This window comes from Lithobates pipiens, unplaced genomic scaffold, assembly GCF_037356315.1.
Source record: "Lithobates pipiens isolate NorthernLeopardFrog02 unplaced genomic scaffold, aLitPip1_a1.2 Scaffold_13, whole genome shotgun sequence".
Lineage (NCBI taxonomy): Eukaryota > Metazoa > Chordata > Amphibia > Anura > Ranidae > Lithobates > Lithobates pipiens.
Window position 1 is genome coordinate 456255243 of NW_027507718.1, and position 258729 is coordinate 456513971.

Genomic DNA, 258729 nt, shown 5'->3' on the forward strand with positions numbered 1-258729 from the left:
AATATGTCCTGCCCCAAGTGAATAAGTGCCAAGTGATAAAATGCCCCAGTGCATAGATATGAGATGCTGGGGGTGATAAAACCTAAAATGGCTGTATATTAGTAAAATAGGCAAAGTAAAAAACAGGGGTGAACAAGTGCCCAATAAAAATTGCCTTAGTGAACAAAAATCAAAGTGCAGTAGAGACATGAGAATTGAAATGCTGGACGTTGAATGCTATAAATACCCAAGATGGTGGGTGGGTCCTTGCCAACGTCATGCAAGCAACAATGGGGAGAAAACAAGGCAGAATGGTAAATCACAAAACCCGTGCGAACACCGGAAGTGAGACTACCACAATCCTAGCCCCAGTGCTTTTTACATGTGCACATTTATACTTTCAGAAACAGTATGGATCGGGTGTGTCCTCCCACCTTCCCCTCACACTATCACGTAATGGTTATCTGGTTTGTTGCAGTGCTGCACCCCTGCTTTGGGTGGGGGTCCCCCTCCTCATTCCAGGGCCTAGCATTGTACCCGCTGTCCTCCATTTTCCCCTATCAGTGGCTGGGCTTGCTCTCTGAGCTGGCATGTGAGCATGGGATTCCTTGCCCTTTTTTTAGAGAATTCATTTATTTATCAATATAAATCTGCCTTTTTTTTTGTCTAAACCTAGTTAACTTTTTACCAATACACTATTTTTCATTTAGATCTATATCTATTTGTGGCATTGTACTCCTGACAAGTGGACAAATCCATGAAACGTGCGTAGAGTTCACATCATGCCCTCAATCTCTCCATTTCCATAAGGGACACTCATCATGTACCTATGGTTGCAAACATCATTATGTATTTATCTCTATGAATTAAGCTTTATTTGTTATTTGTCATGTGGCCTTTTTGATATCATTTCTTATACCAATTGTATTTTGTACCTTGAGATAATGAAATGTTTCAACTTGTAAACTAAATATATTTACTTATGTACCCTTTTATTTGATTTACATTGTTACTTTTCATTTGTGACATGCCTCATTCAAAGTCCCATGACCAATTTCTTTCTGCATTACAGGACAATGATATATATAGAACAAGTGTCTCTCAACATTTATTCAGTCAAGGCACCCTTTATAATTCATGCCTGGTCTCAAGGCACCCCATTCTAAAATCTAGAAATCTGAACTATTTGTTTTACATTGCAGGAGCATCCCCAGTCCCCACACTTAAGACACCCAACATTAGAGATGATATATTCTTTCAATGCAAATACACTTTTGAACACTGCTACTATTTCAGCATTTCATCTTCCTCAATTTCTCTCCCCCCATGCAACTAACATGACCCTATTGCTAACAGAGAGGGCCAGGGAGGTCAAACAAAAAGATTGTAATGTTGCACAAAAAATTTGTGGCCTTGTGTGTTTGATCCACTCACTGGTTTGTACACAATTTTTGGGCAATTCGGGGCAATTTTTCCAAGGCACCCTTGAAGAACCCAGAAGGCACCCTGGTTGAAAAAGGCTGACATAGGGTCTGCAGCATTGCACAAAAGTTACCTATTTCAGCTATTTAGCTACATAGTACGGCAAAGTACTCAGTATGTGGGTTATCCATCGAATTTCCTTTATGTGCACTAAAAGCAAGTACCTTCTTGTATACTATTACTTTCCTCTAGTTTTTGTACATTAGGTCCACAGTCTTGGATGATGAATCATACACAAATTCAATAGAAACTAAATCTGCTGTAGATCACAATGTCAGCCTGTATTGTATTAAGGAAAAAAGCAGTGAAAACATGGCTGAAGGCTTTGAAATGTGACCTGTCTATTAATAGCAAGTGTGTTAGGAAAAATCTTGACAATAAGAAGGATGTGTCGCCATATTATTTAATGATACTTTCTAATGTGTAGGCTACTTGTTTGTGCCATATAGTGCAATAAAGGGGGGCAGATTGGAAAAATTATATTTATATTAAATACAAAATCAATACAAACCTGATGTTTCAAGATTCATATCAAAGGGTTCATATACAGTATTAAAAATGTGACTGCAGGTCATGAAATATGACCCACTTAACCACTTCAGTACCGGGCGCTTATACACCTTCCTGCCCAGACCTATTTTCAGCTTTCAGCACTGTCGCACTTTGAATGACAATTGCGCGATCATGCAACACTGTACCCAAACTAAATTTTTATAATTTTGTTCCCACAAATAGAGCTTCTTTTGGTAGTATTTGATCACCTCTGGGATTTTTATTTTCTGCTAAATAAATTAAAAACCAGAAAATGTTTTTTATTTTGTTTCTGTTACAAAACGTTGTAAATAAGTACGTTTTCTCCTTCACTGATGGAGGTGCACTGACGGCCACTGATGAGGTGGCTCTGATGGGCACTGGTATGCGGCACTGATGGGGCACTGATAGGTGGCACTGATATGAGGCACTGATAGGCACTGAAAGGTGGCACATATGGGCACTGATAGGCATCATGGATGGGCACTGATAGGTGGCAGGGATGGGCACTGGTGGGTCGCACTGATGTTGTACTCTAATGTATGATACTGATGGGCATAACTGATTGGTTGGCATTATTGTTTGACACTGATTGACATCCATTGTGGGCACTGATTGGCATCCATTGTGGGCACTGATTGGCATCCCCAGTGGTCAAGGGTGGCATACCTGGTGGTGACTAGTGGTGTGCATTTCCAAGTGCACTTGCAGTGCAAAGTTGATTTGCTTTTAGTAAATAAACCCTTATATTGCCAAAATAAGCAGGTCTGGGTGGTAGATTTGGAGGTATACATACTAGGAGAGATCGTGTTGCCTATTGTTCATGATTTTCTCTCAACATCCTCGAAGGGAGTCATTGGTTAATTTGATGACAAATTTTCTTGACCAATGATTTGTAATAACCTTGTTTACAGAGTCTCTCTTCAAGTAGAAATGCTTCTTTGTTATAGTCGGTTATATATTGCACTTTATGTATTTATTGCACTATATTTTATGATTTATGAATTATTAAGAATATTGGAGCAGTGTGGATTATAACAATTTATATCATCATTTTGGGGTTCTTCACCTTACACGTCAGCAGCAGCCCTGTCACATTTATGTAGGGTAATTCATTGATTATTTATTGTATTATTCTGTACACCATAGCGCGGATATCTATATAATAATTTTTTTCAAACATTCCCATAGACACACTCCAAAACCTTGTGGACAGCCTTCCAAAAAGAGTTGAATCTGTTACAGCTGCAAAGGGTGGGCCAACTCAATATTGAACCCTGTGGACTAAGATTGGGATGCCATTAAATTTCATGTGCGTGCAAAGGCAGGTGTCCCAATACTTTTGGCAATATATTGTATAATTCATACACATCCACTACGTAATGGTCATGTAAACAATTTTTCATGAAATTGTTTCATACTGTGTACTTTTGCCTCCTCTGTACATCCACTGTGAGTTGCTAAACTTCTCAATTCCTCTCTCGACTGTGCTGTCCATATTGTAAAAGTGAGCTATACATTTACTGTGAAGCTGGGAGCTGGCTGAGGAAAACGGGCACAAGTTGATGGTTACTACAGCTTGTGCATGAAATGGAACTTCAGGCAAAAGGGGAAGTTCTCCTTTAAGTCCTCACCATCACCACATTTGGCATATAATTTTTTCTTGGAAGGGGGTTGTGTGTGATGGGAGCAGGTATATCGTTTTTAAAGGTACCTACTTTCAGTTCTCCTTGGATCGCCTAGTAGGTGATCCGAGCAGAAGTCCCTTCCCCCGCTCTCCACCCACAAATTTCTGGGTCGCGTCACAGGTCCCAGAAGGCTGCAGGGCAGTGCGGCTCATGCATGTGCATGGGCCGCAGCCGGCTTCCCACACTAAAGATGCCAGCACGGGGGGACCTGAAGACTAGTGAAGAACTAGCCTGGGTGAAGATGGAACTGGATCCCTGAACAAGTAAGTGTCTTTTTATTAAAAGTCAGCAGGTACAGTATTTGATATTTTTTTTCTAGAGCAGTGGTTTTCAACCTGGGTGTCGGGACCCCCTCGGGGGTCAAATAACGATTTGCCAGGGGTCACAGAATCCTGGGCTGTTCCTGAATCCCGCACTACACTCACAGCCCATTCGCGACCACCCAGCAGGGCTGTCCCTGGTGCCTGTGGCCTCCCACTCGGCCTCTTCGCAGCCACCCATTCAGTTCACGGCATGGTTGGGGGGCAGAGACAAGAGGTCAGCTGACTGGTAAGGAATGTGAAGTGGGAGGGGCTGGAGGCCCTATCTCCTGATTTTGGCATAGGTGTCACTGCTGCAAGACACCACAAAGTGGCGCATCTTTCTCATGTGTTTTACTGTGCTGCAGAAAAGTGAAATTTCTAAGCAAACATTCTCATCAAAAATTGATTGCGCCTGTAATGTATTGCAATATAGGTAATATTTTTTTTTTTAAACTGTGTGCCCCCCCCCCCCCCCCCCAAAATCCATACCAGGCACTTCGGGTCTGCTATGGATTTTAACCACTTGCAGACCGGACCATTTTGCTGGTCAAAGACCAGACCACTTTTTGCGATTCGGCACTGCGTCGATTTGACTGACAATTGCGCGGTCGTGCGACGTGGCTCCCAAACAAAATTGACGTCCTTTTTTTCCCACAAATAGAGCTTTCTTTTGGTGGTATTTGATCACCCCTGCGGTTTTTATTTTTTGCGCTATAAACAAAAATAGAGCGACAATTTTGAAAAAAACGCATTATTTTTTACTTTTTGTTATAATAAATATCCCCCAAAAATATATAAAAAAACATGTTTTTCCCTCAGTTTAGGCCGATACGTATTCTTCTACATATTTTTGGTAAAAATAATCGCAATAAGCGATTATTGATTGGTTTGCGCAAAAGTTATAGCGTTTACAAAATAGGGATAGTTTTATAGCATTTTTATTAATAATTTTTTTTTTTTTTTTTTTACTAGTAATGGCGGCGATCAGCGATTTTTTTTTGTGACTGCGACATTGTGGGGGACCCGTCGGACATTTTTGACACATTTTTGGGACCATTGTCATTTATACAGTAATCACTGCTATATAAATGCAGTGATTCCTGTGTAAATGACACTGGCAGTGAAGGGGTTAACCAGTGGGTGGCAGTGTAGGGGTTAAGTGTTCCTAGGGGTGTGTTACTAACTGTGGGGGGGGGTGGGCTTTCATTTAGTGAACACTGATCTCTGCTCCAATCACATGGAGCAGAGATCAGCATCACTAGTTGCTAGGCAGAATGGAGAAATGCTGTTTACTTTGCATTTCCTCCATTTGGCCGCTCCGTGAGACGATCGCGGGGATGCCCGCGGCGATCGAGTCCGCGGGTCCCGCGACCGGACTCACGGGGGTCCCGACCAGCGCGGGAGCGCGCCGCCGGCGGCGCGCTCCCGATGGCAGGGCGGCATTGAATATTGGACGTAACTGTATGCCAATATGCCTGCCCGTGCCATTCTGTCGACGTACATCGTCGTGCGCTGGTCGGGAAGTGGTTAAGGGGAACTCCACGCCAAAATAAATAAAAATCCATGCCAGACCCTTATCCGAGCAAGCAGTTATGGCAGGCCAGGACAGGGGGAGACGAGTGAGTGTCCCCCCCCTCCTGAACCATACCATACCATACCCTCAACATGAGGAGGGTGCTTTTAGGGTACTAGGTACATATTGGCGGGGGTTATTTGGGGGCCTAATTGTTTTTAAAGGTGGCTTACAGGTTCCATAAAGTCCCCAGCAGACATGAAGGGTCTGGTGTGGAGGACATCACACTTTTTGTTTCCTTGCGTGGAGGTCCCAATTAAAATTCATGTCAGACCTGAAGGGCCTGGTATGGATTATGCAGAACCCTCCATGCCACTTTTTTTGTGGCAGTCCCTCATTAACATCTATTTCAAACCATCATCTAGGATAAGGGTCTGGTATAGGGAGTAAGGTATAGGGGCAGGGGTGTAAATGGGGGGGGGGGGGGGTCATGAGTGTTCAATCCCCCCCTAGAGCATCCTGCTAAGAATGAAAATTGTCTCTGCCCTGTCGCCTCACATGGCACCAGCACCACTACAACAGGCAGCAAGCCAGTCGATATTGCGGATACAGCAGGTCAGGTGTACGGCATAATGGCACACAGACACTCGCGCTTTTATGGCCAAGCTGTGCTGGGGTCCCCACTGAAATATCTATTCTTGCAGCACAGGCACAGAGGGAGCGGTGCCTGTAGTCCCGCCCACCTCTACATTCTGCACTATTGCTTACTACCTTGGACATCAGAGGAGCTTGGCTTGGAGCAGAGAATACACAAAATAGCAGTGCTGCTACTGCTGTGGAGCTCGTTCTTTCCTTTTCTGCTTTCTGCCTCAGAGACTGTCATTACAGACCACTTACTAATGCTGTGCTGCCATAGGGGTAAGTAAGACTGCAGCAACTGCCAAAGTTACTCACTAATCATTGGGTTACCATTTTCCACTGCTTGGTGACAGTCCTGCCTGGCTCTGTCAGTCATGTTGTGGTGCTGACTGCAGAGTCAAAGGGCTAAGGGATTACCAGGCACAACAACATGGCTGCCACAGCCAGGTTGGACTGTTTGCTGTCCTTGGTGTCCTGGCCCTTTTTTAATTGTGTTGAAAAGGTATTAATAAGTCCTGGTTCACAATAGAATGTGGTGCAGAAAACCTGCAATGCGTGTTCCACACAAGGTCGTCTTTAACATGGGGCAGTCATTGTTGTGGGGCCAAACCAGCTGCCCCTTAAGCCCACGCTGCCCATAAAAAAGATGCCAGCCATATACTACTGGGGCAGAATTGGACTTGAGCTGGGCGGTGGCAGGGCTGGTCCATAGGGTGCATGCCTGACTCTCACCTCATGCTAAATCTCCCGGCTTGGTGCTTCGTCATCTCTCCCAAGTCCTAAGGAACCACTGCCTGACCCGCTGTCATGTGACCACCGCATCCCCTTAACAGCTGATCACTGTGCCCCCTAACAACCAGAGCTGTGATCAGTTGGGACCACTCCTCCCTACTCTGTACAGTCCATGCTGGAAGTCTGAGACCTTTCCTCATTGTTGGTGTCACACAGTAAGTAAATGGCATGTGTTGTGTGGGGACACTGACAGCACCTGTTATGATGATCAGGATGGACCATTATGAGTGTTCGACGTACAATGTACAGGCATAAGACATCAGATAGTACATGGAGCAGTGCTGTCAATGACCATCTTCTGTAGTACGCCTGCAGTCCAGCTCCTCCTGTAGTACATCTGCAGTTTCTGACAATCTCCTGTAGTATACCTGCAGTTTTTGACCATCTCTTGTAGTACACTTGCAGTCTCTGAACATCTCCTGTAGTACTTCTGCAGTCTCTGACCATCTCCTGTAGGATGTTTGCAGTCTCTGACTATCTCCTGTTGGATGTCATCATCAGCATTCAGACTTTATAAAGAATGCAACAAGAATTGTAAGAGTGCAATTAGGGCAGCTAAGCTAGAACATGGAAGACACATAGTGGAGGAGAGCAAAAAAAAATCCCAAGAAATTATTTAACCAGTTGCCGACCGCCGCACGACGATGTACGTCGACAGCATGGCACGGGCAGGCATATTGGCGTACATGTACGTCCCTTGCCTCCCGCGGGTCGGGGGCCCGATCGGGCCCCCGCCCGGTGCCTGTGGCGGTCGGTTTTCGTCCGGGAGCGATCCGGGACGAGGGGGCAGCCATTCATTCATGGCCACCCCCACGCGATCGCTCCCGACGAATAGGAATCCCCCGTGACATCACTTCCTCTCCTGTAATGTAAACACAGGAGAGGAAGTGATGTATTCTCTCCTCCGTGTCGGTATTTTTCGTTCCGACACGGAGGAGAGCGGATCGGTGAGTTGCACCAACACTCTACACACACAGTAGAACATGCCAGGCACACTCACACCCCCCCTTTACCCCCCGATCACCCCCCCAATTACCCCTGCCCCCCAGTCACAGTGACACCAATGTCATTTTTTTTTTTTTTTTTTTTTGCATTGGTGTCATTTGTGACTGTAATAACTGTTAGGGCAGTTAGGGTTAGCCCCCTTTAGTTCTAATGTACCCCCCTAACCCCCCCAATAAAGGTTTAACCCCGTGATCACCCCCCGTCGCCAGTGTCACTAAGGCTGGGTTCACATTGCAGCGGTTTATGAGAACGAATGTGATTCGCACCGCACTGCAGTGCAAATCACATCCGATCTCTGTGCGATTCGAGTTCAGCCATTCGCCGCACCCGCCACACCCGCCGCACCCGCCGCACCCGCCGCAAATTCGCACGGGACCCTTTTTTTGGCCCGCAGCAGAATCGGATCGCATGGGTGTTCACACCATGCGATCCGAGTTTGCAGATCGCACTGCGATATGCGAACTGATCTGGGGGTGTCAGTAACATTTCACTGACACTCCCAGCAGTCCGCATAGGGCAGTGTGAACTGCCGCCGGGAGGCATGCGATGCGGGAACCCGCCGCGGATTCGCGGCGTTTCCGCATCGCTCCAGTGTGAACCCAGCCTAATAAGCGATCATTTTTCTGATCACCGTATTAGTGTCACAGGTGACGCTAGTTAGGCAGGTAGGTATTTAGGTTCGCCGCAGCTTTTTATAGCGCCAGGGACCCCCATATACTACCGCATAAAGCCCCCTGATTGCCCCCTAGTTAACCCTTTCACCAGTGATCACCATATAACTGTTACAGGTGACGCTGGTTGGTTAGTTATTTTTTTATAGTTTCAGGGCACCCGCCATTTATTACCTAATAAAGGTTTAACCCCCTGATCACCCGGCGGGTGTCATTTGTGACTAATAACTGTTAGGGCAGTTAGGGTTAGCCCCCTTTAGTTCTAAGGTACCCCCCTAACCCCCCCAATAAAGGTTTAACCCCGTGATCACCCCCCGTCGCCAGTGTCACTAAGGCTGGGTTCACATTGCAGCGGTTTATGAGAACAGAGATCGGATGTGATTTGCACTGCAGTGCGGTGCGAATCACATCCGATCTCTGTGCGATTCGAGTTCAGCTATACAGATAGTATGGCTGAATTCGTGTCGCACCCGCCGCACCCGCCGCAAACTCGCACGGGACCCTTTTTTTGGTCCGCAGCAGAATCGGATCGCATGGGTGTTCACACCATGCGATCCAAGTTTGCAGATCGCACTGCGATATGCGAACTGATCTGGGGGTGTCATTAACATTTCACTGACACTCCCAGCAGTTCGCATAGGGCAGTGTGAACTGCCGCCGGGAGGCATGCGATGCGGGAACCCGCCGCGCATTCGTGGCGTTCCCGCATCGCTCCAGTGTGAACCCAGCCTAATAAGCGATCGTTTTTCTGATCGCTGTATTAGTGTCACAGGTGACGCTAGTTAGGCAGGTAGGTATTTAGGTTCGCCGCAGCTTTTTATAGCGCCAGGGACCCCCATATACTACCGCATAAAGCCCCCTGATTGCCCCCTAGTTAACCCTTTCACCAGTGATCACCATATAACTGTTACAGGTGACGCTGGTTGGTTAGTTATTTTTTTATAGTTTCAGGGCACCCGCCATTTATTACCTAGTCTCACTAGTGTACCCCTAAATTTAGGGGTGTCTACTTTCCAAAATGGGGTCATTTGGGGGGGGTTTGTGCCATCTTGGCATTTTATGGCCTTCAAAACTGTAACGCCCTTAGAAAGCCTGAAGGCGGTGCTTGGTTTTCGGGGCCCCGTACGCGGCTAGGCTCCCAAAAAGTCCCACATATGTGGTATCCCCGTACTCAGGAGAAGCAGCAGAATTTATTTTGGGGTGTCATTTCACATATGCCCATGGCATGCGTGAGCAATATATCATTTAGTGACAACTTTGTGAAAAAAAAAAAAAAAAAAAAAGTTTGTAATTTTCCTGCAACTTGTGGCAAAATATAAAATATTCCATGGACTCAACATGCCTCTCAGCAAATAGCTTGGGGTGTCTACTTTCTAAAATGGGGTCATTTGTGGGGGTTTTGTGCCATCTTGGCATTTTATGGCCTTCAAAACTGTAATAGGTAGTGAGAAGTGAACTCAAAAATTTACGCCCTTAGAAAGCCTGAAGGCGGTGCTTGGTTTTCGGGGCCCCGTACGCGGCTAGGCTCCCAAAAAGTCCCACATATGTGGTATCCCCGTACTCAGGAGAAGCAGCAGAATTTATTTTGGGGTGTCATTTCACATATGCCCATGGCATGCATGAGCAATATATCATTTAGTGACAACTTTGTGAAAAAAAAAAAAAAAAGTTTGTAATTTTCCCGCAACTTGTGGCAAAATATAAAATATTCCATGAACTCAACATGCCTCTCAGCAAATAGCTTGGGGTGTCTACTTTTTAAAATGGGGTCATTTGTGGGGGTTTTGTGCCATCTTGGCATTTTATGGCCTTCAAAACTGTAATAGGTAGTGAGAAGTGAACTCAAAAATTTACGCCCTTAGAAAGCCTGAAGGCGGTGCTTGGTTTTCGGGGCCCCGTACGCGGCTAGGCTCCCAAAAAGTCCCACATATGTGGTATCCCCGTACTCAGGAGAAGCAGCAGAATTTATTTTGGGGTGTCATTTCACATATGCCCATAGCATGTGTGAGCAATATATCTCTTAGTGACAACTTTGTGTAAAAAAAAAAAAAAATTTTTTTTTTGTCATTATTCAATCGCTTGAGGCAAAAAAATAAAATATTCAATGGGCTCAACATGCCTCTTATCAATTTCCTTAGGGGGTCTACTTTCCAAAATGGGGTCATTTGGGGGGGTTTTGTACTGCCCTGCCAATTTAGCACCTCAAGAAATGAGATAGGCAGTCGTAAACTAAAAGCTGTGTAAATTCCAGAAAACGTACCTTAGTTTGTAGATGTGACAACTTTTGCGCAAACCAATAAATATACAATTATTGACTTTTTTTTTACCAAAGACATGTGGCTGAATACATTTTGGCCTAAATGTATGACTAAAATTGAGTTTATTGGATTTTTCTAATAACAAAAAGTAGAAAATATCATTTTTTTTCAAAATTTGCGGTCTTTTTACGTTTATATCGCAAAAAATAAAAATCGCAGAGGCAATCAAATACCATCAAAAGAAAGCTCTATTTGTGGGAAGAAAAGGACGCAAATTTTGTTTGGGTACAACATTGCATGACCGCGCAATTACCAGTTAAAGCAGCGCAGTGCCAAAGTGTAAAAAGACCTCTGGTCATTTACCAGCAAAATGGTCCGGTCTGAAAGTGGTTAAGTATGTAAACAGTAAAAAAAAGAGGACAGACCATATTGGCCCTCTAAAAAATTAGGAAAGACATCTGGTTAGAAAGGATGGGGAGATGGAAAAGGTATTGAATTTATTCTGCTCCTCGGTCTTCATGAGGGAATCGGGGGGCTTCAGTAACCAAAACTGCAGTGTTTATCATTGTAACACATGACAGGAAGCACCCTTATGGCTAACAAAGGACAGAATTAGAATTAGACTTGGGAAACTTAACAAAAATAAATCACCAGAACCAGATGGATTGCACCCGTGGGTACTTAGGGAACTCAATCAAGTAATTGCCAGACCAATGTTCCTAATTTTTACTGACAGTCTACTAACTGAAATGGTACCAGCGGTTTGGAGAAAAGCCAATGTAGCACCAATATTTTAAAAGGACATAAAATACATCCCTGGGAATTACAGACCAGTTAGCCTAACATCAATAGTATGCAAGCTCTTGGAGGGGATGATAAGGGACTATATACAAGATTTTAGTAATGAAATCTGTATCATTAGCAGATATCAGCATGAATTCATGAAGAATTGTTCTTGACAAACCAATCTATTAACCTTCTTTGAGGAGGTGAGTTGCCATCTAGATAAAGGAAGGCCTGTAGACAGGGCCGCTGATAGGCCAGTACAACTGGCCCTGCTGTACCGGGCCTGACCAGCAGGGGGGGCCCAAGCAACCTGAACTGCAAAATTAATATATAAAAAAAAAAAAAAAAAGATTCTCCTCCACCGATCATCGTCCGCACAACCCCACCTCCGTTCGGTAAGGTTTTTTTTTGCTATTAGATGTGATTAGTCTGTGCTGTATGAGGCTGCAGGGGAGGGACTATTTGTTGTATTTCGGGCGCGGAAGAATACGCCTTCTGCGACCGCTCCTCCTGCTCCACACACCGCACAAGTCCCGGCCAGCATACCCTATGGTGTTGCGGAGTGATATTCCTCTCTCTCTCTCCGCGTGAGAAGAAGTAGCAGAGTGAGAGGAGCAGAGAGTGCAGGGGCCGGGCGATCAAGCTATTGTGGACACTGAAGAAGAGGGAGGAAGTGATCTCTGCTGCCCTGCTAGAGCTAACAATTACACAGGTGAGGTGTATGCTTGAAGTTCAACATCTACTACTACTCTGCAAATACTCTGCAATACATACTCTGCAATACCTACTCTGCAATACATACTCTGCAATACCTACTCTGCAATAACTACTCTGCAATACCTACTCTGCAATACCTACTTTGCAATACCTACTCTGCAATACATACTCTGCAATACATACTCTGCAATACCTACTCTGCAATACCTACTCTGCAATACCTACTCTGCAATACCTACTCTGCAATACTCTGCAATACCTACTCTGCAATACCTACTCTGCAATACCTACTGTGCAATACATACTCTGCAATACCTACTCTGCAATACCTACTCTGCAATACCTACTCTGCAAGACATACTCTGCAATACATACTCTGCAATACTCTGCAATACCTACTCTGCAATACCTACTCTGCAATACATACTCTGCAATACTCTGCAATACCTACTCTGCAATACATACTCTGCAATACTCTGCAATACCTACTCTGCAATACCTACTCTGCAATACATACTCTGCAATGCAATACTCTGCAATGCAATACTCTGCAATACATACTCTGCAATACATACTCTGCAATACCTACTCTGCAATACATACTCTGCAGTACCTACTCTGCAATACCTACTCTGCAATACCTACTCTGCAATACTCTGCAATACCTACTCTGCAATACCTACTCTGCAATACATACTCTGCAATACATACTCTGCAATACCTACTCTGCAATACCTACTCTGCAATACATACTCTGCAATACATACTCTGCAATACCTACTCTGCAATACATACTCTGCAATACATACTCTGCAATACATACTCTGCAATACCTACTCTGCAATACTCTGCAATACCTACTCTGCAATACCTACTCTGCAATACTCTGCAATACCTACTCTGCAATACATACTCTGCAATACATACTCTGCAATGCAATACTCTGCAATACATACTCTGCAATACTCTGCAATACCTACTCTGCAATACATACTCTGCAATACTCTGCAATACCTACTCTGCAATACATACTCTGCAATACTCTGCAATACCTACTCTGCAATACATACCCTGCCAATACATACCCTGCCAATACATACCCTGACAATACTCTGCAATACATACTCTGCCAATACTCTGCAATACTTTATACTTACCCTGCCAATACTCTGCAATACTTACCCTGCCAATACTCTGCCAATGCTCTGCAATACTTACTCTGCCAATACCCTGCCAATACACTGCAATACTTACTCTGCCAATACTCTGCAATACTTACCCCGCCAATACCCCGCCAATGCCCTGCCAATACCCTGGCAATACCCTGGCAATACTCTGCAATACTTACCCCGCCAATACTCTGCAATAAATACCCTACCAATACTCTCCAAAATACCATTTTATTTATTCATTAATGGTTTGTATTACATATAGATATTAAAGAGGTATGTTCTCATCTGAAAACAGTATTTCTTTTGGATAATCAAACCTATAACTGACTGGAGAAAACAAATATCACTTGTAGACAAACCTACACTTTGTTTCAAGGCGGGGTCTGGGGAGGGGCAATGGGTGGGGCAGGGGTGGGGCTAAAGGAGGGACCAGGGGCGGGGCCAGGGTGGAGCTGAAGGGGGCCCCGTCAGGTAGGCTGTACGGGGCCCCATGATTTCTATCAGCGGCCCTGCCTGTAGACATGGTGTATCCGGAATTTGCAAAAGCATTTGACACAGTTCCCCATAAGCGTTTACTGTACAAAATAAGGTCCGTTTGGCATGGACCATAGGGTGAGTACATGGATTGAAAACTGGCTACAAGGGCGAGTTCAGAGGTTTGTAATAGATGCAGAATACTCAGAATGGTCAGGGGTGGGTAGTGGGGTCCCAGAGGGTTCTGTGCTGGGACCAATTATATGTAATTTGTTCATAAGCTACCCGGAGGATGGGGTAAACAGTTCGATCTCTGTATTTGTAGACGATACTAAGCTAAGCAGGGCAATACTTTCTCTGCAGGATGTGGAAACCTTGCAAGTAGATCTGAACAAATTAATGGGATGGGCAACTACATGGCAAATGAGGTTTAATGTAGAAACATGTAAAATAATGCATTTGGGTGGCAAAAATATGAATGCAATCTATAGACCAGGGGGAGAACCTCTAGAAAAGTACCTGGGGGTCCTAGTAGATGATAGGCTCAGCAATGCCAAGCTGCTGCTAACAAAGCAAACAGAATATTGGCATGCATTAAAAAAGGGATTAACTCCAGGGATAAAGTGATAATTCTCCCACTCTACAAGACTCTGGCCTGGCCTTACATGGAGTATGCTGTCCAGTTCTGGGCACCAGTCCTCAGAAAGGATGTACTGGATGTACTACAAGCTAATAAAGGGTCTGGAGGATATTAGTTATGAAGAAAGGTTGCAAGCACTGAACTTATTATCTCTGGAGAAGAGATGCTTGAGAGGGGATATGATTTCAATTTAAATATACCATACTGGTGACCCCACAATAGGGATGAAAATTTTTTGCGGAAGGGAGTTTAAGAAAACACATGGCCACTCATTAAAATTAGAAGAAAAGAATAGGGATGAGCTTCGTGTTCGAGTCGAACGTACGTTCGACTCGAACATTGGCTGTTCGTGCGTTCGGCGAATTCCGAACGTTTTGGCCGTTCGCGTCAAAATTCGAGTGACGTGCGCGCGGACCACAATGCACTGCGTTGGCGCAGTGCATTGCTGCCCGATGATTGGCCAAGCATGCACTGTGACCCCGCATGCTTGGCCAATCGCAGCGCCGGCAGCGAGGAGAGCCATGATTGGCCACAGGCATCCTGCCTGTGGCCAATCATAGCTCAGGCTGTGTAGTGCACGCCCCACACTATATAAGGCCGCCTTTAAGGCGGCCTCCTGTAGTGTGTTACTTTGCATCTGAAGCAGTGGGTGTTCTGTGTACCTTCAACACAGTACACACCAATCGTTTTTGGCTGATTTCCTATCTTGCTGCTGTGTAGTGGTTGTTGTCTGTGCCCTGACTGCAGTATACACCACTATATTCACCTCACCTATATAGCTAGTGATCTAGCTTTAACCACTTAACAACTGCCCATTGCCGATTAACGGCTTCAGGGCGGTTGTTTAACTCAGAGAGGCCGTTAATTAACGGCCTCCCAGAATTCTGCTCTCGCGTGCCCCGAGGTGTGCGCACTCGAGAGCATCCGTGACCGCCGGGTCCATAGGACCCGGCGCATCACGGTAAACGGCCGCTCATAGCGGCCGTTTACCACGTGATTGCTCCGTCAAATGACGGAGTGATCACTTGGAAACAAACCGGTGTCATGTTATGACGCCTGTTCCTCCCTCCCCTTTCTGTACCGATCGGTACAGCGGAGGGGAAAGAGATCGGTGTCAGCAGCGATGTGGGCTGCATCTGCAGTGCCCACATCGCTGCTCACCGAATTTAACCCCTCAATTCCCTGCCAATACTCTGCAATACCAGTGCATACTCTGCAGTACCCTGCCATTACTCTGCAGTACCCCGCCATTACTCTGCAGTACCCCGCCATTACTCTGCAGTGCAGTACCCCGCCATTACTCTGCAGTGCAGTACCCTGCCATTACTCTGCAGTGCAGTACCCTGCCATTACTCTGCAGTACCCCGCCATTACTCTGCAGTACCCCGCCATTACTCTGCAGTGCAGTACCCCGCCATTACTCTGCAGTGCAGTACCCTGCCATTACTCTGCAGTGCAGTACCCTGCCATTACTCTGCAGTACCCCGCCATTACTCTGCAGTACCCCGCCATTACTCTGCAGTGCAGTACCCCGCCATTACTCTGCAGTGCAGTACCCTGCCATTACTCTGCAGTACCCCGCCATTACTCTGCAGTACCCCGCCATTACTCTGCAGTGCAGTACCCCGCCATTACTCTGCAGTGCAGTACCCTGCCATTACTCTGCAGTACCCCCCATTACTCTGCAGTAACCCCCATTACTCTGCAGTACCCCCCAATACTCTGCAGTACCCGCCATTACTCTGCAGTACCCCCAATACTCTGCAGTACCCTGCTATTACTCTGTAGTACCCCGCCAATACCCCGCCAATACTCTGTAATACCCTGCCATAAATTGCCATACCCAGCCATACTCAGAGATACCCAGCCATACTCGGTGATACCCTGAAATACCCAGCCATAGACGCCCCCCACCCCTCACCGCCCTCCGGTGCTTCTACCAACTCGCCAGTACGATCAAAGCCAGAATCTTTTTTTTATTTTTTATTTCAGGCTTCCCAGCCTAGAGGTGAGATGTGGGGTCATATTGACCCCCCAGATTTCACTGTAAAGAGGACCTGTCACCCCATATTCCTATTACAAGGGATGTTTACATTTCTTGTAATAGGAATAAAAGTGATCAAAAATATATTTTTGGGGAAAAAAATGTCAAACTAAAATAAATAAAGTAAAATGAACAATAAAAAAATAAAATAAAAATTAAAGCGCCCATGTCCCCATGTGCTCGCATGTGCCACACATGTGAGGTATCGCCGAGAATGTTAGAGCGAGAGCAATAATTCTAGTCCTAGACCTCCTCTGCAACTCAAAACATGTAACCAGTAAAAAAATATTTAAAGCGTCGCCTATGGGGATTTTTTAAGTAGCGACGTTTGGCGCCATTCCACGGGCATGTGCAATTTTGAAGAGTGACATGTTTGATATCTATTTACTCAGCATAACTTCATCTTTCACTTTATGCAAACATTGGGCTAACAAGTGGTTAATAATAGAGCTTGCAGTCAGTAGTGTTAGGAGATAGTGCGTGCTGTCTGCTTGCTCTGTACCCAGTACATACCGCTATAATATAGGGCAGGCCCCTACTTTCAAACATCCAACTTACAAACATCTCCTACTTGCAAACGCAAGGAGACAGCAGCAAGTGAGATGAAAAAAGATGGACGACAAAACAAATTATACAGGGGTGATAACCCTTCCCTATGTTTTCCAAAAAGCTTAAAGATAGTTTTTTTGACTGGAGCTACACTTTAAAAATGTACCGGTTGAAAATGACAAACAGATTCAACTTAACACAACAAACCTACACAGTCCCTGTCTTGTTTGCACCGCCTGTATACTGCTGTTCTGAGTATATAGGGCCTGGGGGCCACACGCATTTCCTTTTTTTAATATGGGTACGGGGTTCCCCTTAATATGCGTACAAGACCCAAATAGGCTGGTAATGGGCAGGGAGGGCTACCCATGCCATGTTTCTCAATGATTTTCAACCATATTGCAGGAACCAGATATAACATTAAAACCGCAAGCAGTTTTAAATGGTGTTATTTCCGTTTAATGTCATTTTGTGCAGGGACTGTTTTAAACACGGGAAACACGTGGCACTTCACAGGCATACTACAGACACCCCGCAGGCACCATATTTAAAGGAATATTTCACTTTTTTTTTCACTTTAATCGTCATTAAAATCAGTGCTCCCGCCAAAACGGTAGTTTTTAAAACTTTTTTTTGCAGTGACCCATGTCCCCTGAGGCAGGAGGCAGGTCGCCAAACCCTTTTTAGGACACTATCTTGCATATTAGCCGTTAAAATTAGCACTTTCCAATTCGAACGTTCGAGTCCCATAGACTTCAATGGGGTTCTAACGTTCGTACCGAACGCGGGGGTCGTTCGCAAGTTCTGGTGCGAACCGAACCGGGGGGTGTTCGGCTCATCCCTAGAAAAGAGGTTTAACCTTAACCACTAGCTGACCAGCCACCCGCAGTTGTACTGCGGCAGATTGGCTTGGCTGGGCAAATCGCTGTAGCTGTACGTCGCTCCTTTAAGCCCCTGTACACATGGTCAGACATTCCGACGAAAAATGTCCGATCGGGCCGTGTTGTTGGATAATCCGACTGTGTGTGTGCTCCATCGGACTGTTTCCGTCGGAATATCCAACGGACAAAGTTTTAGAGCTGGGCTTTAAAACTTTCCGACAACATGATCCGATTGTGTGTAGAGAATTCCGATCGGACAAAGTGCCACGCATGCTCAGATCAAATTCCTAGACCAAAGCTATTGGCTATTAGCCTGAACGTAGTCCCGTCATAACAAAATAACGTCATCACGTTACGTACGATCAGCTTTTCCGACAACTTTGTCCGACCGTGTGTATGCAACACAAGTTCCGGACAAAATCCGTCAGACAAAATCCGACGGATTTTGTTGTCGGAATATCTGACCGTGTGAACAAGGGCTTAGACATCACAGCAGGCTCGCGTCGCTGGAGGCACACGCACGTGCCTACCGCGTGTCCCTGGAGCCAATGTGTCTGCCTGGTGGGCACGATAACCGCCGAGCACCCACGATCACTCGTGACACAGTGAAAACTGGCATCTATATGTGTAAATACACAAATCCCGGTTCTCTCAGGGGAGAGAAGACAGATCATGTGTTCATAGTATGTCGTGATCAAGTATGATCGTGTGTTCAAGTATGAACACTAATCTCTCTCCTCCCCCAGTCAGTCCCATCCCCCCACAGTTAGAACACACCTAGGGAACACAGTTAACCCCTTGATCGCCCCTAGTGTTAACCCCTTCACTGCTAGTGTCATTTATACAGTAATCAATAGCTATTTTTAGCACCGATCATTGTATGAATTTCAATGGTCCCAAAATTGTGCTAAAAGTGTCCGATTTGTCTGTCGCAATGTCACAGTCCTAATAAAAATTGCATATCGCCGCCATTACTAGTAAAAAAAAAGAAATTATAATAAAAATTATAAAAATAAAAAATTACATAAAACTATCAAACTTTTGTGCAAAACAATCAATATACGCTTATTGCAAAAAAAAATTTACCAAACATATGTAGAAGAATACATATCGGCCTAAACTGAGGAAAAAAATATTTTAAAAAAATTAATAATTTGTGATATTTATTATAGCAAAAACTACAAAATACAGTTTTTTTCAAAATGTACACTTTTTTTGTTTTTTTATATATCTTTTGGGGCTATTTGTTATAGTAAAAAGTAAAAAATTATGCGTTTTTTTCAAAATTGGCGCTATTTTTTTGTTTATAGCAAAAAAAATTAAAAACACAGAGGTGATTAAATACCACCAAAAGAAAGCTCTATTTGTGGGAAAAAAAGGACCATACATTTTGTTTGGGTACAATGTCGCACGGCCACGCAATTGTCAGTTAAAGCGACGCAGTGCCGTATCGCAAAAAATGGCCTGGTCAGCAAGGGAGCAAGTCCTTCCCGGGCTGAAGTGGTTAAACTACGTAGAGGGTTCTTTACTGTAAAAATTCCCTTCCACAGGCGGTGGTCTCAGCGGGGGGCATCCATAGTTTCAAAAAACTATTAGATAAGCACCTGAGCGACTGCAACATACAGGGATATACAATGTAATATTGACATATAATCACACACATAGGTTGGCCTTTTGTCTTTTTTCGACCTTACCTACTATGTAACTGTGTAACTATGTTGGCATTCATGGTTCCCTCAATGAACTGTAGCTCCCCAGTGCTGGCAGCACTCACACAGCCTCAGACCATGATACTCCCACCACCATTCTTGACTGTAGGCAAGACAAACTTGTCTTTGTACTCCTCACCTGGTTGCCGCCACACACGCTTGACACCATTTGAACCAACTAAGTTTATCTCGGCCTCATCAGACCACAGAACATGGTTCCGGTAATCCATGTCCTTAGTCTGCTTGTCTTCAGCAAACTGTTTGCAGGCTTTCTTGTGTATTATCTTTAGAAGAGGCTTCCTTCTGGGACGACAGCCATGCAGACCAATTTGAAGCAGTGTGCGGCGTATTGTCTAAGCACTGACAGGCTGACCTCCCACCCCTTCAACCTCTGCAGCAATGCTGGCAGCACTCATATGTCTATTTCCCAAAGGCAACCTCTGGATATGACGCTGAGCACGTGCACTCAACTTCATTGGTAGACCATGGCGAGGCCTGTTCTAAGTGGAACCTGTCCTGTTAAACCGCTGTATGGTCTTGGCCACCATGCTGCAGCTCAGTTTCAGGGTCTTGGCAATCTTCTTATAGCCTAGGCCATCTTTATGTATAGCAACAATTCTTTTTTTCAGATCCTCAGACAGTTCTTTGTCATGAGGTGCCATGCTGAACTTCTAGTATCCAGTATGAGAGAGTGAGATACATAACACCAAATTTAACACACCTGCTCCCATTCACACCTGAGACCTTGTAACACTAACAAGTCACATGACACCGGGGAAAAATAGCTAATTGGGCCCAATTTGGACATTTTTACTTAGGTGTGTACTCACTTGTGTTGTCAGCGTTTTAGACATTAATGGCTGTGTGCATGGACGTCCGCAGGTAGGGGCAGGGGGGGTCAAGTGCCCTCCCCCAGAATTGGGGACCAGATCTTAAATTTAGCACAGTCGCATCGCTATCGGGGCTTCCTGCCTGCTCCGTTCCTTCCCTATTGGCCATAACTGAGGGCCAATCAAAGGAGACCAGGAGAGGAGAGCATCATGGGACATGTAGTCTCAAAGATTGGTAGCCCCATTTTCCACAGGAAGGAGGCTACAGCTTGATCAAGAGAGAGATTGATAGACTGCAGCCTGGAAAAAAGCTGAGGGAGAGAATGGTACAGGACAAAGAATGAGAAGTGTGCCGGCGGAAGCCAGAGAGACCAGGGTACAGACATGCTACACTACTTACCAGAGTCACCCACGGGGGACCCAGAGTGTTCGATCGTCCAGCCGGAGGGATCACTGCTGTAGTTTCGCTGGGTCTGGTAAAAAGGCCTGTTGGTCATTATCCATTACTAATCTTAGGGACTGTACTACGTCTGCAGTCTCTGACCATGATAATGTGATAATGACATTGTCGAAAAGTGGCGGTGCATGAGTGACCCTAAAATGATGCCCCCCCCCCCCCCGAAAAAAGTTCAGCGGATGCCCATGGCTGTGTGTTGAGTTATTTTGAGAGGATAGCAAATTTACACTGTTATACAAGCTGTACACTCACTACTTTACATTGTAGCGAAGTGTAATTTCTTCAGTGTTGTCACATGAAAATATAGAATAAAATATTTACAAGAATGTGAGGGGTGTACTACTCACTTTTGTGCGATACTGTATATAGAGAGTATAATAATAATAATATAATTATAATATAATAATAATAATAATAATAATAGAAAGGTACTATTAACTTGTTGTAAGTCAGGTTGTAGTATCCTTTCAAGTATAAAAAAAAAAATGTTTCTAGTCTAAATCCAGACATAAACTGAATAGATGTAAATGGGGGGGCATCTATTTATATTTGTTTACTTCCATTCAGATTCATCTAAATGGAAAAGGACGCAGCCTTGTCTGGTTTAAAAAATGGACCCGAATGGACACAGATGTAAGAGGATGTAAACATTTATATCCACCTGCCCATATGCATACACTGTGCTTCAATCTGGCTCCATTTTAAAAAAAAACTGACAAACAAATCTAGACTGAATACCCAAGTAAAAGGGCCCTATGGGCCAATGGATGTAAATGGATGATTATCCGTTTACATCTGCCTAATACGTATCCATTAAAGTACATTTTTTTAACCGCTTCCTGACCTAGGGTTGCCACCTTTTCTTCAAGTCAAACACGAACACTTTATCGGCGCACAGCAATTTTTATTTTTTATAGTATAAACTATAGATATATCTTGCTATTAAATAACATTTCTAATCATATGACATTAATAACAAGAGTTCCCCTTTACATCAGAGTCCACAGAGTTCCCCTTTTACATCTGAACTTGCAGAGTTCCCTTTCACTGTAAGGGGAGACTCTGCAGACTCTGATGTAAGGGAGAACTCTGGGGACTCTAACATAAGGGATGCTCTGGGAACCCTGAGTTAAGGGAGAACATTAAGAACTCTGATGTACGGAGAAGACTCTGATGTAAGAAGGAACACTGTGCCCTTTGGTAGAAAGGGGAACTCTGATGTAAGGGGTGCTCTGAGAACCCTGATTTACCTAAGTGTACTCTCTCAGAGGCAGGAGAGAGAAGGGTTGAGACTTCAGTCACAGACAGGGATGGATGGTAAGCTCACTCACCCCTTGGCAGTCAGCACCTCTCACCCAGATGTATCTGAGGCTGCTGGACTTCTAATTAAGAGAGTAAGAGATACAGATCAAGCCCTCTCTCCTTTCCTGTCTGTGTGTGTGTTTGGGGGGGGAGTGCTGGCATTAGGCAGTGTGAAAGAGGGTGTAACAGACACTCTCAGCTTAGATAACTGCAGCCAGTAACCCTGCTGGGAAGCCATGGTCCAGTCTGAACAATGTGTCCGGGTTTCAGGCAGTCTGAAACCTGGACGCATGGTTCCAAACCCGAACTGTCCAGGTGAATCCTGGACAGGTGGCAACCCTATCCTGACGACCTCACGCAGATATACTGCGGCAAAAGGGTACGTACAGACAGAATCACCTACCTGTACGTTGCCCTTTAAGAGGCGGCTTGTGGGAGCGCACGTCCGCTGGGAGCTCCGTGAGCCGGGATACCTGTGATCGTCTCACGGAGAGGAAGAATGGAGAAATGCTAATGTAAACAAGCATTTTGCTGTTTTGCATAATGACACCGACACTGATCACAGCTTCCTGTGATCAGGAGCGGTGATCAGTGTCGTGTCACACACCGCCCCTCCCCCCCACAGTTAGAATCACTCATAGGACACACTTAACCCGTACAGCACCACCTAGTGGTTAACCCATTCACTGCCAGTCACATTTACATAGTATTCAAAGCATTTTTAATTGCACTGATCGCTGTATAAATGTGAGTGGTCCCAAAATCGCACCAAAAGTGTCTGATGTGTCCGCCATAATGTCGCAGTCCCGATAAAAATCGCTGATTGCCACCATTACTAGTAAACAAAAAAATAATAATAAAAATGGCATAAAACTATCCCCTATTTTGTAGACTAAATAACTTTTGTGCAAACCAATCAATAATCACTTATTGTGATTTTTTTTTACCAAAAATATGTAGAAAAATACGTTTCGGCCTAAACTGAGGGGAAAATAAATTTTTATATATTTTTTGGGGATATTTATTATAGCAAAAAGAAAAAAATAATACTTTTTTTTTTTCAAAATTGTCGCTATGCTTTGTTTATAGCACAAAAAATAAAAACCTCAGAGGTGATCAAATATCACCAAAAGAAATTGTCAGTTAAAGCGATGCAGTCCCGAATTGCAAAAAGTGCTCTGGTCTTTGGCCAGCCAAATGGTCCGGGGGTTAAGTGGAACAAGGTTGCATTCTTTTTCATTTAGATGGATCTAAATGGAAGTAAACAGATGCTATCTGTTTACATTTATTACGTTTATGTTTTTTAGGCAAGAAACACTATTTGTTTATACTGTTGTCACCTGTCATTGGTTTCTGTAAAGACGGTTTACAGAAGACTGAAGACGATTGTACAAATTAATATAAACTGAATTCATGTTTTCTTAGCAAAAACATAAGTGAACGGATGAAGCCAATATGCAATTTATGTCCAGTTAGAACACAGTGAGGGTCTAATTTATCCCAAGTGTGAAGGTATATGAATTAAAGAAAACTCACTAAAGTTTGTGTTTCTTGCTTCTGTCCCTCAAGTGACAAAATGCATGTCCCATCTTTCTGGGTGATCTTGTTTCTGATATAGTGTGGTCAGCAGTGCATCCGTCTCCCAACCCAATCTCCCCACCACCACCAGATAAGCATAAACTATAGTCAATATTCAATTAGTCAAGGATGACGGCACTTGACTGAGACATTCAGAAGTGCTTGCCTTTGGCAATTGTCATCATGATGTATAGGTGTGTGCAGGGAGAAGAAACATGTCGGCTACAGTGGAGTGAGACCAGAAAAAAAAGTGCGCACATAGATGTTCTCACAGCAGAGCTCATCGAAGTCAGTACTGATACAAAGAGAGGGAGGGGTGTTAGAATGAGGCTCCTGCTGCAACTGAAAAATGAGGTTCCCTCTTCTGCAGTCTGTGTATTTCAATCACAACCGAAGCCTTTTTTTCTGACATAAACTAAAAACTATAAACTTAAACTTCTGCAAATAAAATGTTTAAATTGAGCACCGCTAGTTATAAAAGTCTTTAGACTTTTGCACAACATAAAAAAAAAAACATCCTCTAAAATGGATCCCGCCACATTCAGGTCCAAGGCTTACCAGAAGTTTGGGCCTCAAAGCCTAGAGGTCAATCTAAGAGTATGGTACAATCCTTATACAATCCCCTGATTAACAAACGGACCACAACCACCTCATCTGCTTCCAGTGCCACATTTGGTAATCAGTAACCACAAAAACAGAAAAAATCCAATAGTGTACATTACCCAAAGCTTTCTTTTTTTCTTTCTTTTTTTTTTTTAACGCATATAATGTGTCCATTTTGCCAATAGGGCGTCTTCGGGGGTTCTAGATGCTGAGCTCATATTGCTTCAAGTGCCAGTGGGCAAGCAAACACATTTGCCCTTTGAGAGGTACCAGTCTCTACCCCATAGCTTGCAAAAAACACTGTGTTCTAGCGACAAAAGATATAGAAAAACAAAACGTAAATAAACAAAACTATCCCAAATGCCCAAAAGGGATATGATGGAACAACATAATCATAACAATTCTGCTTTCACTTTACACTTTCCCAGTGGTCCCAGACTAGATCCCCAGATGAATGTCCCTCAGTCAGCTTCATCAACTTTCAGTATAATAGGCCTCAGCTAGCCTAGCTGGATCTCCCATAAATGGCAGACATGTGAAAATCTTGCATGGGGGGGGGGGGGGGGCTGTAATATAATCCTCAGGGTAAAGACTCTTTTGCACTAAGTCTCAGGATATTTATACACACTCCCAGCCACCATCTGGGCACATCTCCCAAGGGATTGGCCAGGGCTACATAAATATCTCCCTGCTAATTAGACTCTCCCTGCCCACTATCTTCCAAAATGTTTCCAGACAGACAGGGGGAAACAGTTAACCCTGCAGTCAGAGAAATACAGAATAGACCAAAACAATCCAATGCAGCTCAATTGAATACAGTGAGCCAGAACAATTTTTTTTTAAAGAATAACTAAAGGCAAAACTTTTTTTTACATTTTGGATAGAGGGGAGAGGGATAAGAATGCTTATTGGTTGTTATTGCTGTCTGTACCCCGGTTAATGAAATGAAAAAAACATTTTGGGTTGTCCCCAGGAAATCTTCCAATAGGGACACTAGTACTGGTGACCTGGGGGGGGGGGCCCAAAGAATTCCTTTAATTCGCAGGGATTTCCTCTCACTTCCTGTTTGGCTATAGGACAGAAAGTGAAGAGAAATCTCTGCAATGGGCCGCAGATTGTGAAAAAAAAAATCTGATAGGGTAATATAACCCTCTGCTGCTCTATCCATAATGGGAAAAATAATGTACCTATAGTTCTAATTTAACAATGAAAAATAGCTCCTCTGAATACAGCGAGCATGAACTAAATTTACCTAATCTAGCACCTATCTGGCAGGTTGTTAAAGAGGAGGGCCGGCTAAAAAAAAAAATTTAAAAGTCAGCAGCTGCAAACACTGTAGCTGCTGACTTTTAATAAGCACACTTACCTGTTAAGGGCGCCCGCGATGTCGACCGCCCGAGGCTGACCCGTCCCTTGGCTCTCGGGTCCCGGCGCCGCCATTAAATGAATAGGTACGATGCCAAGCTGGAATGGAGAGGTGACTCGTTGTACATCTTGTGGTATGCATGCGTTGCTTGATCCTCCAATTGAGGGTGAATACTGCTGTGCAAAATGTAAGCACATTGTTTCCCTGGAAGCCTCTGAATCTGGGGAAGCAACTGTCAGCACTGAGAAGTCCCTCCATACTAAAAGAGAGCCAGGAACGTACACAGCAGGTGCTGGCAGGGGCCAGCACAGAGGCAGGTGGAGACAAAGAGGTGCTGGCACTAGGAAAGAGTAGGTGGGAGACAGTCAGGAAAGGGTAGAGGGGGAAGTGCCAGGAAGGCCAATCCAGGGCTGGAGCATCCCAATAGGTAGGCTCCACTGAGTGACATTGGTGAAACCGTCAGGGACTCTCCTAGCTGCCAGGGGAAAAACTCCTTCAGTGAAAGTGTGGGGGAAGTGAAGGAAAAGGATAGACAGATTCTGGTGGTAGGGGACTCAATTCTTAGAAGGACAGAGAGGACAATCTGTAACAAAGACATGAAGCACAGAACTGTATGTTGTCTACCGGGCGCATGGGTTCAGCACATCACGGATCTTGTGGACAGATTACTGGGAGGGGCTGGGGAAGACCCGGCTGTCATGGTGCACGCTGGCACCAATGACAAAGTCAGAGGCAAATGGAGTGTCCTAAAGAATGATTTTAGGGACTTGGGAGCTTAATTGAGGAAAAGGACCTTCAAAGTAATATTCTCAGGAACAATACCGGTACATCAAGCCACACCAAAAGGCAGAGGGAGATTAGGTAATTAAACAAGTGGCTGAAGATCTGGTGTAGTAAGCAGGGTTTTGGGTTCCTGGAGGACTGGGTGGACTTCTCAGTTGATAACCAGTACTATAGAAGGGATGGACTGCACCTAAATGAGGAGAGTACAGATCAGCTAGGAAAGAAGATGGCCAGAAAGTTAGAGGGGATTTTAAACTAGGTGACGAGGGGGGAGGGTCCAGAGGTAGAGATAGCACGGAACATATTCCAGAGGGTAGTATTGTGGGCATTAGTGATAGGTTGACCAAAGCACATAAACCCAAGGTAAGTATAGTAGCAAGTCCTAGTTGCAATCTCGGAACACCCAATAAGAGGATAATATGTGACCGGTCTAAAATATGTGGCATGTTCACCAATGCCAGGAGCCTGGCGGACAAGATGGATGAACTGGAGATACTGTTGTACGAGGAGGATTTAGAATTTGTGGGAATTTCAGAGACCTGGTTCATGAGCTCTCATGATTGGCTGACAACCATTCAAGGGTATACCCTTTATCACAAGGATAGAGAGTGTAAAAAAGGGGAAGGGGTATGCTTATATATCAAGAATAATGTACAAGTGAATGTGAGAGATGACATCACTAAGGAAGCTAGGGAAAAGGTAGAATCCTTATGGGTAGAGCTCCAAATGGATGAAGCTAAGGGGAAAATAATACTGAAAGTATTCTTTAGCCCCCCCCCCCCCCTTACTTAAGGGAGGAAGGGGAGACAGATCTCCTATCACAAATTCGATTATCAGCAAGGATGGGAAGTGTTATCATAATGGGGGATTTTAATCATCTAGACATAGACTGGGCAGAGGGAACCACGCTTCAGTATAAATCACACAAATAGGAAACATAAGGGAAATACAAAGAATTTCAAAAGAGCCAACTTCCCTAAGCTATGAACCTTTCTAGAAGGCATAAATTGGGTGAAATCTTAGGAACAAAGAACACGGAGGAGAGATGGGTTTCCTTTAAGAGCATATTAAATAAGGGAATTAGCCAATGCATCCCATTGGGGAATAAATTTAAAAGAGCGAACAAAAGTCCTGAATGGCTTAACTCCAATGTAAAAATGCATATAAAAGCAAAGGAGAAGGCCTTCAAAAAAATACAAGACTGAGGGATCATCATCAGCATTCAGACTTTATAAAGAATGCATCAAGAAATGTAAGGGTGAATTAAGGATGGCAAAGATAGAACATGAAAGACACATAGCGGAGGAGAGCAAAAGAAAATCCCAAGAAATTCTTTGAGTATGTAAACAGTAAAAAAGGGAGGACAGACCATATTGGCCCAATAAAGAATGAGGAAGGACGGGGAGACGTCAAAGGTATTGAATTTATTCTTCTCTTCAGTCTTCACGAGGGAATCGGGGGGCTCCAGTAACCAAAACTGCAGTGTTTATCCTCATGACACATCACAGGAAGCACCTCCATGGTTAACAGAGGACAGAATTAAAATTATACTTGGGAAACTTAACATTAATAAATCACCGGGACCAGATGGCTTGCACCCGAAAGTACTTAGGGAGCTCAGTCAAGTAATTGCCAGACCATTGTTCCTAATTTTTACTGACAGAAATGGTACCAGCTGATTGAAGAAAAGCCAATGTAGCACCAATATTACATCTTATTACACTATATTACATATCCAACATACATCCCTGGGATTACAGACCAGTTAGCCTAACATCAATAGTATGTAAACTCTTAGAGGGCATGATAAGGGACTATATACAAGATTTTAGTAATGAGAATGGTATCATTAGCAGTAATCAGCATAGATTCATGAAGAATCGTTCCTGCCAAACCAATCTATTAACCTTCTATGAGGAGGTGAGTTGCCATCTAGATAAAGGAAGGCCCATGAATGTGGTGTATCTGGATTTTGCAAAAGCATTTGACACAGTTCACCATAAATGTTTACTGTAAAAAATAAGGTCCGTTGGCATAGACCATAGGGTGAGTACATAGATTGAAAATTGGCTACAAGGGCGAGTTCAGAGGGTGGTGATAAATGGGGAGCACTTGGAATGGTCAGGGGTGGGTAGTGGGGGCCCCCCAGGGTTCTGTGCTGGGACCAATCCTGTTTAATTTGTTCATAAACGACCTGTAGGATGGGATAAACAGTTCAATCTCTGTATTTATGGACGATACTAAGCTAAGCAGGGCAATAACTTCTCCGCAGGATGTGGAAACCTTGCAAGAAGATCTAAACAAATTAATGGGGTGGGCAACTATATGGCAAATGAGGTTCAATGTAGAAAATGGAAAATAATGCATTTGGGTGGCAAAAATATGAATGCAATCTATACACTGGGGGAGAACCTCTGGGGGAATCTAGGATGGAAAACGACCTGGGAGTCCTAGTAGATGATATGTTCGGTAATGCCATGCAAAGCCAATCTCCTGCTAACAAAGCAAACAGAATATTGGCATGTATTAAAAAGGGGATTAATTATAGAGATAAAACGATAATTCTCCCACTCTACAAGACTCTGGTCCAGCAACACCTAAAGTATGTTGTCCAGTTCTGGGCACCAGTCCTCAGGAAGGATGTACTGGATATGGAGAGTACAAAGAAGGGCAACAAAGCTAATAAAGGGTCTGGAGGATATTAGTTATGAGGAAAGGTTGCGAGCACTGAAATGATTCTCTCTGGAGAAGAGACGCTTGAGACAGGATATGATTTCAATTTACAAATACCACACCGGTGACTCCAAAAAAGGGATACAACTTTTTCATGGAAGGGAGTTTAACAAGACTCATGGCCACTCATTAAAATTAGAAGAAAAGAGGTTTAACCTTAAACTACGTAGAGGGTTCTTTTACTGTAAGAGTGGCAAGGATGTGGAATTCCGTTCCACAGGCGGTGGCCTCAGTGGGGAGCATGGATAGCTTCAAGAAACTATTAGATAAGCACCTTGCAACATACAGAGATATACAAGGTAATACTGACATATAATTACACACATAGGTTGGGCTTGATGGACTTTTGTCTTTTTTCGACCTCACCTACTATGTAACTATGAAACTGTTTTTTTTTTGTCCGAAAGAAAAATTGCTGCGCAAATACCGTGTAACATAAAAAGTTGCAACAATCAACATTTTATTCCATATATATATATATATATATATATATATATATATATATATATATATATAATGTTTGGAGGTTCTGAGTAATTTTATAGCACAAAAATTGTGATTTTTACATGTAGGTGAGAAGTGTCAGAATTGACCTGGGTGGCAAGGGGTTAATTACCATAAGTAATATACAAATAATTATTATATATTGTTTTTAAGGTAATTTACTATATTTTCAAAAACTGTACTCAAGCAGGTGGCTTAACTGACAGTTTACTGAAATTTTAAGTTATAACTTCAAACCAGTAATTTCACAGTAGGTAAATACTGTAAATAATAAATTATAATGTTATAACATATAGCATAATAATATATTATTTAGCTTGATTAAAACAGTATCTTTTCAGCAGGCAGCAGATTCTCATTCTCCCTTTTAATTGTGTGAGAAAAACATAGGATCATGGTTACCTTGATCTTAAATGATTACATGTTACATGATCTTATACCCATAAACCCATGCTTTTTCCTTGTAGCTAAGAGGGCTGGACTAGAAGGTAGCTTGTTCCAATTGTGCTTTACCATTGGTCCAAGGCTCTAAGCTGCCCATTAGCTCATTCAGTGCTTCGCCCCAGTTGAAGACCTTCTAGTGTGGAAACGCGTCGGGCTAGCATTTACTGTACCCCACATTGCTTATATATATCATTTTTTACTTATTGTGTCATTGTTGATATATGACATATCCCAATAAACCTTCTGGTTTGACCTGCACTATCTGGAGCCCTCCTTCTTTTTTTCCACATGCTTTTTGGAGTCCATGAGGAGCTGTTCGGGGCAACATCCATTTTGATTCTAAAGTGTCTGTGGAGCCTTGGGACCGGATCATCTTGACCACCTTCTATGCACAGCGCCTGATCCAGACCTCATAGGTTCTTGAGCCTTTCTGACCCACTGTTGTACGACATGTGCGTCCATCCCAATTGATAAGAGTATTTATTTACTTACCTTCGAAGTGCGGCTGAGAGTGACTACAGACAACCTGTCCCCATTGGTTTGGTGTCACCTCAACAGGAAGAGCCTTTTCCCTTCACAATGACCCTCGAAGCGCAATCTTTTTTTTATGTTCACCTGTCTCCCCTGACTGCACGTCCCTGGGCAGGGAGTGTGGGTTATGACAAAAGGGTCTCTTCTGTCATAAAAATCCCACCTGCCAGCTTTTTTTTTTGCTTTAAATAGCAAATCAGTCTATTTCAATGATTGTGAAAGTAAGTAAATGATATCCTTCTCCCTCATCAGTATTGACAGCGCAGGGCCCTGCAGTGAGTGCACTGTAGTGAAAGTAACTGAGCTTTCTTTATGAATGACTATGCACTCTCTCACTACACTACAGGCTCTCATCACACTACAGACCAGCGTTTCTCAACTCCAGTCCTCAAGATGCCCCAAGAGGTCAATTTAGGCTTTTCATTATCTTGCACAGATGATATGATCAGTTTTACTGCCTTAGTAATTATCACAGCTGTTTCATCTCAGGGAAATCCTGAAAACATGACCTGTTAAGGTGCCTTGAGGACTGGAGATGAGAAACACTGCTACAGACATGCTCGCTACACAGGGGAGCTGTGGCAACTGAGCACTGCCACCCATAAAAATTACGGACACACCCACAAATTGGGCTTAAATGATGGGAGCAGCATAGAAGCAGGAGAACAGTGAGTAAAGGAGGGATTTTAATGATAAAACACTTGCAGATCATTGAAAAGGCTAAGAGAGGTTATGCATGATTGTACTGACCTATATTTCGTTTTGTTCACCGTCATGAAATATTTTGCCTTCCTTTGATACTGTAGCATTTCAACTGCAGCAATCAGGCTGAATAAGTACTGTTAGCACAGAGATTATTAGTCTTTCAGCTTTCTCCTGGTAAATACCCAAATAGCAGACTTTTGTGTTTTTGCATAAACACTATACTAACTATAAATAATAGCTTCCTTCCTGTCATGATTTCAAAGCAGCGTGTCCATGCGACTTCAAGTGCTAATTGAAAGACATCTGTGCGGCTTTGTGTGACTTGAAAGACATCTGTGCGGCTTCATGCACAGATGTCTATTGAAGTGACACTCTAAATCGGCAAAAGTAGGAACAACTTTTGCAAATCTGTGCGGCGCTGCAAAGTTGTCGCACCAACTGGAAAGGTGCCATTGTCCTCAAGGCGATTTGTCATGAGATTTGAAAAATTGCTTTAAAGTAGACAAGGGCAAAACTGTCATTTGTTGGCAATGTAAACAGCCCTTTTTTTCTTTGTAAATGTCAGTTTTACTGTAGTAGGTCGTATGAATTGAACAAATGCGCCACTTCACAGGCAGGGTCAGGGCACTTTCCCCAGGCATGTTATTTAAAAGGATTTTGCACTGTTAATGATGCCCTTAAAGCATTATTAAAATTGATGTTTCCTGCCCAATATTATTTTTAAAAAGTATTTTTCTTTGATATATGTTCCCTTGGGCAGTTCTCAGCCTCCCATGCTATTTGTTTGACAATCCCTTGCCTATTAGCCAAGAAAATGGCCATTACTGTTTTTTAACATCAGGCTCCCACTGAGTTTAAGGGAGTTCCAATTCAACACCCAAACTTTCTGCATTATCTAGGAACCTGCCTTGGGCCAAGGTATGTTCGGCTCATGGCTAATAGTGAATGAAGAGGAACTTTGCTACAGCTGTCCCTTGAGTTCCCTGGATCATTGACAGTTATGGATTTTGGCAACAATGCCTCTATGGTCAGACAGTCAATCTTTGTGCATCTGGGGATGCTCTGCAAAATGTATGTGTATTTAATTACCGCTGGGTTTTTAAATCCTTGCTAAATAACTAAAAAAGACTGAAAGTTTTAGAAAATAAAAAAACAGTTTTTCTTCATTTCTGTCTAACATGTTGCAAATAAATAATCTTCATAAATGTAGGCCAAAATGTATACTGTGTGGCAGTGCAGTACCCTGCCACGACTGTAAACAAGGCATCATTTACACTGCTAGTGCAAAATGAACGTTTAGAAGCAGTTGGGCATTTATTTCAACTGCTCCTGAACTCTCCTCTATGTTATTTTTTCAGTACATGTACACAGGGTCGTTTACATTTGTTTCTAGGCAGCTGAGTTTAGAGGCTTTTTTTGGAACGCAAAAAAAAATTAGTTCAAAATTAGTTTAGAGGCATTTCAAGCACCAAACTCTTCTAACTTGCATTTAGCCACATTTTATTTACAGGCGTTTTCCAATTTTGGCTATTTTGAAAATAAATAAATAAATATATATATTAATAATATATATATATTTTTTTATTATTTTTTTTTTTTAACGCTTCTTAACGCAAAAGCAGCAAAACACGGCATGTAAACATGGCAAAACGGACGTTGCAAACGTGGGTTACTATCGGTCAAGTTAAATCATTCAGGAGAAGTTGTAAAAACATCCCCTGTACATGAAGCCTATAGTCCAGCACATACCTGACCAATTACTGTGTTGGTGGTTTTGAAAAGCTGGACACAGGAGTGGAAATTTCATCCCACCCAGATCTCTTAGAAATCTCCAGGCTCCAGGTCCCAAAACAGACTTTAGAAAACAATGAGGAAACTGAAAAGTCAGTTTCCCCTGCATTAAGCAAACCTCCTGGAGCCCCTCAACCTGCCTGGTTATAATCTTTAGGCTTCATGTACACGGGACGTTTTTACAACCTCTCCTAAACGATTTAAAGCAGACTTCTGCCAATTTTTTTTAAAAATATTACTATTATTATAATACTGTAGCTGCTGACTTTTAAAATATGGAGACTTACCTGTCCAGGGCACCTGCGATGTCCTCACCCGAAGCTGATCTGTCCCTTGGCTCTCGGGTGGAGGCGCCGCCATCTTTGGTAAGGGAATCAGGAAGTGAAGCCTTGTGGCTTCACAGCCTGGTTCCCTACTGCGCATGCGCATCCTCACTGGTCCCTGCTGTCTTCTGGGACCTGTGTGGCTCCCAGAAGACAGAAGGGGGATGGAGGAGGGGCCAGACATGGCGTAGATAACCGCAGAGCCTCCGGCGATCTATGCCTAGAAGTGTGTGCAAATACCACGATTAGACAGGTATCTGCTCCCGCCTCCCCTCTGAAAGGTACCAAATGTGACACCGAAAGGGGGGAGGAATCCAATCAGTGGAAGTCCCATTTTTTGGGTGGAACTCCGCTTTAACTTGACAGATAGTAACCCATGTTTAAAACGTCCATTTACCGCGTTTACATGCCGCATGTAGCAGCACTTTTGCTGCGTTTTGCCACGTTTGCGTTTAGCCAGAAATGAAAAACGCCTGTAAACGAAATGCGGGTTACCGTGTTTAGCCATGTTTAGAAGCATTTGGCGCTTGAAATGCCTCTAAACTCAGCTTCTGAACCCATTTTTTTGCATTCCAAAAAAAGCCTCTAAACTCAGCTGCCTAGAAATTACTGTAAACGACCCTGTGTACATGTACTGATAACATAACATAGAGGAGAGTTCAGGGGCAGCTGAAAAAAATGTCCAACTGCTCCTAAACGTCTGTTTACCAGCAGCAGTGTACACAAGGCCTCGGTTGTGGGCTCCACTCAGCAGACAGGAGGTCTCTGTCAAGGAGTACAGATGGAAGTCAGATCAGCAAGTGGCTGTCAAGTTTTTGGATCAAGGTACAGAGTGGCACTGTGAAACAATCTGTAGGAGCCAGACGAGGGCCTGAAGTACTGTAGAAGGTCAGAGCGGCAGTGCGGTATGTATAAGCCAGAAGGATGAATGTCTATTTCTTTTCAAGAGTGAAATGGTGAAAACCAATGTGAGGGAAACCTGTTGGCAAGAAAAGCCCTTAAAAAGCGAGTGGAGGGGTCCAACTGCTACATTTCTTTCATGAAAATAACCCAAACCAGTGTACTGAATATTATTTAGTCTGTATGAAAGTATGAAAGAGTCCACAAACTATAGTATATACAGTACAGACCAAAAGTTTTGACACACCTTCTCATTCAAAGAGTTTCCTTTATTTTCATGACTATGAAAATTGTAGATTCACACTGAAGGCATCAAAACTATGAATTAACACACGTGGGATTATATACTGAACAAAAAAGTGTGAAACAACTGAAAATATGTCTTATATTCTAGGTTCTTCAAAGTAGCCCCCTTTTGCTTTGATTACTGCTCAATCGCACACTCTTGGCATTCTGTTGATGAGCTTCAAGAGGTAGTCACCTGAAATGGTGTTCCAACAGTCTTGAAGGAGTTCCTAGAGATGCTTAGCACTTGTTGGCCCTTTTGCCTTCACTCTGCGGTCCAGCTCACCCCAAACCATCTCGATTGAGTTCAGGTCCGGTGACTGTGGAGGCCAGGTCATCTGGCGTAGCACCCCATCACTCTCCTTCTTGATCAAATAGCCCTTACACAGCCTGGAGGTGTGTTTGGGGTCATTGTCCTGTTGAAAAATAAATGATGGTCCAACTAAACGCAAACCGGATGGAATAGCATGCCGCTGCAAGATGCTGTGGTAGCCGTGCTGGTTCAGTATGCCTTCAATTTTGAATAAATCCCCAACAGTGTCACCAGCAAAGCATCCCCACACCATCACACCTCCTCCTCCATGCTTCACTGTGGGAACCAGGCATGTAGAGTCCATCCGTTCACCTCTTCTGTGTCGCACAAAGACACGGTGGTTGGAACCAAAGATCTCAAACTTGGACTCATCAGACCAAAGCACAGATTTCCACTGGTCTAATGCCCATTGCTTGTGTTCTTTAGCCCAAACAAGTCTCTTCTGCTTGTTGCCTGTCCTCAGCAGTGGTTTCCTAGCAGCTATTTTACCATGAAGGCCTGATTCACACAGTCTCCTCTTAACAGTTGTTCTAGAGATGTGTCTGCTGCTAGAACTCTGTGTGGCATTGACCTGTTCTCTAATCTGAGCTGCTGTTAACCTGCGATTTCTGAGGCTGGTGACTCGGATGAACTTATCGTCCGCAGCAGAGGTGACTCTTGGTCTTCCTTTCCTGGGGCAGTCCTCATGTGAGCCAGTTTCTTTGTAGTGCTTGATGGTTTTTCCCACTGCACTTGGGGACACTTTCAAAGTTTTCTCAATTGTTCAGACTGACTGACCTTTATTTCTTAAAGTAATGATGGCCACTCGTTTTTCTTTACTTAGCTGCTTTTTTCTTGCCATAATACAAATTCTAACAGTCTATTCAGTAGGACTATCAGCTGTGTACTGTATCCACCTCCTGCACAACACAACTGATGGTCCCAACCCCATTTATAAGGCTTGAAATCCCACTTATTATACCTGACAGGGCACACCTGTGAAGTGAAAACCATTTCAGGTGACTACCTCTTGAAGCTCATCAACAGAATGCCAAGAGTTTGTGAAGCAGTAATCAAAGCAAAAGGTGGCTACTTTGAAGACCCTAGAATATAAGACATATTTTCAGTTGTTCACACTTTTTTTGTTAAGTATATAATTCCACATGTGTTAATTCATAGTTTTGATGCCTTCAGTGTGAATCTACAATTTTCATAGACGATCCGGGAGACGATCCCTTAATCGAACTGTATTGATTAGTGGTTATATGTTATGTTGTCACTGTCTACTGTCCATTAGAGTGTTATAGAGAAAGGGAAGAATAGTGCTGTTCACAGGTATATGTAGTACATCTGCTAGATAAAGTAGTTTAGAGGCAAAAGGGTATAGGCACACGTAGAGAAGACTGGCCAGTCATTATGGGCATTAAATTAAGTAAGGGAATGACGGGTAAGAGAGCCTCAAAAATGCCCAGCGCAAGAGGAGCGCTATATATGAACCGAAGGTGCGGTTCCGCCTATACTGAGCCCCTAGAACAATGGTTAAAGTGGACAGGCATCCACAAAGGGTAACTGGGTTACCACCAAAGTCCACAGGGACAAAGAATCATGCAGAGTATACAGCTAGAGAAACAGCTATTTATGTGAGCAGGATGGATCAAGAGTGACATAAACACTAGACAGAAAGGGACTTTTTGATGTTAAGTTGTGGGATGAATTTGGGGTCAGGCACTACAACTAGTAAAGTCAAGAAACGGTAATGAGAGTTAAAACAGAATGCTTTATATGTTGTCAGAGAGGGAAGATGGGATGAGCACTATAGCTGCCCGTCTGATCATAGAAGGTACAGTATGTGAAGTATGGTATTACAATACATTGGATGCAAAGGATATCAGAACAAAATAAAGAAAGCAGAAATTTAAGCAAGGAAGTATTAAAAAGCGTTAAAAGAAAGTGAGAGAATGATATGCATGTGTTGTGTACAAATGGGAATAATGTAAGCAATTTTAGAGCGATACTTGTGTATGTTTGTGAATGCTGGAACCTTTAGTTCTATCGCTTGCATGTGTCATGTACGCAGATGTGACCCCCTCCTTTGTGCTCTCCTGAAAGAATGTGGCTGGCATGAGAGGTTGGTGATAAGTTGGAAGGACACCATGCCAATTTCAGTTTTTTAGACAAAACATTTATAACAAAATGTGCCGGGTTAACGAATCTAATGATAAACAATGTGATCACAATTATTTTTTAATCTGTTTTCCAAACATGGTAAAATGAAGGTTACAAATTAACCGTGTCTTACACAAATTTAATATCCTGTGATAGTGGAAACAGTGCATTAAAAAAAAAGAGAGAAATTGAGTAAAATTAAGTAATATGTCCCCCTTTAAGGACATTTATCTGTGCATATATATTAGTGTGTGATATTGAAATTATCATATGAGTATTAATTTCTAATATGAGTTTAACAATTTTATTAATAAATATAGATATATTGAAACTGGTTTAGACAACCTTTGGTTGGAAATGAAATCCAGGTTAATGGGGAAATTGGTAAAAATGGAATTAGTTTAGATTAAGATAACAATTTTGTAATTTTACATTTATTGAGTGGAAAGAAAAAAAAGATTAAGATGAGGTTGTTAATTTGAATACAGCTGCAATAATGTTTAACAAAGCCAAGATGGATGGGATACATAAGGAAGTTTTTCTACAGAAATTAAATCTTAAAGTCTGATAATAACTTAATGTGCGGTCCATGATGTGAGAGTAATAATAACATTTAAATATAACAGACCCATCACATCAAGTCCACACACCCTGTTAGGATAGCTGCTGCCTGCAGCCAGTTGGTTTATAGTTTTTGATGGTCAAGTGCTTTCTGGTAGTGATGGACGAACTTCCGACGGGACGTTTCGCGAACGCGAAACGCGAACGGACGCAAACGTTCGCGAAAACGACCGTTCGCCGCGGGCTCCATTGACTTCAATGGGAGGCGAATTTCGCAAACCTTTAGGTCGAATTTGCGGCCACGGGGTAATTATTAGGGGGTAGCACGTAGTCCCACCACCTGGACAATAGCATAATACATGTATGAGGTGAATTTGGGATCGATAACTACAAGCATTTTTTTTTTATTTGGGAAATTGTTCTGACAATTCAGGACTATGGAGCTAATGAAGGCAATGGAGGAGAGGGAAGGTCAGGGACCAGGGTAGGCAAACAAGAGGGTGCAGGAGATACAGAGCACTGACAGCAGCACCGTAATACAGAGCACTGACATCAGCACCGTGACATACAGCGCTGACAGCAGCTCCGTGACATACAGCGCTGACAGCAGCTCCGTGACATACAGCGCTGACAGCAGCTCCGTGACATACAGCGCTGACAGCAGCTCCGTGACATACAGCGCTGACAGCAGCTCCGTGACATACAGCGCTGACAGCAGCACCGTGACATACAGCGCTGACAGCAGCTCCGTGACATACAGCGCTGACAGCAGCTCCGTGACATACAGCGCTGACAGCAGCTCCGTGACATACAGCACTGACAGCAGCTCCGTGACATACAGCGCTGACAGCAGCTCCGTGACATACAGCGCTGACAGCAGCACCGTGACATACAGCGCTGACAGCAGCTCCGTGACATACAGCGCTGACAGCAGCTCCGTGACATACAGCGCTGACAGCAGCTCCGTGACATACAGCGCTGACAGCAGCTCCGTGACATACAGCGCTGACAGCAGCTCCGTGACATACAGCGCTGACAGCAGCACCGTGACATACAGCGCTGACAGCAGCTCCGTGACATACAGCGCTGACAGCAGCTCCGTGACATACAGCGCTGACAGCAGCTCCGTGACATACAGCGCTGACAGCAGCTCCGTGACATACAGCGCTGACAGCAGCTCCGTGACATACAGCGCTGACAGCAGCTCCGTGACATACAGCGCTGACAGCAGCTCCGTGACATACAGCGCTGACAGCAGCTCCGTGACATACAGCGCTGACAGCAGCACCGTGACATACAGCGCTGACAGCAGCTCCGTGACATACAGCGCTGACAGCAGCTCCGTGACATACAGCGCTGACAGCAGCTCCGTGACATACAGCGCTGACAGCAGCTCCGTGACATACAGCGCTGACAGCAGCTCCGTGACATACAGCGCTGACAGCAGCTCCGTGACATACAGCGCTGACAGCAGCTCCGTGACATACAGCGCTGACAGCAGCACCGTGACATACAGCGCTGACAGCAGCTCCGTGACATACAGCGCTGACAGCAGCTCCGTGACATACAGCGCTGACAGCAGCTCCGTGACATACAGCACTGACAGCAGCTCCGTGACATACAGCGCTGACAGCAGCTCCGTGACATACAGCGCTGACAGCAGCACCGTGACATACAGCGCTGACAGCAGCTCCGTGACATACAGCGCTGACAGCAGCTCCGTGACATACAGCGCTGACAGCAGCTCCGTGACATACAGCACTGACAGCAGCTCCGTGACATACAGCGCTGACAGCAGCTCCGTGACATACAGCGCTGACAGCAGCACCGTGACATACAGCGCTGACAGCAGCTCCGTGACATACAGCGCTGACAGCAGCTCCGTGACATACAGCGCTGACAGCAGCTCCGTGACATACAGCGCTGACAGCAGCTCCGTGACATACAGCGCTGACAGCAGCTCCGTGACATACAGCGCTGACAGCAGCTCCGTGACATACAGCGCTGACAGCAGCTCCGTGACATACAGCGCTGACAGCAGCTCCGTGACATACAGCGCTGACAGCAGCACCGTGACATACAGCGCTGACAGCAGCTCCGTGACATACAGCGCTGACAGCAGCTCCGTGACATACAGCGCTGACAGCAGCACCGTGACATACAGCGCTGACAGCAGCTCCGTGACATACAGCGCTGACAGCAGCTCCGTGACATACAGCGCTGACAGCAGCTCCGTGACATACAGCGCTGACAGCAGCTCCGTGACATACAGCGCTGACAGCAGCTCCGTGACATACAGCGCTGACAGCAGCTCCGTGACATACAGCGCTGACAGCAGCTCCGTGACATACAGCGCTGACAGCAGCTCCGTGACATACAGCGCTGACAGCAGCACCGTAAGCAGCCCCAGGAGGAAGTCAGCACAGCACAGGGATGGTGTGATCCCCTCATAATAAGAACCCCCAGGAGGAAGTCAGCACAGCACAGGGATGGTGGGAGCCCCTCATAATAAGAACCCCCAGGAGGAAGTCAGCACAGCACAGGGATGGTGGGAGCCCCTCATAATAAGAACACCCAGGAGGAAGTCAGCACAGCACAGGGATGGTGGGAACCCCTCATAATAAGCAGCCCCAGTAGAAATATGACACCGCTCAACCTCTTCAAAGAGGAGGGTAGGGGCATATAGTACGGTGTGCTTTTTTGGGTCAGGGAAGTGAGCCAAATGAATTAAGAAGGTCTGTGTGCTTGATTCCAAAAATTGTTTATAGACATATACATGGTCTACTGATCACATGTGTTGAATTCCTCCGAGATCCATGCCTCATTCATTTTTAGAAATGTGAGGTAGTTAACACTGTGGTGAGCTAGGCGAGTACGCTTATCGGTCACAATCCCCCCTGCTGCGCTGAACGTCCTTTCGGACAGGACACTGGATGAGGGGCAAGCCAACAGTTCGATTGCAAATTGGGCAAGCTCTGGCCAGAGGTCAAGCCTGCCCACCCAGTAGTCTAGGGGTTCATCACTCCTCAGAGCGTCCACATCGGCCGTTAACCCAATGTAGTCGGACACCTGACGGTCTAGGCGTTCCCTGATGCTGGATCCGGATGACACCTGTCGATGGGTCGGCTGAAAGAATGACCTCATATCCGAAGTCACCAACACATCTTCAAACCGGCCTCTTCTTGCAGGCGCTGTTGGATTGGTACCCGCAAATCCTTCTCTGGGAGTGGGAATTGCTCCTCTGCCAGCGCACGCAAAAGCAGAATGCAGCATTTCTCGAAGCAAGGCCTGGAAGTGCTGCATTCTGACAGCCCTCTGCGACGGCGGTAACATTTCCGCCATTTTGTGTTTGTACCGGGGATCTAAGTACGTTGCCACCCAGTACTGGTCCTTGACCCTCATGCTTTTTATACGGGGGTCCCTATTAAAACACTGGAGCATGAAGGCCCCCATTTGCACTCAAGCGGAAGGTATGTGGTGGTGGTGGTGTTGTTGGTGGTAGTGTCTTTGGGGGTGCACATAGCAGAGAGTGAAGAAGAGGGTGCAGATCGAGAGGATGAGGAGGGTGCAGAAGAATAAGGCTGAGTGAGCCACTCAACCAAGTCTGGTGCGTCCTTTAAAGTAATTGAACGCACCTTCTGCAACTTCCCACTTTGGCTCAAGGCTGTTGCTCCTGCCCTACCCCTACCACCCCTGCGGAAGGGCCTGCCTCTTCCTCTGCCTGTCATTTTTTAAATCACCCTGTGACAAAACTCTTAGTCCCTATACCGCTGAAGGACTGCTGCAGTATAGGGCAGCGGTCAGCAGTAGTGCACGTCAACCCTATGTATTGTGGACCGATAGCGGTCCTTACAGAACAGCAGACTGTACTGCACTCAGGCCTATGTACCGTAGCACCCTATACCAAGTTACCAGTCCTTATAAGAACTTTTGTGGACCAAGCAGGTTGTGTGTTAGTGATTAGCAGACTGTACGTCAGTCCCTATACCAATGAAGGACTGCTGCAGTATAGGGCAGCGGTCAGCAGTAGTGCACGGCAACCCTATGTATTGTGGACCGATAGCGGTCCTTACAGAACAGCAGACTGTAACGCACTCAGGCCTATGTACCGTAGCACCCTATACCAAGTTACCAGTCCTTATAAGAACTTTTGTGGACCAAGCAGGTTGTGTGTTAGTGATTAGCAGACTGTACGTCAGTCCCTATACCAATGAAGGACTGCTGCAGTATAGGGCAGCGGTCAGCAGTAGTGCACGGCAACCCTATGTATTGTGGACCGATAGCGGTCCTTACAGAACAGCAGACTGTAACGCACTCAGGCCTATGTACCGTAGCACCCTATACCAAGTTACCAGTCCTTATAAGAACTTTTGTGGACCAAGCAGGTTGTGTGTTAGTGATTAGCAGACTGTACGTCAGTCCCTATACCAATGAAGGACTGCTGCAGTATAGGGCAGCGGTCAGCAGTAGTGCACGGCAACCCTATGTATTGTGGACCGATAGCGGTCCTTACAGAACAGCAGACTGTAACGCACTCAGGCCTATGTACCGTAGCACCCTATACCAAGTTACCAGTCCTTATAAGAACTTTTGTGGACCAAGCAGGTTGTGTGTTAGTGATTAGCAGACTGTACGTCAGTCCCTATACCAATGAAGGACTGCTGCAGTATAGGGCAGCGGTCAGCAGTAGTGCACGGCAACCCTATGTATTGTGGACCGATAGCGGTCCTTACAGAACAGCAGACTGTACTGCACTCAGGCCTATGTACCGTAGCACCCTATACCAAGTTACCAGTCCTTATAAGAACTTTTGTGGACCAAGCAGGTTGTGTATTAGTGTTTAGCAGACTGTGCGTCAGTCCCTATACCGCTGAAGGACTGCTGCAGTATAGGGCAGCGGTCAGCAGTAGTGCACGGCAACCCTATGTATTGTGGACCGATAGCGGTCCTTACAGAACAGCAGACTGTACTGCACTCAGGCCTATGTACCGTAGCACCCTATACCAAGTTACCAGTCCTTATAAGAACTTTTGTGGACCAAGCAGGTTGTGTGTTAGTGATTAGCAGACTGTACGTCAGTCCCTATACCAATGAAGGACTGCTGCAGTATAGGGCAGCGGTCAGCAGTAGTGCACGGCAACCCTATGTATTGTGGACCGATAGCGGTCCTTACAGAACAGCAGACTGTAACGCACTCAGGCCTATGTACCGTAGCACCCTATACCAAGTTACCAGTCCTTATAAGAACTTTTGTGGACCAAGCAGGTTGTGTGTTAGTGATTAGCAGACTGTACGTCAGTCCCTATACCAATGAAGGACTGCTGCAGTATAGGGCAGCGGTCAGCAGTAGTGCACGGCAACCCTATGTATTGTGGACCGATAGCGGTCCTTACAGAACAGCAGACTGTACTGCACTCAGGCCTATGTACCGTAGCACCCTATACCAAGTTACCAGTCCTTATAAGAACTTTTGTGGACCAAGCAGGTTGTGTGTTAGTGATTAGCAGACTGTACGTCAGTCCCTATACCAATGAAGGACTGCTGCAGTATAGGGCAGCGGTCAGCAGTAGTGCACGGCAACCCTATGTATTGTGGACCGATAGCGGTCCTTACAGAACAGCAGACTGTAACGCACTCAGGCCTATGTACCGTAGCACCCTATACCAAGTTACCAGTCCTTATAAGAACTTTTGTGGACCAAGCAGGTTGTGTGTTAGTGATTAGCAGACTGTACGTCAGTCCCTATACCAATGAAGGACTGCTGCAGTATAGGGCAGCGGTCAGCAGTAGTGCACGGCAACCCTATGTATTGTGGACCGATAGCGGTCCTTACAGAACAGCAGACTGTAACGCACTCAGGCCTATGTACCGTAGCACCCTATACCAAGTTACCAGTCCTTATAAGAACTTTTGTGGACCAAGCAGGTTGTGTGTTAGTGATTAGCAGACTGTACGTCAGTCCCTATACCAATGAAGGACTGCTGCAGTATAGGGCAGCGGTCAGCAGTAGTGCACGTCAACCCTATGTATTGTGGACCGATAGCGGTCCTTACAGAACAGCAGACTGTACTGCACTCAGGCCTATGTACCGTAGCACCCTATACCAAGTTACCAGTCCTTATAAGAACTTTTGTGGACCAAGCAGGTTGTGTGTTAGTGATTAGCAGACTGTACGTCAGTCCCTATACCAATGAAGGACTGCTGCAGTATAGGGCAGCGGTCAGCAGTAGTGCACGGCAACCCTATGTATTGTGGACCGATAGCGGTCCTTACAGAACAGCAGACTGTAACGCACTCAGGCCTATGTACCGTAGCACCCTATACCAAGTTACCAGTCCTTATAAGAACTTTTGTGGACCAAGCAGGTTGTGTGTTAGTGATTAGCAGACTGTACGTCAGTCCCTATACCAATGAAGGACTGCTGCAGTATAGGGCAGCGGTCAGCAGTAGTGCACGGCAACCCTATGTATTGTGGACCGATAGCGGTCCTTACAGAACAGCAGACTGTAACGCACTCAGGCCTATGTACCGTAGCACCCTATACCAAGTTACCAGTCCTTATAAGAACTTTTGTGGACCAAGCAGGTTGTGTGTTAGTGATTAGCAGACTGTACGTCAGTCCCTATACCAATGAAGGACTGCTGCAGTATAGGGCAGCGGTCAGCAGTAGTGCACGGCAACCCTATGTATTGTGGACCGATAGCGGTCCTTACAGAACAGCAGACTGTAACGCACTCAGGCCTATGTACCGTAGCACCCTATACCAAGTTACCAGTCCTTATAAGAACTTTTGTGGACCAAGCAGGTTGTGTGTTAGTGATTAGCAGACTGTGCGTCAGTCCCTATACCGCTGAAGGACTGCTGCAGTATAGGGCAGCGGTCAGCAGTAGTGCACGGCAACCCTATGTATTGTGGACCGATAGCGGTCCTTACAGAACAGCAGACTGTACTGCACTCAGGCCTATGTACCGTAGCACCCTATACCAAGTTACCAGTCCTTATAAGAACTTTTGTGGACCAAGCAGGTTGTGTGTTAGTGATTAGCAGACTGTACGTCAGTCCCTATACCAATGAAGGACTGCTGCAGTATAGGGCAGCGGTCAGCAGTAGTGCACGGCAACCCTATGTATTGTGGACCGATAGCGGTCCTTACAGAACAGCAGACTGTAACGCACTCAGGCCTATGTACCGTAGCACCCTATACCAAGTTACCAGTCCTTATAAGAACTTTTGTGGACCAAGCAGGTTGTGTGTTAGTGATTAGCAGACTGTACGTCAGTCCCTATACCAATGAAGGACTGCTGCAGTATAGGGCAGCGGTCAGCAGTAGTGCACGGCAACCCTATGTATTGTGGACCGATAGCGGTCCTTACAGAACAGCAGACTGTAACGCACTCAGGCCTATGTACCGTAGCACCCTATACCAAGTTACCAGTCCTTATAAGAACTTTTGTGGACCAAGCAGGTTGTGTATTAGTGTTTAGCAGACTGTGCGTCAGTCCCTATACCGCTGAAGGACTGCTGCAGTATAGGGCAGCGGTCAGCAGTAGTGCACGGCAACCCTATCTATTGTGGACCGATAGCGGTCCTTACAGAACAGCAGACTGTACCGCACCCAAGCCTATGTACCGTAGCACCCTAGACAGACCAAGTTACCAGTCCTGATAAAGAGCTTTGTGGAACAAGTGAGTTGTGAATGATTAGCAGACTGCAGCAGAAGGGCAGCAGTCAAGTATAATATTCTTTCTATATTTGGAAGAAAGAATATTATACGTGTACAAGCCTATTACCGTACCACTGATACCAGTCCTGAAAAGAACCTTTGTGGAACTAATAGTAACAGCAAGTCTTTAAAATTATCCTCACTGCCTGACACACTGCTTCCTGCCTGTCCCTATACAAATTGGCAAAAAAGAGTAGGCTGGAACGATTAGCTGGAACAGCTCTTTTGTGGACCTGATAGTAACAGCTAATGATGATGATGATGATGATGATGAAGAAAGACTAATCTGGCTGAGCTGTCCCTAAAATAGCAGCATACAGCGCTCTGTCCCTTTATCTAAACTGACAAAAGAAACTCAGGCTGCTGACCTAACACCTATACCAGTCCTGAAAAGAACTTTTGTGTACCAAATAGCTAGCGTTTTCTCTGTCCCTACTCCACACAGGATCCTTTCCCTACAGTGACAGAAGAAAGAATGTAAAATGGCCACCGGATCGGGTGTATTTATAGGTTAGGGGGAATGTCCAAGTGTCCATGAGCTGTCATGTCTCAATTGGTTGTCCTGTAACACATGATAAACGTGTCACGAAAGGTTAAAGTTCTTGTATACATTAAACACGTAAGTCCGCCGGGGCGAACGACGGAAAAAGGCGTTCGAACCCGCGGACGGCGAAAGTCGGAAATTCGCCGCGAAACGACCGCCGGGCGAACCGTTCGGCCATCACTACTTTCTGGTCCGTCATACATATTGTTGGTCCTTTTGTTTTTATGTATTTTTATTTTTGAAATCCAAAGCAGAATCTGTGGATTGTGAAATGATGTGTCCCTTTTCCTTGTAAGTGCAGTGGGTATAAGTAGAAGAATATTTTGGATTTATGGACATCTCTGCATGACTGCAGGGTATTCTTATCATTTATTATAATATTGCCAGGAAAAAGTTGTCTTTTTGAAACATGAAACTGGAGTTCTTACACAAACAGCATGATAGAAAACAAGCCATTGTTATATTTATGCAAGCTGGACCCAGTAATGAAGGGTTCACTCCGATGTATCAGAGCTGTAGCTTTATGCAAAGTTGCTATTAGACAAAGTTACAGATATTATTTTGGTTGAATATTTAATTTTTAATAGTCTGACATTCTGCACAGCAAATATATAGCTAAGTGTTTGTCTAATGAAAGGTTCAAAATATGAATTTGTTTTGTGTGTTTATGTACAAATCTAACAATAAAAAATGTGTACATTTGAATCCAGCCACCTTATTGCCTCTATTGGAGGAGGCTGGAGACAAAGAAAAAGCACATGTGTTAAATTGATGACGTAGGAATCAGCTGCTGTGAGCCCAGTACGGGACACACTCCCTGGAGACCCGAGTATTTACTTTTTTGTAGTGTTATTCCTGGTTTTATACCGAGGATGAAGTTTATCACCCAGAAGGATTCCCTGTATTCAGAGTCATTGGATCCTTTTTCCCTAGCTCAAGAAGCAGAGCTTCATGTTTTAGAAAAGCATGTGAGCTATAAAAAGAGTATATATTTATATAGATAGTCGAGATATAGAGAGCTTTTGGTTCCATTTGAAGGGCCAGAAGTTTGTTTTTACTTCAGCGGGTAAACCAATCAAGCATGCTAAGTTAATTTGATCGGCTGTTTTCAGCCTTCCAGGTTCTTGCTGAGGTAGCCATACTAACAGTAAAACTCACATATGGAAGCAGACCAGGCGACTCTAAGGATGCTGCATTTACTTGCTGGGTCTGTGCAACTCACAGATTCCACCCTAGTTCCGGCCCAGTATAGCTGGGATTAATAATTCAACTTTAAGGACCCCAGAACGAGAAGAACAAGTGGTCCACAGAGGGCAACTTCTTACGAAACAAGACTTTGGAAAAGGTGATCATTTATGTCTGCCAGGCACTCTTTTCCCTTCAGCTTGACACGTGGACCGTGTCATCAGTCACAAGTAGTTATGGCTTCCTTAGTAAATGAGCGTGGGATAGAGCCAGGGTTCGCCACAGTTGTTTTTATAACATACCACTTCTTGTTTTACCTGTTACCAAAGGTGTTACCAAAAGCTGAACATCCCTTCCAGAGATAGCAAAAAGATATATCCAGATGCCCAAGTCAGGATCTTAGTATGTATTTTGTTTGTATGGACATGTTTTCTGGATGTCCAGTGGCAAATGCTACTGCAAAGGCCACAGTAAAAAAAGTCTTATCAGAAGTAGTTTGTAAGTACAGAGTGCAGAATCTACAGAGAGTCACAGAGGAAATCATTTTTATAGGAGAGTCCTTCTTAGAAGTTTTGAGGTTTTATTTTTTTACACCCCCTGCTGTCTACAATGTAGCGGACAAAGTAGAGTAAGAAACTAGAAAACTTTTGCCTGAATGTTTTATTATATTTTATCAAGCCCGTAGGGGGATGTTGGACTCTCTCCCTATGGGATTTGGGTTGGGAGTGTGTTACTCACTTGCTTATATTTTGTCTCAGCAGCTGAAGTCCTCCATTCGGATCTCACAGAGAATGTTGCTGATTTTTTAAGGTTTTTGACAAACTCATTTATGTGTTTTCTCCCCAATTCCAGATCCTAAAAGTTTGGAAGGATCTAAAACTAAAGCCAGGTGACTTGTGGATTGTTAAGAGACATTTATATATAAGGAAATGTTTGGAGACTCAATACAGCATTTATTTCATGTACAGTTTTGCAAAACTTGAAAGAAAAGTCACCTGGATCCACACCAGACACTGTAATATGACTAAATGAAAGAAATCTCTGTTTGATTTGTTTCCCTCTTGCGATCACAGTCTAGGGTACTTTTTGATTCAATTACTTTAATTGTAAGGGATATATATATTTGAAAAGTAGTTTAGCCATGTTGATGTCATATTTGTCTTTTGTACCTCTTCCATTTTATGTAGAATTGTCTGTGTTTACATATGCTGATAAATCAGCATACCAACAATTAAGCTAGAAGGCCATTCTGGCCACAGAAGTGTACAGCCAGTACTCTGTAAATATGTATTTGTTTTTCACAGTGAAAAGTCATTTTGTAATGAAAAAAGCTGCTCAGCTATTATTTTCTCCACAATGGAGTTTTTGCCTCTTTGGCCAGGATTACCTCCACCTAAGCATGTGGAGGTTCCAGGTTAAAGGTGATAGCAGGTATGGTTAGTGATCAAAATATTGATCAAAAGAGAGGAGACTGTCATGGAAATTTGTAGGTTCTGTATATAATTGTATTCTATTTTATATGTATTGCACGATGCCCTCACTGTGCACACTGCACTAACAATGTTTTCAGTACATGTTTTGCATTCTTTCAAGTCCTGATTAGAATTAGCCTGCCTATGTAATGCCCCTTGTTACCATAAATGTACAATTGTAATATTAATGTGATGGGCCCTCTAAAATTCACAACCCTATGTCCGCTTGGATGGTGGGGCTACCACCTCCACTCACGGCGCAGGCGCCGTTCAGCTTCGGAGATTTTCCGAAGGTTCATCTGCTCCGTACTGCGCATGCGCAGTACGGAGCGGACACTATTTGATGGCCGGACACTATACGGCAGAACACCGGCTCTGTCTCACTCCCTGTCACAGACTCACAGCTGCTCATGTCCTGACAGAGGGAGAAGCAGGCTCTCTAGAACATGCAGCCCGCAGCTGTGCCTCTCCTCTGTCACATATATACATATATGCAATACTGTACAGCCACACTTTTGGGTGCCCGCATCTTCTTGTCAAATGTGGTGGGCTGCAAAAGGAGGGTGGGTTACAGCAATGCTGATTGGCTGAGAGGCAGTGGTGAGCAGAGCCATTATCATAGATGCAGATTGGATCATCTCAGGCAGCTGACCTTTGGGCATCTCTGGGAATTGCGCATGCACAGTTCCAAGCTGATCTTGTCACAGCCATTTTTACTGGCACTTTTTCCGTGCTACAAACATTTACGGGCAGGGGAAAAAGTGCCCTGTTTTTACGGGCTGGACAGGCTGTTGGCAACACTGCTGTGAGTGTTGCGGCCGAGTCACGGCCTGCAAAAAGCAGAATCACACAGCAGAGATTCGGAGGGATGCCTGTGGACAGCATCCCCTTTCCTGCCTGTAGGCCGCCCCTGTTCCATCTGTCCTGTATTTGCATCAGATTTGTGTGAGTCATAGCGCGATGCGGCGGAGGCCGGGACACCATCCCTTAAGCCAGGTTCCTGAGGGAGAGCTTGCCAAGTCATCACCATCATCATAATCATCATATTCATCTCTCATTCCAGGATTGGTGAGCGGGCATCAGCCTATTCTTTTGTAATAGACACTGTATACAGACACCACTGTCTCTATTCACTACCTGTGGACTATGGTATCAAAGGATTAAATCTTTCATCCACATCGCTGTATCCATTTGCCCCACTTTTACTTGTAGTTCTACAGGATACAGCACCTTTGAACCAGCAGTCACTGTGATTTCCTTCACATCTTTCTAACACAGGAAGATTTTGTTCCTTTAATTATTACAGCCAGGTCAGTCAACTTGCTGTGCTTTGCTATTCAGGAATTCTTCACTTTCAATTTTCTCAGGGCTAGCTGAAGACCAAAGGATTGCTTCTTTATATTACATGACTACTTCAAAGCTCCTTACCCACGTCAGGGATTGCCTTTACTGTGTTCATTGAGCTTGAATTTACCTAGAACTCTCTGAAAGAGCAGGCTAAGTTCCATTGCAATTCACTATTATTGAAGGTTTATGACATGTTCTTTTAATGTTTATGCCTGTGTGTTGAGGGACAGTAGGGAGACGTCTTACACACCTAAAAGCCATTCCTCTGCCCTTCTGCTGTCTGTTCACATAGGCTATGTATACACATAGTTGTGAATAAGTACTGTTTATATTCGGATATTCTTTGTATTTACCTGTTTGACCCTTTCCATCTGAGTGTCACTTCATTTCTGGTGATATTCAAACTGGAAACACTATTTTAATGCATAATCTAACCATGAATATACTTACCCTTCCAACCTTTGTACTGCAAAGCTGACACATCTCTGCTTGCCAGTTGCTGAAAGTATTGGACTGATGGATAAGTCAAATACTTACTCGCCCACTGGTTGCTATAATTTCTTCTGCTGTACAAGCCAAAAGGTGAAATTTTATGTATGGACAGGGGAGAAAGTATTCTACACACCTGGAAATGTAGCATACTTGCAGGAGCTGGGGAGCGGAAAAATGTGGGCTTTTCAATACACAGCCCGCCATTTACTAGTCATCTAGCCCCCGTACACACGGTCTGAGATTCCGGCAACCAAATCCGTCAGATTAATTCCGACGGATTAATTCCAGAAGAGGTCCGGAAGTGATGTTGCATACACACGGTCGGACTCAGTTGTTGGAAAATCCGATTGTGCATAACGTGATGACGTTATTTAGTTACGACGGGACTACGTTCAGGCTAGTAGCCAATAGCTTTGGTCTAGGAATTTTATCTGAGCATGCGTGGCACTTTGTCCGTCGGAGTAGGCTACACATGAACGGAGTATGTCCGATTGGAGAATTTTGTCGGAAAATTTTACCGGCAAGTTGGAAAAGTTGGTCCGTCGGATATTCCAACGGAAACAGTCCGATGCAGACCACACACAGTCGGAATATCTGACAAAATGGTCCGATAGGAAACATTCCGTCGGAATCTCCGACCGTGTGTACAAGGGCTAAGAGCAAAGTGACCTTGGGGTGACATGGTCGCCTTAAAATGCAGTTACACCTGTAGAGCACACCCTAAGGAGCCAAAGTGAAATGGGAATCCCCCACCCTGCACATCCAGGCACACCGCATCTTCACAGCACACTTGAGTCAGGATAAAGTCCTGTGCTTTATTTTTGTTATTTATTGAGGGATTAGAACTTGGATAGAGATTGGGAAGATTTTTGGGATGCGCACTTGACTTCAAACAACTTCAAGGACAACGTTTCATATAAACAGTCTATATACACTCCTCTATTCTTCCAGCACTATTCCTGCTTGCAGGATCTCCAGCTGGCACATTGTTAGTTAATCTGGCAAAAAAAAGGTAACGTCAGATTTGTGAGCAAAAGCCCTTTACAGGCAGGGACCCGGGCCCCTTTGGTTGTGTACGAAAGTTCAGTGTTCAGCTTACAGCCTCATGGCTACTGATCCCAGCACCACCTCTTCAGGCATTGCCAACCCGCCTGGATGCAGCTGCCCCTTTCACTAGCCCCCTGGCTACTTCTCCACAGTCTTCCCAGACTGCACACTCACCAGCCCACCAGGCTGACTTCTGGAGATCTCCTGGACGTGCTGACTCTCTCTCCTGCTGTCCTCGCCTTGCTCCCATGCATCTTTGAAAGAACTCCTCCATATGTTGTAGAGCACAGGTGGCAAACACAAGGCCCGTGGGCCAAATCCGACCCACCAGTCCTTGTGCTGATGAGGTGTGCTGCTTATTTTGAAGGTGAAAAAAAACACATAGCAAAACTGAGTACTGATACTAAACAAAGAAATCCACCCACAGAGGATGATACCATCTATAGCCCAATAAACAGGAAACTACTAACAATAGCCCAATACAAAGGGAGGGAGCCACCTATACGGGGTAGGTACCAGATCAGGGCCAGGTAGGAGAGAGTACAGATGTGAGGAAACTTGGGGCGCAATCCTGACCCATGCACTTTGTATGTAGCGCATTCCTGACCCCTGCACCGTGTACGTAGCATAATCCTGACTCCTGCACTGTGTACGTGGCGCAATCCTGACCCCTGCACTCTGTACGTAGCACACCCCTGACTCCCTGCACTCTGTATGTAGCACACCCCTGACTCCCTGTACTCTGTATGTAGCCCACCCTTAAAATCCATGCACTCTGTAGGTAGCGCACCTCTGAATCCCTGCACTCTGTAAATAGCCCACCCCTGAATTCATCCACACTGTACATAGCTCACCTCTGAATCCCTGCCCTCTGTACGTAACACACTGCTGAACCCTAAACTCTGTACATGGCATAATCCGGATGTAATCCTGAACTCTGCACTCTGTACATAGTGCGACCTGAATACAACTGGCCCTTCGAGGGCAATCACACTCCAGCACCCAAGCCCCAGGCTGGAGGTCACCCCCCCAGACCAGCTGGCATCCCCAAGGGCCACCAACAGCCTCCTCAACCCCCATCCTGATCTTCTACGCAACTGCCCCTGCTGGCAGGACTCATGAGTATTTATAGGGTGGCCTGCCCCTTGTCAGCCCATTTTGCTGGGGATTGGCTAGAGCCCTCATCAATACTCCAAGCAGCTCCTCCTAACCTCCCTCCCATTCTTCTAGAAGCTTCTTCAAGGTTTCAGCAAGTAGGGGGAGGTACCATAGGTGCTGCTCGCTGAGTTCTTTCTAGCCTCCCATAGTCACTCAGCCCTGAACCAGATCGTGTACAGTGGAACCTCGGATTGCAAGTAACGCGGCTTACAAGCATTTTGCAATATTAGCTTTATTTTTTTAAATCCTGACTCGCTTTGCAAACATTGTCTCGCAAGAGGAGCAGGATCCAAGCCCCCGGTGTGTGCAGTACCGCATTTGACCAGAAGTGCGGGGGCACTGGTGATGCTCGGAGAAACTCGGAAACATGAGGAAACCGTTCCTGTGTCTCTGAGCATCTCTGAGTGGTCTTCGAGTGCTTCCAAGTTTCTCCGGCGCCCCCGCACCTCTGGCCACATACGGTACTGCATAGACAAGCAGTGGCTATGGAACGGTTTATCTGAGTTTCCATTATTTCCTATCAAGAAACTCACTGATTTAAGAGTGCTTTGGATTACAAGCATTCTTCTGGAACAAATTATGCTCGTAATTAAAGGTATTACTGTACATCCTATTCTAGCACACTAAAGGGTGCTACACACCTATGTATCTATGAATCTGAATCTGAGTTGCCATAAACCCCACTCCCAGCCCCCCTTCCACTCTTAGGGCTGCAAATGGCTGCCTTAAAGTATGGGCATATTTACCTGACTGGGAGCAACAGGTGCTGCAAACAGATGTATCTAAAGCAGTTATTGATTGCTTTTGGGCTGTTCTAGATCTCACAGGCTGCAGATTTGATTGTTTCCCCCTGCATTCTAGAAGCTTATGGAACATAGTGGGAGGGAAAGTTAAATGAACATCCTGAATATATTATGCTTCAGCTAGGGTTGCACTCGTACTCATGAAAATGCTCCGATGCCCAAAACGTATACCTTTGCGGTGCTATTTGAACCCATACAAAATGAATGGGCTCAAATCGCACTGCAATGAATCGCATGCAATTTAAACAAGAATGCATTGTGATTCCTGTTTGAATTGCATGCGGTTTCTCACACTGTTGCTGTGTGAAACCAGGCTTGTCATAGGGATTCCAGTCTGGGTTCACACAGGAGCAGTGTGGGACAGGAATTGCACCCCCTCCCAGTTCAAATTGCATGCGCTTTTTTTTTTTGCAGTGTGATTTGAGCCTTTTCATTTTGTATAGCCTCAAATTGCACCTCAAAGGTATCAGTACTCAGTATCGGCAAGTAGTTGACCGAAAGTATTGTTACTCGAACTTGCGGATAAAAATACAGTATCGGTGCAACCCTAGCTTTAGCTAATTCCTGGGGAGGTGTGCCCAGTAGGTGGCTGGAGAAGCATGTAAATATTCTGAGCTTTAGAACAGCAGGGTCTTCCTGTTGGAGGAATGATGGTGGCTAGACGAGCAATTGTGAAGTAATATGTACTTTAAATTACAGTTTTATGAATTTGCATGATCATTTTTTAAATGTTATTTTTGAACATAATTGAAATATCCAAAAATAATGTATTGGAAGAGAATACCTATCTATTCTATCCAGCATGGACTTATCCCAGATCTTTTCAGGCTTGGTCCAAAGCAGGTATAACATGTTTACATTACATGATCCTAAATACAACAATCCATCCCTTCCCAGACTTATGCAAGTCTTTGGGGCTTTTGGAAGATCTTTTGTATTCATTTCCTAAGCATTGACGACTCTAGATGATTTTACCAAGTTTGAAAATATATGCATGAAGGACCATCATGCCAGAGGTCTTATATCAAAAATATACTCCACGTTGCTAGTTAAATTAGATGTTAAATTACCATCTTATGTGGAGAAATGGGGAAAAGATCTTGATTGAATAGATAAAACAGAATGGTCGGCAATCTAGTCCAATATCAAATCTTTTTCTCCTAATGTGACAGATATTGAAACCACCTACAAGTTATGTTAGCCTAACAGTTTTCCCCTACACTCTTCATGGCATCTTATATGAATATATGGCTGGACTATGCTAGTCTGCATTCCATCTGGAGGTGTATGCAATACTGACCAATCAAATCTTTATGTGTTTATATAATCATGACCTCAACTATGCTCCTCTTGTATGCCCTCTTTCATGATGAGATTGATGTTTTGCGATGTTGTATGTTTTTTGTTATTATTGTTGTTTTTTACTTTTAGAATGTGCTGTGATAGTCTCTTCTGGCTCTGAATGCCCCTGATGAAAGAAACGCGTCGGGCTGAATGTCTACAATTATCATGCACTAACGATTCATGATTGTAATCTACTGTTTTTATTAATCATATTGGTGATGTTTACACCTTTAATTTTATATATTTTTTCATAATAAAAGCTATTTTGTAGAATTTTCTGTCTATGTTTCTCTCCCCTGTTGCCTAGAAAGTCCCTTATACTTTCCCTTGGGGTGGTACTTGTCTTTTGATACTTAATCTGGGATTGGCAATGCTGTAATCCCCATGGGTGGATTTATATGTGGATATTGAAACCACCTACAAGGTACTCTCACGTTGGTATTTGGTTCCTGCTACAATAGCTAAATTCGCGCCTGATTACTCAGGTCTCTGCTTTCGTAGTTGTTCAGAACAAGGAACATATATACACATGTGGTGGAATTGTTCTATTATAGAAAAATTCTGGAAAAAGTTTTTTTCACTCGCTTCAGAAATGTTTGAAATAACATTAATACCAGATCCAGAAATTGCCCTTTTAAATATAAAACTCGATTACATGACTCGTAAACAATTCAAGCTATTCATATAACTTATGACGGCTGAGAAACAGACAATAACTAAAGCATGGAAAACTCCCTTACTAAACATAGCAGAAACAAAGCACAGCATGAATTGGTCATTGTTGCATGCAAAAATGGAAGCCCTAGATAAAGAAAATCTGAAAGGATATAAAGGTCTATGGAAACCATGGATCACATACTGTTTACTTATAAACTTTGACCACCAGGTACTGCAGTCACGGTAACAAACATTTTTATATGCAACAATGATAAAACTATAAGCCTTTGTACACACAGTCGGACATTCCGACGGAAAATGTCCAATCGGACTGTGTTGTCGGATAATCCGACCATGTGTGGGCTCCATCGGACTGTTTCCGTCTGAATATCCGACCGACAAAGTTTCAGAGCTGGGCTATAAAATTTTCCGACAACATGATCCGATCGAACTTTGTACGTTCGTTTGTAGAGAATTCCGATCGGACAAAGTGCCACGCATGCTCAGATCAAATTCCTAGACCAAAGCTATTGGCTACTAGCCTGAACGTAGTCCCGCCGTAACAAAATAATGTCATCATGTTCTGAACGATCGGATTTTCTGTCAACTTTGTCCGACCGTGTGTATGCAACACCAGTTTCGGACAAAATCCATCGGACAAAATCCAACGGATTTGGTTGTCGGAATGTCCGACCGTGTGTACAAGGGTTAAGAATAGATTATGCCTCTGGAACACCCCATTGCCTCTGCCCACCCCCCCCCCCCCCACTTTTCCTTACCCTTAACTTCTTTCTTTCTTTTTTCTTCTCTTCCTTATTCCTCTCGTATTATCATTTCATAAGGTACCTAACAGCAACAGGTGATATGGAATATATTTAAAATATCACAATCAGTAGTTTGATACATATACTTTATTCAAATGTTTAACACACATAAGAGCTCAGACAGAAACAGACCTAATTTTCTTTCATTAACTGATAATGGTCCTCTAAATATTAATGTAACTAATATTGAAACGGTCTGAAAACTCTATCACTTTGATAAATAGGGAACTTGTCTAACATTGATTTTACCATCTGTGTGGTATATTAATACAATGCCGTAACCTGCTTCTTTGGTTTACATGTAACTACTAAAATACCTTTAATTGATACATTATACTTGTTACCATATGTTGATCTTTTCAATAAAAACATTTGAATGGGAGATTAACATGGAACACTATGATGCAGGGGGCTTTAATATTAATAAGCTTTACTTTCATACGTGCCTGGAGTTGGCCTTTAAATACATTTGTAAATAGGAACTTTGAACTCCAAAGCTCTTGATATTGCTCATCACGGAGAATGATTCTGAAGGTCATTGCATTTAAAAGGCTTCCCTAAGAAAGAAAAAACTTCACTCCTTCAGTTAAATGATGAAAACTTTAGTTTCAAAGCATACAGTGCCACCAAGTGGTGTATGCGCCACATTTCATTGTATGCTTTTAAATATATTGAATTTTATCATAGTTTCAAAAACTTTGTTTATTGTAAACTAACATGTCAAAAAGAAACAATACATGATAAAAATCCTCTGCCAGAATTAAGGGCACACTATGTAATATACAGCTTCCAATTACCATAGCCATGCAAATATATGTACCTCTCTACTGCCTTTGATACGGTTGACCACCCCCTCCTCCTCAAAAAACTCCATACCTTTGGTCTCCGTGACTGTACTCTTCGCTGGTTCTCTTCCTCCTTATCCAACTACACCTTTAGCGTTTCTTACAACTCTACTGTCTCCGATCCTCTTCCTTTCTCTGTTGGGTTCCCTCAAGGTTCTGTTCTTGTACCTCTCCTATTTTAAATCTACACCTCCTCCCTGGGTCAGCTGATAGTCTCCCATGGCTTCCAATACCACCTCTACACTGATGACACCCAAATCTATTTCTCTACCCCTCAGCTCACTCCCTCTGTCTCCTCACGTATTACTAATTTACTATCAGACACATCAGTCTGGATGTCACACCACTTCCTCAAACTAAATCTATCCAAAACCAAACGTATAATTTTTCCTCCCCCATATGTCCCTTTCCCTTCCCCTGATCTCTCTGTCAAAATCAATGGCACAACTATAAGCCCATCCCTGCATGCCAAGGTTTTAGGTGTAGTCCTGGACTCTGAACTCTCCTTTAAGCACCACCTCCAATCACTGTCCAAATCTGGCCGCCTCAACCTACGCAACATCTCCAAAATACGCCCCCTTCTAACCAATGAGACAACAAAGCTCCTAATTCACTCGCTGGTTATCTCTCGCCTCAACTACTGCAACTCCCTTCTCATTGGCTTACCTCTACATAGGCTATCACCTTTTCAATCCATCATCCACCTTACCAATAGCTCTGTGTCTGCTACCCCTCTCTGTCAATCCCTCCACTGGCTTCCGCTCACCCAACAAATTCAATTCAAAATACTAACAACTACTTACAAAGCCATCCACAATTTAGCCCCCAGCTACATCACTAGCCTAGTCTCTAAATACCAACCTACTCGTTCCCTTCATTCTTCTCAAGACCTTCTGCTTGTCATCTCCTCCCATGCTTGTCTCCAGGACTTTTACAAAGCCTCGCCAGTCCTATGGAATTCCTTACCCCAATCTGTCTGCTTATCTCCTACTCTACTAGCTTTTAGACAATCCCTGAAAACCCTCCTCTTCAGAGAAGCCTACCCTACCCATGATTTGTATTGTAAGTGTACTGTCTGCCCTCATGTAGTAAAGTGCTGCGCAAACTGTTGGCACTATATAAATCCTGTATAAAAAATATACAACTAACAGCGTTAGGCTGTCAACAGACCACCTTAAATGAAAAATTATTTTAACACTATAGTCCAACTTTTTCAGGGATCATACCATTCACCTTTTTCTACTAAAATAGTACAGGATAAAAGGTACTGGGAATAAAAGAGTGCCTGCGCTGATATGTAAGTATCTAGGAACACCCATAAAAATAATTCCAGGTATGAAATCTTTTACATAGTTACATTGGTCCCTGTTGGACCAATGTAACTATGTACAATATATATATATATATATATATATATATATATATATATATATATATATATATATATATATATATATATCATACCTGTGGGATGTAGGGTTGCCACTTTTACTTCAAGCCAAACCTGAACGCTTTAGCGATGCATGGTAATTATTTTTTTGTTTAATGGGGACACTGTGGACTCTGGTGTAAAAGGGAACTCAAATGTAAGGGGGTTTCTGCTCACCAAAGCCCCCACTTACATCGGATTTCCCAGCATTCCCCCTTAAATCAGGGTTCCCAGCGCCCTTCTTACATCAGAGTCTACAAAGCACCCCTTACATCTGAGTCCCCTTTACTTTAATGTACTCACTCGCTCAAAGCGAGAAGGGAGGGAGGGAGGGGGGCAACTTCAGTCACAGACAGTTGATGGAGAGCTCACTCGCAGAAGGATGGAGACTCAGACATTGGTACCTTTCATCCAAGATGTGTCTACTAGCTGTTGTTTTAAATTCCCGCCCACAATACCCTTTTTTGTGGAACAGAAAGCCGGGGATTGAAATGTGGGTGGGCAGACATAGAGGGGTAGGGGCGGGAGGAGGAGAAGATCAACTCCTCTCTCAACCCCCAACTATGCAGAGGTAAATTGCGCTGGTGATTAGGGTGTGACCATGCGTACGTTTATGCACTCATCGGTTGTGGTACACAAATACACATGTGTGTGTGTGTGTGTATATACAGTATCTCACAAAAGTGAGTACATCCCTCACATTTTTGTAAATATTTTATTATAACTTTTCATGTGACAACACTGAAGAAATGACACTTTGCTACAATGTAAAGTAGTGAGGGTACAGCTTGGATAACAGTGTAAATTTGCTGTCCCCTCGCAATATACCAACACTAAATTCAACTCAATAACTCGACCCTAAACCGCTGGCAAGAAAAGTGAGTACACCCCTTAGTGAAAATGTCCAAATTGGGAAAAAGGGGCAATATTTTGTGTGGTCACCATTATTTTCCAGCACTGCCTTAACCCTCTTGGGCACGAAGTTCACCAGAGCTTCACAGGTTGCCACTGGAGTCCTTTTCCATGATCACATTACGGAGCTTGTGGATGTTAGAGACCTTGCGCTCCCCCACCTTCCATTTGAGGATGTCCCACAGATGCTCAATAGGGTTTAGGTCTGAAGACATGCTTGGCCAGTCCATCACCTTTTCCCTCAGCTTCTTTAGCAAGACGGTGGTCATCTTGGAGGTGTGTTTGGGGTCGTTATTATGTTGGAATACTGCCCTGAGGCCCAATCTCTGAAGGGAAGGGATCATGCACTGCTTCAGTGTGTCACAGTACATGTTGGCGTTCATGGTTCCCTCAATGAACTGTAGCTCCCCAGTCCCCCCAACCAGTCCCAGTCCCACCACCATGCTTGACTGTAGGCAAGACTGCACTGCCCAAGGGCCCCATGTTACTAAGGGGCCCCATCAGGGTTGCCAGCCTAAATAAAACCAGGGACAATATGTAAAAATCTGTGTTTTTTTTTAAAATCTCAAGATTATAGCTGCCCCATCTCTCCAGTACCTTTTTAGCGTGTCTGTGTATATTGTGTGTCTCTGTGTGTATACTGTATGTGTGTGTGTATACTGTGTGGCCCCATAATCTCCTATTGCCTGGGGCCCCATAATCTCCTATTGCCCAGGGGCCCCATAATCTTCTTCTATTGCCCGGGGGCCCCATGAGTTGTCAGTCCGCCTCTGGTCATCAGACCACAGGACATGGTTTCAGTAATCCATGTCCTTAGTCTGCTTGTCTTCAGCAAACTGTTTGTGGGCTTTCTTGTGTATCATCTTTAGAAGAGGCTTCCTTCTGGGAAGACAGACATGCAGAACAATTTAATGCAGTGTGCAGCGTATGGACTGAGCACTGACAGGCTGACCCCCACCCCTTCAACCTCTGCAGCAATGCTGTCAGCACTCATACCTCTTTTTCCCAAAGACAACCTCTGGATATGACGCTGAGCACGTGCACTCAACTTCTTTGGTCGACCAATGTCAAGACCTGTTCTGAGTGGAACCTGTACTGTTAAACCACTGTATGGTCTTGGCAGCTCCGTTTCAGGGTCTTGGCAATTTTCTTATAGCCTAGCCCATCTTTATGTAGAGCAACAATTCTTTGTTTCAGATCCTTAGAGAGTTCTTTGCCATGAGATGCTGAACTTCCAGTGACCAGTATGAGAGAGTAAAGCCGCATACACACGATCTGATTTTCCGATGGGAAATGTGTGATGACAGGCTGTTGGTGGAAAATCCGACCATGTGTATGCTTCATCGGACAATTGTTGTCAGATTTTCAGAAGACAAATGTTGGCTAGCAGATTTTAAACATTTTTGCAGACAAATATCTGTTGTCGGATTTTCTGAGCATGTGTACACAAGTACGTCAGACAAAAGTACAAACTAGACATATGCACACTGAAATATTTTGTTTTGGGAATTTTGTTTTCGTCCAAAAAATACATTTATTTAGTTACTCCCGAAATTCGTTTTTATTTATTTTGTTTTTCGTTAAAAATTGCATTCGTCCGAAAATCCAAATTAATTAAGATTGAATCTGTCATTGAAGGCTTATGGTGTCTGTCGAATGTTCAAAGAAGATTCAACGGAGCAGCTAAACTGTATGACTCCATATAGTTTAGCTGCTCCGTCAAATCTTCTTAGAACTTTCACCAGACACCATAAGCCAAAGTTTCAACGTTTGTATGTTTTTAGCTGCTTTGTCGAATCTTTGTCGTTCATATTGAATGTATATAGTTCAAGATAGGGTATATAGAATCTATATAGAATCTCACTCAATAATAGGGATGAGCCGAACACCCCCCGGTTCGGTTCGCACCAGAACTTGCGAACGACCCCCGCGTTCGGTACGAACGTTAGAACCCCATTGAAGTCTATGGGACTCGAACGTTCGAATTGGAAAGTGCTAATTTTAACGGCTAATATGCAAGATAGTGTCCTAAAAAGGGTTTGGCGACCTGCCTCCTGCCTCAGGGGACATGGGTCACTGCAAAAAAAAGTTTTAAAAACTACCGTTTTGGTGGGAGTACTGATTTTAATGACGATTAAAGTGAAAAAAAAAAAGTAAAAAAATTCCTTTAAATATGGTGCCTGGTGGGTGTCTGTAGTATGCCTGTGAAGTGCCACGTGTTTCCCGTGTTTAGAACAGTCCCTGCACAAAATGACATTAAGCGGAAATAACACCATTTAAAACTGCTTGCGGTTTTAATGTTATATCTGGTTCCTGCAATATGGTTGAAAATCATTCAGAAAAATGGCATGGGTAGCCCTCCCTGCCCATTACCAGCCTATTTGGGTCTTGTACGCATATTAAGGGGAACCCTGTACCCATATTAAAAAAAGGAAATGCGTGTGGCCCCCAGGCCCTATATACTCAGAACAGCAGTATACAGGCGGTGCAAACAAGACTGGGACTGTGTAGGTTTGTTGTGTTAAGTTGAATCTGTTTGTAATTTTCAACTGGTACATTTTTAAAGTGTAGCTCCAGTCAAAAAAAATATTTTTAAGCTTTTTGGAAAACATAGGGAAGGGTTATCACCCCTGTATAATTTGTTTTGTCGTCCATCTTTTTTCATCTCACTTGCTGTTGTCTCCTTCCGTTTGCAAGTAGGAGATGTTTGTAAGTTGGATGTTTGAAAGTAGGGGCCTGCCCTATATGCTCTGCAGAAATGGCGGAACAAGGTGTTGGTTTTGCAACAACATTGTAAGCCCTCAAAGTGACTCTTGGTGGGCGCTGGAGCGCCCTGCTGTGAACGATTATATCAAGAATTGTAATTACATGCCATTGTTGAACAGTGGTAGAAAAATTGACCTTTGGTGGTTGTGGTGCTGGTGCCACAACACTATAAGTCCTCACAGTTACTCTGGGTGGGCACAGGAAGGGGCCCTCCTGTGAAATATTATATCAAGAATTGTAATTACATGTCCCTGTTAAACAGGGGCAGAAAAATTGGGCCTTAGGCACTGGTGCCATCACACTGCAACCTCTGCCATACACTATAGTTTTATTGCAGGAATTAGCCCTGCTGCAAAGCATTGCATCAAAAATTGTACTTAAACGCCCCTGTTAAACAGGGGCAGAAAAATTGGGCCTTAGGCACTGGTGCCATCACACTGCAACCTCTGCCATACACTCTAGTTTTTTTGCAGGAATTAGCCCTGCTGCAAAGCATTGCATCAAAAATTTTACTTAAACGCCCCTGTTAAACAGGGGCAGAAAAATTGGGCCTTAGGCACTGGTGCCATCACACTGCAACCTCTGCCATACACTCTAGTTTTTTTGCAGGAATTAGCCCTGCTGCAAAGCATTGCATCAAAAATTGTACTTAAACGCCCCTGTTAAACAGGGGCAGAAAAATTGGGCCTTAGGCACTGGTGCCATCACACTGCAACCTCTGCCATACACTCTAGTTTTTTTGCAGGAATTAGCCCTGCTGCAAAGCATTGCATCAAAAATTGTACTTAAACGCCCCTGTTAAACAGGGGCAGAAAAATTGGGCCTTAGGCACTGGTGCCATCACACTGCAACCTCTGCCATACACTCTAGTTTTTTTGCAGGAATTAGCCCTGCTGCAAAGCATTGCATCAAAAATTGTACTTAAATGCCCCTGTTAAACAGGGGCAGAAAAATTGGGCCTTAGGCACTGGTGCCATCACACTGCAACCTCTGCCATACACTCTAGTTTTTTTGCAGGAATTAGCCCTGCTGCAAAGCATTGCATCAAAAATTGTACTTAAACGCCCCTGTTAAACAGGGGCAGAAAAATTGGGCCTTAGGCACTGGTGCCATCACACTGCAACCTCTGCCATACACTCTAGTTTTTTTGCAGGAATTAGCCCTGCTGCAAAGCATTGCATCAAAAATTGTACTTAAACGCCCCTGTTAAACAGGGGCAGAAAAATTGGGCCTTAGGCACTGGTGCCATCACACTGCAACCTCTGCCATACACTCTAGTTTTTTTGCAGGAATTAGCCCTGCTGCAAAGCATTGCATCAAAAATTGTACTTAAACGCCCCTGTTAAACAGGGGCAGAAAAATTGGGCCTTAGGCACTGGTGCCATCACACTGCAACCTCTGCCATACACTCTAGTTTTTTTGCAGGAATTAGCCCTGCTGCAAAGCATTGCATCAAAAATTGTACTTAAACGCCCCTGTTAAACAGGGGCAGAAAAATTGGGCCTTAGGCACTGGTGCCATCACACTGCAACCTCTGCCATACACTCTAGTTTTTTTGCAGGAATTAGCCCTGCTGCAAAGCATTGCATCAAAAATTGTACTTAAACGCCCCTGTTAAACAGGGGCAGAAAAATTGGGCCTTAGGCACTGGTGCCATCACACTGCAACCTCTGCCATACACTCTAGTTTTTTTGCAGGAATTAGCCCTGCTGCAAAGCATTGCATCAAAAATTGTACTTAAACGCCCCTGTTAAACAGGGGCAGAAAAATTGGGCCTTAGGCACTGGTGCCATCACACTGCAACCTCTGCCATACACTCTAGTTTTTTTGCAGGAATTAGCCCTGCTGCAAAGCATTGCATCAAAAATTGTACTTAAACGCCCCTGTTAAACAGGGGCAGAAAAATTGGGCCTTAGGCACTGGTGCCATCACACTGCAACCTCTGCCATACACTCTAGTTTTTTTGCAGGAATTAGCCCTGCTGCAAAGCATTGCATCAAAAATTGTACTTAAACGCCCCTGTTAAACAGGGGCAGAAAAATTGGGCCTTAGGCACTGGTGCCATCACACTGCAACCTCTGCCTTACACTCTAGTTTTTTTGCAGGAATTAGCCCTGCTGCAAAGCATTGCATCAAAAATTGTACTTAAACGCCCCTGTTAAACAGGGGCAGAAAAATTGGGCCTTAGGCACTGGTGCCATCACACTGCAACCTCTGCCATACACTCTAGTTTTTTTTGCAGGAATTAGCCCTGCTGCAAAGCATTGCATCAAAAATTGTACTTAAACGCCCCTGTTAAACAGGGGCAGAAAAATTGGGCCTTAGGCACTGGTGCCATCACACTGCAACCTCAGCCATACAATCTAGTTTTTTTGCAAGAATTAGCCCTGCTGCAAAGCATTGCATCAAAAATTGTACTTAAACGCCCCTGTTAAACAGGGGCAGAAAAATTGGGCCTTAGGCACTGGTGCCATCACACTGCAACCTCTGCCATACACTCTAGTTTTTTTGCAGGAATTAGCCCTGCTGCAAAGCATTGCATCAAAAATTGTACTTAAACGCCCCTGTTAAACAGGGGCAGAAAAATTGGGCCTTAGGCACTGGTGCCATCACACTGCAACCTCTGCCATACACTCTAGTTTTTTTGCAGGAATTAGCCCTGCTGCAAAGCATTGCATCAAAAATTGTACTTAAACGCCCCTGTTAAACAGGGGCAGAAAAATTGGGCCTTAGGCACTGGTGCCATCACACTGCAACCTCTGCCATACACTCTAGTTTTTTTGCAGGAATTAGCCCTGCTGCAAAGCATTGCATCAAAAATTGTACTTAAACGCCCCTGTTAAACAGGGGCAGAAAAATTGGGCCTTAGGCACTGGTGCCATCACACTGCAACCTCTGCCATACACTCTAGTTTTTTTGCAGGAATTAGCCCTGCTGCAAAGCATTGCATCAAAAATTGTACTTAAACGCCCCTGTTAAACAGGGGCAGAAAAATTGGGCCTTAGGCACTGGTGCCATCACACTGCAACCTCTGCCATACACTCTAGTTTTTTTGCAGGAATTAGCCCTGCTGCAAAGCATTGCATCAAAAATTGTACTTAAACGCCCCTGTTAAACAGGGGCAGAAAAATTGGGCCTTAGGCACTAGTGCCATCACACTGCAACCTCTGCCATACACTCTAGTTTTTTTGCAGGAATTAGCCCTGCTGCAAAGCATTGCATCAAAAATTGTACTTAAACGCCCCTGTTAAACAGGGGCAGAAAAATTGGGCTGCTGGCATCACCCAGAACCAAAAATGTTCTTCCAACATATCAGCGGAGGAGGAAGAGGATAGACAATCAACATAACAGGACAGTCACTCAGCATCAGCATAGGCAGTCTTGAAGGGATGTGGTATTTCAAAAAAAATTATTCGGTTACATCAGCTTCAGGTGCTTGGTAGCTGTGGGTGATCCAAGACTGATTCATCTTGATGAAGGTCAGTCGATCAACTGATTCGGTGGACAGGCGCACCCTGTGATCGGTAACAAAGCCACCAGCAGCACTGAAGGTGCGTTCCGAAAGAACGCTGGATGCAGGACAGGCCAGTAGCTCAATTGCATACTGTGCAAGCTCTGGCCAGTGATCCATCCTCAAGACCCAGTAAGCCAGAGGAATTTCAGTGGGAAAGGTGTCCAAGTCTGACCTTGCCCCTAGGTATTCCTGCACCATGTAAATTAGACGCTGGCGATGGGTGCTGGAACCAATCATACCTTGGGGCTGCGGACTAAAAAATTGTCTGAAAGCATCAGTCAGACGGCCACCTTCTCCACCGCTCCTTCTGACTGATGCCTCAGCAACACGTTGTCCAGGACCAGGAGTTTGTGACCTCCCAGTCTCTGGGAACGCGTTGCACAGAGCTTTCTGCAAGGCCTCCCAGAGATGTCTCATCCTCTGCTCCCTCTGCGATGGCAAGATAAGGTCGGCAACCTTACCCTTGTACCGTGGATCAAGGAGAGTGGCCAGCCAGTAATGGTCCCTCTCCTTGATCCGAAGAATACGAGGATCCTTCCGCAGGCTTTGCAGGATCAGGGAGGCCATGCAGCGTAGGTTAGCTGAGGCATTCGGTCCGGAGTCCTCTGGGTCACTAAGGACAACATGATCCGCAGCTACCTCCTCCCAGCCACGTACAAGTCCACGTGTTTCTTGGGACTGTAAATCATCCCTATAAGACTGCTGCTGCTGATGCTGAGTGCCAGCCTCCACCTCCATGCTGACACAATCATCCTCCTCCTCCTCTTCCTCCTCCTCACCCTCTTCCTGTGTGATGGGTGGCACAGCAGGAACACTGTCTGGATAAAGGGGGCCTTGAGAGGCAAGGAAGTCCTCCTCTTCCTGCCTCTGTTCTGCCTCAAGTGCCCTGTCCATTATTCCACGCAGCGTATGCTCCAAGAGGTGGACAAGAGGTATAGTGTCACTGATGCATGCACTGTCACTGCTCACCATCCTTGTGGCCTCCTCAAACGGTGACAGGACAGTGCATGCATCCCTGATCATGCCCCACTGGCGTGGTGAGAAAAAACCAAGCTCTCCTGACCCTGTCCTGGTGCCGTAGTCGCACAGGTACTCATTGATGGCCCTCTGCTGCGTGTGCAGCCGCTGCAGCATGGCCAATGTTGAGTTCCATCTGGTGGGCATGTCACATATAAGGCGGTTCTTGGGCAGGTTCAACTCCTTTTGGAGCTCAGCCAGCCGAGCACAGGCATTAAATGATCGGCGGAAATGCACACAGACTCTCCTGGCCTGTTTCAGGACATCCTGTAAGCCGGGATACCTGCCCAAGAACCGCTGCACCACCAGGTTAAGGACGTGAGCTACACAGGGCACATGGGTCAGTTGTCCCTGTCGGAGGGCGGAGAGGAGGTTGGTGCCATTGTCGCAAACCACCATTCCTGGCTTAAGCTGGCGTCAACCACCTCTCGGCCTGCCCCTGCAGAGCTGACAAAACATCCGCCCCAGTGTGGCTCCTGTCCCCCAAACAAACCAGCGCAAGCACGGCATGGCATCGTTTTGCCTGCGTACTTGCGTAGCCCCTGCAACGCCTACGGAGCACCGCTGGTTCTGAGGACAGAGCACTGGAAGAGGCCATGGAGGAAGAAGAAGAGGAGGGGGTGGAGGAGAGAGGTGTGTCACAACCAATAGTAGCATTTTGGAGGCGTGGTGGCGGAACAACCTCCAATACTACTGCACCTTGTCCTGCATCCTTCCCAGCAGCCAGAAGAGTGACCCAATGGGCCGTGAAAGACAGGTAACGTCCCTGTCCATGCCTGCTGGACCATGAGTCAGCCGTAATATGCACCTTACCGCTGACTGCCCTGTCCAGCGATGCAAGGACATTGCCTTCCACATGCCCGTACAGAGCCGGAATTGCCTTCCGTGAGAAAAAGTGGCGTTTGGGGACCTGCCACTGAGGAACCGCACATTGTACAAACTCACGGAAGGGGGCCGAGTCTACCAACTGAAAAGGCAGCAGTTGAAGTGCTAGCAATTTAGCCAAGCTAGCATTCAACCGCTGGGCATGTGGATGGCTGGGAGTAAATTTCTTCCGCCGGTCCAGCAGCTGGGGCAGGGACATTTGTCTGCGATAATCGGACGTGGATGTACCACTAGCAGAGTTCCCGGAAGCACTTGGCTGTGACACACCTAATTCTACACCTTCATTCCTCTCAGAGCAGGTTTCAGAGAGGACTGAAGGTCTAGTGGGGTTGGAGATGCCAGCTGATGAGGAGCAAGGAGAGGTCCGCTTTGTTCTTTGGTGTGGGTCTTTGAGGTATGCTTGCCAACGAGCTGCATGGCAGGTCAACATATGTCTGGTCAAGCATGTGGTGCCCAAGCGGCTGATGTTTTGGCCACGTGAGATACGCTTGAGACATATGTTGCAAATAGCAGCGGTGCGATCTGATGCACTCGTCTCAAAAAAGGCCCACACCAAAGAACTTTTAGAATAACGCGCAGAGGAAGCGCTCTGCGCAGAGGAAGCGCTCTGCGCAGGCGGAGCTCTGCGGTGCGATTCAGTCGGTGTGCTGCCCCTAAGCTGGCCCCCGGAGGGCATCCTGCCTCGTTGGACATGTGCCTCCTCCTCCTCCTCCTCCTCCTCCTCCTCCCTCCTTCCAGGCACCCACGTGGAGTCAGTGCCCTCATCATCCCCTCCCTCTTCATCGCTGTAGCAAACCTGGCAGTATGCTGCAGCTTGTGGAACATGACTGCCAGATTGCTGTCCTTCTTGAGCATCCCCTCTCTCTGTGCTCACGCTACTGCCTTCCTCTAGCTGAGTGTCATCATCAGAGCCCACCAAACACTGGGCATCCTCCTGGAGCATGTACCCAACACTGTGCTCAAAGAGTTCAGGAGACTCCTCAGGAGGACGTGGTGGGTCTAGGGAAGGAGTCACTGATGATGACATTGAGAGGAGGGACGACGATGTGTTGGCAGCTGCTTTTCTACTACCCTGAGACTGGGTGAGAGAGGATGAGGAGGATGAAGAGGGCTTGGTCATCCACTCTACCAAGTCGTTGGCATGTTGCGGTTCAACATGTCCAGCTGCAGAAAAGAAGGACAAGCATGTCCCATGGCCACGTGCTGATGACAATGCACCGCGTCCACGACCAGCACTGTTGTCTCTAGACACAGAGCCTGCTTGCCCTCTTTTATCGGCTCGCGCCTGTCTGCCTCTCCTTGCTGGCCTTCCAGACATGGTAATGGCCTGAAGGGAGTTGGGTAAAACAGTAGTTGGGTAGTTTATATTGTGCTGGAGGCACACAACACCCACTAACTCCTGCAGATGCCTTTTTTATAGAACAGCAGAGTTAAAGGGGTATATACAGATGTATACTGTGCTGTGCAGGAAGCACACACAACTTCCAATAACTCCAGCAGATGCCAATCGGGCCCAAATAGAGAACAGCTATGTAGGTGGATAATAGCGGTATGTACTGGGTACAGAGCAGGCACACAGCACGCACTATCTCCTGAGTGACACTACTGACTGCAAGCTCTATTGTTAAAGATGGACCACTAGCTATATAGGTGAGGTGAATATCACGGTGTATACTGCGGTCAGGGCACGCAGACAATAACCAGAAAACAGCAGAGTTAAAGGGGTATATACAGATGTATACTGTGCTGTGCTGGAAGCACACACAACTTCCAATAACTCCAGCAGATGCCAATCGGGCCCAAATAGAGAACAGCTATGTAGGTGGATAATAGCGGTATGTACTGGGTACAGAGCAGGCACACAGCACGCACTATCTCCTGAGTGACACTGCTGACTGCAAGCTCTATTGTTAAAGATGGACCACTAGCTATATAGGTGAGGTGAATATCACGGTGTATACTGCGGTCAGGGCACGCAGACAATAACAAGAAAACAGCAGAGTTAAAGGGGTATATACAGATGTATACTGTGCTGTGCTGGAAGCACACACAACTTCCAATAACTCCAGCAGATGTCAATCGGGCCCAAATAGAGAACAGCTATGTAGGTGGATAATAGCGGTATGTACTGGGTACAGAGCAGGCACACAGCACGCACTATCTCCTGAGTGACACTACTGACTGCAAGCTCTATTGTTAAAGATGGACCACTAGCTATATAGGTGAGGTGAATATCACGGTGTATACTGCGGTCAGGGCACGCAGACAATAACAAGAAAACAGCAGAGTTAAAGGGGTATATACAGATGTATACTGTGCTGTGCTGGAGGCACACACAACTTCCAATAACTCCAGCAAATGACAATCGGGCTCAAATAGAGAACAGCTTTGTAGGTGTATATAGTGGTATGTACTGGGTACAGAGCACGCAGACAGCACGCACTAACACTACTGACTGCAAGCTCTATTATTAAAGCTAGATCACTAGCTATATAGGTGAGGTGAATATAGTGGTGTATACTGCGGTCAGGGCACAGACAGTAACCACTACACAAGAGCAAAATAGTAAATCAGCCAAAAACGATTGGTGTGTAACTGTGTTGAAGGTACACAGAACACCCACTGCTTCAGATGCTAACAAACACTACACGAGGCTGCCTGAAAGGCAGCTTTATATAGTGTGGGGCGTGCACTACACAGTCTGAGCTATGATTGGCCACAGGCAGGATGCCTGTGGCCAACCATTGCTCTCCTCGCTACTGGCGCTGCGATTGGCCAAGCATGCGGGGTCACAGTGCATGCTTGGCCAATCGTGAGACAGCAATGCATTGCGCCATCGCAGTGCATTGTGGGCCACACGAATTTTGCCGCGAACGGCCCAAACGTTCGGAATTCGGCGAACGCACGAACGACCGATGTTCGAGTCGAACACGAAGCTCATCCCTACTCAATAATATAGAATCTATAATAATAAACCCCCCCCCCCCCACAACACAGGCAGCCTCTGAGGCTATCACAACACTAGCAACACTAGTATCACTATCAAGTTCTCAACACGAACACAATAGCAGTAGATTATTATGAAAAAGTTAAGTTGAACTGTAGCTTGCTTCACTATTGTTCTGCTGCTGTGCTTATGTTTATTTGCTAAATAATTTAGATTCTCTGACAAACAGACCAGCTAAGATTGACTGTCTTCTGAAATGATTCAGTGTGTGTGTCTCTCTCTGCTAGCAATCGTAAGTGAAAGTAAGTTGGCTGTACGTGTGTACTTAGTTCTAGCTATTTTACTGCTCCTCCTCTTTGGTTACAATCAGCCAATAACATTCATCATCATCATTATTTTTATTTTACTTCCCCCACCCAATTACAGCAGCGATCTTTTCTCTCTATGTCGAATCTTTTCTCTCTATATAGAATAATCCTAGCGTTAAGGTTAGGCACATTCGACCACAGGTTCGATAACACAGATAACACACAATGGATACCCATGGTGGTGTCTAAAGTACCTGGCCCCTGATTGCCAGTGTTGCCCAGCTTTCATTGGGGCCTTTCTGTAGGTGGTGCACTTGTAGCTTTCCATTTAGGACTGCATGCAAAGGATGGCTTATGGGCTGCTAAGTAAGGGACAATCTCAGTTGGTTTTACCTGTGGGCAGCAAGGGGTTAAGCTCGGTAGCTCCACTTACCACTTCTGGTATACAGTGAATCATTGCAAATGTTTATGTTTTTGGAACGTTTGTTCTATTATCTGATGGTTAGTGGAGTCAAATCAAAGTTTGTTTTTGACTGTAGTGACAAGAAAATTCGAAGGAGCAGTATGGAAAAAAAATTCTCCAGAAAATGAAATTCTAATTTTAAAGCAGAACTTTATCCAAAACTTGATAAAAAATATTGTTCTTTAGCAAGGAACATTCATTCCACAATAATAATTCTGCTACCAAAATAAATGTGCGCTGTAAACTGCTTCCAGCATTGCTCCTATTTCTTCTGGCTGGAGACTGCTATTTTGATGAAGCCCAGAGCCCCTGAGCAACAGTAAATCTTTAGGTTGTCAGCAGATCAGCCTCTAGTGGCTCTGATTTTCAGCACAATGCCAAAATTGGAGAGCAACGGAGCATGCGCAGAGCAGGTAGAGACAGTGTTTTACTGGATTTTAAACAGTATAGACTTTTAATGTTTTAGATAGCTATACTTGCAAAAGGGGCCAGCCTGAATTGATCTAGCAGGACTTCAAATACTACATTTGAAGTGGAACTTTAGTCAGAAATTGTCCATTCAAGTAGAAAATCTGGAAGAAATTATAAGTGTTTTCATATGAAATTAGTTGGCTGAATGATGGCAAGATGGAATGTCCTGATGAACAAGTTTTCAGTATATCGATATCAACACTAGAACGACTTTTCAGTTGTATGGCCAACTTTTGGAAAAGGTGATTATGTTGACAAGGGTACTCGATTATGAAACAAACATGAGTTTACCACCCAATCCTAGTGAAAAGAGCTATACTGAGTGACAATAATTTCTATTGCTAACTTGAGATAATCAATGTTTTGTTCTTAAATGACCATTTGCTTTGGCTGTAGCAAAAATTGTTATTATCATCTTGTAAGCTAGAGTTTCTCCAATTCTTGATGGAGACCACCAATGTAAGTTTTTAGGATCTGCATACAGTCCTTCAAACTTAAAGGAGTTGTAAAGGAAGAAGGTTTTTTTTTTTTTATATCTTAATGTATTCTGTATTAAGATAAAAAAAAAAACCTTCTGTGTGTAGCAGCCTCCCCAGACCCCTTAATTATTTACCTGATCCCCATCTCTCTCCAGTGATGTCCAGGAGTGTCTTAGCCATCTGGGACTCTCCTCCTGATTGGCTGAGACACAGCAGTAGTGCCATTGGCTCCCGCAGCTGTCAATTAGCCAATCGAAGTCGAAATTCGTTAAAAAACTAATTCGGAACGAAACGAATTGCACATGTCTAGTCACCAGTTTGGTATTTGTAAATTGAAATCATATCCCCTCTCAAGTGTCTCTTCTCCAGAGAGAATAAGTTCAGTGCTCGTAACCTTTCTTCATAACTAATATCCTTCAGACCCTTTATTAGCTTTGTTGCCCTTCTTTGTATCCTCCATTTCCAGTACATCCTTCCTGAGGACTGGTGCCCAGAACTGGACAGCATACTCCCGGAGCGCCCAGTCCAGAGTCTTGTAGAGTGGAAGAATTATCGCTTTATCCCTGGAGTTAATCCCCTTTTTAATGCATGCCAATATTCTTTTTATAGCAGCAGTTTGGCATTGCATGCCATTGCTGAGCCTATCATCTACTAGGACCCCCAGGTCCTTTTCCATCCTAGATTCCCCCAGAGGTTCTCCCCCTAGTAAGAAGATTGCATTCATATTTTTGCCACCCAAATGCATTATTTTACATTTTTCTACATTAAACCATGTAGTTGCCCACCCCATTAATTTGTTCGGATCTTCTTGCAAGGTTTCCTCATCCTGCGGAAAAGTTATTGCCCTGCTTAGCTTTGTGTCTTCCACAAATACAGAGATTGAGCTGTTTACCCCATCCTCCAGGTTGTTTATGAACAAATTAACCACTTCAGCCCCGAAGAATTTACCCCCTTCTGGACCAGAACACTTTTTGCAATACGGCCCTGTGTCGTTTTAACTGACAATTGCGCGGTCGTGCGACCTGGCACCCAAACAAAATTTAGGTCTTTTTTTTCCCACAAATAGAGCTTTCTTTTGGTGGTATTTGACCACCTCTGCGGTTTTTATTTTTTGCGCTATAAACAAAAAAATAATGACAATTTTGAAAAAAAAGCAATATTTTTTACTTTTTGCTATAATAAATATCCCCCAAAAATATATAAAAAAAAACAAATTTTTTTCTCAGTTTGGGCTGATATGTATTCTTCTACATATTTTTGGTAAAAAAAAAATAAAAAATCGCAATAAGCATATATTGATTGGTTTGCACAAAATTTATAGCGTCTACAAAATAAGGGATAGATTTATGGGATTTTTATTATTCATTTTTTTTTATTAGTAATGATGACGCTGATCTGTGATTTCTATTGTTATTGCAACATTATGGAGGATACATCGGACACTTTTTATTTTGGGACCATTGTCATTTATATAGGGATCAATGCTATAAAAATGCACTGATTACTGTATAAATGATACTGGCAGGGAAGGGGTTAAACACTAGGGGGCGATTAAGGGGTTAAGTGTGTCCTAGGGAGTGATTCTAACTGTGGGGGGGGGGGTGGGCTAACACTGACATGACATTTATATAAAGAAATACTAATGCGCTCCACCTATTAGTTAACTATAGGACTAAATGAACTAAATTCCATACACAGGAAGCGGCCAGCAAAAAAACGGTGATCTCAACACCAAAAGTAAGTCAATATAATTAGATAAATAGATGCGGCGCTACCTAAAAAATGCATAAATATAGATAAAATAAAATAAAAGTGGAATGTCCAAATGGGACTAAAGTGCAAATAGGATACTATCCCACTACAGTGATAAATATTGACAATGAGAATAAAGCATATACTGTGCAATAAATAAAATTATAACCCTGCATACATATTCCAAATAAATACAGGAATGCAAATATGAGATATAAAGTGTAAAAATCTGTGAAAAAATATATACACCAATCAAGTGGCTATGTGCAAAAATTGCAATATTAGCAAGTGATTGTCCACAAAACCATGCATAAATATTTAAAAGACAAAAAGTCCATGCAAAAAATATATGTAGAAGTGATTTCCAAAGGTGACAGTCCACAGCAAACTTCAGTGCCTAGTTAAGTGCACCACCTATTTCCCCCAGCCTCTCACCTCCAATAAATGGCAAAAGAGCGCTGTATGTAATCAAAATGCTGCTGAATCCTTATCCATCCAGCCTCAGTATTCTACCGCTGTTAGAGTACCGCTGTATACCGCTGTGTACTAGCAGTTATTATTCTCCCAATTTCTCCAAAGGTATCCAGTAAATATGGAATGGAAGAAGACAAAGGGGGCTTTCATGTGTAGTATCCAATAACAACTTTTTAATAAAAGATATCCAAACTTACATGAAAGTAAACACAGGAATACACTCGGCAGACGTGAACTTCCGGTTTCGGCCGTAACCGGAAGTGATATGTGCGACACCAAACTCCTTCCCTGACGCGTTGCGTCACACCTCGTGACTTTTTCAAAGGGTAACAGGAAGTTGGTGTCATCGGAGTTTATATGCGGTGAGCGCCGTCGTCATAGCAACTATAGACGGCGGCGCTTCCACAATCTTATGTAATTCTCAATCACTATGCAATTCCATGCTAAATACATTACTATATAAACAAATATAACTACATGTACCCTATTCTTTTAATCAATGGGCTAATGAATAAAAAATATATAAATGCATATTAAAACTAAGCCGTAATGTATACTGGCTTATAGGAAGAGCGACATCTAGTGGTTAAATTTAAAAATTGCTCTTCAAACATTAAAACCTTATCCAATATATAGAAATAAAGAGAACATGGAGGAAAGATACAAAATATATGTTTAAACACACAACCTATAGCCCCCTCTCTATATAGTCACAGCAGCTATGTGAAATGTTGAATTTCTCCATGGTGTTATTAACATATATAATAAAAATAACATCCAGATAAATTAATAGATAAACTGTATAAAATATTATATATATATAAAAAGTGTTATTTTAAAAATTATTATTAATAAATCACCATAAACTTCAATAATTAGAATCTATACAGTACCAATGAATATATGAATCGCATATAAAAAAGAATATAATTGTATATTAAAATCAATAAAAAATATTTTATAAAAAATATATAAAAAACAGATACTCTAAAAAATATATCTAAACTAAAAATTGGAAATAAAACAATTGAGATCGAACTCTACGTTATGTCCTAATGGTGTAAGAGTACGGAGTTCATGTATCCACCGAGATTCAGCCTGACTGATTTTAATCACCTTATTATCACCTCTCCAGTGAGGTTTAAATTTTTGAATACCACAAATTGTTAATGACGAAGGGTCTTTTTTATGGAATTTTGCATAATGTTTAGATAAACTATGTTTGTCAAAACCTTTTTTAATGTTTTGAACATGTTCCCTAAGTCTTTTCCATAGTTTTCTTTTTGTTCTTCCCACATATTGAATATGGCAAGGACATTCTAGTAAATAAACTACACCTTCAGTATGGCAGGTGATACAGTCTTCTATTAGATATTCTTTCTCTGTTATTGTGGATCTGAATGACTTCTTTTTAGTATTTTCACTAATATGTCTACATGCATAGCACCTTTTACAGGGATAGAACCCTTTTCCCTCAAAAAAAGAAAAAGGTTTCTTTGGAGGATCAAGAACATTTTTTGCCAAACTGTCTCTCAAAGTTGGGGACTTCCTATAAACAAATTTTGGTACTTCTGGTAAGATATTTGCAAGATGACGATCCATTTTAATAATCTCCCAGTGTTTCTTTATTATTTTTTCTATCTGTTTATGTTGGATGTTGTAATCCATAATAATGGATACCATGTCTTGTTTCTCAGAATTTTTTATATTGTCCTGTATTAGTTTCTCTCTGTCTAATGATGCTACACTTTCTATTTGATCTTTAATAAAATCCATGTGGTAGCCCTTTTGCATAAATCTATCACCAATTAGGTTAGCTTGTTCAAGAAATACTGATTTAATGGAACAGTTGCGTCTCAATCTAATCAACTGTCCTCTAGGTATATTGTCTAGCCATCTATGGTGATGACAGCTATCCACAGGAAGATAGCTATTTCTATCCACTGTTTTGAAATGGGTAAAAGTATTTAGTGAATTTCCATTTTTTTCAATCACCAGATCTAAGAAGGTTGCTCTTTCTTCATTAATATCCCATACTAATTTAATGTTTTTTTCATTCATATTAAGATTAAAACAGAAGTCATTTAGGCTTTCTCTATCACCTGACCAGATAAAAACGAGGTCATCTATAAATCTTTTGTACAGTTTAACCTGTTTAGGTAGGTTATTATAAACCATTTCATCCTCCCACTGTGCCATATATAAATTCGCTACGCTAGGTGCATATTTTGCTCCCATTGCAATGCCACATATTTGTTTGTAGTGGCAGTTATTGAACCAAAAATAATTGGACTCAAGACAAAAACGTAGACACTCAACAATAAATTTTCTTTGCCTACATTTTAGGTCACTCAGGTTTCTCAGACCCCATTTAGTAGCATGTACTGCCTCTTTGTGGTTAATGATAGTGTATAAAGAAGTCACGTCGGCAGTGACTAAATAAGTGGGCCCATCATCTAATTTAATAGTATTTAATAATTGAATCAAATGTTTAGTGTCCCTTAAGAAAGATTTGGTTTCTCTTACTATGGGCTGCAGGAAAAAATCAATATATTCTCCTAGTCTCGCACAAACAGAATTAATTCCGTTCACAATGGGTCTACCAGGGGGTTTTGTCTCATTTTTATGTATCTTGGGAACAGTATAAATTATTGGTACCTTACAAGTGTTAGGCACCAAATATTTGGTGCCTAACACCATTAAGGTACCAATAATTTATACTGTTCCCAAGATACATAAAAATGAGACAAAACCCCCTGGTAGACCCATTGTGAACGGAATTAATTCTGTTTGTGCGAGACTAGGAGAATATATTGATTTTTTCCTGCAGCCCATAGTAAGAGAAACCAAATCTTTCTTAAGGGACACTAAACATTTGATTCAATTATTAAATACTATTAAATTAGATGATGGGCCCACTTATTTAGTCACTGCCGACGTGACTTCTTTATACACTATCATTAACCACAAAGAGGCAGTACATGCTACTAAATGGGGTCTGAGAAACCTGAGTGACCTAAAATGTAGGCAAAGAAAATTTATTGTTGAGTGTCTACGTTTTTGTCTTGAGTCCAATTATTTTTGGTTCAATAACTGCCACTACAAACAAATATGTGGCATTGCAATGGGAGCAAAATATGCACCTAGCGTAGCGAATTTATATATGGCACAGTGGGAGGATGAAATGGTTTATAATAACCTACCTAAACAGGTTAAACTGTACAAAAGATTTATAGATGACCTCGTTTTTATCTGGTCAGGTGATAGAGAAAGCCTAAATGACTTCTGTTTTAATCTTAATATGAATGAAAAAAACATTAAATTAGTATGGGATATTAATGAAGAAAGAGCAACCTTCTTAGATCTGGTGATTGAAAAAAATGGAAATTCACTAAATACTTTTACCCATTTCAAAACAGTGGATAGAAATAGCTATCTTCCTGTGGATAGCTGTCATCACCATAGATGGCTAGACAATATACCTAGAGGACAGTTGATTAGATTGAGACGCAACTGTTCCATTAAATCAGCTTTTCTTGAACAAGCTAACCTAATTGGTGATAGATTTATGCAAAAGGGCTACCACATGGATTTTATTAAAGATCAAATAGAAAGTGTAGCATCATTAGACAGAGAGAAACTAATACAGGACAATATAAAAAATTCGGAGAAACAAGACATGGTATCCATTATTATGGATTACAACATCCAACATAAACAGATAGAAAAAATAATAAAGAAACACTGGGAGATTATTAAAATGGATCGTCATCTTGCAAATATCTTACCAGAAGTACCAAAATTTGTTTATAGGAAGTCCCCAACTTTGAGAGACAGTTTGGCAAAAAATGTTCTTGATCCTCCAAAGAAACCTTTTTCTTTTTTTGAGGGAAAAGGGTTCTATCCCTGTAAAAGGTGCTATGCATGTAGACATATTAGTGAAAATACTAAAAAGAAGTCATTCAGATCCACAATAACAGAGAAAGAATATCTAATAGAAGACTGTATCACCTGCCATACTGAAGGTGTAGTTTATTTACTAGAATGTCCTTGCCACATTCAATATGTGGGAAGAACAAAAAGAAAACTATGGAAAAGACTTAGGGAACATGTTCAAAACATTAAAAAAGGTTTTGACAAACATAGTTTATCTAAACATTATGCAAAATTCCATAAAAAAGACCCTTCGTCATTAACAATTTGTGGTATTCAAAAATTTAAACCTCCCTGGAGAGGTGATAATAAGGTGATTAAAATCAGTCAGGCTGAATCTCGGTGGATACATGAACTCCGTACTCTTACACCATTAGGACATAACGTAGAGTTCGATCTCAATTGTTTTATTTCCAATTTTTAGTTTAGATATATTTTTTAGAGTATCTGTTTTTTATATATTTTTTATAAAATATTTTTTATTGATTTTAATATACAATTATATTCTTTTTTATATGCGATTCATATATTCATTGGTACTGTATAGATTCTAATTATTGAAGTTTATGGTGATTTATTAATAATAATTTTTAAAATAACACTTTTTATATATATATAATATTTTATACAGTTTATCTATTTATTTATCTGGATGTTATTTTTATTATATATGTTAATAACACCATGGAGAAATTCAACATTTCACATAGCTGCTGTGACTATATAGAGAGGTGGCTATAGGTTGTGTGTTTAAACATATATTTTGTATCTTTCCTCCATGTTCTCTTTATTTCTATATATTGGATAAGGTTTTAATGTTTGAAGAGCAATTTTTAAATTTAACCACTAGATGTCGCTCTTCCTATAAGCCAGTATACATTACGGCTTAGTTTTAATATGCATTTATATATTTTTTATTCATTAGCCCATTGATTAAAAGAATAGGGTACATGTAGTTATATTTGTTTATATAGTAATGTATTTAGCATGGAATTGCATAGTGATTGAGAATTACATAAGATTGCGGAAGCGCCGCCGTCTATAGTTGCTATGACAACGGCGCTCACCGCATATAAACTCCGATGACACCAACTTCCTGTTACCCTTTGAAAAAGTCACGAGGTGTGACGCAACGCATCAGGGAAGGAGTTTGGTGTCGCACATATCACTTCCGGTTACGGCCGAAACCGGAAGTTCACGTCTGCCGAGTGTATTCCTGTGTTTACTTTCATGTAAGTTTGGATATCTTTTATTAAAAAGTTGTTATTGGATACTACACATGAAAGCCCCCTTTGTCTTCTTCCATTCCATATTTACTGGATACCTTTGGAGAAATTGGGAGAATAATAACTGCTAGTACACAGCGGTATACAGCGGTACACTAACAGCGGTAGAATACTGAGGCTGGATGGATAAGGATTCAGCAGCATTTTGATTACATACAGCGCTCTTTTGCCATTTATTGGAGGTGAGAGGCTGGGGGAAATAGGTGGTGCACCTAACTAGGCACTGAAGTTTGCTGTGGACTGTCACCTTTGGGAATCACTTCTACATATATTTTTTGCATGGACTTTTTGTCTTTTAAATATTTATGCATGGTTTTGTGGACAATCACTTGCTAATATTGCAATTTTTGCACATAGCCACTTGATTGGTGTATATATTTTTTCACAGATTTTTACACTTTATATCTCATATTTGCATTCCTGTATTTATTTGGAATATGTATGCAGGGTTATAATTTTATTTATTGCACAGTATATGTGTCATGGTTATGCAGTGATCTTCCTGTGTTTGCTTACCTTCCCTCATGTCTTCAGACTAAGAAGCCAGCTACTTCCACCTGGTGGTTTTTATAACCTCTCCTCTAAGCATGGCTCCACCCCAGGCCCTATCAGGGAGCCTATATAAACCTGTGCACTGCAGGGCTCAGTGCTGATCAACCATTGTGTATTCCTTTGTGTATTAGCTTCCTGTTTCCTGTCGTGTGCTCTGCTACTGATTTCCGTTACCGACCTTGGCGTGTTCTGACCATCCCTGCTTGCCTGTGACTCTGACGTATTGGCGTGTACCCGACTATTCTGTTCTGCTTGTGGCCCCGACCTTGGCTTTGTCCCTCACCATCCCTATCCTCCTGTTACCTACTGTGGGTGTGAGCTGGGGGACCCTGGGGGTCGCGACCTGGAGCCAGTTGCAGCCAAGACCATCTTCACCACTCTAAGCTCTGGTGAACACCAGCTGGCTCTTAGACTCCGCGCCCGGGGGAATCTTACGCTCTTACCCCAGTGGGATCTGTCCCCCGTCTGCAGCCATCAGCCGTAGGGTCCACAGCCTTGCGGTGCATCCCCAACCCTACGGTGTGCACCTGTCACCTGGGCTCTAGGTGACCTGACAATATGCTTTATTCTCATTGTCAATATTTATCACTGTAGTGGGATAGTATCCTACTGACATGACATTGATCACTGCTCCCGATGACAGGGAGCAGTAGATCTCTGTCATGTCACTAGGCAGAACGGGGAAATGCCTTGTTTACATAGGCATCTCCTCCTTGTTCTGCAACTCCGTGACACGATCGCGGGACACCGGCAGACATCGAGTCCACGGGACCCACTGGCACGGTCATGGAGCCCACGATGTCGCATCTTAAAGGGGATGTACCTGTAAGCCCATTTGCGCAGCTGTGCCATTGTGCCTCTGTATATGGTCGTGCACTGGTCAGCAAGCGCTTAAACAGGATTGGTCCCAGCACAGAACCCCGGGGAGCTCACTTCCCACCCCTGACCATTCCGAGTATTCCACATTTATCACCACCCTCCGAACTTGCTCTTGTAGCCAGTTTTTAATCCATGTACTGACCCTATTGTCCATGCCAACGGACCTTACTTTGGACAGCAAACGTTTATTGGGAACTGTGTCAAATGCTTTTGCAAAATCCAGATACACCACATCTACGGGCCTTCCTTTATCTACATGGCAGCTCACCTCCTCGTAGAAAGCTAATAGATTGGTTTGGCAAGAACGTTTCTTCATGAACCCATGCTGATTACTGCTAATGATACCGTTTTCATTACTAAAATCTTGTATATAGTCCCTTATCATCCCCTGCATGAGCTTGCATACTATTGATGTTAGGCTAACTGGTCTGTAATTCCCAGAGATGTATTTTGGCCCTTTTTTAAATATTGGTGCTACATTGGCTTTTCTCCAATCAGCTGGTACCATTTCAGTCAGTAGACTCTCAGTAAAAATTATTGCTTCCTGTGATGTGTCATGAGGACAAACACTTCAGTTTTGGTTACTGAAGCCCCCCGATTCCCTTGTGAAGACTGAGAAGAATAAATTCAATACCTTCGCCATCTCACCATCCTTTGTAACCAGATGTCCTTCCTCATTCTTTATGTGGCCAATATGGTCTGCCCTCCTTTTTTTACTGTTTATATACTTAAAGAATTTTTGGGGATTTTTTTTTACTCTCCTCTGCTATGTGTCTTCCTTGTTCTATCTTAGCCACCCTAATTGCACCCTTACATATCTTGTTGCATTCTTTGTAAAATCTTAATGCTGATGATGATCCATCAGCCTTGTATTTTTTGAAGGCCTTCTCCTTTGCTTTTATGTGCATTTTTACATTAGAGTTAAGCCATCCAGGACTTTTTTTCACTCTTTTTAATTTATTTCCCAATGGGATGGACTGGATAATGCCCTTATTTAATATGCTCTTAAAGCAAACTCATCTCTCCTCCATGTTCTTTGTTTCTAAGATTGTATCCCAATTTATATCTTCTAGCAAGGTTCGTAGTTTAGGGAAGTTGGCACTTTTGAAATTCAGTGTCTTTATATTCCCCTTATGTTTCCTATTTGTGTGATTTATACTAATGCCAATTGACCTGTGATCGCTGTTTCCTAAATTGCCCCGTATTTCCACTTCCGTGATATCAGGTCTGTATTGTTGGTAATCAGTAGATCTAGTGACGCCTTATTTCTAGTTGGTGCATCTACCATCTGACCCGTGAAATGGTCCTTCAAGACATTTAGGAACTGGCGAGCCTTAGACGAATGCATGGTTCCCTCTGCCCAGTCTATGTCTGGATAATTAAAATCCCCCATTATGATAACACTTCCAATCCTTGCTGCTAATCCAAATTGTGATAGGAGATCCACCCCCCCCCCCCCACCTCTCTCAGGTTAGGGGACCTATAGCTTACTCCCAGTATTATTTTCCCCTTAGCTTCAATCCCTTTGGAGCTCTACCCATAAGGATTCCACCTCCTCCCTAGCTCCCTTATTGATATCATCTCTCACATTCACTTGTACATTATTCTTGATTTATAGGCATACCCTCCCCCTATTTTACCCTCTCTATCCCTGCGATAAAGGGAATACCCTTGAATGGTTGCCAGCCAATTATGAGAGCTGTTGAACTAGGTCTCCGAAATTCCCACAAAATCGAAATCCTCCTCGTTCAACAGTATCTCTAGTTCACCCATCTTGTCCGCCAGGCTCCTGGCATTGGTGAACATGCCACGTAGTTTAGACCGGTCGCATGCTGTCCTCTTATTGGGTGTTCCGAGATTGAAAATAGGACTTGTTACTATACTTACCTCGGTTTATGTGCTTAAGTCAACCTACCACTAATGCCCCTAATACTATCTCTTACGGTGGTTATACAAGGAGGGGGCAAATGTATACTGCTGACTTTGCTTTTTAGGTATAAGGTTTACTCTAAAGTACTGAATTTATAATATGTGAGATACACAGCATATCAGGTTGACAGAATATCATTAGATATTAATAAATTTGTAAGCTGCAGGCTCTGAAACATTGGGCTCTGTTACAAAATGGCAACTTTCCCTAAAACTGTGTGGCAAATACACTTTAATGTCTGTACACTCCATTTTGAATGCCCTTGTTGTTTCTCCATAAAAGCAAGTAAACAGCAACAATAAGTACATTTTAGAAGCACCACTATCTTCTACACATTATACAGTATATAACACAATGCTGGTTTAAAAATGTTGTGCAAAACAATTGATTTTCATGTGGCTTTATATTTCCAGTTAAAATCAAAGTCATTTTCAGTCCCATTCAAAAGTCCCAAAAAGTGCACCACCCACAAGGAGTGGGCAACTGTCCAGCAACAATTTGACGTTTTAGATTGTCTTTTACATGTGTTGCATATCTTATGTTTTACAATAGACTTCAAATAACGAAGAGGCTGAATGCATCCGGTAAAAAATTGAGAAGGGCATGGCGAGGTTAACTACTGTTATCCAAGGTTCAAAACCAAACACGATTTCCTCCAAGCCATTGTCATACTGAGGACGGCAACCAAAGGCAGGTGGGATCCAGAGCTATAACACAGAAAACATAAGTGATTTAAATAATGTTAATTTACAGATTCCTAAAGTGAATTCATGAGCCTATGCAAACAGATATAATCAATCCTAACACAATTAGAATGTAGACTCTTGTATAATTAAATGGAATCAGTATACCAAAAGGAATCCTTTTCCTGTATTTAAATACCTGTGGAATAAACCTTTGATGGAAGTTGGTTTACTCCAGTTCCTTAAATGCACACCAATTTCTCTTTCCTCTTCAGTTGTCCCTCTATTTGGTCTGATGTAGAGATGTCCATGAAAATGTACTTCAACGATTAAAAGTGTTATTCTGCACTAAGCCTTCATCCTATCTCTAAATTATCTTGTTTGCGATTTTGAAAAACCACAATGAAGGAAATGTAATGATGGAAAAAAATGATTCTATACATTCTTAATGTTCTGCTTAGCATGGCAGGGGTGTGTCCATTGCCTAGATGCATTGGAGGTGTGTCCATTTCTTAAATACATTGTGCTAGAAAGTATCCCTCTTTCTCATCTCTGAAATGTGGCAGGTATAGAAATGTTATGTCCATTTTGCTGTATATACTGTTACCTGTTGCTTTGCCAATGGAGGGCCCATCTGCTACTTATGCTTACTTCCCTTTGCTCCCTTCCAAATATTTTAATAAAGTACATCATAGCTGTACCCTACATCATGGATCTTAAAGGGTTTAAATGGTTAGTTCACCTTTATAATTACAGCACAGTTAAGGGAGCCTAACTAATTCCAAACCACAGTGTGGCATAGAGAAAATTAGCTTTGTTTAAGACGGATGTTTTTTTAAATGCCACCTCATCATCACAGGAACACTGCAGGTGCAGATTTGTGGATGAAGGAGCACTCTCGTTCCTGTGATGATAAATGCACCATCCAACCCAGCTAATATGCAAGGTAGTGTGGATCACTAAGAATGCTGGGCTTTTTTTTTTTTTCACTCAGGCTTTGCAGAAGCCGTGCTTGCCCAAGTTCATGTCATTTAAACAAACAACCTTAGTACAACCAGCCTGACGAGTTTTTATTGTATAATCACTGCCGCTGGCTATAACTGGCAGCAATGATCGTATTTTGATGGCAGGGAAGCCTTCCCCTGTCAGAAAACAATAGCACAACGGGAGGGATTCCCCCATTAAGGCTTCATGTAGACCAACTAGACTAAAACGGCAGCTCCTAAACTAGAGTTTAGGAGATTTTGGTCTTTTTTGTTTGTCAAAGCTCCTAAACTCAACTCCATAAAATCTAAAAAGTATATTTTTTTTGGTTAGTTGTTATTTATATTGCATTTTGTTTACATTTTACTTTTTAATTTTTGCGTCACAATTTTGGCACTTTTTGCCTTATCCTGTGGCAGTAAGTGTAGGAAAGTGTACATGAAGCCTAACACTGGACTGCGTTGATGAGGGAATGACGAGCAAATTTCTTTCCTTCGAGCTGTGGTTAAAGGAAAGAAAATTGCATAATGTATGACCTACCTTAGTAATAAATTTAAAAGCATTATTTTGGTGTGACACTAAATACATTGCTCAAAAAATGTAAAGAAACACTTTTCATCAAGTCAATTAAACATCTGGGGTATTGATCTGGTCAGTTTAGTAACAGAGGGGGATGTTAATCAGTTTCAGTTGCTTTGGTGTTAATGAAATTAACAACAGGTGCATTAAAAGGGCAACAATGAGACAACCTCCAAAACAAGAATTGTTTTACAGGTGGAGGCTGCTGACATTTTTTTCCCCCTACTAATCTATTCTGACTGTTTTTCACTAGTTTTGCATTTGGCTAGGGTCAGTATCACTACTGGTAGCATGAGGCGATACCTGGACCTTATAGAGGCTGCACAGTCAGGCCAACTCCTCCAGGATGGCACATCAATATGTGCCATTGACAGAAGCTGTGCTGTGTCTACCAGCACAGTCTCAAGAGCATTGACGAGATTCCAGGAGACAGGCAGTTACTCTAGGAGAACTGGACAGGGCCATAGAAGGTCCTTAACCCATCAGCAAGACCAGTATCTGCTCCTTTATGCAAGAAGGATCAGGAGAAGCACTGCCAGAGCCCTACACAATGACCTCCAGCAGGCCACTGGTGTGAATGACTCTGACCAAACAATCAGAAACAGTCTTAATGAGGGTGGCCTTATGGCCAGATATCCTCTAGTGAGTCCTGTGCTCACTGTTCAGCACCATGGAGCTTGATTGGCATTTGAACACTAGAATTGGCAAGTCCGCCACTGGCACCCTGGCACTGGCACATATGAGAACAGGTTCACCCTGAGCACCTGTGACGGATGTGAAAGGGTTTGATGAAGCCATGGCGAAATGGAGAATGTTATGCTGCCTGAAACATTGTTCGGCATAACCAGTTTGGTGGTGGGTCAGTGATGGTCTGGGGAGGCATATCCATGGAGGGACACGCAGACCTCTACAGGATATAATAGCACCCTGACTGTGCCATTAGGTATCGGGATTAAACCATTGGACCCAGTGTCAGACCCTATGCTAGTGCAGTGAGTTCTGGGTTTCTCCTGGTGCACAACAATGCCCGGCCTTGTGTGGTGAGAGTATGCAGCCAGTTCCTGGAGGATGAAGGATTTGATACGATCAAATGGTCCCATGCTCGCATGACCTAAATCCAATAGAACACCTCTGGGACATTATGTATTGGTACCTCAGTCTGTTCAGGAGCTCAGTGATGCCCTGGTCCAGATCTGTGAGGAAATACCCTAGAACACCATTCTTTGTCTCATTAGGAGCATGCCCTCAACATTGTCAGGCATGCATACAGCATGTGGGGGGCCATACAAACTACAGTCTGGACTAGCCTGCTGCATCATTTTTTCAGTTTTATTTTCGAGGCGTCTTTGAATTCAGCCCTCTGTAGGTTGATCATTTTCATTCCCATCAAGTAATGTGGCATCCTTTCATGCCTAACACATTACCCAGTCCATATCAGTATAGATATCCAGCATATTTTTCCCCATTGAGATCTGATCTGTGTTTTCAAAGTGTTCTTTTAATTTTTTTGAGCAGTGTACATGAAATAGTTACAGCTTTTAGTGTGAGCCATTTACTTACACTTTTACATATCTCGGATTTTTACTATCTTCCAACCAAGTTCCCATGATGCTTTTTTTCTTTACGCTAACAGTTAAAGCAGTACACAAAGGTTTAGCAAAATGTTTGCAAGTTTGCTAATGGATAATAGTAACACCAATTTAGCCATCTGAGGTAGAAAATGCACAGACCATGGCAGCAAAAGGATTTATACAGTGTCTTGAAAAAGTATTCATACCCCTTGAAATGTTCCACATTTTGTCATGATATAACCAAAAACATAAATATATTTTATTGGGATTTTATGTGATAGACCAACACAAAGTGATACATAATTGTGAAGTGAAAGGGAAATGATAAATGGTTTTCGATTTTTTTTTACAAATAAATATGTGAAAAGTGTGGCATGCATTTGTATTTAGCCCCCTTTATACACTTATACCTCTAATTAAAATCTAGCAGAGCCAATTGCCTTCAGAAGTCACCTAATTAATAAATAGAGTCCACCTATGTGTAATTTAATCTCAGTATAAATATAGCTGACCCATGAAGCCCTCTGAGGTTTGTTAGAGAACCTTAGTGAACAAATAGCATCATGAAGGCCAAGGAACACACCAGCCAGGTCAGGGATAAAGTTGTGGAGAAGTTTAAAGCAGGGTTAGGTTATGAATAAATATCCCAAGATTTGAACATCTTACGGAGCACTGTTCAATCCATCATCGGAAAATGAAAAGAGAATGGCACAACTGAAAACCTACCGAGACATGGCCATCTGCCTAAACTGACAGGCCGGGCAAGGACAGCATTATTCAGAGAAGCAGCCAAGAGGCCCATGGTAACTCTGGAGAAGCTGCAGAGATCCACAACTCAGGTGGGAGAATCTGGCCACAGGACAACTACTAGTCGTGCACTCCACAAATCTGGCCTTTATGGAAGAGTGGCAAGAAGAAAGCCATTGTTGAAAGAAAGCCATAAGAAGTCCCATTTGCAGTTTGCGAGAAGCCATGTGGGGGACACAGCAAACGTGCAAGAAGCAAAACGCTATGTGTGGCAGAAAACTAACACTGCACGTCACCCTGAACACACCAAACCCACTGTGAAACATGGTGGTGGCAGCATCATGTTGTGGGGATACTTGTGGCAGCATTATGTTGTGGGGATACTTTTCTTAGCAGAAAGTCAATTGTTCAGTGAATGAGCTACAAAACATGGACATTTTTTTTCTAGCAACAAAAATGCTAAGGATAGTGATCTTGTAACAAGAAGTCTAAGAAATGGTCTAGGGCAAAGTTTATCTACCACATTTTAATACTACCGCAAACCTCACTACACACTCTTTGCAGACTTTCCATTGGAGTAAATCTACTGATGATAGCATGCTGTTGCCCTCAGTATGCTACAGGTTTTGTGCAGTGCCCATACACCCTTTTGTTCACAGACAAGTGAGCATTTTATGGACCAATGTTCACTAAGGTAATTTCCTAACTCTCAGATTGTTTTCTAATGCTCAATCTCTATTTGTTGCTTATATATACTGTATAGTGACTGTAAAGGCCCGTACACACTATTGGACTTTTCTCAACAAATATGCAAATTAGCTGTTTTGGAGCAACATCCGACCGTGTGTACGCTCCATCGGACAAACTTTTTCGGTTTTCATCGGACTTTTGTTGGCTGTGCGAATGGATAAACTTTCTGGCAACAAAAGTCCAATGGAGCAAAGTCTGATCGTGTGTACACAAAACCATAGGACTTTTGTACAAAATACAAACACGCATGCTCAGAACCAATGCAAAAGATCAGACAACAATACAGAAGTTGACCAAAGGTAGTGGTAAAGAGCAGAAAAAAACACGTAATTTGGTGAAAGTTGGCTGAAAAAGTCCTGCCGTATGTGTAATACAGGTTCTCGGCCGACGCCCTTTGTACAAAAATCCAAGGGAAAGTTTTTACAAGTAGGCATACTGTACTAGGTAGCAAACATGTACTGCAAACAAGTTGAATAAAAATGTATCAAACTATCTTACCGAAATATTACAAAGGAAGAGAAAGGCTGCAATGTTCTTGAGGATTCTTCTTTTTTTGTTAAGTTTCTCCGATCTTGCTGCCTGCATAGCAATAGCTGATGGAGAAAGTCTAATGGAATTATTGTTTTCAGGACATTTTTTGTCCTCTGCTGAAGCTTCTCCTAAAGACAGATCTGAATTAGACATGTAAGGAAATTCCTTGTTGCAGATAGTGACAGACTCATTGAAAACTTCATATGAAGGTGTCAGGGACAAAGTACTTCTGCCGGACATGGAAAAAATTCTTTCAAGAGTTCGACCATCTATCGGATCTTCTTCTTTTCGGTGTATGCACTCAATGATGAAAAGGTTCTGTATGTATTTTTCAATAATTACCAAGATGGAATAAGGCAAGTTGTACCATGAGTATTCAGGACGAGTCTCTGCACAAATAATAGCCAAAATAGATCCCCATGAGATTAACCACGACCCACATGCTGATCCAACCAGAAGATCTGAGTCCAACTTCTTGGCTGGGCTTTCAGTGTCATCTAATGACTTATTCTCCATTCTGTATATGATAAGTCCAATAACCCCAGATGTACACATGAGTGTCAATACTGTGATCGCAAATAAATAAAACATGGTTAGGGCCAGTTCACTTTTGCTTTTGGAACGTCCAATCTGGATGAGATAAACAACCAGGACAGCAATGGTGGTTGTAAGAACTATCAGCCCCAGTATGGTGCCAGCTGTTATACCATGGAACTTGAAGTGAATCTTCTGCTGTTGTTGGTGTTTTACATGGCGCCCAATATTTTTCCACAGGACATAGAGCATTGTAGAGGCCAATATATGATACTCAATAGTAAATGGATATAAGTAGTATATTCCTTGTGAAAATATGGAACACACATTTGATGTGCAGTTGCATTCTGGCGTATGGTGATCTGTAAAGAGAATAAAAAATGAAATGTAAGCCTAAAAAGTAATCTTCTGTTTTGACTTATCAACATATAGCTAACCAGAACAAGCTGTACTGTGGCTGCTAATCACATTCAAGACTTTGACTCATCATCTGTAATTTTCTAGCAAAGTTCAGAATCCTCACGTTAGCCATGATGAGATGTGTTGATAAATAAGGCCAATGGATATAAAAAGACCTTAAGTTCTATTGTTCAGTGTGACTGAGCTATGGCATTCCTAGCATGTAGCAAAATTCTGTGTAGAGCTATCTCTCTGAGGTGCCAGGTCACAAGGTGGAAGTGCTGGGGGATGTACTTTTGTACATCCCCCTTGTAGAAGCCCTGGTGCTGGATCTTAGGTGAGGTGAGTGTGACTACCTCAACCCACTTATCCCCAGTCCAGAAGAAACGTAACTGAAGGTAGAGAGGCAGCAGGTTGCCTTAGTGGTGAGGCATACCAGGTCAGGCAACTGTGGAGCATAATGGAGGCTGCTTGGGCACACAAGAGACATAGGGGTGTACAAGAGCATGCTGGAAGCACAGGGGTACACATATATGTACAGGAGAAACCAGCGTGCAGCAGGGTGCACATGGTGTCACAGAGTTACTGAGGCACACTGGAATCACAGGGGTGTGCAGAGATGCACTGGACGGGCCGGGGTGCCCAAGGGAGCACTTAGAGTCATGGATGTGTACTGGAGACATCAGGATTAGGGATGAGCTGAACACCCCCCCCCCCCCCCCGTTTGGTTCGCACCAGAACATGCGAACAAGCAAAAAATTAGTTTGAACATGTGAACACTGTTAAAGTCTATGGGACACCAACATAAATAATCAAAAGTGCTAATTTTAAAGGCTTATATGCATGGTATTGTCATAAAAAGTGTTTGGGGATCTGGGTCCTGCCTCAGGGGACATGTATCAATGCAAATAAAAGTTTTTAAAACTGCAGTTTTTCGGGAGCAGTGATTTTAATAATGCTTAAAGTGAAACAATAAACGTGTAATATTCCTTTAAATTTCATACCTGGGGTGTCTATAATATGGCTGTAAAGGTGTGCATGTTTCCCATGTTTAGAACAGTCTGACAGCAAAATTAAATTTCTAAACGAAAAAAAAGTCATTTAAAACTACTCGCAGCTACAATGATTTGTCGGTCCGCAATACTCATAAAAGTTCATTGATGAAAACAGCATGGGGAACCCGGAACCAAAAAAGAAATAAAATGCGTGTGGGTCCCCTTAAATTCCATACCAGGCCCTTCAGGTCTGGTATGGATATTAAGGGGAACCCCGCACCAATTAAAAAAAAATGGTGTGGGGTCCCCCCAAAAATCCATACCAGACCCTTATCCAAGCAGGCAACCTGGCAGGCCAGAGGAAAAGAGGGGGGACGAGAGAGAACCCCCCTCTTGAACCATACCAGGCCACATGCCCTCAACATTAGGAGGGTGCATTGAGGTAGCCCCTCAAAGCACCTTGTCCCCATGTTGATGGGGAGAAGGGCCTCATCCCCACAACACTTGCCCGATGGTTGTGGGGGTCTGCGGGCGGGGGGCTTATTGGAATCTGGAAGCCCCCCTTTAACAAGGGGACCAGCAGATCCTGCCCCCCGTGTGAATTGGTAATGGGGTACATATGTACCCCTACCATTTCACAAAAAAAGTAACAAAAAGGTTAAAAAAGACAAGAGACAGTTTTTGAAAAGTCCTTTATTAAATTCTTCTTCTTTGCGCTTCTTCTTTTATCTTCTTTCTTCTGGTCTTCCTTCCGTGATCTTCTTGTTCCTCAAACTTCTTCTCCATCTTCTTTTTCATCTTCTTCAGCTTCTTCTTCCTCCGCTCTTCAGGTCCTGCATCTTGCTCCGGCTTCTTCAGTGCGGTGTGTCCGCACGATCCGCCTCTGTGGGAGTCTTCAGCCGTGTGAGGCTTAGATTCTTCTGACACTTCTTAAATAACGGAGGGCGGGGCCACCCGGTGATCCCACCCTCCTCTGACGCACAGGGACTTCCCTATGGCTTTCCACATGTTGTCAGAGGGGGCAGGGTCACCCATTTACGTAACGGGTGGCCCTGCCCTCCTTTATTTTAGAAGTGTCAGAAGAATCGATGGCTGAAGACTCCCAAAGAGGCGGACCGTGTGGACGGCACGGAGAAGAAGCCGGAGCAAGATGCGGGACAAGAAGAGCAGAGGAAGATGAAGAAGAAGATGGAGAAACAAGAAGGACACGGAAGGAACACCAGAAGAAAGAAGATGAAAGAAGAAGCATTTAATAAAGGACTTGTCAAAAACCGTCTTTGTCTTTTTAACCTTTTTGTTACTTTTTTGTGTGAAATAGTAGGGGTACATTTGTACTCCATTACCAATTCACACAGGGGGGGCAGGATCTGGGGGTCCCCTTGTTAAAGGGGACTTCCAGATTCCAATAAGTCCCCAGCCCACAGACCCCACAACCACCGGGCAAGGGTTGTGGGGATGAGGCTCTTCTCCCCATCAACATTGGGACAAGGTGCTTTGAGGGGTTACCTCAAAGCACCCTCCCAATGTTGAGGGCATGTGGCCTGGTACAGTTCAGGGGGGAGCGCTCTCTCATCCTCCCTCTTTTCCTGTGCCCTGCCAGGTTGCATGCTCGGATAAGGGTCTGGTATGGATTTTTGGGGGGACCCCACGCCATTTTTTTTTTCATTTTGGCGCGGGGTCCCCTTAATATCCATACCAGACCTGAAGGGTCTAGCATGGAATATAGGGGGACCCCCATGCATTTTTTTTAAAAATTTTGGTTTGGGGTTCCCCTGTGGGGAAATCCCCATGTCGTTTTTATCAATGAACTTTTATGTGTATTGCGGACCGACAATTCATTGTAGCCGCGAGCAGTTTTGAATGACTTTTTTTCCTTTAGAAATGTCATTTTGCTGTCAGACTGTTCTAAACACGGGAAACTTGCGCCCCTTTACAAGCATACTATAGACACCCAAAATTGTTCGCTGTTCGGCGAACTGGTTAACAGCCAATGTTCGAGTCGAACATGAGTTTGACTCGAACATAAAGCTCATCCCTGATCAGGATGCATTTGACACAGAGGCACACAGCGGTGTATTAGAGGTACAGGGGCACAAAGGGCACAGTTGGAGGCAGCGGACATCAAAAATTGTGATTTATGTGGATCTACATTATGGGACTTTTTCATTTTATTTAATAAAAGGACTTGCCAAAAATAGTCTGTGTTTTCTTTAAACGTATCTTTTTTTTTGTGAAAGAGTAGGGCTACTACCAATGGCATCATTGACCAGTGGCGGCCCGTCCATAGGGGGCGCCCGGGCGCCGCCCCCCCTGTGTGGTCACAAAAAAAAAAAAAAAAAAAAGTTTTAAAACTGCCCCTTTAAAAAAAAAAAAAAGTTCTTTAAGGAAGTGCACTGTGCTCGAGCGCCGGTCACAGTGCACTATGGGAACCGCCACGCCAATGCAATCATGAGATTGCAGACGCCTCAGCGGGCGTTTAGCCCGCCTCAGGGCGCTTTCTGAAGCGCTGAGTAGCTTCCACCCGATGCTGTAGTATGTGTTACTACGGCCGGGCGGGCAGTTTGATTGACATCTAAGTTGACTCAGATGTCACTTCCTGTCTTCTCTCTCCCATTTCACCTGAGAGAGGAAACAGGAAGTAAGAGGAGTAGAGCGGTGTGCAGGAGAGGAGCGGCTGTGGAGAACACCGGAGAGGAGCACACAGTCAGGTAAGTGGGCTTCGGGTGTGTGTGCGGGTCCTGGGCATACATGGGACTATTGTCTGAGCTCTGCATTGTCCGGACCAGGCGCCAGCGACAAATACCTGGATGTTCCTGCTCATACAACAGATAATTATCTCCTGGCCACTCCGACCTGTCCTCCCTGTAATGTGCCTTGCAGAGGAATGGCCACAGGAGAGCAACAGCACACCTATGTGTAACATTATTCAGGATTACAGACTTCTGGATAGACATATCTGTGTGTATATATGTGTACCACTACCCAGGATTGCAGAGTGCTGTATAGATATATACTGTGTATTTATAGGTATACCATTATTCAGGATTGCAGACTTCTGTATAGCTATCTATGTATAGATGTGATATTATCCAGGTTTTGCAGACTCACATGGATTGCAGAGTGCTGTATTGATATCTATATGTATAGGTGTACTATTATCCAGGATTGCAGAGTGCTGTATTGATATCTATATGTATAGGTGTAACATAATCCGATATTTCAGAGTTATATATATATATATATATATATATATATATATATATATATATATATATATATATATGTGTGTGTATAGGTGTACCATTATCCAGGATTGCAGAGTGCTGTATATATATCTATGTATAGTATACATAGATATATATACAGCACTCTGCAATCCTGGATAATGGTACACCTATACACATATATATATATATATATATATATATATATATATATATATATATATATATAACTCTGAAATATCGGATTATGTTACACCTATACATATAGATATCAATACAGCACTCTACAATCCTGGATAATAGTACACCTATACATATAGATATCAATACAGCACTCTGCAATCCATGTGAGTCTGCAAAACCTGGATAATATCACATCTATACATAGATAGCTATACAGAAGTCTGCAATCCTGAATAATGGTATACCTATAAATACACAGTATATATCTATACAGCACTCTGCAATCCTGGGTAGTGGTACACATATACACACAGATGTGTCTATCCAGAAGTCTGTAATCCTGAATAATGTTACACCTATACATATAGAACTCAGTAATTCTGAATACACAGCTACAATGTTACACTACTGTTTTAATATATACAGTTTCTATACAGCTCTCTGCAATTCTGGGGCAATGATACGCCTATACACAGTTATACACAGGTATGCCTATACATAACCCTGTATTTCTGGATACATAGATAATGTTAGTACAGTATGTCTATGTACACAGCTACTGTATTTGCAGGACAATGAAATTCTGGATACACGCCAATATCATTCTACAAATTCTGGGTGTGGCTTATGAGAAGTGGGAGGGGCCAACCGTGGATGGGCGGGGTCTTGCGCCCCCCCATCCTAAAACTTCACCAGCCGCCACTGTCATTGACCATATATGGTTATCTCCACATATGACCAATGACATCATCCAGGAGACCCTACTCCTTTGTACAGTATAGTATATTGGTTATCATTCCTTATTGTTAAAGTAGGCTTCCAGATTCCAATAAGCCAGGGCTTGCGGAAGAATGCCCTTATTCTCATCACCAAGGTACTTTGAATGTGGGGGGATTGTTGCAGTTGTTTTTTTGTTTTTTTTGCATGAGATCCTCCTTAAAATATGTACCAGATCTGGGATACCCCATGCCTTTAAGATGAAGAATAGATCTAAGTTATCCTGAAAGCTCACCTTTTTAACAAGTTAAATTAGCCAACAAATAATTACCTAAACTCCAAAAAATAATCAATGGTTAGAGAAGCATGGCCAAAGCTTTTCTGGCTATACTTCTCTTATGGATCACAGGAGTGCAGTATGTTCTGCACTCCTGTGACCTGTTTTCAGCCAAGATGTCATTAGGCCAGTCCAGGCTGGGAAAAGATCCCGAAAGTTGGGATCCACCCACATGCCATGATCGACAGCTGGCTTAGCCTCTCAGCTGTGCAGCTGAGAGACTGAGCACTCCCTCCCCAGCCCAGCGCTCCGTGATTGACAGTCACATCTCTGTTCAGAGTGGAAGCGGAGAACTGAGTGATGGTTGAGTGGTGTTTCATTGAGTTCAGTGGTGTTTGATTGATCAGTTCTCACTGTAGAGGCGACGGGAAGACAGACAGGTTTATTCACCTAGGTGAGTATAAGGCTTGTTTTTTTAAAAACCCGAACTTCTCCATTAACATGGTACAACACTCTACAAAAAAAAAAAAAAAAAAAAACATTGAATGAATTAGCTGAGTTTTCTGTGTGGTTCTTTTTTCTGATCATTCAAGTGTGTTGGCATACAGAGGCTTCTGGCAAACTTAGACTTTTCTTTATTTGACGATAGACTCAAGCTCTTTTTGCTGAATTATAAGTCACTTTCAGGATATTTGGCTAATAAAATTCATTCAATGTCTTCTGAATTTGCCCCAGTGCTTACTCCTAGATGGCCATGTCTTCAGTAGAAGCCTACCAAAGAGCATCCAAGTAGAATACCAAATTTATTTTTTAACTAGAGGAAGCAGCAACTACATATAATAATAATAATAAGTAGGTTATAAATAGTTTTAATAAGCACTATTCTTACCCATTGTAATGTTGGAAAAGCCAAGGGTAATGAGCCTTTCCTTGTGCTCATTCAGTTGGTGCTTTGATTCTGTTAGTATGCCGTTAGCCCAGAGAAGAAGGTTAGTAAACACAGCATGGATCAAACCAAACCTAAAAGAAAAAATAACCAGCAAAGACAATTTATAAACCCAGACCCAAATAATCAGTAATGTCTGCACATTTTTTTTCCCTGACCATAAAAAACTATTTGTATTTATAAATGTTTATTAGAACTGTATTTATACTTGGATCTATTTAAAGCTGACATGTCAAGCGGCACCTTAAATAATATATGTAGAGATCTTTAAATTTGACCTTGATCCTGAAAACTTACAATTGAATGCCAAAATATTACTTGTATAATTATGTACTTTTATTAACCTGGCGTTGTTATTTATTTTTTATTGTAAATTTTCATTGTACAATGCACAGCAATAAAATCAGATATCAAGAACCAAATTATCGCCAGAAAAATGAAAAAAAACAAAGAATCAATGCGTATCCCCATTGTGTACATACAGTACATAGTACCTAAGGGATACAGAAAAGTACTCCATAAAATTCAGGGACATGGTACATCACCTAATTATCCTGAAGTTTGTTTACGTAGAAGGAGTTCTTGTATATGTGTAGAACAAATCCACTTGCAACTAAAAGGGGGGACAAAGAAAAAAAAGGGGGGGCAGGAAGGGGACGGGGAAAAAAGAGAGGGTACAGGGGGAAAGGAAGGGTAGGTGCAAGGATGAATGTGGTCATGCCACCCCTACTGCAAACAAATTTATTGAAGAAGAAAATTCCCAGACCACAATTCGACGTGAAGTGAGAGGTCATTAAGCAAGGTAGAAACAGTATTTCTGAGAGAATTGGAAAGGATTCCAATAAAACTATGTTTCATTATTAATCTGAGCATTTTGTAGTATTGTTTACATATACACATCCATACATTGCTAACAACACAGAATAATAAAAGGAAGACATTTTTTTTACTGTAGTCATTGGTGTACTTGCACATGAAGGATAATTTTACTTTGAAAGTAGTAAAGCTACCATCATATTATTTAGATATAAATGGAGTAGCTGTAGGAAATCCACAGAACACAAGCAAAACAAAGAAACTCTATGCAAATAGAGTTATTGATGAGAAGTCAAGAGCGTAGTGCTAAACAATCCATGATGTTTAGTATGTTGTTATCAATAAAAGCTTTGCCTATCTATAACCAGCCTTTAAGCTTGTACACAGTTTAAATTTTAACAGCACTTCAATATTACAAGGTGTCATGGTCAGGGGTCAGGCTCGGAGACCAGTAGCTATAGCAATAGAGAGGCTCCCAACCAACCAGCAGGACAGATATACAAACAGGTAACCCTGGTGGATGATGTGGGCTCACCCATAGTGGGGGGTCTAAGTACTAACCGGTATTCCCCAGAGCTCCTGATGGTGGAGGTGGGTTTTGCTGTGTGTTAGTACCAGGTCACGGTCCTCATAATCGTCCACCAGGAGATAAGCAAGCTTGGGTTCCAGTAGCAGATGTAGCAGGTAGGGATCAAGCAGAAGCAAAGTTGGTAAACAAGCCAAAGGTTGGTAACAAGTGATTGCAGGTTGGGATCAAGCAGAAGCAAAGTCGAGGAACAAGCCAAAGGTTGATAACGAATGGTTGCAGATTGGGATCAAGCAGAAGTGTAGTTGAAGAACAAGCCAAATGTTCGTAACAAGTGGTAGTGGACATACGGACAACTGCAGGTACACAAAGGAGCAAGATATCAGCCGGAGAGAGCACAATAATCTGGCAAACAGGAAATGCAATGGCATGCCTTAAATAGGAAGTTCATGGGTAGAGCAAGGAGTTCAATGTTCACCAGAAACAAGGGACAACACAAGACTGTTCAAAGGCAGGATGCTATCCAGCGTCTCAGGTGGCTCAGCAAGAAGCGCTCTGCACCATGCAGTGGTGGTTGTGGGTTCAGATCCTGGTACTGACACAACGATATTAGTGGTGTTTATTCAAGTTCTGTGACATTGTCTTTGCAAAATAGTTTTATACGATTAAGGTATAACATAGACTAGCAACAGAACAGAAAATCAAACACAATTTATAATGAAAACCCAAAATCTAGGCTCATGCGTACCTAAGGGACAAAATGTGACCAAGTACAGACATGTTGCTGTGTAACATTGGGGCCTAGGGGCCAGAGGCACAAGGAGTCTATCGAGGGTAGCCTCATAGAAGGTCTGGTTATCAAGAAATAAGAGAACCACTCATCAGTAGAAATGAATGAACTGCTCTGTGTTTGGTTTGTGGATGACTTATCACACCCATCGTAAAGTCTGAAACTTGCAAAAACCATAAAAGTAAATGGGAAATAAATCTTAAAAATCAATTATGCCCATTTGTAGGGCTAATAGTCAAGGGATTTTCAAAGAAAGGGCATAGGGAGCTGGGTGGTGGCATGGAGGACACAAACCAATGCAAAAAAAAAAAAAAAAACATCTTGCATCTTTTTATATAACTTTGAAGGTGCTATGGGGCAAACTCCAAAACTTATGAACACCTTCAGTGAAACCGTACCGTGGAATCACATATTTTGCATGTGTAATAGATATTATTTTTGACATCCTTGCTTGGCTTAAATATAGCAGCAGCAACCCAATCAGATTCATTACAACTTACCAAAAAGCCTTTGGATGTGATTTTTTTATCCAGTGGTAATATGCCTGAATTGAACCGTGGAAGTAGCAGCCACAATAGATTTAAAAGCTATAGGAAGGTTTACTATTACAAACAAATAAAAAGAAATCCCTAAACTTCATACACATGGCCAGTTTGTATAGTTTGTGATTCTATTTTTGCAGTACCTCACTGCATTGTCATGAACTTTTAATTAAATAGTGGTTGTAAACCTCAGACATGAAATATGAACAAAGCATATCTCTCTATAGTGTGTACTTGTCTCAATCCAGAGCAATAATGCTGTGTACACACGACCAGACATTCCGGCAGAAAAGGTCCAACAGTCTTCCCGACGGAGTTCCGACGGACTTCCGATCAAACGGACTTGCCCACACACGAACGGACCAAAGTCTGTTAGTTTTGAACATGATGACGTACGACTGTACTAGAAAAAGGAAGTTCAATAGCCAGTAGCCAATAGCTGCCCTTGCGTCATATTTGGTTCGTTGGACTAGCATGCAGACGAACGGTTTTCCCGAAAGAAATTGATTCTGTCGGACAGATTTGAAACATGTTCTATTTCTAGGTCCATCGGAATTTTTGAAGAAAAAAGTCAGATGAAGCCCACACATGATCGTAATATCCGACGGATTTATTCCATCGGACCTTTTCTGCCGGAAAGTCCTGTCGTGTGTACGCGGCATTAGTGTAATTTATGTCTCCATGAGTCACTTCTGACAAGTTTTCCTGGCACCAAGAGTATAAGGATGACAGGGGACAGAGCTTCATCTGACTGACAGCCTCAACCCCATGCCTGTGTGCTCTCAGAGCTCTCCTCACTGAGCTCTGCAGAGTGTATTTTCAGTTCTCTGCCCCCTTTTCTTACAGCTCAGATCAGCTTTAAATATTCTGGACTTTGAATGAATGTAGAGGAGAGAATACTGCAGATAAACAAATACAATATATGTAGGAGGATTTGTCTCATCTCTGTGTATCACCAGTCACTTTACTGGGTATACGTAAGGGTTTACAACCACTTTAAACAGAGTGCACAAAAACACTTCAAAACCACAACCCCACATTTCCCAAACCCCCTACCATCCTGGTATCCACAATTATTCCCAAAAATTCACAACATAGACTTCAGGTATGTAATTGGTAGATATTAGCTAGTGTTAGGACAGTATGCAAACACTTGAATGGAACAGAAAGAGCTCTGCAGTTTAGTTTTTTTTATCTTTATCTGTTGCCGACAGCACTATTGTGGTCCACATTCTCTGCCTGCAGCATATCAACTGTGGTAAAAGTACCGTCCATTTGAATACCACATGCATGAGCAAACACTATGCATCAAAGAGCTTAGTGGGAGCACCTCAAAGACACATATCAGCAGCAAATGGGACTCAAGGGCATATCTATGGCAATGAGCACCTATGGCAAAACTGAAATGGGTCCCTGTTCAAATATCTGACAACCCAGTTCTGGCACACCCAGACGCATACAGTACATATTCACTAGTGCCACTGGGCCTGTAGGGTTGGTACAAAATAAGCAATATACCGCACAGCAGTGTGGAATATAACAGCACAACAAGGTTTATAGAATGAGGCAGTGTGGAAAAGGGAACATACAGCATGGTATATGTTTGGCCGATGCCTACACGTCATGCAGGTGGGGGTACCTTTCTTTGTGGAACGCACTCATCAGTGCCCAGGACCAAGCAGAGACTGTGGTCATGTAAACATTCTCACATTAAGGCAGTTCCCCGACTTAGAGATGAGCTTTCACACTGTGTGCAGTATTAAACTACAGATTTTCTATGACATGTGCTGTCCCATATCACTACACATGTTATCTGATGTATGTTGGATTAGGAGGGACTTGCTGAGTCTGTGCCCACTCCACCAGTCCAGTGTACATCTGTTACCACACTCCCAGTGACAGAATGTGGTCCCACCACGCACATAGCGTGGACCTCATGCATGCTCATGTTAACTCCTTCACTTCCTGTACCTATGTAACCAGTCCATGGATCTCTGTAATGTGGGTTTGGTTCCAATTGCTACTGGAAAACAACCAGTAGGAAGGGAGCCAGACAATGGCCCCCTCACTATCAGAGGACCTGTCACTTTACAAGATATCACACCCAATGACTGGTTGCTTGGTGACTTGAACTTGTGCCTGGATTCTCTTAGCAACTACACTCTTTTTCCTTGTTTTGCCAAATAAACACTTTTTTAGTAGCTGAGCTTCATACCCCTTTGTGCTTTTCAGACCCTGGTTCTTTTAGATACCAAAACCAAAACTCACATGCACCCCTTTGAATAACTTCAGACCAGGCTTGGAACAGTTAATGTAACTTTACTAGAGGAACTTCAACATTACAGCCTAAAATGAAAAATTCCAATTCCTAATCCTATTTACAGTTGTGTGGTTGCCCATTGCTCCATGAGGTGGTAGTCCATGCTGGTTTCTTAATTCCTTGTATGACCTCCAGACCCCCAGTGCCTTTGGCGGACTGCCAGCCCAGCAGCCTGATACCACAAGTCCAGCCAAGAGTGGGAAGAGAACCGACCAAGGGCCCTGGACCTCAGCCTTCCCCCTTTTTATACCACAGGTGGGCTGGCTGGGGCCAAAAAGCCTGTGAACTCACTAGATCAGCATTACCACAACCTACTTACATATGTAATGGGGTGGTGTAGAATAGGAATGAACAAGCTTAGTATACAGAAGGTGGTGCAGAACATGGAATGTATGTACCGCATGGTATGTTGATTGAGGTGGTACAGAATAAGGAATATACAGCAAGGCATACAGAAATGAGATGGAGATAAATAAGGAATGTACAGAATGATATACAGAATAAGGTAATGTGAAATAGGGAATGCAAAGCACAGCATTTGAAATGAGGTGGAGCAGAATAGCAATGTACAGCATGGTATGCGGAATGAGCGGATGTGCAATAGGGAACATACAGCATTGCATATAAAGCATACCACCCAACATTTTTGAGATGGGAATGAGGGGCACCTATTAGCAAACATATGTAGGCATAGGACATGCCCCTGCCACGCCCCTTAAAGGGGACATAACCAAAAAAAGGTTAATAAAATCCATAAGTGCTTTTTTTAACACTAATATTCCTTTATATTGGCTTCTAAAATTAACACTTCTAAAAATAGACAACTATATAGATCAGACCAAAATGAGGGACAAATGGAGAGGAATGGGGGACAGAGGGACATTGTTCCAAATCAGGGACAGTCCCTCGAAATTAGGGACAGTTGGGAGCTATGTATAACGTGAGGTGGTGTGAAATCGAGAACACATATGTATGGCATAAGGAATGAGATGATGTAGAATAAGGAACATACAGCATTGCTTAATGAATGAGGAAGCGTGGACTAAGGAACTATTTACAGCAAGGCATACAGAAGGTGGTGGAGCAGAAAACAGAATGTAAAGTGTTCCATATTGTATGATGCGGTGCAAAAAAAGAAATGTACATTGTGGCATATGTAATGAGCTGAAGCAGAATAGGGAATGTACAGCACGGTAAATGTAATGAGGCAGTATGGAAAAAAGAACATCTAGAATGGCCAATGGAATGAGGCATTGCCATTTAAGGAATGTATAGCACAGCATATTAAATGGTGGTGCAGAATAAGGAATGTACAGCATGGCATATAGAATGAAGTGGTGCCAATTGAGGAAATTACAGCAAGGTATATTGAATGCATATTGATTGAGGCAGACACATGACATAGCATATAGAGTGAGGCGGTGTGGAATCAGGAACATACAGCATGGCATGTGTTTTGAAATAGGAAATGTACAGTACAGAATGGCATATGAATAGAGTTATTTACTTTAAAAGCACAGGTGACCCAGACAAGCATTTCCTATTCTTCTAATGGTTATTATTTAACCCTTTCGCTACCAGAGCCGGTTTTTAAAAAAAATTTACATATGCATAAAATAAGATTACATAAAAACCAGAAAACATTATATGGGGTCAGCAACCTGTGGGTCAGGTGACTGGTAGAGCATGGTCTGGGCTTACTGACCCGCCATTTCAGAGCATCAAACAAAGTGCAATGCAGAGGGACTACTTGTAAAGTTGGAGCTGTAGTAAGGAGCAAGCCGATGCCTCCTCTGTAGTGCTAGCTCCTGTCCCATGCAGAGCAATACCAACTTCACTCCACCTCTTATCTCAGATAGCTGTCTCCAGAGTGGTGCCAGCAGCGGGAAAGAAGAGATCTTCAGGTCAGGTGTGAAAAAATACACAAGCATAATAGTATAGGGCTGCTTTCACACTGATGTGCTGCTGAATGCAACTAATGGCTCATTCACAAGTGCAGCAGGCAATCCTGAAATAAAGCCACGATTGCCATGCAATTCATGCGTTTGCGACACGGTAGTATGGCAATTAGAGGTTTAAATCCGGTGTGAGGAGACGACACTGTCCTGAGTAGAGCAATAGGGGTCTGATAATGTTGAGTTTTATATATATATATATATATATATATATATATATATACATATATAAATAGAGACTATCACTTTAAGAATTTGTAATGCACTTTCTTGCTTATTTTTTGACACAGTTTTCAGTCAATGATGACCTTCACCGCCAGATAAGAAGCAATAGTTTACTCCTTTTTGCCCAAGAAATGGGCTGTCTTATCTAGCTGGCCTGATCCAGTACCATTATGGCAGCGCCCATGTTTTCTTTCACTTTCTATTAGTCATATGATGTTACCACCTACTTAACTGTTCCCTTTCTGTTAAGAAGATATGAATGCTGATTGGTCTAAACTATACGGTCACATCTATAACATGCCTAGATCTTATGCATATTCATACGTATATATTGTTAAACTTGATGTTTGTAAGTGAGAGGCACTTCCTTCTTCATTCAGCCTCGTAGAGTTGAATATCGGTGTCTCTCCACTGCAGTGTATGGAATAAACAGCACCTTCTTCCTTTTTTATTGATTTGGGCTCACCGTCTCATCTGAATGTCTGGTTTTAGAGACTCCCTAACCTGTTTTAACAGAATGGTGCCTTTTGACTTGGATACAGTGCAGTGGGCTCCTGGCCAGAGAGACATGAAACTCACATTGAGCAGACAAGTGGCCACAGTAAGAAACTGTTATTCTTACTTATTCTGTTCTGCGTGGAGAGTAATTAGCCGGTGTCTGGGGTCCATTGGCTGAAGGAGTCTCATTCTGTTGATGAGATGGTGAGTTTAAGGTAAAATTAGGTGTAAACTAGAGTAATGTTGATGTTACACAGTTTGATCCAAATAACTCCTTTACTTTATCTGCTGCAGAAATAAGAGAGCCAATAATAATTATCATTGTTGATGTTTTGTTTCTATGCTTGGGGTGTCAATATATTTATGAGTCTTGTGAGAAAGTCTGACCAGAGGACTGTAGTAATGAGCCTGTGTGGCAAGTAATGCCTATGTGGCAAGTGTACAGACCGGAGTGACCAAGTGTAAAAAAGTGCCATTTGGCGGCTACTGTTTGTGGCCCTGGGGAAGAAAAAATTTGGGGGTAACGACTCACATATTGTTAGAGACTCAAAGTGAGGACTCTAGATTGGGAACACTGCTCTCCCATGGACCTCTCGATGTCAGAAGAGGTAGAGGTGGCACAAGTAAATCCTATGACAGACATGACAGACAGATGTGGACAGTGGTTAAGAAATGACACCAAGACTATTATAGGCTGGACCAAAACAGACCAGATCCAATACCGGCAGAAGACGTTATGATTAACTTGGGTTTCTGTGTATGTTAATTTTTATGGCAGATTGACAGAGTTGGATAAGGGGATTAAATGTGTACAATATTGGATTTTTTTAAGTATGCAATGTGATGGAACTTTAACTAGTTATGAGCCTGTCAAAGTTTTTCTAATAAATATCACTGATGGGTCTAGCAAAAGTGAATTAGACCAGGCAATGCAATTGTTATCTAAATGTTTAAGAAATGTTTGAAAAGCATAAAAATAATGCTAAGTTTTGCTGAGTTGAAAAATAAGCATGAGAAATCATTTTGGGGATATGAGAAACCTGCTTTTTTTTTTTTGCAGCTTCCTCTCCTCCCACCATTTGTATTTCTGTGTAAGAAAGGAATGAGGTGCCCTTCTGTTTTACATTCCTTTGTAGTATTGTGTGTTTATAGAAGAGACAAATCAGAAAGTTATTGATGATTTAAAGAAGTAGTTGGGAAACATGAAAGTGAATTTTACTAGAAAGAAAGTGGACAGAATGTTGTAGAATTATTAATGAGTTAATGAGGATGTTTTGATTACTTTAAATGTGTCCAGTCTGTGGATGTGACTAATCGTACTAACTTTATTGCCATAATAAGGAAATTTGAATGGGCTTTGCTAAGAGAAGTTCGCAGTAGCATTGACGCCCAGAGAGAGGAGAGAAAAGAAAAGACAACAAACTTAAAGAGGAGCTGCACAAAAAAAAAAAAATATTAAAAGCCAGCAGCTACTAATATTGCAGCTGCTGTCTTTTAATAATATCACACTTACCTGTCCCAGGTTCCAGCGATGTCGGCGGCAGATGACGAGCGATCGCTCGTCTCGCTGCAGCCACCGCCGCCATCCTCTGTCAGGGAATCGGGAAGTGAAGCAAGAGGGCTTCACTGCCCGGTTCCCTACTGCGCATGCGCGAGTCGCGCTGCGCTGGTTCCCCGCTGTGTCTCTGGGAACTGTGTGTTTCCCAGAACACAACGGGGGGCGGAGCCATGCGGCGGTGGGCGGAGCCATGCGGCGGTCTGGCCGGAAGTGGGTGCAGTTACCTGGATTATCCAGGTAACTGCACCCCCCTCCCCCCCGAAAGGTGCCGATTGTGGCACCGGAGGGGGGGAGGGATAATACTAGCGGAACTTCCCCTTTAGGGTGAAGAACCGCTTTAATGCTTTTATAGCCTAAGATGAGGTTCAAGAAGATAATGCATTTTTCAAAGAGAAACCAGGCAATGTTTAAATTATAATTAAATTGGACATCTTGCCAAGAAGTGCAGACATCAAAGAATATTGTGAATGAAAGATGATGGAATAACAGAATTGCAGTTGAGGAATCAAAGCTACGATAGCCTTTCTTTGGCTAGTGATTTTATGGTTGCATCCATTTCTAACCCTGCTGAGATAAATCACATTAATATTTTTAGTGGGAAAGATGAGAAGCAAAGGTTTATGCTCATGTGATGCCAGAGACCAGCAACATGAAAAAAAAAGATGGTGATGAAGGCAAAGATGGGACTGGTGCCAGTACTATTCATTTCAACTGAGAAATATCCACTTTTTCTGAACAGTCTTGGCTTTCCATAAGATTGTTGTCATGTTTTCTGTATATCCTGCATTTTTAAATGGTGTGAAACCCCCTCATCCTGTCCTTTCAAACCGTGTATAAAGTAGATCCAGTTAATGGAGGCACCAAGAGCCATGTCGTGGCAAGAACACAAAATGAAAACTGCAGCTGCAACCTGTACCAATAATACTATACAAAAGGAAAGATATACTTTAGAATGGATGTTATGAAGAAATATGCAAATTCAATCTTGAAAAGAGCAAGGCAATGGAGAGAAACATAAACAAGGCCAGTTGGTTTATTCAATACTCCATAAATGCATGTCAAGACTAGGGATGAGCCGAACACCCCCGGTTCGTTTCGCACCAGAACCTGCGAAGGGACCGAAAGTTCGCACGAACGTTAGAACCCTATTAATTACAATGGACGCGAACGTTCGAAATCTAAAGTGCTAATTATAATGGCCAATATGCATGTTATTGTTCTAAAAATGCCCCAGGGGACATGTATCAATACAAAAAGAAGTTTTAAAAACTGAAGTTTTTTCTGGAGCAGTCATTTTAATAATGCATAAAGTGAAAAAAATAAGTGAAATATTCCTTTAAATATCGTACCTGGGGGGTGTCTAAAGTATGCCTGTGAAGTGGCATGGGTTTCCCATGTTTAGAACAGTCCCTGCACAAAATGACATTTGTAAAGGAAAAAAAGCCATTTAAAACTGCTTGCGGCTATAATGTAATGTCTTGTCCTTGCAATATGGATGAAAATCTTTGAGAAAAATGGCATGGCTACCCCATCACCCCCCCCCCCCCCCCCCACCCAGCCCATTACCAGCCCCTTTGGGTCTTGTATGGATATTAAGGGGAACCCCGCACCAAAAATATGTTATGTTAATGTTAGACAGATGCCTGTGTTGCGCAAATGAACTAAACAACACCAGCAACGATTAGATTAGATTAGGGTAGATTCAGGTGCATGCTGTGCAGGAGGCACACTACACCCACTGTAACAGCGCTAGGTTAGGAAGCAAAGCAAAGCTGACACTGTCCCTGCCTATCCTGCTCTCTCCCTGAACACTACACTCACTGTAACAGCACTATCTAAAGAAGTAAAGCACAGCGAACGGACGAACGGCCGATGTTCGAACACCAAGCTCATCCCTAGTCAAGACTTTGTTGAGGGGTAAATAATCTGTGCTAAAAATAACCCAGAAAAACAGACCAGTAACACAGTAACACAACGACATTTGGCCAAGCCACTTTTCCTTTTCCAAAAACTTTAGATTGATAACATCTAATTAAATCAGACTAAATCAGGCCAATATCAATATGTTTTGGTGTGCGTAGACATGTTTTCAAGCTGAATAGAAGCCTGCCCAGTGGCTAAAGCAAATGCCAAGACAACAGCAAAGAAGTTCCTTTCAGAAATAATATGCCGCTTTGGAGTCCCTGAAACCATAGAGAGTGACAGAGGAACACATTTCACTGGACAGATTATACAAATTATATGCAAGGACTTGGCAATTGAGCAGGTGCGTTACATCAGAGGGGGGCGGGGTCACCCATACGTCACTGGGGAACCCCATGGCTTCCCTCATCAGCGTCAGAGGGGGTGGGGTCAGGTGACGGGTGGCCCCGCCCTCCTAATATAAGAAACGTCAGCGCTGGGATCCCCGCAGTGTCTCCGCAGTGGAGACAGAAGACGGATGTATGGACAGCGCTGGACTGAAAATCACCCGTCGCTGGATCAGATCAGCCATCGCTGGACCCCGGAGAGATGATCATTCGTCGCTGGATAGCAAGAGTGGATTACCACCGCTGGAATCTTTTTTTTATTTTTTTATTTTTAATAAAGGAATTTTTCAAAAGTGTGTTTGTCTTATTTAACTATTTTTACACTTTCTTTGTGAAATGGTAGGGGTACTTTTGTACCCCCTTACCATTTCAAACAGGGGGGGCTGGGATCTGGGGGTCCCCTTGTTAAAGGGGGCTTCCAGATTCTGATAAGCCCCCCGCCTGCAGACCCCCACAACCACCGGCCAGGGTTGTGGGGATGATGCCCTTCTCCACATCAACATGGGGACATGGTGCTTGAGGGGTCACAGACCCCCAAAGCATCCTCCCAATGTTGAGGGCATGTGGCCTGGTACAGTTCAGGAGGGGGGCGCTCTCTCGTCTCCCCCTCTTTTCCTGCGGCCTGCCAGGTTGCGTGCTCGGATAAAGGGTCTGGTATGGATTTTTAGGGGGACCCCCACGTCAATTTTTTTTTTAATTTGATGTGGGGTACCCCTTAATATCCATACCAGACCTGAAGGGTCTGGTATGGATATTTAGGGGGACCCCCACGTCAATTTTTTTTTTAAAAATGACACGCGGTTCCCCTTAATATCCATACCAGACCTGAAGGGCCTGATAATTGAATTTAGGGGAACCCCCACGCTTTTTTTTTAATTTTTTATTTTTTATCAATGAATGAATTGTCATCTAATACAGAGAACACTCATTGAGTGTTCTCTGTATTACGGGAGCCGACAATGGAAAGTGATTTTAACCCTTTCATGACTAAGCCTATTTTTGGAATTTGGTGTTTACAAGTTAAAATCCATATTTTTTGCTAGAAAATTACTTGGAACCCCCAAACATTATATATATTTTTTTAGCAGAGACTCTAGAAAATAAAACGGTGATTGTTGCAATATTTTATGTCACACGGTATTTGCGCAGCGGTGTTTTAAACACAACTTTTTGGGAAAAGGGACACTTTCATGAATTAAAAAAAACGAAACAGTAAAATTAGCCCAATTTTTTTGCATAATGTGAAAGATAATGTTATGCCGAGTAAATAGATACCAAACATGTCACACTTTATAATTGCACGCACTCGTGGATTGACGACAAAGTACGGTACCTAAAAATCTCAATAGGCGATGCATTTTTTTTTTTTACGGTTACCAAGTTAGCGTTGCAGAGGAGGTCCAGTGCTAGAATTATTGCTCTCGCTCTGACGATCGTGGTGATACCTCACATGTGTGATTTGAACACCGTTTACATATGCGGGCGTGACTTACGTATGCGTTTTTTTTGCTTTGCAAGCTCGCGGGGACGGCGGGCGCTTTAAAAAAATGTTTTTATTTTTTTTTATTTTATTTATTTGAAAATGAATAAATTGTTTAAAAAAAAAAAAAAATGTGATCACTTTTATTGCTGTCACAAGGAATGTAAACATCCCTTGTGACAGTAATAGGTGGTGACAGGTACTCTTCACAGGCATACTATAGACACCCCCCAGGTACGAAATTTGAAGAAATATTACACTTTTATTGTTTCACTTTAATCATTATTAAAATCACTGCTCCTGAAAAAACAGCCGTTTTTAAAACTTTTTTTTGCATTGATCCATGTCCCCTAGGGCAGGACCCGGGTCCCCAAACACTTTTTAGGACAGTAACTTGCATATTAGCCTTTAAAATTTGCACTTTAGATTTCTCCCATAGACTTGTATAGGGTGTTCTGGCTTTTCGAATTTGCCGCGAACAGGCGAACAGGCAATGTTCAAGTCGAACATGAGTTTGACTCGAACTCGAAGCTCATCCCTAATGCCAGTCATTGCAAGAAAGTACTAATTTCAAAAGATGAGTAAACTACTATTATGCCTTTGCTTGATTTTAGCAGTCAGGGCTATAGGGGAAAATCACCTGTACAAATTACACATGCTAACATGCTAATGTCCACAATACCACAAATGTTCTATCATTGTGAAAATACATTTTATGCTAAATATAATTTAAGGCCCTTGTGAATATCCCCTTGTTTAGTAAAGAAAAAATGAATACAATATGGCATTATGATAGGAAATATGACAAACAAAGATTACACTTTGTCTAGAAATGGTAAATTTTCATGGATTCAACAGATTTTTTTGTTTGTTGTCCTTATAGGAATCATCATTATAGGATTGTTTGTTTACTGTATTTTTTTTTTTCAGATGTACTAAATGTCGAATACAAAGATTACTACAATGGCAGTTAGAACTGAGGAAGATGACCCCAAGGAAGAGATAGAATGTTATCAGATAGTCAGATTAGCAGATTCGTATGATGCCGAGTTGGGTGATGCGAATGAGTAAAGATATGTATCCACATACACACTTAGGCTGCGTACACACGCGGGGACTGTTCGCCCAACTTTGTCCACTGAACAGTGTTTCGGCAAACAGTCCGCTCGTGTGTGGGCTTTCAGCGGACAGTTTCAGCGAACAGTCCGCTGAACAAGGTTTTTCGGAAATTCCGAAAAACTGTCCGCTGAAACCTTGTTTCAGCGAACAGTCCCCTCGTGTGTAGGCTTGTTCGTCAAACTAAGTTCCGCGCATGCTCAGAAAGGATTTACACGCCGAAAGTTATAATGCAGTGTATAGGACGTCGTATTTTTCGTCCCGTCGTACGTGCCGTTCACGTCATCGCGCACAGTTTCAGCAAACTGTTCGTCCGTCGTGTGTGGCCATGTCCGTCCATGCTAATTTTGAGCGGACTGTTTGCCGAAACTGTTTGACGGACAAAGTTGGGCGAACAGTCCCCGCGTGTGTACGCGGCCTAAGAAGAACTTTACTCCACATAGATGTGAAGTAGTACTGTGAACCCTCTGGGATCATACTAGCTAAGGAAGATATGGTAGTGACCCCTCCACAGGGGTCAAGAGGAGGAAAATTAGTATAATTATAGGGGTCTGATAATGTTGAGTTTTATATATATATATATATATATATATATATATATATATATATACCAACCTACTTAACTGTTCCCTTGCTGTTAAGAAGATATGAATGCTGATTGGACTAAACTATACAGTCACACCTATACCACGCCTAGACCTTATGCATATTCATACGTATATATTGTTAAACTTGATGTTTGTAATTCAGAGACACTTCCTTCTTCATTCGGCCTGGTAGAGCTGAATATCTCCCATGTTGTTTAGGCAGATCTCCACCTCTTTAAGTTTGCCTAACCCTGCCCTAGAGAATAAAATAGTGGTAGTTCCAATATTTTATGTCACAGGATTAGGGATGAGCCGAACACCCCCCGGTTCGGTTCGCACCAGAACTTTCGAACGGACCCCAAATCCGAACGAACTTTAGAACCCCATTGAAGTCTATGGGACTCGAACGTTCGAAATTAAAAGTGCTAATTTTAACGGCTAATATGCAAGATACTGTCCTAAAAAGGGTTTGGGGACCTGGCTCCTGCCCCAGGGGACATGGGTCAATGCCTAAAATGTTTTTAAAAATTGCCGTTTTGGCGGGAGCACTGATTTTAATGACGAATAAAGTGAAAAAAAAAAGTGAAATATTCCTTTAAATATGGTGCCTGGGGTTTTTCGATATGAACCGCGGTACGGCCCCTTTTACGCTGGTATGGGACTCGTTCAAGGCACATGCTCGGCTGTACATGGCCCGCCAAATTTCGCAATATCGCCGATCGTCTGCCGAGGCGTTGCTTCAGGCGGAGCACCAACTGTCTGTTGCTGAGCAGGAGTTTGTTGGAGACCCTTCCCCGAGTAAGGCTGATTTTCTCAAGCTACAATCTAGAGTGGTGAATGGCTTGCATATAGAGCGGGCGGAGAGGAATATATTCCATATCAAGCAAAGGGTGTATGAATGTGGGGAGCGGGCTGGTCGCCTGCTGGCCTACTTGGCGCACGTGGACCAGTGGCCCCCCACGGTAGTCTCCCTACGTGGCTCTGATGGAGTGCTGATTTCTGACCCCGACGCGGTAGCTGAGGAGTTTAGAACCTTTTATGCATCACTATACCTCTCGACGGCCTCTAACGCTGGGGACGGGGTGGACGGGCTTCTCGAAAATCTTGACCTACCCTCGCTTACGCTAGCTCAGATAGCGCTCCTGGAGGCCCCTATTACCACCGAAGAAATCGCGGAGGCGATGTCCTCGCTAAATTTGTCCAAAGCTCCTGGTTCGGATGGGCTCCCCCTTGAATTTTATCTAAAATATACTGATTTCCTGACTCCTAGGCTGCATGAACTGTTCTCTCATATATTTGAGTCGGAATCTCTCCCTCCCTCAATGCGTGAGGCTTATATAGTCCTCATCCCCAAACCTGGGAAGAATTTGGAATTCCCCGAGTCCTATAGGCCTATTTCCCTACTTCAGCTAGACATCAAGATCCTGGCCAAGGTCCTGGCTATCCGTCTGAATGCGGTTATCCTGGACCTGATCCATCCAGACCAGACGGGGTTCATGCCGTCCAAAAATACGGCTTATAATTTGCGAAGGCTCCACATGAACCTGCAGGCGCAACATGACCAGGTGGGGGCTAGAGCGGTGATTTCTTTGGACGCAGCCAAAGCGTTCGATTCAGTGGAATGGAGGTATTTGTGGAGCTGTTTACAGCGCTTTGGCTTCGGACCCCGTTTTATTAAATGGATACGCCTCCTGTATAGCGGCCCTTGTGCCAGGATCTTGGTTAATGGGCGCGTGTCGTCCCCCTTCCCTCTCTCTCGGGGTACTAGGCAGGGCTGCCCCCTATCCCCATTGCTATATGCTATAGTGGTGGAGCCGCTGGCGGCGGCTCTCAGGGGGCACCCTGATATCCGGGGGCTTGAGTGTGGCAGCCTGGAGGAGAGGATTAGCTTGTATGCAGATGATATGCTGTTGTATCTGGCGGATGCAGGCCCCTCCCTCCGGGCGTCTCTTGAGACGATCCAGTTGTTTGGAGCACACTCGGGGCTTAAAATTAACTGGGAGAAATCCCAAATTTTGCCCGTGGATCTGGGTGTCCCCTCCGAAGTTGAGGCTTCTGCCCCCCTCCTGCGGGTAAGTACGATAAAATATTTAGGTGTCTATGTCACCAGATCCCCCGAGGACTACATTAGGCTAAACATAGATCCCTTGGTAGCTTCCATGAAGGTCAAAATTAAGGCGTGGGCCAAGCTTCCTCTGGGTGTTCTGGGTCGAATAAACCTAGTAAAAATGGTTATTTTACCGGGGTTTTTATACGCATTTTGGCACTCCCCTGTTTATTTACCCCTGCGGCTGTTTAAATCCATAGAAGCCTTGCTAAATTCCTTTGTTTGGGGCTCGCAGCGACACAAATTATCGTGGCAAGTATTGAAGTGCCCTGGGGATCTGGGAGGGGCGGCCCTGCCGGACTTCGCCCTGTATTACCTGGCGGCCCAGGTGTCCCACTTCTTCCACCTGGACAAACAGGACAGGGATAGGTATTTAGCATTTATTTGCCCCAAGCGTGGACACTTGATCACCCATCCCTTCCAAATGCTCTTTAAAGCCTGCGCCTCGGCGGACTTCCGGGGAGGTCGCAGAGGACTCCTTTATGCACATTGCAGGATTTGGGAGGTGGTGGGTAGGAAGCTGGCTTTTCCTGAGACCCACTCCCACACCCCACTTTGGGATAACCCCGGCTTGGGCGAATTGCGCCTGCTTCCGGGATACTCGGTCTGGCTCACGCATGGGATTAGATTTCTCTCCGACTTATACCGAGATCGGGTGCTGAAATCGTTTCAAGAACTTAAGGAGGAATTTGCACTCCCGAAATCCATGCTCTACAGGTACCTCCAGCTTCACCATGCTCTTCAGGCACAATTTGGGCAGTCCCCACCTGGGGTGGGGAGCCTGGCGGTGGTGGATGTGCTCTTGGGGCAGGACCCACGTAAACTGATCTCTAGCGTATACAATCTTTTGACTCGACCCCCGGCGATTGTACTGTCAGAGGCCCTTAGGGGGAGGTGGTTGGAGGATGTTGGGGGACTTGAGGTTGATGAATGGGAAGATGCCCTGGATGCTGGTAAAAAGGTCTCACCTAGACTCTCGGACCGGTTCACCCACCTGAATATTCTACATAGAACGTACTTGACCCAGATGCACATTGCTAAATATAAACCAGCTTACAGCCCCCTCTGCCCCAGGTGTGGTAGCATACAAAGCACCTTTTTTCATATCCTGTGGTCTTGCCCGGTGATTCAATGTTTCTGGTCTCAAATTGTCAGATTTATCCACGACAAGATGGGATCACCTCTGAGGCCGCGTACACACGGGCGGACTGTTCGCCCAACCTTGTCCGCTGAACAGTGTTTGGGCGGACAGTCCGCTCGTGTGTGGGGCTTCAGCGGACAGTTTCAGCGGACAGTTGGACGGACAAGGTCTTACGGAAATTCCAAAAAACTGTCCGCTGAAACAAGGTTTCAGCGGACTGTTCGCTCGTGTGTAGGCTTGTTCGGCCAACTAAGTCTCGCGCATGCTCAGAAAGGATTTTCACGCCGAAAGCTATAATGCAGTGTATAGGACGTCGTATTTTTCGTCCCGTCGTACGTGCCGTTCACGTCATCGCGCACGGTTTCAGCAAACTGTTCGTCCGTCGTGTGTGGCCATGTCCGTCCATGCTAAGTTTGAGCGGACTGTTTGCCGAAACTGTTTGACGGACAAAGTTGGGCGAACAGTCCGCGCGTGTGTACGCGGCCTGACACTATGCCCCAAACAGTGCCTTTTGGGGGTTTTCCCTGATCCAGACTCGGACAAGTACCACAAGATATTTTTACATGAATCTTTATTTATGGCTAGGTTACTGGTGGCGAGAAAATGGCTACAAGTCCAGCCCCCCACGTTTCAGGAATGGGTGGCGGCGATCAATCAGGTACTCCCGTACAAGAAAGAACTATATGCCCATAGGGGTTGTCACTCTAAGTATGCTAAAGTTTGGGACACATGGTTGAATGAAGCCGCCACTTGCGATGAGCTTCCCTCACAAGGGCTAGGTGACCCTGCGTAATTGGACCGAAGAGGGTCGGCACTGCACTGCGCAATGAGAATATTGCACTGGTGAAACTTATGATCCCCTGATGTAATGTCCCCTTGGATTCGTCTTATGGGCCTGTTCCCCCTGCTGCTTATGTATACTTTTGTTTCTGTTTTTATGCGTTTCTTTCAGTATCTTGCTCCTATTGATGTATTGGGGACCTGCGCGCCCCCCTTGCCACACAGAATACATTTCTTCTAAGTTTCCCACTGTCGCGATCTTTGTATTGACCAATGTCTGTACAGTTTCTTTTTTGTATGTTACATTCTCAATAAACCACCACGTTGTTTGTAAAAAATATGGTGCCTGGGGGGTGTCTGTAGTATGCCTGTGAAGTGCCACGTGTTTCCCGTGTTTAGAACAGTCCCTGCACAAAATGACATTAAACGGAAATAACACCATTTAAAACTGCTTGCGGTTTTAATGTTATATCTGGTTCCTGCAATATGGTTGAAAATCATTGAGAAAAATGGCATGGGTAGCCCTCCCTGCCCATTACCAGCCTATTTGGGTCTTGTACGCATATTAAGGGGAACCCTGTACCCATATTAAAAAAAAGGAAATGTGTGTGGCCCCCAGGCCCTATATACTCAGAACAGCAGTATACAGGCGGTGCAAACAAGACAGGGACTGTGTAGGTTTGTTGTGTTAAGTTGAATCTGTTTGTAATTTTCAACTGGTACATTTTTAAAGTGTAGCTCCAGTCAAAAAAACTATTTTTAAGCTTTTTGGAAAACATAGGGAAGGGTTATCACCCCTGTATAATTTGTTTTGTCGTCCATCTTTTTTCATCTCACTTGCTGTTGTCTCCTTCCGTTTGCAAGTAGGAGATGTTTGTAAATTGGATGTTTGAAAGTAGGGGCCTGCCCTATATTCTCTGCAGAAATGGCGGAACAAGGTGTTGGTTTTGCCACAACATTGTAAGCCCTCAAAGAGACTCTTGGTGGGCGCTGGAGCGCCCTGCTGTGAACGATTATATCAAGAATTGTAATTACATGCCATTGTTGAACAGTGGTAGAAAAATTGACCTTTGGTGGTTGTGGTGCTGGTGCCACAACACTATAAGTCCTCACCGTTACTCTGGGTGGGCACAGGAAGGGACCCTCCTGTGAAATATTATATCAAGAATTGTAATTACATGTCCCTGTTAAACAGGGGCAGAAAAATTTGGCCTTAGGCACTGCTGCTGGTGCCACCACACTGCAACCTCTCCCATATACTCTAGTTTTATTGCAGGAATTAGCCCTGCTGCAAAGCATTGCATCAAAAATTGTACTTAAACGCCCCTGTTAAACAGGGGCAGAAAAATTGGGCCTTAGGCACTGGTGCTGGTGCCACTACACTGCAACCTCTGCCATATACTCTAGTTTTATTGCAGGAATTAGCCCTGCTGCAAAGCATTGCATCAAAAATTTTAATTAAACGCCCCTGTTAAACAGGGGCAGAAAAATTGGGCCTTAGGCCGCGTACACACGCGGGGACTGTTCGCCCAACTTTGTCCGTCAAACAGTTTCAGCAAACAGTCCGCTCAAAATGAGCATGGACGGACATGGCCACACACGACGAACGAACAGTTTGCTGAAACCGTGCGCGATGACGTGAACGGCACGTACGACGGGACGAAAAATACGACGTCCTATACACTGCATTATAACTTTCGGCGTGTAAATCCTTTCTGAGCATGCGCGGAACTTAGTTTGACGAACAAGCCTACACACGAGGGGACTGTTCGCTGAAACAAAGTTTCAGCGGGCAGTTTTTCGGAATTTCCGAAAAACCTTGTTCAGCAGACTGTTCGCTGAAACTGTCCGCTGAAAGCCCACACACGGGCGGACTGTCCGCCGAAACACTGTTCAGCGGACAAAGTTGGCCGAACAGTCCCCGCGTGTGTACGCGGCCTTAGGCACTGGTGCTGGTGCCACCACACTGCAACCTCTCCCATATACTCTAGTTTTATTGCAGGAATTAGCCCTACTGCAAAGCATTGCATCAAAAATTGTACTTAAACGCCCCTGTTAAACAGGGGCAGAAAAATTGGGCCTTAGGCACTAGTGCTGGTGCCACCACACTGCAACCTCTTCCATATACTCTAGTTTTATTGCAGGAATTAGCCCTGCTGCAAAGCATTGCATCAAAAATTGTAATTAAACGCCGCTGTTAAACAGGGGCAGAAAAATTGGGCCTTAGGCACTGGTGCTGGTGCCACCACACTGCAACCTCTCCCATATACTCTTGTTTGATTGCAGGAATTAGCCCTGCTGCAAAGCATTGCATCAAAAATTGTACTTAAACGCCCCTGTTAAACAGGGGCAGAAAAATTGGGCTGATGGCATCACCCAGAACCAGAAATGTTCTTCCAACATATCAGCGGAGGAGGAAGAGGATAGACAATCAACATAACAGGACAGTCACTCAGCATCAGCATAGGCAGTCTTGAAGGGATGTGATATTTCAAAAAAAATTATTCTGTTACATCAGCTTCAGGTGCTTGGTAGCTGTGGGTGATCCAAGACTGATTCATCTTGATGAAGGTCAGTCGATCAACTGATTCGGTGGACAGGCGCACCCTGTGATCGGTAACAAAGCCACCAGCAGCACTGAAGGTGCGTTCCGAAAGAACGCTGGATGCAGGACAGGCCAGTAGCTCAATTGCATACTGTGCAAGCTCTGGCCAGTGATCCATCCTCAAGACCCAGTAAGCCAGAGGATTTTCGGTGGGAAAGGTGTCCAAGTCTGACCTTGCCCCTAGGTATTCCTGCACCATGTAAATCAGACGCTGGCGATGGGTGCTGGAACCGATCATACCTTGGGGCTGCGGACTAAAAAATTGTCTGAAAGCATCAGTCAGATGGCCACCTTCTCCACCGCTCCTTCTGACCGATGCCTCAGCAACACGTTGTCCAGGACCAGGAGTTTGTAACCTTCCAGTCTCTGGGAACGCGTTGCACAGACCTTTCTGCAAGGCCTCCCGGAGATGTCTCATCCTCTGCTCCCTCTGCGATGGCAAGATAAGGTCGGCAACCTTACCCTTGTACCGTGAATCAAGGAGAGTGGCCAGCCAGTAATGGTCCCTCTCCTTGATCTGAAGAATACGAGGATCCTTCCGCAGGCTTTGCAGGATCAGGGAGGCCATGCAGCGTAGGTTAGCTGAGGCATTCGGTCCGGAGTCCTCTGGGTCACTAAGGACAACATGATCCGCAGCTACCTCCTCCCAGCCACGTACAAGTCCACGTGTTTCTTGGGACTGTAAATCATCCCTACAAGACTGCTGCTGCTGCTGCTGCTGCTGCTGCTGCTGCTGCTGCTGATGCTGAGTGCCAGCCTCCACCTCCATGCTGACACAATCATCCTCCTCCTCCTCTTCCTCCTCCTCATCCTCATCCTCTTCCTGTGTGATGGGTGACACAGCAGGAACACTGTCTGGATAAAGGGGGCCTTGAGAGGCAAGGAAGTCCTCCTCTTCCTGCCTCTGTTCTGCCTCAAGTGCCCTGTCCATTATTCCACGCAGCATATGCTCCAAGAGGTGGACAAGAGGTACAGTGTCACTGATGCATGCACTGTCACTGCTCACCATCCTTGTGGCCTCCTCAAACGGTGACAGGACAGTACATGCATCCCTGATCATGCCCCACTGGCGTGGTGAGAAAAAACCGAGCTCCCCTGACCCTGTCCTGGTGCCGTAGTCGCAAAGGTACTCATTGATGGCCCTCTGCTGCGTGTGCAGCCGCTGCAGCATGGCCAACGTTGAGTTCCATCTGGTGGGCATGTCACATATAAGGCGGTTCTTGGGCAGGTTCAACTCCTTTTGGAGCTCAGCCAGCCGCGCATAGGCATTAAATGATCAGCGGAAATGCACACAGACTTTCCTGGCCTGCTTCAGGACATCCCGTAAGCCGGGGTACCTGCCCAAGAACCGCTGCACCACCAGGTTAAGGACGTGAGCTACACAGGGCACATGGGTCAGTTGTCCCTGTCGGAGAGCGGAGAGGAGGTTGGTGCCATTGTCACAAACCACCATTCCTGGCTTAAGCTGGCATGGCGTCAACCACCTCTCGGCCTGCCCCTGCAGAGCTGACAAAACATCCGCCCCAGTGTGGCTCCTGTCCCCCAAACAAACCAGCGCAAGCACGGCATGGCATCGTTTTGCCTGCGTACTTGCGTAGCCCCTGGAACGCCTACGAAGCACCGCTGGTTCTGAGGACAGAGCACTGGAAGAGGCCATGGAGGAAGAAGAAGAGGAGGGGGTGGAGGAGAGAGGTGTGTCACAACCAATAGTAGCATTTTGGAGGCGTGGTGGCGGAACAACCTCCAACACTACTGCACCTTGTCCTGCATCCTTCCCAGCTGCCAGAAGAGTGACCCAATGGGCCGTGAAAGACAGGTAACGTCCCTGTCCATGCCTGCTGGACCATGAGTCAGCGGTAATATGCACCTTACCGCTGACCGCCCTGTCCAGCGAGGCAAGGACATTGCCTTCCACATGCCGGTAGAGAGCCGGAATCGCCTTCCGTGAGAAAAAGTGGCGTTTTGGGACCTGCCACTGAGGAACCGCACATTGTACCAACTCACGGAAGGGGGCCGAGTCTACCAACTGAAAAGGCAGCAGTTGAAGTGCTAGCAATTTAGCCAAGCTAGCATTCAACCGCTGGGCATGTGGATGGCTGGGAGTGAACTTCTTTCGCCGGTCCAGCAGCTGGGGCAGGGACATTTGCCTGCTATAATCGGACGTGGGTGTACAGCTAGCAGAGTTCCCGGAAGCACTTGGCTGTGACACACCTAATTCTACACCTTCATTCCTCTCAGAGCAGGTTTCAGAGAGGACTGAAGGTCTAGTGGGGTTGGAGATGCCAGCTGATGAGGAGCAAGGAGAGGTCCGCTTTGTTCTTTGGTGTGGGTCTTTGAGGTACGCTTGCCAACGAGCTGCATGGCAGGTCAACATATGTCTGGTCAAGCATGTGGTGCCCAAGCGGCTGATGTTTTGGCTACGCGAGATACACTTGAGACATATGTTGCAAATAGCAGCGGTGCGATCTGATGCACTCGTCTCAAAAAAGGCCCACACCAAAGAACTTTTAGAATAACACGCAGAGGCATCGCCCTGCACAGGCGGAGCTCTGCGGTGTGATTCAGTCGGTGTGCTGCCCCTAAGCTGGCCCCCGGAGGGCATCCTGCCTCGTTGGACATGTGCCTCCTCCTCCTCCTCCTCCCCCTCCTCCTCTCTCCTTCCAGGCACCCACGTGGAGTCAGTGCCCTCATCATCCCCTCCTTCTTCATCGCTGTAGCAAACCTGGCAGTATGCTGCAGCTTGTGGAACATGACTGCCAGATTGCTGTCCTTCTTGAGCATCCCCTCTCTCTGCGCTCACGCTACTGCCTTCCTCTAGCCGAGTGTCATCATCAGAGCCCACAAAATACTGGGCATCCTCCTGGAGCATGTACCCAACACTGTGCTCAAAGAGTTCAGGAGACTCCTCAGGAGGACGTGGTGGGTCTAGGGAAGGAGTCACTGACGATGACATTGAGAGGAGGGAAGACGATGCGTTGGCAGCTGCTTTGCTAGTACCCTGAGACTGGGTGAGAGAGGATGAGGAGGATGAAGAGGGCTTGATCATCCACTCTACCAAGTCGTTGGCATGTTGCGGCTCAACATGTCCAGCTGCCGAAAAGAAGGACAAGCGTGTCCCATGGCCACGTGCTGATGACAATGCACCGCGTCTATGACCAGCACTGTTGTCTCTAGACACAGAGCCTGCTTGCCCTCTTTTATCGGCTCGCGCCTGTCTGCCTCTCCTTGCTGGCCTTCCAGACATGGTAATGGCCTGAAGGGAGTTGGGTAAAAAAGCAGTTGGGTAGTGTATATTGTGCTAGAGGCACACAACACCCACTAAGGCCGCGTACACACGGGCGGACTGTTCGCCCAACTTTGTTCGTCAAACAGTTTGAGTGGACAGTCCGCTCAAAATTAGCATGGACGGACTTGACCACACACGACGAACGAACAGTCCGCTGAAACTTGCGCGATGACGTGAACGGCACGTACGACGGGACGAAAAATACGACGTCCAATACACCGCAATGCAACCTTCGCCATGTAAATCCTTTCTGAGCATGCGCGGAACTTAGTTTGACGAACAAGCCTACACACGGGCGGACTGTCCGCTCAAACCAAGTTTCAGCGGACAGTTTTACGGAAATTCCGAAAAACTTTGTTCGTCAGACTGTCCGCTGAAACTGTCCGCTGAAGCCCACACACGAGCGGACTGTCCGCCGAAACACTGTTCAGCGGACAAAGTTGGGCGAACAGTCCGCCCGTGTGTACGCGGCCTAACTCCTGCAGATGCCTTTATTATAGAACACCAGAGATAAAGGGGTATATACAGATGTATACTGTGCTGTGCTGGAGGCACACACAACTTCCAATAACTAATGCAGATGGCAAGTGGGCTCAAATAGAGAACAGCTATGTAGGTGGATATAGCGGTATGTACTGGGTACAGAGCACGCAGACAGCACGCACAAGCTCCTAACACTACTGACTGCAAGCTCTATTATAAAAGATAGATCACTAGCTATATAGGTGAGGTGAATATAGCAGTGTATACTGCGGTCAGGGCACGCAGACAACAACCACTACACAACAGCAAGATCGAAAATCGTCCGAAAACGATCGGTGTGTACTGTGTTGAAGGTACATAGAACACCCACTGCTTCAGACGCCAACACACTACACAAGGCCGCCGTGCTGGCGGCCTTATATAGTGTGGGGCGTGCACTACACAGCCTGAGCTATGATTGGCCACAGGCATCCTGCCTGTGGCCAATCATGGCTCTCCTCGCTGCTGGCGCTGCGATTGGCCAAGCATGCGGGGTCACAGTGCATGCTTGGCTAATCATGAGCCAGCAATGCACTGCGCCATCGCAGTGCATTGTGGGCCGTGAGCGCCACACGAATTTGGCGCGAACGGACCAAAATGTTCGGACTTCGCCGAACGGACGAACAGCCGATGTTTGAGTCGAACGTATGTTCGACTCGAACATGAAGCTCATCCCTACACAGGATATTACTGCAGAACAACAACCCTAAACATACAGCCAGAGCTACAATGGAATGGTTTAGATCAAAGCATATTCATGTGTGAGAATGGCCCAGTCCAAGTCCAGACCTAAATCCAATTGAGAATCGGTGGTAAGACTTGAAAATTGCTGTTCACAGACGCTCGCCATGCAATCTGACAAAGCTTGAGCTATTTTGCAAAGAATGGGCAAAAATGGCACTCTCTAGATGTGCAAAGCTGGTAGAGACATCCCCAAAAAGACTTGCAGCTGTAATTGCTACGAAAGAGGGTTCTACAAAGTATTGACGGGGGGGGCTGAATACAAATGCACGTCACACTTTTCACATATTTATTTGTAAAAAAAATTGTAAACCATTTATCATTTAACTTCCACTTCACAATTATGTGCCACTAGGGATTGGCCGATGTTAAAGTTGAACATAAGTTTGATTTGAACATTGGGTGTTCGCCTGTTCACTGAATCTCGAACATTATGGGGCATTCATGGCAAATTCAAGCGCTGTGGAACGCCCCATAATGCACTGCATGATCGCAGTGCATTGAGGTCTGATGATTGGTGACAGCATACACCTGACCTGCATGCTTTGGCCAATCACAGAACTCTTTCCTATGAGAGCCATGATTGGCCAAATGCAGGATGTTTTTAGCCAATCATGGCTCAGGGGCCTAAGTCCAGGCCCCACACTTACACGGTGGCCATATATACAGTAGCCCCACCAAAGGGATGACACCTGTGGGCAGTGGGGCACCGTTTTTTTATATCACAGGGGACAAAAAGTCCTTTATGTGATGATTTTTTGTGATCGGTTCTTTTAATGAGAGATCCAGGGTCTAAAAGACCCTGAATTTCTCCACTGTGCTCCATTAAAAGTAATGCTGGGACACTGAAAGGCAGACCCGGAAGTGACATCAAACATGCCGCTTTCCGGATCAGCAACAAGGGAGGAAGGAGAGCAGACAAGTGACGGCTCTCCTCCCTCCCCTCTACCCAGTGGTGCCCGCTATGTCGTTTCTGGGCCGGCAGATGGGCAAGATGGGCGTGCGCAGTGGGTGCACTGTTACCGAGGGTGTGTGAAAGCAATTGGGCAGCAGCACAGCTGCCCGCATTCTTTCATCTGACGGGCAGGAGTCTGATTGTCAGATTTTCACAGGATCTCGGTAGCTGCAGCCACTGGGAATGTGTGTAAAACTCCCCGCTGTCAGGTTCATACAATGTACAGACCTGGCAACGGAAGGGTTAAAGGCTAAATTCACCTTTTCAGATAGAACTTTACTTTTCATAATATATAGAAGCCTTTTCTAATGTCTTTTCTGCCCATGCCATCCCAATGTGCTTAGCTTTCACTTACTTAATCCATATTAGTTTTGAATCTTCACCTTTCTGTTCAAAACTAAAAAAAAAAAATCATTCTGAGCCCATCACTTCCTTCATGTGGCCACCCAGGAAACTACTTATTCCATCATGCACTGCCTTACTGCATCAAAGAATAGGGTGTGTTTTTCTTCTCTGGACCACACCTTCCTCATTACTATGCCACCTCTTTTTTATTTAAACCCACGTTCCTACTTCATCCTTTAAGGTGGCAATGCATTGTACAATTTCATCGTACAATCTCCTTTAGATCTACCATTAACTATGTAGTGCAAAGGCCTGCCTGATTTGATACAAATTGAATGGATTGTTCAGGTGGGTCCTGCTGTTACATAGTTTTGGTAAATCTAAAAGAAATTGTACAGAGATTGTACATTCAGATTGCATACTCTATGGCCAGCTTTATATAAGTACATGGGAGTGAGAAATTCAGCTGTCATGGTTCTTGTAATCCAGCTCCAGCTTATGGAGGGAGAGGCTCTAAACACAGCAATTTTACTTGCCGGCCTGATTTACACCTAGCGTAGTGGGAGCGCATTTTTTGGTGCATTTTTCCCATAGGGCAGCCCTTTCATTTCAATGGGCTGCCCTACATGCAACAAATACAGCAAAGTAGCTCATGGGGCATTCTGGCACATTTTTTACTGTGCATTTGTTGCGCATTTGTTGCATGTAACAAAATATGCATTTGCTTCTATGGTTCAGGTACCGTTACCAATTAATGTCACCAAAAATGCAACTAATTTTAGGCGCATAACAGTAGCCATACATTATACAATCTGTATAATCTCTAATTGATTTGCCAAAATGATAGCATATGAAGAAAGATCTATATATCCAATGTCAGGCAGGCCTTTTGCACTACACAGTTAATGATAAATCTAAAGGAGATTGTACAATCAAATTGTATAGTGTTTGGTGAGTTTTACAGACTTCCAGGGACGCACTTCTTCTGTTTTCCATACTACAGCTCTGCTTCACATAGGCTGTTATGTGATTGCTCAGTTCCTTTTCCTGCTCCAGTGTGCACACTCTGCCAAAGGAACGATCTATGCAGGGAGAAGGAGAGATACAAAATGATCAATCAGCAGAGGAAGACATTGGCCATGTATTAACCACTTTCCACCCACACTATATCCTAAAGATGGCTACAGCATGGGCTTACTTTGCTAAGAGGGCGTACATGAATGTCCTCCCCTTATGGCGGATGGCGTAATCTGTGATCCTTGAGTCCTTCGGACTCAGCTAATCACAGATCGGGATAAAGGGCCAATCACAGCGGCCCTTTACCACATGATTAGCTGTGTGATCACGGATGTAAACACAAGCCGGTTATCGTCTTTTCTTTCCTCACTTCTGCCTCTGTCTTTCTTGCTGCAAGGTAAGATTCATTCCATTTGGGTATTATACTGATTGATAGCTGAGTTACAGACTATAAATGACTGAGGTTTCAATGTAAGGTTTTCCTTTCCCTGTTATATTCACAGCTCTTCTTCTTATTTGTGCCTATTGGCTCTCTCTGGTGGTTGATGAAGTAAAGTACAGGTTCCAAATCTGTTAAACCAGCTTTGCATGTTTTATAGGTAATTATAGGTAATTATTACATAAGAAAGGCATTATACAAGGGGGGGGGGGGGGGTCTTTTGATATATAGCTATTGATAATTATGTCACAATTTATATTTTGATAATTTGCAGGTCTCTAGATGGGCACCTTGGTTTTCCTATGACACACTGATATCCTTAATATTTGACGGTCTGGAGGCCCTGGTGTGCTCGCATACTGACCTGAAATAAATTTTAGGGTAAGAGCAGTTCCAGTTGACCCTAAACAATTTTTGTTCTTGTTTTAAGATGATTTAATAAGGATTTTTTTGTCCTTATTATTTTCCATTATTGTATTCTGTCTTATGCATTTCTTTATGTATTGCAGTGAATACGCTGTACACAGACAATTACGAATCGCCTGAAGAAGCTATATACCTTAACGAAACATGTCAAAAAAATATGTTTTTTTTTTTACAGTAGATATATCAATATTTTGGTCTGATCATATATTTTTTTTTATTGAGAAGATTGTTATATCTTTTTTAACCACTTCCAGGCCAGCCGCTGCAGTTTTACTGTGGCAGGTAGGGTCTGCTGGGCAAATCGACGTTACCTTACATCACTTTTCCTTTTGGCCACTAGGGGCACCTGCAGTGTGTGCCCGGAGCCAATGCGAGTGCCAGGAGGCACGATGACCGCCAGGCACCCAAAATCGCTCGTGACAGAGCGAGAACAGGGATCTGTGTGTGTAAATACACAAATGCGGTTCTTTCAGGGGAGTAGAGATGGATCATGTGTTCATACTAAGTATGAACACCAATCTCTCTCTCGTCCTAAGACAGCCCCATCCCTCCTACAGTTAGAACACAGTGAGGGAACACAGTTAACCCCTTGATCACCCCCTATTGCTAACCTCTTCCCTACCAGTTACATTTATACAGTAAACAGTGCATTTTTATAGCACTGATCGCTGTATAATTGTCAATGGTCCAAAAATTTGCCAAAAGTGTCCAATTTGTCAGACGCAATATCGCAATCCCGATAAAAATCGCAGATCGCTGCCATTACTAGTAAAAAAAAAAAATTACAATAAAAATGCCTGAAAATTAGCCTGGGCAGGAAGGGGGTAAAAGTGCCCGGTAGGCAAGTGGTAAAAGAGAGAATGGTGCTCTTTGACAATGATTGAGAAGCCTGGAACTACAGAGGTGAGCTGGAGCTATCTCCTGGATGGGGAGGTCAGGGGCAGGGTGTGTTTTATTAAGGTCAGCTGGTGAAGTACTTCCTCATTCCACTAACAGTGTTCAGGTCCTATAGAATGGATACCAGGAAGTCATGAAGGAGTTTTCTATAGAAGAAACTGGCGACTGAGGTAATATGCCCTAAATTACAGGGGCAGTTTTTCTTTTCTGCAACATAGGTACATTAATGGTATATTGGTAGATAGGGAAGTTGGCATTTCGAACAAAAAAAAAGGTAAACTTAGCCTTTAACATTGAATGTACATTAGCGAACATCTGTTGTCCTAATAAACAGCCAATTTCCTTCTTAAAAAAGATGCTGAAGAAAATCCTGGAGTTCAAGGAATGCAAATTGATTGTAGCAAGATTTTTTTACTTTTATTTGGATCCTGAATTTGACTTCAAAATCTCCGTAAACACCTAACTCCCATGTAACCTCAAACAATTGTTACACCAGGCCCAACTAGTAGATATATGACCTGTACAGCATCTGAATATGAAAGATTACTCCTATTTTTTTCAAATGTTATACTGTAAGCCCTTGTACACACGATCGGACATTCAGACAACAAAATCCGTCTGATTTTTTCCGACGGATTTTGTCCGAAAGTGGTGTTGCAGACACACGGTCGGACAAAGTTGTCGGAAAATCCGATTGTTCGGAACGTGATGACGTTTGGTCGTTGCGATGGGACTATGTTGCAGCTAGTAGCCAATAGCTTTGGTCTCGTAATTTGATCTGAGCATGCGTGGCACTTTGTCCGATCGGAATTCTCTACAAACGATCAGACAAAGTCCGATTGGATCATGTTGTCGGAAAATTTTATATCCAGCTCTCAAACTTTGTTGGTCGGACATTGCAACGGAAAAAGTCAGATGGAGCCCACACACGGTTGGATTATCCGACAACATGGTCCGATCGGACCTTTTCCGTCAGAATGTCTGACCGTGTGTACAAGGGCTTATACCATCTGCTACTAGAATCCCTCACTTCTACATCTACTGTATCTACATAAGATCACACTTTTGGATCATGCCCCAAACACGATCACTGTCCACCTTTCAAAAATCTCACCTGAAGGCAACCAATAGGAGGCTAAATGATTCACTTATTTAAAATCTCATGGTAATGAACAAATTGAAATTCAAAAAGACTTCCTTCTTTGACCAAAATGACATCCCCACACTTTCCTGACACTGTCTATGAGTCTATCTTAGAGGCATATTATTATCCATTGGATTTAAAAAAAATAAGGAACTCAAAGCATGAATCAAACTCACATTGGACTCCCAAACACTCAAAGCTTTAGTTTTCAAACGGGTTGAATAGAAACACTTTGAGAGAAAGAGACGATCCTTTCCTTCAACATGGTGGCCAGAAATGACTACCAATGGAGCAATAACTAGGAAAATATTTGCAAGAGCACTGCAGGCCAAAATTTAGCTACTTACATTGCTAAAATTAAAAACAGAACAGGTATGATTGTGCATTCCACCAATGAAATTGCTAGGGCTTTTCAAGACTACTACAGCCCTCTATATCAAGTAAGATCACAAAATGCAAATGTAACGCATCCCCCATAGGAGCCTCTGGTGAATAGGGATCAACCTCCCTGCACAGCCAGGCAAAACCAAATCTCCACAGGCTCACTCGAGACAGGAAACAGTTCAGCAACTTTGTTTTTGTATTTTATTAGGGGGGTTAATTAACTTGGATAGGGATGGGATGATTATGGGATGCCCACTTGACTGGAAAAAACACGTTCTGTATACTCTCCTCTTCCTCCAGCACATCACTTACTTGCAGAAACAACACAAACCCAGTTGGAACACTGTTTGAAGGATCTGGCAAGGCACTCAGCTAGATCAAGCAAAAGCCCTTTTCAGGCAGGAACCATGCCCTTTTGGTGTGTAGAGGAAAAGTTCAGTGTCCAACTACATTCCTGTGGCTACTAATCCCAGCACCACCTCTTCAGGCACTGTCAGCCCACCTGACTGCAGCTTCCTCTTTCACTAACCCTCCTGGCTACTTCCCACAGTCCTCCCAGACTGTCACACTCACCAGCCCACCCAGTTGACTTCTCTCTGAAGACCTCCTGGATGTGCTAACTGACTCCTGCTGCCCTCACTCCTGTTACCGTGCCTCTGGACAGGACTCCTCCATGTGTCATGAGAGGATCACTCCAGCACTTGATCCCCAGGCCCGAGGTCACCCCCCCCCCCCCCAGACAGCCTCCTAAGCACTCCATCTCCAGCTTCCTCCTGAACTCTCCTGCCCCCCGCTGGCCTGACCCTGAGTATTTAAAAGGGGCCTTCCCCCTGTCAGTCCAGTCTTTCTGATACCATCAATGTTGGAATTTCATTGCACTGAAATCAACAATGGGCCACTATTCCTCCCTTTACAACTAATGATCGGGCATTTGCCGGGGCATTTTTTAGTTCCACTGGCCATAGTCTGCCCCTATAGCCTGAAGGACAGTAAACTGGCCCTTGGCTTAGAAAGTTTGGAGACCCATGGTCTACTTGAACCTGCAGTTCATCTGTATTCATTAGTCCACCTAAAGGTGAAATTGCAGCTATATGTGATGGCTCTCTGTCTTCCTGGTGTCTATCCTGCTGAATTACCCCCCACAAAAAGAAAAAATTGTAGCTAAAGAAAGCCGTTACCCAAAATTCCTTATTTTATTTAATCTCTCTTTTATTTGATCTCATAGGGTTTCTATGCGCCACTTCCCTACAATGTGTGTTATACATCTTGACTTGTTTGTAGAATTGCTTTTTAACCAAACCAGTTTTTAGGATTATTATATAATCTGTATTATCAGTATTATCTCATCTGTCATGTGCCACAGAGTAAGATAAATGAAATCATTTCATTGTTTATGATAATTGCTCAAAGGCTTTGCTAACAATGAGTCATAGAGGATTATAGAAAATATATAATTTTTACTGATACAGATGTGGATTCTAACAATACAAGAGTACGTGTTAGATATGACAGTATTTATTTGTATTCTCCTACATGTGTTATTGTAATACATTTTTGGTGTATTCTAGTGCTAGACTAGTTGTAGGAAGATTTTAATTGACTCACGGTAGTTGTATAAGTCTGTTAATTGGTTCAGGGTTCAGATTCAGATCAGGCTGGAAGGCTCTGCAGACCAAGCCTCTATCACCTCCCCCTGGTTCTGGAAGTTTCATGGAAACTTCTACAAGTTAGTGGGCGCAGGGAAAGAGGCAGGATCTTAAATTTGATGGGAGTTTTGACCAATCCGCAGGCAAAGGGCCTAGAAGAGTAGCAAGACCAGCACATAAATATTGAACAGCAGGGAAGTCGGGCAGAGTATGGAGTGTTGCAGTTCTGCTGTGTGTGGCCTGGGAGGGGGCATCAGAGGAAGTGAGGGGTCTGCCTCCAGGCTGGGGGCTGGAATAAGGAAGGGAGCTGAAAGAGGGATCTCCACTGTCCTGCAGAACACTGGGAAAGGACAGCTTGGTAGCAAGGAAAGAAAATCGGTAGCCCAGTGAAAGGCCTGAAAGCAGTTTCACCTACAGCTGCAGGGCAAGGGCAGTGTGAGTACCTCTACACCCGCAGGGCCTATAAGAGAGAGGGCTTTTAGGTGCCATACCCAACCAGTGGAGTCCTTTGCTCTGGGATACTATTTAAGGTGACCAGGTGGGCTGGTAGTTTCTATCTGAAGACGTTTCTATCTGAAGAAGTCAGAAGAGGTTCATTTAAAGGGGACCAAGTGCTCCTTATAGAGACTGTGTTACTGATCCGTTAAGAGAAAGAAGCCACTCCAGAGAGAGTACAAAGTCCAGGATCCATTCTTGTGTATTTTTGTACAGAAATATGTAGTTTTGTCCTCAAAGTTAATTTCAAGTCAGTTTGGGCATCACATATACCCCTAGACCAGGCATGTCCAAAGTCCGGCCCGCGGTCTGGTTTTGAACGGCCCGCCTGGTTGTTTAAACACATATATCTTTTGTGGCCCCCGGCGATCTCCCAGCGCCGGGGCCACAAAAGATATATAGTCCGGCTGCCTCTGAGGGAGGAGGCGGGACGAGTGCTGTGCACACAGGAGGAGAATTTCCTGTTTACACGGCAGCTGTAATAGGAAGTCCCGTCTCTGCCATTGGATGACTGTGCTGTCCATCAAAGGAGGCGGGACTTTCTCTTAAAGGGGCCGTTGTGTAAACAGGAGATTCTCCTGTAAGATGTCTTTGGCGCTCGTCCTGCCCTCCATGGCTGCACTGATGGTAATGGTAGCTGCATTCCTGGCAATGGTGAGTGAATTCCTAGCAATGGTGGCTGCATTCCTGGCAATGGTGGGCGAAATTCCTGGCAATGGTGGGTGAAATTCCCGGCAATGGTGGCAGCATTCCCGGCAATGGTGGCAGCATTCCCGGCAATGGTGGCAGCATTCCCGGCAATGGTGAGTGAATTTCTGGCATTGGTGGGTGCATTCCTGGCAATGGTGGGTGTATTCCTGGCAATGGTGCCTGCATTCCTGGCAATGGTGGCTGCGTTCCCAGCAATGGTGAGAGAATTCCTAGCAATGGCGGGTGAATCCCTGGCAATGGTGGCTGCATTCCCGGCAATGGTGGCTGCATTCCCGGCAATGGTGGGTGAAATACCTGGCAATGGTGGCTGCATTCCTGGCAATGGTGGCTGCATTCCTGGCAATGGTGGCAGCATTACCGGCAATGGTGGCAGCATTACCGGCAATGGTGGCAGCATTCCCGGCAATGGTGGCAGCATTCCCGGCAATGGTGGCTGCATTCCCGGCAATGGTGGCTGCATTCCCGGCAATGGTGGCAGCATTCCTGGCAATGGTGGGTGAAATTCCTGGCAATGGTGGGTGAAATACCTGGCAATAGTGGCTGCATTCCTGGCAATGGTGGCTGCATTCCTGGCAATGGTGGCTGCATTCCTGGCAATGGTGGCAGCATTCCCGGCAATGGTGAGTGCATTCCTGGCAATGGTGGCTGCATTCCCGGCAATGGTGAGTGAATTCCTGGCAATGGCGGGTGAATCCCTGGCAATGGTGGCTGCATTCCTGGCAATGGTGGCTGCATTCCCGGCAATGGTGACTGCATTCCCGGCAATGGTGGCTGCATTCCCGGCAATGGTGGCTGCATTCCCAGCAATGGTGGCTGCATTCCCGGCAATGGTGGGTGAATCCCTGGCAATGGTGGCTGCATTCCTGGCAATGGTGGCTGCATTCCTGGCAATGGTGGCTGCATTCTCGGCAATGGTGGCTGCATTCCCGGCAATGGTGAGTGAATTCCCTGGCAATGGTGAGTGAATTCCCTGGCAATGGTGGTTGCATTCCCGGCAATGGTGGCAGCATTCCCGGCAATGGTGAGGGAATTCCCTGGCAATGGTGAGGGAATTCCCTGGCAATGGTGGGTGAATTCCCTGGCAATGGTGGGTGAATTCCCTGGCAATAGTGGGTGCATCCCTGGCAATGGTGGGCGCTGCATTCCTAGCAATGGTGAGTGAATTCCTAGCAATGGTGGCTGCATTCCTGGCAATGGTGGGTGAAATTCCTGGCAATGGTGGGGGAAATTCCTGGCAATGGTGGCTGCATTCCTGGCAATGGTGGCTGCATTCCTGGCAATGGTGGCTGCATTCCCGGCAATGGTGGCAGCATTCCCGGCAATGGTGAGTGAATTCCTGGCATTGGCGGGTGAATCCCTGGCAATGGTGGGTGAATCCCTGGCAATGGTGGGTGAAATTCCTGGCAATGGTGGGTGAAATTCCTGGCAATGGTGGCTGCATTCCCGGCAATGGTGAGTGAATCCCTGGTAATGGTGGCTGCATTCCCGGCAATGGTGAGTGAATTCCCGGCAATGGTGAGTGAATTACTGGCAATGGTGGGTGAATTCCTGGCAATGGTGGGTGAATTCCCTGGCAATGGTGGGTGAATTCCCTGGCAATGGTGGGTGCATCCCTGGCAATGGTGGGCGCTGCATTCCTAGCAATGGTGAGCGCTGCATTCCTAGCAATTGTGGGTCTGCAGATAGACACTGACCCTTGTTTTGCTTCACAGTTCTTTATTTAAAATTTAAAGTTTTTTTTTCCTGAAGCTTCCCTCTTAAAGTGAAGGTGCGTGTTATACGTCAATAAATATGGTGTATCCAAATAATACACTTGAGTTCATCTATTCACCACACACAGCCACAAAGGCAAGAGAATTTTTGTTGGGCCGTGTATTAGTGCTCGGATGGACACGCTTAGACCGAATTTTAATGGTTCAAAGAATGTCAGGCAAAATGGTCGGCCCTCGCGCATGTTCAGTTCATCAAATCTGGCCCCCTTTGAAAAAAGTTTGGACATCCCTGCCCTAGACCCTATACAAAAACAAGCCCATGGACTGGTTTCTCACTTTGGATGCAAGTTGGACAATGTGTGTTGTCTGGCTGTGCAGACTATAGGGGGACCCGAAAACTCAGTGGCTCCTAAGGGGGTAGCGCTATATGGGTAACAGTAATGAAATAGTGTGAACAGGGTCTCCTAAGCCTAACCACAGATGGGCAGGTATCTACATCACCAACATCTGCCATAGTTAAAGTTTATGTACAGGCCAAACTTTTTATTTTAGTTTTGAATAGAGTATGACCTGAGCCATGTTTTTTTAACTGTTTGAGTCCCCGCTGAGACGATTAACCCTCTCCATATGTCCTGGTGACCCATTATTATCAGGACAGAAAGATACAGTTTGGGAAGATATCATTTTACAGCTGATGCCAGAACAGAAAGCGGGTCAATTTTCAAAAGGGGACATACAGTTGTGTGAAAAAGTATTTGCCCCTTCCTGATTTTTTATTTTTTTTTGCATATTTCTCACACTTAAATGATTTAGATCATCAAACAAATGTTAATATTACACAAAGATAACCCAAGTAAATCCAATATGCAATTTTTAAATTATTATTTAATTTATTAAGGGAAAAAAGCTGTTCAAATGTGCCTGTCCCTGTGTGAAAACGTAATTGCCCCTGCCCATGCTGAATCATGAATGAACTGTGATTAACCACAATTTTTTGGAAAGCTGAGTTAGATTTCACTTGCCACACCCAGGCCTGATTACTCTCAGACCTTTTGAATCAAGAAATCACATAAATAGAAGCTGTTTGACAAAGTGAAGCACGCTAACAGATCACAAAAAGCCACACATTATGCCACAATCTAAAAAAGTCAAGAACAGATTAGAAACAAAGTAATGCACATGTATCGGTCTAGGAAGGATTTCAAAGCCATCGCTAAGGCTTTGGAACTCCAGTGAACCACAGGGAGAACCATTATCCACAAATGGAGATAACTTGGAACAGTGGTGAACCTTCCCAGGAGTGGCTGGCCTACAAAAATTATTCCAAGAGCATAACGACGACTCATCCAGGAGGTCATAAAAGAACCCAGAACACCATCTAAAGAACTGCAGGCCTCACTTGCCTCAGGTAAGATCAGTGTTCATGATTCAACAATAAGAAAGAGACTGGGCAAAAATGTCATTCATGGGAGAGTTCCAAGGCCAAAGCCACTGCTAACCAAAAAGAACACAAAGGCTCATCTCACATTTACCAAAAAATATATTTAGTATCCCCAAGACTTTTTGGCAAATATTCTGTGGACTGACAGAAATTAAACTTTTTGGAAGGTGTGCATCCCGTTACATCTGGCATAAAACCAATACAGCATTTCATAACAAGAACATCATACTAACAGTCAGACATGGTGGTGGTAGCGTGATGGTCTGGGGCTGCTTTGCAGCTTTAGGACCTGGATGACTTACCATAATTGATGGAACCATGAATCCTGAGCTCTACCAGAAAATCCTAAAGGAGAATGTCTGGCTATCAGTTTGTGACCTCAAGATCAAGAGCACTTGGGTTATGCAGCAGGACAATGATCCAAAACACAACAGCAAGTCCACCTCCAAATGATTCAAGCAAAGCAAAAAATGTTTATGTTTTGGAGTGGCCTAGTCAAAGCCCCAGCTTAAATACAATTGAGATTTTGTATCATGACCTTACACAGGCCATTCATGCTGGAAAACCCTCCAATGTGGCTGGATTAAAACAATTCTGCAAAGAAGAGTGGGCCAAAATTGCCCCACAGCAATGTGAAAGACTCACTGCACAACCAGTTATTAGGTTTAGGGGGCAATTACTTTTTCACATAAAGCCAGTCAGGCTTGGACAGTCGTTTTGCCTTAATAAATGAAACCATCATTTAAAAACTGCATTTTGTATTTAATTGGGTTATCTTTGTGTACTAATAAAATTTGTCATTTAAGTGTGACAAATATGCAAAAAAAAAATAAAAATCTTAAAGGGGGCAAACACTTTCACACAACTGCAGTATATCCAAAATTTAAAACAAAGACATTTTTGGATATACATGGAATACAATCTTGCAACCTTGCCCAACATACTGAAGTGGTAAAGGGGTGAGATTCATACCATATTTTTTTATTTTACTGATAAATAAGCTCCCTTTTCTTTGCTGTAAAAAAAAGTATCATTAAATTAAAACATAAATACTGAGAAAGGTCCCGGAATCAGGACATCCGAGAAGCACATGTGTTATCTCCACCCAACTCACCAATTTCATCAAGAGGTCAGCTTGTGTATTACTGGATAATCCTTTATACTTTAACCCCTTGGCATTGTCCGTATGCATATATGCGGTCTCTTGGTGGGTGGGCCTTGACGCTGAGTGACCGCATAGATGCAGCCTTGTGTTTACAACTTACTGTGCTGAAGGCAGCAGCCAGCGGGTATCTTAAGCTCCCAATGCATATTTGCAATCGGTAGCTTTTCGATCATGTGATCGCTGTGACAGACAATCACAGTGGTCACATGACCCGAATGCCTGCCACTTGAATGCTGGGAGGTGGTCGGCAGGAGGGAGTTAAGCACATGTGGGCAGGGCTTACTGTGCCCAAGTGGGGACCCAGAGAAAGTGCTCACTAGTGCCCCCAAAGGCTGCCATTTATAATTGATTTGCAAGTTTCACTTGAATACTAGGAAGCTGAGCTCTTATATATATCTTGTGCTTATATTTCTACTGAGGCCTCGCTCCATCTTCTGGGACTCCCAGGCTGGGTCCCTAGGATGCCCCGTGCTGTGAGACTGAAACCAATATTGGGGTTTCCGATCGCTAGGGAAGGAGCCTAAACACCTAATCTCCTTCACTACCTGGGCCTTCTGTCACCTATGCCAAGATGCACTTGACACTAGTACTGTAGTCATAATCAATGGCAATACAGCCTCCCCTGAATAGCTTTACTTTAGACATTTATACGGCATCTTCTCCTTTTCATCTTGTCCCCTCAAGCCCTGTTCATGTTTTACGCCATACATGCATTGCACCCCTTTAAAATTGTCAAGTAACTTCTGACCAGGCCAAGTTAAATAACAATAAACGTTTGCTGAAGTTGTTTAACTGTAACAAATGAATAGTTCAACAAGTTGTCTTCAATAAGCATTCCTTTATACAATCGTTGAAATGCTCCTGTCAGGGCTGGCTTAAGCCCCGTACACACGAGAGGACTTATGTCCGACAGACTTCCGAAGGAGTTCCGTCGGAGTTCTGCCGGAGTTCCGACGGAGTTCCGACGGAGTTCTGACGGACTTTTCGGCGGAGCGGACTTGGCCACACACAATCACACTAAACTCCGACGGATTCGAACGTGATGACGTACGACTGGATTCGAATACGGAAGTTCATAGCCAGTAGCCAATAGCTGCCCTAGCGTCGGTTTTAGTCCGTCGGAGTAGCATACACACGAGCGGAGTTTTCGAAGGGGACCGGGTCCGGCGGAGTTCCTTCGGGAAAATTTGAAGCATGTTCCATATTCTAAAGTCCGTCAGACCTTGGTGAATCAAAAGTCCGTTGCAGCCCACACACGATCGAATAGTCTGACGGACTCAGTCCGTCGGACTTTGGACGTTGAAAAGTCCGCTCGTGTGTACGCGGCATTAGCCCTTCCTCCTCTGGGCTGGCCGCTCAGCTGTCGGCTAATTGCCAGCTCTCTTCTCTTTCCAGTCACCAGCTGTTCCCAATGATGCTCGTCTGACCTGCCTATTTAAAGCCTTCCAGCTCACTCTTTCCTTTGCCTTCGCGTTGGTCACATCACTAGGAACCATCTCCTGCTGTTTGTTTCAAGACTGGCTTGCTGACATCCCTCCTGGCTTCTATCCTGCTTGCAGTTGCTCTCCTTGGATCCCTGACATCTGGACTGGCTGATTACCCGATCTGGTTTATGAACTTTGGACTGGCTGACTACCCGATCTGGCTACTGGACTCTGGCTATGCTTGACTACGCTTTTTCCTATTTACCTTTTTATTTTTATTAATAAACAAGTGTGATTTGATTGTACTTCTGTCTTTGTCTGTTTCATGGTTCCTGACAGTACACGAAGGCCATGAATTCAGAAGATACAGTCAATCTACTTGTTGGTAATATTTTTTCTAGATTGGATGAGCAAGATCACCGCATGGATCAGTTTGCCTTGGCGTTACAAACGCTCCTGAATCGCACGGGTCACCTGGAATCCCCTAGCTGCTTTGGTACAACCTGAGTCGCAGGCCGTCCCTGCTGCTGAGCCAGTCTCTGTGCAGGCACCCGCCTCGAGTATTACCTCTATAAGAGGTATGTCTGGTTCTGCTCCACTTCCCCAGCGATTTGGGGGCGATCCAGTTCAATGCAGAGGGTTTCTCAATCAGGTTGAGATATACTTCGAAATGCTGCCTCAGGCGTTTCCCACAGACAGAAGCAAAGTAGGTTTCGTGATATCTTTGCTTTCTGAGAGAGCCTTGGCCTGGGCTAACCCTCTATGGGAGACGCAAAAAACTGTTGTCTTGAGTTACCTTCAGTTTGTGGCCTCCTTTAAAAAGGGTTTTTGATGTTCCCGCATGCTCCGCTTCTGCGGCCAAGTGCCTCATGTCCATCAAACAGAGTACGAGAACTGTTGCCGACTACGCCATTGAATTCCGTACGCTGACAGCAGAGGTTGCTTGGAACAATGAGGCCCTCATGGCTGCTTTTTCTCATGGTCTCTCAGATTCCATCAAGGATGAGATAGCAGCCCAAGATATACCCACTGAGTTGGAGAGCTTGATCTCGTTTGCCATCCTCATTGACTCCAGACTCAGAGAAAGACTCTCTTAAGGAGCACTTGCGGAAGCCTCCTGTACGTTTGCATCCAAGCTTTGTAGCCCCACCCATACCTCCCTCACCTCCTGGTACCGAGTTGGTCAGTGAAGATGAACCCATGCACCTGGGCTTCACGCGTTTCTCTGCGGATGAGAGAGCCTTTAGGAGGAGAGAGAGATTGTGCCTTTATTGTGGCCTGGCAGGTCACTTTTTGAAGTCTTGTTCTACCCGTCCAGGGAACGCCCAAACCTTGAGGTCCTGTCATGGACAGACCTTAGGTGGCGTTGTTTCGTCCCCAGTTATCCAGAAGGATAAGCCCCTGGTTTTGGTCACCCTTTCTTGGGCTGAGTCATCCATCGAGATACAGGCGCTAATCGACTCTGGGGCTGCAGGCCTGTTCATTGATGCTGCATTTGTTTCGCAGCACTCTATTCCGCTGCAGCTGCGTGACACTCCACTTGCCATTGAGGCTCTTGACGGGAGACCTTTACAGCCTGCCCATATGACTCATGAGACGGTTCCATTGTCCATGGCCGTAGGGGCTCTTCACATGAGATAATCCAATTCCAAGTTATTTCCTCACCCAGATTTCCTATGGTTATTGGTTATCCTTGGTTACAGAGGCACAAACCCTCTTTTGATTGTCTCCGTACTGAGGCTCTCTCCTGGTCACCACAATGCAGTGAGACATGCTTCCTGAAGGTATCCAAGGTCCTGTGCACCGCTTCACTCCCCTCCCTGCCAGAGGAGTATCGTGATTTTGGCGATGTCTTTGATAAAGGTCAAGCTGGTAGTTTGCCTCCACACTGGCCTTATGATTGCGCAATTGACCTTCAACCTGGTGCCATACCTCCTCGTGGCCGGGTTTACCCTTTGTCGGTCTTGGAGGATAAGGCCATGGAGGAGTATGTTGCTGACGCACTTTCTCGAGGTTTCATCCACAAGTCCTCGTCTCCTGCTGGTGCTGGTTTCTTCTTTGTGAAAAAGAAGAAGATAGGTGAACTGTATAGATTATAGGGGTCCTAATCGTGTCACGATTAACAATGCCTACCCGATTCCATTGATTACAGAATTATTTGACCGCCTCAAGGGAGCAATGGTTTTCACAAAGCTTGACCTGAGAGGGGCATGCAATCTCGTGCACATTAAGGAGGGCGACGAGTGGAAAACTGTGTTTAATACCATAACAGGCCATTATGAATACCTGGTAATGCCCCGGCAGTTTTCCAGGAATTTATTAACGATGTCCTCCGAGATTTGTTGCAATTGTGTGTGGTGGTTTATCTCAATGATATCCTCATATTTTCCAAGTCCCTGGGGAGCCACCACACAGATGTCTGTTGTGTACTTCAGAAACTAAGGGAGAACAATCTATTGTAAACTGGGGAAGTGCGAGTTCCATTGTGAACAGGTTACATTCCTGGGCTATGTCATTTCCACTTCTGGTTTTTCGATGGATCCAGAGAAACTGTCGGCAGTCCTACAGTGGCCGCGACCCGTGGGTTTACGTCCTCTGCAGCGTTTCCTTGGCTTTGCCAACTACTATCGGAAGTTTATTCGTAACTTCTCGTCTCTGGTCAAGCCTTTGACTGATATGACCAGAGAGGACGGTAACCCACAGCGTTGGTCTCCGGAGTCCATTAAGGCCTTTGAGACTCTCAAGGCTGCCTTTGTTTCTGCTCCTGTGTTGGCACATCCTGATCCTACGTTGCCTTTTATCCTAGAAGTTGATGCTTCTGAGACTGGAGTTGGCGCCCTTCTGTCTCAACGTCCTAACTCTGAAAGCACTATGCATCCGTGTGGTTACTTTTCCAAGAAATTGTCACCTACTGAATGCAATTATGAGATTGGTGACAGAGAGCTGTTGGCGATCATTTTAGCCCTGAAAGAATGGAGACATCTCCTTGAAAGTACCACTGTGCTCGTTCTTATTCTTAGGCCGCGTACACACGGGCGGACTGTTCGCTCAACTTTGTCCGCTGAACAGTGTTTCAGCGGACAGTCCGCTCGTGTGTGGGGCTTCAGCGGACAGTTTCAGCGGACAGTTTGACGAACAAAGTTTTTCGGAAATTCTGAAAAACTGTCCGCTGAAACTTGGTTTGAGCGAACAGTCCGCCCGTGTGTAGGCCACTTTCGAAATGAGCAAACTGTTCCCGCTCGGAGGAAAGTCTGCTCATTTCGAGCGCGTCTCCAGGTAGGCGGGGCCCGCGAAGGAGACGTCGCGGGCCCCGCCGCCTGGTATGGACTTAAAGGGGAACCCCAACGCCGAAAAAAATCGGCGTGGGGGTCCCCCCAAAGTCCACAACAGACCCTTGTCCGAGCACGCTACCCGGCCGGCCAGGAAAGGGGGGCGAGCGAGCGCGCCCCCCTCCCGAGCCATACCAGGCCGCGAGCCCTCAACATGGGGGGTGCCTTGGGGAAGGGGGGCCGCGCGCCCCCCCCACCCCAAAGCACCTTGTCCCCATGTTGATGAGGACAAGGGCCTCTTCCCGACAACCCTGGCCGTTGGTTGTCGGGGTCTGCCGGCGGGGGGCTTATCGGAATCCGGGAGCCCCCTTTAATAAGGGGGCCCCCGGATACCGGCCCCCCACCCTATGTGAATGAGTATGGGGTACAATGTACCCCTACCCATTCACCTGTAAAATAAAAGTACCCAAAAAAAAAAAACACAACACACGAGATAAAATATTTTATTGCACAGCTCCGGGGGTCTTCCGTCTTCGGGGGTCTTCTCGCCTGACTCCTCCGCTATCTTCTTGTAGCTCTTTTGCTAGCGGAGGAGTCCGGCTTTCTTCTCCCGACTTCGGGGGTCTTGTCCCCCTCTTCGGTTCTTCTGCCGGGCCACCGCGCCTTCTTATAGCTCTTTTGCAGGCGGTGGCCCGGTCTTCTGTCGCCGCTGTCGCCTTCCGTTCTTCTTCTTGTTGTTCTTCTTCTTCTTCTCCAGGAGATGTTGACACGTCGCTCTCTCCGGCCGGAATGCCAGAGCCGCGCTGCGCGGCCACTTATATAGTGACAATGGGGCGGTGTCACATGGTATATGTCACATGGGTTGGTCACATGGGTTGATGTCACATGGGGACTATGACATCGTAAGGGGGCGGGGTCACCATGTGACCAACCCATGTGACATATACCATGTGACACCGCCCCATTGTCACTATATAAGTGGCCGCACAGCGCGGCTCTGGCATTCCGGCCGGAGAGAGCGACGTGTCAACATCTCCTGGAGAAGAAGAAATAGAAGAACAAGAAGAAGAACGGAAGGCGACAGCGGCGACAGAAGACCGGGCCACCGCCTGCAAAAGAGCTATAAGAAGGCGCGGTGGCCCGGCAGAAGAACCGAAGAGGGGGACAAGACCCCCGAAGTCGGGAGAAGAGGCCGGCGGCGGGGAGGAAGAAAGCCGGACTCCTCCGCTAGCAAAAGAGCTACAAGAAGATAGCGGAGGAGTCCGGCGAGAAGACCCCCGAAGACGGAAGACCCCCGGAGCTGTGCAATAAAATATTTTATCTCGTGTGTTGTGTTTTTTTTTTTGGGTACTTTTATTTTACAGGTGAATGGGTAGGGGTACATTGTACCCCATACTCATTCACATAGGGTGGGGGGCCGGTATCCGGGGGCCCCCTTATTAAAGGGGGCTCCCGGATTCCGATAAGCCCCCCGCCCGCAGACCCCGACAACCAACGGCCAGGGTTGTCGGGAAGAGGCCCTTGTCCTCATCAACATGGGGACAAGGTGCTTTGGGGTGGGGGGGCCGCGCGCCCCCCCCTTCCCCAAGGCACCCCCCATGTTGAGGGCACGCGGCCTGGTACGGCTCGGGAGGGGGGGCGCGCTCGCTCGCCCCCCTTTCCTGGCCGGCCGGGTAGCGTGCTCGGACAAGGGTCTGTTGTGGACTTTGGGGGGACCCCCACGCCGATTTTTTTCGGCATTGGGGGTTCCCCTTTAAGTACATTCCAGGCGGCGGAGCCCGCGACGTCTCCGTCGCGGGCCCCGCCTACCTGCACACGCGCTCGAAAGGAGCGGACTGTTGCCTCGTGTGTGGGCGAGTCCGTTCATTTCAAAAGTTGCGCGGACTTAGTACGACGAACAAAGTTTGCCGTATTTGTCCGCTCAAAAAGTGCCGTGTGTGGGCGTGTTCGTTCATTCAAAAGTTTGAGCGGACTGTTTGACGAACTTAGTTTCGGCAGACAGTCCCCGCGTGTGTACGCGGCCTTACTGACCATAAGAATCTTACATTCTTGTCTGAGGCTAAGCGACTCTCTCCCAGAAGGGCGCGATGGGCTCTTTTCTTGTCGAGCTTCAATTAAATTGTCTCATTCTTACCCGGTATTAAGAATGTAAGGGCTGATGCCTTGTCACAACAATTTTCCTCCACTTCCAAGTCGGAGTCGGTTCCGGTTCCTATGATTCCTCCTGATCGTATCTTGGCTACGGTTCACATCAGTCTTACTTCTCCTTTGGGTGACAAAATTCTTGCTGCTCAGGTCCATGCTCCTCCTGATAAACCTTGTGACCGCTGCTTTGTCCCAGAGAGTCTCCGTACTGCAGTGCTCCAGACTTACCATTCTCCCAAGGCAGCAGGCCATCCTGGGAAGAATCAACTCATTTGGGCCATCTCCCAACAATTCTGGTGGCCTAGTTTACAGCTGATGTTACTGTCTTCGTAGCTCCCTGTCCCCTGTGTGCTCAGAGTAAGACTCCATGACACCTTCCAGTGGGCCTCCTACAACCCATACCCAATGGAGAGAGGCCCTGGACTCGCCTATCTATGGATTTCATTGTGGAATTGCCCAACTCCCAAGGCAACACTGTTATCCTTATGGTGGTTGACCGGTTCTCAAAGATGTGTCATTGTATTCCACTTAAGAAGTTGCCCACCTCTAAGGAACTGGCTTCCATTTTTGCTTGGGAAATCTTTCCCTTACATGGGCTACCCAAGGTGATTGTCTCGGATAGGGGCAGTCAGTTTGTCTCCCAGTTCTGGTGAGCCTTTTGTGCACAGTTGGGAATCCAGCTTGCGTTCTCTTCTGCGTATCACCCGCAGTCTAATGGGGCCGCAGAACGGGCCAATCAGTCCTTGGAGCAATTCCTACATTGCTATATTTCTGACCATAACAACTGGTCTGACCTATTACCTTGGGCAGAGTTTGCTCACAACAGTGCCTTGAATTCTGCCTCCCAATTGTCTCCATTTATGGCGAATTATGGTTTCCAACCTTCCATGTTGCCTGATTCGTTTGTTCCGCAGAATATTCCTGCGTTAGAGGAGCATCTCCGTGATCTTCGTTCCACTTGGGTACAAGTCCAGGAGGCTTTGCGTCATGCTAATGATAGGTACAGACTCCATGCTGACCACAGACGCCTGCCTGCGCCTTCCTACCAGGTTGGGGACAGGGTCTGGCTGTCATCTCGCAACCTCCGGTTTCATGTTCCCTCACTGAAGTTTGCACCTTGGTTTATTGGGCCTTTCCGTATCCTTTGCAGGATTAACCCAGTAGCTTACGCGTTGGACCTTCCTCCTAGTATGCGCATCTCAAATGTGTTTCATGTCTCCTTATTGAAACCGTTGGTCTGTAACCGATTTACCACCTCGGTGCCACGTCCTCACCCTATTCAGGTTGAGAACCATGAGGAGTATGAGGTACAATCCATTGTTGACTCCCATAGGTTCAGTGGGCGCATACAGTACCTGATCTGGTTTATGAACTTTGGACTGGCTGACTACCCGATCTGGCTACTGGACTCTGGCTATGCTTGACTACGCTTTTTGCTATTTACCTTTTTATTTTTATTAACAAGTGTGATTTGATTGTACTTCTGCCTCTGTCTGTTTCATGGTTCCTGACAGCTCCTTAATATACTGGTGCCCCGATAGCCCCATGATGCAGCTATACCCTAAGTAGGTGAGCAAGTCCTTTCAAAAACATGAGTCCATACCCCTGGGACACCGACTGGGCTTCCACAAGGGGGGGGTTAAGTGCAAGAAGTAGTTCACATCCTTAGCAACATCCTGTACCTTGAATATGGTGAGCTTAAACTGAACCTTCAGCCGTCTTACTAACTGCGGTGGTTCCCTACCTTTATATATGTTTGCCCCAGTAGAGGGTGGTACTTTGCCAAAAAGCCCTGGAAAATCCGGGCAGCAAAATGAACCCTTACCTTCCAAGGAGCACCTCCTCAGCATGGCAAGCAAAATTAAACAGTGCAATATTCTAACACAAAAATCTAACCATAAACCTTAACTTTAACTGACAAACAGTAGAACATTTTACTATAACACAGACATATAACATCCAACTGTTTGCACACAGACCTACAGGCACCACATGCATCACATATACTTTGGAGTAAATTTATTAAAGGCAAATTGACTATGCACTTTGTAAGAGCAGTTGCACACATTTTTATTGGTAAAAGTAAATGCGGTAAAGCCTCACTTTGTAAAGAATACTCAATCAGAGACAAGAAAAAAAAAGCATTTTTGTTTGCACATGATTGAATGATGTAAATCACCAGAGCTTTTTTCTATAGTTACAGTACTAAGCTCTGGGGGAAATGAGCACAACTGCACTTGCAAAGTGCACAGTATATTTGCCTTTAGTAAATCCACCCCTTTTTGAATAGGTATTTTGACCTTCTATGTTTTTGCCTTGAACTTCTAAAGTCTGATCACTTTTCCTTTGTATGCCAGGGGCAAACAGATTAACACTAATTTAAAGTGCAATTGAATTCAGCCATACCATTCAGTTTATGCCAAAAGGGGTGTTCAAGTATTCAGGCTGCAGGCAATTAGCACTGCTGATGAAATACGTCTTTTGTAGCTCTCACATAATTGTGAAGGATTACGGTGGCAGTAAAAAGTTTAACCATTTGACCACTGGGCACTTAAACCCCCTTCCTAACCAGACTAATTTTCAGCTTTCTGCTCTCACATTTTGAATGATTACTTAGTCATGCAACACTGTACCCATATGAAATTTTTGTCCTTTTTTTTCCACACAAATAGAGCTTTCTTTTGTTGGTATTTGATAACCACTGGGTTTTTTTTTTTTTCACTATAAATAAAAAAGAATTTCTGTTATAAAATTTTGCAAATTAGTAATTTTTCTTCATAAATTTTGGCCAAAATTTATACTGATACATATCTTTGGTAAAAAATAACCCAAATCAGCGTAAATTAGTTGGTCTTTGTGAAAGTTACAGAGTCTACAAGCTATGGTGCCAATCTGTCAGGGCAGGAGGAGGACTCTAGGACCCTAGGACCCAGCGTCTGTCAGGGCAGGAGAAAGGCTCTAGGACCCAACGTCTCCGCCAGCACAATACATGGGTCTTTATAAGGAAGCCAGCCCTTGGCTGAAGTGCTGTTTGATCATCAGCTTGTTACCTGTGTCTGTGTCTTCAACCCTGACTTGTTTTACGGATAACCCTCTGCCTGCTTCTGTGTTTGATCTCAGCTATCCAACTGGCTTTGTCTACTCTGGCTCCCGATCCTGGCTTGTACTGACTATTCTTCTGACAATATGATTCTGCAGACCTGCCACACCTCACAGGCGCCATCTGCCTGCTACCTCTGCTCATTACATCTGCAGTATCCCTGAATCCTTCTGCAAGCAACTCCGCAGGCGACCTGCGCTACTTTGTGCCCGACTCCTCCTGTCTCACCTCCAGGGGAGTTCGGAACTTATCCGCAAGGGAAGCCCTCTCTCCATTGGCCTCCAGCACCTGGTACGTGATAGTATCAAACAGCAATTATGTTTGAGGACGAGAGAGGTGCTTCCACGCTGGAAGCTCTGTGTCAACAGATGACTGCCCTGACACAAGCAGTCACGAATCTGCCACATGGCTACTTTCAGCTTGAGGGCGTCTCCATACTCTCACTGCTTCGATGACTGCTGCTGAGCCAAACCCAGCCACAAGCTCCTCCCCTACAACAGTACCTTCTAGTTCAGCGACTACAGCTCTGCCTGCTGTGGTACTACCTCCTCCGGAACCCAGAGTCCCCACTCCTGAGCGCTTTTTTCCGTGGTCCGATGGAGATTCATGGCCCTCAAGAATGCCTGCAAATTTTACTTTGCCCTGCAACCCAGGACTTTTGCACTAGAGACTGTTAGAGTGGGTTCATTATTTCCCTCCTATCTGATGAACCACAATCCTGGGCTCATAACCTGCTTGAACGGAAGGATGAGGTGTTAAACTCTGTCACCACATTCTTTGGAGCCATGGCGGCATTATATGACGATCCATAGAGAACCGCCACTGCTGAATTGGCTCTTTATTCTATTGTGCAGGGTAGACGACCTATGGAAGATTACATCGGAGAGTTCCATAGATGGGCAGCTGATACTAGTTGGAATGATATGGCTTTACGATATCAATGCCATCTAGGCCTATCTGAGGCCCTTAAGGATGAGCTGGCCGAGTCTGAGGCTGTTGCTACACTCAAGGCTCTTATCCAAGTTTCTATCCAGTTGGATAGGCCCCTGCGGGATCGATGCTCTGTGCGTTCCCAGAACTTTCAGCCAACCTGGGTACTACCCAAAGTCCCAGCTCCAACAGCCCCTGTCTATATTCCTCCAACCTCTACCACTTTTGATGTAGAACCTATGCAGATAGGTCTTCTCCGACCCACCTTGACCCCGGAAGAAAGAGAACGCAAGCGACTAAACAACTTGTGCATCTACTGTGGAGCTACAAGCCACTTCCTACATAACTGTCCCATTTGGCCAAGTAAGCCAAGGCACCCGTACCCTTCATACCTCCAGCTTTCTGGGACTGTGTCTACTCATATAATTTTTCCTATCCCTTTGAAGGTGGATGGAAAGGAGGTCAAGCTATGGGCAATCTTTGACTCAGGGGCCTGCAGCTGCTTCCTAGATATCAATCTTTCCAAAGACTTACAGATTCCTCTCCATTTCAAGAAACAAAGACTGGACATACACTTTGCTGATAGCACTCCACCTAGCTCAGGGCCCATTACCCAAGAGACTGTCCCCATTCTTGCAACCACAGATACAGGTCATCAGGAGCTCCTCTACTTCGATGTAATCAGATCTCCTATATTCCCAGCCATCCTTGGAATACCTTGGCTGCAGGCCCACCAACCCAGTGATCGACTGGTCCAAAGGGGAGGTCATCTTCTCCTTCAACTACTTTCACCAAAATTGTGGCATCCCCACTCAGGTCGACCTGTGTGTTTAACCATCCAACCCTTAGCAGATACCAGTCAAATTGTTCCTTCTGTCTACCATTACTTCCTTGACGTCTTTGAAAAAAAGAAAGCCAATACCCTGCCTCCACACCAAAATTGCTCCCTGGGGGGAGATTCCTTTTCGGCGCATCTTTCCACTGTCCGAAGTCGAGTTAGAGGCCCTCAGGCAATATATTGATGAGAATCTAGCCAAGGGTTTCATTCTTCCCTTCTCACCTGCTGGAGCAGGCATCTTCTTTGTTCAAAAGAAGGACCACCCCCCTCGGCCATTCAGTGACTACAGGACTCAACAAAATTACGATCAAGAACAGGTACCCTCTTCCCCTCATTCCAGAGTTATTCCAGAGGTTCCAAGCAGCCTGAGTGTTCACAACGCTGGACTTGAGAGGGGCCTATAATCTGGTCCACATTAGAGAGGGGGGACGAACGGAAGACTGCTTTCAGAACCCGCTTCGGGCATTTTGAATACCTTGTGATGCCCTTTGGGCTATGCAATGCTCCTGCAACGTTCCAACATTTTGTGAACAATATCTTCAGATTGTACCTTGACCTGTTTTTGATTGTCTACCTGGACGATATCTTGATCATCTCAGCCTCACTTGAACTCCACCGGGACCATGTCAAGAAAGTACTGAATACTCTGCGAAGTTACGGCTTGTGTGCCAAAGCAGAAAAGTGTGAGTTTGAAAAGCAGCCCATCCAAGTCTTGGGACTCCTAATCTCCACTGAGGGGGATTTCCATGGATCCCCAGAAGGTCTCAGCAATTGTAGAATGGTCCACAACCTCCGACAGAAAGGGATTCCAAAGATTCATTGGCGTCGCCAACTTTTACTGGAGGTTTATCAAAGGCTTTTCGACCATCATCTTTCCGATCACTCAGCTCACCCGCCTTCATACTCGCTTTCGTGGAACCAGGAAGCCCAGTCAGCCTTTGAACGTCATACCCCAAAACAAAGCACACCTCATTAAGAAGACAGGACGGACTACTCTGGCATGAGGATAAGGTCTTCATACCCCAGGCGGCATGGCTTCAAGTTCTTAAAACATTCCATGATCACAGCTTAGCCAGTCACTTTGGGACCCGTGAAACTAGTGAGCTCATCCAACAGTCCTTCTGGTGATCCAACCTTGGTCGGGACTGTAGAGTCTGTTAGATCCTGCACTGTGTGTCTACACAGCAAAAGTGACAAGACAAAACCCTGGGGATTATTGAGATCCTTAACTGTCCCTAACCATCCATGAGAGATGTGGATCTTCAACCCTCAGAAGGATTCACTACTATCTTGGTGGTGGTGGATCGCCTGTCAAAGATGGCCCATTTCCTGCCCATGTTAGAGACAGCCAACAAGTTCATCAAGAGATTGTGAGACTCCATGGTTTACCCAACAACATTGTCTTGGATCAAGGGGTACAGTTTACTTCCAGGTTTTGGAGTGCTCTCTATAAAAGAGTGTGGAACGCTGCCTTTCTTCAGCCTACCATCCCCAAAGCAACAGGCAAACTGAGCGCACAAACTAAACCCTTAAGCAGTACCTACGTTGCTTCTCAGCTTTTTCCCAAGACAATTTTGGCTTCTCTGCTTCCATTGGCAGAGTTCGCCTACAACAACTCATTACACTTTGCTACCAACCAGTCCCGATTCTGGGCCAACTACAGATTCCACCCTTCAGCCCTGCCAGAAACCATACCTGAATCAGCAGTACCTGCTGTACAGGACAGACTTGCCTTTATACAAAAAAAAAAATCAAACCCTCAAAGAATATATAAAGAAGGCGCAGTCCAACTACAAGAGGTTCTTTTACAAGAAATGAAGGGGGAATCCATTCTTTAAGGTCAGGGACGAGGTATGGCTATCATGACCAACCTGGAGGGTTTTGTGCTATCTTGTCATTTCATGGCCTCTGAAACTGTGATAGGTAGCGAGGAAGTGAAATCACCATTTTACGCCCTTAGAAAGTCTGAAGGCAGTGCTTGGTTTTGGGGGTCCTGCCCCCTCCCAAATTACCCCATTTTGGAAAGTAGATACCCCAAGGTATTTGCTAAGAGGCATGGTATTTTGCAGATCTGGTTTATTTTTGAAAATTAAGAAAGAAAAGAAAAATGTATATATTTATTTTTTTATCAATTTTCAAAACTTTGTGACAAAAATCGAAATCTGCAATATACTCAGCATGCCTCTCAGAAAATAGCTTGGGGTGTCTATGGGGGGGGGGGGGCATTTCATGGCCGCCAAAACTGTTATAGGCAGTGATGAGTGAAAATAAAAAATTTACGCCCTTAGAAAGCCTGAAGGCCGTGCTTGGTTTTTGGGGTCCTGTACATGTCTAGGCTCCCAAAAAATCTCACACATGTGGTATCCCAGTACTCAGGAGAAGCAGCAGAATGTATTTTGGGGTGTAATTTTACATATGCCCATGGTATGTTTGAGCAATAGATCATTTAGTGACAACTTTGTGCAAAAACAATAAAAATTATTTGTCATTTTCTCGCAAAATATAAAATATTCCTTGGACTCAAAATGCCTATCAGCAAATAGCTTGGGGTGTCTACTTTCCAAATGGGGTCATTTTGGGGGGGGGGGGGGGTTGTGCTATCTGGGCATTTCATGGCCTCCGTAACTGTGATAAGTAGTGAAGAGCGAAAATCAAAAATGTACGCCATTAGAAAGCCTGAAGGCGGTGCTTGGTTTTCAGGGTCCTGTACACGGCTAGGCTCGCAAAAAGTCTCACACTTGAGGTATCCCCATACTCAGGAGAAGCAGCAAAATGTATTTTGGGGTGTAATTCCACATATAACCATGGCACGTGTGAGCAAAATATTTAGTGACAACTTTGTGTCATTTTTTTTTTTTCAATCACTTGTGACAATAAATAAAATATTCAATGGGCTCAACATGCCTCTCAGCAATTTCCTTGGGGTGTCTACTTTTCAAAATGGGGTCATTTGGGGGGGGGGGCGGTTGTACTGCCCTGCCATTTTAGCACCTCAAGAAATTAGATGGGCAGTCATAAACTAAAAGCTGTGTAAATTCCAGAAAATGTACCCTAGTTTGTAACTTTTGCGCAAACCAATATACACTTATTGACATTTTTTTTACCAAAGACATGTGGCTGAACACATTTTGGTCTAAATGTATGACTACAATTGAGTTTATTGAATTTTGTTTATAACAAAAATGTAGAAAAAAACGTTTTTTTCCCAAATCTTTGGTCTTTTTCCATTTATATTGCAAAAAATAAAAATCGCAGAGGCAATCAAATACCATCAAAAGAAAGCTCTATTTGTGGAGAAAAAAGGACGCATATTTTGTTTGGGTACAGCATTGCATGACCGCGCAATTACTAGTAAAAGCAGCGCAGTGCCTAATTGTAAAAAGTGCTATGGTCATTGAGCAGCCAAATCCTCTGGGACTGAAGTGGTTAAGGACACTATGCTGGAAGCCACTTCATTTCTGCACAAAAGTTGTTGCTAGTGGAGAACATTACTGCTGGCTGTACTGCTGAGCTTTTGCTGGACTGAATGCTGCCGGCAGATACAGGGATTGCCCACTTGAGTCATACTGGCCAGTGTTCCTCCCTCTGAAAAGTAATCTGCTGATGAAACATTCAGCAAGTTTGTTCCTCAACTAAAGAGGAAGTCTTCCTCAGTCCCTGGTTGTCATGCGGACAGACTGAGGCAACTATTGCAAGGGAACCTGTGTTCAAGACTGCGGTCCCTTGCATCTTGGCCTGGCTGCTTGTTGCCAGAAGGCAGCCGTGTCTTTGTCCCCAGAGTTGCTCTTAAAGAAGAAAGGGAACTGCTGGGAAATATTGTTCATATCCAAGTGAAAATTATGATGGACTGTGATATGTCAAGGACACTGGGGTAATAACTAGTCAGGTAGAATGAGCTATGGCAAGGGGGAAATTCTTACCTTCCATGTGAATAATAGACTAACCCACACATCAGAATTGTTTCTAGTGTTGGTCACCAGGTGGCGTGAGTGGTGCTGACCTGAGTGAACCTCAATTCTTATTATGAGTATTTAATAGAACATAAGAAGTAAGAAGTAAAGTTCTTTAGAACAATGTAAAAGGGGTGGCATTCTCCGCTGAGAATGGGGCCCACTTCCATATGTATATGGTTCAGACCTATTATATAGTGTACTTACACTGCTGTGCTGTCCTTGGCTAAGGACAAGTAACAATTACTTAACCACTCATGTATATATTGCACTCTGTTATTCTAGAGATAGGATGCATTTGCATTGCTGCTTATTTCTCTTTCAGGTGTTCCTGCACTGTTGTGTCTTCCTTGGACAAAGAGAGATAGTGATCCAACATGGATGATAATGCTAACCATTCATGCTCCCTTTATTACTGTACATATTAGATAGATAGTTAGGATATAAGGCTAATGTTAATATTCTCTCCCAGCTGGGTGGTACACCACATGTTAAACTGTATATATAATTCCTGTTATTTATCTATCCTGTGTGAACTACCATTTGCTCATACTTGTTTCTATTCTGTGATATGCTATGTTCATTACTTGTTGTTATTATTCCTCTCCTGTTTCCCCACCCATCCCAGTTTTTGCCAGGACATTCACTCAGGTTTGATAGCTCAAATTATTTTTAATTTTTTTGCAAACTTTGAGATGTAGTTTTGTAGGCAGGGGAGAATGTAGCACCCTGATGGTTAGGCAAGGTTGCTAGTTGCCTAGGCCAATTGATAGGAGATCAATTGATTCCATCCTAATTCTGGAGTTGTTACACTTCTCTCTTCTGTCACTATATGTCTGGGTATCTGGTGACATTAGATAAGACAAGGGCATTGTAAGGACAGATTAGGAATAGATAGGGTATCTCAGCCAATGGGCAAGGATCTTCTTAGGTCCCTTGGCCTGCTGGGAGAGCCTATTTGGGTGAGGTCAGGTGATTGGGGTTCTGTGCCACCTGGACGTCTGTCTGGGTGGACGTGTGTTGTGCTGCCCAGGCTGCTAGCCAGAGTCTGAGGCCTATCCCAGGGACATCTGGCTGCTAGGCTGTCTGAGGGCCTATCCAGAAGCAAGAGAGCAGCGTAGTCCAACCATAAGTAATGGTTCTGCCAGCCGGAGAACCTTTCGTGGTCGGAGGTAGAGGGGAAGCTGTTGCCACTAAGGGACCAACCACCTTATTACCAGGGACCACAGTGAGAAGCTGAAGCAAGTACTGGAGCAGTATTCTCACCAACCGGGAACAGTGAAGAATTGGGAAACTTTAGCAGGTGTCAAGCCAGGGACCCAGCCAGTGGAGGTGACGCTTGCAGAGCAGCCTTATGTGCCAAGCCAGGGACCGAACAGGCCAGTGGGGTGATGCTTGAGGAGTATCTACGAATGCCAATCTAGGGACACAGCGGGGAAGCAGAGATGACACTTGAGGAAGATACTCAAGATTGGAAGAGCTCGGGAGATCCAGTGGCAGTGGATCAGCAAGTCTAGTGAGAGAGACTGAGAGCTCAGTGGAGTGAAGGTCTACAAGAAGCGATTGTAGAGGAAGTATTGAGGTTTGTTACAACTTCTGATAGAAACTGTTATAAGCCTGTGCCATAGGAGACAGCGATCTTACTCATGCAGATGTGGTGTCTTGCTGGATGCCTCTCTCCCACAGTTCTGTTTAAGAGAAAATAAATCTCTTTGCATTCAAGAAGTGTCTGGCGCCCATGAATTAACCTTGCACTACACCCACCATGTCTTGTAACCCACTCTACATAGAAGGATGTCAGCTGTCCCTAACTCTGGAGGTAACTATTAGGTCTAAAACGCCCGGGACCTTGCTACATATGCATGAAGGTAAAAAACCTTCTCTGTGCAGCAGTCCCCCCAGCCCTCCCTAAAACTTACCTAAGACCCAACTTGATCCAGCAATGTACTTGAGAGCCTCCTCACTGGCTGAGACAGCAGCAAGAGCCATTGGCTCCCTCTGCTGTCAATTACAGCCAGTGAGCCACTGGAAGAAAGAGGGGGTGGGGCCAAGCCATGGCTCTATGTGTGAATGGACATGTACGGGAATTAACCTGCTTGGGTGCCCCCTGCAAGCTGCTGGCTCTGAAAACATTCTGCTGTAAGGAGGGGCCAGAACGGCCGACAGGAGAAAGGGAGAATCAGGGGCTGCTCTGTGCAAAACCACTACACAGACAGGTAAGTATGACATGTTTTTTATTTTATTAACCACTTCAATACTGGGCCATAGTCATATGACGTCTGCAGATGGGATCTCCCATCCTGGGCGGGCGTCATATGACGTCTTCGGTATCTCCCCGTGAGCCCTCAGAGTGGCGATCGTGGATGACAGCCCATCCCTGATCCGGGTAAAGAGCCAATAACAAATGGCTCTTTACCATGTGACCGGCTGTGTCCAATCACAGCTGGTCACATTCATAGCCCTCATGCACGGTGCACGGATCGGGGATGCGGCTTGTCACCCTAACACAGCCCAACCCTGATCACAGTAACGAGCCAATGAAATTGGCTCTTTACCAGGTGACCGTCTGTGTCCAATCACAGCCGGTCACAGAATGTAAACAAACCGCGGTTACGAGATGTTACCGGGTTCTCCTCCTCACACACCGATCGTGTGTGAGAAGGAGATTGTGGTAACATATTGTTACCGCTTACAGTGCACACCAAAACACACTGATTGCCCCCCCAATAAAGAGTACCTGTCACAGCCCATCAGAGTACCTGTCACCACCCATCAAAGTACCTGAGTACCTGTCACAGTCCATCTGAGTACCCGAGTACCTGTCACAGTCCATCTGAGTACCTGAGTACCTGTCACAGCCCATCCAAGTACCCAAGTACCTGTCACAGCCCATCGGAGTACCTGTCACCACCCATCAAAGTACCTGAGTACCTGTCCCAGCCCATCTGAGTACCCAAGTACCTGAGTACCTGTCACAGCCCATCCGAGTACCTGTCACCACCCATCAAAGTACCTGAGTATCTGTCGCAACCCATCCGAGTACCCAAATACCTGAGTACCTGTCACAGCCCATCTGAGTACCCAAGTACCTGAGTACCTGTCACAGCCCATCTGATTACCCGAGTACCTGCCACAGCCCATCTGAGTACCTGAGTACCTGTCACAGCCCATCTGAGTACCCGAGTACCTGAGTACCTGTCACAGCCCATCTGATTACCCGAGTACCTGCCACAGCCCATCTGAGTACCCAAGTACCTGTCGCAGCCCATCTGAGTATCCGAGTACCTGTCACAGCCCATCTGAGTACCTGAGTACCTGTCACAGCCCATCTGAGTACCCGAGTACCTGTCACAGCCCATCTGATTACCTGAGTACCTGTCACAATATATCTGAGTACCTGAGTACCTGTCACAGTATATCTGAGTACCTGAGTACCTGTCACAGCCCGAGTATCTGTCACAGTCCATCTGAGTACCCAAGTACCCGGGTACCTGTCACAGTCCATCTGAGTACCCGAGTACCAGCCACAGTTCATCTGAGTACCCGAGTACCAGTCACAGTTCATCTGAGTACCCGAGTACCAGTCACAGTCCATCTGAGTACCCATCACAGTTCATCTGAGTACCCGAGTACCTGTCACAGTTCATCTGAGTACCTGAGTACCTGCCACAGTCCATCTGAGTACCCGAGTACCTGTCACAGTCCACCTGAGTACCCGAGTACCTGTCACAGTCCATCTGAGTACCAGAGTATCAGTCACAGTTCATCTGAGTACCCGAGTACCTGTCACAGTCCATCTGAGTGCCCGAGTACCCGTCACAGTTCATCTGAGTACACAAGTACCTGAGTACCTGTCTCAGCCCATCTGAGTATCAGTCACCACCCCATCAGAGTACCCAAATACCTATCTGTAGCCCATTAGATTACCCTAGTACCTGTCACCAGGCCATCAGAGTACCTGAGTACCTGTCACCAGGCCATCGGCATGCCCGAGTACTTGTCACCAGGCCATCAGAGCACCCGAGTACCTGTTACCAGGCCTTCAGAGTACCCGAATATCTATCTCCAGCTGATCAGAGTACCCAAGTACCTGTCACCAGCCCATCAGAGTACCCGAATACCTACCTTCAGACCATGCCTTATAGAATATATGTTGGGGTGTTTGCTTTCCAAAATGGGGTCATTTTGTGGGTAATTCCACTGTCCTGGTGCTCCTAGACCTTCAAAAGTGTGATAGGTAGGAATGAAATGAGAGGTGTAATTTATGCTCCTAGAACACCTGAAGGTACTACTTCAATGTTGGTCCTCTGTATGTGGACTGGCTGTGTAAAAGTCTCACACATGTGGTATCGCCATACTCAGGACGAGTAGCAAAATGTGTTTTGGGGTGTAATTTTTGCTATATACATGCTATGTGTTAGAACTATATTATAAATTGACAACTTTGTGTAAAAAAAAAAAAAAGATTAATTTTCTTTCCACGTTTTCTGAAGACTTGTGTAAAAAAATGAACCGTTCAAAAGACTCATTATGCCTCACAGAATAGACGTTGGGGTGTTTGCTTTCCAAAACGGGGTCATTTTGTGAGTAATTCCACTGTCCTGGTGCTCCAGGGCCTTCAAAAGTGTAATAGGTCGTTAGGAAATTAGAGGTGTAATTTATGCTCCTAGAACACTCGATTGTGCTCTCTGCATGCTGGGCCTCTGTATATGGCCAGGCTGTGCAAAAGTCTCACACATGGGATATTGCCATACTCTGGAGGAGTAGCAGAATGTATTTTGGGATGTAATTTTTGCTATGTATATGCTTTGAGTTAGAAATATCTTATAAACTGACCACTTTGTGTAAAAAAAATATATATTTTTAATTTTCTTTCTACATTTTCCGAAGACTTTTGGAAAAAAACTAACCATTCAAAAGACTCATTATGCCTCATAAAATAGACATTGCGGTGTCTGCTTTCCAAAATGGGGTAATTTTGTGGGTAATACCACTGTCCTGGGGCTCCAGGGCCTTCACAAATGTAATAGGTGGTTAGGAAATTAGAGGTGTAATTTTATGCTCCTAGAACCCCTGACGGTGCTCCCTGCATGTTGGACCTCTCTGTGTGGCCAGGCTGTGTAAAAGTCATACACATGTGGTATAGCCATACTCGGGAGGAGTAGCAGAATGTATTTTGGGGTGTAAATTGAAGTATGCATATGCTGTGTGTGAGAAATAACTTGTTATTATGACATTTTAAAAATTTTTTTAAAATAAAACAAAAATTCTTAATTTTCGCAAGAATTATGGAAAAAAAGTACAACTTCAAAAAACTCACTATGCCTCTTTCTAAATACCTTGGACTGTCTACTTGGTCATTTGGGGGGTATTTGTACTTTTTTGACCTTTCAGGGCCTCAAGAAATGAGATGGCCATCAGAGGCCATCAGTGCATCAGGTGTGATCAGGTGTAGGGATGAGCTTTGAGTTTGGGGGTAAAGGGGGTACAAAACTACCCCTACCATTTCACAAAGAAAGTGTAAAAAATTGTTCAAAAACACACACTGTTGGGAAAAGTCCTTTATTAAAATTAAAACATTTTTTTTAAAAGATTCCAGCGGTGGTAATCCACTCTTTTTATCCAGCGATGGCTGATCTCTTCTCCGGGGTCCAGCGATGGGTGATCTGATCTCTTCTCCGGGTTCCAGCGATGGGTGATCTCTCCCGATGGTCCAGCGCAGCGCATCCATCCTGAAGTCGGAAGAAGACCCCCGGATGGCGGCAGCAACAACGAAGAAGAAAGCCAGGCTCCTCCGCTAGTAAAAGAGCAGAAGATAGCGGAGTCTGGTGAGAATATCCCCAAGACGGAAAAAGAGAAGACCACCGGAGCTGTCTAATAAATTATTTTTAAAACTTGTGTTGTTTTTTTATTTACACTTTTTTTTACCAGGTGAATGGGTAGGGGTACATCGTACCCCACACTCATTCACATAGGGTATCTGGGGGGCCCCCTTTTTAAAGTGGGCTCCCGGATGCCGGATTCCTATTCCGCCTGCACACTCCGACAACCAACGGCCAAGGTTGTCGGGAAGAGGCCCTTGTCCTCATCAACATGGGGACAAGGTGCTTTGGGGTGGGAGGGCCGCAGGGCCCCCCTTTTCCCAAAGCACCCCCCATGTTGAGGGCACGCGGCCTGGTACGGCCCCACCCCCTTTCCTGACTAGCCGGGCTGCATGCTCGGATAAGGGTCTGCTATGGACTTTGGGGGGACCCCCACGCAGTTTTTTCGGCGTAGGGCTTATCCTATAAATCCATACCAGGTGACTGGGCCAGCGAGGTGTCACTCTCGCCGATGGAGGTGGCCACATTCACTTCCTGTGCTAGTTCCATCTACCTGAAGTCACGTTCAAAATTAACTGACTTTTCTCCGTGTGTAGGCAAGTCCGTTTATTTCAAAAGTCTGGCGGACTAGCACACAGACACTGCCGAGTCCGGCGGATAATTTTGAGTTAAAACTTCTTTCTAAGTCCGCCGGACTTTTGGAAAGACCAAGTCCACCGGATAGTCCGTTCGTGTGTATGCGGCATAAGAAAGTGGAGATTTGTGGAACCTCTAGAGGTAGAAGAGGCTTTGCGTACTCTATCCTTCACTTATGAAAGGATGCTAGCATCCATTAGGGGAAAACATGACAAATTTCTTCTACATTGGCAACGATGGATAAATTGGCACAACACACATCATAAGTAAGGAATCTTTCATCAGACAACGATCTGGTAAATTATCTAATTACTAACTGTAATATTAGGGGTAAATACCCTACTTTTTCCCTATGGTCTCTGTTGTAAGGTGAATGCAATGTTAACATATTATTCTGTTGGCTATTACTGTTTAAATCTCAGTTTACGATACCTATTGATGTATGATGATGTGATTAATAATTCTGTAAACTGCCAAAATTTGAATAAAAATTATTGAGAAAAAAATCACCAAATTAGTAAATAGAGTCCACCTGCGCGCTGTGAATGGCCGGGCAATCTTCTGGGACCTGGGACGTGTCCCAGAAGACTGCAGGGAGGGAGAGGGGAGAGGTGAATTTCCTGCTGGTGCCATGGAGTCAGAGGAGGAAGTGGGAGCTTGGTGCCCTTAAAAACTGGGTGCCCGCTCCCCCCACTCCAAAAAATGACATGCCAAATGTGGCATGTCAAGGGGTCACTTAAAGATGAAGTTCCATTTTTGGGTGGAACTCCACTTTAATCTCAGTATACATATGGCTGTTCTGTGAAGCCCTCGGGGGTTTGTTAGAAAACACTAGTGAACAAAACAGCATCAGGAAGGCCACCAGACAGGTCAGGGATAAAGTTTTGGAGAAGTTTAAAGCGGGCTTAGGTTGTAAAAAAAATCCCAAAAATATCCCTAAGTCTGAACATTTCACAGAGCACTATTCAATACATCATTCGAAAATGCAAAGAGTATGACACAACTGCAAACCTACCAGGACATGGCCATCCACCTAAACTGACAGGTTGGGCAAGGAGAGCATTAATCAGAGAAGCAGCCAAAAGGCCAATGGAGGAGCTGCAGAGATACACAGCTCAGGTGGGAGAATCTGTCCACAGGACAACTATTAGTCGTGCACTCTACAAATCTGGCCTTTATGGCAAGAAGAAAGCCATTGTTGAAAGAAAGCCATAAGAAGTCCTGTTTGCAGTTTGTGAGCAAACATGTGGAAGAAGGTGCTCTGGTCAGATGAGACCAAAATTGAACTTTTTGGCCTAAAAGCAAAACACTATGGGTGGCTGAAAACTAACGCTGCATATCACCCTGAACACACCATCCCCATCGTGAAAAATGGTGATGGCAGCATCATGTTGTGGGGATGCTTTTCTTCAGTAGGAACAGGGAAGCTGGTCAGAGATGATAGGAAAATGGATAGAGCCAAATAAAGGGCAGTTTTAGAAGAAAACCTGTTATGCCCTGTACACACGACCGGTTTTCCCATCGGAATGAACTCTGAAGGTTTTTCCGACGGAATTCCGACACAATTCTGCTGAAGATGTCTTGCGTACACATGATCACACTAAATTCCGACCGTCAAGAATGCATTGACATACAACAGGTACGACAGGACTAGAAAAAGGAAGTTCAATAGCCAGTAGCCAATAGCTTCCATCCCGTACTTGCTTCAAAGCATGCCTCACTTTTGGTACGTCAGAACAGCATACAGACGAGCGGTTTTCCCGATAGGAATTTGTTACGTAGGAAAAATATAGAAAATTTCTAGGTTCGTCAGAATTTTCAAAATAAAAAGTTTGATGGGGCATACACGCGGTCGGAATATCCAATGAAAAGCTCCCGTCTGACTTTTTCTGTCGGAAATTCTGACCGTGTGTACGGGGAATTAGAGTTTGCAAAAGACTTAAGACTGGGACAGAGGTTCACCTTCCAGCAGGACTGGGACCCTAAACCTGCAGCCAGATTCCATACAAAGGAATGGTTTAGATCATAGCATGGCCCAGTCAAAGTCCAGAGCTAAATCCAATTGAGAATCTGTGGCAAGACTTGAAAATTGCTGTTCACAGACACTCTCCATCCAATCTGACAGAGCTTGAGCTATTTTGCAAAGAAGAATGGGCAAAAATGTCACTCTTTAGATGTGCAAAGCTGGTAGAGACATCCCCAAAAAGACTTGCAGCTGTAATTGCTGCAAAAGGTGGTTCTACAAAGTATTGACAAATGCACGCCACACTTTTCACATATTTATTTGTAAAAAATAGTGACAACCATTTATAATTTTCCTTCCACTTCACAATTATGTGCTACTTTGTGTCGGTCTATCACATAAAATCCCAATCAAATACATTTACATTTTTGGTTGTAACATGACAAAAATGTGGGAAATGTCAAGAGGTATGAATAATTTTTCAAGGCACTGTATGAGACACTTGCACCTGTGAAAAAATTATAACAATTAAAGGGAAGGTACTGTATAGTAGTCATAAATATATTTCCTTATTTTGTTTATTACGGTCAGGGAAAAAAAAGTTGTAGTATCCTGGAGTTTAGGCAGGGTTGCGCCTAAATTTACCTGCCAGGAGTAACTACCTTGGGTAATTGTTAGAGATCAATTGATTTCTCCCTAAGTCTAGCATTGCTGCACTTTTCTTTTCTTCCACTAGGTGGCCGGGTACCTGGTGGCATTAGCCCTTGTACACACGGTCGGAGATTCTGTCGGAATGTTTCCTATCGGACCGTTTTGTCGGATATTCCGACTGTGTGTGGTCAGCATTGGACTGTTTCCGTCGGACCAATTTTTCCAACTTGCCGGTAAAATTTTCCGACAAAATGCTCCTATCGGACATACTCCGATCATGTGTAGCCTACTCCGACGGACAAAGTGCCACGCATGCTCAGATCAAATTCCTAGACTAAAGCTATTGGCTACTAGCCTGAACGTAGTCCCGTCGAAACGAAATAACATCATCACGTTATGTACAATCGGATTTTCCGACAACTTAGTCCGACCGTGTGTATGCAACCTCACTTCCGGACCTCTTCCGGAATTAATCCGTCGGAATTACTCAGACGGATTTGGTTGTCGGAATAAAAAAAAGATTCCAGCGGTGGTAATCCACTCTTGCTATCCATCGACGGAACGATCATCTCTCCGGGGTCCAGCGATGGCTCATCTGAATCAGCGCAGCAAATCCATCCATCTTCTGTCTCCATGGAGGAGACACTGCGGGGATTCCGGCAGCCTGATGTTTGTTATATGCAGAGGGCGGGGCCACCCGTCACCTGACCCCGCCCCCTCTGACGCAAGGGGAAACCCGGGGTTCCCCGTGACGTATGGGTGACCCCGCACCCCTCTGATGTAACACAGGCAGGTTTCCGTTACATCAGAGGGGGGCGGGGTCACCCATACGTCAGGGGGAAGCCAGGGTTTCCCCTTGCGTCAGAGGGGGGCGGGGTCAGGTGACGGGAGGCCCCGCCCTCCGCATATAACAAACGTCAGGCCGCCGGAATCCCCGCAGTGTCTCCTCAGTGGAGACAGAAGATGGATGGATTCGCTGCATTGATTCAGATGAGCCATCGCTGGACCCCGGAGAGATGATCATCCGTCGCTGGATAGCAAGAGTGGATTACCACCGCTGGAATCTTTTTTTAATTTTTTTTATGTTTAATAAAGGAATTTTTCAAAAGTGTGTTTGTCTTATTTAACTATTTTTTACACTTTCTTTGTGAAATGGTAGGGGTACTTTTGTACCCCCTTACCATTTCAAACAGGGGGGGCGGGATCTGGGGGTCCCCTTGTTAAAGGGGGCTTCCAGATTCTGATAAGCCCCCCGCCTGCATACCCCCACAACCACCGGCCAGGGTTGTGGGGATGAGGCCCTTCTCCACATCAACATGGGGACAAGGTGCAGACCCCCAAAACATCCTCCCAATGTTGAGGGCATGTGGCCTGGTACAGTTCAGGAGGGAGGGGGGCGCTTTCTCGTCCCCCCTCTTTTCCTGCGGCCTGCCAGGTTGTGTGCTCGGATAAAGGGTCTGGTATGGATTTTTAGGGGGACCCCCACGGCAATTTTTTTTTTATTTGACGCGGGGTTCCCCTTAACCTCCCTGGCGGTATGATTCAGTCCGGTTTTAGGTGCTGAAAGCGGTACAATTATTTTGCATGGGAATTTGGCGTTTTATTTTGTAGTCCTGTAATTCTTAGGAATAACTCTCCTAAATCTGTTCAAACCAGAGTCTAGCAGACATCCCGGGTATGATAAAGTTTATAATATAATAAAGAATACTAAAAATTATTCAATAATGTCATCAAATCCAAAAACACTGAAAAAGGGACACTTTTTGGTTGCTATGGGCAATCTCCAAATTCCAGGCAGAAAAAACAGTATTTATAATATAAAAGTGCATGCAGGGCATTGCACAGACCACTAGGGACAAAGGGGGTGTGTATTTTTTAATACTGCACTGTAATCTGTAAGATTACAGTGCTGTGTGTGTTTTGTGTATTTTAACTTTTTTGAATTTGCCGCCGTTCTCCGCTCCCGTGCGCCGTAACGTCGCAGGGAACGGAGCTCGGCGGCATTCGGCACTGTGAATCGAGCGGAGGACAGCTCGCTCACACAGCGCGGGGGACATCACTGGATCCAGGGGACAAGGTAAGTAAGTCTTACTGTGTCCTCCCCTGCATCCAGCGAAGCGATCCCGAGTCTGGCTCGGGGTTACCGCTTCTATCAGTAAATTCCTAACCCGAGCCAGACTCGGGATTACCGCTAGGGGGTTTAATATCCATACCAGACCTGAAGGGTCTGGTATGGATATTTAGGGGGAACCCCACATCAATTTTTTTTTTAAATTTGACGCAGGGTTCCTCTTAATATCCATACCAGACCTGAAGGGCCTGGTAATTTAATTTGGGGGACCCCCACGCTTTTTTATTTATTTATTTATTTATTTTTTTGTCAATGACTTTCAATGAGTGTTCTCTGTATTACGGAGCCGACAATTCATAATAGCTGCGAGTGATTTTAAAGGACTTTTTTTCCTGCATAAATGACACTTTGTGCAGGGACAGTTCTAAGCACGGGAAACATGTGCCCCTTCACAGGCATACTATAGACCCCCCGTACGAAATTTAAAGGAATATTAAACTTTTATTGTTTCACTTTAATCATTATTAAAATCACTGCTCCCGAAAAAACGGACGTTTTTAAAACTTTTTTTTGCATTGATCCATGTCCCCTGGGGCAGGACCCGGGTCCCCAAACACTTTTTAGGACAGTAACTTGCAAATTAGCCTTTAAAATTAACACTTTAGATTTTGAACGTTGGAGTCCCATAGACTTTAATAGGGTTCTAAAGTTCACACGAAGTATGCTATATACTAGCTCCGTCGAATCTTCTTTATACATTCGACAGACACCATAAGCCTTCAAAGACAGATTCGACCGTAATTCATGTGGATTTTCGGACTAATGCAATTTTTGAACGAAAAACAAAATAAATAAAAACGAATTTCGGGAGTAACTACATAAATTAATTTTTCGGACAAAAAACTAAATTCCGAAACAAAATATTTTACTCTGCACATGTCTAACCAGAAGTGATGTTTCTGCCGGCCGGAGAGCCTGTCTTGGTCAGAGGTAGAGGGGAAGCTGTTGTCAATAAGGGACCGACCACCTTATTACCAGGGACCACAGTGAGTAGCTGAAGCAAGTACCGGAGCAGTATTCTCACCAACCTGGGACGATGGAGAATCTGGAAACTTCAGTGGGTATCAAGCCAGGGATCCAGCCAGCAGAGGCGACACCTGTAAAGCAGCCTTGTGTGTCAAGCACATGTATACATGAGGTCTTTACAGGACATAACTTGTGTTTTTAACTCAATATCATTCTGCCAGCAAGATCCTGCATATTAACATTAGTAAATTATTACATTCATGTGCAAAAGGTCATATAGTTTACCTTACAATGTCAACCAAGTGATAATTACCTTTCAAGAGTTTTAAAGGACTGGATGACATCTTTTGCGTGGAACCATAAAAAGTATACCTAGGAAAAAGCAGAGCACAGTCTTTTATATTTCAAATGAATGTATAATATTGAGATATATGTATGTATATGTATATATATATATATATATATATATATATATATATATACACACACACACACACACACACACACTATATTACTGAAAGTATTGTGACGCCTGCCTTTACACGCACATGAACTTTAATGGTATCCCAGTCTTAGTCCGTATGGTTCAATATTCTTCTGGGAAGGCTGTGCACAAGGTTTAGGAGTGAGTCTATGGTAATGTTTGACCATTCCTCCAGAAGTGCATTTGTGAGGTCAGGCACTGATGTTGGATGAGAAGGCCTGGCTTATGAGAAGTCTCCGCTTTAATTCATCACAAAGGTGTTCTATCAGGTTCAGGTCAGGACTTAGTGCAGGCCAGTTAAGTTTCTCCACCCTAAACTCACTCATCCATGTCTTTATGGACCTTGTTTTGTGCACTGGTACAAATCATTTGGTGGAGGGGGGATTATGGTGTGGGGTTGATTTTCAGGGGTTGGGCTTGGCCCCTTAGTTCCAGTGAAGGAAACTCTTAAGGCGTCAGCATACCCAGACATTTTGAACAGTTTGGGGATGCCCCCTTCCTCTTTTCAACATGACTTTGTACCACTACACAAAGCAAGGTCCATAAAGACATGGATGAGCGAGTTTGGTGTGGAGGAACTTGACTGGCCTGCACAACTGTGTTTCCTGAAAAACTTTGTGGACGGCCTTCCCAGAAGAATTGAAGCTGTTATAGCTGCAAAGGGTAGGCCAACTCAGTATTGAACCCTACGGACTAAGATTGGGATATAATATATATATATATATATATATATATATATATATATATATATATATATATATATATATATATATATATATATATATATATATATATATGGCAGAATTTATGATTTCTTGCCCATTTTTCAGAGAATATAATAACACAAAAACTTTTCTTTCACTTATGGCTAGTGTTTGGCTGAAGCCATTTATTATCAATCACCTGTATTTACTCTTTTTAAATTGTAATGGCAACAGAAACTACCCAAGTGACCCTGATAAAAAGTTTACACACCCCAGCTCTTAATACCCTGCATTGCCACCTTTTAACATCAATGACAGCTTGAAGTCTTTTGTGGTATTTGTGGATGAGGCTCTTTATCTTCTCAGATGGTAAAGCTGCCCATTCCTCTTGGTAAAAAGCCTACAGTTCCTGTAAATTCTCTTGGGCTGTCTTGCATGAACGGCACGTTTGAAATCTCCTCAGAGTGGCTCAATAATATTGAGGTCAGGAGACTGAGGTGGTCACTACAGAACCTTCCTTTTATTCTGCTGTAGCCAATGACAGGCCAATTTGGCCTTGTATTTTGGATCATTGTCATGTTGGAATGTCCAAGTATGTCCCATGTGCAGCTTCCTGGCTGATGAATGCAAATGTTCCTCCAGTATTTTTTGATAACATACTGCATTCATCTTGCCATAAATTTTGACCAAATTTCCTGTGCCTTTGTAGATTACACATTTCCAAAACATCAGCGATCCACCGCCGTACCTTTCATCATAGGCCTTGTTGATTTCTCTTCAAGTGTTGCGTTTATGGTTGTGGCCAAAAAGTTCAATTTTGGCCTCATCCAGAAGATTTGGCCAGAAGGTTTGAGGCTTGTCTCTGTTCTGTTTGGTGTTTTTTAAACGAGATACTTTGTGGCATTTGCGTAGTAATGGCTTTCTTCTGGCGACTCGACCATGCAGCCCATCTTTCTTCAAGTGCCTCCTTATTGTGCATCTTAAAACAGCCACACCAAATGTTTTCAGAGAGTCTTGTCTTTCACGTGAAGTTATTTGTGGGTTTTTCTTTGCACCCCGAACAATTTTTCCTGGCAGTTGTGGCAGAAATTTTAGTTGGTCTACCTGACCGTGGTTTGGTTTCAACAGAACCCCTCATTTTCCACTTCTTGATTAGAGTTTGAACACCATTGATTGGCATTCTCAATTCCTTGGGTATCTTTTTATATCCCTTTCCTGTTTTATACAGTTCAACTACCTTTTCCTGCAGATCCTTTCACAATTCTTTTGCTTTCCCCCATGTCTTAGAATCCAGAAACGTCAGTGCAGTACTGGATGAAAGATGCAAGATGCATTGACCTTTTATACACACACACACACACACACACACACACACACACTAATTACAAGAAAACAGATCACAGGTGAGGATGGTTACCTTGAATAGCCATTCAAACCCCTTTGTGTCAACTTGTGTGCATGTTATCAGGCCAAAATTGCAAGGGGAAGTAAACTTTTGATCAGGGTCATTGGGTAGTGTCTGTTGCCATTGGGATTTAAAAAAGCATAGACACAGTTGATTGATAATAAATGGCTTCAGCCAAACACTAACCATGAGTGAAAGAAATGTTTTTGTGTTATTCATATTCTCTGAAAAATGGCCAAGAAATCATAAATTCTGCTCACTGTAAACTTATGAGCACAACTGTATATACACACACATATACAGTACATACAGTATCTCACAAAAGTGAGCACACCCTCACATTTTTGTAAATATTTTAGTATATCTTTTCATGTGACAACACTGCTACAATGGAAATTAGTCAGTGTACAGCTTGTATAACAGTGTAAATTTGCTGCCCCCCTCAAAATAACTCTTTTCTCTCACCAGTGTCATTTGACTTGTTAGTTTTACAAGGTCTCACGTGTGAATGGAGAGCAGGTGTGTTAAATTTGGTGTTATCACTCTCACACTCTCATACTGATCACTGGAAGCTCAACATGGCACCTCATGGCAAAGAACTCTCTGAGGATCTAAAAAAAGAATTGTTGCTCTACATAAAGATGGCCTAGGCTATAAGAAGATTTCCAAGACCTTGAAACTGAGCTGTAGCACAGTGGCCAAGACCATACAGCGGTTTAACAGGATAGGTTCCACTCAAAACAGGTCTCGCCATGGCCAACCAAAGAAGTTGAGTGCACGTGCTCAGTGTCATATCCAGAGGTTGTCTTTCGGAAATAGACACATGAGGGCTGACAGCATTGCTGCAGAGGTTGAAGGGGTGGGGGGTCAGCCTGTCAGTGCTCAGACCATATGCCGTACACTAAACCTAAACCCTTGCGTTCCTTCACCTTCCTCAATGGAAGGTGAAGGAGTGCAAGGTCTCTAACATCCACCAGCTCTGTGATGTCATCATGGATGAGTGGAAGAGGACTCGAGTGGCAAACTATGAAGCTCTGGTGAACTTCATGCCCAAGAGGGTTAAAGCAGTGCTGTAAAATAATATTGGCCACAAAAAATATTGATACTTTGAGCCCAATTTGGACATTTTCACTTAGGAGTGTACTCACTTTTGTTGCCAGCGGTTTAGATCTTAACCACTTGCCGACCACCACACGATGATATATACGTTGACAGAATGGCATGGGCAGGCGTATTGGTTTTGTTACAGGAGCGATCCATGCTGCGGGGTAGGCCACCAAATCATGGCCACCCCCTTGCGATCGCTCTTGACAAATGGGAAGCTTCCTCTGCCTATGAACTGTAAACACAGGTCAGAGGAAGTGATGTCATCCCTCCTCGTGCTTCCTTTTCCATTCAGGAACCGTGGAGAGAGGACAAGAAAAGTGTGTTGCACCAACAGCACACTAACACCAGTACACATAGGCACACAAATCACCTCCTGCACCCCCAGTCACAGAGTCACTAATTTCAGTGTTCATTTTTTTTACTGATCACTGCATTTGGTGTCATTTGTGACTGTAAAAAGTGTTAGGGCAGTTAGTGGTAGGCTTGATGCCCCCCAGTTAACCCTGTCACCCCCTGTCGCCAGTGTTACTAAGCAATCTTTTTTCTGATCATCGTATTAGTGTCACGGTGACGCTAGGTAGCCAGTTAGTTATACTTTTTATAGTGTCAGGTACCCTCATATACTACCTAATAAAGGTGTTAACCCCCTGATTGCTACCTAGTTAACCCTTTCACCCCCTGTCAACAGTGATCACTGTATAAGTGTCATGGGTGACTCTAGGTAGCCAGTTAGTTATTTAGGTTCACCGTCAGCTTTTTATAGCGTAAGGTACCCCCATATACTACCTACCTGGTGTCACCGGTGATCACCGTATAATGTATATGTTTTTCATTGCGTCAGGGTACCCGCCATTTAGTACCCAATAAAGGTTTAATCTCCTGATCGCCTGCATCAGATTAGTGCCAGTAGCGCTAACATCAACCCACGCAGCATACACCTCCCTTAGTGGTAAAGTATCTGAAAGGATCAATATCTGATCTGATGAGATCTATACTAGCATTCCCAGCAGTTTAGGGTTCCAAAAAATGCAGTGTTGGTGGGATCAGCCCAGATACCTGCTAGCACCTGCATTTTGCCCCTCTGCCCAGCCCAGCCCACTTAAATGCAGTATCGATCGATCACTGTCACTTACAAAACACTGAACACATAACTGCAGTGTTCGCAGAGTCAGGCCTGATCCCTGCGATCGCTAACAGTATTTTTGGTAGCGTTTGATACAGTTGCTAACAGCCTAGGAGCTTTTTTCCTGTGAGTCTCACTAGTGAACCAGTAAATTTAGAGCTAAAAATGGCTCAAAATTGAAGGTAAACTAGTGAAGAGGCCTACACGTTTCTGAGCATGACAGATAGTGAAGAGGAAGTCACTTATCTGTCAGATTCCGGCTCAGAATACGATCCTGTAGATGACAGTGGCTCCATGACAGATAGCTCTGATGGCGGAGTTGTGGTCCCTGCCAAGGTCAGGCGTACCACACCCCAATCTTTTTCTGCTGCTGTTGAGGTGCAAGAACCACAGGGCTATCTCGTTGCTTTGAACTGGCAGGCACCAGCAGCCTAGTACACCCTGGTTGTACATCCACCACTGCAGCATCACGTGGTGACGTGGCGAGTCCCATAAGTGCAGTTCAAGCTGTCGAGGTGGCAAGCACAAGTAGTGTCCCACTGTCACCAAGAAGACAAAGACAGGCCCGTCGTGCCAATAGTGTCCTTCCCGCAGAATTCCCAAATCCTTATTGGTAACCCGCCACTTCTGCAGCACCCATACTTCCCCCATTCACTGGCCAACCCGGAATTCAGGTGGAAACAGTTGATTTTTCGCTGTTTTTCACCAAAGAGCTCTACAGATCTATTGTGGACCAAAGCAATTTATATGCTGATCAATTCATCGCCACTAATCCCCAGTTGTCCCTTGCCAGAGATTGGAAACCAATTACGGTTTCTGAATTTAAGATCTTTCTGGGCCTATCCCTCGACATGGGCATAGTTAAAATGAGTATGTTGCGGTCATATTGATACACTGACCCAATTTACCATATGCCCGTGTTCTCTGCCTCCACGGCCAGAGCACGATACGAACAGATCTTGCGGTTCTTGCACTTCAACAACAATGTCTTCCTCGTGGAGACCCTGGATACAATTGGCTCTACAAAATTCAGCCCCTTGTAAACCACTTCAACAAATGTTTTGCAGCCTTGTTTACTCCCGATCAAGTTGTCTGCGTTGATGAGTCCCTGATTAAATTTTCTGTCCGCTTGTCTTTCAAACAGTATCTTTCCAGCAAGCGTGCCAGATACGGGGTCAAGCTGTATAAGCTCTGTGACAGGGCCACAGGCTATACATATAGTTTTAAGGTTTACGAGGGAAGAGATAGTCACGTAGAGCCGGAGAACTGCCTAGATTACATAGGGAGCGCTGGCAAGATTGTGTGGGATTTTGTGTCACTCTTATTCGGAAAGGGGTTACCATTTGTATGTGGACAATTTTTAGATGAGCGTGCCACTTTTTAGTCACTTGTTTGATCATCAGATTGGAGCATGTGGCACAATGCGACCTAATCACCATGTCTTACCCCAGCGCTTTCACACTACAGACAATGGTGCAGCTTTTTTTAGGGCGGATTTCAGGCGCTATTTCTAACGCTATAGCGCCTGCAAAACGCCCTGGTGTGAAAGGGGTCTTATTGACATTTTTTTACCAAAGACATGTGGCTAAATACATTTTGGCCTAAGTGTATGACTAAAATTGAGTTTATTGGATTTTTCATATAACAAAAAGTAGAGAATATAATTTTTTTCAAAATTGTCGGTTTTTTCAGTTTATATCGCAAAAAATGAAAATAGCAGAGGCAATCGAATAGTGATGGACGAACTTCCGACGGGACGTTTCGCGAACGCGGCCAAAAGTTTGCGAACCGCAAGGTTCGCGGCGGACTCCATTGACTTTAATGGCAGGCGAACCTTAAAAACCTCCAGGTCATATTTTCAGCCACAAAATACTTACTAGCTGTGCACACATAGTCCCACAACATGGACACTGACATAACAAAAGTATTAAGTGAATCTGGGATCGACAGCGACAAGCATTCCTTTTTTATCTGTGAAATTTTGACAATTCAGGAGCGCATGAAGGCCATGGAGGAGAGGAAAGGTCAGGGCAGGCTATGAAGGGGGTGCAGGAGATGATCAGTGCCACAGTCAGGGCAGCGCAGTCCTGTGCCAGTGTCCCAGTGTGCCAACCTGTGCTTGAGCCCCTCCCTCTGCCGGGCCCTTACCCCCACCTATGCAGGTCTCCACTGCGGTGGTCCGGAGGTGCCAGTCCAGTGCTGATCCTCAGCCATGGTGCTGGCACTGCCTGCTGATTGGCTTCTCCGCTGCTATCTCCCTCACTGTCTGAAACCAGCACCGCGATAGAGACTGAGCACTGACACCAGCACCGTGATAGTGGCTAAGCACTGACACCAGCACCGTGATAGAGAGCACTGACACCAGCACCGAGATAGAGAGCACTGACACCAGCACCGTGATAGAGAGCACTGACACCAGCACCGAGATAGAGAGCACTGACACCAGCACCAAGATAGAGAGCACTGACACCAGCACCATGATAGAGAGCACTGACACCAGCACCGTAATAGAAAGCACTGGCACCAGCACCGAGACAGAGAGCCCTGACACCAGCACCGTGATAGAGAGCACTGACACCAGCACCGTGATAGAGAGCACTGACACCAGCACTGTGAGAGCACTGACACCAGCACCGTGATAGAGAGCACTGATACCAGCACCGTGAGAGCACTGACACCAGCACCGTGATAGAGAGCACTGAGACCACACCAGCACCGAGATAGAGAGCACTGACACCAGCACCATGAAAGAGAGCACTGACACCACACCAGCACTGAGATAGAGATCACTGACACCAGACTGATACCAGCAACTCGCTGCGGGACCCAAATATATGACACCGCTCAACCTCTTCAAACAGATGGGTACGGGCATATAGTACGGTGTGCTTTTTTTTGTACAAGGAAGTGAGCCAAAGGTAAAAAAAAGGTCTGTGTGCTCAATTAAATAAATAGTTTATAGAGTTATGCATATATATGGTCTACTGGTCACATGTGTTGAATTCCGCCGAGATCCACGCCTCATTCATTTTTATAAATGTGAGGTAGTCAACACTGTCGTGAGCTAGGCAAGTGTGCTTATCGGTCACAATCTCCCCTGCTGTGCTGAACGTCCTTTTGGACAGGACACTGGACGAGGGGCAAGCCAACAGTTTCATTGCAAATTAGGCAAGCTCTGGCCAGAGGTCAAGCCTGCCCACCCAGTAGTCCAGGGGTTCATCACTTCTCAGAGCGTCCACATCGGCCGTTAACCCGATGTAGTCGGACATCTGTCAGTCTAGGCCAGGCATGTCCAAAGTCCGGCCCGCGGGCCAATTGCGGCCCGCGGTCCGGTTTTGAACGGCCCGCCTGGTTGTTTAAACATATATATCTTTTGTGGCCCCCGGCGATCTCCCAGCGCGGGGGCCACAAAAGATGTATAGTCCAGCTGCCTCGGAGGGAGGAGGCGGGACGAGTGCCGTGCACACAGGAGGAGAACTTCCTGTTTACACGGCAGCTGTAATAGGAAGTCCCGTCTCTGCCATTGGACGACTGTGCTGTCCATCAAAGGAGGCGGGACTTTCTCTTAAAGAGGCCGTTGTGTAAACAGGAGATTCTCCTGTAAGATGTCTTTGGCGCTCGTCCTGCCCTCCATGGCTGCACTGATGGTAATGGTGGCTGAATTCCTGGCAATTGCAATTGTGGAGCTGCATTCCTGGCAATGGTGAGTGAATTACTAGCAATGGTGGCTGCATTCCTGGCAATGGTGGGTGAAATTCCTGGCAATGGTGGGTGAAATTCCTGGCAATGGTGGCTGCATTCCTGGCAATGGTGGGTGAAATTCCTGGCAATGGTGGGTGAAATGCCTGGCAATGGTGGCTGCATTCCTAGCAATGGTGGCTGCATTTCTGGCATTGGTGGATGCATTCCTGGCAATGGTGGCAGCATTCCCGGCAATGGTGGCAGCATTCCCGGCAATGGTGGCAGCATTCCCGACAATGGTGAGTGAATTCCTGGCATTGGCGGGTGAATCCCTGGCAATGGTGGGTGCATTCCTGGCAATGGTGGGTGCATTCCTATCAATGGTGGGTGCATTCCTGGCAATGGTGCCTGCATTCCTGGCAATGGTGGCTGCATTCCCGGAAATGGTGAGTGAATCCCTGGCAATGGCGGGTGAATCCCTGGCAATGGTGGGTGCATTCCTGGCAATGGTGGGTGCATTCCCGGCAATGGTGGCTGCATTCCCGGCAATGGTGGCTGCATTCCCGGCAATGGTGAGTGAATTCTCTGGCAATGGTGGCTGCATTCCTGGCAATGGTGGCTGCATTCCTGGCAATGGTGACTGCATTCCCGGCAATGGTGACTGAATCCCTGGCAATGGCGGGTGAATCCCTGGCAATGGTGGCTGCATTCTTGGCAATGGTGGCAGCATTCCCGGCAATGGTGAGTGAATTCTCTGGCAATGGTGGCTGCATTCCTGGCAATGGTGGCAGCATTCCTGGCAATGGTGACTGCATTCCCGGCAATGGTGACTGAATCCCTGGCAATGGCGGGTGAATCCCTGGCAATGGTGGCTGCATTCCTGGCAATGGTGGCAGCATTCCTGGCAATGGTGGGTGAAATTCCTGGCAATGGTGGGTGAAATGCCTGGCAATGGTGGCTGCATTCCTAGCAATGGTGGCTGCATTTCTGGCATTGGTGGATGCATTCCTGGCAATGGTGGCAGCATTCCCGGCAATGGTGGCAGCATTCCTGGCAATGGTGGGTGAAATTCCTGGCAATGGTGGGTGAAATGCCTGGCAATGGTGGCTGCATTCCTAGCAATGGTGGCTGCATTTCTGGCATTGGTGGATGCATTCCTGGCAATGGTGGCAGCATTCCCGGCAATGGTGGCAGCATTCCCGACAATGGTGAGTGAATTCCTGGCATTGGCGGGTGAATCCCTGGCAATGGTGGGTGCATTCCTGGCAATGGTGGGTGCATTCCTATCAATGGTGGGTGCATTCCTGGCAATGGTGCCTGCATTCCTGGCAATGGTGGCTGCATTCCCGGCAATGGTGAGTGAATCCCTGGCAATAGCGGGTGAATCCCTGGCAATGGTGGGTGCATTCCTGGCAATGGTGGGTGCATTCCCGGCAATGGTGGCTGCATTCCCGGCAATGGTGGGTGCATTCCCGGCAATGGTGGCTGCATTCCCGGCAATGGTGGCTGCATTCCCGGCAATGGTGAGTGAATCCCTGGCAATGGCGGGTGAATCCCTGGCAATGGTGGCTGCATTCCCGGCAATGGTGGCTGCATTCCCGGCAATGGTGACTGCATTCCCGGCAATGGTGACTGCATTCCCGGCAATGGTGGCTGCATTCCCGGAAATGGTGAGTGAATTCTCTGGCAATGGTGGCTGCATTCCTGGCAATGGTGGCTGCATTCCTGGCAATGGTGACTGCATTCCCGGCAATGGTGACTGAATCCCTGGCAATGGCGGGTGAATCCCTGGCAATGGTGGCTGCATTCCTGGCAATGGTGGCAGCATTCCCGGCAATGGTGGCTGCATTCCTGACAATGGTGGCAGCATTCCTGGCAATGGTGACTGCATTCCCGGCAATGGTGACTGAATCCCTGGCAATGGCGGGTGAATCCCTGGCAATGGTGGCTGCATTCCTGGCAATGGTGGCTGCATTCCTGGCAATGGTGGCAGCATTCCCGGCAATGGTGAGTGAATTCCCGGCAATGGTGAGTGAATTCCCGGCAATGGTGGGTTAATTCCCTGGCAATGGTGGGTGCATCCCTGGCAATGGTGGCCGCTGCATTCCTAGCAATGGTGAGCGCTGCATTCCTAGCAATTGTGGGTCTGCAGATAGACACTGATCCTTGTTTTGCTTCACAGTTCTTTATTTAAAATGTTAAGTTTTTTTTTCCTGAAGTTTTCTTAAAGTGAAGGTGCGTGTTATACGTCAATAAATATGGTGTATCCAAATAATACACTTGAGCTCATCTATTCACCACACACAGCCACAAATCAAGAGAATTCTTGAGGGGAAGTGTATTAGTGCTCGGATGGACACACTTAGACCGAATTTTAATGGTTCAAAGAATGTCAGGCAAAATGGTCGGCCCTCGCGCATGTTCAGTTCATCAAATCTGGCCCTCTTTGAAAAAAGTTTGGACATCCCTGGTCTAGGCGTTCACTGATGCTGGATCTGGATGAGACCTGTCGATGGGCCAGCTGAAAGAATGACCTCATATCAGAAGTCACCAACACATCTTCAAACTGCCCTCTTCTTGCAGGCACTGTTGGATTGGTACCCGCAACTCTTTCTCTGGGAGTGGGAATTCCTCCTCTGCCAGCGCACGCAAAAGCAGAATGCAGCATTTCTCGAAGCAAGGCCTGGAAGTGCTCCATATTGACAGACCTCTGTGATGGTGGTAACATTTCTGCCATTTTGTTATTGTACCAGGGGTCTAAGTACGTTGCCACCCAGTACTGGTCCTTGACCTTTATGCTTTTTATACGGGGGTCCCTGTTAAAACACTGGAGAATGAAAGCCCCCATTTGCACTAAACTGGAAGCGGTGTGGTGGCCTGGCTCCTGCTCATCATCCAGGATAATGTCATCCTCCTCGTTCTCCTCTCCCCATCCACGGACAACAACAGGGATCCCAGAAAGGTTTAAAGCATGCTCTTCTTGCTCCTCCTCATCCACCCCAGCACCATCCTCCTCTGACTCCTCTTCAGACTCCTGTTGTCCCCCCGGGAATTCATCCAGCATTGCGACTTCCTCATCTTCCTGCTCCTGCTCCTCCACGGCTTGATCAATGAGACGATGCAATGCACGCTCCATAAAGAAGGCATAAGGTACAATGTCACTGATGGCACCATGGCTGAGACTGACCAGTTTGGTGATCTCATCAAATGGCCGTAGAAGTCTGCATGCGTCTCGCATTAGCAGCCACTGGCTCGGTGAAAAAAAAACAAGCTCCCCAGAACCTGTTCTACCGCAGAGTACGTACAGGTAGTCGTTAACTGCACGTTTCTGCTATAGCAGCCTATCAAGCATATAGAAGGTTGAGTTCCATCGCGTCGGGAAATTGAAAATAAGAAGTCTGACCGGCAGATTGTGTCGTCGCTGAATGTCAGCAAAGCGAGCCATGGCCGCGTAAGATCTTCTGAAATGGGCTGAGATTTTCCTTGCCTGCCGCAAAATGTCCTGGACCCCAGGGTATTTGACAACGAATCTCTGCACAACCAAGTTTAAGACGTGTGCCATGCATGGCACATGTGTAATTTTGCCCTGTTTCAATGCGCTAAGTAGATTGGCACCGTTGTCACACACCACTTTACCAACTGTCAAATTGAGCGGTGTTAGCCACTGATCTGCCTGTGAAGGCAAAGCTGAAAGGAGTGCAGGGCCAGTGTGGCCTTAGCTTCCAGGCACAACAGATGCAGCATAGCATGGCAATGTCACACCTGGCATGTCGAATAGGTTCTGGGGATCTTGGGCAGCGCAGCCGAAGAGACGCTAGCAGCAGAAAAGGAGGAGTCAGCCGAGGAGGAGAGGGAGTAGGATGGAGTAAGAGGAGGAGAAGAAGAGGCAGGCCTGCATGCAATCCGTGGCGGTAAAACCAAATCTACATGGGTGGCACGGGTTACATGCTTGACGGCCATCAGAAGGTTCACCCAGTGGGCAGTAAAAGTTATATACCTCCCTGTCCGTGTTTGCTAGACCACGTGTCTGTGGTCAGATGTATCTTGGCACCGACACTGTGTGCCAGAGATACATTCACTTGCCGCTGAACATGGCCATATAGCTCTGGGATGCCCTTCTGTGAGAAATACTTCCTTCCTGGGATCTTCCATTGTGGTGTTCTAATGGCCACAAATTTTCGAAAGTACTCCGAGTCCACCAGTTTATATGGCAGTAGTTGGCGGGCTATCAGTTCTGACAAGCCAACCGTCAACCGTTGGGCAAGAGGGTTATCCGGCGTCATAATTTTTTTTTACGCTCGAACATTTGGCCCACGGAAGCCTGCCTTTTTTGTCCCTCCTGTGCAGTCTAAGTTCCACCTGCTTCTCCTCCCTATCTGCTGGTCCATATCTCCCTCTGAACTCCCCTCCTCTTCCTCTCTTGTGGGCACCCACGTGACATCACTAGACACGTCATCATCAACGTCACCTTCCCCACCACTATAATTAGAGATCTTTGAGTAGGCAGCAACACCAGGGACCAACCTCATCCTTGGGCTGATCTGGGTACTGTCGTCAGACTGTTGAGTGGCGGCTGTTGCTATCTCCTCTTCCTGATCCAATGCCAAGAGTGGCTGCGCATCAACAATGTCTTGTGATAGATCGGAAAATAATTTTTGTGACTCAAGCGGAGGGTATATGGTGGTGGTGTTGGTGGTAGTGTCTTTGGGGGTGCACACAGCAGAGAGTGAAGAAGAGGGTGCAGATCGAGAGAATGAGGAGGGTGCAGAAGAGTAAGGCTGAGTGAGTCACTCAACCAAGTCTGGTGCATCCTTTGCCGTAATCGAACGCACCTTCTGCAATTTGCCACTTTGGCTCAAGCCTGTTGCTCCTGCCCTACCCCTACCACCCCTGTGGAAGGGCCTGCCTCTTCCTCTGCCTGTCATTTTTTAAATAACCCTGTGATAAAAGTCTCTAGAGAAGTGCAGTATATGTGGAAGAAGGTATATAACATCTCGCTTCAATCTGTCGTTTTGGGGGGCCACTGGTCTATCACACCAGTTTTAATACTTTTTTCTAATTGCGTTTGTCACTCTTTGTAGTATTGCTGCAGAACCGCTCAGCAGTCACAATGCTGCACAGTGGAAATGCACTATACTATGCTTTCTATATGTGCAAGTATTTTATATGTGTATTACACCCCTATATACTGCACACCAAATAGTACACCTATGCCAGTCCTTAAAAGGACCTTTGTGGACCTAATAGTAGCTAGCTAGTAGCTAGTGAATTGCAGACTGTCCCTGCTCCAAAAACCAAAATGTCCCTCCCTACACTGAGAAATGACAGCTACAGAATCGGTCAGCAGCACAGCAGTCAAGTATAATATGCTTTCTATATTTGAAAGAAAGTATATTATACGTGTACAACCCTATATAATGTACACCTATACCAGTCCTTAAAAGGACCTTTGTGGACCTAGTAGCTAGTGATTTGCAGACTGTCCCTGCTCCAAACACCAAACTGTCCCTCAGTCCCTACACTGATAAAATACAGCTGCAGAATCGGTCAGCACTCAGCTCAGCAGCACAGCAGTAAAGTATAATAGGCTTTCTATATTTGAAAGAAAGTATATTATACGTGTACAACCCTATATAATGTACACCTATACCAGTCCTTAAAAGGACCTTTGTGGACCTAGTAGCTAGTGATTTGCAGACTGTCCCTGCTCCAAACACCAAACTGTCCCTCAGTCCCTACACTGATAAAAGACAGCTGCAGAATCGGTCAACACTCAACTCAGCAGCACAGCAGTCAGCAATGCACCATAATATACTTTCTATATTTGAAAGAAAGTATATTATAGGTGTATTACAACCCTATATACTGTACACCTATACCAGTCCTTAAAAGGACTTTTGTGGACCTAATAGTAATAGCTAATTAGCTAGCTAGTGATTAGACTGACTGTCCCTGCTCCACACAACGTCCTTTTCCTACACTGACAAAAGACAGAATGTAAAATGGCCGCCAGATTAGGTCTATTTATAAGGTAGGGGCTATGTCCATGTGCTGAAATGTCTCAATTGGCTGTCCTGTACCCTATGATGGATGTGTCTTGGGTCAAAGTTCTTCACAATGTAAACAAATATGGCCGCCACGAACAGCGCCAGAAGTCCGCCGGTTTGGCGAATCGCAAACGAGCAAAATTCGCCGTGAACCGACCGCCGGGCGAACCACAAGGCCATCTCTACAATTGAATACCTTAAAAAGAAAGCTCTATTTGTGGGAAAAAAGGACACAAATTTTGTTTGGGTACAACATTGCATCGCAATTACCAGTGGAAGCAGGGCAGTGCCAAATTGTAAAAAGTCCTCTGGTCTTTAGGCAATCAAATGGTCTGGGGCTTAAGTGGTTAATGGCTGTGTGTTGAGTTATTTTGAGGAGACAGCAAATTTACACTGTTATACAAGCTGTGCATTCATTACTTTACACTGTAGCAAAGTGTAATTTCTTCAGTGTTGTTACATGAAAAGCTATAATTAAATATTTTTTCAAAATGTGAGGGGGGGTACTCACTTTTGTGAAATACTGTACATACACAGTATATAAGAATTACAACTTTAAACGCAATTAAAAGATAAAAAATTAAGATTTCAGTAAACACCACTTGAGCAAAACACAATTCCATCTGAGTTATCAATTTTCAATGCAGGGATTTTGCCATACATTGTAGCAGATTCCAACTTTGTATTGCTCTTAGTTAATAGCTTTTCATTCCATCATGTCTCTTGCAGACTGATTCTGAATAGTAGGGTCTGGTTCATTATAATCACCTGGCGCACTCTGTGTTTTGATGAGTAAAGCTGCAGGGTCTGCATCAATCCCGTTTATTAAAAAAGATAAAAGACAAACGAAAAAGCCAAATAGCTGCTTACATTGTTGGTGCCATCACCCAGCACTGAGGCTGGAAAGCGTGGCAAGAATTGAACGAGCATCCTGCAGTGTAACACTGAAAGCTGGCGTGCGTTCCACCTACGACGGAGGACCACCAGAGGGACCGGAAATTATGTTGTTGCGTGACCAAGTACTGCCTTGATGTACATTTCGTTTAACACGTCATCAGGACGTCATCAGGAATAGAAGGTCTTTTCACAGGATTCACCACAATTTGGATTTTTTACTCATCTCGCTCTCTTACATATCCCATATACGATCTCCCATGGAATTGAGGGGCTAATCCAGTCCATAGTCTCCCTATCTGCAACAAGCAATATCTTGCTAAAGCCTGACCTTTTTTTCATTAATTAGGTCAACACCATCTGGTAAGCTGCCACCCATTTATTAAGCACTTTGGGTGATGTTATAACCGGAGAAGGGGTTCTACTTATCTTCAGAATAGAAGATCTTTTCACAGGATTCACCACAATTTGGATTTTGTATTCATCTACATATGTGGCACTTTTTCTTTGGTCAATCATAGGACTATTGTATTAACATAAGGCAAATCAACATGATTGCCTTTGAGAGGACTGTATATTGTGTTTGCATATTTGCACAGGATTGCTGTAGTATGTAATTGTAGTAGATTTATTATTTTTTGCTGTATGAAGTAATTATCCATTAGACCAGGGGTCTCAAACTGGCGGCCCTCCAGCTGTTGCCAAACTACAAGTCCCATGAGGCATTGCAAAGCTGAGAGTTACAAGCATGACACCCACAGGCAGAGGCATGATAAAACTTGTAGTTTTACCACAGCTGGAGGGCCACCAGTTTGAGACCCCTGCATTAGATGGGTGTCAATATTTCAGTAGGTAGGCTGGTGCTTTTTTCCTTTTTAATCATTTATTTATTTCACATTGCAAATTTGCCCTCAATCTTAGAGGGTTTGTTGTAATATTTATCAGGTTATACCAAAAATGATGGGGCTCAGGTGTGAGAAATCTTTAAAAATGAAGCAACTTGGATCTATACACTAGATACTTTAAATCCTGCTGGTCTGAATACAGATGTTGATTTAAATTGTTTTAATACAAAATATTGATGCCTGCTGTGCTTGTGTTAGCATTTATATTTGTAGTCCTTGTTTATTTTGTTTTTATGCATTTGTAATACTTGTTTAATATTGGTATTTGTTGATATCCTAATGTTGTTTTACACATAATGTTGAAAGGGTTTATAAGGAGTTGTTAAAGTTTTTAGGACTGAACTGTTCTACAGCTTCTCTTCCTGCGGCCCTCAACACAGGCCCAGGAGCGCCTAATGGTTCATACAGTACAGTTTTATATATATCACATACTTTGCTTTTTACTTTAGGTATTTTACTTCTCAGCCTATGGTCGAGCTCTGTTAGCACACTATCAATAAAAGCTATATACTTAGTGTTTAATCCTGTAATTCTCTTGCACTAATGATACTGACAGCTTCTTGGCATACAGACAGTGACTTGACAGTAATTAATTCTGAGGCAAGTGAGTTATACTGTCTCCAAAGAAGATTAGACACTAGTAAACAAACATAACCTTACTATAATTCCCATCATGCTCCATCATGAATCTTAAAGATAACGAGGGGTGTGATCTGCGTCCCTTAAAAAACATCCAAGGAAATGATTTTACAGTTTTCTTGTTGTTAATATAAGGACATGGGTTCAGTAGGATGTCCAAAATGCAGTTCTACTGAAGGGGGGACAAGAGAGCAACAAAATGCTAACAAGTACTTCAACAACAGGAAAAAATCTGGGGTAGCTTCCAGCTCAGAAGCTGGCCAAAGGGACTTTACGTCTGAAGCTGGCATAAGAAGAGGTCTAAACATCTACCTGGTAAAACATCACCAATGAATAACCTGAGAAAAAGATGCTGGATCCCGAAGCCCAAGAGGCATTCATTGATCTAGTGGAGTGCACTTCACAGAAAAAGATTGAATCTTGTCCTAAACAGTGGCGGCTGGTGCTCACAAAATTAAAAATTAAACTGTTAGTAATGTAGGACTGTAAACAGCCATTTATCTGGTGATTATGTATCATTACTGCTTGATAAAACTGTGCCCATCATATGCAGCCTCATTGTGCCTATCAATTGCAGCCTCAATATGCCCATCAATTGCAGCCTCACTATGCCCATCAATTGAAGCCTCACTGTGCCCATCATATGCAGCCTCACTTTGCCCGTCAAAGTAGGCCAATCACATCAACATTTCAAGTAAAATAAAATAAAACCACTTAACATAAGGTGTCCTCATCAGAGCCCCCTTTTACATTAGATGTCCCAATCAGAGTACCCCTTTACAGCAGGTGCCCCCTTTTACATTAGGTGTCCCAATCAGAGTCCCCTTTACAACTGGTGTCCCCATCAGCATCCCCCTAAACTTCAGGTGCTCCAATCAGAGCCCCCCTATACATCAGGTGTCCCAATCAGAGTCACCCTTTACAACAGGTGTCCCCATCAGTATTCCCCTATAAATCAGGTGTCCCCATCACAGTCCTCCTTTACATCAGATGTCCCCATCAGAGACCCCCTTTACATCAGATGTCCCTATCAGATTCCTCCTTTATATCAAATGTCCCCATCAGAGTCCTCCTTTACATCAGGTGTCCCCACCAGAGTCCCCCTTTACATCTGATGTCCCCATCAGATTCCTCCTTTACATTAGATGTCACCATCGGAGCCCCCTTTACATTAGATGTCCCCATCAGAGTCGTCCTTTACATTACCGTATTTTCTGGCGTATAAGACGACCTTTTACACTTAAAAAAACTGAGCAAAAAGGAGGGGTCGTCTTATACGCCGGGTCAGCTGCTGGGATGCCTTCTGGATGTCCGGTAATACTGTATGTAGCTTCGGCTACATACAGTATATACCACTGAACCAATCCCAGCGAGCGATGTATTCAAATGAATACAGAGCCTGCTCGGATTGGAGTAGCAATCTCTGCCAATCCGAGCAGGCTACACACAGTAGCCTGCTCCGATTGGCTTTGAGAGTGAGGCGCAGGCTGATGATGTAACAGCCTCCGCCAATCCCAGCAGGCTTTGTATTCATTAACCACTTGCTTACTGGGCACTTAAACCCCCCTCAGTCCCAGACCAATTTTCAGCTTTCAGCACTGATGCACTTTGAATGACAATTGCGCGGGCATACAACACTGTACCCAAATGAAATTTTTATCATTTTTTTCCCACAAATAGAGCTTTCTTTTGGTGGTATTTAGTTACAGCTCGGAGTTTTATTTTTTGCTAAACAAACAAAAAAAGATGCAAAAAAAAAAAAAAAAAAATCATGTTTTAATAGTTTGTTATAAAATTTTGCAAACGGGTCATTTTTCTCCTTCATTGAAGTGCGCTGATAAGGCGGCACTGATAGGCTGCATTGGTGGGCACTGATGGGCTGCATTGGTGGGCACTGATAGGCTGCATTGGTGGGCACTGATAGGCTGCACTTGTGAGCACTGATAGGCATAGTTAAGGCGGCACTAATAGGCACAGATAAGGCGGCACCGATGGGCACAGATAAGGCGGCACTGATGGGCAAAGATGGGCACAGATAAGATGGCACGGATGGGTGGCACGGATAAGTGGCACGGATGGGTGGCACGGATGGGCACTGATAGGTACCACAGATAGATGGGACTGATGGGCACTGATAGGTGGCACTGATAGGTGGCTCTGATAGGTGGCACTGCTGGGCACTGATGGGCGGCACTGCTGGGCACTGATGGGCGGCACTGCTGGGCACTGATGGGCGGCACTGGGGTGCAGCACCTTTGAGGCAGATTGGGTGGCACTGTGGGTGGCACTGTGGGTGGCACTGTGGGTGGCACTGTGGGGTGGCACTGTGGGGTGGCACTGTGGGTGGCACTGTGGGGTGGCACTGTGGGCATTATGGGCACAGACGGGGGGCACTTACTTTTACTTTGTTATATTTCAGGATGGCACTGCGGGAGGCAGGTGGGCACTGGCAGGTGGCATGTGGTGCCTTTCATTGCTGGCCGTGATCGGGACTGATGTCCCGATCACGGCCGCCGGTGATCGGCTTTTTTTTTTTCTCCTCGCGCTGTCAGCGCGAGGAGGAATAATAGCCGATTACCGGCTCCGTTCTATCACATGATCAGCTGTCATTGGCTGACAGCTGATCACGTGATAAGGGGTCGGGATCGACCCCTTACACGGATCGGTGATCAGGCGAGTCTCACGGACTCGCTGATCACAGAGCGCGCCGCGCGCGCCCCTCAGGGGGCGCGCAGGCCGCTCGTAACCAGGACGACGTCAATAGACGTAGTCCTGGAAATCTAGGTCCGCGCTAATGCCGTCATTCGGCAATAGCGCGGTACCCAAGTGGTTAATAGAATACATTGCTCGCCGTGATTGGCTCCAGCACCAGCAAGAAGGAAGAAGGAAATGGCTCCAGCAAGAACGAAGAAGAGGCATATGAAGCGTCGGAAGCCTCGGAATGGGGGGTCGTCTTAAACGGTGAGTACGGGCAAAACATTTTAAAAACCTGTACAGTTAGGGGGTCGTCTTATATGCCGGGTCGTCTTTTACACCGGCAAATACGGTAGATGTCCCCAAAAGGGTCCTCCTTTTACATAAGATGTCCCTATTAGAGTCCTCCTTTACATTAAATGTCCCCATCAGAGTCCCTTTTACATTAGACCTCTCCATCAGAGTCCCCCTTTACATTAGATGTCACCATCAGAGCCCCCCTTTACATTATATGTCCCCATCAGAGTCCTCCTTTACATTAGATGTCCCCATCAGAGCCCCCCTTTACATTAGATGTCCCCATTAGAGCCCCCTTTACATTAGATGTCATCATCAGAGTCCTCCTATAATCACATGTCACCATCAGAGACCCCCTTTACAGCAGATGTCACCAACAGAGCCCTCCTTTACATTATATGTCCCCATTAGAGTGCTCCTTTACATTAGATTTTTCCATCAGAGCCCCCTTTACATTAGATGTAATTATCAGAGTCCTCCTTTACATCTCATGTCACCATCAGAGCCCCCCTTTACAGCAGATGTCCCCATCAGAGCCCCCCTTTACAGCAGATGTCACCAACAGAGCCTTCCTTAACATTATACAGTGGTGTGAATGGTCTGTGATGGTCTGGGGCTGTTTTGCTGCTTCAGGACCTGGAAGACTTGCCGTGATAAAAGGAACTATGAATTCTGCTGTCTACCAAGAGATCCTGAAGGAGAATGTCCGACCATCTGTTCGTGTACTCAAGCTGAAACGAACTTGGGTTCTGCAGCAGGACAATGATCCTAAACACACCAGCAAGTCCACCACCGAATGGCTGAAGAAAAACAAAATGAAGACTTTGGAGTGGCCTAGCCAAAGTCCTGACCTGAATCCTATTGAGATGTTGTGGTATGACCTTAAAAAGGCCGTTCATGCTCGAAAACCCTCTAATGTAACTGAATTAGGACAATTCTGCAAAGATGAGTGGGCCAAAATTCCTCCAGGACGCTGTAAAAGCCTCATTGCACGTTATCGCAAACGCTTGGTTGCAGTTGTTGCTGCTAAGGGTGGCCCAACCAGTTATTAGGTTTAGGGGGCAATCACTTTTTCACACAGGGCCATGATGGTTTGGATTTTTTTTCACCTTTAATAATAAACACCTTCATTTACAAATTGCATTTTGTGTTTACTTGTGTTGTCCTTGACTATTGTTTAAATTGGTTTGATGTTCCGAAACACTTAAGTGTGACAAACATGCAAAGGAACAGGAAATGAGGAAGGGGGCAAACACTTTTTCACACCACTGTATGTTCCATCAGAGTCCTACTTTACATTAGATTTCCCCATCAGAGCCCCCCTTTACATTAGATGTCCCCATCAGAGCCCCCTTTACATTAGATGTCACCATCAGAGCCCCCCGTTTACATTAGCTGTCGCCATCAGAGCCCCACTTTACATTAGATATCACCATTAGAGTCCTCCTTTATATTAGATGTCCCCATCAGAGCTCCCCTTTACAATACATGTCACCATCAGAGCCCCCTTTACATTAGATGTCCCCATCAGAGCCCCCTTTATATTAGATGTCACCATCATAGCCCCCTTTACATTAGATGTCACCATCAGAGCCCCCTTTACATTAGATGTCACCATCAGAGCCCCCCTTTACATTAGATGTCACCATCAGAGTCCCACTTTACATTTAATGTTCCCATCAGAGCCCCCCCCCCCCCACCTTTACATTACGTGTCCCCATCAGAGCCCCCCCTTACATTAGATGTCTCCATCAGAGCCCCCCTTTACATTAGATGTCACCATCAGAGCCCCCCTTTACAGTAGATTTCCCCATCAGAGTCCTCATTTACATTAGATGTCCCCATCATAGCCCTCCTTTACATTAGATGTCATCATCAGAGTCCTCTTTTACATCACATGTCACCATCAGAGCCCCCATTTGCATCACATGTCACCATCAGAGTCCTCCTTTACATTAGATGTCCCCATTAGAGCCCTCCTTTATTATAGATGTCTCCATCAGAGCCCCCCTTTACAGCAGATGTCCCCATCAGGGTCCTCCTTTACATCAGATGTCCCCATCAGAGTCCCCCTTTACAGCAGATGTCCCCATCAGAGCTCCCCTTTACATCAGATGTACCCCCACCCCCTGCGTACTCACAGCTCTCACACAAGTCACCTGTCATGCACCTTCGGATCTGCCGGGATGAGTCAGAGAAACCGCAAGTGAAGGCACAGGACCCACCAATCACACACCACAGCAAGGAACAATGCTATAGAGGGGGTGTTCGCAGCAAGAGCTCAGCGACCCGAGGACTTTCTAAAGGAAGCCAATGGAGCTTCTTGTTTGCAATCACGTGATTGCAAACATGTCATGCTTCCCATAGCAGCTGTGTGTCCGGCACCTTGCACACACTTAAAGAGACATTTTGTTTTTGTGATTGCAGCATCTCCTGCTTCCCATACACCTTTGTGTCCGACATCCCACACACACCTAAAGGGCCAGTATTTTTTTAAAACTGAGTAGCTGAGTAGCTTGGGGGGGTGTGGCCACTGGTCCCTATTGGTGGGCCGCTACTGGTCCAAAACCTATAGGATTAAAGTGGTTGTAAACCCTCCCCCACAACTTTGTCCCATGTAAATCAGCATAAAAAAACCCTAATGAACACTGCTTGTAGATATCTCCTTACTTGCTTAGTATTGTTGTAATCCTTTTCGTTCTGTAGAATGAAGTCACTGAGCATCCCCAGATCTCCCCTGATTTACGGCACACTCTCTATGTGCTTATCTATCTGTTATCAGGACTTCCTACAGCACAACACTGAATTCCCAGGAGGCTGCAAATCACTCAGAGCTTCCTCCTACACACCATGTGACCATGTGACCTCACATACAGTCTAAACTTGGCCATTACTGCAGTCTTATCAGCTGAAGCTGATAAGTCTGACAAAGGCAAACATTAGACATCGGCACAAGTAAATACTATGAAATAAACAAGTAAGATATGAACAGGGAAGTAGGGTTGCCATAGAAACGTTGGATTGAGAAGGAGGCTTGGTTAACAGTACAGTAGGTGCTCAATGTAAGGGCAGAAATACACTCCACTGTGGACTGAGAAAACAATACTTAAAGTGGTTGTAAACCTACACGGTTTAGGAGATATTTGCCGAAAGACAGGCACTGAGCGCGCCGCGGTCAATGGCGATATGCCACGAGTGACATCATTGCGGCTTCGCCGAATGACAGCGGCGGAGCAGCGAGACCCACCCAGAAGATGGATGCGCCAGACTACAGGGGACAGTGGTGACTTTGCTGGCTCCTGTGTCAGGTAAGAGACACATAATGGACTACTATGCGATGCATAGTAGTCCATTATGCTTCACCTTTGCAGGGAATGAAAGAGGAAATAAACTCATCAGGGTTTACTTCCTCTTTAAAATGGTGCTGCCTAACCCCTGGAAACAAGTTTTTAAAAGTTTCTTTAAACAGTAAGTAATATGCGATTTGGGCTGGATTACAGTGGCTATAGTCTGATAAATACTTATTATGATGGACTAAATGAAAAGAAGCATCAGAGTGGCAGAGTTTACTTCCTCTTTAAATAATGAGCTGCCTAAGCCAATTAGAAATAAAGCAACAAGAGGCAGGTTATCCCTAACAGGGACCTTCAGGAGTGACAGAAAATGGGTCAGTTCACTGAAAAAGGGTGAACTCTAACAGCTCACACCACATGCAAATAACCTAGAAATGTCTCCATAGTATGTACTGGCACATGTCAGGGAAATGGAGCGTGATGTCCTGGTTAAGGTGAAAGGGAGAACTACCCTAAGCAGAAAAGAGGCTGTGGGCCGTAATTCAACTTTCTCTCTGCGTAGCACCAGAAAAAGCTCTGTAAGATAAATCTGCTAGCTGGCACAGGTGATGGCTACAAGGAAAGGAGTGAGAGTGGGGCAAAGGAATCTCTATAATATGTTCAATGGGCAGCTTTTGAAGAGCTGACAGATTTAGGTTAAGATCCCATTGTGTCACTGGTGGATGTAAAAGTGGAGCTGTATGAGCTACACCATGGACAATGTTTTTCACCGAAGAAGAAAAGAAACGTCTTTGAAAAGAATCAAGAGGGCCAAGAGCTGACCTTTAACAATACTTAGGGCAATTGTTGATCCAAACCAGACCTGAGAAAGTCTAGGATGCATCCCATTGAGTACCTCCTGGGAAGGAAATTCTAGTATGTTAATTGTAAGATAATCTTCCTCTGGCAACAAAGTCTCTCACACTGAAAGAGTGTCCAAGACTCCTCCCCAGCCTGTCAGGCTGGCGTTAATCTTGAGAACCTTCCAGGACCACAGAATGAAGGAGAATTTCTGAGCCATGGATAACCTGGTACTGGGCATCAAAAGGACATGATTGTCTGGGGAATGTGTCTACTTGGTCCACCCAGCCCAAAAGTTTAGTTGCAATGGTAGGGAGTTGAATTAGGCACATGGAATCGGCTTGACGAAGACAACCATCAAGCCAAGAACATTCATGCGTAGACAGAGGGTTAGTCAGCTCTTAGGCTGTAGAGTCCAAACCTGGGAATGGAGAGGCAGGTGAAAATCCCCGTACTGAGCAATATCTAGAAAGAGATCTATATACTCCAAGCAAAGAGTTGCTTCCAGTGCTGCAGAGTCTGAACAGTTTGATGGACATTGGCAGGCTATCCCTCCTCCTCTTCATCGGGTGCCCTCACGGAAAGCCTCTTTCCCTGGGGGGCACAGTTGCAGGCGTGTTCACGGATCACGCTGCTGCATCCATTGGCACAGACAGCAGGACTCGGCTCCCGCCCCCCCCCCCCCGTCCTCATTGGATAGATTGATAGCAGCAGGAGTCATTGGCTCCTGCTGCTGTCAATCAACTCCAGTGAAATGAGATGTCACTGGAGTTGATTGACAGCAAATGGCTCCTGCGCAAGCCAATGGCTCCCCCTGCTATCAATCTATCCAATGAGGATGGAGTCAGTGGCTGGAGTCGCTGGGCTCATGCACATTTCAAGAATGCACAGGTTCAGGTAAGAAGAAAGGGGAGGGGGGCTCTGGGAGCAGCTGCAGCACAGAAGGTTTTTCACCTTAATGCATAGAATGTATTAAGGTGAAAAACTTTGAGACTTTACGACCTCTTTCAAGTATCCCATTATGGGTAAGCCCCATGAACAAAGTAGTGCAAGTACAGGGATTAGCACCTTAGTGAAGGCTCGAGGTGTAGTGGACAGACCAAAGGAAAGGGCAATGAATTGTTAGGGATGCATGTCCTCAGAAAAATGCAGGCATGGTTGATGCACTGAAAAGATGGGGAAATGCAAGTAGTCAGCCTTTATGTCCACTGAGGCCAAAACGTCCCCTGGAAGGAGGAAAGCAATGATTAACCGGATAGATTTCAAGTGGAGTGTTCACACTTAAATTAAGACATTGAGCTCCTTTAGCCCCTTTGCTTCAGGAACAAGTTCAAATAGTAACCCTGAAATCTTGCTTTTTTTTTGAGAATATGGCTATGACTCCCAGAAAGGCAAAACTAGGCAAAAGGCAAACTAGGCAGAAAGGCAAAACTAGCTTGCAGCCCCAGGACACCATGTCCTTCAATCATGTATTCAACAGTATGTTCAGCCCATGTCGTAGCAATGGCTAACAGACGTCCCTTCATATTAAAAAGTGAAGGCATCTCCTCATTGCAAGAAGGACTTGCTCACTGGATAGAAGCTTTTGCAGTGCAAGGCACTTCTCCCTCTATGACTACCTTGCTAGGGTTGTCCACCATAAAAGTGCTTGCCATCAAGAGTGTACACAATAGGTGTTTGTGCGCTGATATTCTGCAAACCAGTATTTGAACCAAAGGGTCCTCTGCATTGCACAGAGACGCATTGTAGATATTAGGCATATGATATCCGCATGTCCATCAACACAGTAGTGCAGAGAAACACACATACCTTCCAATTGCTGGAAAATAGAGGACCACTAAAGATTGATCTGGGGTGTCCTTGGACCATACACCCAGGATTTATGCAAGATGGACATGTCAGAAGGGACAAGTTGCATGGCAGGACTTGCTATGGAGAATAGTGCTTTGGAAAGGGCTTCCAGTCTTTTATCCACAGGACAGTCAGTCTTGTTAATGGCTAGATCCACAATGGGAATGGTACACTTCCAAAGAAATGCCTCCTCAATGGGGTACTGATGGGGATACCACAATTCTACAATCTGATTGTACATCTATCTTAAACGATGCAGTGCTAGGGAATGCCAGATTGTACACAAATTGAATAAATTGTTTAGGTAGGACATCACTTCACGTGTCACATGTAAATGACACTTGTAAATCTAAGGCCGCGTACACACGGGCGGATTGCCCGCCCAACTTAGTCCGCTGAAACGTGTTTCAGCGGACAATCCGCTCCTGTGTGGGCTTCAGCGGACTTTTTCAGCGGACAGTCTGACGGACTAAGTCTTTCGGAATTTCCGTAATTTTGTCCGTCCAAACTTGGTTTCAGCGGACAGTCCGCTCGTGTGTAGGCAAGTTGGACGGACTAAGTATGGCGCATGCTCAGAAAGGATTTACACGCCGAAGGTTGCATTGCAGTGTATTGGACGTCGAATTTCTAGTCCCGTCGTACGTGCCGTACACGTCATCGCGCAAGCTTTCGGCGGACTGTCTGCTCATCGTGTGTGGTCAAGTCCGTTCATTCAAAAGTAGGACGGATTGTCTGTCGGATTGTCTGACGAACTTAGTTGGGCAGACAATCCGCCCGTGTGTACGCGGCCTAAGAGTTATTGAAAAGAGATTGAACAATCAGATTGTATGGTCAGCTTTAAAGAACTTTATTCATATATATATATATAATCTGCCAATCTGCCGCAAATCCGGCAGGAATTTTCTGACCAAAAGCTCTCATCGATCTTTTTCTGGCTGAATTTTCGATCGCGTGTACGAAGCATTAGTCACAGACTTGGAACAAGCATGCAGAAAATGAAAGTCAGAGAAAGGTTGAAACTCTATCTTTATATTAGTCCAGGACCCGAGACTCTGAATGCATTAAAAGCAAAGCAATTGTATGGCAGCCAGAGAACTAGCATTTTTAAAAGGGGAGGTTCGATAGGGCAGCCTTTTCTCATGACAGGTTTCCTTTAAAGGTGCTCGGATTGTTTTCTAAAAATCATCGAAAACAGTAGTTGTCAACTTACAACATATATATAATCAACTGTGGCCCCTGACATCACCAGGTGGTCACATAACATTCATTATATATAATATCACACTGTCACACAGATTAGATGAAACGGTCAGACACTGTGTACATGTTACAGGCATCACTGGAGACATGCTGCAGAAGACAGTCAAAGACTGCAGACATGTTACAGCTTAGAGACTGTGAACATACTACAGGTGCCATGAAGACTGGTGATAAGCTGCAGGAGACAGACTGGGGACATGTTACATGAGACTGTTAAAGATCATTGCAGTGCCAATACAGCCCCTTTGTAAATCAGTGTTACCATTATCGAATGCTGGGGTCCAAATAGGATTGCTACATGTTTACATACTATAAGAGAATATCTTGCTTTTCAACTTGAAATGCTGTGTCCCTTATTGGTTCAATATGCAGGGGATGCAAAGATGAGGAATGTTAGAAAAGGGTGACATGGGATGTAGAGGTGAACAGTGTTGGAAAAGGGAGGCAGGAGGTGCAGAGGTGAGCAGTTTTGGCAGGGAACTCAGAGATGAGCACTGTTGGAAGAGGGTGTCAGTGGGTACAGGGGTGAGTAGTTTTGGCAGACGGAGGCAGGGGATGCAAAGGCAAGCAGTTTTGGAAGAGGGTGGCAGGAGATGCAGAGGTGAGTGGAATTGGAAGAGGGTGGTATGGGGTGAAACAGTGTTGGAAGAAGGTGACCAGGGGTGCAGAGATGAGCAGCTTTGGAAGAGGGTGGCGAAGAGTGTAAAAGTGAGCAATTCTGGAAGAGTGTTGCGGAGGTGAGCAGTATTGGAAGAGGATGGCAGGGGTGCAGGGTAGAGCAGTGTTGAAAGAGGATGGCAGGGGTAAGCAGTATTGGAAATGGAGTGTAGAGGTGACCCTGGTGCTGAGGTCGATGTCTCGGATGCTGGGTTTTGGACTGTTGGGAAGCACCAGTCTCCGCTTCCCACCGGCAGCAGTGCAGCAATCACACAGATTGTAGGTGCAGCACAGAGACCAGGGGAGATAGCTGCATCATTGGTAAGTGGAGGAGACCTACATAACTGAATAACACAAACCTTGCACTGCATGGGCTGGACAGATGTGTCACCTGCCTGGTGCCTGTATGTCTGTTGATATACTTTGCAGGTATTTAATGATTACATGGCTGCAAGGTTATCAACAGACATACATAGCAGGCAATAGGCAGGCAAAAAAGTTTATACTCATACAATAAAAAAAATGTGAATTCATAAATTCATATTTTGCATTCCCAAACTTATTTGGTTGTGAAGGGGGCTCTCCATGTGGAACCTAGGAGAAGGCGACATCATCTTCCAACGCCTATAAAATACCATTTGATCTCCACCTGCTACTCCACACTCTTTCCTTATTTTTCCACAGCAGGATGGCTTCGCTAGGTCCAAGAGTCACACAGCAAGAGCCAAAAATCTGTAGATTGAGCACTAAGAATCTAAAGTCAATGGGTATGTTAGGCTACAAGAACTAATTAAGAAGTACCCAGAGACATCTGCTGTCTCTTCATGTCCATACTATAAATTTGGGGATAATAATTACACAGTACAAGAAACTACTGGGCAGTAATAACATGGTGAGATAAAAAGCCTAATGACAGGACAACGTCATAGGAATATAGCCTACCTAACAATTAAGGTTCAATTACAAGAACAATTGGCAATTCATTGTGTGGATTGGATGCAATCAGACATGATTCTTATGTGAAGATTAAAAAGGATACCTACACAAAAAATCTCCACATACCTCTTGCAGGTTTTAGTGTTAATTGGTAATAATTTAGAAATCCTCCTACCTGTAAAAGTGTGTGGATGGTGTGAGTCACAGGAAATATCCCCTCGGTTATGGATAAACATTCAGAAAACCCAATGTAGTAGCCAATTTTGAATGAATCCAAAATAAGAGTAATAACTGCAAAAAGTGTAATACCACCTGCAATTGAAAAAAAAATTGTTGACTTTATATAGCAATACATTCAAATGTCATTCAAAAATGAAAGCAGAACTGTAGGCAGATAAAGAGGACTCATGTTTTCTGTTTTATCTTATTCAGAGAGTGGTTCAATTAATTGCAGATTTAGTTAATTAACTAAACTGGAGAGTTAAAGACCATATTCAGCCTAAGCCTATCTCTTAAAGAAGTTGTAAACTCCACTTGGTAATGTTTACCTACAGATAAGCCTATAATAAAGCTTACCTGTAGGTAAAATTATATCTCCTAAACATGCACTGTTTAGGAGATATTCGCCCTGAAATCACTGGTGCATGCGCTCTGAAGGTCCGGCATACCTTTCCGTAACTTCAGAGCTTCATGCTGGAATCAAAAGGTTTCTGCACGCATGTGCGAGAGTGATGTCATCACAGCTCCGGCCAATCACAGCACCAAGCTCGCGAACCCAGAAGAAAGAGAGGGGGAGCATGTCAGCCCTCTCAGTGGTGACTTTACAGCGCTGGAGGGCTTTGTTCCAAGGTGAGTATTTCATAATATGCTAGTATGCGATGTATACTAGCACATTATGCCATTGCCTTGCAGGTTTTTTTTTCTTTTTTTAACATCCCCATTTTACAACCGCCTTAAATTATGCACGCAGTTCCTTATTGAAGATACCACTGAATGTCATCTTTCCCACCTGCATAGGATTCACACATTTTTATTGATACATGCATTATGTCACAAATGAATGGGCTGCTATCACACCCCAACTAACCTTTTAATGCACCTACACTTTTTTCCAGTGTACTACAATGTACAGGTGGCTCACATCTATGTATCTTAGTGTGCTAAAATGCAAGTCTGTTGTGGTGCTTTGGGGATGCAACAACTTTGGGTGTGCATGTGCCAGTATCCTGCATGGGCATTCTCATTTGAGTGAAAACGCATGCCGGATTGTTGTTTGGACATGTGCAGGCACACACATCCAATTCCATAACTGGTGTCAAATGTCCTTTTAAAAAAAGGATTGGTGACAGATGGCTGCTGGATGATCCTTAGTTAGTCCATGAACCCTGCTTCCATATTCCTTGATTTTAAACTTATATTGATTTCCTGTTACTGACTCACCCTGCCCTTGAATTTCCCTCTGTCTAATACCTGGTTGTGACCTCAGCTTGTTTAAGGACTTCAGTTCTACTGCTCAACTATGTATAACTTGGCTTTGGCTCCTGACCACTCCATTATCTCCAATCCTACTGACCACCCATGTATGACCTTGGTCTGGCTTCCAACCTTGTCTCTCTACTCTACATCCTACTCTCATCTACATCCTACTGAAATTATGTGTGTGACCTTGGCTTCGCCCTCAATTTCGACACTGCTACTCTTTAGTTCTTCCTTGCTGGTCCTATCTTGCATAATGTCTGACTACTTGGGGTGTCAGCATCCCGCCAGCTGCTACCTGACCTGCTCCTTTTTCCTTCACGACGATTGTTCCGAGACCCCCATATCCCAGCTAGAGAGTTACTCTGCTGACCACTTCCAGGAGCAGCTACTAGTGAACTGGACATTTGGCATCCATTCCATTTTTGGCCTTGTTCTTCTAGTCACTACCTCTATGGGTGTCTGGATCAGAGCCTCAAGAGAAGCCCTTTCACTCACTTTGGCCTCTAACCAGGTACATGACAGTGGGTTTGCATTCCCATACAAGTCTATAGAAATGCAACACCCTTTTAAACAGCTCAAATGCAGGTCAGAAGGTCAACTGCAGGTCCAATGCTGCTGTCACTGAATTCTGAATGATCTCAGAAACATCTCATACTAATGTCAAACTGCTGCTATCAACACCTGCCCAAAACCTGTCAACACCTGCCTATAGATGGTTGTCACAGACATAGTTATCCCCAGTCAAGGGTTTTCCCTTACCTTCTGCTCTAGAAACCACTCAACATTTTTGGTTTTCCCTTCACTTCCTGTCTTGGGGACAATGGTCATCAGAACTAAAGTAAAACTGCCTTTACATACACTTTACTTTAAAAGTTTAGCTCCAAAGAGGTGGAGTTATATAACTGGATGTTATTTAGGTACATAACTCTTGCCACCCTAAGCTCTACCTCATCCAATGGGCCTAACCTTTTTTCTGTACAGCGTACAGTCAAAGGAGCCTTTTTCCATTAGCCTATTTATATTCAGTAACACAGTTACGCACTGTCCATGATATTTGTTTTTATTTACATGAATAGCTACATTTTCAAGACAAGCTTTCAGGGCATACCCCTTTCTTCTAAGGCAGAGGCCTCAAAACTATGGCCCAGGGGCCAGATGTGGCCCTTTGCTTGCTTTTATGTGTCCCTCAAGGCACAATTAAATCCACTGATACCAATAATGGGGCATAATTCCCCCCCGACTGACACCAATGAATGGGAACAATTTCTCCCAATGACACCAACAATGGGACACAATGAGGGGGCACAATTTTTTCAATGACACCAATGCTGGGACACAATTTCTCCCAATGACACCAATGAAGGGGCACAATTCCTCCAACCACCACCAACAATGGGATACAATTTCTCCCAATGACACCAACAATGGCATCCAGTAACACCAATGATAAGCACAATTCCTCCCAGTGACACCAAAGATGTGGCATTGCAACCCCCTGTGAGTTTTCAATGCACGCAGAGGTTAGGACCCTTTTTACTTCCAATGACCACAGTCTGGTCCCCATAAAATCTGAAGGACAGTAAACTGGCCCTTTGTTTAGGAAGTTTAGAGACCCCTGTTCTAAGGTATGGACAGTACTGATACAGATTTAGCAAATTGTTAAGGAGAATCTGAAAGACAACAATTTTTGCTTCTAATTAACATTGCTAAAACCTTGTGTTTTAGTACTGCTTGGACCTTAGAAGAAGGGGATAAACTCAGAAAGCTTGTCCTGAAAATGTAACTGTTAGTGGGAATAAAAGAAGTGTCATGAACATTACTCAAATTTGTTATTGCAATAGTGCAATAATGTGGCTACAATTTAATAATTTTAGCAGGCTTTTAGCCTGATACCCTCAGATGAAGTTGGAAGTGACGAAACATGTCAGAGTGGGACTGTATGGCAACTGGAAGTGACGCCATGCGCACGTGGTTTGACTGGTGAGATTGGTGAGATTTGTGTGCTGGCTGTACTAATCTGGGCGTATCTGATGTCCTAAATGTTTTTTTGCTTGGGTTTAAATAAACTAGTTCAAAACGGGATTATGCAATGTGAGCCTCTTTTTTTCTTCTGAGTCTTAGCCATGTATGGAGCTTATGGGGAGCTGACTGAATGTCCTTAAAAGAGCGGAAATGCATGAAAAGGAAATCTTATGAATGTCTTTTTGTCAATCAGTAAAATGAGAGGCAATAACTTTTGGTGAGTGTGATGACAAAAGGGAGTGGTGTCACACTTGTTTCACCATGGTAGTGGAGTAAAATTAGTGCACAAGTATTGGAATAGGAATATTGAGTGTTCAAGTCTATGAAGATATCACAGATTGATTTGTGCATGCATTTATGAATGTTATATGTATTCTACGGACTTCACTATTATAGGCACAGCGATTTTGGGTGTTTTATTACACGTTTTATGTAAGATATATTAAGTTTAGTTGCGCTACCAGAGAGAACACTTAACTGTTTTATTCTCTCTTTTTTTTAATTAGGCTTTTAGCTTAGTACATTAAAAGTTAAGGTAACATTTCTTACTTCTTGTTGATTTTGTTTAAAAATTGGACCATAAAAATTACATTTACTGTAAATCGGTTAGACTCTGCAATAAGAAATCCTACCCTATTTTTCAATGAAGCCAGACAATTCATCATTTAAAGTGGTTGTAAGGTAAAAGGTGTTGATGGCCTTTGCTATTTTGCTGAGAAATGGTAAATAAAATAATATATTTTTCCTCTGCCACAAATGCAGGGATTATATATGCAGTAGTCCCCACAGTATAAACATCAGTTCCATTAAAAATAATTGATTTTTAAAAGGTCAGTCTCTCCAAAGCTGATATTTAAGCTACAGGTGGGCGCTGATGTTATTTAGAAAGTTCTCAAAACTTTTCCAACCCACTATAGAGCCTCACTAGTCTGCATTTTCATAGATTTAAAAAAGGAAACTAATCCAACAAGGCACAGCTTTCTGATTTCAGACAGTATTCAGGGACATTTTGTGAAGCATTTTTTAAAGATAAGGAATGCAGTGTTTGGATTTTATGACGTAGTGTAAACTTTCATTTGCTGTTGCTTTTGTCATGCAAAATCAATTGCATCTCAAATACATCCCAAACTGATTTCATATGGACCTACTACTGACTTCAAAAGCATGCCATTGTTTGGGTTTGTTCTGTACTTTACTTGGTTCTCTGTTGGAAGCCCATGTACATTAGTCATAGGGTTTCTGTTTTGCCCATGCAATAAAATACAATCCAACATTACAGGGAGGGCAATGTGTGTGTGAGTGTGTGTATATATGTGTGTATATATATATATATATATATATATATATATATATATACATATTGTATTGTATTTAGCAACATTTTTTTTTCATATAGCACAGCTACTGGGGTTTGGATCCTTGAACACCTACATGGAGTTTGCCTGGTCTCTCTGTGCTTGTGTAAGTTTCCTCCTGGTACTCCAGTTTAGTCCCACACCCCAGAGGCTTGCTAGCATGTTAACTGGCCCAACTATGTGTATATACGCATGTGAAATAGGGACTTTAGATTGTAAATGCCTTGAGGACAACAATCTACAGTATACATAAAGCACTGCATGAATTTTGCGCACTATATAAATAAACAGTAAAGTGTGCAAATCAGAAAAGTTGAAGTGGTTAAAGTGGTCGTAAAGCCTAAACATTTTTTACCTTAATGCATTCCTTGCATTAAGGTAAACCATTTTAGGTGTCAGCATCCCCCCTCACCCCCCTTTTATCTACTTGAGCCCTTATTTAATCCAGCACCATTCACCTCTGCAGCTCTTCTCTCCCCTCACTTCCGGGTCTCGCTGGCCTTGCTGAGGCACCAGAAGCCATTGGTTTCCAGTGCTGTCAGTCAAAACCAGTGACAAGGGAGCAGGGGGAGGGGCAGAGTCCTGCTGTCTGTGTCAATAGACACAGCAGCGGGACTCGGGTGCGACCTGCTTCCCATAGGGGCAATGGACAGAGGGGAGGGGCCAGGAGCGCCGGCAGGGGACCCGAAAAGAGGAGGTTTGTTGTTTGATTTTTTTTTTTTTTATTTACCTTTACAAACACTTTAGTTGTATACATGTTATAGATCAGTTATTTAAAGCAGCAAAGGGGTTTATTTACTAAAGCTGGAGAGTGCAAAGTCAAGTTCACTGCTGCATAGAAACAAATCAGTTCCCAGAATTTATTGTCAAAGCCTAATTGAACAAACTGAGGTTAGAAGGTGATTGGTTTCTATGCAGATGTGAGCCTGATTTTGCACTCTCCAGCTTAACTACTAGCCGTCCAGCCGCCGTCATACAGCGGCAGGTCGGCTCTCTCCCGCAAATCACTGTAGCTGTACGTCAGCCCTTTAAACAGCTATAGCAGGCGTGCGCAACCGATGCATGGCAGGGGACCAATGCGTGTGGCCGGCAGTCATGAGAGCCAGAATGGGTATTTGTGTGTGTGTAAACACATAAAAATACCTGTTCTGTCAGGAGAGACAGATCGTCTTTCCTACTAAGTAGGAACAGCGATATGTCTCCTCCTCTAGTCAATGTCCCATCCTACCACAGTAAGAAATACAAATGAGGGAACACATTTAACCCCTCGAGTGCCCGCTAGTGTTAACCCCTTCCCGTCCAGTGACTTTACACAGTAATTAGTGCATTTTTATAGCACTGATTGCTGTAAAAATGTCAACAATCCCAAAAATGTGTCAAAAGCATCTGATCTGTCAACTGCGATGTTGCAGTTCTGATAAAAATCGCAGATTGCCGCCATTAATAGTAAAAAAAAAAAAAAAATCATAAAAATGCCATAAATCTATCCCCATTTTTGTAGAGGCTATAACTTTTGCGCAAACCAATCTATATACGCTTATTGCGATTTATTTTTTATTTATTTTTTTACCAAAAATATGTAGAAGAATATATATCGGCCAAAACTGATGAAGAAATTCGCTTTTTTTTTAAATTGGGGGATATTTATTATATATAAACTAATTTATTTTTTTATATCAAAATTTTCGCTCTTTTTTTGTTTATAGCGCAAACAATGAAAAACGCAGAGGTGATCCAGTTCCACCAAAAGAAAGCTCTATTTGCTGGGTACCATGTTGCATGACTGCACAATTGTCAGTTAAAGTGACGCAGTGCTGTATCCCAAAATATGAACTGATCATTACGAGGACAAATCCTTCTGGGGCTGAAGTGGTTAAGTAAATAAACCCCAAAGTGTCAGCATCATAGTCAGAAAATGAGTAATTTCAGAAGAACAGAGAATGAGGGTCTCTGTTTTCTCTAGTATATCTACTATATTTATACAACAAACATCTTCCTATAGAAAAGATAATTCTGGGATCACATCCCTGAACAGTATACTTGAATAAAGGCTTCAGAATCCACTAAAATCATCATTAAGCAATAGACATGCGTTGTTCGTTTCATACGAATCAAAAATTCCTAAGATTTTCCATAAATTCGTACATTCGGGAGGATCTGAAATACGAATTGCTATGCTTCTGAATTTTGTACGAAATACGAAATTTCATTTACGAATTTTGGATCCAAATTCTGTTACAACGGAAACATGACTAGTGTTTTGTTGACCAATCAGAGGTTTTCTTCTGCTGCTCAGTGAGGGTTGGGAAAATGACCTTTTTTAATATGGGAGTGGGAGACTGGTACTGGTAGTCAATGGGAGATTCAGAATCGGACAAAATAAGAATTTTCGTTAATTACGATTATTCGTTATGATGAAACCCAGGAAGTCAGCACAGCACAGGGATAGTGGGAGCCCCAGATAATGATAAATTCATCATAACAAACGTTCGTAATTGTTCTGAAAAGTTAAGGAACCTAACGAAAATTCATATTTTGTACGAATCCAAATTGAATTTCGGAAACGAATTACGAAATACAAATTAACGGCTAATACAAAACGGAACGAAACAAAACAAATTTATTGACGACGCACGTCTATTAAGCAATCAAAAAGGTAATATGTATTTTTTTTTTATTATTAAGGGCAACCTGCTCCCATAAAAAATGCGCTTAAAAATACAGCTGTAGAGGGATTTTTACAGTGTTTAAATCTTTTTAAACAATGTAATATTGCTAGCAAAACTTTTTTTAACTGGAGAAAAAAAAGCATATGGAAAAATGTAGAGTAGTCTTCCAATGTAACCAATTCTAGACAACTGTAGATTGTTTCAAAAAAGGTCTTCTAATACTTACAAGGGCTTGGACTTGACCCGTACACACAAGCGGATGGAATTCCTCTCAAGCTTGGCTTGCATACACACAGTCACACAAAAGTTCTCTGAACTTTCAACCGTCAAGAATGCTGTGATGTACAACACTACGACAATCCGAGAAAATGAAGCTCAATACTTCCAAGCATGCGTCAAATTGTTTCCGAGCACGCGTAGGAATTTTGTACAAACGATCGGAATTTCCCATCAAAACTTTTTCCGACTGAAAAATAGAGAACTTGCTCTCAATCTTTTGCTGGCTGGAATTCTGCCAGTAAAAATCCGATGGAGCATACACACGGTCGGAATTTCTGACCTAAAGCTCACATCCGACCTTTACTGGTAGAATTTCTGATCGTGTGTATGGGGCTTAAGTTATCTAATTGCCTTAAGGGATTGGGAAGGAATGGTTTATCTTCTAGAGCAAACTTGTCCATGATTTAAGGGTTTTTGAATAGGGAGGCTTAGACATTGGAAAATGGAAGGTGTTATTAGTTGAACTCAATGGACATGTTTCTTTTTTTAAACAAATTTGCTTTAAATAAAAATTCCAATACACACTATTAACATCTATATTGGTTACCTATCATTTTTACAGTGCTTAAATATTTTTAAACATTGTAATTTTGCTTGAAAAGGACACAAGAAAACAATTTTTTGACTGGAGAAACAAAAAATGTGGAATAGTCTTCCAATGGAACCAGTTCTAGACAACCATAGATTGTTTAAAAAAAGGGCTTCTAATACCTACAAGGGATGGCATCATAGAGGGTTGAGTAAATAAGTTATCTAATTGCCCTTAAGGGATTGGGTTATCTTCTAGAGCAGTGGTCACCACACTGCAGCCCTGGGGCCAGATATGGCCCTTTGCTTGCCTTTATCCAGCCCTTAGGGCACTGTTCCACTTGCTGATATGTGATAATACTCCCAATGACACCAATGAGTCGGCAATATTCCGCCCACTAACACCAACGATTAGGCATTATTCCCCTCACTGACGCCAGCGATGGGGTACCACTCCTCCCACTGCAACCAGTGATGGAGCACTATTCCTCACAATGATACCAACGATGAGGCACTATTTCTCCCAGTGACACCAACAATAGGGCTCTATTCCTCTCACTGAAAGCAATGTCTGGCCCTCCTAATGTCTGAAGGACAGTAAACTGTCTCTTTGTTCAGGAAGTTTGGAGACCCCTGTTCTAGAGCCAACTTGACCATCATTCAAGTTTTTTTTTCACTTTCCTCTGGATGATAAGGAAGTTTAGACATTAGAACATGTACGCTGTTATTATTTGAACCCAGTGGACATGTATCTTGTTTTCAACAAATTTGCTTAGAAAATAAATTCCAACAAGCACTATTAACATCTATATTGGTTACCCTTAATAGCCTTAATGTAACATGCTTAGTTCCAAGGTTAGTATAAGACTTACAGGATAAGAAGACTTTAAATGCGGGTTGTGGGTTAACGTGTTTTAGCCAAAAATATAACCGATATTTCTGTTGTTCACCCTTTTTTAAACACCTCTATGTGGCATCTATTAGAGACAGTTTTAATGATCCTCAGATTCCTAAAGGAAATTATTAGGCATATCAGTCACTTACATCTTAGCCATCTGGCTCCCGCATCCGTATCCTTCTCTATAATCGTCCTCCTCTGAGTGTAGCTCCCAAATATGTACCAGAGCATCCAGACCAACTGGATGAGCATTAGTGTTATCAGATAGGAGAGGAGATCTCTGTCTGTTATCCCAACAGCATGGATGGCCCATGCGAACATCAGCAACAGCCCGGCTAGGAAGATATTGAAGCCATACTGGCTGCTGAGGATCTCTGCGTTCTTCTGTGGATAGTTACGAATCAAATTAAAGTGTAATTTCTTCCCCTCCACCTTCTGGGCTTTATCTGAGGAGGACAATGTGTCTGATCTCTGCTCTTCGGCCATCCTTTTCTTTTCTGCAATGCAAAAAGGGAAACCGCTAGAAACACCAGGAAAGACTATTAAGACAAAGTAAACCCTTCATTGAATAAAAACAGAGCCTGCCATTTATTTTCTCCTTCTGAAAATGCTAATTTCCTGTCCTTATCTGTATATTTGTTTCAGATCAGTCAATCAAGGTATTAAAGAATGTGGCAGTATAACAATCAGGCAACTAGTATTTTCAGAAGGACAGCTCAGCAATGGCAGACTCTGTTTTCTATTACAACAGGTTGCGAATAAAAAGCCATTTGAGAACAAAAGTTTAGTTTTGATTATGAGTAGATGCTGGTGACCTGCATAATTTAAATACTACTTAAGTCTACTTAAGGCTACTAAATCTCTTGTTAAAATCCCCTGCCCTGCCCTAAATCTTACGCATCCTGCTTCATTTTACATAAAAATAAATAAAAAAGTATAAAAAGTGGGGCTTCATCAAAATTTCCACTGCAGGTGAGCAGACATGATAACTCATGTTGGGCTGCCATGAAAAGTAATAGTAATTTTGCTTTTGTTTATATCAGTCCTTCAGCATCTACCCAAAAATGAAACATTCGTTTTGGGTGAACTGATCCTTTAAATATTTAATTTTAAAACGTATTTGATGACATGCAAATGACCAAATAATGTGGCATTTTCTATAATAACAAACAAGAGATCAGCTTTTAGAAGTGCTATAATTGAGTTAATGAATGCTATTTTTGATTGGTTTCTGTAAGGTGCAATACATAACTTTTTTTGTTTTTAAACTACAAAAGGATAAATCAAGCATACAATTATTAGACTGTGCCAGGAAAGTTAAAACTTAGGGTTTAAAACTTAATTTTTGCAACCAGATGCACATTTCCTTATAGTAATTTAATGCAAATTTAAGGTGAATGTAATGTAACAACATAATGCAAGATTTACAGTGAATGCCACTACTTTGAATAATTACTGTCTGTGTGCAGAAGCTTAGTATAAAGCTTTCTGCCACAGTGTAAGACACTTAACTATAAGGCATTAAAACCCTGTTCTTCCTCTACTGATTACCTATTCTTGGTGTCATAAAATATAAAAAGGACATTTAAATTTTTGCCTTGTCTCAGTAATAATTCTTTCTTTGTGCAGATGGGCAAGGCACACTTTAAAAAAAAAAAAAATAACAAAACAAAGAAAATTCCATAGAAAGGGTTCATACTTAATAAAGAGTTTAGAATCTAATCAAATAATATTTTGTAAATAATTAGATTTTTAAGATTGAAGATTGAACTAATATACCCTAAAAACAGGCAGAAGAAAGAAAACAAAGCTTAAAGTTTAATTTTGGTGCTTTGGAAACGTCTACTGGCTATCAAAGCACGGTCAGTCGTGAGATCCGTCAAATCCTGCAAGAGTTGTAATTTAATCTATTAATTATTGCTAATCTATTGTTTTGGGTTGGTTAGTTCACATACAGACCTTTCATTCATCACAAGAAAAGGTCCGCTAGTTATTAAAATCTTTGGCATCAAGGTTGTAAAAATTGATGTATACCTTAAGCATTTTTTTTTAAGATTTTTAAAAGTGGAAGGCAGTTAACAATACAAACAGGTAAAAAGTCATGAATACATCTTACCACGTCTATTAGTTCTTCAACAATGACTTCTCTCAGTGCAGAAGGAAGCTCAAGGACTGAGTCTAATTTTCTCAAATGGGATATTTTGTCCCAGGCTAAAGCTTGGATTCTTCTTATAGGTATGGTTTTGCTGTAGACGTCAGAAGGATCCAGCCTGCAGGCAGATAGAATTTCACCTGTCACACCTTAGTGCAGCATAGACAGCAGAGGTAGTCCTCTATCCCTCCCTCTCAGGTGAACATGACATTGTGCAAACCTCCTCACTGTCACACAGGGCACAGATGTAGCACAAGGGGAGGCGCACAGAGGTTATGAATAAGTCTATCAAAGCAATGCTGTCACATGCATTACAAAATCATAGTGTCATAGAGCAGAGTAGAAACCACATTTAGGGCTCATGCACAGTGTAATAAACGATGGATATCTAAGCTGGCATAAAGATTCTGCGCATGGAAACGCATATAAGGCTACATTTACAGGGGCGATGGAATGCGGATAGATCGCTGCATTAAGAGACGGATGCAGCAACATTCTCTGCTATTGTCGCATACAAACTTGCTGACTATGCTGAATATATGCAACCAGTTGGTGTGCATCCAAAACTCTGCAGGAACACCAACCCCTGATTCACACAAGTTCGGTAGGAGGCTCCATTTGCATGTAACCACTCGTACAAACAGTTGCATGTAAACCTTGTACAAAGTGGGGTTGATTTACTAAAGGCAAATAGGCTGTTCACTTTGGAATGGCAGTTAGCCCTTGTACCCACGGTTGGACATTCCGACCACAAAATCTGTCGGATTTATTCCAACGGATTTTGTCTGAAACTGGTGTTGCATACACACGGTCGGACAAAGTTGTCTGAAAATCTGATCGTTTGGAACGTGATGACGTTTTTTCGTTACGACTACGTTCAGACTAGTAGCCAATAGCTTTGGTCTCATAATTTGATCTGAGCATGCGTGCCACTTTGTCCGATTGGAATTCTATACAAACGATCGGACAAAGTCCGATCGGATCATGTTGTCGGAAAATGTTATATCCAGCTCTCAAACTTTGTTGGTCGGACATTCCGATGGAAAAAGTCTGATGGAGCCCACACACGGTCGGATTATCCGACAACACGGTCTGATCGGACCGACCGACCGACCGTGTGTACAAGGGCTTACACTTTGCAAGAAAATTTGCCAAGAGCATAGTTAAAAAGTTACTAAACCCTCAACAGTAAAATCAGTCTGTATATGCATTAAAGCATGCTTGTTATACTCACTGTGGAACCTAAGGGGTTAATCCTCTACATTGTGTAAAAAGGCTGTTTTATCCTGTCTTCTCTGATCCTCCCCTTTTTACCCTGTCCCCAATCCATCTGCTGATAGCACAGAGCCTTGGTGGCACTCTGCACATACTCAGTTTAGTGTGTATTGCTAGAGAGTTTTTTGGGGGTTTTTTGGAGGAGGGTACATATGATCAGCACAGGGCCAATCAGCACTGTCTAGACCAGTGATGGTGAACCTTGGCACCCCAGATGTTTTGGAACTACATTTCCCATGATGCTCAAATACACTGCAGAGTGCATGAGAATCATGGAAAATGTAGTTCCAAAACATCTGGGGTGCCAAGGTTCGCCATCACTGGTCTAGACAGAGTGTCAGAGGTCATGCAGCCTCAGAGGACAGTCAGAAGAGAATAAAAACTCCTCCTACAAACTTTAACCAGTGCTCAACTGTGCACTGATAGAAGTCACAAGACTGCTATATACTCTTGATGAGAAAAATTATTTAGCAGTTTATATTTACTAAAATAATTTCTGTTCTGTGTACTATGGGAGATCAGATATAGTGATATAGTGAATGCAGGGTCCTGGGTTTAGTAACACTTTCATGTGGTTAAGAAATGGTGTTGCGCTCCGACTACATAAATCTAATTAAATTAACATGTACTCAAGTGACAACCAAAACAGAAATAAACTAAAGTGTGGAACTGTATGTTTAAATAAGCTCAGACAATGTGCATAAATATTAAAGTGCAATAAACCAGGTCACATTGTGCGCTTGGCAAAAAACTTGATATGAGAAATCCTCTATAGATGACAGTGAGATAATATTAAGTATATATCCAAATATATAGATGATATGACAAAAAAAAAAAAAAAAAAAAAAAAAAAAAAACTGAGTGTCGTTATAAAAGTGCAAAACAGATCAAAGAATACACAAAATACTAATAATCCATGTGTAGTGTATCACGTGTCTGAACAAAATACTAATAGTCCATAAGCAGTGAAATGTGTGTTTGAGCAAAAATTCCAAAAACAAAAATAAGGTGAACTATAGTTATATAGAGAGCATATCCATTTAGTGATAAAATGCGTCCATTTGGTGATCAACAAAGCAGTATCCTGCGTGCTCCAAAAGTAGGGGGTGGATTCCACCAGTGCTCCTATGCGTATAGTATCCTCACACTAGGTGCAGTAATTACCTTACCTTACTGCTGTAAGGTAAACAGCATTTCCAAAGTGACGCTTGTTGTCCAATGTAGGTTCAGTAGGTGATGTGATCCTGGACTCTCATTCACCATGGGCACGTTGTAACATGCAGAGAAAGCAAGGGGAACACTCCAATAGTGAAGTACGTATTCACAATTTATTGGGTATAAAACGAAGGTAAGGTACTCACATTTAAAACAATAATAAAAGCACAACTTAAACGAACGCGTGTCACGTTCGCGCTTCCGGACGTCACTTCCGGTGTCCTTACTGGCCAATTGTGTTCCTACGCGTATCGTCAAATGACTTCATCAGGGAATAACAACTGGGGTAAGGGCGAACGTATAAATAGTGTCAGTAATTAGCAGCCATTTTTGTGAAGTCCATTGTGGCCCCATCTACGGCCATTTTCTCGTGGGCTAATATATATAGAGTAATGGTCAACGGACGTGACAGTGACAGGAAATGTGCAAGCCTCACTTGCGATCATTTTGTGGGGGTATTTTTTATTGTAGATGATCATTAACTGTTATAGCCCGCTGGGAAATACCCAGGAAACATTATTCTTATTGGCGCAGCCCCGAAGGTAATAACAGAGCAACCCTTCTCATTAGCGCACCTGCGCAATAACGTTCGTTTCTAAAATGACATCTAGCATAAAACAACAAGGAAGAAAAGTATGGACAATACTGGACGAATATATTAAAATTGAAAGTGATTGAATAAAATCAAAATAAAAGCTACACTAGTAAAACCATAGTCATAAAATTATTATGTGTAAGAGATATCGATAATTATATAAAATCTTAAGGTGTGTGGTATAGCATGGCCAATAATTGGGAATCAGCTATTGGCGATATAAATTATCAACAGGTCCATCTAAAAAGCTGTGATGTCTAGGAGGGAGACAGTGATCTAAAACACACTTACGACTATTTACTAGATCACTACCAGTGTATAGACTGAGTGATATGGGAAAAAATTAAAAGTTATAGCTAAAATTGTGTGTATATGAGATCAACAATATATTGGACTAGGATGTAAGAATTCCATGATAACGGCCATCATAGATGGTCCTAACGGGAGTCATAGTCGATCTCCAAGAGTAACACTAAAAACATAGACTGATTAAAAAAAAGGAGAATAGAATATATATAAAAATAGAATAGGATAAGATAGAATATGTAAAAATATCAGAATCACTCTGATATGAGCGTTATAGTTTAGTATGAGCGGTAGTCATAATCGATCTCCAAGAGTAACACTAAACACAGAGACTGAGTAAAAAAAGGGGAATAGAATATATATAAAAATAGAATAGGATAAGATAGAATATGTCAAAATATCAGAATCACTCTCAATTTAGGAGAGGACACCGGAAAGGAGATCCAAAATTCACATAATAGTAATTTTAAAAACATCCTAACAAAAGAAGCTTATAAATAATGTAGTCAAAAATCACTAATAAAACAATTAAGGTCAAAATCAATATTGAGTCCCTGGGGCGCAAAAGTGTCTAAAGTGAAAATCCATCTAGACTCTGCCTGACTTAGTGTTCTGACCTTATGGCTCCCTCTCCAGTGTCTTTTGTAGGGTTCGATACCCCAAAACATAAGCTGGGTAGGGTCCTTGTTATGGTGTATGCAAAAGTGCCTGGAAACGCTGTGCTTGTCGAAGCCATTAATGATGTTTTTAACATGCTCTTTTATTCGTACCCTTAAAGGTCTTTTGGTGCGGCCTACGTATTGCAAGCCACAACTGCATTGCAACACGTACACCGCTCCCTCGGTATTACAGCATACGAAATCTTTTATTTCGTACGTGTTCCCAGTGCTTGTAGACGTAAAATTAAATTTCTTTTCAGCTGGGCGTTTTGTTTTTAAGCATGCAAAGCACCTTTTACATGGGAAGAACCCTTTACCAGTGAAGAAAGTCAGGCCTGTGGGTGGGGGGTCGGGGACGTTCTTGACTATCTTGTCCCTTAAAGTCATTGCCTTTTTGTACACAAATTTAGGGTATTCAGGCAACAATTCCTGTAAGTGTACATCTAAGCGTAGGATGTGCCAGTGTTTTCTGATAATCTTTTCAAATTTCTTGTGTTGAGCGTTGTAGTTTAGTATGAGCGGTATCCCATCCATCCCTCGTGCCGGGGTGATTTTATCTCTAATTAGAGTGGTTCGATCCATATTTTCGACTTCTGTAATTTTCTTTCTAATGTCTTCATTGTCATATCCCTTATTTATGAACCTCTGGCCTATCTTTTCAGCCTGCAGCTGGTAGTCCTTAGTGTTTGTACAGTTTCTGCGTAATCTTATCAGTTGACCCTTAGGAATATTACACAGCCAGTTGGTGTGATGGCAGCTACCTCTTGGCAAGTAACTATTCCTATCGACATTTTTGAAATGGGTCTTTGTATATAATTTGTTATTATTTTGTGTCACTTCTAGATCTAGGAAAGATATTGATCCGGTACTCACTTCCCAGGATAGTTTAATGTTTCTGTTATTAATATTTAGTCCTTCCAAGAATCTAACTAGGCTGGTTGTTTCGCCTCTCCAGAGTATCAGAATATCGTCTATATACCTTTTATATATAGCCAGTTCTCTGGGTCTGTTAGTGTATACCGCTTCCTCTTCCCATTGGGCCATGAATAAACATGCCACACTGGGAGCAAATTTGGCTCCCATCGCCACTCCAGTTCTTTGATGGAAGTACTCACGGTTATGCCAAAAATAACTGTTTTTAAGGCAAAAGTCCAGACATTTGACCACATATTTACGCTGGGAGCACGACAACGTGCTGTACTTTCTTAGGCCCCATTTTACAGCCTCACAGGCTTGATAGTGTTGAATCACCGTGTACAATGAAGAGACATCAACTGATGCCATAATCCAGGGTCCTTCCTCTTCAGGTAGTTCTTCTAATATTTGCAATACCTGCTTCGTGTCTCTCAGATAGGCTTCGGTTTTTGTGACCACAGGTTGTAAGAATTTATCTATGTATTCCCCCATTCTAGAGGTGAGGGAGTCAATCCCATTCACTATGGGCCTAAACGGGGGATCAATTTTATCCTTGTGTATTTTTGGTAAGGCGTAAATAATCGGAGTCCTGCATGCCTCTGGAATCAGGTATTTGGCTTCTTTTTTACTCAGGATATCCTTTTTCAGCCCAAGGTGAACTACCTGCTCAAGTTCTTTCCTACATTTAAACATGGGGTTCTTGGTTAGTTTTGTATATGTAGTGTTATCTCCTAGTAGCTTCTTCATATTATCGCAGTACTGTACTTTTGAGAGGATGACAATTCCTCCGCCCTTGTCGGCGGGTCGGATAACGATATCTTTCCGCTTTGATAGTTTCTTAATCCCGTTTTTCATAAACTTGGGATCCTCACGCTTCTTGATTTTTAGGTCCTTGAGATCTTGTAGCACTACCTTTTTGAATACTTCAACATGTTTATTATTGGAGACCGTTGGGTTGAACACCGATCTATTCCTTAATTCACTATGTGTCACATCCTGATCCGCTATCTGGATGCGTTTTTTGATGGGATTGCTCGCTAGATATTTTTTAATGTTTAATGTCCTAACATATTTTTGTACTCCTAGATACGTCTCAAATTTGTCCATATTCTTAGTGGGAGCGTATTTTAGCCCTTTATCGAGTACACCTATTTCCTCTTGAGATAAGGGCTGCCCACTCAGGTTGAAGATCCCCTCCCCTTTCAGTCTCTTCTTTGCCTGTAATCTTTTTCCGGCCCTCTTTCCTCTCTTCTTGGTGGACTTCTCCTTATGTCCCTGGTATCGTTTGGACGTCTCTGTGGGTGAGTCTCCATACCTCTCCCTAAAAAAGGCCTATTCTGATAAGCGTCCTGATAATAATTTTGGCTTCTCCCGTCTCTATTCTCCTCATAGTGGTCCCTTAATGGGGCATAGTGATTGTACGTCGGTACCGAATATTGGTCATGAGAGTAGGTAAGGCCCTGAGGTGGGCCCCAACTGTCTCTATGGCCATTTCCATAGTTCTGTGGTGGGCTCCTTCCTCGTTGTCCATATGCTCCTTGCGGTGGGCCTCTGTTATCTCTTTGGTCATAGCCCGGTCTGTTGTAGTTATTATTTTGTCCCCTCCTATTAGAATTGTTATTATTTTTCCAGTATGGTTTTTACCTCCATTTTGTGGGGTCTGATTGGGGTGAGGTGGTCTCCTATCACTCCTCTGTGGAGTCGAATAATTATAGTCATTTCGGCTCTCTTCTTGTCTCGGATATCTAGATACCTCCATTTTGTTTATATATTGTTGATCATTTTGTTGTGGTCCCTCTAGCCTGTTTACTTGTGACATGTTCTTCTCAGGCGTGGAAAATGTAGAAATAGGATCAGAGCTCCCTCCTTGTCTTTGCCATTTAAAAACATCTTCATTTTTAAAATCATTAATATCTCTAATATATTTCTTACTTTTCCTTGCTTGCACTTCCCTGTCTTTCTTCACAAGGTCTTTATTTAGTTGTGTCATCATAGTTGTGAGTTCCAACTTATCCTTATGTGTCTCCAGTTCTCCCTTTATTTCTCCTATCGTTTGATCTATTCTATTTAGTTTTCTTTGCTTCCTTTTGATTAGGAAGTCTAGTAATTCCAACCCTTTCCCATTAAAAAAGGCGAACCATTCATCAATCGATTCTTGGTCCGTAAGACCGTCATTTGGTGTGACGTCCCATCTTAGACGTCTAGGGACTATCTTGTCCTTCTGGTATTGCTCGAAGGTGGTTATATCCCACCAAAGGCTCACCTTCTTTTCCATATTATGGGCTAACCTGCGTATTAGGCTCTCCAGGCCACCACTTTTAGTGCCATTCGGGTCTGAGCTGTTAAAAACCTGCTCTAAATTGATTTTCCTTTTTTCCATAAAGGAAAAGACTTCCATTGTGGCAGCAAGAATGAATGGGTATTTAAATCAGAAATGAGAGTGAAAGTATTCTCGCGCCTACCAATGTGTCCTAAAACTAGTGGGGTTGCAGCAAAACACCGGCAGGGGTATACACCCTCCCCAGATTAAGTGATAGTGGTTAAGAAATGGTGTTGCGCTCCGACTACATAAATCTAATTAAATTAACATGTACTCAAGTGACAACCAAAACAGAAATAAACTAAAGTGTGGAACTGTATGTTTAAATAAGCTCAGACAATGTGCATAAATATTAAAGTGCAATAAACCAGGTCACATTGTGCGCTTGGCAAAAAACTTGATATGAGAAATCCTCTATAGATGACAGTGAGATAATATTAAGTATATATCCAAATATATAGATGATATGACAAAAAAAAAAAAAAAAAACAAAAAAAAACTGAGTGTCGTTATAAAAGTGCAAAACAGATCAAAGAATACACAAAATACTAATAATCCATGTGTAGTGTATTACGTGTCTGAACAAAATACTAATAGTCCATAAGCAGTGAAATGTGTGTTTGAGCAAAAATTCCAAAAACAAAAATAAGGTGAACTATAGTTATATAGAGAGCATATCCATTTAGTGATAAAATGCGTCCATTTGGTGATCAACAAAGCAGTATCCTGCGTGCTCCAAAAGTAGGGGGTGGATTCCACCAGTGCTCCTATGCGTATAGTATCCTCACACTAGGTGCAGTAATTACCTTACCTTACTGCTGTAAGGTAAACAGCATTTCCAAAGTGACGCTTGTTGTCCAATGTAGGTTCAGTAGGTGATGTGATCCTGGACTCTCATTCACCATGGGCACGTTGTAACATGCAGAGAAAGCAAGGGGAACACTCCAATAGTGAAGTACGTATTCACAATTTATTGGGTATAAAACGAAGGTAAGGTACTCACATTTAAAACAATAATAAAAGCACAACTTAAACGAACGCGTGTCACGTTCGCGCTTCCGGACGTCACTTCCGGTGTCCTTACTGGCCAATTGTGTTCCTACGCGTATCGTCAAATGACTTCATCAGGGAATAACAACTGGGGTAAGGGCGAACGTATAAATAGTGTCAGTAATTAGCAGCCATTTTTGTGAAGTCCATTGTGGCCCCATCTACGGCCATTTTCTCGTGGGCTAATATATATAGAGTAATGGTCAACGGACGTGACAGTGACAGGAAATGTGCAAGCCTCACTTGCGATCATTTTGTGGGGGTATTTTTTATTGTAGATGATCATTAACTGTTATAGCCCGCTGGGAAATACCCAGGAAACATTATTCTTATTGGCGCAGCCCCGAAGGTAATAACAGAGCAACCCTTCTCATTAGCGCACCTGCGCAATAACGTTCGTTTCTAAAATGACATCTAGCATAAAACAACAAGGAAGAAAAGTATGGACAATACTGGACGAATATATTAAAATTGAAAGTGATTGAATAAAATCAAAATAAAAGCTACACTAGTAAAACCATAGTCATAAAATTATTATGTGTAAGAGATATCGATAATTATATAAAATCTTAAGGTGTGTGGTATAGCATGGCCAATAATTGGGAATCAGCTATTGGCGATATAAATTATCAACAGGTCCATCTAAAAAGCTGTGATGTCTAGGAGGGAGACAGTGATCTAAAACACACTTACGACTATTTACTAGATCACTACCAGTGTATAGACTGAGTGATATGGGAAAAAATTAAAAGTTATAGCTAAAATTGTGTGTATATGAGATCAACAATATATTGGACTAGGATGTAAGAATTCCATGATAACGGCCATCATAGATGGTCCTAACGGGAGTCATAGTCGATCTCCAAGAGTAACACTAAAAACATAGACTGATTAAAAAAAAGGAGAATAGAATATATATAAAAATAGAATAGGATAAGATAGAATATGTAAAAATATCAGAATCACTCTGATATGAGCGTTATAGTTTAGTATGAGCGGTAGTCATAATCGATCTCCAAGAGTAACACTAAACACAGAGACTGAGTAAAAAAAGGGGAATAGAATATATATAAAAATAGAATAGGATAAGATAGAATATGTCAAAATATCAGAATCACTCTCAATTTAGGAGAGGACACCGGAAAGGAGATCCAAAATTCACATAATAGTAATTTTAAAAACATCCTAACAAAAGAAGCTTATAAATAATGTAGTCAAAAATCACTAATAAAACAATTAAGGTCAAAATCAATATTGAGTCCCTGGGGCGCAAAAGTGTCTAAAGTGAAAATCCATCTAGACTCTGCCTGACTTAGTGTTCTGACCTTATGGCTCCCTCTCCAGTGTCTTTTGTAGGGTTCGATACCCCAAAACATAAGCTGGGTAGGGTCCTTGTTATGGTGTATGCAAAAGTGCCTGGAAACGCTGTGCTTGTCGAAGCCATTAATGATGTTTTTAACATGCTCTTTTATTCGTACCCTTAAAGGTCTTTTGGTGCGGCCTACGTATTGCAAGCCACAACTGCATTGCAACACGTACACCGCTCCCTCGGTATTACAGCATACGAAATCTTTTATTTCGTACGTGTTCCCAGTGCTTGTAGACGTAAAATTAAATTTCTTTTCAGCTGGGCGTTTTGTTTTTAAGCATGCAAAGCACCTTTTACATGGGAAGAACCCTTTACCAGTGAAGAAAGTCAGGCCTGTGGGTGGGGGGTCGGGGACGTTCTTGACTATCTTGTCCCTTAAAGTCATTGCCTTTTTGTACACAAATTTAGGGTATTCAGGCAACAATTCCTGTAAGTGTACATCTAAGCGTAGGATGTGCCAGTGTTTTCTGATAATCTTTTCAAATTTCTTGTGTTGAGCGTTGTAGTTTAGTATGAGCGGTATCCCATCCATCCCTCGTGCCGGGGTGATTTTATCTCTAATTAGAGTGGTTCGATCCATATTTTCGACTTCTGTAATTTTCTTTCTAATGTCTTCATTGTCATATCCCTTATTTATGAACCTCTGGCCTATCTTTTCAGCCTGCAGCTGGTAGTCCTTAGTGTTTGTACAGTTTCTGCGTAATCTTATCAGTTGACCCTTAGGAATATTACACAGCCAGTTGGTGTGATGGCAGCTACCTCTTGGCAAGTAACTATTCCTATCGACATTTTTGAAATGGGTCTTTGTATATAATTTGTTATTATTTTGTGTCACTTCTAGATCTAGGAAAGATATTGATCCGGTACTCACTTCCCAGGATAGTTTAATGTTTCTGTTATTAATATTTAGTCCTTCCAAGAATCTAACTAGGCTGGTTGTTTCGCCTCTCCAGAGTATCAGAATATCGTCTATATACCTTTTATATATAGCCAGTTCTCTGGGTCTGTTAGTGTATACCGCTTCCTCTTCCCATTGGGCCATGAATAAACATGCCACACTGGGAGCAAATTTGGCTCCCATCGCCACTCCAGTTCTTTGATGGAAGTACTCACGGTTATGCCAAAAATAACTGTTTTTAAGGCAAAAGTCCAGACATTTGACCAAATATTTACGCTGGGAGCACGACAACGTGCTGTACTTTCTTAGGCCCCATTTTACAGCCTCACAGGCTTGATAGTGTTGAATCACCGTGTACAATGAAGAGACATCAACTGATGCCATAATCCAGGGTCCTTCCTCTTCAGGTAGTTCTTCTAATATTTGCAATACCTGCTTCGTGTCTCTCAGATAGGCTTCGGTTTTTGTGACCACAGGTTGTAAGAATTTATCTATGTATTCCCCCATTCTAGAGGTGAGGGAGTCAATCCCATTCACTATGGGCCTAAACGGGGGATCAATTTTATCCTTGTGTATTTTTGGTAAGGCGTAAATAATCGGAGTCCTGCATGCCTCTGGAATCAGGTATTTGGCTTCTTTTTTACTCAGGATATCCTTTTTCAGCCCAAGGTGAACTACCTGCTCAAGTTCTTTCCTACATTTAAACATGGGGTTCTTGGTTAGTTTTGTATATGTAGTGTTATCTCCTAGTAGCTTCTTCATATTATCGCAGTACTGTACTTTTGAGAGGATGACAATTCCTCCGCCCTTGTCGGCGGGTCGGATAACGATATCTTTCCGCTTTGATAGTTTCTTAATCCCGTTTTTCATAAACTTGGGATCCTCACGCTTCTTGATTTTTAGGTCCTTGAGATCTTGTAGCACTACCTTTTTGAATACTTCAACATGTTTATTATTGGAGACCGTTGGGTTGAACACCGATCTATTCCTTAATTCACTATGTGTCACATCCTGATCCGCTATCTGGATGCGTTTTTTGATGGGATTGCTCGCTAGATATTTTTTAATGTTTAATGTCCTAACATATTTTTGTACTCCTAGATACGTCTCAAATTTGTCCATATTCTTAGTGGGAGCGTATTTTAGCCCTTTATCGAGTACACCTATTTCCTCTTGAGATAAGGGCTGCCCACTCAGGTTGAAGATCCCCTCCCCTTTCAGTCTCTTCTTTGCCTGTAATCTTTTTCCGGCCCTCTTTCCTCTCTTCTTGGTGGACTTCTCCTTATGTCCCTGGTATCGTTTGGACGTCTCTGTGGGTGAGTCTCCATACCTCTCCCTAAAAAAGGCCTATTCTGATAGGCGTCCTGATAATAATTTTGGCTTCTCCCGTCTCTATTCTCCTCATAGTGGTCCCTTAATGGGGCATAGTGATTGTACGTCGGTACCGAATATTGGTCATGAGAGTAGGTATGGCCCTGAGGTGGGCCCCAACTGTCTCTATGGCCATTTCCATAGTTCTGTGGTGGGCTCCTTCCTCGTTGTCCATATGCTCCTTGCGGTGGGCCTCTGTTATCTCTTTGGTCATAGCCCGGTCTGTTGTAGTTATTATTTTGTCCCCTCCTATTAGAATTGTTATTATTTTTCCAGTATGGTTTTTTACCTCCATTTTGTGGGGTCTGATTGGGGTGAGGTGGTCTCCTATCACTCCTCTGTGGAGTCGAATAATTATAGTCATTTCGGCTCTCTTCTTGTCTCGGATATCTAGATACCTCCATTTTGTTTATATATTGTTGATCATTTTGTTGTGGTCCCTCTAGCCTGTTTACTTGTGACATGTTCTTCTCAGGCGTGGAAAATGTAGAAATAGGATCAGAGCTCCCTCCTTGTCTTTGCCATTTAAAAACATCTTCATTTTTAAAATCATTAATATCTCTAATATATTTCTTACTTTTCCTTGCTTGCACTTCCCTGTCTTTCTTCACAAGGTCTTTATTTAGTTGTGTCATCATAGTTGTGAGTTCCAACTTATCCTTATGTGTCTCCAGTTCTCCCTTTATTTCTCCTATCGTTTGATCTATTCTATTTAGTTTTCTTTGCTTCCTTTTGATTAGGAAGTCTAGTAATTCCAACCCTTTCCCATTAAAAAAGGCGAACCATTCATCAATCGATTCTTGGTCCGTAAGACCGTCATTTGGTGTGACGTCCCATCTTAGACGTCTAGGGACTATCTTGTCCTTCTGGTATTGCTCGAAGGTGGTTATATCCCACCAAAGGCTCACCTTCTTTTCCATATTATGGGCTAACCTGCGTATTAGGCTCTCCAGGCCACCACTTTTAGTGCCATTCGGGTCTGAGCTGTTAAAAACCTGCTCTAAATTGATTTTCCTTTTTTCCATAAAGGAAAAGACTTCCATTGTGGCAGCAAGAATGAATGGGTATTTAAATCAGAAATGAGAGTGAAAGTATTCTCGCGCCTACCAATGTGTCCTAAAACTAGTGGGGTTGCAGCAAAACACCGGCAGGGGTATACACCCTCCCCAGATTAAGTGATAGTGGTTAAGAAATGGTGTTGCGCTCCGACTACATAAATCTAATTAAATTAACATGTACTCAAGTGACAACCAAAACAGAAATAAACTAAAGTGTGGAACTGTATGTTTAAATAAGCTCAGACAATGTGCATAAATATTAAAGTGCAATAAACCAGGTCACATTGTGCGCTTGGCAAAAAACTTGATATGAGAAATCCTCTATAGATGACAGTGAGATAATATTAAGTATATATCCAAATATATAGATGATATGACAAAAAACAAACAAAAAAAAAAAAAAAAACTGAGTGTCGTTATAAAAGTGCAAAACAGATCAAAGAATACACAAAATACTAATAATCCATGTGTAGTGTATCACGTGTCTGAACAAAATACTAATAGTCCATAAGCAGTGAAATGTGTGTTTGAGCAAAAATTCCAAAAACAAAAATAAGGTGAACTATAGTTATATAGAGAGCATATCCATTTAGTGATAAAATGCGTCCATTTGGTGATCAACAAAGCAGTATCCTGCGTGCTCCAAAAGTAGGGGGTGGATTCCACCAGTGCTCCTATGCGTATAGTATCCTCACACTAGGTGCAGTAATTACCTTACCTTACTGCTGTAAGGTAAACAGCATTTCCAAAGTGACGCTTGTTGTCCAATGTAGGTTCAGTAGGTGATGTGATCCTGGACTCTCATTCACCATGGGCACGTTGTAACATGCAGAGAAAGCAAGGGGAACACTCCAATAGTGAAGTACGTATTCACAATTTATTGGGTATAAAACGAAGGTAAGGTACTCACATTTAAAACAATAATAAAAGCACAACTTAAACGAACGCGTGTCACGTTCGCGCTTCCGGACGTCACTTCCGGTGTCCTTACTGGCCAATTGTGTTCCTACGCGTATCGTCAAATGACTTCATCAGGGAATAACAACTGGGGTAAGGGCGAACGTATAAATAGTGTCAGTAATTAGCAGCCATTTTTGTGAAGTCCATTGTGGCCCCATCTACGGCCATTTTCTCGTGGGCTAATATATATAGAGTAATGGTCAACGGACGTGACAGTGACAGGAAATGTGCAAGCCTCACTTGCGATCATTTTGTGGGGGTATTTTTTATTGTAGATGATCATTAACTGTTATAGCCCGCTGGGAAATACCCAGGAAACATTATTCTTATTGGCGCAGCCCCGAAGGTAATAACAGAGCAACCCTTCTCATTAGCGCACCTGCGCAATAACGTTCGTTTCTAAAATGACATCTAGCATAAAACAACAAGGAAGAAAAGTATGGACAATACTGGACGAATATATTAAAATTGAAAGTGATTGAATAAAATCAAAATAAAAGCTACACTAGTAAAACCATAGTCATAAAATTATTATGTGTAAGAGATATCGATAATTATATAAAATCTTAAGGTGTGTGGTATAGCATGGCCAATAATTGGGAATCAGCTATTGGCGATATAAATTATCAACAGGTCCATCTAAAAAGCTGTGATGTCTAGGAGGGAGACAGTGATCTAAAACACACTTACGACTATTTACTAGATCACTACCAGTGTATAGACTGAGTGATATGGGAAAAAATTAAAAGTTATAGCTAAAATTGTGTGTATATGAGATCAACAATATATTGGACTAGGATGTAAGAATTCCATGATAACGGCCATCATAGATGGTCCTAACGGGAGTCATAGTCGATCTCCAAGAGTAACACTAAAAACATAGACTGATTAAAAAAAAGGAGAATAGAATATATATAAAAATAGAATAGGATAAGATAGAATATGTAAAAATATCAGAATCACTCTGATATGAGCGTTATAGTTTAGTATGAGCGGTAGTCATAATCGATCTCCAAGAGTAACACTAAACACAGAGACTGAGTAAAAAAAGGGGAATAGAATATATATAAAAATAGAATAGGATAAGATAGAATATGTCAAAATATCAGAATCACTCTCAATTTAGGAGAGGACACCGGAAAGGAGATCCAAAATTCACATAATAGTAATTTTAAAAACATCCTAACAAAAGAAGCTTATAAATAATGTAGTCAAAAATCACTAATAAAACAATTAAGGTCAAAATCAATATTGAGTCCCTGGGGCGCAAAAGTGTCTAAAGTGAAAATCCATCTAGACTCTGCCTGACTTAGTGTTCTGACCTTATGGCTCCCTCTCCAGTGTCTTTTGTAGGGTTCGATACCCCAAAACATAAGCTGGGTAGGGTCCTTGTTATGGTGTATGCAAAAGTGCCTGGAAACGCTGTGCTTGTCGAAGCCATTAATGATGTTTTTAACATGCTCTTTTATTCGTACCCTTAAGGGTCTTTTGGTGCGGCCTACGTATTGCAAGCCACAACTGCATTGCAACACGTACACCGCTCCCTCGGTATTACAGCATACGAAATCTTTTATTTCGTACGTGTTCCCAGTGCTTGTAGACGTAAAATTAAATTTCTTTTCAGCTGGGCGTTTTGTTTTTAAGCATGCAAAGCACCGTTTACATGGAGCTCTGATCCTATTTCTACATTTTCCACGCCTGAGAAGAACATGTCACAAGTAAACAGGCTAGAGGGACCACAACAAAATGATCAACAATATATAAACAAAATGGAGGTATCTAGATATCCGAGACAAGAAGAGAGCCGAAATGACTATAATTATTCGACTCCACAGAGGAGTGATAGGAGACCACCTCACCCCAATCAGACCCCACAAAATGGAGGTAAAAAACCATACTGGAAAAATAATAACAATTCTAATAGGAGGGGACAAAATAATAACTACAACAGACCGGGCTATGACCAAAGAGATAACAGAGGCCCACCGCAAGGAGCATATGGACAACGAGGAAGGAGCCCACCACAGAACTATGGAAATGGCCATAGAGACAGTTGGGGCCCACCTCAGGGCCATACCTACTCTCATGACCAATATTCGGTACCGACGTACAATCACTATGCCCCATTAAGGGACCACTATGAGGAGAATAGAGACGGGAGAAGCCAAAATTATTATCAGGACGCCTATCAGAATAGGCCTTTTTTAGGGAGAGGTATGGAGACTCACCCACAGAGACGTCCAAACGATACCAGGGACATAAGGAGAAGTCCACCAAGAAGAGAGGAAAGAGGGCCGGAAAAAGATTACAGGCAAAGAAGAGACTGAAAGGGGAGGGGATCTTCAACCTGAGTGGGCAGCCCTTATCTCAAGAGGAAATAGGTGTACTCGATAAAGGGCTAAAATACGCTCCCACTAAGAATATGGACAAATTTGAGACGTATCTAGGAGTACAAAAATATGTTAGGACATTAAACATTAAAAAATATCTAGCGAGCAATCCCATCAAAAAACGCATCCAGATAGCGGATCAGGATGTGACACATAGTGAATTAAGGAATAGATCGGTGTTCAACCCAACGGTCTCCAATAATAAACATGTTGAAGTATTCAAAAAGGTAGTGCTACAAGATCTCAAGGACCTAAAAATCAAGAAGCGTGAGGATCCCAAGTTTATGAAAAACGGGATTAAGAAACTATCAAAGCGGAAAGATATCGTTATCCGACCCGCCGACAAGGGCGGAGGAATTGTCATCCTCTCAAAAGTACAGTACTGCGATAATATGAAGAAGCTACTAGGAGATAACACTACATATACAAAACTAACCAAGAACCCCATGTTTAAATGTAGGAAAGAACTTGAGCAGGTAGTTCACCTTGGGCTGAAAAAGGATATCCTGAGTAAAAAAGAAGCCAAATACCTGATTCCAGAGGCATGCAGGACTCCGATTATTTACGCCTTACCAAAAATACACAAGGATAAAATTGATCCCCCGTTTAGGCCCATAGTGAATGGGATTGACTCCCTCACCTCTAGAATGGGGGAATACATAGATAAATTCTTACAACCTGTGGTCACAAAAACCGAAGCCTATCTGAGAGACACGAAGCAGGTATTGCAAATATTAGAAGAACTACCTGAAGAGGAAGGACCCTGGATTATGGCATCAGTTGATGTCTCTTCATTGTACACGGTGATTCAACACTATCAAGCCTGTGAGGCTGTAAAATGGGGTCTAAGAAAGTACAGCACGTTGTCGTGCTCCCAGCGTAAATATGTGGTCAAATGTCTGGACTTTTGCCTTAAAAACAGTTATTTTTGGCATAACCGTGAGTACTTCCATCAAAGAACTGGAGTGGCGATGGGAGCCAAATTTGCTCCCAGTGTGGCATGTTTATTCATGGCCCAATGGGAAGAGGAAGCGGTATACACTAACAGACCCAGAGAACTGGCTATATATAAAAGGTATATAGACGATATTCTGATACTCTGGAGAGGCGAAACAACCAGCCTAGTTAGATTCTTGGAAGGACTAAATATTAATAACAGAAACATTAAACTATCCTGGGAAGTGAGTACCGGATCAATATCTTTCCTAGATCTAGAAGTGACACAAAATAATAACAAATTATATACAAAGACCCATTTCAAAAATGTCGATAGGAATAGTTACTTGCCAAGAGGTAGCTGCCATCACACCAACTGGCTGTGTAATATTCCTAAGGGTCAACTGATAAGATTACGCAGAAACTGTACAAACACTAAGGACTACCAGCTGCAGGCTGAAAAGATAGGCCAGAGGTTCATAAATAAGGGATATGACAATGAAGACATTAGAAAGAAAATTACAGAAGTCGAAAATATGGATCGAACCACTCTAATTAGAGATAAAATCACCCCGGCACGAGGGATGGATGGGATACCGCTCATACTAAACTACAACGCTCAACACAAGAAATTTGAAAAGATTATCAGAAAACACTGGCACATCCTACGCTTAGATGTACACTTACAGGAATTGTTGCCTGAATACCCTAAATTTGTGTACAAAAAGGCAATGACTTTAAGGGACAAGATAGTCAAGAACGTCCCCGACCCCCCACCCACAGGCCTGACTTTCTTCACTGGTAAAGGGTTCTTCCCATGTAAAAGGTGCTTTGCATGCTTAAAAACAAAACGCCCAGCTGAAAAGAAATTTAATTTTACGTCTACAAGCACTGGGAACACGTACGAAATAAAAGATTTCGTATGCTGTAATACCGAGGGAGCGGTGTACGTGTTGCAATGCAGTTGTGGCTTGCAATACGTAGGCCGCACCAAAAGACCTTTAAGGGTACGAATAAAAGAGCATGTTAAAAACATCATTAATGGCTTCGACAAGCACAGCGTTTCCAGGCACTTTTGCATACACCATAACAAGGACCCTACCCAGCTTATGTTTTGGGGTATCGAACCCTACAAAAGACACTGGAGAGGGAGCCATAAGGTCAGAACACTAAGTCAGGCAGAGTCTAGATGGATTTTCACTTTAGACACTTTTGCGCCCCAGGGACTCAATATTGATTTTGACCTTAATTGTTTTATTAGTGATTTTTGACTACATTATTTATAAGCTTCTTTTGTTAGGATGTTTTTAAAATTACTATTATGTGAATTTTGGATCTCCTTTCCGGTGTCCTCTCCTAAATTGAGAGTGATTCTGATATTTTGACATATTCTATCTTATCCTATTCTATTTTTATATATATTCTATTCCCCTTTTTTTACTCAGTCTCTGTGTTTAGTGTTACTCTTGGAGATCGATTATGACTACCGCTCATACTAAACTATAACGCTCATATCAGAGTGATTCTGATATTTTTACATATTCTATCTTATCCTATTCTATTTTTATATATATTCTATTCTCCTTTTTTTTAATCAGTCTATGTTTTTAGTGTTACTCTTGGAGATCGACTATGACTCCCGTTAGGACCATCTATGATGGCCGTTATCATGGAATTCTTACATCCTAGTCCAATATATTGTTGATCTCATATACACACAATTTTAGCTATAACTTTTAATTTTTTCCCATATCACTCAGTCTATACACTGGTAGTGATCTAGTAAATAGTCGTAAGTGTGTTTTAGATCACTGTCTCCCTCCTAGACATCACAGCTTTTTAGATGGACCTGTTGATAATTTATATCGCCAATAGCTGATTCCCAATTATTGGCCATGCTATACCACACACCTTAAGATTTTATATAATTATCGATATCTCTTACACATAATAATTTTATGACTATGGTTTTACTAGTGTAGCTTTTATTTTGATTTTATTCAATCACTTTCAATTTTAATATATTCGTCCAGTATTGTCCATACTTTTCTTCCTTGTTGTTTTATGCTAGATGTCATTTTAGAAACGAACGTTATTGCGCAGGTGCGCTAATGAGAAGGGTTGCTCTGTTATTACCTTCGGGGCTGCGCCAATAAGAATAATGTTTCCTGGGTATTTCCCAGCGGGCTATAACAGTTAATGATCATCTACAATAAAAAATACCCCCACAAAATGATCGCAAGTGAGGCTTGCACATTTCCTGTCACTGTCACGTCCGTTGACCATTACTCTATATATATTAGCCCACGAGAAAATGGCCGTAGATGGGGCCACAATGGACTTCACAAAAATGGCTGCTAATTACTGACACTATTTATACGTTCGCCCTTACCCCAGTTGTTATTCCCTGATGAAGTCATTTGACGATACGCGTAGGAACACAATTGGCCAGTAAGGACACCGGAAGTGACGTCCGGAAGCGCGAACGTGACACGCGTTCGTTTAAGTTGTGCTTTTATTATTGTTTTAAATGTGAGTACCTTACCTTCGTTTTATACCCAATAAATTGTGAATACGTACTTCACTATTGGAGTGTTCCCCTTGCTTTCTCTGCATGTTACAACGTGCCCATGGTGAATGAGAGTCCAGGATCACATCACCTACTGAACCTACATTGGACAACAAGCGTCACTTTGGAAATGCTGTTTACCTTACAGCAGTAAGGTAAGGTAATTACTGCACCTAGTGTGAGGATACTATACGCATAGGAGCACTGGTGGAATCCACCCCCTACTTTTGGAGCACGCAGGATACTGCTTTGTTGATCACCAAATGGACGCATTTTATCACTAAATGGATATGCTCTCTATATAACTATAGTTCACCTTATTTTTGTTTTTGGAATTTTTGCTCAAACACACATTTCACTGCTTATGGACTATTAGTATTTTGTTCAGACACGTGATACACTACACATGGATTATTAGTATTTTGTGTATTCTTTGATCTGTTTTGCACTTTTATAACGACACTCAGTTTTTTTTTTTTTTTTTTTTTTTTTTTTTTGTCATATCATCTATATATTTGGATATATACTTAATATTATCTCACTGTCATCTATAGAGGATTTCTCATATCAAGTTTTTTGCCAAGCGCACAATGTGACCTGGTTTATTGCACTTTAATATTTATGCACATTGTCTGAGCTTATTTAAACATACAGTTCCACACTTTAGTTTATTTCTGTTTTGGTTGTCACTTGAGTACATGTTAATTTAATTAGATTTATGTAGTCGGAGCGCAACACCATTTCTTAACCACTATCACTTAATCTGGGGAGGGTGTATACCCCTGCCGGTGTTTTGCTGCAACCCCACTAGTTTTAGGACACATTGGTAGGCGCGAGAATACTTTCACTCTCAACACTTTCATGTGTTAGAGTTTCACATTGCAAATGATACCCAATCACATTCAAGGAAAATGAAAAAAAATGCACTTTTGTTTGCACATGATTGGATGATGGGAGTCAGCAGAGCTTCACCTTACTCACTAAGCTCTGGAACAAATCCCCTTATCAAGTGCAACTTCCTGCTGTTATTTGGTCATGTAAATGTAATCTAATGGTCCATAAAGTATTTCTGTGCACATTTAGACCTGTAAATGTCTGTAAAGTGTTCACATCCAAAAAATTCTTTATCCACTCAGCTTTCAATTCTAGAACATATGCATGTATACATTTACACATATATATGTATAACTTATGGGGAAATGCTGACCACAGATGCATAATTTAGCATTTTCTACCAAGTTTGTTTTGCAGCTGAGCATAGCACAAGATGAGCTATTTAAGAGGTAACACCTCCGGCTTCCACGTTATGATTAGGAACAACTTGTGTGAAACGTGTCCACAGCAGCTACGTTCTGTTCTCCTATGTGCTGCATGCCTTTGAAGATTGTACAAAGTTGATGTAACTGGGTGACCCCGCCCTTGCCCATATAAGAGCTGTCAAAGGGAAGAGAAAGCAGTCGTGGGAGGCCTCCCATGGAGGCGGAGCATACATTTTTTGCTACTTTTCTGGTCTGACAGGCAGCGTGACTGACGATAGATCTACATTGCGGAACATATATATTTTTTTTAATAAAGGATTTGTCAAAATCTGTCTCTTGTGGCTTTTACTTTTTTAACATTTTTTTTTGGTGAGTGGGCAGGGGTATGACATATGTTTTTTTTTTTAAATTTGGCGTGGAGTTCCCCTTAAAATCTATACCAGAGCCTTTTTTTTTCTTAATTCTGTCAAAGGGGTCACTTTAACTACTTCAATACACTGTATTATATACTCTGCACTGCACTATATAAACTACACTGACTGCACTGTACTATATACACTACACTGACTGCACCGTATTGTATACACTACAATGCCTGCACCGTATTATATACACTACGATGCCTGCACTGTATTATATATTCTACACTGACTGCACTGTATTATATACACTACACTGTCTGTTCTGTATTATATATACTACACTGCCTCATTGTATTATATATTCTACACTGCCTGCCCTGTATTATATACACTACACTGCCTTGCTGTATTATATATCCTACAATGCCCGCACTGTATTAATATTCTACACTCTCTGCACTGTATTATATACACTACACTGACTGAACGCTCAATCCACTAACTAACCTGCCTACTCTATCTCCACTATAACACACTACATATGGTCGCCATGTAAGCAGCTTTATATAGTGTGGGGCAAAGGCCTTTGGCCAATCATGGCTCTTACAGCACACTGTGCTGTGATTGACCAAAGCATACAGGTCAGGTGCATGCTTTGGTCAATCAGCAGCCATCAATGCACTGTGATCTCGCAGTGCATTATGAGGTGAACGTCCCATGAGCGCACCATATGTTCATTTGTTCTACGAACAAATAAACACCCGATGTTCTACTGGAACATCAGGCCCATCTCTATTTAGGACAGAGTTGAAAGTGTTAAACCCTCTGCCATGTCTTCATTGTTCTTTCCATTCCTGTTAGAATGGTACCCTTCCCTTTCTGCCCAGTAATAATGTGTTATGCATTTCTTTGAATTACTGCATCAGGAGTATCCTGATTGGAATTCTCCTGATGAAGTCATTTAATAAAATGCATAGAGCAAGGTTAAAGTGATAATAAATGCTCAGATTTTTTTTTTTTTTTAAATAACAAATATTTTATACTCATCTTTTCTGTGCAGTGGTTTTGCACAGCGCAGCCCCGATCCTTCTCTTCTGGAATTTATAAAAATGGCATTGGAATGGTAAAATTTAGATCCTTTAGGAAATAATTGGGTATTCATATCTGGATGTTTTTTCCTATTAGAGATCTGGGGACAATGATAAAAATAAGCGTCCAACTTTTACAGTTTGAGGTTTATACCCATGCCGTTCCTTCAAAGCCCTGTCCCATGGGAGTGACATCATTGTGGCTTGGCCATTCAAGTGGCTGCAGCCCGTGAACCTGCAATGAAAACCAGGTGAAGATGGAGGCCACTGCAGAGGTGACAGTACGCCAGTGGAGGGCTTTGTTTCAAGGTTAGTCTTTCATAATGTGCAAGTATGCAATGCAGGGATCAGGAAACAGGAGTAGGGGACCTCTTAGGAATGGTCACCCAGGCCCTAACAGTCATCTTCATAGGTAAGGTACAGGCCAAAGAGGACCAGGATTCCCTGTGTGCTAAGGATTGAAGCACTTGCGAAGAACCAATTATTTATGACTCCAAGTCTAGGGCAGGGTGTCCTTTAGGAAGGGTGAACCACCAGTAACCATAAGAAAGGCTAAATAGTAGACATACAAGCTGGGTAGAGCTAGGTCGGCTTCATCATTGGGAAGTTGCAACTTAGCAAGAGCTAGTCTACAATGTTTTCTAGCCCACAGAAAGGAGGCAAGGATGAAGTCTATCATGTGGAAAGTCAGTTTAAATCCCAACCATGGCACTACCTGCAAAGAGTTTGCATGTTCTCCCTGTCCCTGCATGAGTTTCTGGGTTTCCTCTAGGTACTCTGTTTTCCATCTACACTCTAAAGACATAGTGGTAGGTTAATGGACTCCTGTGAAAATTGGCCCTAGTATGTGTAGTAGTGTGATTGTAGGGCATATATTAATTCTCTCGGATAGCATATATCCTCCTAGACTTAAGCTGGCCATACATTGATCAAAATTTGGCTGATTCAGAAGTGATCAGCTAAATTCCGAACAATGTGTGGCTGTCCCTGCTTGACAGGAAGTAATCTTTAGACTAAACAAGATGGAAAATGTTGATCAGTGTATTCTGACAGTGTGAGTCCAGTGGGAGATTCCTTCATCTACTTCGTTTGTGTGGATGGAGAAATCTGTTAAGCTTTTTTCTTTGTTCTGCTTGCTGGTCAAATTTAAAAAAATAAGTGTATAGTCAGCTTTAGACTAGCCTAGACAGCTCCAATTTCAGTTGATTCCCCCTAAATTGGCCCAAATTCAAGCTTGCGGTTGGCCCTGCAAACACAATCTAGTTGGACTGGGAGTGGTTTAGTTGTAGCTTTGAAGGATCCAGCCATGTATCAGCTCTGTCACACAGCTAGGGTTGCCACTTTTCTTGAAGCCCAACCTTTAGTGCCGCACAGTAATTTTTTTGTTGTTGTAGTAAACACTATATGGTTGTAACAGACCTGGGACACCTTTGGGAACTCAAAAGAGAAGAGTAAAATGTTGCCCATAGTGCCCCTTCACCCTCGTGTCGAGTTCTGTCCTGAGCTACATTCCTGTCTGAATATTGTGTCTGGGTTTCAGGTGGACTGAAACCTGGACACAAGATTCAAAACCCGGACGATCAGGGTGAATCCTGGACAGGTGGCAACCCTAAGCAAAGCACTGCTAAGCATAAGCAGTGAGACAGATTTTTTTTTATGATATCGCAGCTTGATTTTTCAAGCTGAACTCTGAGATAAGGAAATGGCACCTAAATATTAAAAGCATGTACTTGAATCTTGGTGTGTTTTGTGTATTTCTTCCAGATCTGTGCAGTAATCCAATGTGAAGCTTTACGTCTGTGCAGGAGTTTGCTGTAATAAAGACCTGTGACTGCTGCACTCTCTCTTTTGTACAGGGTGACTGGTCTTGTACCCGCCCCCTCCAATGGTTTTCTGCAGGCAACCTTTAGTGGGTGAGACCTTCTGGTTCTGCTCTCTGTTCACGCTATGTGCAGCACAATGATGATGTCACTGCTACGTTCACAGTGTAATAAATGGGATTGTAAACACAACTGATGCACACATAATGGATTTATATCCTTTATGGCATAAGAACATATTCAAATGAAAGTTTTTGTGAAAGGTACTCAGCTTTAAACTTGTGTAGCAGATGCTCTAAAGTAAGTAGCACTGCAGCAAAACAAAATGTGTTCCTAGCCACTTTTAGCCCCTTATTGTGTCCCTTAAAAGGGTTGAAAACTGCAGGACTTCCCAATCATGTGATTGCTGTGATTGACTGTCAAAGTGGTCACATGGTCATGTGCCCAACAACCAGCACACTCCTACACATCTGCTGGAATTGCCCCAAAATTTAAAATTTCTGAATTAAGGTTTACCAAATGATACATACATTATTGGTATAAGATTATAAAAAAAATCCAAAGGAGGCATTGCTCAATTTGAAACTGTCCAATTGCACTAATGACCAGTTCCTTCTTTTCACATTCCTATTCACTGAAGCCAAACAAACTTGTGCAAAAAGCTGGTGTTCCTCCTTACCTGCTTCTACCTTAGTTAAAGAGTAACTCCACTTTCATGGGGAAAAAAATAGCAAATAAAGAAAAAATAATATAGCAATTACAATTGCGACACAAGTCATGTTGTAATTGAATATTATTAAAAATTACCTTTCCTTTTCAATCTGCAGCGCTGTAATTTTCTGAACATGCAATGCAATATGGTTACCTGGAGGTGTTCTGTACACAGAATGTGTACAGAACACCCTCCAGAATACAGAAAATCGTTACTATACTTACTGTAATTTTCTTTTCCTGGAGACTTATCATGTCAGCCTACGTATGAGTCAGCTCCACCCCTCTGACCCCCATAGGACAACCCTTAGCCATAATAAAAGGAGGGCTTCCCTATACCCCCTTGTTCCTAACATTCCTTGCAATGGAACACCAGTGCTGGAAACCCTAGGCTGATATGATGGGCCTCCAGGAAAGGAAAATTATGGTAAGTATGGTAACAATTTTCCATATTCTTGGAGCTCATCATGTCAGCCTACGTGTGGGAAATAACTATCAAAACAACAAAAAAAGGCAGGATCAAACTAGAAAGTAAGACACCACACCCACTGAATGCAAAAAAACTGTATTAACATCAAACGGAATGAGCAGAACCCAGCACCAAAGTGCCAATGCCCGTGAAGGGCCGTACATAAGGTCCAACCGATAATGGAAGATGAAAGTCTTAGGGGATCTCCAGCTGGCAGCCTTACACACCACTTCTGCAGGAACTCTTGTATGACTTGCCCACGAAGCCAACGTTTCCCTCGTTGAATGTGCTCGATCCTCCTCCGGAGGGGGAAGACCTGAAGCAGAATACACTCATCTTATGGCCTGGACTATACATGAGGAAAGGATTCTAGATGAAGCCATTTGACCTTTTCTTGGACCTACTGCTAGGACGAACAAGTTATCCACTGAGCTGACTACTTCTGTCCTGTGTAGATATGTGAAAATGACCTGGAACATGTCCACCTTCGACCAGTCGAGAATTACTCTGTCCTGAAACAGTTCACAATCTGGAAAAGCCCGGATTTCCGAAACTCACCTAGCCATAGCAATTGCCATTAAAAGGCCCCCTTTAAGGTTAAGAAGAACAATGGAATACTGCCATTCGGCCAGAAAGGCTCTTTCATCAATGCTCGAAGAACAATAGGCAAATCCCATTTTGAAAAGAAAGGTCTATCTGGAAGCCTGTTTCAGGGCTGCTCACATAAAACACATCACTAATGGATCACTAATGCAAGCTCTACGAGCAGGGCCCTCCTGTACCTATTGTATTGTACTGTAATTGTGTTGTCCCCCCTATACATTGTAAAGTGCTGCGTGAACTATTGGCGCTAAATAAATCGTGAATAATAATGATAATAATAATAATCTTCTGCCCACTGTACTGCTGTTAAAGCCGAAATGGCCGACAGCTGAAACCTGACCCTGCTGTAGCTAAGACCCTTATCCAGGGCCGACTGCAAGAATTCCAGGACATCATTCCGTGAAGAAGATTCAGGATTGAATTGATTAGTGGCTCCCATCTCAAATAACTTTTTCCACACCCTATAATAGGTAGCGTTCAAGGATATTTTCTGAGCTCATAGTAATGTATTCTGCACTCCATCCATTATGCCCATTTGGGCTAGCCCTCACCTTTCAACAGGCCGTCAAATTGAGCCGAGCTACATTGGAGTGAAGCATGCTGCCTTGGAGAAGATCTCTGACCCTCAGAAGCACCACTGGAGGGGCTATCAATAACTGTTTCAGCAGTGAGAACCAAGGACAGTTGGGCCAGAATGGGGCAATCACAATGGCCATCAGTCCATCTTGACAAATTTTGAGCAGAGTATTCAGGATTTGGGGAGTTGGAGGAAAGATGTATGCTAGCTGAAACTTTCAGCGCTGGGACAGCGCATCCTGACCCTTGGCGGCGGGATGGAATAACCGGGAAAAAAAAGGCAGCTGAGCATTGAGAGGGGATGCAACTAAATCCACCTCTGGCGTTCCCCACCGAGCAAATAGAGGCATGAAGAATTTCTGGTTTAACATCCACTCATTCTGGTCTAGGAAGTATCTGCTCAAGGTGTCCGCTCTTGTATTTTCCACCCCCAGAAGATAAGAGGCCGTCAAGAACAATAGATTTCCCTCTGCCCACCGAAAGCTCTGTGCCGCAATCTGTAGAAGAGGTAGGCTCCTTGTTCCTCCCTGATTGGACACATAACCCACCGCTGTTCTGTTGTCCATTAGTAACCTCACATGATGGACCTGCAGTAGTGGAGCAAAAGCTAGTAAAGCTTCCTTGGCTGCCACCAATTCCAGGTGATTGAAAGAACGAGGAATCACACCTTTCCATCTTCCTTGCACTACTTCGTCCTGACTGACAGTGCGCTCCCCAACCCTTTAGGCTTGCATTGGAAGTAATTGTGATTACTTGTAAGACAAAAAGTGGAAGGCCTTGCACTAGGCTGTTCTGCTTTATCCCCCATGTCAAAGTCTGCTTGACAAAAGGTAGGTTTATCTGTTGAGGTAAAGAACTTCTGTCCCACTGCTGGAGGAAGGCAAACTACAGGTGTCTGCTGTGCCATCATGCCCAGGGCACTGTGGGCACTGCTGCATTCATTAAGCCCAAGACTCATGCAATGTCTTGCTGATATTGACAGACTCTTCTGTTGAGATCAAGAGGGATATCTTCCCCTTCAGTAAGAACACCTTTCCAATCCTAGTGTCGAATAGGATACCTAGATAGTCCAACCATTGTGAGGGAGCCAGTTGACTCTTACTGGAGTTGATCAGCAAACCAAAGGTTTGAAGCACTTCCAGTGTCCTTGTCCGGTGAGATACCAAAGCCTGACTGGACTCCACTAGCATGACTGGACTCCACTAATAGGAGGAGATCGTCAAGGTAATGAAATATTCTTATGCTCTCTAAAAGGAGAAGAGCAACCACCACCAGCAGGGGCTTCAAGAATGTCCAGGGCGCAGAACTGACCCCAAATGGAAGACAAACAAATGGGTACTGAGGTTCCCGAATCGCAAATCTGAGGAATGATGTATTGGGACATGCAGGTATGCATCTGAAAAGTCTATGGAAAGCGTCCAATCTGATGGCTGAATCAGACATAATGGTTTGTAGAGACTCCATCCGAAAGCTTTCCGGCTATATGAATGAGTTTAAATATCTCAGATCCAGTACTGGCCTGAACTTCCCTGTGGCCTTCACTAAAAAGATCGTAGAATAAACCCCTTTTTTTCTTTGTTCTCTGGGCCCTGGAACAATTGGTGCATTTCCGATTGTTACTGCTCTTCAGTTTGTGCTTGTGGGTTCGTATCTGGTTTTCAGTGCGTATAGCCAGTTCGCATCTGGGTTTCAGTGCATGCTATTTATAGAACGTATTTGATTTTCAGTGCGTTCTTGTCCGCTCATTTCTGAATTTCAGCTCGCTCTTCTCAGGCCTTTCTGATTTTTCTTTCTGACCTTTTTCAAGCCATGTTGCGGGTACATGCTCATTGCAGAGTTCATGCTGTGCAGGGGCTTGGTGTTGGAGTTCTTACTTTGACCCAGTCCAGTCCATGAACAGGGAGAGAAGGATTTCATGGATGAAAAATTGTTTGCTCCAGCATGACCAATTCTCTCATATGCCTTTGTTGTGGGAGATCCACGAAAATAATTCTGATGATTTAAGGAATTATCTCCGGATGCCGGACCCATTTTTTACCATCTGTTGGCTTTGCTGCCCCCTTATATTAGGAAGCAGGACACCTGCATTCGGCAAGCCATCACTCCCGAGCAGAGGCTAGTCGCCACCTTGTGGTACTTGGCAATGGGGAGAAGTCTTCAGGACATCAAGTTCATCTCCCTCCAGGCTCAGTGAATCATTATTCCAGATACCTGTTCTGCCATCATTCAGGTTCTGCAGAAGGACTATATTAGGGTAAGTTTTAGCCTTTAAAGGGATTGTAAGGATAAAAAATTTATTTTTTTAAAATAACAAACATGTTATACTTACCTCCACTGTGCAGCTCGTTTGGCACAGAGTGGCCCCGAACCTGCTGTTACTGGGGTCCCTCGGCGGCTGTCTCTGCTTCCTCCCTCAGATGCTTCACACGTTCATGCGAGCTCCCCCGCATGGTAAGAAGCATCTGCGGGCACGCTCCCGTGATACAGCCGGCGGCTATAGCCACTCGCTGTATCACACGGCCCCGCCCCCCCGGCGCTCCGCATCAGTGGATGTGATTGACAGCAGCGCGAGCCAATGGCTGCGCTGCTTTCCATCCATCCACTCCAGCCAATCAGCGACCAGGCTGAGCGGTGGAAAGGACGTCGGGGGACGAGCGCGGGACTTTCGAGGGGTGAGGTAAGTAAAACGGGGGGCTGGGGGCGCCGGGACTGTCAGATGTTTTTTCACCTTAATGCATAGAATGCATTAAGGTGAAAAAACATTTACCTTTACAACCCCTTTAACATCACATTATATGTACAGTGGTGTGAAAAAGTGTTTGCCCCTTCCTCATTTCCTGTTCCTTTGCATGTTTGTCACACTTAAGTGTTTCGGAACATCAAACCAATTTAAACAATAGTCAAGGACAACACAAGTAAACACAAAATGCAATTTGTAAATGAAGGTGTTTATTATTAAAGGTGAAAAAAAATCCAAACCATCATGGCCCTGTGTGAAAAAGTGATTGCCCCCTAAACCTAATAACTGGTTGGGCCACCCTTAGCAGCAACAACTGCAACCAAGCGTTTGCGATAACATGCAATGAGGCTTTTACAGCGTCCTGGAGGAATTTTGGCCCACTCATCTTTGCAGAATTGTCCTAATTCAGTTACATTAGAGGGTTTTCGAGCATGAACGGCCTTTTTAAGGTCATACCACAACATCTCAATAGGATTCAGGTCAGGACTTTGGCTAGGCCACTCCAAAGTCTTCATTTTGTTTTTCTTCAGCCATTCGGTGGTGGACTTGCTGGTGTGTTTAGGATCATTGTCCTGCTGCAGAACCCAAGTTCGTTTCAGCTTGAGTACACGAACAGATGGTCGGACATTCTCATAGAATGCATTAAGGTGAAAAAACATTTACCTTTACAACCCCTTTAACATCACATTATATGTACAGTGGTGTGAAAAAGTGTTTGCCCCCTTCCTCATTTCCTGTTCCTTTGCATGTTTGTCACACTTAAGTGTTTCGGAACATCAAACCAATTTAAACAATAGTCAAGGACAACACAAGTAAACACAAAATGCAATTTGTAAATGAAGGTGTTTATTATTAAAGGTGAAAAAAAATCCAAACCATCATGGCCCTGTGTGAAAAAGTGATTGCCCCCTTGTTAAAACATACTATAACTGTGGTTGTCCACACCTGAGTTCAATTTCTATAGCCACACCCAGGCCTGATTATTGCCACACCTGTTCACAATCAAGGCATCACTTAAATAGGAGCTGCTTGACACAGTAAGGTCCACCAGAAGATCCTTAAAAGCTACACATCATGCCGAGACCCAAAGAAATTCAGGAACAATTGAGAAAGAAAGTAATTGAGATCTATCAGTCTGGAAAGGGTTATAAAGCCATTTCCAAAGCTTTGGGAATCCAGCGAACCACAGTGAGAGCCATTATCCACAAATGGCGAAGACATGGAACAGTGGTGAAACTTCCCAGGAGTGGCCGGCCGCCCAAAATTACCCCAAGAGCGCAGCGACGACTCATCCAAGAGGTCACAAAAGACCCCACAACAACGTCCAAGGAACTGCAGGCCTCACTTGCCTCAGTTAAAGTCAGCGTTCATGCCTCCACCATCAGGAAAAGACTGGGCAAAAATGGCCTGCATGGCAGAGTTCCAAGGAGAAAACCACTGCTGAGCAAAAAGAACATCAAAGCTCGTCTCAATTTCTCCACAACACATCTTGATGATCCCTAAGACTTTTGGGACAACATTCTGTGGACCGATGAGACAAAAGTGGAACTCTTTGGAAGGTGTGTGTCCAAGTATATCTGGCGTAGAAGGAACACTGCATTTCATAAAAAGAACATTATACCAACAGTAAAATATGGTGGTGGTAGTGTGATGGTCTGGGGCTGTTTTGCTGCTTCAGGACCTGGAAGACTTGCCGTGATAAAAGGAACTATGAATTCTGCTGTCTACCAAGAGATCCTGAAGGAGAATGTCCGACCATCTGTTCGTGTACTCAAGCTGAAACGAACTTGGGTTCTGCAGCAGGACAATGATCCTAAACACACCAGCAAGTCCACCACCGAATGGCTGAAGAAAAACAAAATGAAGACTTTGGAGTGGCCTAGCCAAAGTCCTGACCTGAATCCTATTGAGATGTTGTGGTATGACCTTAAAAAGGCCGTTCATGCTCGAAAACCCTCTAATGTAACTGAATTAGGACAATTCTGCAAAGATGAGTGGGCCAAAATTCCTCCAGGACGCTGTAAAAGCCTCATTGCATGTTATCGCAAACGCTTGGTTGCAGTTGTTGCTGCTAAGGGTGGCCCAACCAGTTATTAGGTTTAGGGGGCAATCACTTTTTCACACAGGGCCATGATGGTTTGGATTTTTTTTCACCTTTAATAATAAACACCTTCATTTACAAATTGCATTTTGTGTTTACTTGTGTTGTCCTTGACTATTGTTTAAATTGGTTTGATGTTCCGAAACACTTAAGTGTGACAAACATGCAAAGGAACAGGAAATGGGGAAGGGGGCAAACACTTTTTCACACCACTGTATTTTCTTTGATACATGAGGTGACAATCTCTTCTCCAGCTAACTAATATTTATATTGTGAGTCTGCTACCCACACACCTTCTTTTTGTTATTAATGTATGTAATGCATTAATGATAATAATATTCATAATTTTCAGCACCCTGAAATAATTTTTTGGAGTGACGATAATGGCCTTATTTATGCAAATTATAAAGCACTGTAGGTGTTATTTACTAAAGGAAACTCCAGTTTGCACTACAAGTGCACTGCAAAAGTGCACTGCAAAAGTGCACTGCAAAAGTGCACTGAAACTGCACTTATAGTGCAAAGTGGATTTGCCTTTAGGAAATAACCCCCATTGTCACTGTAAACACCAACTTAAGCAAAAAACTGCTACTGAGCATTGAAAGAAGAAGTAACACATTGTTGAGTAGAAACATTTTTACTCTGTGCACATTCACATGTGCATTTAGAAAAGGGTTTTTGAACAAACTAACATATTTTTTGGAAAAATTTTTTGGGACAGTAAAAAAATATCCTTTTTTGTGGTAAACAGGCATGTTTTTCAAAACATAAAAGAAAAAAACACAACTCAGGAACTTACAAAGTTCAACTTTGATAAATTGGAGGCAACATCAGACATTATTATGTCCAAACTGTGTTGATATTGCCTTCATCAGATGGGGTGATGTCACCCCTGTGAAAGCCAAATTTTGAAGATGCACACAAATTGAGAGTCAAAATGGGGATTTCCCTCCTGATCCCATGCCTAAGGTCAACATGTGCTAGCTCCCATCATGGGGGATCAATGGACGTGTTTCGAAGGTACAGCCCCTTCCTCTCAGCTACTTTAGTTGCGAAGAAGGGGTTGCACCCACAAAACGCACACCTTGATATCCCATGATGACAGATAGCACATGTTGACACACTGTGTGCATCTTCAAAATTTAGCTTTCAACATTTTTTAGAAAAGTTCTAATAAAAATCAAAAAATTATACAATGTTGGTGTATTATATTCTGCCTAAAACATCAATGATGTTTTTGAGTCTTTTTTCAACATCATTGATGTCTTCCTTGATCTTCTATAAATCCTGATTGCACACTATCATCTCCCCTATGAGGACGTGTGCACTTGCACTTGTGAAATGTGTTTCTTCTTCCACAACATCCACATCACCTAAAATAAAAAAAACACACCATGTATTATAAATATGCAGGCATACATCTAATACTTGAAGCTGTGGTCTCAGACACTGACCTGTTGTGGTCACTATTTCATCCACTTCATAAACCTCTCCTTCCTCCACATCCTCAGGTTGTGGTTTTGGGATTTCCCTTTCTTTAGGAGGTTGGGGGTCACTGGTGTCCTCTGACATCCAGATTATTTTCTCCCCTGTGTGAGGTTGGGGTTCCCTGGTAAATCCAGACGTCCCGAGTCTTTTCTCCCCATGTGAATAAAAAAATGGTATACTTAGCACACAGATATTTGAGGCAAGAAATAGGAATATGAAACATTGCTTGAAGTGTCTTTCAATTGTCGGTTTTGGAGTTCCAAGCTGAAGACATTATTTTTTCCCTTTCTTCAAGCTGGAATACCTACCTTTTTGGGTAAAGTTTCACACATGGAGACACCCCTAGTATCCACTGGAGCACCTGTGTGTGACACCCTAAAAAGTTTGTTCTGGTGTCCCACACTAGTGCTCTTGCGTCCAGATGTGTAAACAGCTGCTGAGTGTCCTCTCCTTACACTGAATCAAGTTTGCATTTCATTCTAGTTACAAACCCATTTAGACAACAATGTACTAAACTTCTTTTACTAGAAATAGGCCTGAACAAATGTAGTTAACCTGCACCTGGCAAAAACATTGTATTGGTGGGAAAGCAAACTATGTTTACTATGAACGATTACTGTGCCCACGAACCTGAAACTTGCCATTTTAAACTGTACAAGTAAAGAAAAGCACATGGAGCAGCACAAACGTAATAAGAATAGGAACACACAACAAAATACTTTTTTGCAGAAATCTGTTGATTCTTCTGTACTTATCCTGCTCTATCAATTTGAGGTCTGACCATCGTTTCCTCAGTTGATCCTTCGATCGCCATACCCCAAAATTCTTCTGCAGACTTTTCACAACTTTAGTCATGATCTTGGCTTTTCTGACATTTGGGTTTGAGTAAGGTCCATGCTTCCCGTCATAGTCGGGCCTCTTCAAGATGTCCACCATCTCACCCAAGGACATATTAGAGGCCTTAAATCTCCTCCAGGATCAGGACGTTCATGGCTCCGGCCTTTTGTCATTGCTGCTGTCTTCTTGCACCTGTTGTCTCTCCGCCATGTGCTCTCTCGCTGCGGCGAAAGACAAGGGGCAGGCAATATACTATAAAGAAGGTCAGGGGTGGGTGGAGTTTCACGCATGCGCAGTGTATTTAAAGCGTAACATGCGTGCATCGTACGTAAGATCTGTGAGCGGAGGACAGAGTATCTGAAGCGCTGATCGTTCTAATAAAGGTACAATTTGAACTTGGGGCATCAGTGGCCTATATTGGGACAATGATTATGCGAGTTTAGCCTGACATTAGGGTTTGTCTTGTGTTGTGTCTTGCAGATAAAATGGATTGATTCAACGATCATGATTTCCTCCCCCAATTCATTGATTTGTACAGCGCTGCCCTGTCTGTGGCAGACAAAACACCCCTTTTATACAAATCAACTAAAGAGGAAGGCAGCGCTGGATAAATTGCTGGAATTTGTGAAGCCGTAGATCCCCACGGCAGACATCAACTAGTTGAAGTGCAAAATTGGTGGCATGAGAAGCACATATAATAGGGAGCGCAAGAAGGTCCAGGATTCCCAGAGATCAGGAGCAACAGCAGATGTGGTACTATGACAGACTGTGATTTCTGTCAGACCAGACCTAGATCAGGCCATCACTCTCAAGCCTTCCTTCCACTCTTCCTTCCACCCCAGCTGAGGCTTATGACATCCAAGATGGGCCTACCACCCAGGAAGATGTGGAGGAGCCCATCTTGAGTCAGGTATAGAATTGTTCAACATATTTCTCAAAATTGTGTGTGATTGGACAATAAAGTAAAACTATGTCCCTTTTTCATACAGAGGAAATCCTCAACCAGGAGGAGGCTGTAGAAAGTGGCAGGCAAGTGGTGGCAGGAGAAAGTGGCAGCAAGAAGGTGGCGGGGGGGAAGTGACAGCCAGGAGGTGGTGGGGTAAGTGGCAGCCAGGAGGTGGCCGGGCCCAGTAGCCTGACCGAATCCTAGGTTCCTCCCCTCCACCTTCAACAAAAAAGGCCCAGAAAGGGGAGGGAGCATGGAGAAGTCAGCACTTGGGTTAATTCAGCATGTAAGGAAGACAAGAGAGTGATGTCCTGGGTTCGGTCTGGTCTGGCAAAAGACGCAGGCTGTTGTAAGACCACAGTCTGGAGACATATATGTCATCTGCTGCTGTTCCTGATCTCTCAGAATCCGGGACCGGATTGTGCTCCTTATTAAATGGACCCCTCAAGCTCCCAATTTTGCCTGTCAAATAATTGATGTGTGCCCTGGGGTACAAAGGCTTCTCTAATTTCACCAGTTTATCCAGCGTTGCCTTCCTCTTTATTTTATGACCCTTAATAAATGTATATTTTTTTATTAAATCATTGGCTATGTGTTATAATTAAAAAAGGACAGTTTGTTTGTGAGTAGGCAGGTACATTTAAAAAAGACAATGTCAAATTAACAAGGGACACCAACACCAAACAATCTCCTTGAGGTTAAAAAATACAAGATAATAATGGTGTTGTGGTAAATTGACACACAAAACGAAAAAAAAAAAAGATTATGGAGATCACTAGAAAAAAAAAAAACAGGAGATCTTAATTTCCAAAAAAAAGGAGATTACTATAAACAAAAATTAAAAACTTATTCTGTAGATCTGGCAAAAAAAAAAACATTTTCTTCATGAGATCACAGGAAATAATAAAGAAATCAGTTTGTCAGAACTCTGTGTGAATATCAGCTGCAAAAGAACTTCATTATTCTAGCATTATAAAGAAGAAGAGAATGCGCTGCATTGAAAAAAATGTGCAGCGTGATGAATGTGCTATCTCCATTAGGAACACTAGTTTTACAAGAACGAGCACTTCCGTCTCGTACTTGATTCAGAGCATGTGTGGAATTTTGTGCGTCGGAATTGTGTACACATGCTCAAAATTTCCGACTACGAATTTTGTTGTCGTAAAATTTGAGATCCAGCTCTCAAAATTTGTTGTCAGGAATTCCAACAAAAAATGTCCGATGGAGCCTACACACGGTTGGAATTTCTGACAACAAGCTTCCATCGAACATTTGTTGTTGGAAAATCTGATCGTGTGTATGCAGCATTTCTCTTTGTTCTCCTTTCTTTCTCTTTTATATCTCTCTATCCTAATTTATTGTTTTTTTTTTCCCCATCACTCTCTCTAGCCATCTTACTTGTTCTTTCTCTTATTCTTTCTCTCTTTTTCTTTCTTCCTTCCACATTTTCCTCTTCTTTCCATGTATTCTCTAGTTTTATTCCTTCTCTTACTCCTTGGTGGGGCGGTGGGGGGAATGAGATGAGTAGTAGTGCTGGTGGGTAGTTGGGATGAGTGGTAGTGCTGGCGGGGAGTTGGGATGAGTGGCTGTGCTGGCGGGGAGTTGGGATGAGTGGCAGTGCTGGTGGGGAGTTCTGATCAGCCAACTTAGGTGCTCTTGATCAAGGTCATCTGCTGATCTGAGAACTGTAGTGGGGCATTTTAGGCAACAAACAGCCAGGCCTTAATGCAAGGGACCATACTTCAGGACATCAGTCCCCTTGCAAAGACATTCTCAGTCTGCCCATGCCAGCCGGGGACAAAGAGGATTTTCTTCCTAGGAGCACAGGTCACACTTCAGGGTTGATCACCCCAACAACTTCAAACTTTAGCCAACATGGCTTCAGGTGGGCACTCCATGTATCTACCGGCAGCACTCAGTCCAGCATAGTTCAGACGGTACAGCTCTCTGGAATATCAACTAGCAACACTTTAATGTGTGTTTGAAGTGGCTGTCAGCATAGCGTCCTTGACATCCTTGAAAATAATTTATTTTAAAGCTCTCAAGCCTGAGAGCGAGTGTCCTGGCAAAAACTGGGATGAGTAGGGAACAGGGAAGGGTTAACAATATAACAATATAGAATCATAAACATATGTGTGGCATACCACATGAATAAACATAGGTATCAGGGGTTTTCTTGAATCCCTTGGCCTGCTGACCTGTGTTCTGTGCCACCTGAATGGCTGTCTGGGTGGATGTGTGTCGTATTGCCCTGGCTGCTAAGCTAGAGACTGGGCCTATCCCGGGCACATCTGGCTTCTAGGCTGTCTGAGGGCCTATCCAGAAGCAAGAGAGCAGTGCAGGGTTGGGATTGCGGCTTGCAGTCCAACCAGAAGTGACAGTTCTGGAGAACCTGTCGTGGTGGGAGGTAGAAGGGAACCTGTCACCAGTAAGGGACTATCCGCCTAATTATCTGGGATCACAGTGAGTAACTGAAGCAAGTACCAGAGCAGTATTCTCACCAACCTGGGATGGCTAAGAATCGGGAAACTTCAGTGGGAATCAAGCCAGGGACCCAGCCAGCAGAGGTGATGCTTGCAGAGCAGCGTTGCGTGTCAAACCAGGGACCGAGCAGGCTAACGTAGGTGAAGCTTGAGAGGTATCTAGAGTGCCAAGCTAGGGACCCAGCAGAGAAGCGGGGGTGACGCTTGAGAAAGATACCACAGTGAAGATTGAAGGAGTGATTGTAGTGAAAGTGAAGGAACTGTTGAGCCTTGTATTTGGAACTGTTTAAGACTGTTGCCATAGGAGACAGCATATCTACATATGCAGATGTGGCGCCTTGCAGGATTCCCTGCGTGGCTGTCCTCCTATTGAAGTCTCGGAGTCTGCCAATTAATCTTGCAACTACCTAAGGGTGTCCTGGCCCTAGCCCTCTCTCCCCAAAAAAGGTTTGTTAAGGCAAATAAACTTTCTTTTGCATTCAAGAAGTATCTGGCACCCAATAACTTTAACAGCTATACACCTACCATGCCTCACCACCCACTACATACAGAAGGATGTCAAATATCCCTGGCCCTGGTGGTTCTCATTAGATCAAAGGACCTTGCTACATGACCAAAGAAAAACTTGCTGCCATTCTTCATAATAAAATCTATAAGAGTGAGAAAATAGGGTATCCTTGGATTAAGTCATATCTTCCACGAGAATTTAACAAATCCGTGTTACATTTATTATCTAATTACTAATGCCGCGTGCACCCGACCGGACTTTTCGAGGGACTAGGTCCGACGGTCTTTCCGTCTGACTTTCGGCGGAGTTCCGATGGACTTTCCGAATGAACGGACTTGGCCACACACAATCACACCAAAGTCCGACGGATTCGAAAGTGATGACGTACGACTGGACTAGAATAAGGAAGTTCATAGCCAGTAGCCAATAGCTGCCCTAGCGTCATTTTTTGTCCGTCGGACTAGTATACACACAAACAGATTTCTCGGTCTGGTGGAAAAATTTAAAACATGTTCTATTTCTGAAGTCCGCCAGATTTTTGGCAAGCAAAGGTCCGATGGAGCCAACACAAGATCGAATTGTCCGACTGACTCGTTCCGTCAGACCTTTGCTGTTAAAAAGTCCGGTTGTGTGTACGCGGCATTACTCCTATTGATGTCCACTCTCTTGGTCCTCATTCCTGACTTCCTTTCTGTCCCTTTCCTTCTTTTCCCTTTCACTTATCCTCAATCTTCATGTCTATATCACGATGGTAGAATAACGGTTATAGCTTAGAGAATATTGAGTACTGAGTGCTTAAAAATGACTCTATAATTTGATAATATTATTATTGATAATATAATCTTTATTATTATTCATTATAATTTCAGATTATTTGTATTAATAACCATTTCATATTTTATGTGATTCTTTATTTTTCCATTATAAATGGACAGTTATTGTGTGAATTTTCCATATTCACATACAGTACATTACCTTTTATTTCTGTATACCATGAATCTTCTCACTCATCATATGTAGCCGCAACAGTTGTTTTCTTTTTTTTTATGTCAACAATCAATAAAAATGTATTTGAAAAAAAAGTGGTCATATGATCAGGAGCCTGTCCCACTGGCTTCCACTACCAAACAGAGATGGAAATTGTTACATAGTTTTAGTTGTGCTCATAAGTTTATATACCCTGGCATAATTCATGATTTCTTGGCCATTTTTCAGAGAATATGAATGATAACACAAAAATATGTCTTTCACGCATGGTCAGTGTTTGGCTGAAGCCATTTATTACCAATCAACTGTATTTACTCTTTTTAAATCATAATGGCAACAGAAACTACCCAAATGACCCTGATCAAAAGTTTACATACCCTGGTGATTTTGGCCGGATAACATGCACACAAGTTGACATAAAGGGGTTTGAATGGCTATCAAAGGTAACCATCCTTACCTGTGATCTGTTTGCTTGTAATTAGTGTGTGTGTATAAAAGGTCAATGAGTTTCTGGACTCCTGACAGACCCTTGCATCTTTCATGCACTGCTGAGTCATGGGGAAAGCAAAAGAATTGTCGAAGAATCTGCGGGAAAAGGTAGTTGAACTGTATAAAACAGGAAAGGGATAGAAAAAGATATCCATGGAATTGAGAATGCCAATCAGCAGTGTTCAAACTCTAATCAAGAAGGGGAACATGAGGGGTTTTGTTGAAACCAAAGCATGGTCATGTAGACCAACTAAAATTTCAGCCACAACTGCCAGGAAAATAGTTTGGCACGCAAAGAAAAACCCACAAATAACTTCAAGTGAAATACAGGACTCTCTGAAAACATGTAGTGTGGTCTTACAAGATGCACAATAAGGAGGCACTTGAAGTAAGATGGGCTGCATGGCTGAGTCGCCAGAACAAAGCCATTACAACTACCTTACTACTGCTACAATTCTGATCAAAATAAATGGCAAGATGAATGTATTATGTTATAAAAAAATACTGGAGGAACATTTATATTCATCAGCCAGGAATCTGTGCATGGGACGTACTTGGACATTCCAAAATGACAATGAACCAAAACACAAGGCCAAGTCGACTTGTCATTGGCTACAGCAGAATAAAATTAAGGTTCTGAAGTGGCCATACTGACCTCAATATCATTGAGCCACTCTGGGGAGATCTCAAACCTGAAGTTCATGCAAGACAGCCCAAGAATTTAAAGGAACTGCATGCTTTTTGATAAGAGGAATGGGCAGCTTTACCATCTGAGAAGATAAAAAGCCTCATCCACAAAAGACTTCAAGCTGTCATTAATGTTAAAGGGGGCAATACACGGTATTATGAACTGGGGTTTGTAAACTTTTGATCAGGGTCATTTGGCTAGTTTCTTTTACCATTATGATTTAAAAAGAGTAAACACAGTTGATTGATAACAAATGGCTTCAGCCAAATACTAACCATGAGTGAAAGAAAAGTTTTTTCTGTTATCATTCAAATTCTCTGAAAAATGGCCAAGAAATCATAAATTCTGCCAAGGTATGTAAACTTACGAGAACAACTGTACATAGTAGGTGAGGTTGAAAAAAGTCCAAACTATGTGTGTGATTATATGTCAGTATTACATTGTATATCCCTCTATGCTGCGATCGTTCAGGTGCTTATCTAATAGTTTTTTGAAATGATCATTGCCCCCCCCCCCCCCCGAGACCACCGCCTGTGGAAGGGAATTCCACATCCTTCCCCTGAGGAAGTCACGTGACTGTGACGAACACGCGTCGGGACTGTGACACCGGAAGTGATGTCGACCGAGCTCGCCGCTCGTTTTTACATAATCCTGTTCTTACTTGTTAATGTGAGTACCTGTCGTTTAATATTTTTTACCAATAAAAAGCTGTTTAATACTACACTATGTGGCATCCTTCCTCTCTCTAACTTATGGTATATTAGCGAGATCCTCCACCCCGGACACCTTAAAGGAGACTCTATCGCTGACTATAGGCAGGATAGGACCTGGAACACCACGATAGGAATGGTCACCAAGGACCCCAAAGACATATAATTATATGCTGTTCCCTTACAGCAGTAAGGTAAGAGGCCACCCATATATTTAACCAGCACGGAGGAATGCACGAGTCTTTAACTATCTAGTAGCACTTTACGAAATTGTGTTTACCAGTGTAGCGGCCAGAACTCGTTGCAGGGCGACCTTGACTTAATGGACTTACCAGTTACCTTCTCCTGGCCTGCTCTTCCGCGTCTAGGGGTTCCCAGGGTTGATACCCAACGACTTGTACAGTGACACAGATTAAGTCCTTTCAAAAGGTTTTATTTTGCAGTAGAACTTTCACAAAACACAGTCTCTTTGGGAACAGAGGGCACGGGTGAAGAACTCAGGTACCTTGAACTGCAGGTTTCAAAAAGTCTCTACTTCCACCCAGAGAGTAGCCACTCGCAGCTGGGTACTTCAAGGCTGAACAGACCTTTAGCCAGAGGTCATGGCAGTCAGCACGTTGACTCAAAACTTGAACGATCAACTGAACATAAACAGGAACCTTTTTCCAACCGTACCTGGAATGTTTCCCGCTTCCTTTGAGGTACTGGAAAAGTGTGGACTCGTCAATGTCCTTCACAACTCAGTAACCAGGCACTTCTCAGGATGCCACTTGTCGGCCCTCCTACCCCGGTCACTTGAACAAGCTGTGGTGCTCCTCCAAGCCGAGAGCACACCCGGACACCCGGTTACAGCGCCTCGGACAAGCCAGTTCCGAGACTCGGGAACAGGCGGATCTCTACACCAGACCAGTCGGGTCTATCAGGGGCCACTGACAGGAACATGCTGCGGGATGTCAAACACCCCGTGACCAGGACCCCTCACGGGGCTACCCCGGTCCTGGAACCAAAACAGCCCACACGGGTCTCTCGAACAACTCCCGCTGATTGGCTCGGCACTCCCGCTGATTGGCTCTAAAAGGGCCATACCCAAACATCCAACCAGGCCTGGTTCTAGCCTGTCATGTGCACCTCACCGCTCACATGACCAGGCAGAACATAAATCATGGCCTGGCCAGACTGGTGTTAAGGCTTAACCAACACAATTAACCCTCAGTACTGTAAGGTCCTGAGCCAAAAACTAAATTTACAATGCGTGTGACATTTGATCCCAAAAGTCATCCGCTACACCAGCACCCACACTTTATTTTCTGGATCTAGAGGATCACGTTATATTGCACTTTATATATGGATTAATATTTCTTTTTGCTGAAAGAAAATTTGTGGACATTGTTGTGTGTTTACCGTTTTTAGCATGGCGTGATATTTTTCCTTTTTTGTTTTACTTTTGTTCTCTCACTTTGGAGACAAACACACTGGTTTATGCACTAATATTTGGCAGCTATCAGTATTTACATTATTTGCACCTACAGTTTGGCCTCATTATATACCTTTCCACATTCATGTAATATGTAATGTTTATGGATACGTCTATTTTGAATTTTTTTAAATGATGTGTTATTTATAAACACTTCTGCTATATGAGTTGAGGACTATTCACTCTAACCTCTTATTTCCCACTATTAATCTATAGTGTTTCTTCTGGCACTTTTGCACAGTATTGTTTTGAGCATCTACTCCTCTCTGCAGTGTATCATATATATACTTTTGACTATCTTTAGCAGCATGTTTATTTTCTAGTACAGCGCACCACTACTCTTCCTACTTGTTAATTCCACATCCTTGCTGCTCTTACAGTAAAGAACCCTCTACGTAATTTAAGGTTAACCATCTTTTCTTATAATTTTAATGAGTGGCCAAGTGTCTCGTGTCTTCCGTGAAAAAGTTTTATCCTTATTGTGGGGTCACCAGTACGGTATTTGTAAATTTAAATCATATCCGCTCTCAAGCGTCTCTTCTCCAGAGAGAATAAGTTAGGTGCTCGCAACCTTTGTTCATAACTAATGTCTTGCAGACCCTTTATTAGCTTTGTTGCCCTTCTTTGTACTCGCTCCATTTCCAGTACTTCCTTCCTGAGGACTGGTGCCCAGAACTGGACAGCATACTCCCGGAGTGGCCGGACCAGAGTCTTGTAGAGTGGGAGAATTATAATTTTATCCCTGGAGTTGATCCCTTTTTTAATGCATGCCAATATTCTGCTTGCTTTGTTAGCAGCACCTTGGCTGAGCCTGAGCCTACCATCTACTAGAACCCCCAGGTCCTTTTTCCATCCTAGAGATTCTCCCAGAGGTTCTCCCCTAGTGTATAATTTGCATTCATATTTTTGGCACCCAAATGCATTATTTTATATTTTTCTACATTAAACCTCATTTGCCATGTAGTTGTCCACCCCATTCATTTGTTCAGATTTTCTTACAAGGTTTCCACATCCTGCGGAAAAGTTATTGCCCTGCTTAGCTTAGTATCTTCCACAAATACAGAGATTGAACTGTTTACCCCATCCTCCAGCTCGTTCATGAACAAATTAAACAGAATTGGTCCCAACACAGAACCCTGGGGACCCCACTACCTACCCCTGACCATTCTGAGTAGTCCCCATTTATCACCACCCTCTGAACCTGCCTTTGTAGCCAATTTTCAATCCATGTACTCACCCTATGGTCCATGCCAACGGACCTTATTTTGTACAGTAAACGTTTATGGGGAACTGTGTCAAATGCTTTTGCAAAATCCAGATAAACCCCATCTACAGGCCTTCCTTTATCTAGATGGCAACTCACCTCCTCATAGAAGGTTAATAGATTGGTTTGGCAAGAATGATTCTTCAAAAATCCATGCTGATTACTGCTAATACGGTTTTCAGTACTAAAATCTTGTATAAAGTCCCTTATCCTCCCCTCCAAGAGCTTGCATAGTATTGATGTTAGGCTAACTGGTCTGTAATTCCCAGGGATGTATTTTGGGTCCTTTTTAAATATTGGTGCAACATTGGCTTTTCTCCAATCAGCTGGTACCATTCCAGTCAATAAATTATCAGTAAAAATTAGGAACAATGGTCTGGCAATTACGTGACTGAGTTCCCTCAGGTCCCGGTGATTTATTAATGTTAAGTTTCCCAAGTCTAATTCTAATTCTGTCCTCTGTTAGCCATGAGGGTGCTTCCTATTATGTGTCATGAGGATAAACACTGCAGTTTTGGTTACTGAAGCTCCCAGATTCCCTCGTGAAGACTGAGTAGAAGAATAAATTCAATACCTTTGCCATCTCCCCATCCTTTGTAAACAGATGTCTTTCCTCATTCTTTATGGGTCCAATATGGTCCGCCCTCCCTTTTTTTACTGTTTACATACTTAAAGAATTTCTTGGGATTTTTTTTTGCTCTCCTCTGCTATGTGTCTTTTGTGTTCTATCTTAGCTGTCCTTATTGCACCCTTACATTTCTTGTTGCATTCTTTATAAAGTTTGAATGCTGATGATGATGGTCCCTCAACCTTGTAATTTTTGAAGGCCCTTTTTTGTTGGTGACAGCTAGGTCACTGTACTGTGAGCACACACCCAGCATAGGACAGCAGGCCACACAGACACATACAGTATGCATCTTTGAAAGACCACCTGCTGCGCTGCTGAATACATGCCTTATCTAAATGGGAACAATTGATTCATGCATTTGTTTTGGGTGAAAATCTGTCATTTTAAGTGGTGTCTATCATTCCATCACAGACCTGTACAAATCTGTCTGGCCCAGGAGTTGAGCACAGGAGTTGCAAATACACAGAAAAACTGGTGCATAGGTGTTGAACTCAGAAGCAGCTCAAATTGTGTATACATTTTAAAGCAAGTTTTCTTAAAAACCAACCACTGTGCAGAGCTCCTCATTATCACAAAAGAGTTGTCTTGCATACACACGGTCACACAAATGTTGGCCAATTATGAATGTAGTGACGTACAAAATGTAAATGATATCTCCATTACAAACGCTAGTTTTTCAAGACCGAGCGCCTTTCCGGCTCATCCTTGATCCTGAGCATGCGTGTTTGTACATTGGACTTTTGTGCGACGGACTTGTGTACACATGATCGGAAAGTCCGACAACACACATTTGTTGGGGGAAAATTTGAGAAGATGAGAAAACGTGTGTTGGCAGAAAGTCCAACAATTGTCCGATGGCACCCATACGGTCGGACTTACCTCCAACAAGCTCACATCCAACATTTCCCGTCGGAAAATCCGATCGTGTGTGCAGGCCTTTAGGGCTCTTTCACACTGGTGGCAATGCTTACCACACTCTGAAAAGTAGTCCACAGTGGAGGGTGGTATACACATGCTTGCGCACAGGGTGTTCCTGATGTGCCTGGGCACACACTAATCACCCCGTGTGGTGCATATTCCCCGTTTAGAGCCCTGATATTTCACCAAATTAAAAATATTGTAAAACAATATATATATATATATATATATATATATATATATATATATATATAAAAATGTTAAAAATAAAATAATAAAAATGAAGTAACTGATCCATTCAGTCTAGTGCTATTATTATCAGTTATGTATTCCTTTGCTAGTCCCTATAGTTTAGTTAATCTATCAATCTATTACGCCGAGCACATGTTATTGTTAATACCACAATGCTACCACCCTTGGCTATGAAATCAATACACGTTTAAGGTCAATTAAGTCTCATTTATTTCCCAAGGAAATAATACAGCGTGCATAAGGTATCAATAGAAGTTACAATAATACATAGCATACAATCAAAGTATAATATAAGCCATACTTATCCGACCTTCGCAGCCACACCTCATGATGGAATAAAGAGACAGAGCTCAGGTCGCAACCCTTTTTGTCAAACATACCTCAGCCATACCACACCCTACTGCCAGTCCCATTTGGTTTGGACCAATCAGTGTTCACATGACAGCCCTCCTAATATTACTGACTGTCCTGCCATACTTGGCTTTGTGGCCAGTATGCATCTGATGTGCCCTGGGACGTCTTTGTCATCAATCTCTTTGAAGCTTGTGTGCACCAGTTGGGCTGAAGGTAACTCCTTTGATATGCAGATTCTGCCACATTCCTCTACACATTCTAAACATGTGTCATGCAAACATCAACATGGCTGAGTTCGGCTGTACCAACAAATGTGTAGAACTTTAGATATATAACATTACTTCTTATTCACTTCCAACATAATCCGCTTTGCGCCTAAAAGGCGCATACCACCCTTCTTTAGACACGGCTCCTTCTGAACAGTCCATAACTGTCTCAACGTGTGTGGTTCCCCAACATGTGCTTCCGAACCAGTACCTGTAGCACAGTCCTTAGCTCGTGTAACGCATGGTTGTTTTCAACGAGCGCTCCAGAGACATCTCTCATGGAACAGTACACAATTGTCTTACCACGCTGTGTTTTCAACGTGTGCCGAAGCAGGTCCTATGGAGCAGTCCATAATTGTTTTACCATGTGATGTCTCCCAACACGTGCCGCTTTGCCACTGAGTGACACACCTCCACCACTCTTCAGCGACAGCTTCCATGTCACCATTCTGCATCTTGGGTATCTTCAGGACGGCAGTACAGGCAAGGGGTGCCCATTCATTCACCATTCACCAGTATGGGGTAGTGCATACATCGTAAAGATACAGATAGATGCATTGTTTTTTAGTTTGTAAAATTTGAAGTTTTTGAGAAGCAACACTGACGTTCAGTTTTAAACGTTTTTTGATCATACCATGGGGATCCATTTTACAGCGGGTGTAGCCTAAAGAGGTCATGGTTGTTTGGATAGTTTGGTCAGAGTTGCAGAAGACAGGAATACTGAGGTCCTGAGCTCCAAGGAGGGAACTATAAGTAAACATGGTAAGCGATCAGATATTGTGGATAAGAAGTTGATACTGCTCTTGTTTTTCACTTCCAGAATCCAAGTGGAGCGAGAATTGCAGAGGCTTCTGGAAGATGGATGACAGATGATCATCTGGTTGGCAGTTTGTCTGTGCCACACCATACCACAAATTTGTTCTGATAAACATCAGGAGAGGAAAAAAGGAAAAACTTGAAAGATTCAGATTTTGGTATGGACAATTTGGTGCTAATGCTGAATCTGAAAGACTGTGCCTAGCAAGAGAACTTGTGAAATATTTTTGCTGAAGTCTCTCCTGATGAATGCAAACATGTTATTTATACATGTGCAATGGGTGGGAGGTTGGGGAAGAATTATGACACATCCAATCCGTCAAAACATGAAAATGTGAAATATGTGTTTTTTTTTGGTGGAAGGAGGAATTGAAAGAAGAAAGGTTTTAATTTATTACATGTATTAATGTAACGGAGACAATATGGTGCAGGTACCCAGGAGGTATACTGGCGCTTATGCATAATAAGGTGGCTGTTGGTCAGACTAAAGGGTGCCAGGTGATACATCAATGGGGTGAAAACTTCCTCGTAGGGGTGGTGTCTCAATCCTAGCGGTCCTAGAGAGAAGCTTTCGGTTACAGGACTTGCGGGACACCAGAACTAGACACGAGGAAGATACGCCCGGTTGGTGTCTCACCTGAGAGGTTGAAACCCTGCACAGATAATGCCAGTGAATACACACAGGAGCATGCTCTGTTAAAATAAAGGGAACAAAACGCTGGCTACCAGGGTACAGTAGGACTTCACCACATGGTGCTGCAACATCTCATGGTGGTTGACAAAAACCTATCACCCTATATGTGCTGAGTATACACTGAATCAGGTGCGGTTATTGTACCAGTGACTTACTCCCAGAGATGAGAATGAGGTCCATGCAGGATGCTTATTGCTGAAGAGTAACCCGAAAGAGGAGGGATGTATTCAGCACTATATTGGGGGGGGAACCATAGCTGGGATGGGTGGTGTTAATGGAGGGGACATCAGCCTCCTGAGGAACAAACTCACAGCCATAGCTTCAGAGAAGGAGCGTGACTTTGTTACCCCGGGAGATTGGTGGTATCCTTGATAACATTCAATGAAGTCACAGAAACACTCAGGTTAGAGTGGCTCCGGATTTTGTCAACCATGTTGAGAGGTTGGTAGGGAGGACAGAAACCTGTCATTGGCTCTGGCGCGCACTCTGTGGCAGGTGGAAATATCAGCCAACATCAAGCTGATTGTACCGTCTCTGTATGAGGGGCAGTGGCCTGATGAGTTAGCATCACCGCTCAGTAAGATTTTGCCAAAACACGTTGCTTATACTAATCCAAAGTAGTGGTCGAATGCCTGTATGGGTGGTACTAATTTGGATTGTGAAAGGTGTTATGCTGTATGTTCTCATATACAGAAGTGCAGACTTGGTGGCATCAATGGGCTTACTGACTGGGGACTCTATCTTGTTGCATTTGAGGCTATATCACATGTGATCAGAGAAGATGAACGCTGGAGGCAGGTTGATATTTCCCTTTGTCGGAAGCATGACCATGATGTCCTTTGTAGGCCAGGTCAATACATGGGGATGAACGAATAATGTTGGGAAGTTATTTCTCTCTGTATTCTGGATGGAGAGGTCATTGCTGGGAAGAAGGCACCCAGGTATTATTTAGGACATAGGCGAGTTTTGTTTCTTTGTCCTAAAGAATACCGGTGTAATGTTAGTCATGGGACTCGAGGGTTCCTTGAACCTAACCGTAGGTAGAGGTGCATGGTACACAATGGGCATGATCTCTGAAATCCAGGCACAGGGGTGGAATTGTGTGGGTTTGGTAATTGTTGTAAACTTATATGTGTAGTTAAGCGATATTTATCTAGAAGGGTCTCCCATTTGTCTATGCAAGTTGAGGGACGATTTGACGGTGAGCTCTCTGTGTACAAATTGGAGACCTTGCTGCCAAGTCAGAGCCCTGCAACGCCGCTGCGAGCAAGCCTACCTAATCCCGACCCGTAGTTACAGTAAAAGGTTATAGGAGGTTGGGAGCGGGGTGCGTAATACATATATATGTATACATATTATGGTAATAAGTTGATTTATGTTTGCGGTAGAATGTGACCTATGGGTATTGTAGGCTAGTAAAGGCCCTCCTCAAGAATCTGGGTCTGAAAGCTGGGTGATATGTTGCTCTGAATGGGTACTGGTGAATGGTGAATGAATGGGCACCCCTTGCCTGTACTGCCGTCCTGAAGATACCCAAGATGCAGAATGGTGACATGGAAGCTGTCGCTGAAGAGTGGTGGAGATGTGTCACTCAGTGGCAAAGCGGCACGTGTTGGGAAACATCACATGGTAAAACAACTATGGACTGCTCCATAGGACCTGTTTCTGCACACGTTGACAACACAGCGTGGTAAGACACTTGTGTACTGTTCCATAAGAGATGTCTCTGGAGCGCTCGTTGGAAACAACCACGTGTTACACAAGCTAAGGACTGTGCCACAGGTACTGGTTCGGAAGCACATGTTGGGGAACCACACACGTTAAGACAGTTATGGACTGTTCAAAAGGAGCCGTGTCTGAAGAAGGGTGGTATGCGCCTTTTAGGCGCAAAGCGGAGAATGTTGGAATCAGACAGGAATTATTATTATACATCTACACAGCTGTTTGTACAGCCGAACTCAGCACTATTGATGCCAGGCAGTTTCACATGTTTAAAAGCAAGGAATGTGACACAATTGGAATAGCAGAATGAGTTTCTATTCAGCCCACCTGGAATGTACTGAACTTCAAAGATGATATGGCGCCGGCTTGTCTGCAAGAACAGGGGACAGCTGGTGGGGCGTATGAGATCAAGCCACAAGATAGCAATCCAGTCGGAGCAGTTGCAATTCATGGGCAAACACTGCCCCCAGAGGCCAAGTATGGCAGGACTGTTAGCCTGGGGGAGGAGATGCCCCAGAGACGCTGATTGGTCTACGAGAAAGAGTAGGATGGGCTATGGGGTGTGGTATGGCTGAGGTATGTTTGACAAAAAGGGTTGCGACCTGAGCTCTGTCTTTTTATTCCATCATGAGGTGTGGCTGCGAAGGTCGGATAAGTATGGCTTATATTATACTTTGATTGTATGCTATGTATTATTGTAACTCCTATTGATACCTTATGCACGCTGTATTATTTCCTTGGGAAATAAATGAGATTTAATTGACCTTAAACGTGTATTGATTTCATAGCCAAGGTTGGTAGCATTGTGGTATTAACAATAACATGTGCTCGGCGTAATAGATTGATAGATTAGCTAAACTATAGGGACTAGCAAAGGAATACATAACTGATAATAATAAGAATAGAGTGAATTGATCAGTTACTTCAAAAAACTACTGACACTGTCCACTGCCACCAATCTCTGCCCTTATGACACCATTGACTGCTCTACTGACACCGTCAGTGCATATACACATGCGCACGCATATGTGTTTGAGCTTTGGGGTGCACACCCTAATGCAATAGGCTGTGCACACCTATGGTCGTATAGTAGGCTGGCAGGTATTTTTTTATTTTTTTTGTTTAACGGGCAAGCAGCAATTTTACATTGCAGGACCATGTCGTGACTATAAGTCAAACATTTTCCTCATGATCGAGGTTCAACCGCAGTGATCTCAATGGGTGAGTTTGGATGAGAAATCCAGAGAATGCAATGGAATCAGAATAAATATTGTTAGTATAGGAGAAGAGTCTGTACAACTGTGTAAGATGGAAGGCAAGTCTGGCGTTCAACTCTGACTTTATCATATAAATCAGTTTTTGTTGCAATAAATGCCTGCCAGCATAGGGTGTGGAACTTGACTGTCAGTGCAGACACATTAGTAACAAAAAAAAATTAAATAAAATGAATAATAATTATAATAATATTCCTCCACTTACTCCGGTTTCCTTCCACACTCCAGACATGCTGGCAGGTAATTCGTTTTGGTCTAAATTGGCCCTAGTATGTATGAATGTGAGTTAGAGACCTTAGATGGTAAGCTCCTTGAGGGCACGGACTGATGTGAATGTATAATACATATGCAAAGCACAGCGTAAAATGATAGCGCTGTGCAAGGACCTGTAATTATATATATATATATATATATATATATATATACATACATACATATACACACACATAATGTACTCCTGTACTCATGTGATGAATACTACCTTCTCGTGCCAAGAAAAACCATGCTAATATTCAGAAGCCTAAACAGAACATACCATTGTATTCCAAATACTATAGTATTTTTAAGGTCAGTTCCACCCACACGTGATATTTACATTTTGTGCCCTAGCTGGCAACTTGCGTCACTTGCTGTCTAATCCTATTTTTGTGACTCCAATGATGGGATATCCTCACCAGAATCCCTTCTTTGTCACACCTCTCTGATGAATTCTCCTTTATCAGAATTTGTAGACTAAACAAAAATAAATAATAAACCAAATAAATAAAAGAGCAGCATTCATTATGGCCTTTATAATGGGAAAGACACAAATTAGCGCAAGAAAACTCACCATTGGGGTCTCCAGAAGGTGGGTGAATCAACCTGCTGTCGCCATCATCCCAGAATTGAAGTGTGTTTTTTGTAGTTCATGATTTACTACTCACCTGACAGGTATCACCAGACCAATGTATAAACTTCCACTGACTCAACATATATATTTACAGCCAGTGAACAAACATACAGGCAGGGCTCGAGTGCTGCGGGAACGCATGGGAACGGCGTTCCCGTACTATTTCCACAGCGGGAACGCCGTTCCCATTAGCTGTCTGAGCCGGGCTGAGGCTATGCAGCGCGTAGTCCGCGACGCTCTTCAGCCGCCGAGTGACTGGTTGCTAGGCAGGGGCCGCTCCGCATCTAGCAACCGGTCACATGACTTCGGCCGTGCACGTGGGCACGCACTGGCGCGAGACCGTCAGTCAGTGTGACACACGCTGCGCGCTGGACTGTCCTCCCGCTCCCCTCTACCCAGTGCCTCCTGTTGCCACAGCCGCTGCACTTTTCAAGTTTACTTCTTCTCCCCCCAGAACAGAAGGGAAGAGAATAAATACCAGGAGGTCAGTCACTAGTGTGTAAGTAAGTTGCATTCTGCAATACCCTGCCAAATTGCCAATACTCATCCATACTCTGCAATACCCTGCCAATACTCATCCATACTCTGCAATACCCTGCCAATACTCATCAATACTCTGCAATACCCTGCCAATACTCATCAATACTCTGCAATACCCTGCCAATACTCTGCAATACCCTATCAGTATCAATACTCTGCAATACCCTGCCAATACTCTGCAATACCCTATCAATACTCTGCACTACCCTATCAATACTCTGCAATACCCCGCCAATACTCTGCAATACCCCGCCAATACTCTGCAATACATACCCCGCCAATACTCATCAATACTCTGCAATACCCTGCCAATACTCATCAATACTCTGCAATACCCTGCCAATACTCATCAATACTCTGCAATACCCTATCAGTATCAATACTCTGCAATACCCTGCCAATACTCTGCAATACCCTATCAATACTCTGCACTACCCTATCAATACTCTGCACTACCCTATCAATACTCTGCAATACCCCGCCAATACTCTGCAATACCCCGCCAATACTCTGCAATACTCTGCAATACCCCGCCAATACTCTGCAATACATACCCTGCCAATACTCTGCAATACCCTGCCAATACTCTGCAGTACCCTATCAATACTCTGCAATACTCTGTCAATACTCTGCAATACCCTGCCAATACTCTGCAATACCCTGCCAATACATACCCTGCCAATACTCTGCAATACCCTGCCAATACTCTGCAATACCCTATCAGTATCAATACTCTGCAATACCCTGCCAATACTCTGCAATACCCTATCAATACTCTGCACTACCCTATCAATACTCTGCAATACCCCGCCAATACTCTGCAATACCCCGCCAATACTCTGCAATACATACCCCGCCAATACTCATCAATACTCTGCAATACCCTGCCAATACTCATCAATACTCTGCAATACCCTGCCAATACTCATCAATACTCTGCAATACCCTATCAGTATCAATACTCTGCAATACCCTGCCAATACTCTGCAATACCCTATCAATACTCTGCACTACCCTATCAATACTCTGCAATACCCCGCCAATACTCTGCAATACCCCGCCAATACTCTGCAATACCCCGCCAATACTCTGCAATACTCTGCAATACCCCGCCAATACTCTGCAATACATACCCTGCCAATACTCTGCAATACCCTGCCAATACTCTGCAGTACCCTATCAATACTCTGCAATACTCTGTCAATACTCTGCAATACCCTGCCAATACTCTGCAATACCCTGCCAATACATACCCTGCCAATACTCTGCAATACCCTGCCAATACTCTGCAATACCCTGCCAATACTCTTCAATAGTCTGCCAATACTCTTCAATATCCTGCCAATACTCTGCAATACATACCCTGCCAATACTCTGCAACACCCTGCCAATACTCTGCAATACCCTATCAATACTCTGCAATACTGTGCCAATACTCTGCAATACCCTGCCAATACTCTGCCAATAAATACCCTGCCAATACTCTGCAATACCCTGTCAATACTCTGCAATACTCTGCCAATACTCTGCAATACATACCCTGCCAATACTCTGCAATACCCTGCCAATACTCTTCAATACTCTGCCAATACTCTTCAATACCCTGCCAATACTCTGCAATACCCTGCCAATACTCTGCAATACCCCATCAATACTCTGCAATACTGTGCCAATACTCTGCAATACCCTGCCAATACTCTGCCAATACACACCCTGCAATACCCTATCAATACTCTGCAATACTCTGCAATACCCTGTCAATACTCTGCAATACTCTGCCAATACTCTGCAATACATACCCTGCCAATACTCTGCAATACCCTGCCAATACTCTGCCAATACACACCCTGCAATACCCTATCAATACTCTTCAATATTCTTCCAATACTCTTCAATATCCTGCCAATACTCTGCAATACTCTGCAATACATACCCCGCCAATACTCTGCAATACCCTGCCAATACTCTGCAATACATACCCTATCGATACTCTGCAATACCCTGCCAATACTCTGCAATACATACCCTATCAATACTCTGCAATACCCTGCCAATACTCTGCAATACATACCCTATCAATACTCTGCAATACCCTGCCAATACTCTGCAATAAATACCCTATCAATACTCTGCAATACCCTGCCAATACTCTGCAATACATACCCTGCCAATACTCTGCAATACCCTGCCAATACTCTGCAATACCCTGCCAATAGTCTGCAATACCCTGCCAATACTATGCAATACCCTATCAATACTCTACAATACACACCCTATCAATACTCTGCAATACATACCCTGCCAATACTCTGCAATACCCTGCCAATACATACCCTGCCAATACTCTACAATACTCTGCCAATACTCTACAATACATACCCTGCCAATACTCTGCAATAACCTATCAATACTCTGTAATACTGTGCCAATACTCTGCAATACCCTGCCAATACTCTGCAATACCCTATCAATACTCTGCAATACCCTGCCAATGCATACCCTGCCAATACTCTGCAATACCCTGCCAATACTCTGCAATACCCTGCCAATACTCTGCAATACCCTATCAATACTCTACAATACATACCCTATCAATACTCTGCAATACCCTGCCAATACTCTGCAATACCCTATCAATACTCTGCAATACCCTGCCAATACATACCCTGCCGATGCTCTGCAATACTCTGCCAATACTCTTCAATACATACCCTGCCAATACTCTGCAATACCCTATCAATACTCTGCAATACCCTGCCAATACTCTTCAATACTCTGCCAATACTTATTCCTGTTTGTGGGATATTTTCTAATGGGCTGTGTAACAGAATTTGGAACAGGGTGTATTTGTGGTAGAAATTCCCTGCGAGGGAAAGATCATCACCCATTGTGTTGATTGTTTTGTTTGACACGTTATTTTGTTTTTGTAAACTGGCACTTTACAATAAATGTTGTACTGTATTTTCTGTGAAGTATATATGCATATGAGCGTACTTTTTTTTTTTTTTGGTGGGGGAATGGATCTTGGGTGGGAGTTCCCACACTTTTTTTCCCAGGATTTGACCCCTGCATACAGGCATAAAAGGAAAAAACAAAACAAAAAAAAAACCACGGTCAAGGGCACAACGTATATAATCACAGCAAAGCCAAAACGAAACCCTAAAGGATTCCTATGTATATTAACCACATACCGGCTGCCGTATAGACAAATGAAAGTGGGCAGGTGGCTCTCTTGTTCTAGGACAATGTTATATGATATAGTCCCATTCCTAGCATGCAGCACGGCGATCGGCATTGTGCCCAGCAGTGATGCCAGTCAGTGTCCATCAATAATGTCAATCAGTGCCCCCTATCAGTGCTGCATATTAGTGCCTTCTCATCAGTGCCCTTCAGTGAAGGAGAAAAATTACTTATTTACAAAAATTTCTAACAGAAATAAGAAAAAAACTTTCCCTGACAGACTCCATGGCAGCCTACGTGTGGGTTGACCCCGCCTCCACTCCAATGCTATAGGACCCCATTCAAATAAAAGAGCACTCACCACTCCACACGGTGTTCCTTTTTTGTCCTCCTCCATTTGGACCTACACTTGCTGTTCGGTTGGATTTCGGATTTCTCTCTTTGCATACCTATGCGGT

The 258729-nt window shown here is 43.7% G+C and overlaps 1 protein-coding gene across 1 annotated transcript; it reads right to left on the reverse strand.

Annotated features, from left to right (window-relative positions):
• Positions 1 to 83638: 83638 nt before the first annotated feature.
• LOC143975412 (proton channel OTOP1-like) lies at positions 83639 to 203418 on the reverse strand. The gene is made up of 7 exons (XM_077477789.1): positions 203214 to 203418; positions 201244 to 201594; positions 192043 to 192179; positions 163364 to 163422; positions 96488 to 96618; positions 89237 to 90165; positions 83639 to 84131 (listed from the first exon to the last, which is right to left on the reverse strand). The coding sequence occupies exons 2-7, from the start codon at positions 201581 to 201583 to the stop codon at positions 83961 to 83963; spliced, it is 1767 nt and encodes a 588-aa protein (XP_077333915.1). The 5' UTR covers positions 201584 to 201594; positions 203214 to 203418; the 3' UTR covers positions 83639 to 83960.
• Positions 203419 to 258729: the final 55311 nt, after the last annotated feature.

Excerpts from the sequence above, each read along its gene's own strand:
- LOC143975412 (XM_077477789.1), bottom strand. The coding sequence starts at position 201,583 with ATGGCCGAAGAGCAGAGATCAGACACATTGTCCTCCTCAGATAAAGCC. Across the intron at positions 192,180-201,243 it reads GGGAGCCAGATGGCTAAGAT|GTGGTATTACACTTTTTGCA; the intron begins GTAAGTGACTGA and ends TTTCAATTGCAG. Across the intron at positions 90,166-96,487 it reads CTTTTCCAACATTACAATGG|ATCACCATACGCCAGAATGC; the intron begins GTAAGAATAGTG and ends TTCTCTTTACAG.